The 278,037-nt window shown below is 50.3% G+C and overlaps 18 protein-coding genes and 1 long non-coding RNA gene across 24 annotated transcripts in view; 11 read left to right on the top strand and 8 right to left on the bottom strand.

Moving 5' to 3' along the window:
• Positions 1 to 6,973, top strand: part of CYTH4 (cytohesin 4) — an 18,258-nt gene extending 11,285 nt beyond the window's left edge. For both annotated transcript variants that reach the window (XM_072339489.1, XM_072339479.1), the window contains exons 5-13: positions 37 to 155; positions 542 to 622; positions 1,261 to 1,373; positions 1,945 to 2,093; positions 3,516 to 3,627; positions 4,144 to 4,220; positions 4,558 to 4,629; positions 5,423 to 5,577; positions 5,882 to 6,973. In XM_072339489.1, the coding sequence (XP_072195590.1) occupies positions 37 to 155; positions 542 to 622; positions 1,261 to 1,373; positions 1,945 to 2,093; positions 3,516 to 3,627; positions 4,144 to 4,220; positions 4,558 to 4,629; positions 5,423 to 5,577; positions 5,882 to 5,954 (951 nt within the window). In that variant the 3' untranslated portion in view covers positions 5,955 to 6,973. The remainder of the gene's footprint in view (positions 1 to 36; positions 156 to 541; positions 623 to 1,260; positions 1,374 to 1,944; positions 2,094 to 3,515; positions 3,628 to 4,143; positions 4,221 to 4,557; positions 4,630 to 5,422; positions 5,578 to 5,881) is intronic.
• Positions 6,974 to 61,566: 54,593 nt separating this feature from the next.
• On the bottom strand, positions 61,567 to 108,930 carry ELFN2 (extracellular leucine rich repeat and fibronectin type III domain containing 2). 3 transcript variants are annotated; one of them, XM_072336653.1, is made up of 3 exons: positions 108,541 to 108,930; positions 94,699 to 94,868; positions 61,567 to 64,706 (listed from the first exon to the last, which is right to left on the bottom strand). In XM_072336653.1, exon 3 carries the CDS (start codon positions 64,031 to 64,033, stop codon positions 61,607 to 61,609), a length of 2,427 nt encoding a protein of 808 aa, XP_072192754.1. In that variant the 5' UTR covers positions 64,034 to 64,706; positions 94,699 to 94,868; positions 108,541 to 108,930; the 3' UTR covers positions 61,567 to 61,606. The 3 variants fall into 3 exon arrangements, with proteins under 3 accessions (XP_072192754.1, XP_072192765.1, XP_072192776.1); XM_072336664.1 differs by lacking the exon at positions 108,541 to 108,930 and adding an exon at positions 108,379 to 108,511; XM_072336675.1 differs by lacking the exon at positions 108,541 to 108,930 and adding an exon at positions 95,931 to 95,984.
• A 16,579-nt stretch (positions 108,931 to 125,509) lies between these two features.
• Positions 125,510 to 138,622, bottom strand: MFNG (MFNG O-fucosylpeptide 3-beta-N-acetylglucosaminyltransferase). The gene is made up of 8 exons (XM_072343044.1): positions 137,771 to 138,622; positions 133,937 to 133,985; positions 132,487 to 132,589; positions 132,240 to 132,393; positions 131,533 to 131,618; positions 130,225 to 130,390; positions 129,474 to 129,559; positions 125,510 to 128,624 (listed from the first exon to the last, which is right to left on the bottom strand). Exons 1-8 carry the CDS (start codon positions 138,116 to 138,118, stop codon positions 128,558 to 128,560), a joined length of 1,059 nt encoding a protein of 352 aa, XP_072199145.1. The 5' UTR covers positions 138,119 to 138,622; the 3' UTR covers positions 125,510 to 128,557.
• A 3,405-nt stretch (positions 138,623 to 142,027) lies between these two features.
• Positions 142,028 to 156,648, bottom strand: CARD10 (caspase recruitment domain family member 10). The gene is made up of 21 exons (XM_072330930.1): positions 156,216 to 156,648; positions 153,886 to 154,104; positions 153,615 to 153,752; positions 152,960 to 153,285; positions 151,181 to 151,363; positions 150,794 to 150,949; positions 150,584 to 150,709; positions 150,247 to 150,441; positions 150,013 to 150,159; positions 149,408 to 149,523; positions 149,161 to 149,201; positions 148,936 to 149,056; positions 148,514 to 148,694; positions 147,595 to 147,718; positions 146,988 to 147,228; positions 146,624 to 146,693; positions 146,433 to 146,532; positions 145,785 to 145,937; positions 144,003 to 144,118; positions 143,297 to 143,412; positions 142,028 to 142,739 (listed from the first exon to the last, which is right to left on the bottom strand). Exons 1-21 carry the CDS (start codon positions 156,646 to 156,648, stop codon positions 142,532 to 142,534), a joined length of 3,510 nt encoding a protein of 1,169 aa, XP_072187031.1. The 3' UTR covers positions 142,028 to 142,531.
• An 11,574-nt stretch (positions 156,649 to 168,222) lies between these two features.
• Positions 168,223 to 174,434, top strand: CDC42EP1 (CDC42 effector protein 1). Its single transcript, XM_072339812.1, has 3 exons — positions 168,223 to 168,613; positions 170,859 to 171,672; positions 172,308 to 174,434. The coding sequence occupies exons 2-3, from the start codon at positions 171,234 to 171,236 to the stop codon at positions 173,105 to 173,107; spliced, it is 1,239 nt and encodes a 412-aa protein (XP_072195913.1). The 5' UTR covers positions 168,223 to 168,613; positions 170,859 to 171,233; the 3' UTR covers positions 173,108 to 174,434.
• A 1,555-nt stretch (positions 174,435 to 175,989) lies between these two features.
• Positions 175,990 to 183,195, bottom strand: LGALS2 (galectin 2). The gene is made up of 4 exons (XM_072361226.1): positions 183,090 to 183,195; positions 177,489 to 177,571; positions 177,151 to 177,310; positions 175,990 to 176,136 (listed from the first exon to the last, which is right to left on the bottom strand). Exons 2-4 carry the CDS (start codon positions 177,566 to 177,568, stop codon positions 175,990 to 175,992), a joined length of 387 nt encoding a protein of 128 aa, XP_072217327.1. The 5' UTR covers positions 177,569 to 177,571; positions 183,090 to 183,195.
• Positions 183,196 to 184,860: 1,665 nt separating this feature from the next.
• On the bottom strand, positions 184,861 to 187,009 carry LOC140263830 (uncharacterized). Of its 2 annotated transcripts, XR_011905969.1 has the most exons (4): positions 186,885 to 187,005; positions 186,741 to 186,796; positions 186,361 to 186,590; positions 184,861 to 186,233 (listed from the first exon to the last, which is right to left on the bottom strand). It is a non-coding gene; the product is annotated as an uncharacterized lncRNA (long non-coding RNA). The 2 variants fall into 2 exon arrangements; XR_011905968.1 differs by having other exon boundaries at positions 186,741 to 187,009.
• A 1,610-nt stretch (positions 187,010 to 188,619) lies between these two features.
• GGA1 (golgi associated, gamma adaptin ear containing, ARF binding protein 1) lies at positions 188,620 to 198,654 on the top strand. Its single transcript, XM_072346662.1, has 17 exons — positions 188,620 to 188,764; positions 188,848 to 188,932; positions 189,040 to 189,115; positions 189,748 to 189,846; positions 191,100 to 191,223; positions 191,725 to 191,828; positions 192,780 to 192,860; positions 193,232 to 193,369; positions 193,501 to 193,582; positions 193,999 to 194,106; positions 194,401 to 194,556; positions 195,358 to 195,422; positions 195,566 to 195,741; positions 195,852 to 196,135; positions 196,378 to 196,547; positions 196,731 to 196,841; positions 197,013 to 198,654. The coding sequence occupies exons 1-17, from the start codon at positions 188,734 to 188,736 to the stop codon at positions 197,121 to 197,123; spliced, it is 2,001 nt and encodes a 666-aa protein (XP_072202763.1). The 5' UTR covers positions 188,620 to 188,733; the 3' UTR covers positions 197,124 to 198,654.
• Positions 198,655 to 199,874: 1,220 nt separating this feature from the next.
• SH3BP1 (SH3 domain binding protein 1) lies at positions 199,875 to 208,798 on the top strand. The gene is made up of 18 exons (XM_072349059.1): positions 199,875 to 200,189; positions 201,883 to 201,925; positions 202,172 to 202,276; positions 202,889 to 202,965; positions 203,228 to 203,339; positions 203,416 to 203,492; positions 203,928 to 204,063; positions 204,660 to 204,728; positions 205,066 to 205,156; positions 205,374 to 205,516; positions 205,591 to 205,702; positions 205,790 to 205,871; positions 206,056 to 206,136; positions 206,244 to 206,360; positions 206,494 to 206,591; positions 206,784 to 206,913; positions 207,050 to 207,162; positions 208,332 to 208,798. The coding sequence occupies exons 1-18, from the start codon at positions 200,128 to 200,130 to the stop codon at positions 208,610 to 208,612; spliced, it is 1,929 nt and encodes a 642-aa protein (XP_072205160.1). The 5' UTR covers positions 199,875 to 200,127; the 3' UTR covers positions 208,613 to 208,798.
• Positions 208,799 to 209,233: 435 nt separating this feature from the next.
• On the top strand, positions 209,234 to 212,642 carry PDXP (pyridoxal phosphatase). The gene is made up of 2 exons (XM_072326603.1): positions 209,234 to 209,845; positions 211,082 to 212,642. Exons 1-2 carry the CDS (start codon positions 209,269 to 209,271, stop codon positions 211,405 to 211,407), a joined length of 903 nt encoding a protein of 300 aa, XP_072182704.1. The 5' UTR covers positions 209,234 to 209,268; the 3' UTR covers positions 211,408 to 212,642.
• Positions 212,643 to 223,996: 11,354 nt separating this feature from the next.
• On the top strand, positions 223,997 to 227,300 carry LGALS1 (galectin 1). The gene is made up of 4 exons (XM_072354161.1): positions 223,997 to 224,128; positions 225,300 to 225,382; positions 226,566 to 226,737; positions 227,060 to 227,300. Exons 1-4 carry the CDS (start codon positions 224,120 to 224,122, stop codon positions 227,201 to 227,203), a joined length of 408 nt encoding a protein of 135 aa, XP_072210262.1. The 5' UTR covers positions 223,997 to 224,119; the 3' UTR covers positions 227,204 to 227,300.
• Positions 227,301 to 228,655: 1,355 nt separating this feature from the next.
• Positions 228,656 to 230,054, bottom strand: LOC140262057 (urotensin-2 receptor-like). Its single transcript, XM_072356156.1, has one exon. The coding sequence runs from the start codon at positions 229,649 to 229,651 to the stop codon at positions 228,656 to 228,658; it is 996 nt and encodes a 331-aa protein (XP_072212257.1). The 5' UTR covers positions 229,652 to 230,054.
• Positions 230,055 to 231,374: 1,320 nt separating this feature from the next.
• Positions 231,375 to 237,224, bottom strand: LOC140262043 (arf-GAP with dual PH domain-containing protein 1-like). 2 transcript variants are annotated; one of them, XM_072356137.1, is made up of 11 exons: positions 236,982 to 237,224; positions 235,884 to 236,014; positions 235,462 to 235,553; positions 235,291 to 235,373; positions 234,990 to 235,102; positions 234,056 to 234,202; positions 233,572 to 233,655; positions 233,174 to 233,236; positions 232,807 to 232,878; positions 232,057 to 232,288; positions 231,620 to 231,969 (listed from the first exon to the last, which is right to left on the bottom strand). In XM_072356137.1, the coding sequence occupies exons 1-11, from the start codon at positions 237,067 to 237,069 to the stop codon at positions 231,941 to 231,943; spliced, it is 1,134 nt and encodes a 377-aa protein (XP_072212238.1). In that variant the 5' UTR covers positions 237,070 to 237,224; the 3' UTR covers positions 231,620 to 231,940. The 2 variants fall into 2 exon arrangements, with proteins under 2 accessions (XP_072212247.1, XP_072212238.1); XM_072356146.1 differs by lacking the exon at positions 232,807 to 232,878 and having other exon boundaries at positions 231,375 to 231,969.
• A 550-nt stretch (positions 237,225 to 237,774) lies between these two features.
• NOL12 (nucleolar protein 12) lies at positions 237,775 to 242,280 on the top strand. Its single transcript, XM_072356125.1, has 6 exons — positions 237,775 to 238,028; positions 238,122 to 238,227; positions 238,371 to 238,419; positions 239,316 to 239,458; positions 239,726 to 239,823; positions 240,240 to 242,280. Exons 1-6 carry the CDS (start codon positions 237,949 to 237,951, stop codon positions 240,409 to 240,411), a joined length of 648 nt encoding a protein of 215 aa, XP_072212226.1. The 5' UTR covers positions 237,775 to 237,948; the 3' UTR covers positions 240,412 to 242,280.
• A 6,313-nt stretch (positions 242,281 to 248,593) lies between these two features.
• On the top strand, positions 248,594 to 258,784 carry TRIOBP (TRIO and F-actin binding protein). Its single transcript, XM_072337434.1, has 14 exons — positions 248,594 to 248,733; positions 251,035 to 251,091; positions 251,419 to 251,487; positions 251,850 to 251,939; positions 252,152 to 252,261; positions 252,869 to 253,421; positions 253,679 to 253,789; positions 255,217 to 255,364; positions 255,770 to 255,881; positions 255,991 to 256,150; positions 256,289 to 256,402; positions 256,661 to 256,747; positions 257,432 to 257,595; positions 258,026 to 258,784. Exons 1-13 carry the CDS (start codon positions 248,728 to 248,730, stop codon positions 257,591 to 257,593), a joined length of 1,779 nt encoding a protein of 592 aa, XP_072193535.1. The 5' UTR covers positions 248,594 to 248,727; the 3' UTR covers positions 257,594 to 257,595; positions 258,026 to 258,784.
• Positions 258,785 to 261,309: 2,525 nt separating this feature from the next.
• Positions 261,310 to 262,225, top strand: H1-0 (H1.0 linker histone). Its single transcript, XM_072337294.1, has one exon. It carries the CDS (start codon positions 261,431 to 261,433, stop codon positions 261,998 to 262,000), a length of 570 nt encoding a protein of 189 aa, XP_072193395.1. The 5' UTR covers positions 261,310 to 261,430; the 3' UTR covers positions 262,001 to 262,225.
• A 1,465-nt stretch (positions 262,226 to 263,690) lies between these two features.
• Positions 263,691 to 267,395, top strand: GCAT (glycine C-acetyltransferase). Its single transcript, XM_072337280.1, has 9 exons — positions 263,691 to 263,921; positions 264,008 to 264,138; positions 264,332 to 264,433; positions 264,837 to 264,983; positions 265,561 to 265,715; positions 266,115 to 266,197; positions 266,502 to 266,673; positions 266,799 to 266,920; positions 267,054 to 267,395. The coding sequence occupies exons 1-9, from the start codon at positions 263,726 to 263,728 to the stop codon at positions 267,203 to 267,205; spliced, it is 1,260 nt and encodes a 419-aa protein (XP_072193381.1). The 5' UTR covers positions 263,691 to 263,725; the 3' UTR covers positions 267,206 to 267,395.
• Positions 267,396 to 268,894: 1,499 nt separating this feature from the next.
• LOC140264564 (noggin-1-like) lies at positions 268,895 to 269,722 on the bottom strand. The gene has a single exon (XM_072360422.1). It carries the CDS (start codon positions 269,606 to 269,608, stop codon positions 268,895 to 268,897), a length of 714 nt encoding a protein of 237 aa, XP_072216523.1. The 5' UTR covers positions 269,609 to 269,722.
• A 922-nt stretch (positions 269,723 to 270,644) lies between these two features.
• On the top strand, positions 270,645 to 273,979 carry GALR3 (galanin receptor 3). The gene is given in 4 exon segments (XM_072356195.1): positions 270,645 to 270,903; positions 272,144 to 272,517; positions 273,126 to 273,836; positions 273,838 to 273,979. Coding segments are annotated over 3 exon segments (1,203 nt in total). The 5' UTR covers positions 270,645 to 270,903; positions 272,144 to 272,167.
• Positions 273,980 to 278,037: the final 4,058 nt, after the last annotated feature.

The raw sequence follows: 278,037 nt of genomic DNA, 5'->3' as shown, positions 1-278,037 counted from the left end.
CTGTCCTACTTTGCTGTCTTGCTTGCCCTCCTCCAGGGGATCCAGTACCTGATTGAGCAGCAGCTGTTGTCCTCAGACCTGCAGGAGATCGCCAAATTCCTCCACAAGGGTGAAGGCTTGAACAAGACAGCCATTGGAGATTACCTGGGTGGGAGGTAAGAAACCCAGCTGAGATAAGGAGGTCCTTTGGATGCCCTATTCTGCCTAATCCCTCTCAGACTCCATTTTAGATGACCCTTGGCAGATGCTGATGCTGAACATGACCTCCCACTACAGTGGGCTGAGTGGGCAGAGGACATGGGAAATGTCCTTTGGAGTGTGGCTGAGGTTGTCTGCATGGGCTACCTGTCTTTCTGTCTATACTGGAGTCAGTCTTCTCAGACAAGAGTGATGCCCATCTATCTTGATTTCTTGCTGGTTGAGGGGAAAGGGAGTCTGGGAGGAAACAAGATACCTGTGATCACATCCAAAACATCCAACAGCATCCAAACAGAGCAAGGGCAAAGCTCTCTAATGACCTTCTCCCTCTCTCTTCTCCCAGAGACTCCAAAAACATTCAGATTCTCCAAGCCTTTGTGGCATGTCACCAGTTTGCCAACCTCAACCTGGTGCAAGCACTAAGGTGGGTGTTCAAGAAGTAACAACTGGAGCAGGAACCTGTCCAGCCACTGGGTCTTACCACCCAGAGAGGTCATGAAAGCCCCAGTGGGATGATATTGGGCTTCTCAAGGCTGTGCTGTGTGTATTGGCTCTAGTCTGTGAATTGCAAACGTACTTTTCCTTGGTGGACCTCCTTCATGGCCTTCTGAATGGACTAGCCATGTTCAGAGAAGATGGTGATAGTGAGTTGGGTGGGTTGTTGTGGTTTCAGTGGATGGTGGGGGCAGGGTAAGTTATTTTTTGTACTAGGAAATACGTTAGCTCACAGTGCCCATTATGTCTGTGACAAAGTGACTCTGTCCTAGAGCATCTCATTCTCTGCAGGGAGGCCTTCTGGCAGGGCTCTTTCTCTTGTCCCTGATACCTTGCAGAATGCTCGGTAGGGAAGAAGAGCCATGATTTACAGGATGCTTAGCTCTGCTGCTTCTTTTCAGAATGTGTGAGAGAAGTGTTTAGAGAAAGGAGCAGATCTCCTGCTTCATGTGCTGCACTGTTTTCCTGCTGTGATAACTCCCTTTATTTCCATGGTGTCTCATGGGCTGAGGGAAAGGATTCCTTGTACACAATCTGACTAACTCTCTGGCATGCTACTCCTGCTAGACAGTTCCTATGGAGCTTCCGGCTGCCTGGGGAAGCGCAGAAAATTGACCGCATGATGGAGGCCTTTGCCAACTGGTACTGCAAGTGTAACCCAGGAGTATTCCAGTCCACAGGTATTTATAGGGAGGAGAATGCCTATAAAGCAAAGATCCACTGTGTGTTAGAGGGAGGAGCCTTCCTTTCCCAATCACAGTGCATAGAAAGCATCCTCTGAAAGTGTGGATGTTGTCTTTCTCTTACTTGAAGTTAAAGGTACTTCAGTAGTACCTTTTCAGTACTTTTCAGTAGGCTGGTGGTCTTCTGTCCGCTTTCTTCTACTGTGCTCCAGCACATCCCAACAGGGAGTATTCTTGAGAATTGTTCCAGCCCCAGGTGAAACATGTCTCATTGCAGCATGGGTACCACTTACAGGCACGGGTCTGTAGAAACTTCCCTTGCTAGCAGAGCTGTTACCTGACCAGATCTACCCAAATTGCCTATTCGGGAATTGTCTCCATCACAGGAGATCAACTCTCCCCAAGCCCCATCTGCCACTCTTAGACCTGGTAGAGGGGAAATCTCCTCCTAAATCTGAGAGGTTGAAGCTGCTCACCAGCAACTAGAATCCTAGTCACCTGTTAGCATGTGGATTACCTGCTCTGTAAGAAAAATGCCATCAGTCCTGGTTTCCTTTCTCATTGACAGATACTTGTTATATACTCTCCTTCTCTATTATCATGCTTAACACCAGCCTGCACAACCCTAATGTGAAAGACAAACCCCCATTTGAAAGGTTTGTGTCCATCAACCGAGGCATCAATGATGGAGCAGACCTGCCAGAAGAGCTCTTAAAGGTAAGAAAGGTTTTGATTTCCTATTCTATCATCAGTCCCTATTTTCTCTCTGGGTCAGGCTTCACTGTGAATGTAAGGTCCATTGATCTCAGTGTAATATAATACTGTTGACCTTCTGCCCTGTAAGGGGGAGAGCTGCTCGAGGAAAAAGGTATAAAAAAGGAAGCTGGAAAACATGAAAAATGCTTTGTAGAGTGACTGCAGACATGCTTGTTGGTGAGGACATGCAGCAAGAGAGACATTCAGAGAATAGCAGTGAACAGTGGTAGCCTTCTACACAGGGACAAGTACATAATCCGGCACCTGGGGAGGAATAACCACATGCATCAGTACAGGTCAGAGGCTGACCTGCTGGAAAGGAGCTCAAGGAGAAGGACCTGTGCATCCTGGTGGATGGCAGGTTGGCCATGAGCTAGCAGTGTGCCCTTGTGGCCCAGAAGGCCAATGGTGCATTACAAAGAGCATGGACAGCAGGTAGAGGAAAGTGATCATCCACCTCTCCTCTGCCCTGCTGAGGCCACATCTGGATTCATGTGTCCAGTTCTATACTCCCCAGTTCAAGAAAGACGAGGAATTTCTAGAGAGTGCCTGGTGGAGGGCCACCAAGATGATGAGAAGCCTGGAGCATCTCCCTCATGAGGAAAGGCTGAGAGCCCTGGGACTGTTCAGTCTGGGGAAGAGAGGGCTGAGGATGAACCTCATCACTGTTTATAAATATCTAATGGGTGGGAATCAAGTGGATGGGGCCAGGCTTTTTTGAGCAGTGGAATACAGGAAGTTCCATACAAACATGAGGAGAAGCTTCTTTACTTTGAGGGTGACAGCACTGAAATAATCTGCCCAGAGAGTTTGTGGAATCTCCTTCTCTGAAGATATTCAAGACTTGGCTGGACACTTTCTTGTACAACCTACTGTAGGGAAGCAGAGAGTTGGACCACGTGTTTCCCAGAGGTCCCTTCCAACCCCTATGATTCTGTGTTTGTTATTATTATTGGATTGGTTGGTTATTGGAAGGTGCACCACCAACCCAGAGCCTAAATGGGGCTGCAGTCACTGTCACCCCCCTCCCACCCTCTATATTCCTTAGTGCTACCTTGTCATATACTCAGCTGTCCCCATATGACATACTGTGGTCAGTCACTGCTGCCAGTCCTGATGAATTACATGGTTTCCAAAATGGATTTCCTTTATTTTTGCCTCAGAGTGCAGAAAAAAGCTTGCAGTCACTCTTGATGCATTTTGAGGTGTACACTGAGGGCTGTTGAGGGCTAATGCTCACTATTACCTCCTTTCCCATTCACTCACCTGCCCTGTGTAGAATGATGTACCAGATGGACCTGAAATGGTTGTGTACAACTTTGTCAGAATTTTTTCTTTCTTTTTATTTTCTCTTTCTCTCCTCGTTCCAATGCTCTGGGGCAGAATCTGTTTGACAGCATAAAGAACGAGCCGTTCTCTATACCAGAAGATGATGGGAATGATCTCACACATACATTCTTCAACCCCAACCGTGAGGGCTGGCTCCTAAAACTAGGTCAGTGAGAGCCTTCCTCTAACTCCTTGGGATTCCTCACCATCATGCCTCCCTCCCATCTCAAATTCCCTCCAGAGACCCACTCAGGAGACCAAAACTCATCCTGGAACCAGCAGTTCCATTGCCCCTCCTTCCTATCTGCTGTGATGGGCTGAGGCTGACACCTGCTGTTGAAACCAGCTGCATTCTCTCTCCTCTCCTCCCGGTCCCGTTCCTGCAGGGTCTCTCTGCTCAAAAAAGAAAATAAAAATAAAATAAAATGATTATATATATATATATATATATATATTTCCCTCCCCTCTCCCCATCCTTAGCCTCATCATAGCAACATCCCTCAGCATTCTCCATATGGTGGTCAGTACCTCTGGTTCACTGGTGGTAATGATGACCATGGTTTACTCCTGGGGACTGATGGCTACAGGGAGAGCATGCGTGTGTGTGTGTAGAATAGAGCAGGGTTGGGGGAAGGATAGCTAAGAGTGAGACTAATGGATTTTTGAACCTCACTGCCTTTAGGAGGACGTGTGAAAACCTGGAAACGTCGTTGGTTCATTCTGACCGATAACTGCCTATACTACTTTGAATATACCACGGTAAAGGCTGAACTCTAGGTTGTGAGCTTGTTCTGGGTGGTTACAAGCCTCTGAGGGGACAGGGAACATAGGGGTTAAGATTGCCTCATGCTCGCAGAGTTCAGGTCTCCATCCTTTCATACAATATTTCCTTGGCTCTGGTCTGGAGAAAGTATGGACACCGAAACTGTTGCTGTGATCTCTTGTTATTTAAGGTCTCCATAATATAAATATAGGGATCTTCCCAGGCACACCCTGCTCTTGCCCTACAAAGGCACACGTGTTGGGGAAAGTAGAGGGGCTATGAAAAAGGTGTAGCGACGATGTTTGGCGTTAATTCCTCATTCTTTCACTGCAGGACAAAGAGCCTCTGGGCATTATCCCCCTGGAGAACCTATCAGTCCGGAAGGTGGATGACCCCAAAAAGCCAGTAAGTCTCCATTGCTTGGTATTCTGCCAGTAGGAGGTCGGTGGGAAGAGAAGGTGCTCCCATGCTGGTGAAGGCTGAGGTGGCTCTGGGAGAAGGGAGTAGTGGGGAACAGCAGTTTCCCAAGCCTGCATGTACTGTGCTTCTCAAAGGGAAGGTGACAGACTGTCTTGGAACCCACTCTAAACACAGATGTATTTTAACAGACAACAACTGGTCCAAGAACCATCCTTTTACTGGCTTAATTGCATGTATATATATGTATGTTGGAAGAGATGAGTACATGGAGCTTGCTTCTACATATGCTGCACCAGGACTCTCCATAATGAGTTACACAATGTGTATTCCAGGCAGTGTTGTGGGGTTAAGAAACTTCATTAGGAAGTGACATTTTTTCCCTGTGCATCTTCCATGGAAAACCACTTCTCTGATGTGGCACGAGTTTGGGAGAAGTGCTATTTGTCTTGGTGGTAGCAGACAGAAGAAAGGATGCTGTGTCTACCCAAAAGGGGAAAACATTCTCATGTGTGGAGCAGGATGACAGATGCCATAATGCTATTCCACCTCTCCATAAGATCTGTTTTCATGTCCAGCCCTTCACAGGGGGCATGTGCTTACCTAAGAGGGATGGCTTGAAGATCTAACTCATGGGGAAATTCTTGGGGCATTTCAAAGGCAAAATGCTCTTGTCCCTTTTGAAATCTCTCTGAGCCTGTTATCTATGGCTGAAAGCGACATAGCTTCCTTGATCCCTCCTGTCATCTGCTGCAATTCCATTTTGTTTCCTTTCTGACAGAACTGCTTTGAGCTCTTCAATCCCAATTGCAAAGGGCAGAAGATCAAAGCCTGCAAAACAGATGGGGATGGGAAGGTGGTTGAAGGCAAGCACCAGTCCTATAAGATCTCTGCAGCTACGCCAGCAGAACGTGATGAGTGGATTGAAGCAATAAGGTGAGGAGACCTTAACTGGAAGCCTGAGCCTGCCAAAATGTTCACACAGTTTATTTGGCTGCCAAGCAATACAGCCTGAAAAGGGGGGATGAAAATAACTGCTGTAACCTAACAACCGCTTGATGCCAAAGAGTTTAAAGGTCCCTTCTGGAGAACCTCTAGCCACAGCTTTGTTCTCTCCTATTTGCACATCTCCACTCCTACTTTTTGGTGAGCTATTTCTCTGTGCAGGTTCAGTAGGTTGCCTGTGTTGTTCTCCGTCATTAAAATTCTTGTTTTTCCTCTCATTTCCACCTATTTCCAGGACCAGCATCACACAGAATCCTTTCTATGATCTCGTATCTGCCCGAAAGAAAAAGATTGCCAACAAAAACTGAGCCCTGACCTGGTCGCTGGCAGCAGGAAGATGTAGTTGTTGGACAGCATCTCTCACATGCTGGGCACTTTCAGGGGAGAAATTTGGGAGGATTGGTTCCCTCTGCCTCCCACTTGGCGCGAAGATGACTGACAGGACAACTTACCAGATTTGTTGCTTCTCCTTCCAACCCAAAGGCAGAGGAGCAATCCACTGAGGAGTGTCGGAGCTGTGGGCACAGCACTTCCCATGTCATAGCACAGAGGCTAAATGTCAGCTGGCCTTTGGGTTCCTCCATATTGCTCCAGGCATGAAGGGCAGGATTTGAGGAGAGACAAGAAGGTCTCCAGAATGTCTCCAGCCTGCCAACCTCTACAGCCATCAAGTGAAGCCTGGTTATTTTTCTATGTTGTTGCTCTCGGGACAGCAAAGCATAGTCCAGTCAGTTGTGGAGTAGATAGCTCCCTTGGTTTTTCTTCCATGAACAGATGAGTTGTGGTTATGTCAAAGTACCACTAATGTTTCAGGACTCTGGGATGAAATCAGAGCACAAGGGATGAGAAGAATCCTTCTGTGCAGATCTCTTCTTTGCCTCTTCCTATAGCCACGAAGGCTGTAATTCTGGGAAGTTCCTGCTCTGCAGCTGAGTCACAAGTTTTGGGAAGTAACTGATGTTAGATATGGAGACAGGGTGTACACTGAGTGTAGAGAGCTGAGCAAGGGAAGCAGCTCTGGGCCTCTGTGTCTGTGTTTTGCTGCTCTGGGACTGGCCATAGGTATCCCTAGGGAAGAACCCCAAACACTATCTCTCCTTCTGAGCGATGGCTGCTCAGCAAGCATTGCCTCCTTCTATCACTCAGGAGGCCCAGGATGTGTATCTGAAAGGTCTGCAGCCAGAAGGCATGAAAAATCAGAGGTGTATTTACATACACAGACAAGCATGGGCACACAGAGGCATTCCCATCTTCACAGACCAGTTTCACTCAGAACCTGCTGTTTTTGGCTCTTGTGTGAAGAAATAAAAGTGTCTGAAACAAGCGGAAACCTCAGGGAAACATGATTATTGTGGTGATAAAAGCAGAGGATGTGAGATAAGAGCGTCATGTTCCTGTGCATAGCAAAGCAGCCTTAGCTCCAGCACAGCTCTGCAGTGCACCCAAGATGCAGGCTGAGCAGTGGCACCAGCAGTGGAGGAGGCGTAAATAAGACAGGAGAAAAGGAGCAGGGAGTGGTAACGCTGTCTGCAAGCAGGGAATGGAATGGATGTAATACCAGAGAATTGCTACAGAAAATTACACCTGCAAGATGAAAGAACTTGATAAGCTATTGCTATCTTGTCCCTTATACCTTCCAGGGCTCTTCTGGTAAATAATGGTGCTCTGCTTCTGCCTTTTTGCTTCCTGCAGAGGGCTCTATCCACCAGGAAATCTCTAGCAGGGCCTGCACCACCGATTATTCATTTCAGTTATTTTTGCCCGAGCCACAGGAATGTTGAATTAATTTCAGGAGGCAGGGAGTGTATCTTGGAGTTGAAGCACGCGCACACCCCGGAGAAGGAACGTGAAGGTTTTCTTCTGCTTGAGCTTGTGAACGTCTCCTGCATTGAATCTCTCTGTCGCTGATGTGATGCAGAGTGAGTTTTCTGCCCGCCGCTCTGCAGCACGTGCTCGCGCACACATCCACTCTTGCTGTGGGTGCAATGCAGGGAGGCAAGGTCATGGCCAGAGGTGGGAGGAGAAGTCAGAATCTGGTCCCTCATCCCAAAGACATCTCCATTGTATATAAGACAAATACAAACAAGTACCTGGCTAGTAAAAGATGCCCCAGAACCTAGTATTTGGGTGAGGAATGTATATTCTACTGCCTCTCAGGCTCTTGCTTGCTCTGTATGCCAAAAGCCATCAAAATGTAGCTCTTCTACTCACAGTCTGATAATTCAGGCTGAGCTCTGCCTGGAGCTTACCTGGATTGTTCCTATGACAGCAGAGTCTGTCCAAGCTCTTCCTTGTCCCATCAAGGAAGGTGTGTAATGGCACAGGCTGCCTAGACAGCTACAAGTGCCCCATCCCTGGAGGTTCAACGCCAGGTTGGATGGGGCCCTGGGCAGCCTGAGCTGGTGGGTGGCAGCCCCTGCCCACAGCAGGGACTGGGAAATCAATGATCTTTAAGGTCTCTTCTGACCTAAGCCATTGTATGATTGTGTGATCAAAATGACCACAAGACTGAGGTAAAGGTGGACCAGATTTCCCCTCCCCTTAGAGGCTGAGGTTGGGAGAGACACAATATGTTTCCAGACACAATTAATTCCCAGATCTCTTGCTCAGTCTCCTCAGTACTGTGAACACAGTGGTACCCAATGTTGCCCACCTGCAATGCAACACAGAAGCTCTCCGAGTGCTATGCCTGCCCCTATGCCTGCTGAATACCAGTATATTTATACAAGGAGGGAAAAAAATGATAAAAATTGGCCGGAATGTTCTGGCTTCATCTATAAAACTTGACAATCCACTTGTATTAAGTGTGCTTTGGCAGCCACGCTTGAAGCTGTCACAGACTTGTGATGGGAACGACTTGTGTAAGAGGAACGACACCACCAGGCAATGAGTTTCTGGCTACCATCACACATTCACTTTTCTGAGAGCGCTGAACAAATGCACACATACACACAGAGAGCCCTTCAGGTACTAAATCTGACAGACTGCTTTCTGGTAGGCACGTTCCTTTTTCTGCTCGTAGGCAGAGTATGTGGGTCACACAGACACACATGCAAAAAAATGACACTCCCTGCCAGCCCAAGGATTCCAGTGCACACCCAACAATTCATTTTCATAATAAATGTATGTCTGTTTCAATAAAAGGGCTGGGAGGAGAATATCACCGAAGTGTAGGATAGAGCACATCAATGCATCTTGCCTCCTCCCTCTTCTTTCCTTCCTCCTGTCCCTGTTTATCAGCTCCTATTTGGAAGGCTAATACATTTTAAAAAGCTTTTCTAGAAATTGTTTGCAAGTGACATAGATGGAGCAGCAGAGCCAGCAGCCTCATTCAGTACTGCTTAGGTATCTAAGCAAAGAGTAGAGAAAACCTTTGGGATTTGGAGGGGAAGGGAAATGTTGATGGTAGACTGGGCAGAGTATTGGATTCAAAGCCCATCAAAAGGTAGAACGTAGCTTTTTCCCAGGGGACACTGCCTTTGGTGATGGGAGATCATCAGTAAATGGAGTGCCCATCTGACACGCTCCGTTCCTGGTTGTCCTAAAGCTGCTCGGCTCTGTGTCACGCATCCTTTAACACAAAAGGAAATTCAAGCAACTCCTCTCTGCCAGCTGAACAGGGGTTTTGGAGCAGGACTGCAGCCTTTCATCTCTCTCTGTCTCTGTGATATGCCATCCGCAGCAATGCAGAGGTTGCAGCCAAGAGAGGTTGACAGGTTTGCCAGCTCATACCATAAGCCTGGAGAAAGAAAAGGCACTTCCAAGGCCCTCAGAGGGACAAGGGCCAGACTTCATACCCTTTGGAATCGGTCATTTTAATGGAAAGAAGCACAGCCTTGCCATATCTGAGATGGTTTGAATGAAGCAGTCAGATCTGTGGGGAGCAGCAGAAGCTTCCATCCTGTCTCCCATTCCTTCTTGTCTGGCGGTGGGAGCTGGAGGAAACCCTGTTAGATCAGGGTTCTCACCTGGCCAGGCTGTCTTGAATTTTCACTGCTGTCACATATGCAGTGACTCTGCTCTAAAGTGCCTGCAGTGTGCAGCAGTCTCATCTCACTGTGCCATTTCCAATGCTGCTACCTCCCTGAGATGAAGATGAATGTGACCTGTCCTGGGTTATCATATTACCATGTGTAAGCCTGTGTACATCCATCAGTTTGTGCCTGAAGGTTGATGCTGGTGGGCTAACTGCAAGAAGGCTGTGCATGGTGAGATGGAGGGGATTACAGGGAGCATGGAGGAGACTCACTGATGAATAGTGACATAAACATGTCTTTCATATCCTATCACAGAATTGCTTGGGTTGGAAAGGACCACAAGACCCACTCAATCCCACCCCATGGACAGGGCTGCCACCCACCAGCTCAGGCTGCCCAGAGCCCCATCCAACCTGGCCTTGAACCTCCAGGGATGGGGCACCCACAGCTTCTCTGGACAGCTAGTGCCAGTGCCTCACTGCCCTCTGAGTAAAGAATTTCTTCTTAACATATAGCCTAAATCTCCCTTCTTTTAGTTCAAAGCTATTCTCTCTCATCCTATCATTATCAGATTATGTAAAAAGTCAGACCCTTCCTGTATGTAAGTACCGGAGGGCTGAATGAGGTCTCCCCAGAACCCTCTCTTCTCTCTTCTCCAGGCTGAACAAGTCCAAATACCTCAATCTTTCCTCATAGGAGAGGTGCTCCTGCGCTCTTACCCTCTTCATGGCCCTCCTCTGGACCCTCTCCAAAAGCTTCACATTCCTCCTGTGCTGAGGCCCTAGACCTGGACACAGTGCTCTAGATGGGTCCACACAAGGGCAGAGCAGAGGGGAACAATCTCCTCCCTCTTCCTGATGGCAACCCTTTTTTGATGCAGTCCAGGATACTGTTGGCATTCTGGGCTGCAAGATCACACAGCTCTGGAGCAGGGATGATATAAATGTCTAGACCAAGTAACGTATTACATCTGGGCAGAACGTGCAGGGAGAGTAGCATACACCCTACTAGCACAGCATGTCTTCATTCCTTATCTAGCTGGAAAAAATGGGTTAGAGGTCCCCTTCTGTCTGTGTCCAAACACAGGTCCTGTTCTGCATGCTCACAGTCACACATACCCAAGCACATCTGTGCATGCACATGTAACATGGTCAGAACTTAGGAACGGACTGTGGTGTTAAGGGGACATTGCATAGTGAGGCTTTTAACAGTCCCTGTTTCTTTTGAGGTACTAAGCTCACCCTAAGGCACCTACATGGAAGAGATGTTTTCTTCTGCTCCTTTAACCATGGCGAGTGGAAGCAAGGTTCCTGGGGATGGCTAAAGAGGTGGTGATTTGTGCAATTAATGTCTAATCAGTTCTATGAATATTTATTGCTCATCAGCAAGCTCCTGAATGAGAGCAAAGCCCCATCTGACCGGAATCACATTCACAGCTAAACCAGAGACTCCTGTGGGGTTCGCAGATGTGAAAGTGTATAACCATCCCATCGCTCATGGGAGACATAGAAACCACTAGAAAATTTTACTCCAATCTTTTTTGGAGGAGAAAAAAAATTGACTTTTAAAAATCAACTGGCTGGGGAGTGATGCCTTGAAATACTCTGATATATTAACAAACTTAACCCATGACTGAGTTTGAGCTTGTTCTTTGTGTATGTGCATGTGTGCTAATTTATTTTCCATTGCAACGTGGGAGAGAAAATAAAAGGGAGAGAAATATCAATTCCTGCACCTGTTTGAAAAGTCACCTAACAGTCAGGAGCTTCTTGGAGCTTGTCACTGACCCTCCCCCAACACGGCATAAAGTCTGCAGAAAGGCACTGTTTTGCTTCTTCAAGAAATACTGTGTTCAGAACTTTCTGCCACCATCAGAATTTTGATGTTCACCCAGGAGCTGAGCTTGATGATCCTGATGGTCCCTTCCAGCTTGAGTTATTCTATGTTTCTGTGATATCTATGCTCCTTTCTAGAATTTCCTATTCTCTCCCTGCTCTGATTCTTCCACCTCATTCCTTTCTTTGTCTTTTCCTTCGTATGGTGTCCCTTTCAGCTTGATCCTCTCTAGGAGGGTTTCATTGCAATCCCACCTCCATCAAATCCCAGGGAGGTGGTGCAGTCACCGTCCCTGGAGGTGTTCCAGAACCGTGTGGATGTGGCACTGAGGAATGTGGTCAGTGGACATGGTGGGGATGAGCTGGCAGTTGCACTGGGTGATCCTAGAGGTCTTTTCCATCCTTAATGACTCCATGATTGATCGATTGTAAATCTGCCTCTTCCCTCTTTTCCCTGACCAGCAATTCTGCTTCTCCATCTTTCCCTGCACCTCAGCCAGGCTCTACTTTGGAAACTCCAAGTCTGCCCTGGCAGAGCTCTAGGGAAACCCTCCCTATTACCCATGCAAACACTTTCTAAACCAGCGTCAAACTCCTCAGCTCACCTGCAGCTTGGGTTTGTGCTGAAGGCTCTGCCAAAAGCCTGTTATTACCTAAATGAAAAAGATACACAGCCCTCCTGGAGAAGGAAGAGACACAGATAACAGTGATTTGTCTGCTTCCTGCTGCCTTATGACTGAGAAAAAAGCCCCACATTCTAGCAGGGCTTCCAGGACCAGCTTTTGGTGGAGAGAGGGGACAGTGAGGGCTACACTCACATTTTCTGCATGGATAAGATCCTATTATGTCAGCGGTGGAGTGGGAGAAGAGCCTCCAAATTTGCACCCAGTTATCCCCTTCCTCTCATATGGTTGTGCTTGAGCCTATACAAGATTAGAATATACAAAATGGGAGCCAGTAATAGACTCAGAATAAGCAGCAAGGTATCAGGGGAGGGCAGAAGAGAGGGCTGGCAAGACCAAAGCCATTATCATAGTGTGAAAGGGCTCTGTGCAAGTGTCTGACAGTTGTTTCCCTTGCTGCAACCCTGTGCTTCGGAGCTGTGATTTCAATATCCAGGAGTTAATGTGCTGCCTGGCCTCCTCTCCACAGGGCATTCAACAGGGAACCATGCTTTGCACACAGAGAAGGGAGAGGGACCTCAGGGGAGGGGGATCTGGCTGCTCAGGGCCATGAAGCCTCATAAATTCCCAGAAATTCAGCTGACCCCACACCCCAGCCACACACAGATTCACCTCTCAGTGGCTGATGTCCATACAGCAACATCTTTACTCTGCTGCAGTGAAAACTGATGTTACGGTGGGCAACACAGATATGTAGACACACATTTCTTTTCCAGTACAGTACCTCCTTATTCCCATTCATCATTTCATCACATCTCTGTGCCAAGCTAGACCTAAATATCCCCAACTTACCCAAATGTAAAACTATTTGAAAAACTACAGTGTTTTATTTGAATATCCAGGGGACCTTTGTTTGGTTATATTTTGAGGTTATTTTCTCTCTCTGGAAAAGAGAAAGTACCTCACTTCTCTCTTTCCTTTCTTGTATTTGATACGAGAATTGAAATTGTCATTTGATTCCCCCAACTCCAGGTGCTGAGGCTTTAAGGAGAATGTTAAATATCATGATGTTTAGGACAAAGCAGTGAGATTTGCATCATTTCCATGCAGTTCTTTCATCAGATAACTCAACTCCTGCTGTAAAGTGTGTTCTTAGACTCCTTTCTTCTCCCAAATGCTTACCTTCCTCTGTTCCCCAGCACCTGATCAAAACACCTCTGCACCACATGCAGCCCTGCTCAGTCCTTTGTAATCACACACAGAAGAATCCTTTTATTCTTCATTTTTTCTAACTTTTATTTTAGAAAATACCAATGTTTGACGTATGGCTCCATAGGGCAAGATACGACGTTCCTTCCCAGCTTTGCCACAGACTCCTCCATGATTCCCTGCTTTGTTACAGACTCACCTGTGATACCTCCTCATCTCCGTTTCCCAAATTCAGCAATACGTCCTCTTTTCTTCAGAAAAATCAAATACTCAGAATGCATCAGGAAGTGTTTGGTATGCTGCAAGATGATCCTTAAAATCATCCATTTTGATGGGGTAACCCTTAGCAAACCCATGGGGCTTTGCAGTGCGAGAAGAAGAAGAGGGAAACTTCTGTCCTGCAGTCAGGTTTGGAGCTGTTGCATAATTCCTCCCCTCCTCCCGAGAGCTACTTCTGTGAGCTGAGGTTTGCTAAGAGATTGAAAACCTGTTGGTGTGAATTTCAGAGATGCCTGGCAGGGGCAGCTGGAGCAATGAAGGGTTCAGTGTATTAAACTTGCTGTAGTAAAGCCATAATAGGATTTTGCATGCTGCTGCGATCAGAATGCTCAAACCAGCTCAGCATCTTGCTTCATCAGACGTGCTTCCAGTACATCCTTCTTGCTCTATCACTCTCTTCCTACCTGCAGTGCTTGTCCCAGTCCTTTGAAAGTCTTTGAAAGAATTTCTTCTGCACAGGATGAAAAATGGAGGGGGGGGTCGGGCTTTCCTCTTTTTATTCTGCTCCTTTTAGGAACATGACAAGCAGCATATACAGGTGGGGATATGTCAGTAGGGAAGAAGAAAGGGCAGAAATGCTCCCTAGGAGAAAAGGAGCAAGAAAGTGAGTTTCTGAGGAGCTGGATCAGAAGAATGTGGACAAGAAGGTTTGGGAAGAGGCAAGCCTAATGACAAGTGAAAAAAGATTAAAAGATTAAAAGATTAAAAGTAGTGAAGGAAAACCAGGAGGAGGGATGCTCCATGGAAAGATTTACGAATGACTCAGAGGAGGGATACCTTCAGAAGAAGGAGGGTGTAGATCACTGAGTTCAACTGTCAGCCCATCCCCACCATGCCCACTAACCATGTCCCTCAGAGCCACATCCACACGGTTCTGGAACCGTTCTGATGAGGTCTCCCCTGAGCTTCTCCAAGCTGAACAATCTCAGTTCCCTCAGCTGCTCCCCATAAGACTTGTGCTGCAGACCCTTCACAGGTTTGCTGTCCTTCTCTGGACACACTCAAGGGCCTCAATTACCTTTTTATAGTGAGGGGTCCAAAATAGAGGCAACAGGGCTGTGAGAAGGCAAGCAAGCACTGGGTCAGAGCTGGGTTTGCAGTCTGTGGACAGGACAGTCATGGGGCTGCCCATGTGCCGAAGAGGTGTGTGCAACCAACCTAGGAGGGATGTGAGGGGCAGCCAACCTCTCCCTTTTCTCCTATGAATGAAGACATAAATGAACCTCCATCCCCAAGACACTCCCTGTCCAGCAGCATGTTCAGCAAGAGATTCCTACAGGTTTTCAGACAACTCTGCCATGGCATCCTGCCCAACCCTCCTTCACCTTCTCATGTAGGGCTGGGCTGCAGACTCAAAGACACCTTCTTAATCATGAACACAATTATAATTCGAATCACTGTCTGGAGAACCTGACTCCTATCTATGTGTACTTTCCTTTCTACTTCTCCTTTTCATTTCCACCCTCTCAAAGTTTGGCTACTCCTTACCTCTTTTCCAAGCTCTTCTATGGGATTTTACCCTTCCAGTACATGAAGGGAGCTTATAAGCAGGACAGGAACTAACTTTTTACATGGTCTGATAATGATAAGACAAGGAGGCATGGCTAAAAAAGGGGAGATTCAGGTTAGGAGATGTTAGGAGGAAGTTCTTTATTCAGAGGGTGGTGAGGTGCTGGCACAGCTGCCCAGAAAGTGGTGGGTGTCCTATCCCTGAAGGCATTCAAAGTCAGGTTGGACAGGGCTCTAGGAAGCCTGAGCTGATGGGTGGCATCTCTGCCCACCACAGAGATTGCGACTGGGTGGGCTTTGAGGCCCCTACCAACCCTAGCCATTCTGTGTTTCTGTAACTCTATGATTGTGGGTGACTGTCTCCCAGCAAGCATTGCTTCCCCTCACCACCATGAGGAAGAGAGCAGGAAGAGTAAAGAGGAAAGGTACCATTCAGGTGCCACTGGGGAAACACTCTGCCATACTGGCTTGGGTAACTGTGGAGAGTGTTTGTGCAGAATGGCTTCGTGAGAAAGGACATGATGAGATTCCATTAGTTAAATTGTAAGAGAAGGTATGTGACTAGTGGCAACAATGAAGAGATATCAGGATGTGAAAGACAGGATATGTAGCTAAGGACAAAATATGTAGCGAGAAACAAGGACGGTCTAAAGGGAAAAACAAGATGTGTAGCAATGTGTAGGCATAGCTATGAAGAAAAGTAACCATAAGACTAACCATAAAGGTCAAATGAAGTAATGTATAACCCACCAATCTTGAGCTTTACTTTTGCAATATGTATGAGCTTATTACTGACTGTATAAACAAGATGCTGTTACACCTAATAAACTGAGACCTGCTGACCATGATATATGAGGCACGTCTCCCGCGGTCATATTCCAACAAATGGCGCCCGAACAGGGACAATCTTCTTCCGCTAAGTAAGAAGAAGACGGAATCCTTGCCAGGGAAAAAGGAAGTTGCCACGGTTGGGACTGCGATGGGTTCGGGTCCTTAAGCAGCGAGGACGACGAAAGAGCCGAATTAAAGCTCCGCGTCTCAGGCGACCACGACAGGTGGGCTTGACCGATACGTGCTGCCGAAGCCTGGAAGGCTGCAACGGTACCGACGTGAGTAAATATGGACAGGCAAGCAGCATATAATTTGTTCTCCGCTTTTCTAAGTAGGAGACACTTTAAGGGTATAGACATAGGAACGGAACTCCCCAAGTTATTAGCGTACGAATATGCTAAAGGGTTATTTCAGAATCCGCTTTTGGTGCATGATCTTACTGAGCAGGGAATGATAGAAGGGGAGAAAAAGGCTAAAAAATGCGGAAAGTGGTGGCGTGTGTTTATGTGTGTGTGGATGAGTGTGTGGATGAGTGTGGTTTATAATGAGTTGTTGCGATATCAGGCAGAAAAGAAAGCGACAGAGCAAGCTAGTGTTGTGCAGGGGAGGAATAAGAATTATAGTGAGTGGTCAGATTGCCCGATGCCCCCTGCTGTGTCCACCGTAAATTTGCCGCCGGCTGCCGAGCCTGCGTTGCCAGTGGCTCCGGAGCTGAGTGCCCCGTCTCCGCCTCTCGGCACGTCTGTGTCGGACGAGCCGCCTGCATCCACCATGGCGCTACAGCCGGCCCCCTCGACCCCCCTTAGCAATGAGCCGCTCCCTGGGGCAGGGACTGACCTAGCGGAGGCCGTCGCGCGGGAGCGGAGGGGGGGCTGGGCTGCGCTGGCGTGGGCTTGTTTAGAGGCAGGGGACGGTGAGGCGTTGGAAGCTGTGCAACAGATGGCATTTCCGGTGGTGTATGCACCTAATCCTGCAGGCGGGATACAGGCTGCTATCACTGCTTTAGATTGGAAATTGTTGTCACAATTGCGGTCTACGGTCAGTCAGTTTGGAGTAAAAAGCGAGTCAGCGAGACAGATGTTGGATTATATCTGGAGTACTCAAGTTTTGTTGCCATCAGATTGTCGGGCTATAGCTAGGCTGTTTAATGCTTATTGGGAAGAGATGTGCCAACAGAGCACGGCGATAGTTAGGCAGTCGGGAGATCCCTTGTATAATGTAACCGTTGAAGAACTTTTAGGGGTGAGTCCTTTCATCCGGACGGGGGCCCAGGCTTTATTAGGGCCAGTTAAATGTAGGGAGTCAATGTATCTGGCCAGACAGGTTATGGATAAGATCAAGGCACCAGGTGGGCTACCGTCTTATATGGGGATCCAGCAGGGAAGGAATGAGGATTTTGGAGCGTTTATAGATAAGGTAGCTGTAGCCATAGAGAAGGCTGGAGTACCAGAATACATGAGGAAAATAATGCTGAAACAGTGTGCACTTCAAAACTGTAACGCTACAGCTCGAGGCATTCTAAATACTTTGAGGAGTAATTGGTCAATAGAGGAGGCGTTAGACAGATTATCGAGTGTGCTCACAGGGGTTCAGGCTTTCATAGTTAAGGCTATTAAGGAGGTAGGGGCAGGATTAAAGGCACAGGGTGAGGCTTCTCAGAATCAAGTGTTAGCTGCCCTTGCACCCTTCCAAGCTGCAGTTTCTATAAGCCCCCGCTCGCAGAACAGCTCCCGCATGAAGTGCTACCGTTGTGGAAATACCGGACACATCCGTCGCGACTGCCAAGCCGCCGGTGTATGGTGCCAGAACTGCCGCTCGGACAACCACAACACCGTCAGCTGCCGACGCTGGTCAGGAAACCTCCAGCCCAGCGCAAGAAAGAACAGAGGCCGCGCTTCGACACAAGCAGCCGTTACCAGCCAGATGCCGCCTTCCGCCCCGCCCACGTCACTCGTCAGGACGCTGCCTCTCTCTGCCGCGGCTATGACTCCTGCGTCTGCGTCTCTGCAGCCCGCGTGTAACGAGGTTAAAGACACGGACGGATCAAAAACTGTGTTACGAATGATCCTCTCTCCTATGCAATACACTGTGTTTATGACTGAATACCAGCTACATAATTTGACTGATATCCCCCTTGCTACTAATGCTTTACGTTCACATGTTCCAATACCCAATGCTGTTACTGTATTTACAGGTGGCTCCAGCAAGACGCACCAAGCAGAGGTTCTCTGGCATGCGACTGCTACACGATGGCAATCAGAAGTACATGTTGTTGATGGATCACCTCAAGTTGCAGAACTCACTGCAGTAGTTCGAGCTTTTCAAATTTTTTCAGAACAGAAGCTTAATATAATAACTGACTCTTTGTATGTTGCAGGTATCATTCAACGGATCAAAGAATCCTTTCTTAAGGAAGTTAATAATAAGGTTTTGTTTGTACAGCTCAAGCAAGTTTTGCATTATGACACTCAATCGCATACTACATTGCCTTGTCCTTTAACTGAGGGCAACTGCAAGGCTGATCAAGCCACAGTCACTTTTGCTGCTCCTCAATTATTTGAGCAAGCACGACTCTCCCATCAAATTTTCCATCATAACAGGAGAGCCTTACAAAAACAGTTCCAACTGACAGTGGATCAGGACCGTAACATTACTCTAACATGCCCAGACTGCCAGGTGATTGCCCCTTTGCCTCAAATTGGGACAAATCCACGTAACACAGCACCTCTTCAACTGTGGCAGACAGATGTCACTCACATTCCTGAATTTGGCTGTCTAAAATATGCACATGTAACGATAGATACTCACTCTTCTTACATATTTGCCACAGCACATACAAGTGAAAACAGTCACGATGCCCGTAAACACTGGTTATCAGCTTATGCTGCTATAGGAATCCCACATATTACAAAAACAGATAATGGGCCTGCGTATACCTCTAAGGCCACTCAAACTTTCCTCCAAGATGGGGCTGTTGAACATACTACAGCCATTGCTCGTTCTCCCACTGGACAAGCTATCACTGAGCACGTTTATCAAACATTGAAATCCATTCTTGTTATTATTAAACAAAAAAGTGGGAATATGGGAGACACACTACAAGAAATATTATGCAAGGTTTTGCTTGTTTTGCTTGTGCTGAATTTTTTGAATCATGTTCATACAGATACAGCTTATGTGGATCGTTCTTTTGAGGCTTCCCCAGTGCTCAAGGAACAGCCTATGGTTAATGTTTGGAATATGGCCACAGGACTTTGGGACTGTCCCCTACCACTGACAACTTGGGGTTGTGAATGTGCTCATATTTCCACAGAGACTGGCCTTACGTGGGTTCCAGCATGGTAATAGTTCAAATGTGTATTAAACAGGATTAATTAGCTTCTCTTAATTTGCAAGGAAAAAATCTGGAAAGGAATCCCAGGCAAAGGGATGACCCTGTATCGTAGAATGGTTACCTCTCTTACATCCAACTAATTGGGATTTTAAGATATAACCATGCATCATTTGAGACAAAGGCACACGCTAATAGAATTAAATTTGATACTTGGTTTCCAAGCAGGTGTTCCACTTGGCCTCTATATCACGCACTGGCCATGCGGATATGGTGTACAACTGGAAGAAACCCTTCAGACCCTGAATGCAGGGGAGAATCTGTGGTGGGTGAGAGAGGAAAGGTGCACTTTGAAGCAGGGGACGCCCTGCTGGCACCACCTGTCGCATTCACCACAAACAGTTTCTCAAGGGCCAATAAGTAATAATGCCCCTAGTGATATTCTAGTACATTTGTCCTCTAAAGTTGGTTCTATTTGACATGCTACTTCGTAAATTGCATGATCATTAATCAATTATTAGCCCAGCTATCTCAGTCGGTAGAGCATGGTTATGAGCATCCTAAAAGTATTTATTGCACAAATCTTAGTGGTCATTAAAATTCAATATATCAGAGTATATGAAAATTGAAGATTTTTTAACTGGTTACAGATTAACACAATGGGACCCTCACGGATTTATTTCCAGGTTGCAGAAACTTAGGTTGCAGTACAAACATGTTTGTTCTTTTTAGTAGGTTTAACAGTAATGTTGTTATGTTGTATTTGACCTGTCTCCTTTTTCACTTTTAAAGTATTGTCAAAGAGGCTTAGGTTTAGGCCCTTGGCTTACTTCTCTGCTACAGCACTTGATCACAATTGGCCTGGTACTGATGGCCATTATATTAATAGTTCCTTGCATCTTTAAATGCTTGCAAAATATGATTGGTCGGTTAGTAAATCAAGCCTTTTCAGCCAAAAAGAAAACGGGGGAAGTGTGGAGAGTGTTTGTGCAGAATGGCTTCGTGAGAAAGGACATGATGAGATTCCATTAGTTAAATTGTAAGAGAAGGTATGTGACTAGTGGCAACAATGAAGAGATATCAGGATGTGAAAGACAGGATATGTAGCTAAGGACAAAATATGTAGCGAGAAACAAGGACGGTCTAAAGGGAAAAACAAGATGTGTAGCAATGTGTAGGCATAGCTATGAAGAAAAGTAACCATAAGACTAACCATAAAGGTCAAATGAAGTAATGTATAACCCACCAATCTTGAGCTTTACTTTTGCAATATGTATGAGCTTATTACTGACTGTATAAACAAGATGCTGTTACACCTAATAAACTGAGACCTGCTGACCATGATATATGAGGCACGTCTCCCGCGGTCATATTTCCAACAGGTAACTGTCATCAAGATGCATGACCCAAGAGACCACGTAACCTCATCCTAACACAGAGTCAGAAGTAGCCTTCCTGCTTCTCCAGCACTCTCAACCCAATATTTAAGCCTGAGTGGAAGTGGGAGAGATGTGGATTAAAATAAGGGAATATTTGTCAGTTAATTAGTAATTTGGAGCTTAATTTAAGGTGATCACCTCTGACATGCTGGACATTTGCACACGGAAGGTGTGAGGCATTTCTGTGCTTACTGCTCCTTTCCAGACCAGAGAAAGACAGAAAGGTACCTGAAGGTTTGCTCTTCAGCTGTGAGTGAGTTTGCAAGTGAAACCACATTGCTTGGGTCACTGACAACTTGTATGGCCAGAGCCCCAGGGGCGGTACTCCCTAGCTGGCTGGGTAACAAGTGCATCCATCTCCAGTGCTGGTAGCATGGCACTCAGCCACTTGGCAAAAAGATGGATCAAATCATAACACAGCCAAGAAAAGCCTGGGAGGGAGACAGAGTCCAACTCTGTCAGGCCAGGCTGTGGCTGCTTAACAGTAGAAGGAAAAAACTTAGTTGGGTTTTAAGTTGGAATTCTGTAGAGCAAAGTCTGGGTATAGATAGATGGCGGTGGATTCCATGGTCACTATGAGACAGTTAGGTTGCCGTAGTTACTCCTCCATTAGACTTCCTTCCCAGCAACAAAACTAGATGCCATTGCTGTGCCAAAAAGTACCCCCCATAGGTGTAAGGGAAGGGCAGAGCAGACTGAAGGGCATGGACTGAAGTTGCAAAAGGCATATTGCTCCACCTCTCCCTATAAGCACATTTCTTTCCCATTGTCTTTCTGGTACTCCATGTACTGTGGTTTCCCATTTGCCCCGAGAGTAGAGGCAGATCAGTTTCTTCCTTCCACCAGCTCCTCACCTAGGGTCTGTGTAGCAGTGTAGCAAAGTGGTGAGTCAAACCTGACCAAGGATGGTCTTCCACCACCAGGACACACTGGAAAGACCCAACCCACAGTGTTCCAGCCAGCAACTAGCCATTTCTGCCACATCTCTACCTCACTCCACTCCAAATGACCAACTCCATACCCAACCTTCCCCCTTTCCTTTAAGGAATAGGCCTATTTCCCTTTTTCCCTCCTAAGGGCAAAGAACCATTCCCTTGTCCTTGAGAGGAGAGTAGATCTATGTGGGTGATGGCAAATGTCTTCTCAGCTAGAAACAGGCATGCTGTTAGCAAACAGCACGGCACAGGATTGTCATGGTGAGGTGCAGAATCATGGGAATAAGCTTCCTGACAAGAGGAAGGAGCAGCCCCATACTCAACACGTACAGTCTGCGGGCCCTAATTTCTCTCCTGCTTTGGGCTCTGTGTGCCAAGATGAGATGCATCAGGAGAGGTACCATTTTGCTAAATCTTGAAGCTGACACGTTTAATAACCATTAGCACTGCTACCCTGCCAGAGAGCATTAGCTGAGATACAGGGACTGCTTGCTTCCTCCCTGATACCTAGCCCCAGTCTCTATTGTCCCTTCTTGTCTCCACAGCCCAGCCTGGTTACTGTTTCCAATACCAACATTATCAGTTACCTCAGGTTTTCTTCAGCTCCTCCTTCAAAAACCTGTCCTCGACATCTTTCCCTAGCTCCTTCCCAAGGATTTCTGTCTCTTCAGGAAAGTGTTTCTCTACACCAAGCACACAAACCCATATCCAGATGTGTATCTAGCAAAGGACAAATGGGAAGTCTTACCTTGTTCTGCCTTCAGGAAGCATATATGAAGTGGAGATAGCAAAGGATAAAGTTAGAAACACAGGCTGTGGTATTTTCCCTTAGTTGCAGGGGTCAGTGGAATCTTCTGCCAAGATCTGATTTTGCAATACAGCTCAAATTTCTTATCAAAGCCATTCCTGCCATCCCTCCACAAGTTTGGGCTACCAAGTGATCCAAAAGCAAGATGATTGCTGCTTCTCTGCGGGGGGTGAAGAGAGGTGAGGAGTGTACATAGGGTTTGCTCTGGATGTCTGAGATTATGTTGAAATATGGAGCTGATTCTTTAGATGTGGGCCAAGCTGTCATAAGCTTACTGTGCTCGTTACCAAACCCAAGCGGCCTGAAAGAGCTTATGCTCAGATGGTTAAATTCTCCTCCCCTCTACTAGAACAGATGGGCCTTATAAGTGACCCTCGGCATTCATGCCTCAAACCATGCATGAACGTCATCCAGAAGATTGTTGATCTGTGCAATCCACAGCCATGAGTGAGAGTGGGCTGACAGCTGTGGTGCAGACAATCTGAGAATGATGCTCAGACTGTCCTGTGTATGTTCAGTACTGATGTATGGCTTTGTCCATGGGCCTTCGGGATCTTCTTGGAACTGTAGTTTGGGGGAAAAGGGAAGATATGCCCCCAAACTCTCCAAACAAGCAAAAAATGTCATGGGGGGGGGATGATTTTAAGTGATTCAAGCAAAGAGAAGGAGTGATTTGGGGAGCAGAGCAGTTTTTTTTTCTGGGGTGATGATGTCAAATATCAGTGACAGAAGGAAAATGATGTCTGAATTTTATCTTGGTGGCTATGAGCATCAACACAGGTGCATAGAAATTGCTAAGGCTGGGAGCAGAGATGCTGCAGACCCGTGTGTTTTCACCCGTAGCATTTTTGATCTATCTATCTCTTAGTTTTCATATGAGAATCCATCTTTTTTTTTTTTTCCCTATCAATTGCAGAGCTTTGGAGAAAAGAAAAATGTTTGGGTATGTAGAAGAAGAGTGCGTGCTCCCTTAATGGTATCTGCTTCAGGACCTTTTTCAAGGCAATAGAGGATAATAAGAAAGGGAGGCAGTGATGCAACCCGAGTCTGGTCTGTCACACTAATTGGTGAGGGCATTTGAGAATGAGGGAGTGTTTATTCCCACAGGGTTTGATAACGGAAGGAGGATTTGGTGGGAGTATAATATTGTGTACTTATACATGTCCGTGTCTCTAACACATAAATACCCACCTGTTTGCAGTAAACCAAGTACAGACATGTTTCTGATCACCCAGAAATACTGACAGATTTCTCTCCTTTTTTTACAGTCTCAGTTTAAGGGGATATTGCCCTCACTGGACAGCTAAGAGTGGAAAATATATTCTTATTATGGCTGGAAAGAGGTGCATACTAATTTTCAGGGAGCTTTTTTCTCCACAAACAAGGATGATTCAGGAGCTGAAGATGACTCAAGCATGGGCACAGCAGCATCCTCACTGACTGGGGTGTAATACAGTACCACACGAGCTGGACTCATGATGGCAATAAGATCCATTAACAATCTCAGTTAAATAAAGGTGGTGAATCAGCTCTTGGACCCACAGGGGTATGCTTAAGAGACCCCTATCTGGAATATGCTTCAAAGATTGTTCAAGAGTCTGGAGATATGGTAGAAACAGGGTAAAAAAATACCTGCTTGAGTTATTTAGAAGGTGGGGAGACACTCCCCGCTGGGTCCAATAGCAATAGGATATAGTAAGGAAAGTGTTACTTGAAGTGGCATAAAAGGAAAAATAAGTTCTCTCCCTGCAAAGTGATATTATCACATTGTCCCTACGCTGAGTAAAGGTAAAAGAAGGAAGCTGAAAGAAAGGACAGAAATCAACAAGTGTTAATGAAAAAAGCACGCCAAGAGCAGTGAAAACAGCACTGCTGCGAGAAAGGGAAGAATTGACTGAAAGCTTGAATTATAAACATCAGGATTCATAACAGTACATAAACAGAAAAAGTCCTTTAAGAAGGTGTTACTGTGTAAGTACATATCCAAAGGAAGTGTAAGAAAAGTCGTTATCTCACAAAGACATCCCAATTGCGCGCACACAGCGCTTTGATAGGCCCATTACAGAACCAATTCAATGGCACATCCAGCTTCTCTCCCGCGATCAAAAGTAGTGACTTTAGAAAATGGGCTGAGAAAATGAACACCTACTGTAATCAAGACCACAGAAGTGCTCTCAGCTCACATCTCTTGGCTGCCCTCACTTCTCTTTGGACGCACAATATCAGTCCTACAACAACGCCTCTTGCCTGTGTCTCCTCTGAAACCTTAACTCTGTTTCTCATTTCTGGTTCAGTTTTGAGATCGGAGTTTTGTCTGTGGGGTGAGAGATGTCTGGTTACAAAAAATGTGAAGAGTGCAAGCAGATGACACAAGGATGGAGTAGGCGGGAAGTGCTGTGCTGTCACATTCCTGCGATGACACTGGATGAGTTTAGGTGGTTCACAATGAAGCCACGAGAAAATAATGCGAGGGGGGATCGAGGCCTTTATCTGAGAAAACAAAAAAATGTAGAACATCTACACACACCAGCCTGCAGGACCTTTTCAGTGAGCATGCCAGGGAAATCATGTTCCAAGGCTGATCTCCAGATCCAAACATATCAGATTTCTAATTGCCAGATTTCTATTTACTCATCTAAATGCCCATTGATTGTACTGGGCTTCAAGCGTGAATGCTGGAGTCACTGTTTTTATTTCCCATCACTGTGGTTTATTAACACAGAGACAAACAACAAATGAATGAATTATTCAGCACCAAATTAGCCTCCAGTTTAGCAACGTATTCCTTTTATCATCAGGAAGGATTAGACAGTGTGCACTTCCATGCTGACCGGCAAGCTCCAGCTACTGCTGCTACTCCTGGCAACTCATGGTTGATTTGCCTTGGATTTGAAGCAACTGTTGTCAAGAACTTAAACCTCAAGAGGTGAATGGCAGGCCTCCTTAAGGTATCTTCCCTTTTCCCAGCCACCCTGTCTCTTCCTGCTTCTTTAAACCCAACCGAGGGATGAATATTACTTTCTAATGACTGAAAGAAGGCAGATAAGAGGCAGGTCTTCAGATTAAGAATCCAAGACTTGATTGCAGCTCTTATCATACTTCTTTTCCATTTTTCCCCCTCTTCTTCTCACCAGAAAATAAATTGCTTCAATAAATTATGTCTTTAATCTGCATAGGGGACCAGGAGCCTGGGCTCTCATTTTAATACGTTCTATATCAAGATAATCAACACTTTCTTTTCACTGCGTGGAGCAAACTAATAGATTTTAAACAATTCTATTATTTGATGACTTCTCCTGTTATTAATACAAATTGTCTCTACTCGCTTTCAATTAGAGCATTTTTATTTTCTAATAAATCCCTAACAGGTTCTCTCAAACACCTCCTAGACATGGGGAGATTACACACCTTCCATTTAAACAGAGTACATATCACACGCAGTGCCTTACCTCCCTCTGTTTCTTATGACTTTCCTTCTCCTGGGTTCTTCCTCTTTCACTTCTCCTTCCTCCCTCTTTCTCAGCAGAACCCACTTATTTTCTTCCCCCACTGCTTTCTCCTAAATCTATTTTTATGTGGCTATCTCAGGTGGTGAAGTCAATAAGGCTCCCCATTAACAGTATTGATTTGTGCAGACTCCTATTATTCTGCCTGCGTTCCCAAGAGTGACACAGCTCACATCTAGTGCAAATGCCCTATCCAGGGCCCCCTTTTGCTGTCCTGACACATGGAAAGGAAAAAACTCTGCTAACCTTCTAGTGAGAGCATCCTATCATGTGCTCTGTTTGCAACAGAGGCTGCCCAGGGGAAGGTCAGTCTGGATATCAGGAAAAGGTTCTTCACCAGACAGTGGTCAGGCATGGAATGGGCTCCCCAAGGCAGTGTTCACAGCATTGGGCCTGCTGGTGTTCAAGGGGCATTCAACTGTCCTCAGACATATGGTCCGATTTTTGGGTTGTCCTGTGTGGAGCCACAAGCTGGACTCAATGGTTCTTATGGGTCCCTTCCAACTCGGAGTATCCTGTGATTCTGTTTCTGTGTTTGTGATGCAGCTGTCCAAAGGTATGAAAGCAGAACTTATGAGGTCATTCATACCTGGGGGAGTATTTACTTCTAGGACAGATGTAAAAAGGAGTGGTAGGATTTCCTGCTGCAGTTCTTAGCCTGGCTGCTTTTGATGGTACCCAGTTGTAGGTTGTCCTGCATGGCCAAAAGTTGCATCTTGTCCTCTTGGCCAAATACCTTGGCTCTTAAAGTTTTTGCTCACCTTCTTGGGTCTCTGGTCACTGAGGGTCACTGAAATGAATGGCCGTCCAGAGTTGATTTATTTTCAAGCTGAATGAAAGTGGTGAAATATTCTCCACAAGTCTATGGAAAAGCTAAGATCTCCAAAATCCCACAGGGCTGTCATGGCAGCTAGGAGCAATCTAGGGTCCCCCTCTCAAATCTCAGTCCTACCCATTATTTAATGCTATCACAGCACTGCTCAGATTTCAAGAGGCACCATTAAATCTGATCCAGCAGCTGAGCAGTGCTGAGTGTGGGTAAGGAGCACTATGCGTGCCCAATACAGGGCAGCTCTCCCTCAGTGCAGAACCTGGGTGCTCTGAGCTCTGAGAGGTAGGACAGGGGAAGCTGACAACTGCTGTGGCAATCTGTCTTGCTTTGCAAGGAGCAGGACAGGATGAAATAGGACAGGAAAGGTGTGGGAATAGATCACAGCCTGGTTTGGGGAAATCATAGAATCACAGAATCATTAAGGCTGGAAAAGACCTCTAAGATCACCCAGTCCCATCCCCCACCATGCCCACTGACCACGTCCCTCAGTGCCACATCCACACGGCTCTGGAACACCTCCAGGGATGGTGACTGCACCACCTCCATGGGCAGCCTGTGCCACTGCAGCACCGCTCCTTCTCAGAAGACTTTCCTAATATTTAAACTGAAAATAAATATGCAGAGATCATTAGCCTGCACCATCCTTCATCATTACAGCACAGTTAAAGCTGTAGAGGCTGCACAACTGAATATGAAGAGGATGAGACTGCTTTGTTCACATCACCCACAGCATGTGCCATGCACACCCTCTCCCACAAGCTCACAACTCCACCTCACCCCTCTCAGCCCAGAGGGTGGCATGTGTGTGATATCCACCCACATACTTTCTCCACCAGTGCTTTAGCAGTGCCGCTCCTTGACATGAACAAACATCCATCTCTGCCCCCACCTGCAGGCAGCTTTGCAATGCACTGGCCAGCCCTGCAGCTGCAGATGTGGCCCTCTGTATTGATGTAACCCTGCGCCTACAATCCTTGCTCCCAGGATTCATGCACCACCCTTTCCAGCCACAGAGAAAAGCACAGCCCCCCTGCACACGCCCTCCCTGGATTGCCCTCTGGCACTCCTGTTTGCATACATTGCCACAGCCAACTTTCCTCCTCCCCTCCTGAGCAAATAACGCTGAAAACAACTGACTTCCCCGGCACATATACATCCTCCCCTCCGCCCCAAGACTCTCTCTTGCCACGCCAGCTAGCGCCAGCCACCCACACACAAACACAGGCAGGCAGACACAGAGTGATGGCAGAGCCCTCCGTGAGCTGCTGGAGCAGAACAGATGGCTTAGCAACCAAAAAAACAGTCACTCGCTCCACAAGTTTCCTCCTCGATGTTCTGTTTGTTTTCAGAACACGTTCATCGCCAGAATAAAATCCAGGCAAGGCGAGCTGATATAAACAGCCCAGCCTTGATCCTATGAGGTGTGAAGTCCCACCTGCTTTTTGCACAGATCCCAAATAATTCTTCCTGTGGCATCCCCTTCTTCCCCCACAAATCCCTCTCCTTTGGCGTACAGATTAAATTCATGCTCTCTGGGATGCTGTACCCCACATCTCGTCTTCTTCTTTTCCCCAGAGGTCAAACACTCTCCACTCTTTGCAGTGGTGATTTCAGGCCTGCATCTGACCCACAGGAGCACACTGTCTCCTGTTTTATGCTGCAGATACCTGCCTGGAAAGCATTTGCTAAACGTTTGAGGAAGCTTTGTGGTGCATCTGGCAGCAACTGCCTGTTCTGTGGCCATGGACACAGTACCCATCAGGTGCCATGTGCTGTTAAAGGAAAGGTTTGGGGAACTGAGGATAAGTTGCAGCTTCTTATCATAGAATCACAGAATCATCTGGGTTGGAAGGGACCCTGAAAGGTCATCTGATCCAACTCCCTGGCAATGATCAGGGACACATACAGCTCCATCAGGGCACTCAGAGCCTCTGTAGCCTGATCTTGGATGTCTCCAGGGATGGAGCATCAACCACATTTCAGGGCTACCTGTTCCAGAGCCTCTCCATCCTTGTTGTAAAAATCTTCTTCCTCATCTAAATCTTCTCTCTTTTAGTTTGAAACCATTTTGCCTTGTCCTGTCCCAAAAGACTCTGCTAAAGAGTCTGTCCTCTTCTTTCTTTACAGACCTCCTTTAGATACTGAAATTTAGATATTGCCATTGTATTACCCCATACAATAATCTCTTGACTGGAATTTGGGATAGAAAATGAGACCCATATGAACTAGAGGTAACTGGCTTTTACAGGCAGAAAGGAAGCTCTCCATCTTTTGATGCTTTGCCTCACAGCCAGGTAGGAGCTGTATCTGTTCCCCAACACACGGGTCAATTAGCAGGGATGCCTTCATCCAGTACCTGTGGCAAGGGAAGGGGAGTTTTAGCACCACAGCTCTCTGCCCAGTGTTGATATAGGGGTTCCATATGCCTGCCATGCCTGCAACTGAGTGGTCCTGTCCATCACTGTCCATCCTGGAGAGGGTTGCCCAGAGAGGTGATGGATACCCCCCTCCTGCAGATATCCAGGGTGAGGCTGGAGGGGCTCTGAGCACCTGATCTAGCTGTAGGCATCCCTGATCATTGCAGGGGAATTGGGCTAGATGGCCTTTAATGGCCCAGCTCAAATAATACTATGATTCTATGAATGACCAGAGGCTTCTGGAACATGCTGAGCTGCAGCAGAAGGCATGTTTTTTCCTCCTTCTATCTGGAATAGGGCCTCACAGACCCACTGCCTCCCACATCTTCCCCAAAACCCAGTGCTGGGTGCTCAAGATGCACTGCCCAAACTGCCTTGCCAGCTCAAATGGAGCTGTTTATACAAGCAAGCCAATTAACAGCTCTGTCTTCATTCCCACATTGGCATTTAATGATGATGCCTCATGGGAGAGCTCACTGAATGCACAGGGTGGGAGGAGGAAAGCCCGAGGAAGGCTAACAGCTGGTTCCAGTGCAGCAGGAGGGGAGAACAAGTTTGGTTGGGGTCACTCCAGGCAAGTTGTCTCCCACCTTGCCTCCTCCCTTAAGTGGGAATCTCTTCTCTTGTAATATTTTCTGCTGTGATGGAACTGCACATTTCTGTTTCATCAGTAAGGATGGGCTGAAACGCCAGAATGCAGGCAATTAAGAGCTGAGCAGTGCACAAGCTGCCTTTGTCTGCCTAGCAGCAGCTGGGGTAGTGCCCTCTCTGCCTGCCACCCCTCCGTATTCCCCTCCCTGGGAAGTTAAGAAAAAAGAAAGAGCATCTGAGAGATGAAAAAGAATTTTTGAAAAGGAAAGCCAGATGAAGAGGTGATTGACAAACACAGCCAGCATGAGGAGAGGAGGGAGAGGGATGGGGTGGATGGGGATGGAACGGCAAAGGGTTGTCAATATTTCATGAGGAGGAAGTGCTCTCATGCTCTGGAGACTCGTATCCTCAGCCAGTAATGAATGGCTGTCCAGGTCAGGGCAGCAGGGAGGGTAGGGTGCCAGAACACAGCTTGTTCCATGTCAGAAATGTGGTCCAAGTAGGAAGAGTTGAAAGAGACAGGGGGCTGGGCAAGGATGTAATGGAAAGTTTGGAAAGAGAAATGGTCCCTTCTGGTAAATGAACAGGGGCTAAACAGTGTGAAGGACACAAAGGAGGATCACAAAGACACAAAGAAAAGTTGTGTTCCCACATAATTTTGCTAGGACATGCCTAGCTCCAAATAAGACATCTCTGTTAGACTCAGAGAATCCAACTTATAGCCCCATTTGCACTACATAAAGTCATCCACAGCATGTCCAACTTACAGGACACAAAACTTTATTACGAAGGCAGTAAGTGGACCCTTTCTGCCTGCAAACATGCTCTGTGAGTTTGTGCATCCCTGTCCCATCACATCAGATGACATGGTCTAAGCACACACTGGTTCAGTAGAGGATGAGGTTGCATTGCAGAGCAGAGGCCACAGCTGAGAAGTGCTCTGGAGTGCTAACACTCAAATTCAGCCTAAAAGATCTTTTCCTATGTCTCCAGGGGCCCTTCCAAGGGAAGAGGACATGAGTGCCAGCCTTGTCACCACCGTGAAATTGTGTGAGCAGTTGTGCTACGCAGAACAGCAACAACTGTGAAATCCCAGAAGGGTCACAGATTCGTTATACTGTAATGTATCTGTGTCGAAACAGGGCAGGCAAGGAGAACTGACAGGAGAAGGAGAGCTGAAAGCCTTCCTTATGGACTGCCTCTCCTGCAAACAGAGCAAGCAGCCAGCACCCAAACACCGTGATAGCTCTGCCTGTCCTCACTTTGGGTTGCAGAAGCTTATGGAAACCTGCAGCTGAAGGCAGGGTAGGGAGGGAAGACCACAGCCCAGGGAGTCCTGCATGAATCACTTTCAGCTCTGATGGGGGGCTTAAGGGGATTTATAAGCAGGCTGGGGACCACCTAAAAGAAAGCCATTCCTACTGCACTTGTAGCAGTGCAGAATTTCCTGGAGGTGTTCTAGAAAAGGACAGATGTAGTATCAAGTGACATAGTTTAATGGGCATGGCAGTGATGGGTTAATGGTTAGACTGGATTACCTTTGAGGTCTTTTCCAACCTCAATGATTCTATGATTCTATGATATAAACTGGCACTGCAAAGAAGCAATGCTGAGTTGCAGTCATAGGTGACTCCCTCCACAAGGGAACAGAGGCTCCCATCTCCAGACCAGGCCTTATTTGCAGAGAAGTTTTCTGCCTCTCCAAAGCTAAGGGACATCACCAGAAAGCTTTCAAGTTTAGTACAGTCTTCAGACTATTACCCAATCCTCCTCTTTAATGTGGGTACCAACAATAGTGCAACAGGGAGCCTGAGGTCTATCAAAAGAGACTACAGGACCATGGGAAAATGACCAAAGGATTCAGGAACATAAGCAGCATTTTCCTTAGTCTTTCTAGTAATGGGGAGAGACAAAGAAAGAAACAGGAGCAATCAGCTTATCAATGGTGAGATTAGTGCCTCTGCAAGAATTTTGGCATTTATAACCATGGAAGAGTTTGAGATGAGAGAGATACTGACTTTATGGGGGAATCATTTTTTGCTTGTAGCATGGACAAATGGATGGAAAGAGCTTTAATTTAGGATCTGTGGGTGAAGAGGATACCATTAGGAACACTGAGATTATGCTAAGGGATAATACGGCACTGTGCAAAGCAGGCCTGGAATCTGATCTACACTGGGCTCAGGAACACTTCTGAAATGATTGTAATCCAGTGAACACAGAATGAAGGACAAACGGGCAGAACTGGAAACTTTAGTCCTTTCCCAGAGCTATGATATCATTGATGTGACACTTGGTAGAGTAAGTCTTGTGAATGGAGTGTTTGGATGGAGGGTTATCAGCTGTTCAGGAGGGATAGGCAGGGCAGACAAGGTGGAGATGCTGCACTATACTGGAACTAGGGCAGAAAAAGAAAATATACAATCTTTGCAGGCAAGATCTGGCTTCACAGGGAGAGTACAGAGCAGTTCACATCTGGACAACAAGAAAAGCCAAAGCCCAACTTGAGACAGCGGTGGTCAGTGAAGTGTCAGACAACAAAAAGGGTTTTTTAACTATGTCAACAGCAAGAGATGGTTTAAGGAAAACACTGGAATGATACTTGAAGCAGATTGTTACTTAATGAGGATGAGGAAAAGGTGAAGGCATTTAACACTTTTTTTTTGTTGTTGTTGTTGTTTTGCATCTAGTACCTGATTTAGTGGATAGCAGCCCTGCCTACCACAGAGGGTTGGAACTAGATGATCTCTGTGGTCCCTTCCAATCCAAACCATTCTATGGTCCCGTGACTCTGTGACTCCATGATGCTAAGACTTTGGGCTGCCCAGTCCTAAGATCCAGGGGACTATGGCAGAAGATGTGGGATGGGCATGAAGTTGCTCCATGGGAGATTCAGAGTAGACATTAAGAAAAATTTCTTTACTTTCATGATGGTTAAACAATAGAACAGGTTTCATAAGAGGTGATTGACTCTTTGTTCAAGATGCATTAATATGCTTTAACTTTTGGTTAGCCCTGAAGTGGTCAGGCAGTAGGACATGAAGATCTTTGTAGGTTCCTTCCAGCTGAACTATTCTATTCTATTCTATTCTGTTCCATTCTAACTACATTATATTACATATTTCCAGAAGATTATTTCCTCCTTTTCACATCTTCTTTTTCTCAGAGCACCAACAGTGCTGTTCCTTCACACTGGATGATCCTCTTCCAGTAAATGGTATTGACCTTACATCATTTGCATCTGCGGTCCCCAGACACTAACCACAGTGTCAACCTGCTGTTGCCTATCCCCGCAACTTTAAAGATCATCTAGTTCCAACCCCACCAGACTCCATCTGAACACAGAGTTATTGACCACAACTATCTGGCTGTGACCATCCAACCAATTCTTTATCCACCTAATAGCTCAGCTTTCAAACCCATATTTCTCCAATTTATTGGTAAGGATGTGGTGTGGGACTATGTCAAAGGCCTTGAAGATGTCTAAGGAGTTGACATCAGCTGCCCTTCCTTGATCTACCAATGCCATCATTCCATCACAGAAGGACACCAAATTGGTCAGACACAATCAGCCCTGGTGAAGCCATAATGGTAATTTTGGATCACTTCCTTGTCTCAAATGATCCTTAACATCTCTTCCAGGAGGAAGATGTTTTTTACCTTGTTTGTGTGAAAGACAGCCTACTTTGTAATGTTAATGATGTCTTCAAAGAAAACAGAGGCAGGGGCATTGAGAGATGCAGAGTCATTAGACAAGGAGTAGAGAGGGGCACACAGGCTTTCATTTGACACACATCAAACAATTTAATTGCAGGTCTTGGCACACATGGATTTACACCAGGCTGATGACAAGAGGACAGGGGTAAAGCATCACAAAATGCAGATGGAGCCACGTGTGTGGGCATATGCAGCTGGTGGGAGGTTTTCATGTGAGAAGACCAAATCAGAACATACAGATCACAATGTCCACGTGTTCTGGCTGCATGCATGTGTGTGTGTGTGTTTACCCACCCTGTGTACCCAGTTGCTCAGCATAAATCTGTTGACGCCTAAGTGGCAGCCTGGATTTATGCCTGCCAGGCTGCCATTGCACACTTGTGCAGCTACGTGTGTATGTGTGTGCAAATATATGTTGCTTTTTTTCTGTACCAGCTGAGTGCCCATGGAGCTGCAGGGCATATGATGTCCGGACAGCAGCTCTGTGCTCATGGATGCTGTGAATGATACAGGCGAGCTGTGGCAGTTCTCAGCAGCTCAGGAGAAGGCTCTTAACTTGCACAGACAGCCGGTGCTGGGGGCAGCTGGCAAGGGGCTGGAAGCCAATGCACTGTGACAGCTGCTCTGCCAGAGGAAGCTCAGGGCTTCTCTCTCCTTATTTTCACCACAAACTGGTTACCTAGCATGAGGAACACTGCTAAATCCAACAGAAGTGGGATCTAAGGGGACAACCACAGAGTGCGTTAAGCAGAAGAGCATTGGGAAAGCAAAGCACTCAAGAAGTGCACATTTCCTACTGCATGAGCTACTGACAGACACTGCTCTGTTCTCATGCTTGCATCTTTTCTCAAGATCCATTGTCTCCTCTGTCTTCTACTGTTCCTACTCTTCCTCCCCACCTCCACCACATCCATCTTGCTTTTTTCCAGCTACCATGGCCTCACTGGGCACTCAGCCAGGATACTGTCACAGCTAGAGCCTCCAGTGTGGCTCAGACTGGTCCTTTGGCTATCATTTGGCAGAGATGTCTAAGAGGGGGCTACAGCAATTCCCCTGCTGTTGTCTCACTTTGTTCAGCATCCCTGTCCTAGCCTATCTGGGAGCCCTCGAGCTGGGCAATGCACCAGCTACCACAAATAGCTGCTTGGTCCCTTCTTCCCACTGGGCTCCTCACAGCACTGATGAGCCTCACACTATGAATAAGGGAGAAAACAATAATAGCCCTGAGACTACTGAGGAGATCTAAAGGGGCTGTGATATCTGAGCATAAAGTCCATCCTTGTCGATAGGTATAGATAACATGGAGCAGGGCTTGAGAGCAAGCATAGAAATTCTAATGTCCTAGATTACTCCTGAAAACCATCCTGAGTCTGCTCCAAGACTTTCTGTCCCCCTTATGCCTCATACAGATCCTTTATATGCAGTCTCCCACTTTACTTCAGCACAGTGCAGGAATTATTGTCTTTTCTCCTATTTTAGAAATCAGCTTGAGGAGACAGTGAGGCCCCAGCTTTCTATTTCCACAAAGGCTATGAAAGAAAGAAAGGGAAAAGAGCACAATGAGTGACTTGGCAGTGAAAGCAGATTTGTTGCACATCGCCCCATAAATCTCATGCCTGTCAGAGTCTCTTCTGCTGGAGTCACTTAAAACCATGGTATATTATTGGGTTATATTGATGAATGGCACAAAAAATGGGGACAGCCTAAAGCACTGACTGGAGACTCGGCTGACGGCAGGCTCCCTCTCTCGTTCACATTCAGCTCCTTCTCTCCCATAATGGAGCCTCTCTCTTAATCAGAAAGTAACTGTTCTCTGTGTTACTGCCTGGAACATTTAGAGATGCTCTTCAGGGAGACCTGGAAAAAGCAGTGCTCAGGACTTCGAGAGAAGGACAGAAGAAGGGAAAGGACCAAACACCACTACATGTCACATTGCTGGGACCAGGCTAACACTTTCCCAGAGCCTTTCTTTGACTCCGTGGTTTCAGCTCTTCTCAGCCTAGTGTGCTGACCTAGAGCAGAAAGGGTTTCTGAAGGTACCTGCCTGATGTGGTGTTGTTTCCTATCCCAATGTGATCTAAGTGCACAGCGATGACTGAACGTGACTCAATACTGTATAGATCCATTTTTCACTTCTGTTCTGGGATCATACACTCTGGCATGAGCACTCTATCCTGTTTTCTCTGCGTAGCACCAAGCATGAAGTTTCTGAGTTCTCTCAGTCCCTCTATTGTTTTCACCCTTTCCCTTCTGCTCCCTTTTGCCTCATACTCTTATTTCACACCCAGAACCCTATCCACCTCTGTCACTGCTCCTCAATGACTGCCTTTCCCCTTCACCTTCATTTTCACCCTTCTTGAATTCCTCTGCTATATTTTCCAGTTTGCTCCTGCTGCATTTTTTCCTCTTGATATTCTCAAAGGAAATCTCTGTTGTTTGCATCATTGTTTTTGCAGGTGCAGGACTCATTAAGCACCAAGAGCATTAAGTATGCTTCCCTCTCCTTCTGTTCCTGTAGTGGTTTGAGATAGAAGGTTTGGGGAATAAGGTCAGTATGGTTTCTCTGTCCAAATCTTAGTCCAGGCAGGTATTTTTGGCACCTCTGGCATTTTTCAAACACACTCTTTGCTCAGTTATCAGGGAGTTGAGATGAGGACACAGGATGACAAGTGAACTCTGTGTGTAGAATGGAAGTTTAATGGGAGTTACTGCCATGACAGATCTTTGGGAATGAGGGACCATGGAGTAGTCTGTAAACTAAATCATAGAATGACAGAATCATTAAGGCTGGAAAAGACCTCTATGATCACCTGGTCCAACCTCCAGCCCATCCCCACCATGCCCACTGACCACGTCCCTCAGTGCCACATCCACACGGCTCTGGAACACCTCCATGGACGGTGACTGCACCACCTCCCTGGGCAGCCTGTGCCACTGCAGCACCGCTCTTACTGAGAAGAAACTTCTGAGTAGTCATTCTTCCTCCTTCTTTTGCTCTCTGTAGGGATCCTGCTTTAGCAGGTGGTTGGATTTGATGACCTCCAGATGTTCCTTCCAACCGCTACAATTCTGTGATTCTGTGTGCTTCTGTGATGAGGAGGGCTGCTGAACTGATCTTGCATATGGGAGAGGGAGGGAGAACCATAGTTTGGGATAGGAGGAAGAGAGAGACTGAGAAATGTTGCAACTTTCAATCTCTTCTGCTTTGATGAATACTTTGGAGGATGGGGCAACAGGTAGAGGTGGAGCCAGAAAGAGGACACTGAGGACACCAACACACGTGGTCACTGCAGGTGGTGAGGTTCTCCTCAGGTCTTGGACTACAGTGTCATCCCTTTTGCTGTATTTTCACTGGAGAATCTCCCTCCCTTATACCAAGAGCCCCATCTGTTCTTTAAGCAGCAAGGGACTCCTCCAGTCTTCTGACACATCATCTGCCTTGCCCTGAGGCTCCTCAGATGGTTCCTAAGACCTGAGGGGCAGAGAGGGGTGAGAGCACTGCTTTGGTGTGGGTAAAGGACAGGGCAAGACAACTCTGTGTGTTGTGGGGTGGTATGGGAATGCTACCAGGCATGGCCAGGAGAGATGGCACTTCTCAGAAGTGCTGCTGCCTTTGCTCCTCATTTATCACAGCATGCAGGACCTCCACGTCCTTCCAAGTCAGTGTCTCCCCTTCCCCTTTGGCAATGTGTAATCAGCCCCGTGCTCAGATGGCACAGCTTGATTCACTCTTCTTTATCTTACAGCTCTGCTTGCTTGCTCCATTCACAGCTCTAATCCTCATGAGGCAGGATGGAAAGATCCCACTCCTTTCCAAAATCAAGATCGCTTTCTCTGTCAACAGCAAGAACATTTGGCTTCCATCTCCCTTCTCCTTTCATCTCATATCTTTCTCTCCGTACTGTATTTCCTCATTTAATGAGGGCAACACCTGCTTCCCAGGCTTATTTGATTCCCTGGTGAACCTTCCTCAGCAAGTGCAGTAGGAGCTCAGAGAGGAGTAGAAGGATGGGCAGGCACCACTGGAGGACAGTTCACCTCTCCGAATGTTGGGTACAGAAGGTGAACCACTGCAATAGGATGTTGCATAAACTGCTAATTGTGCAAGAGGCTTGTAAAGCTCAAACATCCTTCTGGCTGCCAATCTCTGGGTGTTCAGGATGTAATAGGTCATCTAATTAACCCTTCCCAGGTTATTTCAGAGCTTGTGCTCTAGGAGCGACACTCAGCATGTCATCTTGTGGCTCAGTAAGACAGGTCTTTGGGGAGGAGATGTGAACAGAGAGTTGGGGTCACTGCTTACTGCCATTTCCTATTCCATGGCTTGTTCACTGAGAGGAACAAACACTGGGTGTTTGTGAGAGAGCATTCCCAGGTACCAACGAGCCAGCATGCAGCTCTGCACTGAAGCAACAATCCCTACCTATCTTTTCACTGTGCAGACATGGATGAGCCAGCTGCCCAGCCAAACCTGGTGACTGTGCTAATTGGGAGCAGAGGGAGAGAGGCTGAGACATGTCAGGGGAAGATGGAATGACTGAGTGAGCAGACGGCAGACGGCGGCACAGGGAGACAGTCAGGGGGAGAGGGGAGGATTGTGTGAGCGGGGAGGGGGGGCAGAGGAAAGGCAAAGAGGCTGAGAAGGAGGGGCTGAGCAATGCCAAGTGTTGGAGAGAGCAGGCAAGAACACGTCAGGGCTGCAGGCAGTTGGGGAAGGTGTTGCAGGCAAAGCTGAAATATAAATGGAAATTCTCACTGAGCCGGATCAATGCCATATTGGGGAGTGAAAAAGGGGGGGTGAAGAAGTGAAGGAAAGCAATACAAGCAGGGCAGCCCATTTGACATCTTGCCAGGCACCCTCAGAAGCCTGTAGCAGAGCTGTTGAATTGAGGACTAGGCAGCCAAGGAGCAGAGGAGGAAAAGGGGGCACTAAGCCATTTGTTTGTCACTAATACACCAGAAAGGAGAATGAACAAAGACACACAGCCCTTTTTTCCCTTTTTTTTTTTTCAGTTCCCTTCTTGCCTTTTACCCCCTCCCCATCTCTCTCTCTTTCTCATGGCAACAAGATAGCCCTTCTTGGCCCACCAACCCCTATACCCTGCCTCTGTCTCCTAGAGGATCTGTTTTGTGTATTGCCACTTCTCCCTAGTGCTCCAGAAACCCATCAAACATAGGGCTCTGATAGCCCCAAGTGCACATAGTTATGTTTTCCACCCGTCTGGTCCAAGATGGACTGAAGAGTCCTGGTCAAGAAGTTTTAACCAGAAAGATTAGGATGAGATGAAGGTATGGAATATAAAGGCATAATTTCTTAAGCCAAGGGTGCTGTGTTTTCCCTTGCAGGATGGTACAGTTTGCAATTCCCCTGGCTTTTGTCTTTGAGTCCTACTCATTGTTATGTTTCATTTAATTATGTTTTCTGCTTTTCCAAGTGCCCTGGCCACACACAGCTCCACACGTCTGCCAACCCAAGCCCAAGAGTAATTTCTTGCCCCTGTCAGACCTGTCTTCATCTACCTCCCTCAGCTATATGGTCTTCTCCTCCAGAATTCTTCTTTCTCATTATCTAACACCTTTCTTCTCCCACCTCTCTAGACACTGACTTTCATGGGACTGTAGAGAAAACAGAAAAAAATCAATGTGAAACAGTGCAAATTAGTCCTGAGATCTGCCATTCTTTACCATCTGTCTTTACCCACTGCACATTCCCTTGTGTCACAAGAAGAAAGCTTCCTTCAGAGCACTGGGAAATGCATTCTCAGGCAGAAATATTGGTAATGAGAGGATAGGTGTTGCCACGGCACTGGGATCTGCAAGTTGGAGAGCCAAAGGCAGAGTTGTGATGAGCAGAAAGACAGACTGGTGAATTAGCAGCTTCTTTTGGTCTGGATCACCCATGATATCCTAATGGCACAGCCCTGGCCACTCCTGCTCACAAACAAGATGGTGAACCTCTGACTCTGTAAGTCTCTGAGCCTTAAAGCAAAACATAGGCCACTGTGAGAGAAACAAGAGCACTTTACTGCAGCATGTTCTTAGACTCAGCGAATCGTTAAGGTTGTAAATAGCACTGTAATCATCTAGTCCAACCATCAACCCACATCTGTGAGTACTCTAGGCTGTGTCACTCAGTGCAACATCTTCCCTTCAGAGATATGGGGATGGGACCATGAGATGGGACCTTCATGGTGACCCCTTAACCAGCTCATGGTCACACAGTTTGAAGGGAGTGGGATCTGTCCAAATGTTTACTTTAACACGGTATACCAGCAGCACCTAGAGTGGGGTTCTTCTCCCTAAGGACTTTGTGTGCTTATTAAGTCAAGACAGAGTCAGCAGCATGGATACGCACCTCGCACTGTGGTCAGACTTGTACATGGTATACATGATAAATATGGCATACTTGTCTCCCAGTTTGAAGATGAAAACACAGTTTTCCTGTGGGAAGCTCAAGGAACACGTACCACTCTGCTTACTTAGGTCAAAATAGCCCAAGAAAGATATTTCCCATTTGCCCCAAATCTGATCATCATCCTTGTACCTCACCCCCATCTACCATCCTGGTAACTGAAACAAGAATGTCTCGCCAGCACACCTAACACCCTCCCATCCCTCACCCTGCTGGCTCTACTTCTCATGCACATCACAGCTGGTTTCTGTGCCTTTGGAGATGTTTGTTTCTCTTCTGATTTTTCACGAGTGATTATCGAAGTCAGAATTTGTCACCCGCAGAATGAAAGGAAAATGAACCTTCAATCACAGATGCAGATCTACCTGCTGAGAAAGAGAGAGAGGCAAGAGAAAGGAGAAGCAAAGAGAAGAAGGATATGTGAATCATTGTGAAGAGATCATGAACAAAGTGAGCAACAGTGAAGACAGGACACACAGGGAGGGGTGGGCAATGGGATGAAGAGTCTGAGATGGGGAGACTAAATGAAGCAGAACAACAAAAGAGAGATCAGTATATCTGGAGATGGAAGAAGTAAATTTCCTCATTGCCCTTTCCATTCCAACCCCTGCCTGATCCAAACCCACCTCTCTTACCTCCTTTTGCTCCCAGCACTACTGGTTCCTTATTGAAGCTGTGAGATGATTTTATCCACATTGACCTGTGCAGAAGCAAAGTAACCACTGCAGCCTGGCTCCTTATTAATACCCCGTCCTTGCTGCTGCCCTAAAACATACCCTTACACACACACTTGCACATGCTTATTCACAGCTCTCAGATGGGAAGATGGTTATCTTACGTCCTTTTAGTCATCACTTAGCAGAGTTAAACATATTTAGTGTTTAATCTTTTCTCATCAGTCAGGCTTTCCTTTGCCCCTCTATTTGCAGCTCTATCCTGAATATTCCTTCTTTTCTCTCCATCTCAGTTAATAAGCTGCCCAGCCAAGCAGAGCCCTCCAGAGAGGGGCAGGAGCTCACTGCATTAAGGACAACCATTTTCCTCTCCCTCCTTTCTCCTGCTCTGCTCCACCTCCTCCAAACAGCAGCTATGGATATCATTTTGTAATCTTCTCTGCTCTTCCTTCTTTACTGCTGTACGGTTTGCTTCCAGGTCTCTCAATGGCTTTTCTCCTTTAAAGAACAAATTACTTGTCAGATGAAAAGAGGACAATGTTGAGCTCATGAGATATACATTTAAAAGTATATGTGCTTCTCTAAATTAAAAGGAACATTGTGTCTGTGAAGAGCTTGATACTAAGAAACCCATACAGAAAAAAAAAGCTCAAAGACAAAAAGCACCAAGTGATCCTATTAGCAATTTAAGTTTATTTTGATATAGCGTATCTCAGTTGCATGAACCTGACGACCATTCGTTACACCACACAGAGATGCTGGACTGCACAGTCAGAGGGGCATCCTCACCAGGAAGGCAAGGTGGAATCCAGCACAGGCCTGTGCTTGTCCATCAGGGATGAATAAAGGGTGCTGCAGGTTTAATGATTTCTAGGGAGCCTATATTTGCTTATGGTAAAGGATGGAGGACCTGACTGGATTTTAAATAAGTGCTGCTACAAGTTGATCGAATGTCCTATAATTAGGTAGGTATAGATGCTGCCGTTCTTTTAGATAGCTCCAGGACACTATTAACCTTCTGTATGAACCAATAGTGGCCATCACCTACACACAAGCATACATCACTGCCCAAAACAAAGATGTATGTGAAAGAGTATGAGAGAGGATTAAATAAAGCAGTGGAAATGCAGACTTATAAAAGAAGGAGATGAAAGGTATGTGAAAAAGCCCTGAAGAAAGTCTTCTAGGCATCACTGTTGATAACAAGGGCTTGCAGCTCTATGCAAAGAAATTGCCACCTAGATTTTGCCTTATCAAAGCAGCAGTTTGTGTTTCCTTTAGAAAGAGAAGTTATCCCTAGAGAACTTTCAAGATCCATCATTTGTTTGTCTCCTTAATGAAAAACAATAGAAAGGAGACTGAACTTCAGCCAACAGCTTGCCTGTACAGGATGCAACACAGTCTCTTGGCATAAGCCTAGGGTAGGGATCCCGTAATATACATCTTCTCACCTTACCTCCCACCAGTGGGATTCCAGATACATTCAAAAGGTCTGTGCTCAGTGAAGAGCTGTGAGCTTCTGGTGCCAGTGATGACACCTGCCATCATGGAATCGTAGGGTCATTAAGGTTGGAAAAGACCTCTAAGATCACCCGGTCCAACCAGCAGCCCATCCCCACCATGGCCACTGACCACATCCCTCAGTGCCACATCCACGTGGTTCTGGAACACCTCCAGGGACGGTGACTGCACCACCTCCCTGGGCAGCCTGTGCCACTGCAGCACCATTTTTTCTAAGGTTTTTTTTCCCTAATATCCAACCTGAAGCCATCAGATGAGTACTACTTGTACCTTTTATCATGTCAATCCTAGCATAAAATTTGGGGCCCCTGATTTTTGCTGACCTCCTGCATATCTCAAATCATTTGTAATTTCCCATATTTGTTAATAACAGCGAAAGATTTCAGTTGAAACTGAAAAGTCGATGTTTGTTTACTAATTAAAAATATGTGTTGCTAGCAGGGACTGAGAGCTATCAAAGTGTGAGCTCGCTCAAGGGTTTCTAAAGACAGGGACATGACTCCTTTCTGGAGCACAGAGAGTATCTTGATGCTTGTTTTTCTCCTCCATCTGTCTCTGTTCTCCTTCAGCACTCCATCCCATTCTGCTGATCTGTCCCAGACTTTCACCTTTTCCCAGCACTCAGCTAGCCCCAAGTCAGTGGTGTGGGGGTACCTCTTCTCTCTCTCTCTCTCTCCCTCTTGGCCATGTGTAAGCACAACAGGTCCACAGGGACCGTAGAGTTACCTATGTATCTATCCTGTATTTTGGATTATCAGAGAGAGAAAAAGAAGAGAACTGTTTAAAATCAATTTAGAGGGAATTGATAAGAGCTCAGCCAGAGCCTTTCCATTTCTCTGTACGCAGACTTCTCCGTCCACCACCTCCTGTTCCACTGAAGCCAGAGAGATGTTTTCCCTGTTGACTTCAGTGGCAGCGGGAGCCAGCCACTAATTAGGAGCCAGGATGACAAAGCACGGAGCAGCCCGATACCGCTAGACCACAGGTGCCTAGAGGCAGAAGAGGCAGCTCCTGTCCAAGGATCAGTTTCATTAAGACAAAGAACATGAAACAGCTCTCCCTGAACTGACATCCGTCTGTCAAAGGAGCCTGCAAAGAAAGGCAGAGCTGACAGAGGCCCCAAGGAGAATCTCATTAGCATGGTTTTAGAGAGGCCTCTTGGTGAGGGAGCAGTGGAGACTATCTTCTCCCTCCCATCAGAGCTGGTTTGTGCCTGTCAGCTTGTTGTGTCAGTTCTCAGAAGCTGATGGGGACGGACAGGTAACACTGATGGAGGTCACGGGCATAGGAATGTGACCTAGGAGGAGGCACTGGGCTGACAGCAAAGCAGTGGAGCAGGGCACCAGAAAGCAAGTGCGGAGCGGCAGCATGCAGTGCCATGACTCACGTTTTGGCTCCTAGGAGAGGAGCTGCTGTAAAGGGCAGCTACTACAGCAAACACCCCAGGGTGAGTGCTGGGGTTGGAAGGGCATCACCTCACCTCTTTGTGCACATATGCAAGCTACGCTACGCAGGGCTGAATACAGATACATTACATTTAGGCACAGCTTGCACTCCAGGAACACAGCTGCACACCCCTCGAAGTTCATCAAAATCTCAGCCCAGCTCAGTTAACCCACGGGTCAACCTGGCAGACAGGGGCGCCATTCCTCTCTCACAGAATCACAGAATCACACAGAATCACAGAATGACCCGGGTTGGAAGGGACCTCAAGGATCATGTAGTTCCAACCCCCCTGCCTAGCAGGGCCACCAAACATACATCTTTACTAGATCAGGTTGCCCAGAGCCCCGTCTAACCTGGTCTTGAACACCTCCAAGGACGGGGCATCCACAACCTCCCTGGGCAGCCTGTTCCAGGACCTAACCACTCTCCTAGTAAAGAACTTCCCCCTAACATCCAACCTAAATCTTCCCTCTTTTAACTTAAAACCATTTCCCCTAGTCCTGCTATTATCAGCCCTTTCGAAGAGTTTGCTCCCCTCCTGGGAGTAAGTTCCCTTCAGGTATTGAAAGGCTGCAATGAGGTCACCCCGCAACCTTCTCTTCTCCAGGCTGAACAAACCCAACTCCCTCAGCCTGTCCTCATAGGGGAGGTGCTCCAGCCCCTTGATCATCTTCGTGGCCCTCCTCTGGACCCTTTCCAAAATCTCCGTATCTTTTTTGTACTGAGGGCTCCACACCTGGACACAGTACTCCAGATGGGGCCTCACAAGAGCAGAGTAGAGAGGGACAATCACCTCCCTATCCCTGCTGACCACCCCTCTCCTGATGGAGCCCAGGATCCCATTTGCCTTCCGGGCTGCCAGAGCGCACTGCTGGCTCATGTTGAGTTTCTCATCTATTAGGACCCCTAGGTCTTTCTCTGCCGAGCTGCTCTCAAGGACAACTCCTCCCAGCCTGTACAGTGCCTGGGGTTCTTCCGGCCCAAGTGCAAAACCTTGCACTTTGCCGTGTTGAACCTCATTAGGTTCACCCGAGCCCAGCTTTCCAGCCTGTCAAGGTCCCTCTGAATGGCATCCGTTCCCTCCACCGTATCGACTGCACCACTCAGCTTGGTGTCATCAGCAAACTTGCTGAGGGTGCACTCCATTCCCTCATCGATGTCATTAATAAAGATGTTAAAGAGCACCGGTCCCAAGACAGACCCTTGAGGGACACCGCTTGTTACCGGCCTCCACCTGGACATAGAGCCATTGACCACCACCCTCTGTCTGCGGCCTTTCAACCAATTGCTTATCCATCTAGTTGTCCACCCATCAAATCCACTTCCCTCCAATTTGGAGATGAGGATGTGATGGGGGACCATGTCAAAGGCCTTGCTCAGGTCCAGGTAAATGACATCGGTCGCCTTCCCTTCGTCCACCGACGCCGTCACTCCATCATAGAAGGCCACAAGATTAGTTAAGCATGACCTTCCCCTGGTGAAGCCATGCTGGCTGTCTAGGATCACATGCTTGTTCTTTATGTGATCAAGCATGTTGTCCAGGAGGATCTGTTCCATAATCTTCCCAGGCACGGAGGTGAGACTCACCGGCCTGTAGTTACCCGGGTCCTCCCTGCTCCCCTTCTTGTAAATGGGAGTGACGTGACCCTTCCTCTCGTGGGAGCATTGATGAGGATAGGCTCATTTTCTGTGAAAAGAAGCAACATGCATTTTTGTATGGGAGAGGTATAACCCAGGGACATCTGGCTCTCCCGGTGTGAGGTACAGCTCCATGAATGTAACACAGATAAGTGATTTCTGCAAAGCTTAGAACCAGGCATTTCTCTAACACCTTGTCTCTCCTCGGGCACTCCTGCTGGTAACTGCATTCAGACACTTGCCGTGAAGTACAGTGGAAAGGCATGAGCTCAAATTCTCCATCTAGCTCTGATTCAGTAATCATAACAAGTGTTCATTAGTGCCTGTAGGGATATCCTACTTATTCGCAGTGGTCAGCTGGGCATTACAGCATGCTCAAGTGGTTCACCAGTCTTTAGTTTCTGGGTCAGACCTTGCAATTGACTGCTGCACAAGCCAGTGACATTATTCTGTGTCTCTGGAGGCTCACATGAGTGATATCATCACCTTTTATTAAAAGTTGTTTCTTGCCGTCTCTTTATGTAGATTCAAAGCATTATATCTTTCGGTTCCTTAGATAGCTCATTCTAATAGCCTGCCTTTCAGTCACCCTTAGGGCTGCCACACATGACCTCGTTTTGTTTTTTCTATAACAGCATTGGGAGACCTAAAGCCTATGGGCTGGATGTGGTCTGCAAGTGCTCGTGCGCCTGGGACATATGGTATTCACAAGTCCTGCACATGGGCAACACAGGAGATGCCCCTGGCACAGGCCAAGTCCTTTGCATGTGTCATCACAGACTCAAATCAAAGATACAGCTCACAAACCGTATTTCCAACCAGTCCTGATAGCCACATCATGTTGTCACCTTACGTTATTGCTGTACAATGACAAATGTGAATCTCGGACCAGCTAAAAAGCATTGGGAAGACTTGTTCTGTCCCCAGGAAAGAACAGACTCATCAGCTCTGCACCAGGACTTTGCAGTGATGACATCATCCAGGCTTTAAACAGCTTTTCTGGATGATGTCACATGATACCTCTGAAAATCTGCAATGCTGATGCTGTCCTGTGCCTGGTTTAGAGGGCTCACATTAATGATGTTAGTCAAGGAGTGAGTCAGAGGCCCAAAAAATGGTGTGCAGTGCAAAGTCACCTACCTGCCTTTAGGTTCTCCTGAATATCTCCCTCAGGTCTTGTATGGCATTTGCCAGACCTGAGCAGATATTTCAAGGTACCAGAAAAGGACCTGGGAACCATAATCTCGCCCTTTATATCCCTGACATCTTACTGCAAAGATGCTGTCTGCCATCTACATAGATTTGCTGGGATACTTTGACTCTAGATTTTCCTCTCTTCTGAGGACAGCCATTCCATCATGGAGGGTTGTTGCCACTGCCTGGCTCATGCTGCTGTTCCTTTAGCTGTCTGAAGATTTAAGCTGCATTTTGCAGTGCGTGAGCACTGAGGAAGACGATGTTGTGTCACCATACTGAAGATTCCCTTGCCCTTGCAGTGTTTGGAAAGGATCCGTCACTGTACCCTGACCAACATAAACAAGTCCCTGAGCACCAGGCTTGAATTTTTAAACCTCCAGGAGCTGTCAGCACTGGCAGAGAAAGAAGGACCAGAGCTGTGCCCCGAGTGTGACCTCTGTCCGTCATCTTCCCTCTCACTTTTGCTTCTCAGTCCTTGAGAACTGCTATCTCTGCATCATATACACCAGGGAAGAACTGGGTGGGAAGGTGAATACAGCAGCCAGCACACCACTAACACATTCTACAGGCTGCATCAAATGGCTGCCATTCTTCTCCCTCCACATCAATGAGTGGTCCAAGGAAGATAGCTGCACTCAGAGGCTCAAGAGCAAGCGCCTGAATGCAGGAGTGCCTGAAGAAAGAAACACAGTGCTAAATAAATACCTGATTCTAAGACTTCAGAAATCACTGATCTATGTTAGATCCTTCCTTTCATCTTCTCTTTCTCCCCTGCTTTCTGCCTGCCCCCAAGAGTCTGAGATGTCTCATAAGACAGAGAATGTAAGGGTCATTTTTCTGCTAGGTGTTGCAATAAACAAGTTCAGGTAGGAGTTATTTCTGGGATTAGCACTGAAAGAGTAGCCCTAGTGAGTTACCATAGCATGCGAGCACCATGTGTAATAACTTCCAACCTCGTCTTCGTCAGCAATGCCATTTGGCTCTTAGTACTCCCTATCTCCATCTGAAATGCAATTTCCCACAGCAGCTCCTTGCCCCCAGAGTGGCCTTCTAGGCAGAGGTGTTCAACAGGCTCCACTTCAGCTCACCTCTCTCCTTCTGTCTGCCTCTTGTTCTCCCTCTCTCATGCTTGCTGTTGCTGTCTCGGGCTTTCTCACACAGTCTGTCTCTCCCACTTGTATCTCTAACACAAACACAAAGAATACAGGATATATGTCTCTCACACATTGTATAGGATCCTTCTCCCTCACAGAGTGTCTCACATACACTGTCTATCTCTCACACCCGTACTTGCATAAATGTCTTTCCTACTGCTTCATTCTCCTTCTGGCATTGGCGGGAGTTTCAGGGAGCAAGGCTCTGCCTTATTCCCTCTGTTCACAGTATCTCACTCCCTGCTAATGTGTATGGAATCCTAGAATCATAGAATCATTAAGGTTGGAAAAGACCACTAAGATGATCTAGTCCAACTGTCAGCCTATCATTTGTTTCGTTTTATTACTAGTAGTTTCCTCATTTAGTAGTCAGTTCTCTGCCCTCAAGGAGCAACACGAACTCTTATATCTTAGCAAGAAACATATTCTAGTTCCCAGGATTCACTAGACATGCTTTCACTTGCACAAGGATTTTGCTTTGCAGCCTGGTCCGTTTGGCTGTATTATCTATCAGAAAGTGATGCTCACAGCATATGGCAAGTTCACATGATTCAGCTTGAATGCCAGATGAACCTAATGCAAAAACAAACTGCACGTAGCAAAGATCAACTCTGAAAGACTGTTGAACTGCAGCTCAACTGTCGGGTAGAAGAAAGAATCTTCTTCCTCATTCCTGGTGTTGATTATAACTTTGAGTACCCATATTCAAATGGATCATCAAAACAATTCCTTAATCTTCTGCTTTCTTTTCCTTCCACCTCACTAATCAGTGTAGGGTATGTTACTGTTATTACAGACTGCTTTCTGTGAAAATAATATAGTTTAACAGTAGAGCTGTTCTGAGTGTAAAATTTGAAGACTGTAAGATTGGCAAGGTCTGTAGAGAAGGAATAGCTATGGTATAGTTAGAAAGACATGGGCAGTATGTCATGCACACAAACAAGTTTGGAGGAGATAAATGCACCAGGCCCAAGGAAGAGCTTGACCATTTTTACATTTAGGTTGGCTTGTCCAAGAAAAACAACAAACATTTGTCTCCATCTACAAGCAATGCACTACCAACAAATCATTGTTCCAACTTGACAGGAATCAGAAATGCATGGATTCCTTAAAGCAGCATCATCTCTTTTAAAGGTGTGTGTCTCTACAAAGACAGAGAAATTTCAGTTCAAACCTTCCCAGCTGGCATGAACCTCCTCATGACTTCATGTAGAGTTACACTTTCCGTAACATCAAAAGAATCACCCAGACAATGCTATGATAGTTTCACTACTGGAGATACAGATGACATTTGAGTATATATTATCTCTTATTTTCACAGAATGGTTGAGGTTGGAAGGAACCTCTGGAGGTCATTGTGTCTGAGCCCACAGCTAAAGCAGGGTCACCAAGAACAGGCTACCCAGAACCACGTCCAGGTCATTTTTTAGTATCTCAGTCACTCTCACAGCATTTCCCAATGTTCAGACAGAACATATTGTGCTCCAGTTTGTGCCCACTGCCTCTTGACCTGCAATGGAGCACTGCTGAATAGAGAGAACCTGGCTCCATCCTCTTTGCACCCTCACTTCAGGTATTCGTACACACAAATAAGAATGTGCCCTGAGTCTGATCTCTAGGCTGATCAGTCACAGGAGAGGTGCTCCAGTTCCTTCATTATCTTTGTGGCCCATTTTTATCCTTCATGTACTTGGAAATGCTCCCCAGAACTACCTGCTCCACCATCTTCACAGGGTTTGAGGTTAGGATGAGTGACCTGTGGTTCCCAGGGATATCCTTCTTCCCTTTCTTGAAGAAAGGAGTACTGTTTGCTTTCCTCTGGTCCTCAAGCATTTCTCCTAATCACTGTGATTGTTTAAAGATTATTGGCACCCCTGGGTGCCTCCTATCAAGGCCCATGGACTTATGCACATTTAGTTTGCTTAAATATCTTCCTACACCAGAGTTACATCTTCCTTGCGCCATTTTTCCCCTTGGACTCCAGGACCTGGAATTTCTGAAGGCCGGTCTTTCTAGTAAAGACTGAGATGGAATGGATATTCAGTACTTTAGCCTTTTTCCACGTCTGCTATCAAAAGGATATCTTCTAACATTCAGCAGTGGGCCCATAAAATACTCAGTCTTCCTTTTGCCACTTAAATGCTTTTGCACAGTTTTGCTCGTAAGGTTCCAAACAGTAATAGAGAACACACCTGGAGGCTTACTCAGAGAAATTCAGATCTGTGTCCCATGTGCAAATAATGTGGAGCGTACCTACCATCTGCTCAAAGGGGAATGTGAAGCTGACTGCAAATAAGGTCATTAGCACATCTATCATAGATCTTCATCTCCTAGGATCAATTCCACAGAAACCTTCTTGGCTTAAAACCAAGGTGCTTTAAGTCATGGAGACATATGTTTCAGCTTCTTCCTTGTCTATTTTCACCAGTGATTTCTTTGTGTTTTACTCCACCCATGCACCCCAGTATCTCATTGTCAGCAATTGCTGACATTGGCATTCCTATCATGAGGGAAATTTTACTACTAGGAGGATTCCATTGTCCCAGTGGAATGGTGTCCCCTCTCTCACATCCTCTGACATACCCAGCTTTGGTCACAACACCTAGCATGGAGCTGGGAGAGGTAAGTGTGAAAACTGGTGCATAAGACAACCAGTTCTCTGGGGCTGTTTCGACTTTATTTGATGAGAAGCCCAAGCTTCATGCAGTTCTGTCTCCCATTCATTTGACTGCTGCTGTGTATATTTAAGTTTGCTTTCTACCTGAGCATCCCACTTGCCCTTTCATTTCATGCCAAATAGTTGCAAGCCTTAGTTTTATTTGGGTACTCTCTGTGTCCTGGGAGAACAGTCAACAGCAGCTGCAGAAGCCTTGTTCTGAAACCATGAGTCTCACTGCTGCAATGCTGGAAAGCTTCAGATGCAGCTGTTTCCCCATCAGGTCTGTCAAATAATCTTAACATCAGGCTAAGAGTTATCTGGCATTTCAGACTGCTGCTGCAGCCTCTTTGGGTAGACCTGGATAGACCTGGGTAGCACAAGGCTGCCCAGTGTTGAATAAGGTATGCAAAAATGTAGAAGAATGGATATGTAGGATCACAGTGAAGGTACATCTGTCCTAATGTTATTGTTTCTGATGATGTCCAGGGAAGGCTGGCTGGGCAAGGAAAAGGCATGAGCCTTCCTTGCTTTATTTTCCCCAATCTGGTCTTTCAGTAGTTTAAAGACTCCCAGACATCTCATTACAACACCAACTGGACAGATTCAGAGAAAGAATAGAAAAAAAAAATAATAATAGACATTACACATTCAAATATGTGATATCTCTGACTTGAGTGTAACTAACTGGACAGCTTATTAAGAAAGTGCGACCACATATTTGCTCTGTTCTCTAATAACCTAAGCCTGAATTCCTTCTCTCTGTGCAAGACAAGATAATGGACTAGTTATACTTTCGTGCTGGCCTAATTCAGCCTTTGGAATAGTACATTAGGTTACATTCATGCCATCCTACTTAGTGGTCACTGCTGGAAACTTGGAGTCTGGCTTCAGGGCTCCTGCAAATGAAGCAAGAAAAAGCCCTGCTTAACTTATCCACAAACAAGCTGCTAAAAATACTAGAGTCACGTGGGATTAAGCTTGTGCTTGCTCTATGCAGATATTGTTTGTTTAATAGAGCACTGCTACTCAAGAGTCTGAGGAAGACACTGAGATTTTCTTTCTAGCCCTCTGAAGCTATTCTCTGAGCTATTATGTGTTGAGTCAAATTCTTTTCCCTTTGCTATAGTCAATAGATGCTGAGTCTGACTCCTAGTTGTAAGAATAGCATGGTATTTTCTCTGCTTCAGTCATTTCTGAGGTGATGTCTCTGCCCAAATCTATTGGATTTCCTCCATATTGTGCTCATTGTAAAGAAATTCTAGCCTGCGAGTGGTGCCCAGACACTGCAGTAAGTTGTCTTTTTGATCAAAGCACGGAAGAAATTGAATACAGGTGAAAGCATTCAAGGAGGAGCCAGGAGAGACCTGGTGACTCTCCGAGGAGAGAAATGCCTGATCCCTCCAAGAAGTACTTCCCAGGGAAGTCTGGAGGATTGCCACTTTCCTGATTCTGATGGTACGGCAATAGGGTAGAAGTGGCCCACTGGTGCCTTCCCTACTGTACAACCAAGGCCATTACCAGAAGTGTCACAACAGGGGTACCTTGAGCAGCAATGAAGTGATCCTCTGTCACAGGTAGCCAGGTCTTCTCAGAGGAGCAGAAAGAGCCCAGAAGCAGAACATTCATGACAGTGCAGAGTTATCACCTGGCAGTTGTGGATATTCAAGTACCATTCAGAGTTTTGTGAAAGACATTCAAATCTCAGTTTCTACAGATGTTGCTCAGTCCAAATCCATCTTCCAACTCAGTCCCCTGCGGCTTGCTCCACTCCTATACCTCCAGTCACCAAGAAGTCGGAGTGCCTTTTTCTTGGCTGCCACCATCAGTGCTACTGGCAGCTCCCAACTTATCCCCTCTGCCCCATTGGCAACATTCACTGCCACGGCCCTGAAAGGAGTGCACCATCCTCATGGAGTACGGTAACATAGTCCTGGAAAGCCTTTCATTAACCTTAATTATCTAATTTGCCACTTCATCCCAGCAGCTCCTGCCACAAAGTACTCAACAAACAGTGTCAAAAATACCAATTATCTCCCCGGCTGCCACTTAAGAAGCAGAGAGAAGGAGAAACAGGTGTCACAGGCAGGAAGCTTGGTGAATGATGTTGACAAAAGACAGATAAAATGTTTTATAGGGAAATCGGGGCAATAGGTCTTTGCCCACCTTACCAGGAGCTGATGGTAAGCTGGGATCTCATGTATTTTCTGAACAAATGTCTGATCTGAGCTGAGCCCTGAATGAAGTCCTTCTTCTTCAGATAGGATATCATAGGAATAAACAGACATTTCACTTCAACTGAAGGTAATCATATATATCAGGTACAGCCTCTTCAGCCTTTAAAGCTTTAACTTGATAGGCTTAGCAGCTCCTTGCCTTGAGGAATTCACTTCATGACACTGTTTTGCTTAGTTTGCCTATTTTCATTGGGCAGCTTTATCACTGTCCTGCAGCTCAAGATCTTGGTCAGACAGTGCATGGACCATTCCAAGCTGCTGGGAAGACCCAGTCACACCCTTAAAGTCACCTCTGAATGAACTCCAGACATTCAGGTGGGGAAAGAACAAAGTCTGAGGAAATGTCCCAGTTTGTGTGAGCAGGAGACAGTCAGAAGCATGGGTTTGTCTTTGTCTATTTGCTCACAGGCCTGTGGGCAACTCTGTCTCTTCCTCATGGTCCTTGAATGGATGTGCTTCTCCCTCTTTCAGTCATTTCACATCAGAGGTCCTCAGCATCCCCCTGCCCTTTCTTCAAGCTCCATCTTGTTATTCAGGTCCTGTTTGTCCCTTGATACTCATGGCAGCGCACTCACCATCATTGGAGCTGGAGCAAGACAAGCAGGACAAGGCACTAGGCTGGAAAATTGGGTGCAGAAGTTGCAATGAATTCTTAATGATGCCCTTTCTGGTGACATATAAAGAGAGATGGAGCTGAACGCTTTTCTTTATTTAAGTGTTTCTTATTTAAAAAGTGATGAGGCTTTTGATCCATTTTCCACAGTAACGTTGGCTGGGCCCCTGCTTACTTCTGCCTTGCTTAGCAAGAGTCACCAGTCCAGCTCCTTAGACTCACTTTCTGTGACATGACTTCTCCCTTTGAAGACTTGTGTTAAATACCAGGCCCTGACCATCATGGCAATCCCCATTGCAAGAGACATCGTGTAATCATGATGTGAGAGACAGACTGTCCTAGGGAGCTCAGTGAGGGAAAGGAGGACACAGACCCTTGTTTGATAGTTGGGAAGTTAAGGAACAGAGCATTGTCATAAATATGTAAGTGAACTTTGTGTATGCAAGTGCTCTTTCTATCCTCCTTAACCCTTCACTCCTGTATCTTTCGTTGAGATCTCAGCTGTCCTATATGATTTCCAGCAAAAGACTCTTGTCACTAAGTTAGTCTTTATTTTGCTGCAGTCAGTGATTTCTTGGGTAAGCGGGGATGATGAAGAACCAAGACAGCATGGATGAAGCATGAGGCACCAAATCATTTTGAACCAATAAAAACAGCCCTGTGCAGAGCAGAAGAAACCCAGGGTATGACTGGAATCAGCCAAAGGCTGCTTAAGTACCAGAACTGCTTGCCTCTTTCCTTATGGCGCAGAGTGACATGGTTTAGTGGGTGTGATGGTAATGGGCTGATGGTTGAACTTGATGATCTTAGTTGTCTTTTCCAACCTTATAGATTCTGTGATGCTATGATTCTACAATTCTGCTGTCCTTCAATGTGCCCCCAGTCCAATGGTCCCCACGTGGCTTCAGGACCTTTGTGACTACCCCAGCCATGACAGTCTTTCCTTCCCAAAGCTTTCTGTTCCCCCTAGACAGCATCTACAAATACATCTTGTCCTTCCTTCTCCCTGTGGCAGAACAACCAGTTGGAATGCAAGGACTGTGGAGACAAAATTGAATTTAGCAACAAAACAAACAGCATGGGGGCACTCTACTGATGAGATTATACCTGTTTAAAATTTCTGCATTAATTCCTCTCAAGGTTTAAGATTCCCTGTCTCTGACAGCCCATATCCCTGCACTGCAGAGATGCAGATGCCAAGAATACCACTTTGACCCCTCGATTCAGCTTATAATAATGATGATAAAACCCATCAGAGCTCCTCTTTGTTATGCAACAATTTCCATCCCCCAGAGATGCACAGCCCAATGCCATTCCTTCCCACACTCAGTCATTCTTCCCAGGACCAAGGAAGAACATATCAGACTGTGAAGCATCTGCATGTAGTAGCAGCTGCCCTAGGCTGCTGCTCTAAAATCAATTCAAGCATTAATAAGAGTTGCCAGCTACTGTGGCATATATATCCAGGAGCTGAAAGTCACTGCTGCGTTCATATTCACCCCCCGCCCCCCAAGACCTCTTAGTCCTGCCAATTTCTGCTCTAGGAAGAGAGGCTGTAACAGCAAGTCCCAGCAGCTGCCTCCATGAAGGAACCCCAGAAGCCACAGTTAGACTTTTCTGACCAAAGAAGGATGCGCAATGGCAAAAGATGCTAACTTCTGGACTAAGCAGCAGTACCACTCTTGGAGAAAAAATTAGGAGGTAAGGAAGAGATAAGATATTTATGAGAATGGCTGCTATGTCACCATGCACAAATTGGCCTAATTATCTGTATAAATGCACCAATACACACAGATCTGCTGGCTGCATTCTTGCCTTGAAATATTGATGCTTAGGAAGAGCTGAGATCAGTGTATGTGGTGGCAGATTAGTCTACAGATTGCTCAGTCACTGCCAACAGCCAAATTACCTGGCTTCAAGGGCCTTTCTCGTGACAGCTCTGGGGCTTGGGTGGAGAATACCTCTTGCCACCAGCTGAAGTTCTGCTGTGTAGACAGTGGGTGAAGAAGTGCTGTCCTGCACACAGGCAGTGGTTTATGCATGCCTGGAATACAACACAGCTCCAGGGAGACCTGTTGACATGGGAGTGGCCGTTCAGTACTGAAAGGGGGGGCAGTAAGAAAGAAGAGGGCAGGCTCTTTAGCAGAGTCTGTTAGGACAGGACAAGGGGAAATGGTTTCAAACTAAAAGAGCAGAGATTTAGATTGGATAAAAAGAAGATGTTTTTTACAGAAAGGGTGGTGAGGTACTGACACAGGTTGCCCAGTTACCCCAACACTGGAGACACCCAAGGTCAGGCTAGAGGGGCTCTGAACACCCTGATCTACCTGTAGGTGCCCCTGTTCATTGCAGCAGAGTTGGACCAGGTGACTTTTAAGGATGCTTTCCAACTCAAATGACTCTACGATTCTATGAATGAGGCAATATCTAAGGGCAGATTAACAGTGTGTTAGTGAGGAGCAGACGGCCACTGAGTCCCTAGGAGAATTCAGACTCCTTCTCCCACTATTTAACCCAGCTTTTCTGGTTTCCCCCCATCCCCTCCCATTCCATATCACCTCTGGTTCAAAACAAAGCTGAGACAAACAGACTCAGAAGCAGCTTTTCACTTTTTTGTTTGTTGTTTTTTTTGGGATTTTTTTTGTTTGTTGTTTTTTTTATTTTTTTATATTTTTTTTTTTTTTTTTTAATAAGAAATTTATTGCAAATATAGAAATTGATTTTCTCCATACAGGAATCTCCGAGTTGAGGAAAAATGATTTCGTGCCATTTGTTTTCAAAACAGGAAAATTTAAAAAAAGAAAAGAAAAAAAGAGAGAGAGAGAAAGAAGGAAAGAAAGGAAGAAAGAAAGAGAGAAAAGAGAGAAATCCAAAAATAAAGGAAAAACAGGGAAAAAAAAAAAGAAGAAGAAGAAGAAGAAGAAAAACCAAACAAACAAAAGGAAAGAAAGAACAGAAGAAAACAACATAACTCCAACTCAAATGTGTCCATACACAACCAGGGGGGTCACAGGGCTGTTGTGGAAAGAGGAACACCAAAGAGGACACAAGGAGCCAGTCCCATCAGCTGCCTCCGAGGCCCTTCTTTACATTCAAGGGGAAACCTCCCCAGCTCTTCTACTGGCAGTCATCCACCCCTTCCCATCCCCTCACCCCAAGTGCTGTGCTTGTGGATGGACCAGTGGTACCAGCCCTGGCGGACCTCGCCTGACCCAGCCAGCCCCTTCTCCCCAGGGATGGGGGACAACGGGTGGTGGGAGCGGGCCACCAAAGAGCAAGGCCTCACAGTGGCGGTGGTGGTAACGGAGAGGCAAAGGCCAAGCCAAACGCGTGGGGTTGGGGCGGACGGAGGGGATCCTGTGAGATGGGGAGAGAGGAGAACGGTTGAAGAGGGGTGTTTTGAGAGCTGCCTTCATGGGGAGAGGTATAGAGACAGCTCCCTGTGGCTCGAGGCAGGGGAAGAAAAGGGGAGGCAGACCAAGAGAGCCCCTCATAGTACAAGGCCAAAGCGGCTGGAGGGTCAGGGTACACATGTGTGTGTGTGGGGGGGGGGAGAGGAGGGGGTGGACAACAGACACCCCATCTGCCCCTTGGGGACACCCTGGCTTCAGGGGGCAGATGAAGTGGGACGGGCTCCTCTTGCCCTATGGGAGAGCCCCATGGCCCAGTGAAGGGTGACATTCAGTGTCCTTCCCACTCAAAGCCACCCTGAGGCTGTACAGGTGCTGGGATGTTCAGCAGGCTGGCTCCAGCGAGAGGATGTGGCTCCATGAGGCTCTTCTTGCATGCAACCGAAGGCGGCGGTGGCGGTGGAAGAGGACTTTTTTCCAGGTTCCCAGTGGCCGTGTGTGCTTCCAGATGCAGTCGAGCTTTCTGGTGATCAAGAAGCATGGCAAATGTGCTTTCAGGGCCCTGGCTCCAGCTCCTGCCCACGTGGCAGCTGTCCAGCCTATAATGCTGAGCTCTGCCCTACGGAGAGGGGCCACAGCTCATCATGAAGCCCATTCAGCTTTTCTCTTCAGGCACTGCTGACTATTCTCCACTTCTTCTCAGAGAGCCTCCACCTCTGCACTCAGCCTCTTTCACTCTCCATTCTTTCCTGTACAGCCATCTTTTCCCCTCTTCCTTCCAGCCTGTCCCTCTTCATCTCCCTCTACCTGTTTCCTACTTTCTCCCCACCCCATCCCTCCATCTCTCCAGTATAGATTGTCCTCATTCCTGCCCCTCCTCTCCCTTCCTCAGCTCCCTTTCCTGCTTCCCTCCTGCATATCTCCCCTTCCTTCCCCCAAGCCTGCCTGGCAGAACCTCCTCCAGGAAGGCAGGCTGATTAGCATTGCAAACACACAGAGGCCTCCTCAGCCTGACATAAATCTTCATTTGTCAGTCATGAATATTTCACACCTGCCTCTGGAGGGATTTATTCAGCATGGAAGAGTGGGGAGTGGGAATGTGGCACTGCAGCATGAGCTGGGGTCAGCAATCACCCACAGGTGTGGGGAAGGGCTCTGACCCACAGGAAAACCAACACCACACCTAGAGTCTTGCTTTCACTCTTCTGGATGCAGGAATCCAACCAAGCTCCCCGTAAGCCTATTATTGAGGAAGGGGCAGGTCAGAACTCCCTCTCATATTGGACTCTCCACCCTTTCCAATGAGGTGAACTAAAACTTCATTAATTCCTGTCAGTAGTCACCAACACAGAAATAATGTGTGAAGGGGGGTAGTCCTTGTTCTGCCCCATGGATCTACTTTGCCCTGGGAGAGGGCAAGGATGAGGAGTTGTCACCAAAACCAAGCCATAGAGGGCTTAGAAGTTTGGGGATTTCTCTTGGGGCCTTCTTCCACCATGAAGGTCTCACAGGTGTCCTTGTGTCCTGCTCTCCACTGGGGCCACTCACAGGAAAGGGGTAGGATAGACCTAATGCGAAGCCATCTGCAGTCAGTGAGAGGAAAGTGGTAGGAGGTCTTATAGTGATTGCAACCAGCTCCAAATCAAGTTCTTCCTGTATCAGATTTCCCTGCAGGTGAGGCATTCCTGGCTCTCCCAAGAATGGCCTTGCCTGTAGATCTGGGGAAGGTGAAACCAGGGCAGAGGAGAAGTAGTTACTATTTCTCTTATGAGATCTATCCTGATGGGTCTCTCTCCTATTTCTAAATAATCAGGAGAAATGATGAGCACTTGGAAGAGCAGGACTTTGGCATATAACACAGTTCCCTTCATACACACAACCCTGAAAAGCAGCTAAGAGACCACATTTGGGGCAAGGAGAGTGGACACTGGGAAGAGAAGTGGAAGATTTTTGTTGGGTTGATTAGGTTGGGCTCTCTTTGGGGCGCATTCCCTCTCAAACTTGTAGGAGTGTCATAAAATTATATCAGGGATGATGGAAAGGAGGAAAAACGGGGATGAGGATGGGAAAGATTTTGGGGAGGAGGTTAAATTCCAACAAACTGGCACATACACAACAGATGTTTCCTCAGAAAAATACAGTAAAATCATCATGCAAATAGAACGTTAAATCTGCCTTCCTCCAAAAGGGCTGGCATCACTTTGCAAGCCCCTCATCCCTGGGAAGGGAGCAGGACAAGGAAGAAGGGAGGAGGAAGGAAGGTGGGACACTTTGTTCCCCTTCCTTACCCTCTTCCTCCCTCAGAACAGTCCATCTTGTGCAAACTTCATCCACTGGCTTGGAGTGGGGCTACAGTGAGGAGAGAAATGCCTCCCCCCCCCCTCACCCCCACCCAGCCTTACCCCCACCACAGGCAAAAGAAGGGCCTGGTGACAGTTGTATTCCTGACCTTTCTTTTCTACCTTGCTGGGGTGATGTGGGGAAAGAGCAGAAACCATTGCAGTTTAAGGCTTCCCCCTAAAACTATAGACTGAGCAGAACTTATTACAAGACCATACAGGAGAGAAGCACAGGGAGGGAAGAGGTGGGGAGAGGAACAGGACTCTATCCCCCTGTGTCTGTCATCCTCCTTTTCCTGTCCAATTCTGTGTCCCAGTCATTAGCCTTTCCTGCTTGGATCATTGCCATGCTGGAAGACTGCTGGGCCTGCTCTGTGTGATATCTGGAGAGGTCACTGCTGTACCTGTGCACCTCTCACAGCATTGACCTGTTTTGGTTTGCTGCATTGTCCCAGCATGGAGGGATACTTGGCAGCAGAGATGTATTTCATCATTCTGAACACATACAAACACACATACCCCTTTCGGGTTTCTCTGGCTCTTACACAGTGGAGTCAACTCCATGAATACTTCTGGACTCAAGGCAAAATGATGCTCTGACTAAGAGGAGGTGTGGCTGACAGTGAAGGAGGCTGAGGCAACAGGATCCAGAGCTGTCTTAGAATTGTTGCTGGCAGCATCCCTACAAGGAAGGGACCCCAAGGATTTTCACAGGCTTAGACCTTGGAGATCTCCATTGATTTTTGCACACCAGTCTCTGTCTACTGCTGCTCCTCACTTTCAGAAGATGAAGCTATATCACCTGTAGCACTGAAATCAGCTGCTGCAGATGGCAGTGCAACTACCTGACAGATAATAGGCTGGTTGTCTGCAGGCAGCACATATGTACCTCCCAGAGAAGCTCCTAAAGCCTCCTCCTTCTCCCAGGGCTCCCAGACATATTGAGGGTTCTGAAGAGTGCCTCAGAAAGGAAATAGGCACTTGAGAAAGACCAACACAACATAGGCCCTCACTCTCATCCTGATAATAGCGAACAATTGTCAAGAGTAGTTGGGATGTACAGCTCACAGAGGGGAGGCCCAGTGTGCTGTATAAAGGTGCACTATGCAGGCATCTACCTCTGCCTGACAAGGAAAATGTAGAGGAAGGAGTGCCAAGACTGTGCTTTGTTGGGCTGCTCGTGAAAACGATGAAGTAGGCAGGGCAACAGGCTCATTCCTAACTCTGGCAGATCTTCTATCCAAGGGTCAGAGACTGGGGCCTAGTAAAAGAAACTCGGTTTTTTGCCAGGAAATTGAAGAATTTCTATGAGAAGTCTGTCACAGCTACCTGTGAGGAGGTGGAGGGCTTAGGAGGTGGTAAGTCGCTCTGACTCTCATGAGGGCCTCTAGATATTCAGAGGAACATTGCTATCCAGAGGCTGGTACCTTCCCTATCCCAGCACATGAGATGCACACAAATGGAGCTTCTTCTGAATCTATCCTTACTGGACTAGTCCCAGACCCATTCTCACATTTCTTCAGTGCTCCTTTCTGCACTCTAGGTTGTCTCCTATCCATGCTGTGACCATGGGATACTCAAGTGGAAGAAACATTGTGGCTTTTCTGTCAGCTCAGTGAGGGGTGTCCTTCTGAACATCAGAAATCCTGTTCTTCACATACACCTACTTTACCCCTCATGAATCAAGAAAGGAGAATGGCTGATGCTCTTCTACCCCACTCCCAACATGACGCAAGTCACTTGGGAAGAGCTGCAGAAGCTTTGTGAAGAAGCTGTTCTGCTTAGCTCCTCTCCAGGTCCCTTATTCATAGTAAGAAGGGCAGAAGAACGTACCAAACCTGCTGACCAGGTCATGGGGTTATGTGATGAGAAGGACCTCTGACCTGTGACACTCATGGGGAGATGAGAGCCCTTTACACCTCTGAAAGACTGGACCTTCTTACCTCCTTGTCCACCATTCCTCAAGGGACTGACTTGATGTGCGGAAGAACACAGCCATACTCCCTCAGTGGTAGGCGTATAACTGGCTCTGAGCAGGCCTCTCACTCCAGAATCACTGGTGTTCATCACCAACATGGTGGGAGAAGGAAAGCAGGGAGAGCTGCACGGGCACAGAGCCTGTTGTGTGTCAGGTCTTCCTCCTTTTGCCTTTCACACTCTCCTTCTTCCAAGGAGGATGGAAGTTCATGCAGTATTTATTTAAAAAGTGCAGAGGACCCCTAACAGAGACGGATAGGGAAGAGGAAAAGGAAAAGGAGAGAGATTCTTCCAACAAATCCTACCTGTCTTGGAAGGTGAGGGGTGAGAGAGAAACACTTCCACTGCCAAAGGAAGTGGGGGAAAACTAGTGTGATGAAAGATTTGGAAAAGTGGGTGTATCAAGTGGGCAGAGAAGCTTTCTAAACCAAAGTCCTCCCCCCTCCCACTGAAAAGAAAAATCAGCTTTCAATCAGCAAGAGAAACAGAAAGAGAAGTAATTCATAGCTCAGTTCCATTCCCAGTGAGTGTCCGTCCCCGCCACCACCTCCTCCCAGGCCAGTGCCACCCGCACACACTCCAGTGTTGTTACCACAATGTCAGAGCAGGACTCTCCTCCCAACCATCTGCAGGCAGAACAATGGTCCCCATAACACAGTAGAGACAATTCGGCTTGTGTGTGTGTGTGTGTCTGTGTGTGTCTGTGTGTCTGTGTGTGTAAGAGAGTTTTCTGTTGTTGTTGTAAACTTTAAGAAACGATTCTGTCAGTTTTGTGTTTGTCGGAGTATTTTGTTGTTGGTTTATTTTTCACAGTCAAGTGGCATTTTTGTTTTGTTTTCTTTCTGGTTGTTGGGGAAGGGGGGGGGGTCTTGTTTTGTATTGTTTTCTTGGAAAGAGTAGGGAAGAGTCACAGCTTCTGCTGAGCAGAGACTCCTTTCCAGTAATCCAGGATGTCATGCAGATCCTCATCCTTGGCAAACTGAACTTTCTTCCGCAGGGCATGTCCAGCCGCCATGTAAACCTCCTCCCTATGGTGCTTCTTGTAAGGCCGGAATCGCTCCCAAATCTTGTGGGTGCTCTCTGATGAGTACTCAGGGCTGGAGGAGTAACCCGAGAAGTAGTGTCTGGGGGAGAGCTGGGAGTATGTGGAGTCTCGCTTCGAGCGGGAGAGAGGCTTGAGGAATGACACCCTCTGGCTCAAGGTGTCTGCACTTTCCTCATAGTACAGGGCCGGGAAGGAGTGTCGGTGCTCACTGCAGTGGTAGGAGGGCTTGACCTCCAAGTGGTGGATGGCGCCCGGGGACACCAAGGGAAGACGATCCAAAGGGCTGTTGAGTGGGCTGCCCTTCTCAATGTATTTGGAGTCAGATTTGCTCAGCGGTGGGTGGTCAGGCACGTCCAAGCTGAAAACCTTGGCGCTCTTGATGGAGCCACTAGAGGAAACGCTGCAGGTCTTTCTGGCCACAGCAGCATCAGCACTGAGCTGACGCTGCAAAGGGTGGTGGGAGCTTTCCTTGTAGGGTGGGGACAGAAAACTGGGCCGCTCCAGCCCACCCGAGGAACTGGCAGGTATGGACTGGCACTCAAAGGCCATGTCTGAGTCAACGCCAGTCCCGCCACCCAGGAAAGAGGCTGTGTCCAGCTTGAGGGCATCAATGCAGTTGTTGATGATCTGGTTGACTTTGTCTACCTCCTTGGCAATAGTAGAGATCTCAGCAGCCGAGCCTTGCCCATTGTCAAGCTCCCTCAGGTCCTCATCCCGTGGGGTCCGTTCCAGCCCATCCCCACCACCAGTCCGCACCTCAATGTAATTGCCTTTTGTGGTCACTTTGGGGGTCTCCATCCCAGTCTCCATTGACTTTGGTGGGGGCAACTTCTCCCCAATCATGGAAGGGATAGAGGACATGCGTGAGACAGGGATGACTGGTGGCTCACCCAGTTTCTGGGAAGGATGGACCATGGTACTAGTATCAATGTCTGATCCGTAACGCATTTCTAGGATTGTCTTTTTTACGTTGAGGGACTTCTGCTTCTCCTCCTGCATCCTTCGCTTTCGCAGGCAGTAGTATACCACCCCCAGGACAATGACCATCCCAAAGAGACAACCCAGGGTGGTCATGATGTAGTGTGTGGTGGTGGAAGTACTGGAAATAGGGTCCTCCCTGCCTTTGCTTCTGGTTGCAAAGGTCAAGCAAGTGTGGTTATAGCGCCTGTTGTTGCGGATGGAGGCCACACAGAAAGTGTAATCAGTGTGGGCCTTCAATTTATTGACAGTGACGTATTCCTTCTTGCTCTTCAGTGTTGCAATGTCAGAAACATAGCTGTTGTTGTACTGAACCAGCACATACATCTTGCTGTAGGGCATGGGGATGGTTACCATCAGGATGGCTGAAGTGATGGTGACATCATGGAGCTTGATGCTGGGACTAAAGGAGGAGTCAGTGGTGGAAGAAGCTGGAGGCTTGACAGAGAGAAAGTCTCCAGGACTGATGGCCGAGCCCTCATCCAGGTCTCGCTGGGAGTCAGGGGTGTAAGGGGTGGGATTGACCCTGGAGAGAGAAGGAATGGTGCCTCCTCTGCACATAGACTGGAAGATGGTGATGGCATTGCGGTTGTGGTGAGGCCGAGGTACCAGGAGCGGGTACCCAGCAAACTCTCGTGGAGTTTCACACTGGAGCCGGTCATAGTTCTTGGTTACATTGTTGAAGAGCGCCAACCAGTTGAGAAAGCTGTAGAGGCTACAGTCACAGTTGAAGGGGTTACCTGCCAGCTCACAAACCATAAGATTGCTCAAGCTGGTGAAAGTGTTCCCTTCCAGACGGCTGAGACGGTTTGAGGACAGGTCAATACTGATCAGGCTGGGACACTCAGAGAAGGCAGTAGGGGTGACCAGCTCAATCAGGTTGTGCTGCACAAATAGAAACTGGAGCCGGGCCATGCCCCTCAACATGCCCTCTGTCAGGTTCGTAAGTTTGTTGTAGCCCAGCTGTAAGACCTGGAGGTTCGTCTGGCCCATGAAAGCCCCATCCTCAATATAAGAGATCTCGTTCTTGGTCAGGTTCAGATCAGTCAAGTTGCCGAAGCGGTTGAGGGAGGAGTACAGCACCACTTTGAGCTTATTCTCGTTCAAACGCAAGTCATGCACCGTGCTGTTGATGTGCTGGGGGATGGTTTCATATGGGGGCTGGTTCTGGCTGCAGATGGCCAGCCACACATAGCCTTTGTCCCCCTCAATCAGCCAGCAGTCACCTCGCACGGTGCCAGGGGAAAACAAGCAGAGCAGGGCAGCTGCCCAAAACCCCAGGCACGTCATGGTCTTCAGTGGTGCCTTCATCAGATCAAAAAAGGTAAAAAGTTTAAAAAAAGAAAAAAGAAAAAGAACAGAAAAAAGTAGGAGGAAAAAAAAAAATTCAAATTCCAGGACCACAGCAAAAGGAAAGTAAGAGGCACAGGAAAGTGAAAGGGGCAATAACTAGGGGCTTAGTTATGGGAGTGCATGAGCACCCCAGTCCTATTGGGTGCCATCACCATCATTTCTTCTTGCCCTCTGGGTCAAGCCAGGAGCATGGAGCAGGGAGAATGCATGCAGTTTGCTTCCAGCACACCCAACAACTGTGACCAAGGATGAATGGTATGGGAGAGAACTACCTTGTGCTTCTTTTCTAAACAAAAGTTCAGGCGGAGGAAAACAAATCTTCTTTGATGTTCATGAGCAACTTTCTCACCTTTTCCAATGTCTTCCCACCCACCTGCCCCCCACACTGAACCCACCCCAAAATAAACCCAAACCCTCCCCCCTCGGGTCTTCCCCCACCCCTCCACGGTGTGATTTGGAAGAATAAGGCAAGGCTGCCTCCTCTGTCGCTCACGCTCCCTTCAGTTCCTCCTCCTTTTCTCCCAGGTTCCTTCTGAGAAGCTTCAGAGCTTCAGATCAAACATGTTGAAAACAAAAATACAGAGAGGGAAAGAGCAAGTGCACATGAGAGAGATCCATCTGTCACTGGAATCTGGAAAAGAAAGCACACGGGAGACAAGAAGAGGCATCAGTTGCGAGGGGGTAGGGGAGGTGCTTGCAATAAGAACGTAGACGATGTGGTTTCATGAGAAGAGGGAGATGGGGAAAAGATAGGATTGTAGGGGGTGCTCACAAGGGGGAAATGGGACCTCCTGCCACACTAATAAACCTTTGAGAAGGGAACCCTCACAGCATATAGTCTTATATCAGGGGTATGCTGAAGGGTACCCAGGCTCTGTTATGCAATGTAATCACAGCCAGGGAGGTTGGGGAAGGCAGCTGAGTGTAGGCAGAAGGGGAAGGAGAGGGAGGCTGGGAAACATGCAGCTGCTATTGCGATTGGCTTAGAACTCCTAGTATAAACAAAGGCAAGCCCCAAGCACAGCTAAAGCCAACGATTTTCAGCTGCCTGGAAATCGTGTACACAGAATGCATGAAGCAATGAAAATGGATACAAGCCCCATAACAAAATTAAAGGAAAAAAACAAAAACAAAAAAACAAAACAAACAAACAAACAAAAAAAAAGCAACACCTTTTTTATTTGTTTCCTCCCTTCCTTACTGCAAGAGGGATAAATAATTCAAGCCACGTGTAACCACTTGCGCTCTAAAATTTTTTCCTGCCTCTTGATGCAGGGACAAGGCTGTTGAGGTGAACCAGCCTGGCCTGAGCATGCAGAGGGGTTGGATGTAGGCAGCATGTCAAGTACCAGCCTCCAGCCTCCCACCAACGATACCAGCAGTACTGAGTTAAACTACATCATTCATCCACCCCACCCACCAAGGAAGGGTATACAGCCCCCACCCTCCTGCTGAGCCCACTCTGTCTGGGGGCTATGAATGCTGTTCCTCTGTGGGAACAGACACCTTCCAGGAATCAGGGGCAAAGTGATATTTGCCCTAATGTGTCTGTGGGATCTGGGCAAGATCCTCATCCTGACTAGGAAGGGCAGCCTAGAATCATAGAATCATTTGAGTTGGAAGGGACACTTAAAGGCCATCTGGTTCAATACCCCTGCAATGTACAGGCACACCTACAGATCAGGATGCTCAGAGCCCTTCCAGTCTGACCTTAGGTGTTTCTGGGGACTGGGGATCTACCACCTCTCTGAGTAAAACCTTCCCTCCAGCCGTGGTTTCAGCCCTTCTCCCACTGTGCTGAAAAAGAAGCCTGGAAGGAGTGCCCTCAGGCAGTGCAGAGGAAATGATTTCATACAGCAGAGAAAATGTGAGCACTGGGCTTTAGTTTTAATTGCGGGGGGAGTGGAGAACAGGGATAAAGCAATAAAGGAAAAAAAAAAAAAAAAGATTCTTAGTGAAAATAAAGATTCCCTCTCGACCCTTTTATTTTGGGGGAAGGTTGCTCACTTAGTGTAGGTTTTGCTGCAAAAGCTGAACCAGTTTCTAGCACATAACCACGAAGGGCAGCAGTAAAATGAAGGAAGATAAATAGAGAGAAGGAGTGAACCCTTAAGGAACAAGGCTTATGTCTGTGGAGAAATCTGAGCTGATTTGGGTCTGTAGAATTACCAGGCCAGCTGGATTAAGGGATCAGAGATAGTGTCACAGAGAAACACTTAAATATTCAATAATCCGAAAAGGAAAGCCAAGATGGAGAAGGGGAGGGGGAAGAAGAACTAGACCAAAAGAAAAGATAAAATCTTTGTACCCCACAGTTGAGACCACCAGACTCGTGTCATTTGTGGTTGTCTCATGATGGCCTCCAGCTGCTGCCTCACATCCAGCTTTGCATCAGCTGGGACTGATGCAGAAGGAGGGGGTTTTTGCAGTCTGTTGCTTTGTTTCTCAGCCTTATAATCCAATCATTTCCTGATACCGCTGCCCCAAATGCATCAGAGAGGAGGCACATCTGGCTCTACATAGGTTGGTGCCCACAAACCTCTGATATTCCACAGCTCCAGACTCCTGTCTTGTTCCCTCAGCCCCTTTGCTTTGTTCCCTTCTGAAACAGCACAGCCTGTTCCAAATGCTGTGCTGAAGTTGTCGTTGCCTGCTGTGGCTTGTCCATGGTGCACAGATAGCAACACTGGGACCATGAATGAATTCCCCTGCAGCAGCCCCAGCAATTGCTGAGACCCATCCTCATTCCACTCAGGCAACACAAAAAGTGCTTTGGAGGGGAAGATGTTCTAGCAGCCTGGAAAGGGAAGAGGTGGATGAGTTAGGTAGTGGAAGGAAATAAAGATGATATTTATCCCTGGTATGTGCCAAAAACACAGGGGCCATGCAGAGAAGACCTAATTCCCATCTACCTCAAAACTCTGCAACCTTGCCTCAGCTACAGGCCAAAGAAGGGCCCAAATCATTCCTTAAGCCAAATTTATTGGTTTCCTTGGGTCCCCACTATGGCTGTAATACAAGAAGTATGCAAACCTCTTCCACTCTTCCCCAACAACTCCTTTATCCCCACTGTCTCACTGTCTCACTATCCCTCCTTGCTTGGAGGGAGGCTGTGTACACAGGATCTGTTTTATAAGGCAGATGCAAGAATACTACTACTATCTATTGGGTTCACCTGGCTGTCAAGTTCCAGAGCTTTTCATTGTAACACTAGATAGCTCCTACAGCTTACCTTAGCTCCTAGCAATCCTCACATATGTGAGAACATCAAGGAACAGAGGTGGCATTGTGCCCATGAATAGCTATACCCTCCCTTGGCTGGCACAAAGTCAACCCATCAGTTCCAGACTCCCAGTGATTCATCTCTGATTTATGCTCTGTCAATGGATGCCTCAATGTTATTGGTGTTCCAGTGCTCTGGAGTGTTTGGGGAACAGCTGAAGGCCACAAGAATGTTTCACCTGTTCAGGAGAGAAGGGAACATGAGGTTTAGGGAAAGATGGAGTAGGGGAAGCCCTGAATTTGAATCAGGAGGTAGGTATCCTGATAGCCATGAAAAAGCCCTTCAATTCAGAGAACAAAGTGGCACAGCAGATCATGCAAGAGTCATTAGTGAGATAGGCAGGTATGAGGATGGATTCAAATACAAATACTGAAATTATGGACAGGAATGATGCAGACCTGGCCTTGAATGCCTCCAGGAATGGGGCACTCACAGCTTCTCTTGGCAAGCTGATTCAGTGCCTCACCACCCTGGCACAGGCTGCCTAGAGAAGCTGTGGGTGCCCCAAGGCCAGGTTGGATGGAGCCCTAGGCAGCCTGAGCTGCTAGTTGGCAGCCCTGCCCACAGCAGGGAGTTGGGGCTCAGTGATCTTTAAGTTTCCCTCCAACCTAAGCCATTATATAATTATATAATTCTGTGTGGGGAGTGAAGGCCACTTGAGTGCTTGGGAGGTAGATGGACCATGGCTGAGGGAGGATACAAGGTCTTGGGGGCATGGCATGAAAACACAACCAGAAAAGCCACATACAGCAGCAGTTTGGGCCTACAATCTTGACCTTGTCAGCTTTGTCCTCCTGGGGCCCAATGCACTGAAAAAGCCAGCACTTAGTTCTACCATTCCTTAAACGGTGCTAAGAGCCTTACATTAGAAATGCATGCATTAAAAACCCGCCAAACACTCTTGGCTCCTCTGGGGACACCCCGAAACCAGGCCAAGGCTCCTGCTGCTTTCTTCTACTTTGTGCTGAGGCTGGGAATCAGCACTCCTCCCAGCTCAGCATGCTGCCAGGAGGCCTCAGGGTGCAAATGCCACCTTTAAAATGCTCTGCCATTTTGGCTTCAAAGTCCTTCTAAGATTTCTATAGCAGCTTTCCAGAAAAAGGGGAGCCGCATTTCCCATTGGGGCTTGGAACAGGGAGTTGGTACTATCCATGCCTGCTTGATAATTTCTATGATACACAATGCTCTGTTGGCATCTCCGGCTGCTTCAGATGTCTGTGCTTCCATCTTTCCACCAGGATGGCCAGAGATGGTCCTGGCTTTTGCCCTTGGCTCCGGTGAAAGCACAGTGCCATGAAAGAAACAAGCAGTGTGGGTGTGCCACTACCCAACAGCAGCCCCTTCCCTCTCACCCCACTGCCTCTGGGGATGCTCCCATTTAACATCATGTTAACATCGTGTTGTACAGTACAGAAGCTGTGACTGTGTACCCAGTGGCATCTGAGAAACCCCAAGATGACTGAGAAAGAGAAGTGATAATGGGAAACCTGGTGACCTGAGGATTTGTGACGTAGAAGCACTTGCATAAGAGAGAGAGGGAGAGAAAACATGTTCTCCACTCTTGCTTTTCTGATGGTTTTCTAAGGGTTGAGCTCATGCAGAACTCTTTTTTAAATGGGGCTCTTTGAAGGTTTCTTTATTACTTTATACAATCATAGGATGGTATGGCTCGGAGGTCTCCATAAAGATCATCCAGTCCCAGCCCCCTGCTGTGGACAGGAACACCTTCCACTAGACCAGGTTGCCCAAAGCCCAATCTGACATGACCTATGAAGAGATAAGAAGAAAATCTTTCTCTCTTATCTATTTTATCCCACTATTTCCACAAAGCAATAAAAAATAAAAATGCATAAAAACAAAGACTTCTCAGCGTCTCTGAGATCATCATCACATTTGTTTGAAATTTGCCCTCTAGGCTCAAAAAGTCTAGAGGACAGACAAGCCGGTTTAGGCAAAAGAATAAGAAGAAAACAAACAAACAAACAAACAAACAAAAAACAATCTACAGAACCACCATGGAAACTTATATAGTAAAAGCTGTTTACATGTCACTGAGCAGTCAAAGCCTTCATCCTTTACACAGTCTGGATTGCTATCAATGGGTCCTGCTGAATGTTGGCTGCCCAGTGCCAGAGGCTCTGTGAGTTTTGGCAGAGCTCTGCTGCAATAGAAATCCTGTGGTTCAGCTCTGGGCTGGTTCATTCCACTATACAGATCCACAGCTCCTGCTGCTCTGAAAGCCGTGTAGGCTCTGCCATGAGCAGAGAGGAAGCTCCCAGACTCCAGCTGTCCTCATGATGTGAGGAAGCCCAAAGCTCTGGCACACCAGAAGGACGCTGTGGTGAGGGAGCCCATGAAACCTGCACACCATCTCAGCTGCTTCTCACAGAGAAATGCTGCAAGGGAGATCACAGAGCTCAAACTCCAGCTGGGGCCAACAGCACCTTGCTTGAGGGATCATAGATTTGAGTTGGAAATCTAGTCCAACCCCCTTGCAATAAACAGGAACATCAGGATGCTCAAATCCTCTCTAGCCTGATGCTCAAATCCTCTCTAGCCTGACCTTGGATGTCAACAGGGATGCGTCAGAAACCACCTTTCTGGGTAGCCTGTGCCAGTGCCTCACCACTGTAAAAGTCTTTTTCTTATATTCAATCAAAATCTCCCGTTCTAGTTTGAAACTGTTTCTGCTAGTCCTACCACAAAACATGGGCACAGGACTGCCCAGGCTGTGCTGCTCATCCCTGCTGATCCTTGGCCAGTCTGGGACATGGGAATGGTTCAGTTGACCTAAAGCTACATTCATCATACACATGCACCCAAACTCAAGCAAATCCACAGATACTGAATCCAAGTCTTTGCAAGGCTGAACAGCTCAAAGTCTAACCAGGAACAAAACAGCACAGTGCTGTAGATACCCTTCCAACCACCCCCCCCCCACCCCCCGCCCTCCCATCGTGCCTCCCCAACTGCGATTAGATGCCTAATTTGTTAGGCAGCAAGAAAGAGAGAATGGGAAAGCTCAGGGGAGGAAAATGAAGCAGCTCGAAAGCATGAAAGAAAAGAGAGAGCTTTAGAAGCGTAAATCATTTTAAAGCGATAAACACTGGCAGAAAGGTCTTTCATAAGCCATTGCTTCCCTGGCAGGCCAGAGAGCCACTTTTGTTTTTCCAAAGTGAGATAGTTACCTTTTATATTAATATGATTATTGAAGATTAAGGGGTATTTGCATCGAGCCAGCACCACCCAGACAGCCAACAGAAGCAACTTACGGGAGTGTGTGTAGGGGGGTTAGGCTTGGGGAACAGCATTCTCCAAGAAAAGGGTGTCAGGAGATTACAGGACCCATAAAAAATATTAGCAATGATAAAGCCGCCTTCATCACTCTCACCTCAGGGGAAAGAGGGGCCTGGGAAACATCACTCTCCTTGTTGTCACCCAATGAGTTCAGACATTGGCAATGGAAGGGCGGAGGAATAATTCCTTCTGGCTATAAGGAGGAAGCGTGGGCTTCACTGTCTGTCCATGGAGGCCCACCATGGGGAGGGCAGTGGCAAGGTGGGCTCTGCGTGTGCATCTGCATGTTCATCCATGTGTGTGTGCATGAGTCACTGCATAGGATGGGGTAGCGGTGTTGGCTCTGAGCTGCAAGTGGAGGTGGGCTGGATGTGGAAGAGTTGCTGTAGGTGCTCAGGTGGGTGTGCAAGCCAGGAGAGAGGAGGGAGGGGCAGTCACACTATGAAGCAGAGTGAACGTTGACTTCTGGAGGGAGGAATTGCTATAGGGAACTGGGGAAAGCGCTGCTCAGGAGTGCCTTTGCATGTGTTTGCATGAATCAAAAAATGGGGTGGGAGTGCTGGCTGCATTTGAAACACTGCAGGGAGTGGGGCAAGAGTGTGGGATGTCTGTGGGTGTGTGTGGATAACAGGAGATGGCCATGGTTGTCAGTGTGCATGGATGCAAGAAGAACTGTAGGAAATGAGGGAAGCACAGATCTCGCATTTGTGTCCTGATGTGCATTCCTGCAGGGAGCAGGGTGCTGTGCCTGTGTACATGAGAGGCTGTCTGCTGTAGGGAGCAGGCTATGAGCATTGGCATGTACCAGGCATGGCTGCGGGGGAGGACAGCATGTCCTGCATGAAGCCAGGAGAAATTCACAGCTTCATGTCATGTCCTTGTGAAGACCTCTCACCCCCTCAGGGTTCCCATGGCTCTTCTGCTGTCCTGTACTGACTTTTCTGCCCTGTATCACACAACAGTAGCTCTTGGTTTTCACTGAGCTGGCTGCGAATGGTTTGCCCACAAGTAGTTTGAGAAATGCTCTCACTCAAGTCAAACAGCCCTCTGGTATTTCTGGATACTAAATATGTCCTCAGCAAACCTGGAAGTTAGGAAGGGACTCGGAACCTAAGGAATCACAAAGGTCCTGGGCTGGCTGAGGACTGAAATCACGTCACAGGTTGCACAAGCAACCAGTCATCCAGTGGAGAATACCTCCACACCAGCAGATTCTTGCTGGTCATTGGTATTCCAGCATTCTTCAGCATGCTTTCAGCATCCAACCACTCTTCCCCTGAACAAGGGTCTGAGAGAGGTTCCCTCACCAGCAGTGACACCTCTTTCTTCTGACATAAGGCAGGAGCAGAGGAAAAGGAGTGGGAGGACATGGAGAATCTCTTCCTGATAACCCAAGAGTGATAAGCCATGGCAGCACATGCTAATGGACTCCATAGGACCTCTGAGCTCTTCCTCTGGTCAGTGCATACTAGTAGCACCACACTAGATAGGATGTTGCATTTCCACATGTCTGCTTCCATCTCCTCTCCATCCTCAGCCCCACTGAGACAGACCCTCTTCCTGGCCAGCTCACCCACCTATATTTCAAGCTAACATCTGACACGCATTTTGACACAGCCACGCCTCCCCTCTCTATTCTCCACTACCTTGCCTTGTTTAGAACAGTTTTTTTTTCTTCCATTGCCAAAACACAATGACTGTTATAATTAACAGATTATCTCAGTGCGACAGCTGCAGTCCTTTGAAAATTAGGTTGAATAACAGGATCCTGCCGTATGGTAATTTCTTTTCATCTCTCAAATATTTTCTCTCTCTCACTCTCGTTTCTACCTCATTTCTTTTTCCTTTCTTTTCTCTCTCCCTCCTCCCACCTTTCACCAACTTCCTGCCTACACGAATGATTTCTTTGGGGTGAGGCAGGCTGAAGGGCTCCCTCTACCTCCATCAACTGTTTTTATTCTTCCCCTCTTACAATCACCCCTTGTTAAGAGCCATCATTGGCAAACAAATGCATCAGGAAAAAATGTTCTTTGCTTCATCCCACCAGAAACCATGGCAAGAAACTGTGGCCCTCTCCAAAGCCCCAGCCACTGGAATTTCACAGGCAGGAGACAAATAGAGATGTGGGAGCACCTTTCCCATGGGGAGCTGAATGCAGCAGCATGGCCGAGTGGTGTGTGCCGAGACGGTCAGGGTACTCTAGCCACCCACCCAGCCCGCCACCTTCTTGCTGAGTCAGTATCTGCCCCTGACTCACCACTTGCTCACTGAATGGGAACTGGCAGTACTTACATGGCATCTTTCCCTCTCGCTAAGGCAGTAGCTATGCCACTCACCACCCCCTCTCCCCATTATCCACCTACATCTGTCTCTCTGCAGACTCCATCAACCCAATCCAGCCAGAAAAGCAGCTCACTGGAAATTTGGGGTTTCACAACCAATAACGCAATTGGTTCTGCTCCCAGCTGGACTCAAACCTCTCAAGACCTCCTCCTCCAGGACCGCCATTCTCTTTGCCTCTGCTGTAAGCCACATAGATCGATCCAACAAAATGGCTACACTTCTCGGGCTCTGCTTGGGTGAACATGCTAGCAGGCAGGATCTATCTATCAGTAATCTATATAACACTGGCTGTAACAATTAAACACTCTTGAAAAGATGTGTGCTTGGGGTGGTATTCCTCCACACCATTCATCACTCCCAGCTTTCTGACCTCACCCACCTATGCAGGGGCCAGCTCCTGCTGACTCCTGGGCCTCCTCCTGCCTCCTCAGCACATCCACTTCCTCTCCCCTCATCAAGTTCCACCTCATTTATTTCCTTAATCCCCGACTCAGTAGAACAGAAACATTTTGTCACCATTATTCTGCCAAAAGCCCAGTTGAGTCTTTAACAAACACTCATCTGTTCCATTGTACTTCAGCAGTCTTATAACACTCCTCCTTGCCTACCATGATAGCTCTCTTTTCATCCTTCACCACTCTCACCCTGTATTCTCCCTTTGCTTTCACTCTAGGCCCTGTGTTGGCTCCTGTTGCATCTCCTCATTCATTCACTGTCACTTATCTAAATGCTACCTATACTTATTAATTCTCCTTTTTTTTCTAGTAGCATCTCTCCTCTTAGTGCTCTGTACAGTCCTACTTACGTATCCAATAATAGTATTTTCCCAATGAGTGAGTCATATACCCCCTTTCTGACATTTAGAATTCTCCTTGTTCTTTGAAACACGTTTATTCAACCCCCCTCTCTACAATTATATATGCCAGCTCGTGGTGTTGCATTTCCTATGGCAGCCATGCAACAAACGGATGATCCATGCAAATAACCCAAAAAATACCTGTCTCTGCTGGCACCTTGTCATTCTCCATTTTAGTTATGTAGGCCAAAGCTAAAACAAGGTATGAAGCAATCAAAAATAGGGGACATCTTGATTTTTAAAACATCCCACCCTTTCCTTTGTTCTTCCTGAGTCCAGATTTCAATCTTTTTTCACCTCATTCACTGCTCTGCCTCTTTCAGTGCTGTTCAGTAGCAGGGTGTATGGAGTCTGCAATTGGTACTGGGCATCTGGTTTGCTAGGTGCCATCAATGTGCTCAATGAGAAACAAACTTTGCTCCAAACTGTATCCAAGCTGGAAGGGCAGAATACATAAATAAATAAATAAATAGATAGATAGATAGATAGATAGATAGATAGATAGATAGATAGATAGATAGATAGATAGATAGATAAATAAAGCACTATCACTCAATTACCATGGACATGGGAATGTCTTGTCTTTTATTCCAGTTAATGCATGCTCTGTGACCAAGGCATCAAGCCATATCCCCCCTAAATGTCTCTCAAGGAGATTCATCAGACTGCCCTAGTAAGCAATTCATCCGGAGCCCATCCTCACCATTCACCATAGCCCTTTTTCCTTCCCCCACGCTGTTCTTTGCTTCTCTTCCAGCCCTTAGTCACCCTTGAGTATGCCATGTTTTATTTATTCCTTACTACGACTCTTAATCTGCATAGGCCAAACGCTAAGATCTGAAGTTACCCTGACTCATTTCCTACCCAGGAAAAGCAGTGATTTCATTCAGTGGAAAAGCCTGTGATGTCAGTCTGGACAGAAACTGATACTTCCTGGGGATCCCGCATGGATATCTCTCTCTCCCACATCCATATTTCCATCTAGTGATGTCCTTAAGCATGTACCCAGTGGTGAACCTATGCAAGTCCCATTCAGCTTCTCAATCGCTTTCTTCTGCAACATCTGTGTTGATGATTCCAACATCTTCCAAACATAACAGATCCTCCTTCTGTTCTTCCTCTCCCTCACCTCTTTGTTACCCACCCACCAACATCCTTCCTCTCACTTCGAGAAACTGAGATTTTTTTCCTTTTTTTTTTCTTTTCTTTTTTTTCTTTCCTTGCTTGTTTGGATTTTCTCGCTTTCACTGCTGCCCAGAGACTCCAGCTTGTAATTTCATCTCCCTTTTCCCAAGACTGCTGAATAAAAGGCTGACATCCTCATCTCCTCTCCTGTATTCCAAAATGCCGAATGGGCCATTGAGGAGAACAGCGATTGGCCAGGGCTGCTGTCTGTGGTACTGACATAGAGCCGGCAGCAGCGTTCACAGGCTACTTTGAAAGCTCTAGGGATGGCTTGTGGCCAAAAGTGATGATATCCACCCCCCTCTTTTTCTTTTTTTTTTCCTTTTTTTATTTTTTGTAATGATGTGTTCCTATGACTCAGTCTGGACCATAAGTCAAAACGAGATATTTTTTTTTTCTAACCAGCAAATAAAAAAGAACCTCCCTTCAAGCAAAGAAAACAAAGAGCCTGAGAACAGAGTGGTGTAGCATCGTAGACAGGACAAGTTACGTCACGGATCATGCATCTTGGGGTGTCCTTGGTGGTTTTAAAAGATGCAGAACAAAAGGCACACGTCCTCTTTCCAGAGAAACGGGTTTAGGCAAAGCTAAACAGGCAGTGGCCCAGGTTTCTGAAACTTGGTTTTATCTGTAAGCAAAGTGGGACGCAGAGACACCGTGACCTCGGGGGCTCGTGACTTCCTGGGCTCAGCAAGGAGCAGCCATGTCCTTTGTTATCCACAAAGGGGACGGTGCAGGGGGAACAGTGACAGCTGTTTCAAAGAGGGACCGCGGCGTTCTGACACAGCCTGCCCACGCACCCTCACCTATGTCGATAGCTCCCCAGCCTGCAGCAGCAAGCAGCCATTCGGGTGGCTGATAAACGAGCAGTTCAACCGGAGACCGCTTAATTTGCTCCTTGCCTGCTTTTGTCTGCCAGAGGCAGGGAACAATGGATGTTTGGAAATTGGTGGTGCTGCATGTAGCGTTACCGGGCTGGAGTTATACTGACTGATACAGGAAATAGAAATACAAATAGGAGAAAAGGGGAGAAGGCTGTGAGCAGGGGAGAAGGAGGGGGGTGTGAGACAGGAAAGAAAAAAGGAAGAGAAATGAGAGGGTATTGTATCCAAGGCTAGATACTATGATGATGGGGACATTAAGAATATGATAGATAGGCAGGAAAGGAAGGCAAACAGACGGAGGCAGACACTGAGAGAGAGACAGAGATGAAGGAGGGAGGGAGGGAGAAGGAAGAGAGAGAGCCAGAATTAATTTAGGAGGAATATACTGAAAACATAATCTTCTCAACGGGGGAAAAAAAAGAGAGAGAGAGAGAGAGAGAGAGAATTAAACAAACAGCGACAGGAAACTGGGAAAGAATAACTTTTTTTTTTTTTTTTTTATGAGCTTGTTAACATTTGTGAAGTTAAGTAACCTTAAATTTATGCCATTAATTTGCATGTATTACATTTTTTTTTCTCCGCTGCCAGTTTATAGTCTCTGTGAAACCTTTAAAAAGTGGCTTTTTTTCCTCCTTTTCCCTTTGCTTGTGTTAATTAAAGCTTGTGATATATGTATATTTTTACACTGCTGTTGTGCTCCAGCATTTAATCATCAAATGGCCCTTTTTGCCTACTCCAGGGCCACTCTTCTCCCCTCCGCAGAAAAAAGGAGGGGATCTCTGATTCCATGCATTCACTCAGGGCTGTAAGCTCCCACCAGCCGCCTCCTTGTGCAAGACAGTGGTTATCACAACAGAGAGAGGTGGGGAGGCCCTTTAGATGCTGAAGAGTTAACAGCTCCAATCCACTCGGGCAATCACATCGCCATGCTGAAGCACACTGTATTTACACATTAGCAATCACTGGGGAGCCTTAAAATCGGATTCTCAGGGGGAATCCAGCCAAAGAACACACTGAGATTCCTAATGAAGCTGCTGGCGGCCAGAGCTGGGGGAGGCAGAAGTGATGGATCCAGCATAATCGCCTGCTGGCAGAAAAGGGGATGCAGGTCATCCTCCAGAGCTGTAATAGCATCCAGATCTAGGCTGTCCGTAAGCAATGCTTCTGCAGTAAATGCAAGTCTGGCTTCTCCCTGCTTCCAGGAGGCTGCCCCACACCCATCCCAGGGGCAGCAGAGCTTCCTCGCTTCCCAAAGACTCTTCTTTCCAGGCAGACAGATCTCTCTCCTAAGCACATCACTAACTTTGGAATTGCCCAAGGCCAACACAAAGCATAGCTGGTGGAACCCTTTTGGCACTTATCCCAGGGAGCATATTTCTGAGCTCAGCTGGACAGGAGTCCTGGTCCTAAATGTGCTTTGATTGCCTTGCTCCTCTCTAAAGGATCTGTCTCTCCCAGCTGTAAGCAGAGTTTGCTGAAGCAAGAAGGTTGCTAAGTCCAGTTTGGATGCTGTTCTGTCTCTGGTGGAGCCGAGGGGACTCATTTTGTTAAAAGCCATATGAGCTGAGACCAAAAACACTGATCAGACCTAAACAACCCCTATGAGAGACACCACAGCCAGAGCAGGGAATAAGGGTAAATACTGGTCACAGGAGAGGTGGTGTTAACTCATTCCCTATAGAGGAGGCTTATCATCTCCTTGAGGCTCTGCAATGGGTCTCTGGAGGGCCTTGGCTGTACTGAGGTTGGGGAGAAGAGGCAAGGGAAACAGAACAGGCCTTCCGCACTATTATTTTGCCATCTGGGGGTGTTGAGCACCAAAGAGGATATTTTGATTTACTCCTTGGCTTACCGTTGCTGTGGCAACAGGAGAAATACAGGCCAAACTAGGCTGCATCTGCAATGTGGTGGTAATAGGGAGTTTGGGTTCCCATGTGTTTATTTGTTTGTTCGGCTGCTTGCAGGAGCCACATGGCAAAAAAGCACCATCAAATTGGAAAGGGAATTGGGCCCGAATTGTACTCCCCTTGTGTAGCACCAAAACAGTCATGCATGCACTCATACCCATGGCACACAGCCCAAGGTATGTGAGCACATACCCATGTGCTCTCCTTCCCCCACACATACATGGGGGTCTTCTGGATGCTCTCCTGAGAAGTCAGATTTCTTCTTTTGTAGTTACAAAGCCCCCATGTGTCACACACTTTCTAGTAGGGCTCCGAAGCACAACTAATAGGCCTATCAACTTGCGCCAATAAGAGGCTTTCCTCTGCTTTTTGATCACCTCAGTTACCTGTGATGTTAAGGGGTCACAAGTAGCATTAGCTGCTGAGCAAGTATTCCTCACTGCGAAAGGAAAGTCAACCTTGTCTCATCAGTGATGTCTCTAGCTAGGAGAGACAAACTCCACTCCTTGCATCGGAGCAAGGCTTTGGGTCACATACATGGGCCTACTGCAGGTAGCACCAACCAGATGTGATGACACCATCTTGTGAGCAAGACAGCACATTTACCACCCCAGAAAGCTGTGGAGCAGTATTAAGTATTGCTTCCTTCCTTATCTTCCCTCCAGCCTGCTGGAACCTGAGTGTTCCTAACCTAAACCCATGACCTCTGGAGAAAGGCTCAGTACAGCATCCAAAACACTGGCCCTAGAGATCTTCTCTCACCACCTCTGAGCTGGTCAGTGGAGAGTTGGAAGCACAGAAGAGCTTTATATGAGATCCTCTGAGTTAGAATGCCTCACTGAAGTAAATAAATAAATAAATGATAATAAATGGAAATAAAAAATCCAGAAAGAAACAAAGGAGTTGTGGGTGAGCTTGGAGAGCAAGGAGGATCTCCTCAGTCCAAAAGAGGATTGGACAGCTACAGGGCATGTGTAATGTTGGTATATGTGCTGCAGGAGGACTGTGAGCTTGCAGAACAACTGGGTACCCAAAGCCCTTGTGTGGAGGGGTGAGGTGGGCATCAGCTGCCCTCCACTGACTCCTGGCTGCCTTTTTCCCCATCATTCCTGAGGCTCCATCTGGTTCTATTATTTTTTTGCATGCATACACCAAAAACAAACAAACAACAAGAAAAAACGGGAGCGAGGGGGGAGAGAGAGAGAGAGAGAATAAGCACTTAATTTCTAACCTAATCAGCCCTTCTCTCACTAATTAGCACCCTTGGAGCACATCCACAGGCTGTGAGAGATACTCTGGGGCTGATAATGACCCCCAACCTGCAGTTGCATATGCTAGAGGGTCAGGAGAGCCAAGAGCAAGCCAAGAAGAGGCAGGGGAGTGGTGACCTTTTCCATTTGTTTTTGTTCTTTTTCCCCACAAATCTGGGATGCTGGAAAGGGAGGTTGTCTCTTTCTGGCATCTTTGGCATGTATATGTGCTTTTTTTTTTCTGTGAGAGTGTGTGTATGTGCGTGTGTGTGTGTCGAAGAGGGGGGGAGCTGGAGGGGTTTTGAGGGAGGGGAGTGGAACAAAATACTGGCGCTGAGCCCAAACCTGAAACACATGCCAATTTATGCCTCGTGCTAGTGGTAATGAAGGGCTCCGTTCAGGACACGCGGGACACTAATTAAGGGGCTTCAAAGGCAGCTTTCTGCAGAGCGCTCTCTGAAGGGGGGCTGGGGGAGGAAGGAACACAAGAAGGGGGTGTTCTCCACTCAATGGAAGGCTTCTAGCTGGGGAAGGCACTTTTCTTTTTTCACTGTCTCCCATGGCAACTTCTGCCCAGGAGAGCTGAGGAGGTGCAAGCATCTGGCACCTCCAGGCCAGCCCTCCACAGCCAGCAAGCAAGGCAGTCCCTGGTGTTGTGTTCCCAGAGGGAATGGGACACAGCATGATGGAAAAAAAAATGAAACACAAAGAAAGACGTAGATGGAACAACAAAAGGAGATAAAAAGGAGCTGGAAGGGAATAGATTTGGTGTCACTGGTTGGCAGTGGTAGCATCCATAGGAACAAGAGTTGTCTTTATTCTCCAGGGATGCTCAGGGACCTGGATCACCACAGGACACACCAAGGCTGAGTCATGTCAGCCATTTTCCCTGGGGTTACTTCTCATCGCAAGCAGGATAGTGCAAAATTTTTAAATAGGACAATGGGAAGGGCAGAAAATGGCCCTTCAGTGTGTCAGTCTGGGCACAGGTCTCTGGGCTTAGTTGGGCACCAAAGACAAACCAGCTTTATACCCAAAGAGCTCTAGCTCACTTTCAGAAGCTTCATGGACCTCTGTCCTACAACCTCTAGGTTCTGTAGACCCACTTATAGCTTCTATGTTGCTCTGCTGAAAAGAGGGAGACAAACCAGGGACTAAGCAACGTGACTCAGCCATGCCCACCACCAAGAAGTCTTAGCCTACCTCTCCACTCCCTACCTGGAACCTTAACCACAAGCCTGCCCACCCTCCCTCCATGAGAGTAAGGATGAAACAGCAACTCTGGTGGAAAACAGGCCTGTGCTAAGATTGATTAAACGGGGACAGAGTGTGGGAGGAAAGAGAAGAATAAATTGGCAGAGAGAGCAACAGAGAGCTGGTGAGAGACGGCAAGAAAGAATGAGTGAGAAGGAGAAAAGAGAATGGAGGGTTATGTACGGATTATATTCACTGAGCTGTGTATCAAGCACGGAATGTGAGGGAAAGAAAAGAGAGGTGATATGAGCACATGAGAAAGAGTAAGAACTGAGAAGAGACACACAGAGAACAGCAGAAGAACTCAGCTTGAGAGATGAACAGCATTTCGTTGGTCTTGCACAGCACCATGCTTTGATCATCACTCATCCCCTTAGGGAGTAGCACACGTACTGCCTTGACCTGCAGCTCCACTGGGTGCTGCCTCCTCCATGCTGAGCTGTCTCAGCACAAAAGGGCTCACCTGGACACAGCTGTTTGGGACTCAGGACCAGTCTTGCCCCAGTGAGCCATGGGTATATGATATTTAGTTGAGATGTAGCAGAAGGCTGGTCCTTCAGTACTCCTCCACAATTGTCCAGACCTGTAGTTTATCTGACCTTCCTGTCTTCTCCTGTTCACTATCCTCCCATGCACCAACCAACACTTAAGTGCTTATTCCAAATGACCTGCTCCATGTCTACAGTGTTCAGTGTCACCCAGCCAAAAGCACAGCTGCCAGCAGCCCGGAGCAGAAGAGCAGAGCTGTGCCAACCCCTGCAGACAAGAAGTGAGGAGGCTCCAGAGAAGCACCTGTGTTGTGGCTGGCAGAGATGTGACTCTGGCCAGTGAATGCCCATGGCAAAAGCAGCAGTGTGGAATGGATCTGAATATCAGTTCTTTGACAGAAGAGCTCACATGAATATCCAGCAATTCCCTCTACTTGCCTCATGTGGCCCAGCTATGAGTCTTACTGCCCTACCCAAAAGACTTCTGAGACTCTCAGATTCTAAGCATACAAAGTCATAAGTGTTTGGATGCAGAAAAAGATGTGGTGGTGGAACTGGACCAAGAACAGGTCTTTGCAGCTGCCTAAGTTGGAGAATATCCTTGGGCCTGCTGAGATATGCTAAGGGATCAGCCTTCTGGAGGTGCAGACATAGTCTCAGGTGAAATTGACAGATACAGCTTTAGAGGGGCTTAGCCCTATCACTGCCTTGTCTTGTGTGAATGCAACAGTCATGGCATAGCTGCTCAGAAAGGTCCTGGGAACTCATGTGCCTGGCCTCCTTCCATCCCGCAGACCACCAAACGCTTTCTATCAGGTACCAACAGCTGCTGAACCTTTAGTAAAAAAGCCACGAAAAGACTAAATCAAACAGGGGGACGGGGCTGATCACCAGCCTCTTCTGACCATGGGTTGAAATAACAGCAAGAATTTTCAGGTTCACAGGAAGACAGCAGCCTTAGTTTCCATGGAGAGCGGAAACAAGGACACCCTCCAGGCTCCCCTTTCCTCTCCCATTTCTTCCTTCTCCCCAGCCCTTCCTCCCCTGTACATTCCAAATTGGATGCCACACCGAGGAAAGATAAACACGCAACTAGTGAATCACTCTTATTAAGTTTGAACTTATTACTATTAGAAAAAGGGAGAGAGAGAGAGAGAGAGAGAGAGAAAACGAAAAGGAGGGAGAGAAAATCAAAGCTGGGATTACAGGCTTAGCAAGCATGAGTGCATATTCAGCCTACACTGTTCTCTTTGTGGCTCTGTCACACCGGTAGACTGCTAAGAGAGTTATACCATTACTAACATGACAGCATTGTCCTACCCAGCCTGGATTAGAAATCCCAGTGGCTGCATGGAGGGAAAAAGTCCCTTGGCAGTAGCAGGCACTTGGCCTCACAGTGCCTTCCACTCACAGCACGCTGGCCAGGCAGGAGAGATATTCAATTATCAGCCATGCTCTACCTTTTCCTAGGCCAGCTTTCTCCTTTTGTCTGATGGCTTTCTCCCTGGCCAGTGATGCTTGATAAGTCTGTCACGCAAGAGGAACTCAAGATGGTCCAGGCAATTCCTGAATCAAGCAGGCTTCTCATGGCTGCCCCCCTCCTCCTTCTCCTCGGCAGTACACGATCTTCTCCAAGTGCCGACAGGATGCTCAGTCAGCAGGCGGTGAATATCTCCTGCATGAACACAGGATCTCTAACAACTGCCTGGAAAACAGGATATCCTCCTTCCCTGCTGGGCTGGGAGCATTGGCCACTTGTGATTCTTTCATGCTTCTCTGGTCTAAAATCATCCTGCAGCCACATAGAATCATAGAATCATTAAAGTTGGAAAAGACCACCAAGATCATCCAGTCCAACCATCCACCTACCACCAATGCTGCCCAATAACCAAGGCCTTCAGTGCCACATCTATGCAGTTCTGGAACAACTCCAAGGGCAGTGTCTCCACCACCTCCCTGTGCCAGTGCCTCATGATCAAGACTGATTGCTTTCACTTCTTAATCAGGACTTCACCAGTTTTTAAACACATTTAAGGTGTGTGTTACCCTAATGCAGTTCCCAAACGTCTCCTCTGCTTCAGTTAGCCCTGCTATAAGCACCACCCAAACCATCAGGTCACCAGCCACACTCTCATCCACTGATCATACTCCACAAGATGCCTCTGTGACCCATCACTGGGACAGTGTCATTACGGTGTGTCTCTGAGCTGGCCCAGGCTGACAACAAAAGGCAGGTCACAGCAATAAAGAATGCAGAAAGAGGAAAGTTGACTGGGGAACATGTTTTCTCATGGCCCTGACAGTATCTTTGCTGATGTGGCCACTGAGCACTTGGGAGACCAGCTTGGTAGCACAGAGAAAAAATGAAATGGACGCTGTGCAAATTGGCTGTGTCAGCCCCTGGATCTCCAGAGAGGGAGGGAGGAGCAGGACTTGGAGCTGGAAAAGCAGTGAGCTGAGAGGAGGAGAGAATTGGGTATGCAGTGCCTGGAGGGTGAGGGTCAGGACCAAGAGTAGCAGAAGGAGCTGCCTAGGACAGCTGCTCTCCCAGATGGTTTCCAGTCTGCAGCCTTCAGATCTTGCCTCAGCTCCAGCCCTGTGGCTGGTGCTCATGGTCTCATCTCCCCACAACCCTGTTCTGAAGCCAGTAAAGGCACTGGTGGGGCTGGCTCAGTACCATTGTGTTCACTGTACCCCAGTGTTAGTTCTGTTCCAACCCAGAGAATTGAGGGAATAAGCACATTTTTCATTCCCAAAGCTGCCCCAGGGCTAGGCTACAACATTTTATGGCCCAATTCTTAGCCTATTTGCATTTTATATTTTTATTTCAACTGCTGTTTGTTTCCAGGCATTTGGGATGCCTAATGATTTTCAAAGCACTGTTTATTTTAATCCCTCTAATTTATTAATACATTGGTTGGCCTCGAAGTGCTTGTGAAAGAAGACTAAGGAAGTTGTACCCAGTGCTTTAAATAAAGCATCGAACTGTCATATGATCACTTCAAAGCAACAACAAGCAGCTCACTTTGTTGGTTACATTATGATACAGCCTCATGGGTCCTCTAGCACAGCGGCTGTTTTCCTCATGCATGTCACCCTGCAACACAACCAAGCTCACCAGCTCCAAGGACAAAGCAAAAATAGTAGTGTCCAAAGGCATCTCCCCATGAAAAATCTGCCCCTGCTCATCCTTTCATGTGTTGTTAGGATATAACATGCCACCATGGTGCAGATAATACAAATCATGCTGGCATCCACATGGATTTGCAGACAATGTCAGAATCATTTGAGTTGGAAGGGACCCTAAAAGAACATCTGGTCCAACTCCCCTGCAATGGACTGGACACCCACAGCTCTATCAGGGTGCTTGGAGCCCCTCCAGGCCCTCTTTTGTTGAAGGTGCACTTGGCCTCAACCCTCCACTCAACTCTCTTCAACTGAAGATACAGCTCCATGCACAGAGTATACCCTGGAACACTAGGAACACTGTTACTAGGAACACTGCTAATCATGTGAGCAAGAGGACTTCTCTGCTAGTCAATCTCAATAGGAAGATGGGAGGTCTACTCAATTGAAAGCCCTCAGGTAACTTTTCCTGCAGTGGCAGAGCTTACTGCATTTGTACATCTTGTGCTGAAGGGCTGGGGTGATTCTACAAACAGCTCTGTGAATGCTGCAATGAAGTTGCTGCTGGTTGTCACGATGAGTTAGTTGTGCTAGATGTCCTCCAGAAGCAGTGTTCTGCCTGGGAATATACGGGACCTGCTGTTTATGGGGCAGGGAGGGGGGAGGACAAAGACTGCCTTCCTGTTACAACAGCCGGGAATTAAGGCATCTGCACTCACATTCTCCTTGTGCTGGTGGGAGACAGACAGAAAGTGAGTTGCCTCAAGAAGGACAGTGATGGCATGGAAACTCTCTTACCCCAGGTGCAGGAAGGACAAAAAGGGCTTTATAGTGCTGGTTGCAGAGTCATTTCTGGAGCATCTCCCTTACCGAGACACGCAGCTTATGTCACTGCCAATGCATGCTGCACAGAAGTGTGCCTCAAGCTGGCTGTGTACCCATCCAAAGGTAGGAGCCTATGAGCCCAGCAGCTCAGATATAGTGTGTCTGCAGGACAAATACACTTTTGGCAGGGCCAGGTCAGCTATCTTCCTGGGACTGGCTAATAGACTTACTTGCTTCCCCACTAAAGAAGATGCCAAGATTTCCAGGGATAGCTCTAGTCCTTGCCCTGACATCATTGATGATCTATCACTGCTCATTGCTTTGTCCTTGATCACTATATATTAACATTTTTCCTTCTAATTCATAGAATCTTTAAGTTTTGAAAAGGCCTCTAAGGTCATCTGGTCCAACCATCCACGTACCATCCACTAAACCATGTCCATAAGTACCACATCTACAAGTTTCTTGGACACAAATCCTGCACTATATTTCAAAGAATCCTTATTCTTTCCACGCTTCACCTCCCAGCTGACAAATGGGAGCTCCCGTGCCCAGCAAAAGGGCTGTCTGTCACAGTGCCCACTCTCTCACTACTGCCTTGGAGGGTGCCAGCCTGTCAGCAGAGCATCCCCCTCCCTGCCTTCCCCCTCTGACTCTTGTGCTCACACCACATGCTGACATACAGCAGGGACCCCTGGGGAGGCACCAAGACTGGTCACCCTTCTTCTGTCCCTCCTTCGTTTCTCCTACCTCCTCCTCCCCCTCTGAGGACTCCCTGTAGGCATCTACCCACACACTAAGAGGGACAACAATGACATCCAGCCTGCCCTGTCAGTGGCACAAAATGTGTGGCACCAGTGTTTTGAGGGCACTGTCAACCACTTCAGCAGTCCTTCCTTCCCTCCCCAGAGCCCTGAAGCCATCCAGCAGCCACCCGTGCTGCGTAGGAAGAGGAAGGATGGCATGAACCCTAGCTCTGTGCTGTGTGCTGTGGACAGTATGTCAACTTCACCTTGCTAAGCCAGGGTAACTCTGCCTTTGGCATGCTGGGAGAGGTGCTACTTGCAAATGCTTAGGTGATGAAGTCCAAAAGAGAGAGGACATCCTGCTGCCTTCAGTGTCAAAGGACATCTCACTGTCAGGGCTTGTGTCCTTTCTTTCCATCCATGCCTGTCCCTGCTCAGCTTCCTACCCTGGTGAGGTACCTGGTCTTTCCTCCGCCTATCTCCAGAGGGGCAAAGAGCTCTCTACTTTAGCAAATCCTCAACTCCCAGCTCTCCTGGGCTTGGAGGAGATAAAGATCTTTGAATCAGGATTTGAACTGACTCCTTAGCTTGAAGATGTCTCACTTAAGGAGAAAGTCAGTGTAAATTAACCGTGATCTCTGCTCTCAACAAAATGCATGAAGTGATGAGGACTTTGGAGAGAAATAACAAGAGGGGCAGCAGACAAATCATCTCTCAGAGATGCCCTGAGAAGAGCACAACAAGCTCATGTTCTTAAGACCAAAACCCTTCTCATTCTCCCTGTTGATCTCTTTGCATCTTCTATTGCCTCTACAATCCCTCAGCAAAAAGTACAGCCTTAGCAAACTAACCTCAGAAGGAAGTCCAAGAAAGTCCAGTTCCTTGAGGATCCCACCTTTCTTACCCAAGTGCACAGACAGGAGCCATCTGGCCCCAGGAGTCTCTCTCCACCAATGACATACATCAAGGTCTTGGTAAAAAGAGCAGAACCTGAAAAAACATATGGTGATGCCTTCCCATGTTACTCTCCCAGCCTGTGACAAGTTGAAGCCTGAGGATTTCCTGAGCTGGATGTGGTTTGAATTTACTAAGCCTCAACATTATTTTTTTTTTTTCTGCATTCCCGCTTAGCTTCTACTCTAACCACACTCTGGTTGTGCATTTTAGCTTCATACTGAGGTGCATTTCTGATGGAAAGAAATGAGATAGAGAAAAACCCAGAGTTTATGTGAGAAGTGACTCATAGGACATGTCCCAAGCTGTGAGCACGTGAGCCAACACCACAGGTTGTACGCCGTGTGCTGTATGATGGCCAGTGGGACCGTCCTCTGGGGAACCTTCCATCCAAACCAGCTGACAGCTGCTCTCCTGAGTTTCCTGGACACCAATAATGTTTTCCCTTTTCTAATCTCCCTGATGTAAATCCATTCACAATGAGTGCCTAGAGACTTTTAATTCCATCGGCATTAAACTCACTAAAACCTCTATTACCAAAAGCTTTTAGGATTTTCCCCAGAATCTACAAGTCAGGTTTGTAACATGACAGAACTCCACCTCTCTAGGGTGTCTGAGAAATTAATTTGTTCTTTCTAAATGCCAGGATCGCTGACCAGACATTCAAGGCGTCCCCATTCCCGTTGGTAAGCTCCAGTTGCTGATCTGACATGGCCATTCCCAGGTGCTCAGCTGTCTTCTGAAGCATCAGTAACAGTGTGAGATGAGCTCCCGCCTTGTAAGAGTAAAGAGGAGATCATCTGCCATAGCAGAGCAGCACCAGCGTTTCACAGATGTTGTATTAAGAGCGGAGATGTCTCCTGCAGTGGTCCCTCGCTGCACTCTCAGAGCAAAAGGACAGCGAATGCATCACAGCACTGATGTTCACCAGTGCTGTAACAAGTGAGGAGGTAATGGGGTTTCATCTCAGAGCTGCACGCAGCTCGGTACTGTAAAAGCACAAGGATTATCCAGCTACACCTCAGCAGAGAATGTGGCTGGGTGCCAGGGTGAGTGGAAGGTGGTGGAGTGGGGCAGACAGCTGTGAGTCAGTGAGTGAGGTTTCTAAGTGCTATAATACTCTGGAGATGGTGTGTTTATCGCTTGGCCCTGGAGGTTCATCGGTTGAAGTAACGGAGCAGAGAGATGCAATCATCTCCTGATCCCAGAGGTCTTCTTAGGTGCTGTAATAGGGTCGTGGTGATCAAGCAGCCTCTCAAGCCTTGGAGTTGCTGGCACGCAGCAGAGGTGACGTCAGCGTCTCTCAGCCCCCGCAGCCCTGAGCTCCCGGATTCCAGAAGTGCTGAAGATGTTGCTTCGACCCCAGAGGTTCACAGGGGCTGGGATGATGTCAGCATTTAAACGCTGCCAAAGTTCCCTCTGGCAGTGCAAAAGATTTTATCCCCGTGGAAAGGTGTGACAGTGACCCCAGATTTTTCAGCACAGGGATGTGTGCCTGGCTGCCCTCACTCTATCCGCATCAGCTGCAGTGGGTGTAGCTCTGAGCTATCCACCAAAATAAAAATTCACAGCTCTAAGAATACAAGAGAGCTCAGGGATCCAGCCAAGAGCGGCACACAAAGATGATCCTCAGTGTTTGTTTTCCTGGCTTAAAAACATTTCCCTGTGCAAGGAGTCACTCAGCTCACACCTCGTGGGCTGCCCAGGAAGGAAATGTAGTAATGAGGAGCCTGCTACACACATAGAGCTAGAAATCAAACTCTGTATAGGCTCAAGCTAGCCGAGCAGTGAGTGGCTTCAGCATTCTGTATCATGTGTTCATTAAAAAAAATCCTCAAGAAATGAGACCACTCCTGGCTAGGGAACTCTATAGAACAGGGAAGAGGAAATTACTCAGCTCTTTGCATCAAAGAGGAGAGTAGATAATCAGGTAAAGTTTCAAAGTTTCTGTAGGCTCAGGGATTTCTCTCCTCCTCCTCCCTTCACCCCCAACAGAATCTGGCTGCTGGGCTCCAGCTTGGCCTAGTTCATGAAAAGGCTGCAATGTATCATTAAGGTTGGAAAAGATCTCTAAGATCACCTGGTCCAACCACCAGTCCATCCCCTCCATGCCCACTGACCACGTCCCTCAGTGCCACATCCACATGATTCTGGAACACCTCCAGGGACGGTGATTGCACCACCTCCCTGAGCAGCCTTTTCTCTTCCTTGATATCTGACCTGAACCTCCCCTGGTGCTCGGCTCAGGCAGGATGTGAAAGCACAGGCAGTTTCCCAGTAATGACTGGGAACTTTCCAGCTGAGGTTTGTGACCTCAGGCAACTTCAAGGATTGATGTACTTGCTGAATTTTGTGTGTGCATGTTGTTTGGTTTTCAACTGAGTTTAAGTTCACGGGATGAAAACTCTGCTTTACTACTGACTTTGGCAGGATTATACAAGTTTAGGTGAGGAAATAATGTGACTCCATTCTTCCCTGACCTTGTGAATGCTCCCAAACACAAGTGATGCTTGGAAGAGTCAAGACATGAGAAGAAGACCTCTCCTCTCATTCTGAGGGAAACCATACCAGAACAGAGACATCTATACTGAGTTTTGTGGATGTCATCACTATATTTTTTGGTCGAAAAGGTGGAAAAACTCAAAGCAGATAAGTGTAAGACAATGCGCTCCTATCTTCATTTTCCCTTTAGCTGATAGAAATTACAGGATAATATAGGCTCTGAAGATTAAACCTGAAGGTTCAGGCTGCAAAATTGGGCTTGTCCTTTATTAAAGCCCACTCGTGTATTCTTGCTCTCTTCAAAAATACACAAAAAAAGAACACTATGAACCTTGCTAAATTCCTGTCTCTGACACTGTCTCATGACATAGTGCTCCAAAGACCAACTATATGAATCACAACCTTATGCATTTTGATTTCACTGTGCACTCCCTCACTCCTGTGTGATCAGGGTTGAGAAAAACTGAGAATTGCAATTCTCCATTTTATTTTGCCAACAAAGACTTCCACTCTGCTGCCTAAATCTTTGCCTTCTCCATCTCTTCACTTTGGAATCTCCATAGGCTTTCTATGAGAAATCCTGAACTACTTAACTCTTCAGCATCTCCTCAGAAGCAGGCTGACTCCAGCTCAGGGTACCGCAGGTGTACCAAGAGTCTCATAGCTCTTCCAGAGCACTTTCTACCCACCATCTCTATAGCCAACAGCTGCCTTGCTTGTTCAGGGGTGAGAGGACACAGAGCAGAGCTCTGTAGTGAGTTTCCTGGCATCTACCCATGCTGGTACACTTCACTCAGGACCTTTCAGCATGTCTAAAGGACTGCGAGGCTGCCCTGCAATGCCCGTTGCTTTTAATGTATCAACACTGTGTTTTGATCGCCAGAGAGCAGAACGTTTGTTTTAACAGAGTCCTCTTTCTTCAGTGTTATCCACAACCCCTTCTGGCCTCATCTAACTTAATGATTTTGTCTTGTGTGCAAATTTTTGTACAGCGTCTCTTTCCACATCATTAAGCAATACATTAAATCACACGGGATTTGGAAGAAAACCTGGAGGCCACATTAACCTCTTGCCATGGTGAAACTTGGCTTTTTAATCCCCTCATTCTTCCAGTCTCTTACTCACTTTTTTTGATCTATGTCAATATTTTGTCTCTCACTGACTACTTAGCTTCTTTAGTAGCTCTTGTGTAGGATCTTTCAAAAGCCTTTTGGAAGTCTAAATACATTATATCAATTGGTTCTCCTTTATCCACTGCTTTATTGACACATTCAAAGAGTTGTAGGAGATTAGCAAGATGCGGTTTTCCTCTGCTGAACCCGTGCTGGTTAGGCCCTATCAGACCGCAATCTTCCAGATGTCTTCAGCGTTGCTTTTTAATTATAATTCCCACCAGTTTCCCAGATACAGATGCAAAGCTTACTGATCTTTAATTCCCCAGATCATTGCTGGAGCCTTTTTTTAAATATAGGTACAACATTTGGTCTTCTGCAATTCCCCGAATCAGTAGCTTTTTCTTTTTTTTTTTTCCACAAGAGATTGCATATTTTTGTTAGCAGCTCAATCACTTAAGCTCCTTCCAAACTCTCAGATTTAACCATCTGGACTTGATAACTTATTGTTCAGGGAAGGGGAGGGGGGGAGGTTTTGTGGGAGGTTTTTTTGTTGTTATTTTTTTTTTTTAGGATTGGCTTTGTCCCAGCACCCATTATTCTGCCAGCATAGTTTCCAACAGCTCCTTATCTAAGCAGATACGGAAGAATCTCACAAACACTGCTGGTAGGGACGACTGATATAAGAGAAATCATAAGAGAATTCAGCTACCCAGCAACATCCTAAAAATGGAGATACTGAGTCACTTTAAACACAGGAGGTGACTGGAATTGATCAGTGTGAGTTTTCTTGGATAACTTCCACCCTGTTCTGACCGACCAGGCTAGTTTTGCTCATTTGTTTGGGTCTCTTGCTAAATAGTGATTTCCACCTTGACCCCAGAAGATTCAGGGCAGAAGCAGAACTAGCTTTATTATATACAGCCCATGGTGCAACAAAAAGAAAGCAACCTCTGTGCTGGGGGATGCATGAACCTGGGAGGAGATGAAACCCAGTGAGGATGAAAAGAAGTAAATCAGAAGGTGAGCAGAACAATGCAGGGCTGTTAGCTGCATTGATTGCCTTTCAACTGTGATTCAGCCCCAAGACATGAAATGCAATGGGAAATGCTGGGGAACTCAAATAAGTAGCTCCATTATATGTGTGTTTCTCCCTTTGTGCCAGGCTGGTTCTCAATAACTGTCTCCATGCTAGATGGCTTTAGAACAAGAGAGTTCAGCTCAGGGCATCTCCTGATGGCCCTGATGCACCGCTGACTTCAGGCCATATGACCCATTGGTCCCACAACACACAAACAGGGAGGAAGCTCATAATAAGCAAAAAGCGGCTACGGGGTTGTGTCCCAGATACATCACAATGAGCATGTGCCCAGCTGCAGGCACATTTTCACACATTCACCTGCATCACCTGTTCAAACCAACACCAGCAGTGAAGCTTCTGAAAGCCTTCTGCAAACCGCCACATTCTCATCACAGATCATTACGAATAGCAGTAGGAAATCAGTCTACACCCTCTGTCAACCCTAACTAATGGACACATAGAATCATAGAATGGCTTCAGTTGAAAAGAATCACTGAGCCCCAACCCTCTGCCATGAGAAGGGCTGCCACCCACCAGTTCAGGCTGCCCAGGGCCCCATCCAACCCAGCCTTGAACACCTCCAGGGATGGGGCATACTCAGATGTATTTTGCAAAAGAGGAAGAGCAGCTCCCATAAATTCTTCCTCATTTATTTGCTGCTGTTCAGTTCTCAGGAAAGATATTAATGGGGCAATTGCAGAGCAAAGTCAGCCTCCTGCAGCTGGCTGAATTCACTCCTTGCAGCCACTGCCCATGTGAGGTAATGTGGCCATAAATATTTCTCAGAAGCAGCCTGAAGTCAAATTGCACGCTCACATGTATCCTAGGGAGTCTGTGGACCCCTCCAAAGCTCCACTAGCTCCTGGTCAGAGCAGGGCCAATCCCATCCATGCCCTCAGGGACAAGGAAGGGGAAGAAGAGGCCGCCTCCCACCACCCTAAACCAAGCCTTCCTGCGGGAGGAGGCATGGAGGAAGCGTGTATCCCACCCAGCTACTCCACTTCACAAGGCTGAGTTCTTGTCACACACGTGCACCATGGTGCTGTCCCCATCCACTCAGCTGTGTCTGAGCTGCAGGGTGATGGAGCTAGGGGTGCCTGGGCTGTCCCCCCGCCTGTCATAGCCTGTACCAGGGTCCCCTTGACTCCTGTGACACCCAAGCCACGGCAGCTCAGGGAGGCCCAGCCAAGAGGCCCATCCTCTGCTGATGAATCCCCACTCTGTTTCCACAGTGACGAGCCACAAGCTCCCTTTCTCCTCCCAAACAAACAGAGGCTTGAGTGCATCACCACCTCGGCCCTGGCACATGGCACCCAGTCATTATAGATTCTCCTCCAGTTTCCATCCCCACACGATGGTCAGCACACAGCCAGGCCAGCAAGGAGCCCACAGACTGCACATCTCTGTTCACAAAGCATTCCTCTCTGCAGTCCAAAGCAGCCCACTCCACTTAATGGTAGAGGAAACGGAGGCGTAGCACGGTGATCTCACTGGGCAGCAAGGCACCACTCAACAGACCTTCAGGAGAGCCAGGTCATCAGGCAGAGGATGTGCTTGTCTCTCTAGGGTCTCCCTGAACCCATTGTGGGGCTAGGAGAAGAGGAGTTAGAGAGCTGGTCTTCTGCCCCACTGCTCAGCTCTCCCCAAGGCACTGGGGAGACAAGGGATGTTGACACTACTGAAAAGAGAGTAGAAGTTCCTGGGGTGAGACGAAGATTGCTCCCTGCTTAAACTGCAGTTCAACTCCCTTTCAAATCAGCTTGCTGGACAGAAGGGACTGAACCAGGCTGGCTGCAGCATGCAATTGCATCTGTCAAATTTGTCAGCACGCACACCGTCTTGAACACGTGCAAGATGTGAAAGGACAAACAACATCAGAGCCAGCATCAAACTAAAGCGGTGCAGACAGACAACACCTACTGCAACATAAACCTTGCCAGCAGAGAGTTAAGCCAACACTGTTTTCTAAACAAATCTGAACCGGTGGAATGAGTTCATATTGGATCAGCATTTTCCACCATGTAGCTGCAGCAGTTTTGACCCGACACCAAACTCCCTAGAGCTGGATTTATTGTCTTGTCCACCCCGAGTCTATGCCAAAGTCATGCCCTGAGAGTGCTGAGGAATTTAACCAATGCCAAAAAGGCTCCACCTGGGAGGAGCTTGCTTTCTGTAAACTCCCCAATAACAACACCAAATGCGACCATACGGTCACACTCCTTGCCAGTCCCCAGCCATGAGTGACACATCAGTAGCACCACAGTCCCTCCGTCACCTGCAACACATGGGCACTCATGCGCACTCAGACTGGCGGGCATGAATCATGGGGGAAAAGATCTCTTGGTGGTGTTGTCAGCTGGCAGCGACATCCAGGAACATCAGCCCAGCAGAGCTTCTGTACCGTGTGTGCTCCAAGGGAGAAAAGGATGCTGCTGAAGAGGGGACAGGCAGCACCGAGGTACCCCAGAAGAGGATCAGCCAGAGAGAAATGGTTGTGGAGGGGGTGGGATGGACATAAAGGGGATGCTGGCAAAGAGCATCTGGGAGAAACAGTGCAGCCCCAAATATCTGACTCCAAAAAATGAGAAGCATCTGTGCAGACCTTGAAATCGCAGACTGCCAGGTACGAACCCCCAAACCTCCCCTCCCAAAGCCACTCACAAGGCCTGCCCAGGCACAGGGAGAAACAGCTGCTCCTCACTCCATTCCATTCCTCACGCTACAGCACAAAAATAGAGCATGGAAGTAGCACAGCTGATCATCCTGTCTTCCCCAGTGGGAAAGGGCACTGAAGGCACCGCAGGCAGTGGGGGCCTGGGCTTTGCACCCCAAATTGGGTCAGGTTGGGTGCAGGTCCCCTCTGCTGCCTGTGCATGGCAAGGGGTATTCCTGGCTTATGAAACATACGGGCTTCAGCAGGAAAACCCCCCTTGCTGCTGGACAGAAGCACTAGGGGATAGCAGATAAGCAGACACAAGCATCCAAAAACAGCACCTAGCTGGGCCAGGTACCAGAGAAGGGATCGAGCTGGAAATTGGTGGCCAGCACTCTCCTCAGATAATGGGAATGCCCAAAATATCAGTGAGGTGAAGCAGGAGAGGTAAACCTTGCCTGCCCCACAGCCGGCAATGTGATGCCCACTCCTGCTCTGCTGCAGGATGCAGCCCTGAGGGGACCCAGGCTGTGCTGGGTCAGAGTAGCCGCCTCCTCCTCCATCACTCTGCAGCATCATCCTGGCTGCCCCTTCTCCCCCAAAACCAGGAACTGGGAGGAAAAACGCCACAGGGAAAGGGGCAGGCATGTGTGTGCAAAGGCAGAATGGCAAAGGAGGGGACTGTGCAGAACAACCCCGCTGCATTTCCACCTGCAAGCCTGTGAGCCTGACCACCCCACAGAAAGAGGCTGGAAGGGAGAAGCCCTGCGCTGCTGGGGTTTCAGGATGGATGGGAAGCCCCCGCCTCTCCCCTCCCTCGCACCTCTGGGGAAGAAGCAGGAGGGAGATGTGGGCGGTCGTGCCAGGGCTTGCTTACCTCACGGTGCCGGGGGGACGCGGTTGCTTGGGGGGTAAATCCACAGCTCTGCTCTCTCAGCACTGGCAAGGGCCTCTTTGCAGTCACATCGAGGAGTGGCCTGTGGGTAGGTGCTCCAGCTCACCGCTCAATCGAAGCTGCCGTGGATTCATTGCGAGAGACTTTGCTTTCTGCGAGGAGAGGAGAAAAGGGAGGAAAAAAAAAAAAAAACACACCAGCTTAAGACTTGGAGGCTAGATTCACTTCTTTCTTAGGTTTCCAATGGCAACTGAATATACCACAGATGAAGATCCAGTGTGTGTGTGTGTGTGTGCGCGCGCGAATGTGCGTGTGTGGGAGGGACGGAGTGATGCACAGCTGCTGAGTCCACAGGCAGCGTGGGGTGCGAGCGAGCCGGGGTGGATCAGCTTCGCTGGAACAGGCAGCTGGACATGGGCAGCTGAGCAGACAGACAGACAGATGGAAAGGGATTTGAAGGATGGAGAGAGGGCAGCCTGCATCCTCAAGGACTGAGCGGTCCCACGGGGTACAAAAAGGAGACAGCATCTGGGTGCAGAGCAAAGCGGCTGGATGATGATCAGACAGACACACAGCCTCTCGCCCCATGTGCCCCCACCACACTTAGTCTGCTGCACACACGCTCGTGTCACACTTCTCACACCTTGCTGCATCACTTCACACAGACCCCCAACAACTCAGACCCTCCAGAGGGAAAGGTGCTGGCTTCCCCAACTGTGCTGAGGTTGCACAGCCACGTTGCACGCCTATGTGATATTTCAGACATACATCTCTCAGCCACATCAGCTACACCCAGCTGTACCACCGCTCATGAGCACTCAGCAAAGGCGTTTCTGTACGGCCCAGTGAACACTGACCCTAGCACAAATGCATGCTGAATACCTGCACATACGTAACCTACACAAACACCTGACTGCTTACTCATGATTTTCAGAGCACATGAACACATCACTTGATAGACCCACCTCTGTATCTACCAGCAGGAACAGTGCCAAATACACACACACACACACATATTTATATCAGCGCAAGCAGTACACCAGTATATCACCACGCATACATCAATAAGAAAACAAAAGCCAATAAAACACCCCGACACATTTAGGAATATAAGTCAAGCAAGCACCACTGGCTGCATCTCACACACACAAATATACTATGCTTACAAATTGCCTGCAGCACACAAACCGATAGCATCAGACACTGTTACCTACCTAACTCAGCCCACACAGTGGCATACCATCCTTCTGGATCCTAACCGCTAGCCCCAGCATCATCAAACACCAGCCATATTCTGTCACATGGAAAACACAAATACTCGTCAACATCCAGCGCAGGCAGGCAAACAGACTACACATGAAACACAGACAGCCAGCATTACTCACCCCAAAAACCAAATAAAAACAACATCCTTGAAAGTTAGGAATCTAGAAATCACTCTGGAGACCACTTCAATGTTCTGTGCACCGGCACACATGCACACCAATGGCACATCGACTGTCCTTATCTCCCAGCTCTCCATTTCTTTTGTAATCCCTCTAGTTCTACCCATTCGTTCCCCATTCATTCCATCACCTCTCAGCAAAGCCCACGTAGCTGCCCACTGACACGGGCTGCAGCTCCTGGGGACAAAGTCAATGGAGCAGAAATCTTGTAACAGCATCCATGCTTATCCCTCTTCCTTTCCTCCTTGCTACTGATGTGCATAAATTGCGTGCAAAGAAGACTGGAAGATCCCACCAGCCCTGAGTGCTCTGAAATTGGGTGACAGTGCCATTAGGGGACAGAAATGCAAAACTTCAGCGTGGTGAAAGTGTACATGAACTCCTATGGGATGGAGAGACCTGGCCAGCTCCCTCAGGACCTTCTGCAACCAGGAGCAAGTCATCCAGAGAGCTATCTATCTAATGACATACACTCTCCAGCTTCCACAACCCTTCACAAAGTGTCCCCCAGCCTCCTCCTCGCCACCACATACAAATGCACCTTTCCTATCATTACTCAGTGCTCACCACTGCCCAAACCTCCTTCCAGAGCCTTCCCACCTTCCTGCGCATGCACCACACGCACCATCACGCAGCAGCATTAAAAAACAACAGGAAATTTCCCAGCACCACCTCAACCCATCCAACTGCTCCCTCTTGCTCTCTCAGTTTGGATGTTAGGAGGAAGAATTGCTTCTCAGTAGGAGCGGTGTTGCAGTGGCACAGGCTGCCCAGGGAGGTGGTGCAGTCACCATCCCTGGAGGTGTTCCAGAGCCATGTGGATGTGGCACTCAGGACAAGGTCAGTGGGTATGGTGGGGGTGGGCTGGTGGTTGGGCTAGATCATCACAGAGGTCTTTTCCAACCTTAATGATTCTCTGATTCTGTGATTCCATGGTTCTACCACTGGCATCATTCTCTTTTCAGAAGTGCTTGCAAAGGAGCACAAATTTTCTCTCCATCATCTCAACTTGGTCCATGCTCCCAGGCAATTTCAGCCTGCTAGCAACAACGTTTCCTCTCCGTTGTGCTCGATTATTACCTGCACGCCTCTGCCCACAAACATCAATTGTGCATTACAGGAAATGAATAATGCAGGCTGAAAGGGGACAAGCGAGAGCCTGTTGGGCCTCAGCAAGGCACATGTACAGAGCAGAGCAGAGAGGAGGTTGCTTCATTTTATCAAAGCTAACAGACATTTCTGAACCTGGAAAAGCCACAACAGCCTTAAGTGCTACTTGGGTTAAAGCACTGTCATGAGGGCAATTTAAAGAGGGCTCTGGACTCAGGGTTTCTAATACGAGCTGAGAGGTGACAGAAAGGCATTATGTGTTGGTAGGCAAGGAGCATCTTCATTGCTGAGATACTTAGCACCGAACTAAGCAGCCAAAGAGAGCTGTCAGTTGAAAGGGAAACCAGCATCCTAAACTGACCTCCAAACCATCTGCTCCTGTGCTTCAGGGGCATGGAAGAAGCATCGTGACTGGCCAAACAAACAGCAGAGAGAGAGAGCAAGGTGAACAGGAGCAAAAGGTATGTATATGCATGTTTGCATGTGTATGCTTGCATGGCATTCATTTCATTCATCTCTGAGGATGTGTTTTGCTGTGGTCTGATTTTGGGTGGTTTTGTGTGGAGCCAAGAGTTGGACTCAGTGATCCTTATGGGTCCCTTCCAACTCAGGATGTTCCATGCTTCTGTGATCTTCACATGCCTGATTTGTGCCGGCAAGCAAGGAGACCGGGAAGATGCAAAAACATGCATCTGCCATTGTGGCCATGAGTGACTCTATACACATGGGACAATGCTGAAAGGGGACAAAGGATGCAACCTGCTGCCATGAGTGTACATGGGTGTGCAGGAATCATTGGGAGCAACATGTCCTCTGAATGTCTGCGCCTATGTGTGTGTGCGGGACTGTTTCCTATGGGCAGCACCTATGTGCTCACCAGTGTGTTTCTGTACATCCACAGCCTGAACATCCCAGCAGATGCAATGCTATGAGTGCACACAAAGCTATGCTAAGTGCGTATGCCTCGTTCCCCCTGGGCATTTCACTTTTCTGAAGAAGGCACCCCTCTCTGGGTGGAAGAGCCCATCTGCCTCCCTCACTATCTCTCCTCTGGGTCTCTGCTTCTCCTTTCTTGCCTTCCCTCAGTTCCCCTCCCTCACTGCAGCAGTCTGCCCTGGGAACTGACTCCCATGCAGCAACACACAGCAAGGGAACCCTCTTCCTTGTAGTTCCCCAGTATCTTCCCATATCAAGAGCCAGAAGAAAAAGAAAACCTTGCTCAGCAATCTGAACTATACCTATTCCCTTCGGTCTTCCTGTTACCCCTTGCTAGCCCTCAGGATCTGCATCACAAACCTCCACCCAAACTCTGAACTTCCACTGCAAATCAGACTTGAGGTCCCTGACCATCCAGAGCTGACATAGCCCAAGTAGGACAGGTCAAGGTAACAGAGTTAGTAGACAGCAGACATTGTATCCAAGAGTATAAAACAAAATTCTGACTGGCTTCCTATTCCCCAGCCAGCATCACCCACAACTGGGTTTAATGGGTACCAAGTAACATCCTGGCTGGGATCCAAAGCATGGAAACTGCCCACTGAAGGATTTCTTGGGTCATTGGCCCTTTAATAAGAAGCCCCAAAGCCATTTCTTTGCTCCCTTAACCAGTTCTTCAAATCACTACCTTCCTCCCAAGTACCTTACCCTGAGCTCTGTATATTTCTCCCAGAGCTGATCTAAATTACTCCCCAAATTGAACTGCAAGCAGTCAGCCTCCATTTCTGGCTTTGACTTTGCCTTGTGTCCCAGTCTGCTCCTGTTCCCTCTGGAGAAATAAACTAGCACACAGGAACCAGATGTGAAAAACTAACCACCTTTCCCAGCAGCTTCATGGGCTCTCAGCAAACCCTGGTTCCATCCAGGCCCAGGATCTCACATTAGCCCTAAAAATGGAATCTAAGACTTAAGCTCCTTCTCTTCACTGAAATCCACAATCTGCAATAATCCCAAAATTTACCCAACCCTATGTGCTGAAGGCCTCTAAACTCAATGTTGCCTCCTTTAATCTGTTCCCAGGTTTTTCTGAACAGGGACCTAGCCTTCCACCTTGTCATTCACCAACAAGGCAACAAACTTCTCCATGGCAAATCCCTTCACCAACATTTACCCCACACCATACAGGCTGGGGAAGTCCATCTCTCTGACTCTTCAGACTTATAGCTCAGTCCTCTGGGAGTCAGGCCAGGATCTTCTAATTATTTAGGGGTTTGATTTTTATTTCTTTTGATTTTTCAGAAGAGAGAATCCCTACATGCAGCTAAGGCATTTTGGGTAACCTTTTCACCACTGGAAATCACTACCAGAAAAGAAAAAATAAAAGAACGCTTTCTCTTAATATTCAAGTGCGCATCATAACCAATCCCAGCAGCCAGCCAGGGCTCCCCATGAGCAGCAACATCAGCAGATTTGCTCCTCTCTCAGCCTGAAACTACTCCATCACCCCAAGGTCATTATCCCCAGCTCTGTCCCTTTCTCTTCCCTCCTCACCTTCTCTCCCTTTCCCCACGAGCAGCTCCTGCCCTGCGGCATCCCTGCTTGAAGGTCCCTGCTGAGCACGCAGAGCAAGCCCCTGATTACCATTCAAGCTGGATACTCATTAAGCAGAAATGCCCCTCCAGGAGATCCATTAACAGTCCGTAAGGTTAACTTAATCCAGCCAGTCTTGTGTGGTCTCTGCCCAAATTCCCTATTGCATTAACAATCCTGAGTCTTAATTAGCATGTGAGGCAGAGGTGGCATTATTAATGGAGATAATACTAAGCATTAAGAATAAACAGGCCAGGGTGGCTCTCCCCCACCATGCATGCAAATCCTCTTCTGTGCAGGAACTGCATGAGTATTCCCCACGGGCAGTGCACATGGGCTGGGGTGTCCTCAACCAACAAAGAGCCCAAGGACACACAGCCGGGATGGCAGAGGACAGCAGAGAGGAAATGGGGTCTTCTTCTCTCCCAAAGGGACCCATCAGCTGCTGGAGAGAAGAATGGCAAGGGGAATGCTTGATTCACATTCTTGTATGTATGCACATAGGATAATGCAAGGGGAATTGCCCTTGAATGGAATGTGGAAGGAGATTGTCTGCCTAGTAGTGTAGCTTCTAGAGTGTAGCTGATGGGACTGCAGTACCTGGCTGTAGATGGGGAAGTCCACATCCTCTCTCACTCCAGGCAAAGTCATCTGTTTCCCAAAGAGGAGATGCCTCACCTGACAGGAGAGCATGGCAAGGGCCACAAGCATGTTGGAGCTGCATGGTGCAGCATGGAGCTGTGCAAGGAGAGGTTGCACATAGTATGTCTGCCCTCCCACATACCTACCACCATGATGCTCTCTGCTAAAACTTGCACTCACAAAAATATAAAACAAAAAGGGGAGAAGAAGCCAAGCCGAAGAGTAACATCCTTCTTGGCCATGGCTTGCAGAAGTTGAATGCCCATAAGGCAGCCACTCACTGAGCATGATGCAGTGTCTGAATACCATGACCCTTTAGCACTCACCAAGCAGCAAAGAATGGTGCTGCAGTGTCAGGCTGCTCAGGCCCATGCTCAGCATCCATCTAGCTGCCTCCACCACCCAGAGGCACAGTGGGCAGCAGGCAACAACAGAGGCCCTGAGCAGAGCCCAGCTCTCCTAGTTCCCAGCACAGCAAGCTCTGGATCCCTCAGGCCCACCAGCCAGCCCCTGCCAAATCCATTTGTCCAATCTTGTGCTTTCTACTAATCCTGTTGAGCCATCCACTAAGTTGCTCTCAGGCAGAGATAAAAAATGCAGTTGATGCCTTAAGATGCTTCCCCCGACCTTGCTCAACTCAAGATAAAGGGCTTTGATTTAAAAAATTACAGTGGGGGTCTGTCATTTATCCATCCCATGGATTAAAGGAAGGCAAACAGAGGCACGAGGTGCAGCTGGTGTTAAGTGAGGAGACACAGAAGAAAAGAAAGGTTACCTCAGCATGGGGGAGCAGTCAGAAGAAAGGAAAGGATGGAAAATTAAGAGAGTAGACAGAAAAATGCCTTCTACCTCATCATCTCTGCTACTGATTACTGGTATAAGAGCCTTACATATACCTGGTGTGTTGCAACATGTCCCTCTGCTTTCCTTCATCTACTCAGAATAGTAGTTTTCCTCTCTAGAAGGTGCCTAAATGGCTATGGTAATGTACCTTCTTTCTCTGCGCCTTGTAAATTCATTAGGCTATTTTACCCTTCACCCTTTCACAGACTCTACAGAGACTTTTTTTTGTCCTATCAAGAGCCCATTTCCTCCCTCTGAACTTATTTTGTGTGAAGAATGTTCACAAAATGGCTGGTGTTTCATTTTCATTCATCTTCTCCACATTAGCTAGCTGAGGGTCTTGGCTAACCAGTAAATACAAGAAAATCTTAATATCAGCAAGGGTTTTGTCTCTATGTTTCTCACTCTGCTTTAGAAAAATCTAGTCCTCATCTGGGAGTTCACACTTGGGCATCTTTCAAGTGGATCAGTCTCTCCCTGTGCTATGCTTGGGTCTAAGATCCTTCTCATACATAGTCTATGCCCTTTTATTTTCTTCTCCCACTCTGCTGCACTGCACATCATACCAGTATGTCCAACCCATGTTTTCCCAAGTAACTTGTATCTACAGACTAAACCACCACTGCCCTGTCTTGTCTTAATGGTGTAGGGCACCTCCAGATGGTTCACACTCCTTTTCCAGCTTCTCCTCTTCTCACACCTTGTCCTTTAGCTGATACAAAAGCTTGACCTGAGACTGTTCATCCCTGTGACATCATATCAAAACTTTGCTAGCAATGCCCCATAGCTTTTTGCCACTATAAAGTTGCTCTGCTATGGCCAAGGGAGAAGCAGAAAGGAGAAAGGTGAAGGAGTACTGGAAAAGAGATGATAGAGGAAGCAGTATGAGAGAAGTCTATAAAATCCACATGGGAAGGGTGAAGAGAACACATGTCAACTGTCTCTTCCCATCCGAGAAATAAGAGTCATGAAATTAAGCCAGAAATCAACAGATTCAAGACAAAGAAAAGGAGCTGTTTCATAACATACTGCCTTTTTTTAAACTTCCCAACTTCCTGCTGTAAGTTTCTGTGGATGCTAAAATTCTACTTCCAAAAGTAGTTGAACAAATCCACAGAGGAAAAATATCCATACAGATCTCAGAGGTGTGCAGCCTTCTAAGACAAGATCCCTCAACCACACATCATTAGAGGCTAAAAGGGTGTTCAGAGAAAGTGTTCCTGTGAAGTTGTCCTGTCCTTACAGTCTTATTTGTGGGAATCCTCTCTTAGCCAGTCCAATATCTCCAACAGAAATACTGGACTGGAACAATCCTTGGCCTGGCTCAGCAAGGTCCTTTCCATATCCCTGTGGCTTTCAGATATCTTGAGCAAATAGGAGATATAAGCATCATTTTGGGACATTAAGTGTTATTGGAAATGGATGCACAAACAACAGACCTCATTCCAACAAGAGATTTTTCCCATTTGCCCTAGAATCTGGAAGCAGATCTGAGGTCTTAATATCAACCAGTCATCCCAGTACAGATCCTTGCTGGGCTTAACATTTGTTCTGGGATGCTAGTCCCCTCGATGAATTGTTTCAAACTTTGTAAGACCAAATTCCCTTTCCTTGTTGATAAACACAGAGTCCTTTCAGCAGACCATCTGTAACAAGGCCAACCCCCTCCTTGAATTCCCTTCCATTTTCCTGACCTGTCTATCACACAATTCACGGCAGCCTCTCCACACTAATCCTTTTATTATGATCTGACTCAATTTTCCTGGCCTGTGACTGCAATGGGGGAAAAAAAGAGAAGGAGTGTTAATCCTTCTGACCTTGTTGTCCCAATTTTGGGCCATCTGTGACTAGGGAGTCAGAAGAGAGAAGAATGATCCTCCCAACCCCACTGTCCCTATGCCAAATCATCTTTGTCCAGAAAGAGGCATCTATCCACTGTGAAAAGTTCAGCTTGTATTCTCCTAGAAAGCACCCCAGACACCTCCTACACACCTGCTTCCTAGACATTCCCTCCAACTAGAAGGAATGGGAATAAGAAGCCAATAGTGTTCTCCACCTCCATCAGACTCTGTTTACTCACTCCTCCCATACCACTTCTTTGCTCCCTCAACAACAGTGTCTGCAGGTTCTCCACAGAGATGAGACATGGAATCAGTGAAAAGCAAATGGTGACCAAACATCTCTCAATTTTTTCCTGGCAGTCCCACATATGAAAAAGAGACCTTGCAGGTCACTTCACCTTCATCGCTGGCCAAGTCTGTCTTGCTCCCCTCTATCCCTTTTCACCACCATACATTTTCTTGCTGTAGTCAGTTGCATCTCTCTAAACCTGCCAGATTATCTCATAGTTGACTGGGGCACTCACACCTGGAAGCTTGCACCTGTCCTCCAGGCATTTGCCCCTTTGCTCAGCCTCATCCCTTACATCTCTGCTCATCCTTTGCCACCTCTAACAATCTTTTCCTTCTCTTGATGTTTACAGTCCACAAATACTTGTAAACTGATTTCACTACATCACTTAGCCAAGCTCTACCTATTTAGTTCTTTTAATCTCTCTTTATAAGACCCTCCAGACCTTTCATCATTTTGTTGCTCTTCACTGAATTTGCTCCAACTGATCACTCTCCTTCAGCTACACTAGCACTCCAGTCTGAATGCCAGGTTCTCCAGACTGGTTTCACTAAAGCCTTGGAAATATTAATTAGGCCTACCTCACGCTTTGGGGCTCAATGTTGCTGAATGTATTTGAGTACACAGGTGTCTGCTCATACAAGAGGACAGGACTGATAAAGCCTAGCAGAGGTAAATGCTTCTCTCCATGTTCACAAACACATGTTCTCATGCATACATCAGTGTTCTCACAGGAAAGATAGCTCATGGAATTCCCATAGGAACCTAAAAACACACAGGGAGCTCTGACCCATCTGATCTACAGACTGAGATCATGAGCCACAGCAAGAGTGAAGACAAACATATTACACCTTCCCTTAAGGCAACCAGTAGCCCATACATCATCCCAGAACACAGTCTACATGTCTGTCATGCCTCCAACAGTGAATAATTTGTCACCAAAGCTGCTCAAACTGATGTGGGTTCTGGGAAATAAAGGGGAAAGGATTTTCCCACAAGCCAGTTGTGGCAGAGCTACAGTGCTGAGACCCTCTCCCCACATCATGCTAGAGATGACCCTTCCTCACATAAGTATCAGCTCCACCTCTCTGCTATCAGAACAACTGACACCCACAGGAATCAAAACCAGCCATGGCTTCTTGCAAGCAGTACTTCCCCTACAGCTTAGCAAGACCAGATAGGTGTTAACTTTGTGTATGGATGTCTCTGTGTAGAGAAAAACATGGATTCCTGATCCCCAGACACTTCATCTCCCCTCTGAGAAATTCACATGGCACCATCAGCTCTATGAAGCATAGCCTGGAAATAAACTCTAAGGCAAAATGCTGATAAAACTGGAGATGCACTCCTGGGCTGAAGGCAGGTGGGAAGGCAAGGTCCCAGAACACCCACTGCGTCCATGCAGAGCAATGGATGGGCCTCACCTTCTGTGGTAGGACACATTCTGCTTCAGGGTTTTGATCCTGTGCCTATCTCTGTGACACGTGGTCTCATGATATACAGCACTATATTGCCACTGCGTTTACCCAAACCAGGTCTGCCTGGGAACCTCAAAGTCTCCCTGCAATCAGCAGCAGCTTTCTCATAAATCCTTAAGACCACTCACCTCCACCTGGCTCTTAATGGCTTGTTTCCAGCCCCTTATAATGCTATTGAAAGCAACAACCACCCTCCCCTCCTTCTGGACCTCAGCTGGTCAGCTGGAACTGGGTTTCCTCTTGGCTTGGAAGTATTGAGCAAATGAGGTCATTTCTCCTCAGCAACACAAAATTATTTGGTCAGTCCTATTCACAAGCAAGCAGTTCATCTCAGGCAATGGCCAAGTACCTCCATGCTCCCAGGGGACACAAAGTCTGCTGTCACCCCTGTCCTCTTAAAGAGGAGCTCACAGGACAGCAAAGTGAGACATAAAGCTGCCTCACTGGATGGAGAACACAGGAAAGCCAGGACACAGATACAGCTCTAATAACGCAAGGCAGTAACTGCTGTCAGACTGTAGAATTATAGAACCATTAATGTTGGAAAGGACCACTAAGATCATCCAGTCCAACTGTCAGTCCATCACCATCATGAGACTTAAGCAACTACAGCAGACCCACAACAGCAGTTGGGCTCCCAGACAGTTTTCCTGCACTGAACTGCTCCTGTCCTGCCCTGGGCCCCAGGTATGAGTGGGGACTGCAGGTACCTGAGGGATGTCAAATCCCTTTCCCAGAGTTGGGCACATCTCCTCTGCTTTCATGAGTGTGAGGACAGAGATGTTCCCGTATCTCCTGTGATAATATAAGGAACAGCTCTGTCCAAGCTCACGCTTAGTGGGGAGAGAGAGGGAAAAAAAGACCACGATATTTGGGCTCAGGGAGAGAACAACCAGGTCTCTCTTTCCCAGCAGCTGCGCTGATATTTTGTGACACGGCTGCTGACAGCATTGGGAGGTTGCAGCGGGCCCTGATGTGACCACAAGCTTTTTTTCCCAGGTGGGCAGCGCGCTCTGCCACTTGCGAGCAGGGTCAGATGAGGCATCTGCACCCTGCCTGGAGCCGCATCTGCCTTCTGACATGACCCAGGTAGGAATAACCAGCACAGCCACATCACCCTCCCTCCTCCCTGCCTGCGGTTCTACCTTTCTGATTTGAACTGCAGGCTGATCCGTGGCCTAAACAACCCCTCCTAACACCCCTCTACTGTATGTGCTCTACCAGCAGCTCCCACTGCACAGCACTGCTTTATACTAGCTCAGACAACACAATCCCAAATGCCCACATCTCCTGGAGCTGGGCAGAGAGAGAGAAAGGCCACACATCCGCAGCTCCTGCTGTGGTTTTGGTTGGGAAGAGAGAGATGGAGGCAGCTCCCTGCATCCCGCTTTAGGTTTGATGCCCTGAAAGGCAACCCCATTGCACGGGGAAATAACAGGACAAGTAGGGTAGTGGGTGGGGAAAGGGCTGGGGAAATCAGTGGGGTCATAGTGGCTGCTTCTCACCCCTGGCACCGCGGCAGAAGCCCTCCAGTCCCTGCAGTTCCCTCACTGCTGCTGGTACAGAGGGGGGAGGCGAAAGGGGGGGGCTGTATTTAAATATATTAATAATGCATGCTCTATGCAAATGAAGGTTCCTTGGAATATTATTGCATTAGCGATGCTGCTGGGCTGCATTTCCCCAGACCTATCAGTGATGGGGTGCAAGGAGACTGGGAGGGGACAGAAGGATGGGTGTCACCCCAAATCCTCCCATACCCTCACAGTACCTCTTCACCCCCTCCACCCGGCACCCCCACATCACACACTCCCACATCCTCCCACCTCCTGATGCATGACAAATACCTTGGCTCACAGCAGGCAATGCAGCCTTCCCTCTCTCCAGGCCCCCTCCAGGGCCACAGACCCCCTCATACATATACATACACTCATCATCATGACATCCCTCCTCCAATCTCAGCATTCCTCTCCCAGCTCCCCAGCTCCCCTTGGAGCTCCCTACCTCCGGGGTGGACAGAAGGGTTGTGCTCTCCAGCCTTTAGGGGAAAAGAAGTGGGGGGGGGGGGGGGGGGCAATCCCTGAGCCTGGCCTGCACACATGGACCCACTCTGCACGCACACAGCAGCCCACAGCAACAGCAGGCGCCTGTGTGAGGATGCAAATGGACCTCAGCTGCAAGATGCATGCACCCGCAGCACACAAGTGATGCTCTTTGCTTCCCACCACCACAGACACCTCCTTCTTTGGCCACTCGCAAGGATGTTCGCAACCACAGTGTTCCAACCTGCCCCCCACCACCTCCAACCTCATACACACATGCACACATGTGCATTGGCATGCATGCACACAGGGCCAGGGGGGAACCACCCCAGCACACGTACAGGAGGGCATTACGCAGAGCAGCTCCCGAGTACGCTGCATGCTGCAGCATTAGCAGATTTACGCCGCCTTTCCCCAACCAGATCCAAGCTATGGAATGGGAACAGCGGCAGCTGTGTACTCCTGCCCATCCTGGGATGAGGTTAGGATGCATCTGTTCATCTTTCTCCCCCACCCCTACCCCTCCTTCTTCCCCTCGTCTTGCTCCCATTCATTCATTCAGCTTCTCCTCCCCCCATCCCATGCCCCAAAGCAGGAGGATCTTGATGCATAAAAATGTGGGCACACTTTCCCTGCTGGAATAAATGGGCATGCGGACACTCTGCAAGCAATGCCTGTGTACATCCACACACATCCTTCTTGCTGTCCTGGGCCCCTATGTAAATAGGCAGATCCCACCACACGCACACACACAGTCTCACACTCGCCAGACACCACGCAATGACTTTCGTGCAGCCAGCAGCCTCCCAGCAGAGCGGTGTCAGAGCAGAGCCCAGGTTTACTCACTCCCCTGCATTCAAACCAGGCAAATACACACAGACATGGACACAGCCTGGACTGCAAAGGCTCCCTGGCAAAGTTTGGGATTGGTCTGCCTTCTTCTCCTCACGGTAACTGCTAGCAGTATACATATATGTCTGTGTATCTACAGTTACATGGATATAAGGGTGGTATAGGCATAAAACTATAGATATATTTACATATATGTTCATACAGAGGGGCATACACCTATAAATATGGGGGTAGATACATATATATAGATATACCTACAGATATATGTTTATGTATAGATTAATATAGAGATGAACACACAGACACACACACGTATATACACACAAAAAAAATGCATGGATCCTCTCCCCTTGCGGGTTCTGGACTGAAGCACAGCATACAACCCAGCTTGCATGCAGAGCCCTGGACCTACTCGGCATCCTGATCCCCGGCACACACATAAGCATACACGGCAATGGTGATGGGGAGCACCTCTCTCCCTACCACCGCTGATGGTTGATGCGGTGATAGGGCGCACCTCTCCCCCAGCTTCGCTCCCTCCCGTCTCCCCATATGGGCATTTTTTCCCCACTCCCTCCCCATCTCCCTCTCACTCACCCCGGCTCAGAGGCACCCACCCGCGGGTGGGCAGCGGGAAGAGGGCGATCCCTCCATCCTGCCCCTCTCCGCTCCCCCTCCAAGCTCAGCCGCGTCTCCGGGCGGGCGACACCGAGCCGTACGCACCGACTGTGTCACACGCACACGCACACATACACATACCTGCTCCTGAAGGGTCGCTCCCACGCGTGACATGCCCCGTGGAGGCGCGACCCGCAGCCCCTCCGCGCTGTCCCCCGCCCCGTGTCACCCCTCCCGGCTGCTCTGTCCCCTAAGCAGCGCTCCCCGCCGCGCACAGGAGCAGCCAGGGCAGGGAGCGCACAGCCGGGGGGGGGTTTGCTGCTTTCTCTGCTTCCGCATCACCGGGGGAAGAAGGCATTTAAGCAGCGAGCGATGGCTGCGCCGCGGGCCGGGCTGCCGGGGCTCTGCTCGTGCCGGCTGCCAGCGGCGGAGCTGCCTCTGCCATGGATGGAGCCGGCGCCGAGCTCTGCTCTCCCGGTGCGGGAGGAGCGGGGGGGGCCCAGAGGGATGGGGCAGGCACGGCGCCGGCCCACGCGTGACAGCGGCAGCGGCTGTAGGGAACGCACACGCACGCACACACGAGCAGCAGCACCTCAGCCGCTCGGGATCGTGTCACCGACGTGAAAACACGATGGTTTTCAAGAAAGGCACACACGCGCTCTGAAGCAACAGCTACTACATGCAACATCCCTGCAGGTGGATGCACACTACATGTATGGGTGCCCTGCAGGTATGTGGCGTGTGCAGACATGAAAGTCATGGAGAACTGCACCCCAGGTGGTATTTTGCACCTCAGCACATACAGATGCAACAGGAGTTTGGGAAAAGCCCTCCCCCCCACACATACACACGCATGGGGAGACCTTCCCACACCTGCTCAGATCAGCATCTCTTTGGACATACCACATACATGCTCCAGCTTCCTGGAAGATCCAAGCACGCGTCTGCCATCATGGATGGAGATCTTGCCTACAGACAGAAAGGAGCACATGTGTGCATCAGGTGCTGGAGAACCAGCCACAGCTCAGCCCCCCCAAACACACAGGGTGATACCTGCTTTGTAACCACTGAAGGAATCACCTGTCCCATTCATAGAAAGCACACATGACAGCCAGACATCAGATGCACAAACCATGCTCCACATCCCTCACACTCCGCTGTGGAAGGATGCTCTGTCTTGACCAGCCATGCATCGCCACTCAACAGCTGCAAAGAAACTAAGGAATGCTGGTTATGGGATGGGAATTGCTTTCCTGGGCTGTGCAATCCAGTCTCCTGCTATTCCAGGCAGCCACGTGTCACAGCCTTGCTCAGAAATGTCTCAAGGTCCACTCTGGTGCTGGGAAGTGCTTTGCTCCCTGCTCAGAGGTGGCTCTAATGTCAGCATCCTGCCCCAACACTTGCATTTCCTCATGACCAACTCACACCTGCATGTTCCGTTGCCAGCCTTGCATGTCCCTCACACTGGAGGTAGCAACAACAGAAGGACATGCCCTGAAAGCTTCACACTCAGCTGAGCAGACACTGTTCACACCCCTCCTTCACACAGCCACACTCACAACAGCTGGGTGAAGGCATTCTTCTCAACACCAGTGCATACACGCTCACTACATCTGGGAGAACAGACACCTGATTCTGCTTGATTCTTGCAGAGCGAGATCCACAGAGAAGTTATCCCATCATGCACACCCCACTGCAAGCACCAGAATTACTAAATATGTGATACTGTGATTTCCAGCTGCAACCAAAGGATCGTAGCTGTGGACCCACTCCTTGTTCTTCAATACCAACATAGGTATTGAAATATATAAGCAGTCTATCTCACACCTTTATGCAGGGTGAGTTCCTTTGACACCCTGGTCCATCAGATGTCTGTTCCCACTGGGTTAAATGAAAAACCTACTTGCTCCACCTGGGATGACAAAGGATACGAACTCCTTGCTTTGATCATCTGGGGGAGTTGTGATGGTGGATTATTTTCTTTCAAGCTCATTTAAAGCCGAAAACTGAAGGAATTAAATCTTGCTTCCATTATTTTTACCCCCTGTAAGAAACGCTGTCTAATCTTGGAGGGTGCTGTACTGAAAGAAATGGTTTCCAACACCAAATCAAAACAGGATTTTCTCCTGCTGGAATTCCTCCATCACTGTCTCTCAGGGGATGGGTCCCCACCAGCTTTGCTGCTGATGCAGATGCTGAGAGGCACTGGGACAAGATCCTTGTGTTTCTGTGGCCCAAGGGGGTGTCAGATTGTCCTACCTTACACTAACACAGACCCAGGAACAGCTCTTCAATCAAACAGATTGAACAGAGCCAAGAGACACACAGAAGTAAGCAGCACATCCCCAAGCATGTAGGGCACTTGGGTCCTCTATCTGATTCTAAGCCATGCATGCCCTCAGTGTTTATTTGCCCCATGACAGATGACCAGATATAGGGTGGAGAAGCTCACCTCCGTGTTGATATTGCAGAGGCTCTGTCCTTGTCAGCAGCCCTGAAAAGTCTCAGTTGTTTGTTACTTCACAAGAAAGGGGGAAAAAAAAAATGAAGCTCACCAAGAAAAAAAAAGAACAACTTAAGTACGTCACAGATACTTTAGTGGAAGTCAGCTGCAGGCGCATTCTGCTCTATGCCCAGCACTACAGAAGAATAATCACCTTCTCATTCTTTCGTGTTAACGTTGCTGAGACCACCGCCCTCCAGCCTCTCTCTCTCCCTAATAGAAATGGAAACAGTACCACAGATTGCCCCGTTTTATGTGTTTAACTGAAGTTTTAACCTTCTGTTGTAGGCTGGGGTTACCAGAGCTCACATTCAGCATCCCCCACCACTGGGTCCTTGAGCTGGGCAGCGTGGGTGCATGCCAAGCACCATCAGTGACGGATCACAGAGCTCTTTTCCCTCTTTACCTCCTCCCCATCCATCCATCTGTGCGCCCCACGGAGTCCCACCACTGGGAAAGAGGTCCCCAGGAGGAGGCTGGGCTCAGCCCTCGCTGCAGTCTCAATCTCTTCCCTGATCTATACTGCGGTGAGCAGTGACAGATTGATTTTACAGCTCTGCTTGGAGCCGGCCGCTGGCCCTGGGCTGTGGATGAATCAGCTTTCTCTGGGCCTTGGCTTTTATTTCATTATTTCCCTGCAACTTCCCTCACAGGCAGCAAAAGAGAGAGCAAGAGGGAGAAGCACCGTGTTGGCAGATTTCCTTCCCTGCTCGTGGGACCACGGGAGCAGGGAGAGAAGGGATTTTTTCCTGGAGACTGACAGCTGTCAGCAATGAAGATGGAAGGCTCTTTCTGCACAGGTGGCTGCACACAGCGTTCGTGGGAGATGGCAAGCATAGAGCAAGCACTACATCGCACGGACAATTCCTGCGCTGCTGCACTGGAGCCTCCTCCTTTGCCATGTGGAGCAGGGAGCATTTTTCAGCATGTTTGGAAATAATATCTCATGAGAGCTTTGGGCATTACCATGCTCAGAGAATCCAAGGTGGGAGTGCTGCCAGAGTCTGCCTTAGTATGTGCGAAGCTAGAGGAGGTGAATGGGCTGCACAACACTGTCTCCATCATGCTGAGAGGTCTCCAAGCATACCATAGTTAGCAGGTTCTTCCAGGATGAGACACAGAATTGGCCTTCTTCTCTGCTCTAGCTGTGAAAGCACCACAACTGACCAGGTGGAGCCAAGTTCAGTCTTAACTCCATTGGTTGCTGCGCTGTGAAGAGCAACTTTGAACACAACCAAGGTGGGAGCAGTGAATCCCTCTGTGAAATCATTAGGAAAAATTTCTTCTCAGAATGAGCAGTGCTGCAGTGGCACAGGCTGCCCAGGGAGGTGGTGCAGTCACCGTCCCTGTAGGTGTTCCAGAGCCGTGTGGATGTGGCACTGAGGGACGTGGTCAGTGGACATGGTGGGGATGGGCTGCTGGTTGGACTAATTGACTTTAAAGATCTTTTCCAACATTTATGATTCTGTGATTTAGTGAAACCAAAGGGCAGAAAGGCATTTCCAACGCTGATCTGGAACCACAGTGGAGCAGTTTAAGCCCATAAGGGCTCCTTTAGTAGGTACAAATTTGGAAGAACTGGTCTCCACAAAAAAGGTGGGACCGACCAAAAGTTCAATGAATGTGTTCCTTTCTACACACCCCAACACACTGAGAATGAATGGGAGCAAATCTGTGCTTTACCGGACTTGCTATTGAAAAATCCCTTTGTCAGAGATGAAGGGGAACTCTTGTAGTCCTCTACCTGTCCTGCAAAAGGTGGAATAGCCGAGGGAATCCACCACCAGTTTTTTCTGCTCCAGCCTTCTTCTCACATGCTCACATCCAAGGAGGGGTTTCACATCGCTGTAGGTGGCACATTCAGAGCAATGATTCCAAGACCCATTCGTGTTTTTTTGCTGCTTTGTCATAGAGCTTTTCTGATGGACGAATGGCCTGGGGAAGGAGGGTGTCTCAGAGGAGGGATGCTAGAGTCACTGCAGATGGACAGCTAAGATGTTATGTTCTGCAGCCTCAGATGCATCCTTTCTCTCTCCACTTGACCCCAAAAGAAGATCAAAGAGTGGCCTTATAGATAGCCAGACTGGCTCAAACAGACAGAAGGAAAAGGCCTTTTCATCTCTAAGGATCAAGAGGTGGGAGGGGAAGGGGAGGGGAGAGAAGATGGGAAAAGCAAGAGACGGGTTTCCCAGAGGTCTGTCCCAGCAAGAGGGAGGGAGGCAGTAAAGTCTATCTCATCTACTTTGAGTAAGCTTTTAATCTCTTGGGTTTTAATCACTCACATCAAGAATGAGACGCAACATTAAGACAAGAAGAAATCACAGTCAGAAGGGAGATGGGGATGGTTAAGGAGACATAAAGGACTTTTGTTTCTAGGTCTTGATACTTTCCTCTATTCCTCTCTCTCCTCCCTTCCTTTTCCCCCTCTGCATACAGTGATAATATAAATAGTGACCTGACAGGCACAGAAACATGCCAGGGGCTCCTGGAGAAACGGCAGTGGTATGGGGTGACCCATGGCGACCACCTATGGGACATAGAGGCTCAAAGCCCCGTACCACATGTATGACTCCTTCAGAGTCTAACAGCAAACATTACCCCTAAATTCTGTCCTTGTCCCAGCCAGTGTATCCAAAGAAGCTGTCCCACCCCCCACTGGCAGAGGGGAGATGGATTATAGGAGGGCCAGGGAGGAATTGGTGGCACCAACTGCCTCATCCTTGTCTCAGCTTCCCCATCTGTCCAATCCTGTGGATAATAATCCTCACCTCAGAGGGTGATTGTGAGAGGTTAATGAATTAATGTTTGCAAAAGCTTCAGATAAAAGGCTAAGGATTATTACTGTCGTTCTGCATGGAAACTGCTCCCAATGAGTATTTCCCACCTCCTCCCCCTGCAAGCCCGGGGGATCGTCTGACACAGATCCAGCCACACAGGAACTCCCCCAGAGATGGGATTACAGGGAGAGCAACGGAGAGGGCTGCAGGAGAGACAGTATTAAGGGGAAGACAAATCGGGGACACTCCATCAGCCAGGCTGTGGGGCTGAGAGCCTCTCTCCATTCACTCTCTAACCACAGGTAACAGATCCATCCCACTCTCATCAAAGTTCCCAGATCTGACCACAGCAAGCCCCTCCTCATACCATTTCATAGCTATTGACTGATACGAGTCTGTCGCACAAGGTACATTTGCTTTAACTGAAGCTTTGTTCTGAAAGGAAACTTCCATGCTGTTGGCTTGGGGCAAGAGAAGAAACGAACCCAGACGAACGCTACTTTCACATGCATAGGCAGAGGATATCTGGGAGCAGATTTCAATGTCTTAAGTCTTGTGTACAGTATTTTCCAGGCTGGAACCAAGAAATAATTCAAAGCTTTAGTCTTAATATTATTATACGTCTCTCCCTTATACACAAGCATAACCTCGAGAGAGAAGAGCCCTCCCTAACTCGCCTGCTATAAATACACTGAACCACTTAAAATGGCTACATTAAAAGAGAGCCGGTAATTTGATAGTGGTCTCCATTTAATTAGATTAGGCTCTTATTGAACTCAAGGACTACAAGCAGCTGATCCTGCTTTCTTTTTCAGTACTACCCTCTCAGCTGCCACTCTGACATGACCAACAACCCTCTTTCCACACTTGGTCTTCAAGGGATGCTGAAAGGAGAAGTCTTGGGGACCAAGAGCTGTGGTCAGGCAGAGCATTTAAATTCATGCCCTTATCCCTGCACTGAGGCCTCTTCAAAGCTTTGAGGCCTGCCCTGCCATTGGAGTTGGGGGTAAGTAGCTGGGACAAACCTTCTTCTGAGCCAACAGTTCCTATTCATAGGTTAAGCAACGTTCTTGGTTTTCTTAGCCATGTTCCCTTTCAACTTTCCATAAACAGTGCATCTGTGTCTGGAGAAAATGTGAACTAGAGTATAGCAATGACTCTAAAGGTCACAAGGAGACAGAGTCACCAGTTTTTGTCTGCATACCTTTACACAAGTGCATGTGAAAGTACATCTCATGCTGGGGCATGGTGGGGATGGTTGAGTTAAGGACAAATCATGTGGTCGCTGGCAACTTGAGATGAAATCCCATTGTCATCCCATTCCCGAGTGGTCAGATCACCAACCCCAGCATGTATCACATATGTGTCACAACAGTGCAGAACACCAAATTCACAAGCTGAGTGGCTCCATTTGTACAGTGCCCTGCCTGGGTCACAAAGCTGTTCTGTCATAGCAGGGGTAAAAGGCAGCCTCCACAGCACAACGTGTGGGCACCTGCACTTGCACTTGAGCTAGGCAAACAGCTTACAGCAGTTAGTCTCCCTTGCAAGCATAAACAGGGGACCAGAGGACAGCACTACTTTGGTATCGCCCTCAGGAGACTAAAGCAGTTAACAAAACACAAACATAGCCAGAAGCCTTCTAAAACTACCTTGTTTTCCCGATTGCTCACTTGGAGAGAAATAAGTGACCTGTTTGTAGGTTACTGGGGCTAGCTGGCAGAGTTTAAGCATTGCTGATAAGAAGACAGAAAGACACGTGGAAGAGAGAGGTGTTCTGATCTTCGGGCCAGACTTGGGATGGATGGACAAGGGGCCATGCCATGTTCCCCTTCGCAATGCAGCAAGCCAGCCCGTGCCTCACACAGGAATCTCAGTCTGCTCTCTCTGATGTCTGATCCAGTTTTCACTCGAATCCAGGCTAATTGTGGCACCACTGTTAAGCTGAAAAGTTAAGCCGACACCTCTCCCACCCAGATCTTTCAATCCCTGCTCGATGACCTTCATTCTGTCCCTACTTCTGCACAAGTTGCCCCCTCCACAAAGCACCATCCAATCCCCAGACCTTTTCCTCTCCATCAACAATGGAGGAAGTTGGCTTTAATGACAGACAATTTGCTATTCAACGTGTTCTTAATTAATATAAAAATCCATGTCAGGCTGGAGTTTTTGTTGGTGGTGCTGGTTTTTTTTTTGTAAATCCTTTCTCTCTTTGTTATTTATTCGTTTCGATTTTTTATTTTACCTCATTAATGTAGTGGTGATTTAGATGCAGTTTCCTCTCTCTGCTGCACTTAATGAGTCGTCAGCTTTATTCACTCTCACCCGCGTCCTCATGGGAGCACGCTTTGATTTTCTAGTGGGTGCATGAAAACACAGATTAAAGCAATTAGACAGAAATAATCTTAGGGAAAGGGGAGAGAGATCCAGAGCGCCTAATTATACCATTTTAATCAAGACACAATTATGCAGAGACTTTTATAGATTATAAATTAACCAAACTCCAAAGGCAGAAAAAATATCATTTTAAATATGGTTCATTATGCTTGTTGTTTCTGCCTTGTGATCTCTCTCAAACTGGACTTCAAGTTTCATTTAGAAGAGGTTCTGGACAGGGTTTGGCAGGAATGGAAGAGAGAGAGTCAGGAGGGCTGGTTCTGCTGGGACCTGGGAATCACAGCCCTATTTCTCATTAGTCTCACCAGACTTTGACCACTGAGACAAAGAGATGCATCTGCCAGGTGTGACAGAAGACCTCCAGCTGCCTGCACGGTCAGGTAAGGAGACCCCACCCAGAGGTGCAGGTTTTGTTTGCCCTGACAGGCTACACCAAGCTGCCAGCGAAGGACTGTGGGTACTGTAGTCTAAGAAGCAATTTTCCAAGCTACAAACATCCCAATTAAAAACACAGTGAGTGGGCAAACAGAAAACATCAGGCTGGATGTTTGGTTTTTTTCTTATGAACCCTGGAGGAGCTTAAGCCAGCTGCTCCAGATTTATAGCTGCTCCAGATTTATTGCAGCAAAACCACCAGGTGCTCAGGCTCTGCAAGCACGTAGGAAGGTGCTCAGCTTCTGTCACCTCCGTAGAGGAGACAAGAGACCCCCCAGCCCCATGATCCCCAGGGAATACCGGTTTCTCATGTAGCTGCCACACTGCTTTATGATGAGGAAGATGTCTAGACCTCGCATGGAAATGAGCAGGACAGTCCCTCTAATGGACACTACCAGGATATCTGGGGAAGGGGTCAGCACTAGCAGCAGACCTCAGAGACTGATGGGCACAGAGCTGTCCTGCTGTTAAGCCTCAGGCTCAGCAGCCCTTCCAGGTACTGAAAGATGCTGCCTTCCCTCTGCTGCCCTGTACCAGAGTCACACTGCACCCAAGGTCTCAAAGAGAAAAACCCCAGGCCATACAACCACCATCTGCATCCATGTGGTGGGATTGCAGTGAACTGATGGAATAGATGTGGAAGTTCCTGGGACACCTCCCCTTTGCATTCTCCTCACACATTTCCTCCTTCCCCTTCCTGCAGTAAGGAAAGCAGGGCTGCAGTCCTCCCCCACCTTCTCCTTGATCCCCTTTTCATCCTACACCCAGGGCACAGCCCAACAGGGCTTTGGGGTGACCCCATTCCCTGAACGAGGGCTGGGTCTGGTGGCGAGCAGCAGTACCGGAGTGCCCTCTGCTGGTCCCATTTCTGGACTGGTTGGACTGTTCAAGCCTTGCACACTCCCGGCCTCACAAGCAGACACCTTTGGGTTTCATCTTGCCCCCATCGAGCCATGTCACGTTGGGCACTGCTCCAGCAGCAATACAAGCCAAGAAACAAGCAGTGTGCTGACCAATGAGTGCCGTCCCCATGACCCCAAAGGAGCCAGCATAGTGAGAAAGGAGGGACAGAAGGATGAGAAGCCAGTGTTTGGCTCCGCACATGTGGGTGGGTGGGAGTGAGGTTCATGTGTTGCTCCCGCTGAGCGTTGCTGCGGAGATGCATCAGGGACTCCCAGGGGCTTTCTGGATGCACTCCCAATTCTGTGGGAGGTAAAGTGTTTCTCTCGCTCCTTTGCTCCCAGAGGCAAGGCAGTCAGAGGCGTGGTGCGTGGGGCTGAAGAGGAGCACATTCTCTCCCTGGGGGCTTGGTGCCACTCGGATGGCTGAGCCTGCAATGGGAGAAGGATTCTGGCCATTGCAAATGAATCTCCACAGGGCTGGGGCAAAGCATTCTGGCTGTTGACCTGCCCCAGTGTGCATGCCTTCATTCTTCATACTGATTTTTCCTCCTGAGCTCACATGGAGATATTCCTGTGCTTTGACAGCCCCGATCTGCCACCACCAAGCCAGTGGGGAAGGCAAGGATCCTTCTGCCTGGAGCCAGCACAGTCACATTCAGACCTGCCAACAGACTCCCAGGTTGTGCTAAAAACTCTAAGACTGTACACACAGAGTAGGGGTCAGAGTGCCCCTGGATCTATGCTGATTTATAGCAGCTCAAAATCTGGTGCGCTATCTCTCAGCTCCAGCGCTATAGAGGTGACCTTTTATTGCCCTCAGTAAAGAAGGAAAGAGATTACATTCCAAGGAGTTCAGGTCCCTCTGTGCAGCTGGTCACTCTGTGCTGTGGTGTTTAAGTCATTCAAGCAGGATAACAATGACCTGACAGAAAAACTGTGAGCTAATTAGCAGTGCTCTCTTCAAACTCCTTCCAAGTTCAAATACTGCAGAAATGCTGAATGCCAGGTCTGGTTACTGATAAACCGTTAGATGGAAACAGATAACAACAGAAACTGGATTATCCAGAGAGCTGGCTGCGTTAGAGACTGTACTGAGAATCTGGGAGACAAAACAGGGAGAGATGCAGTGTGGTGTTGGACATGCCAGTCCCACAGGACCTGAAGAAGGTGAGAGAAGTCCCAGATGAGACCTGGAGGAGAATCCCAGAGGCGAAAGCAGAGATGAGCCCTGAAGAGCACTTCCATTGGAAGCTTCCTTTTGTAAATATTATAATACAGCAACAGCAGAAACAACACGTGCAGTGGAAGGATTTTTATTATTATTATTATTATTTTAGGAAATTAAACAAATGTGTTCATCAGCCTCAGCAAACAGAACTATGCTGTATCCTGCCCTGAAAGGAGACATTAAAATTGCTTAGATGTGCAGCCTAACAAAAAACTTTTGCATGAGCTTAGCACACAGTGTTGCCACCATCTCTGGGACTGTTTGTGGTCTTGAAATGTCATGCGTGGCAGCTGTCTGCTAAGGAAGGCACTGAGATGTACCATATATAACCAAGGCTTCTTCGGCCTCAGTTAAACTAAAGCAGAAACTGAACTGATGGCATCAGATGTGGAGTAAAAACTGGGCTGCCTTTTCCCTCAGCTTTTCACTGAACATCACTGAGAGCATCACCCTGTATCCCCCTCCCACAGTCATCTAAATGTTGATCTCCAAACAACGTGGAGCCATCCTCTGCTGCTATTAGCCTAAAATGATGGAAGAATCACAGGCTAGAAAAAGCTTTGCCTGTTATAAATGTAAATTTATGTTTACGTTTATGTTTAAATTTATGACCAGAGACAGAGGACAACTCCAGTCTAACAGAAAATCCACCACCTCTTCCAAACACTTTGTGAGCTCTTCTGGATACCATGGTGTAGCTTAGAGATCAAGGTGGAAAACAAGTGTTATTCTTCCAGACACATCTACTCAGTCCCCAGCTGCTGTGGCCCATTTAACTGTGGGCAGATCTGTCACTGCCACAAGAGCTCCAGTTTTAAAAGGTACGAAACAAGTGAAAGACAGACAATAACTCCTTTTCTTTTCACTACCCAAATCCAGATACCTGTGGTGACAGCATGAATCCTATCTTCCATGCTACCCTGGCTAAATCCTATCCAAAGTGGTGTCAGTCTGGGAGTTCCCTGAATTTCTGTAAATTAAAATGTTTTTCTGCAGCTGAAACTATTATCCCACCTTCTTAAACTGGATCACTTCCAAGTAGCACAGTAGACTTCAGAAGGTTTATTACTCATTAGGTGCTAGATCCTACCAAATAAGCCAATGTACGCTACTGGCATCCTGCAGCAGAGCATTGAGGACCTGCATCAGGGAGATCTCAGCGAAATGACAGTTTGCAAAGCTCCCAGGTGGAAGCCTCTTAGGACTTCAAGGGTAAGAGCAGAGAGATGAAAATCTGCACTGGATTACTGAAACAAGCCCTGACTACAGCTCTCTGCAAGCTTCCTCTTTCCATCCAAGTCTCAGTGGACTTTCTCCTTGTTTCCATGCTGGTGGGAACAGACCAGTGATGGAAACAAAACCAGAAGTTCTTCTGATAAATGAGAACTGAAATCTGGCTGTACAAAAGAAAAGGGGATAGAGGGATACAGATGGAAAGGAAGGGCACAAATGCCAGGAAAGAGAAGGGGGAAGTCTGACAGAGAGAAGGGGAGGGATCTGGAGGGATTGCCTGATGTCAAATCTGATAGAAAAGAGGATTTGTCTGCAAAAAATAACCCAGATCTAAGCCACAGTCTCAGAACAGCTGTGTACAGAGCTATAGCACTCTGTATTTGTTTCTAAACAAGAGAAGAAAAAAAAAAAAAAAAGGTTGGTGTTAGTTGCAAGGCAAGGTAGGATTGTGACACGCCAGGATGCTGCTCATCAGCCTGCACCCAACCGAAGGAAAGGCAAAAAAAAAAAGAGGGGAGGCAAAATAAGGGTAGAGTTAGTCAAGGTAAGGTAATGGAAGGGAAGAAAATGTGGGGAAAGGCAGTGGAAGGAAAGGCAAGTAGGGGAAGGCAGGGGCACGTCTCACCCGTCCCTCTCCAGGGTGCTGACCAGAGCTTCCGCCTCCCAAGCCCTCTCCTCTTCCTGCTCTCTCCCCGCATAGAGGGTAAGGGCCATTCCAGGGATTTCAAGCAGTTACCAAAGCACTGTGCTCCTAGAGTGAGCCGAGCAAAGGGAAAAATAACACATCATCAAAGGGATGCAAAAGACATTTTTCCTCTTCCTCACTGTCTTAAGGCAAGACTAGTTGATTGAAATGCAAAGATTAGTCATCATCTGAGCTTCTCTGTGCAGGGTGGACTTCACTCTTCCTCAGCCTAGAGGTTAAGCTCTCAGTACTTCTTTCCTGTGTTGCCCTGGGTGTCTGAGTGCATTGTGTTTTGTCCCAGGCTTCAGCATCCACACTGGAAGAGTAGAGAATGAAATGGGATGATGGACTTGGCTGTCCCTCCTGCACGTGATCTGTCCATGTTGTATGATCAGGAATTGATTGCCATACAACTGCCGTGCATTGAGCCACATTTGTCACTAGGGATCTTTTGGTGAGGAGGTTTATTTCAATGTCCAGATGGATTACAAAGTTTTTCATCTGAAACATGGTCTTGAAACCACAGTCCACCCACAGGATGCACAGATGCTCTGTGTCCACAGCAGATGAAAACCCTTCTATGAAACACCAGGTCATTCTGCAAGATGGAAGGTCTAGAAAGGATCTGACCTTCTCTGCCCTCAGGTCCTGTGCATGTCTCTGCCTCCTTCCAAATATGGCCCAGCTTCATCAGGCTTCTTTTGTGACAGAGAACTGTGAATCAGATGCCCCACAGAGGAGAAAGCAGTGCCCCAGAGCCTGACAGAGTTGCTTCATCAGGAAAACAATACTGGCACAGAAGAAACATGTTTTTACAAGATCAGCTTGTTACCACTGCTTAGTTATCAGCAGCTTTCTGATCAGATACTAATAGTCTGTACCAGAAGAGCATGATTTAGTACTTGGTTGGAAAAACTTCTGCCAGAAAGGTTGTGAGGTAGCTGCCCCTGCTGCAGGACTAGATAACCTCCTGAGAGCTTGATAATGCCACCTCCTTAAATCTCTGAGATTCTAAAACATGGCCAAATCAGAGAGCAAGCTCTGCAGCCACACAGAGATGATTAAAGCAAGGAAAATACACCAGGAAGAGTCAGATGAGAGTAGTACAGTCCCAGACCAGCAAGGATGAACTACTTGTCTTGTGGCATCTCCCCCAGTTCAGGCCTCATGGCTGTGCTGTGCCCAACAGCTGGCTGAGTAGTCATATTTATTTTGTGGACCAACACCACACACCTATGCTAGAATATTATTTTCCATTTCTAGGAAACTGGATTAAGGGTCAGAGAATACCAACTGTTATTTACCTTTGATTGAAACCACCCTTCCTCCCCCTTGAGCTGAAGAGGCCAATGTTGCTGTTATTTACTCTGCTGCCGAACCAGGAGTTCAATGCCTTCCCTGCAGCACTCAATAAAAGCCAACGGGGGTTGGAGGGTACAGCAGGCAAGCGGTAGGGACTGTGTGGGTGAAAGGGGAGTGATTATCCAGGTCGCAAAGTTCAGTTTGTGTATTTTGCAGTCAGGCTTTGGCTCAGCATAAGCCAGGGCTAGGGGGGCTGCAGGTGCCTGCCTTGCTGGTTCACGATGTCATCAGGGATGTGAGCAGGGTAATGGGAAGCAAGATCTGTTTGTCCCCATGTCTGTCCTCTCCCCTCACCACTTCTACTGTCAAACCACCTTCCCTTTTGCTTTACCTCCTTCTCTACCTCTCTCTAATCTCCACCTTCACTCTCCTCTCCCACAAGATCTTCCTCACCACTCTGCTGCCTTTTCCTCCCCCTCCTTCCTGCTTTCTCCCCCCACCTCCATTTCTCATTCCTTTCACTCCCCCTCCTTCCTTCTCCTTTCACCCTTCAAGCCGTTATTCCAGGACAATAGAGCAGATGGCAGGCTGTTTATTTTATACACCCCTTTGGAAAACCAACTCAGCTGTTGAATCTGCCACTTTTTCTAAAAACAGACACTGTCCAACACTAGCCTGATGCCAGGGGAATAGAGGGGGATATGGGGGGGTCCTGTTCCCTTGACCATATGCAAGGAGACCTTGTTGGTCTGCTCTGCATACCAGGACTTAAGGAAACTGGCTTCTCTAAGAGCTCAGAATGGAGATTTCTGCCCCACACTTGAAGAAATCATCACAAATGCAGAGAGCTTGGCGAGTCTCTGCAGTCAGCCTCACTCCAGCCAAAGCTGATGGTAATGTTGGAATGGTGGGGCAGTGAGGAAGGCCAGAGTCTTTCCAGTGCATCCTGCTCAGTGTGCCATTCTGCTGCTTCTCTGAGTGCCCATGAGAGCTGAGTTTCACTGGGATCTCCCCAGGCAGAAGACATGCAGCACAGAGTAGATTTTGATTCTCTTTTCCAAGTGCTACATTTCTTCATATGCCAATGGGGTAGTAATGCATGAAAAGCCACAGGTCACCATGTGGACTGAGGGAGATGCAGTTCTTGCCTTTTCCTTTCCAAATTTCCCCTCTTTTTGTTGAACACATCCAACCCTCAAAGGATCAATCCTCAGGCCAGTATTCATCAGCTGCCAACACAGCCATGAAAAGGACACAGATTTTGTTCTGGTTCTTTATCCAGGCTACTTTTCTAACCCTTAACGTCTCCATCCACATCCTTCATGGTATTTGTGGGTGGAGAGAGAGATTTTTCTCCAATTCCTATTATTCCCTGTCCCAAACATTATCTTTTTTTCCTCTGCACTGGTATGGCAGCACTGTCCCACTGGTTTTACAAGCCTTCCCCATCATGCTTCTGCTTGTAAGGCTTTGGAGCAGGCACCATTTTTCTCTCTGTCCATCACCAAGAACAAGCTGTCCTGGATTTGTGACTGGGGCAGTTGGATGCTCTGCTAGTGCGAATGTCAAATGTTTCATGGCAAATTTACCACCTGATGCGTTGTGGCCAAGGACACCAGCTGCAGTTTCTCTCCCTGCCTCATCTGTAGAGATGGGAGAGGGAAAATGGAGGTTCTACATAGCAGCATTTCTCCGCATTCAATTGCCTTGTTTAGTTTCAGTTCTTTTTCTTACATCACTAAAATCACCAGTCTTCTTCTCAAGCAGCAGCTGGAGAGTTGGGATCATGAAATCCACATACAAAGTGCTCTGTTCAATTTGTTTTCAAAGTTCTCTACGAATCAGATGCAGCTCCCAGTGAAACCGAAGGAGGTTTAACCAAGGAGCAGTCAAACACAACATCTGAAGAGGCTCCTTAGCCTTGCAAAATCCTGGAAGGCAATTTGAACACAACTGATAGGCAAGCAGCCCATTCTAGATGTCTGTAATTAATCACACACATTTCAAACAGGGATACAGATGAATTCCCAGTCTTCTTGGAGTCCAAGCTGGAGAAAGCAGGAGTGACGAAAAAACTCAGGCTATCAAGGAATAGCCTTAAAGAAGTAATGCCAGTTGAGTAACAACAGCTCAGCCCTCAACACCTTTAACATTCCAGGTAATTGGGTAGAAAATTTATAGAAAAATCCCTGCAGTATTTGGTGAAAATAGAAATGGGTATATATATTTATCACTGCTCTTGGCCTTGGTTATGTCTATGATAACATTCACACCCTTTTCAGTGAAGCCATAAGGCCAGATTGAGACACTTAGTGTGAGATCCCATCTCTGGCACCAACTGAGAGCAGGTGCCAAACCTGTGCTCATTGTGTGGTTTATTGCCTCTATTTCAAAGCTGTGATGGACACATGGTCCTTCAGCTTTGAGTTCTATGATTTAATTGCACATGGAGCCCACTGTTTACAAGGGACAATTAGAAAAAGAATGTATGGTAGATGAGACATGAAAGTTGTCACTATGGATACAGAAATAGGTGATCAAGCATTTTTTTGTTTGCTTTATTTGCAAACCTAGACCCAACTACATCACCCAAGCAACAGTGTAGGGCCTGGGAGTCAAAAAGAAGTGTGTAGAGCCCTGGTGGCCAGTAGTGCAAAAGGGAAAGCCTGTTGTTCAGTGGGGTTATTCAAGAATTGGAAATAAAAAGATATAAGTGAAAAGTGCTGCTGAATCTACTGCAGGACTACCTAAAGAGCCTGCATTGTAAGTATGGGCAGACAAAGACACAAAATGAAGAGGATAAATCTTCTGTAAGGAATTTAGTATAAATGCCATATCGGCTTCTCATAAGCAAACAAATAAACAAGCAAATAAGAAGAAGAAAATGAAGAGAGTTGGGGCCAGCCAATCTCATCTCTTCCAAGTTCTACTGCTAGTTTTTCTTTTCCTTCCAGTCTCCTTTCTTCCCATTTCTCCCCCTTTGGTTTCTGTTTAATACCCTGTTAGTTTCTGGAAGGCTGCATCTTTAGCAGGAGGCTTGGGGAGGGAGCTGTGGCTACAGCCTTGGTACAAGCTCAGTAGATCCCATTGCTCCACCAAAATCTGTTTTCCTTCAACAGCAGAGCTGTTAAGAGGAATTGGTACCAGAAAAGCATTATCTAGCATTACTATTCTTCTCTCTCCCCTTCAAGCCTTTAGCAACAATTGCAGTTTCCCACCTATTTCAACTAACTTCTTTTTTCCCCCTGAAGAAAAGATAGTCATTAGCATTTTTTGCCCTGTCAAATTGGGCTTTTCTTGTAAAAATTCTTTGCAGCTCAGGGAAAAGCATATAAAAAAAGTTATTGTTAACATGAAAGCTCCACTTAATACTTTACATTTCAAATACTGTAACTGGCTTTTTCCCCTCCTTCCCCTTTCTCTGAATCTTCAGTACACAGCTTAAACATCATTAATAGTATTCGTTGCTATGGTGCTGGGCAGCTGAGGCCTCTGTACTTGAAATCCGGAGCTACACTTAATGTTGTACAACAGCAGGGTCGTGCCAACACCTTTGGCTTTGACCCCATTTTTCCCAGTAAAATAAAAAGACCGTGTTTTCATCCCTTTTAGTTCTTGGGATAGAATTTTTTATTATTATTTTTTTTTAACTGCAATGAGAAATGGGAATGTGAGAGAGGGAAGAGGAAAGAAAAAACACGACATTTTAATAGACCCAGTGGAACCCTTTCAAAAAAAAACTTTGACTGTTACAATCTGTTACATCAGAAAATCATGAAGGAGAATTAAAATAAAATAAAATAAAAAAAAAAATAAAAATAAAAGATCAGACCATGAAAAGTTTCACATGAGATTGCTTCTCATTTTCCCAAGCAGCTAAACATTTTAATAAACTAGGGAAAATGAGACTGTAAAACCACAACATCTGACAGCAAGCCCCAGGGGCAGGAACTATTCCTGAAACTAATTTTAACTCAGGTTTTAACACTGATCAGATTTCAAGAGGAGAATGTCCCCTTAAGCTGTTTCTCTGTTCTTGGAGAAGCCTTGGTTTCTTGTGTTGACTCTGAAAAGCAATTTTCTTCGCAGTGCATTACTGTCACAGGCACATCAGGACCTTTCTGTCATTCATTTCTCTACAGCCCAAGAGATGCCCCATCCAGACATCTCCTCAGTTCTTCAGATCAGCTGAGGCCAGGTTCCAACAAGAGCTTCCAGCTTCTTCACAGGGAATTGAGTCTGTTGTACCAGCCTCTTCTTCCCAGGCACACAAATCGCATTGTGCTTTGGCTGGCACTGGGATATCTACAGATAGGACCGGCATTTTCACTGCAAGACTCAATTAACAACATAGCTGTGAGTTGACTGAGGATAAAAGAAAATATCTGGGTAGCATAGATTTGTAGAATCACAGAGTGGTTGGAAGGGGCCTCAAAGCCCACCCAGTCCCACCCAGCCAGTGGGCAGGGCTTCCCCCTACCAGCTCAGGCTGATCAGAACCCCATCCAACCTGGCCTTGAGCACCTCTGGGATGGGACATCACACCTTCTCTGGCCTGTGCCAGTGCCTCACCGCCCTCTGAGTAATGAATTTCCACCTAACATCTAACCTAAATCTCCCCTATTTTATCTTAAAACCATTCCCCCTTTTCCTAACACTATCACATCACGTAAAAAGTTGGTCTACTTTCTGTATATCAACTCCTTTTATTTCATCTCATGGAAGCGTTTTTCATCTTCTGGTTAAGTTCAAACAAAACCAGTTGCCCTCTGGGCAGGAATATTTTATGCTGCACCAATTGTCTGATACCTGGGTTGTCTCTATTTTGAGCTCCATGTCTCACATAGCTGTGTGAGATGAGCGCTTTGCACTTCTGGAATGGTCACTGCCATTACGTAGTTCCTGTCACTGCTCAGCATGAATTTCCAGTTCAAAGATGTTGTGCAAGAGAAGAAAGCAGGGTTCATGGCTGCTTCACAAGCTGCCTAAAGCTCATAAGAACGACCAGGCTGGAAAGCAGCTCCACAGGCCCCCTCTTTCTTCTTCATCGGTAATTAAAGTGCTCATTCGTTTCTAGGTCCCTCTTTGATGAGGTAGAAGGTCTTTCTGATGCCTTTTCTTTATGCCTTGTGCAAGCTGTGTGGGAGACACTGGTGCCTGAGGGGTGAGGTGGGATGGAGAAATGGGGTGACCAGTTTCCAGCATGGTAGAGGCATGGTGATAGACCCCTTGGCTCTGCCAGCCCACCAGCAGCAGGCTTAGTCAGATCAGCAGCATCAAAGCTGAGCAGCTCTTTGGAAAAAGGGCACGTGTCCTTTCAACCAGAGATGACAAGAATCTCTCTCTGATTCCAGCAGTCTGTTCTGAAGCACTCTTTAAAGAGAAATACCTGATTGTGGTGCTGGCTGCCATGTAAAACAGCCCCTTCGCCTTCCAGCTTTCCCTGCATCACTCTCCCCCAGCCACTTATTCAAGTGTACAAGCACAAAATGGTGCCAAAGTTCATTCCCCATTGAGTGGAATTGCCTAGCTTTCATGGCAAGATCTGTGCTGAGAAAGGGGTTATCCATAAACATGGCAGAATGCCTGTAGAATATTTAGGCTGGCTCCTTCTCCCTGTTGTCTTTAGCAGGGACAGCAGGAAGGCAGAAAGCTGCTCTTAGCATCTGGAAGAAAGAAATGCAGAGATAAAAAGCTCCTTGCCCTGCGGTTTCCATTCCTTCATGACTTAATTTTTTTTGGTCAGGGCACAGAGAAGATTATAAAGCTGTAACCTCTAATCCGCTCCTGTGCGCTCCTTCTCCATCTCTTCCTTTCTCCTCTCTTTCAGCCAGTTCTAATCCTTTATGTCTCCTCTCTCGCAGGTAGGAGTTGGAGTCTAATCTCAGACGACAGGTTGATAATTAGAGCAAAAGATTATCCTGACCCCATATCAAGAAGGTAAAAAGAGAGGAATAATGTAGGGCCATACAAGATCAAGCTTTCGGTGTTCAGAGCAGGAAACATTCTCATCTTCTCTCCTCCTGTGTTCTGCATTTCATACTCTCTCCCTTGTCCCAGCCAAGGAGTGATACTCAATTTCTCATGTTTCTTGCCCACCACCCCTGTGATGGCCAAGAGCTGTGTTATTTCAGCACTCGTTCAGCACAGAAATAATCACATTTTCCATTTCTGAAGGGAGAGTAGAATCAGAGTTTAACGAGGCAGCCAAAGGGCTGCAGCTGGGAACAGTGGGAAATGGGAAAAGCCCAGGCACATCCAGAGAAAGAAGCCTCAGAGAGGCTGAAGCCAAGGCACACTTCCAGTGGTGTTTGGGCTGGCACTGGGTACCCTGATCCAGCACCTTTCTAATTCAATATAGTGAAACCACAACAAGGAAAAGTGGGTCCCATCTCCATCCACATACCCAGCAGTCACAGCCCAGTCCTTAATCTGTTCAGGAAAGCATGCTGCTCTCATAAGCATCCCAGCACAGATGGAAAGCCCGTCCACGTGTCCAGCCCATGTACTGTATCCATCTGTACCATCTTTGGTACAGATCTCTCTTGTCCTGTACCACTGGTACTCAGCGAGGACCAAAAAGCTCCAAGACCTCTGTAGGTAAGGGGAAGCTGGGAGCACCAAACTTCTTCAGTGCCTGATCCCCTAGATGTACAAGGCGAAGGGATATCTCCAGGACCCACTGTAGCTTGGGCATTACCAGCCAACAGCCTGCAGGCACCAGGGGGTATCAGGATAGAGATGGCAGTGGAGGGATCGAAACCTGCAGGGGAAAGAGTGAAGGAACATCATGTGACAGTTCTTACTGCAGAACAAGGTGAGGAGTGGAGGGTTTCTCTCTTGTGTCATGTCCCACATCAGATGCTCACACTGTGTTATGGTTCTCTGGGACTGGCTGCTCATCTTACAAGGGCTTGATTTGGCAAAGCTGAGCAGCCAAGCTTTCCTCCAACACCTGAATCCTGCTATGGACCATGGAGCCCAACTCATTGCTCACCCCGATCACATTCAGTGAGATGGGGACTGCACCAGACTCTGCTACCCTGCTCTGTAGATGCCCTTTTAATTGCAAAGCTGCTTCCCACCCCTGCTGTCTCCAGCCAAAAGCTTCCTACCCATGTTCTGCAAATAACAACTTCAGGTTTGTTCACTCAAAGCAGAGCAAGTAAATCAAAGAGCACTTTTATTTGCAGTCATCCTGAAGCAAACCTTTTTCTTTTCTCCCTTCAATTTTCTCAGCAAAACAAAGAAAGTAAAATAAAGCAGAATTTCCTCTCCCGAGTTTAGAAGAACATTTCAGTTCCTGTCCCAGAGGTAAAAGGTTAGCTTGTTCCTTTTCTGTATGAAATGAATAGCAAAAATTCTGGCTCAGTAACTGTTCAAATAAAATGTTATAATACTTATTTTCTTTCCTTTCATCCAAAATGTTTTGCAAAATGTGTGTCTGCAAATATCCTAATGTTGGTGTGACCCTCACCCAGTAAGACCTGTGACTGCAAAGCTTTTGTCCCTCACTCCAGAACTCCTGCCCTCTATTTGGCTGCTTGCCCCTGCCACCCTGCTGTCCTACAGCTCAAACCTCAGCAGTGCACTGAGCACTCACACCCCATACCTTGAGGGATCTTCCTGAGGTGAGAAGGGACCACCGAGTTTGATAACATTGAGCTTGTTCTCAAAGACACCATAGCTGAGTGTGACCTGAAAAGAGAGGCAGAGAGAAAGGTGCAGAGAGGGTGAGGCGATGTGTTCAGGAATCTGCTTTGAGTGACAAAATCTCCTGTTCTTGTTCCATCTCTGGTGGCTTGGCCTCTACCTTCCCATTCTCCTCTCCTCCTTTCCATGGTGGAATATTGTAAATGCCCCCAGCCCTAGAAGTATTAAAGGCCAGGCTGGATGGGCCTTTGAGCAACCTGATCTAGAGGGAGGTATCCCTGCCTATGTATGGCAGGGGGGCTAGAACTGGATGATCTTAAAGGTCCCTTCCAACACAAACCATTCTACAATCCACCACGTGAGTCACCTACACCACTTGTTATATACCCATGCAAGGCAGACATGGTACAAAACGCTTTCCCAACCAGTAAGCATTTCTCTTCATTGATACCATGATCCCTCCGTGGTCTGCCCTTATCCTCCCCTCACTCCCTCTACACATGCTACCCACCACCAATCTGCTGCGATTGGCATCTGTGCTGTAGGCAACGTCTACTCCTTATTGAAAGAAAGCATTTGTTGGCAAAGTATCTTCATAAGTGCAGACAACTATTTTAGTTCACATCACTGCCACCAACTGGCTAAATACCCCCCTTTTTCCACCTCCCCTTCCTCTGAAACATGCCTCTTGTTTTGTTTCCATTGCTCACCTGCTGCGTGAGATGAGAGGTAGGGATGAGCTGCAGATTCTCCAGGTGGGAGTGGAAGAACATGTTGGGCAGCAGCTGCCCACCGACTTTGCACTCAATGATGTAACCTATAGTACAGTCGTCTGGCAGACGGATGAGCTCTGAGGTGCTCAGGAAGTTCTTGCCACTGGAAGAGAGCGGGACTGCATGAGTTATGTAAAGGGGCAGGGGTAACATAGGCAACCACTTCACTGAAAATCAGAGTAAACCTTGAAACAAGGCAAGAAATCCCTTAGTCCTACTGCAAAGTTGTGTGAATGTGTTTGCTCTTCAACCATGTCCAGCCATGCTGTCCCACCAATTGCTCAGTGCTATCTCTGATAAGTAAAACCACAGAACCATTAATGTTGGAAAGACCAATTAGATCATCCAGCTCAACCATCAACCCATCACCACCATGCCAGCTAAACCATGTCCCACGTCATCATCACCACCACAGGCAAAGGTTGATGGCCGGTCTGGATGATCTCATCAGTCTTTCCAACACTAACAACTCTATGATTCTGTGATTCTATACGTGCCACTTGAATTTTACTCCGGATAACAGATCATTATCCTTTCCAGATCTTGCACAATGAATGTATCAGGGTCTTCATCTAAATCAGTAAAAACTGGACCAGGAGTCACCTGGTGTGGAACAGGTCTGCCTTTCTGGGTATGCAAAGATTTGGTTAAGGCTGGCACAGATGATTCCTGATGTGCTGTGTTTATGTTTGTGCATACAGTCTGTAAGATAACCTAGGGCATCCTGAAAAACATCACCACGTAGATTGGGCTAACACATGTCCCCAGGACCTACTGCCGTTCCCTATGTATCAAGCTGAGGAGATGACCACGGACACTGTAAGCAGCTGAATAGAGTTTAAGGTGGGGGAACAGGAAATTAGATCAGGAAGGAGACAGAGAAGGTTGGAAAGAGACAGGGCTCAATCTGAGCACTTGCAAAAAGAGCCAGAAAATGCTGAAAGAAAAATGAAGGAAGGTTGAGGGATAACCAAAAGCTGGAAGGAGCTGGAGGTGTGTGTCATCGTGTGATACTGTTTACTGATGTGCCTGCTCCTGTATTTCTTTAATCAGGTGGGAGATCCACCCACTACACCGTTCCTCCAGTCCCACACGCTTTTGGAATTGAAGTGTATGTCTCTCATCACCCTTCCAAACGTTCCTGCAAACATCACATATGCAAATCCAGATTTGACACTGGCAAGTTACTGTGTGTCTGTGTTCCTAATCCCAAAGACTCACATACCCAGTGACTGCACAGCTTACCTGGCCCAAGGCATCATCTTCCTTGCCAGCTTGCGACTGATGCAGAACCCAGCTCCTCCTGTGGCAAACCAGAAGCGCACAGATTTCTGGAGAGAAACAGCAGAGCAAATCAATGGCAGAGGCTCATATATCACCATGCTCCCTGAGCTGGGAATGCTACAAACACAGCTTTGACAGAGAGATAAACAGCCTTATTGTCACCCCCCAGCTGCTGCCCAGTACAAGCACCTGTTGGCAACACAGTCCCAATTTTGATCTCCTCACATGGCTGGGAAGTCAGGATGAGCAAAGGCTGCTAACATGGCACTCTCAACCAAAGGGAAAAAAAGCCAGCAGGAGCAAGGAGACCATTGGCCAAATCACAGCATGTGTGCTAAGAAAGGTTAACTGGAAACCAGGGCTGTGTTGTGCCAGTTGTCCCAATCTGAGCAGCCAAGCTCCTGCAGTGGAAAGTAGGCTGCCCAAGGCAGGCTGATCTCCCTGCAGATGAATACCCAAAGGCACAGCAGAACTGTTGGACATCACCTTTCTTCCTCAAGTGAGATTGGAATGAGTCAACGCATGCTACCATATTCAGACAAGACCACTGAGTTTTCAGCTGATATGTCTCGTTCTTGGGACTTTTCTCTCATCAAAGTAGAGCTATGGTCAATGAGTCAGAGCATTAAAACCAATCCCCAGCTGTCCCACCCTGCCATAGGCTGTACCGTCTGGTTGTTAGAGAGTGTTTCAGAGGCTCGAATGGGTCTGTTCAGGCTGGGTTTCCCGAGATAGACATCCTTCATTGCAGAGTAGGAGGACAGGAGCTTCAGGAGGGCCTCAGGGTTCAGATAGTTGTCATCATCCAAATGGCAGAACCAGCTGGAGGGAAATAGGAGGGAATATACAAGAGATTTGCATTAAGGAGGTGCCAGCATCCCCAAGAAATACATTTTCACAGCAGCCCCAACTCACCTCTGTTCACTGAACAGGAATGCGTCAAACTCTGCAGCCATCTTGCAGGAGAGAGCTGAATGGCTGTGCTCAGTAGAGCAGTTGGTGAACACCACGTGGTCACCTGTGGGAAGGGAGAAGGCTGTGGCTTAGGGCTTAACCATACAGACATGGAGAGGACTTCTGGGCAGGAAGGAAGAGGTTTGCTCACAACCAGATTCACCGTGGTCCCTCAGTTCAAGCCTGCTGTGATGCTGGCTTCACCTCCCACCTGTTTAACACTTCCCCTCATCAGCCTCAAGACATTCCCTCCCTATAAGCCTTCTTGGAAGGCAGTTCTTATAAGAAAGACAAAGATTTACTAGAGCTCGTAATCACAGAATCATTTGAGTTGGAAGGGCCCCTTAAAGGCCCTCTAGTCCAACTTCTCTGCAGTGAACAGAGACACCTACAGATAGATCAAGGTGCTCAGAGTCCCTCCAGTTTGACCTTGAATGTCCATAGGGATGGGGCATCCACCACCTCTCTCGCAACCTGTTCTAGTGCCTCACTGTCCTTATTGTAAAAAACTTCTTTCTTACATCCAGCCTGAATATCCTTTCTTTTAGTTTGAAACCATTTCCCCTTGTCCTATCCTAACAGACCCTGCCAAAGAGTGTGTCCTATTCTTTCTTACAGCCCCCATTTAGACACTGAAAGGCTGCTCTCAAGTATCCAAATTAAGACATCTGGCCTCCAAATAAGACAAGGAACAAGGGTTTTAAACTTGAAGAGTGCAAATTAAATTGTACATAAGAAATTTTTCACAGTGAAAGTCATGAGGTGTTAGAACAAGAGAATTTGTGGACATCTATCATCAGAAGTGCTCAAAGTAGGGGTGGATGGGGCTTTGAGCAAGCTGATCTATTGAAAGAAGCCCTTGCTTGTGGCAGAGGGATTAGACTAGATTACCTTACGATTTCCTTACAGCCCAAATGATTCCATGATTCTCATGTCTAGATTTCAGTCCACACGACTCACCCCCATCTGAGCACCCTGATCTAGCTGTAGATGACCCTGTTCATTGCAGTGGAGTTGGACTAAATGACCTTTAAGGGTCTGTTCCAAATTCAAATGATTCTATGATTCTGAGAAAACAGTATAGTGGGGACAAGAGTTTAGTCATCAGCTCAGCACTCTGCTTTCCAAATTGCCATCACTGCACCTTGCAGACATCAAAACCCTTCACTGTGGCTCCCACGAGGAGACAAAGCCCAAAGAAAGCAAAGCATCCTGCCCAAGGTTAGACTCCCCCCATCAACTACAACTCTGCCCATGGCCAGAAAAGGTACAGGAAACAGAGAAGGGTTTTTTCCCATTCTCCTTGTACTGTGTGGCTACAGCCTGGAGCTAGCCATCATGCCTGGCCCCCTCCAAAGGCTGTGCTAGCTCAGAGTTAAGGCAGAGATGGTAATGTAGGAAAGGTGGTTACCCATTCTCCTCTTCAGGGCATCATCTTCTTCATCTGTGAAGACATACGTCTGGGGAGATGAAAAAAGGACATTACCATCGGGCATTGGAGCTGATGCTTCTACTGCATTTCTGGCACTGGGCAGCAGATGAGAGGAGGGACAGTGGCTACTCTAGTACTCTCCTTTTCCACTAAAGCCTCTCCAAACCCTCACAGGTGGTGCATGCAGACCCTACCACCACCATTACCCCCTGTGCCCTCCCAGTGCTTCATGCTGCTTCCTTCCAGTGGCCTGGAAGGGCCTGGGGAGCTCACTTTGCTGTTGGATTGTCCCGAGGGCTGATCCCTGCACTGAGCAGAATCAGCATTCCTGTGTCATCCATTGCTCCCAGTCAGCATCATCCCTGCTTGCACTGCTTTACTTCCTCCTGAAGCTTTGGAAAGAGGAACAAGAGGGCCTGCAAAACTGAGAGAGAGGTTGGATGAGGCCTGGTTTAGGTGTCAATTAGAGAGAAAAGAAAGCACTGTGGGCAAGCAGTGCTCAGGCTGAAAGGAGAACATCTGTTTGTGTGTTAAGTATGCTCAGCCCCCTTCCACTTTCCTGCCTCCTCCTTCTCTTCCTCCACCCCCAGGCTCTCTAATCCCCCTCTGTGCCATTATGTGGCACATCTCCCCCTCTTTGGGTCTGGGCAGGGATCACAGCTCACAGAGAAAAGCTTTCCTCAAGCAGAAAATGAGCTTTCATGATTTCTAAAAGGAGGTGCAAGCCTTAAACAGCCTCTCCACCAGCTGCCTACAGGCTGGTTAAACACTGCACCTGGGCAGGGACAAAAGGAACAAGGCAGATGGACAGCAGCTCCTAGGAGCTGTCATTGCTCTGATGAGATGTCCTTGTTTCTACACCGCCCCACATTCACCGAGAGCTTGGATTGGGTGATGTGCCCTGCATCAGCAATGTGTGGGAAAAGAAATGATCTGAACACACGAGGGAGGCGATGAAGGGCCCTCGGAGAGCACCCAGTCAAGCAGAGATGGCAGAATGGACAATCTCAAACATGCAAGCTGTGGTGAGTCGGCGAATTCCTCTCCTGTCTCACAGCTGATTGCAAAAACTGAGTGTGCATACAGTCCTACCATGCCTTAGCAAGATAAACCCTCTTAGTTTAAACCACTTTTAAGGTGGTCATGGGACTGGAAGCAATTAGCAAAGTCTCAGGTGAAGGAGTCCTGAGTCAGGTGACCGTATCTTAATGTTCAAACAGAGCAGGAATTCCCAGCAGCTTGGGACTCCCCTTGCCAGCACATCCAAAGGCAGAAATTTCCACTACAACAAACATTTCATCTTAAGAAAACAATTCTGAAACCGCTGAAACTTTCTGACATGTTCCAAAAAATACCAGAAATGTTTCTAGAAATGACTTGCTTACAGTTACAAAACCAACCAGAAATCATGTGCCTAATAAACTTCATATCTCATTGCCTATCTATTTTCTTTCTATTTATGGAAATACTCTGAAGCATTCACATTCCCCTAGAAGCAAAGGGAACTGTTTATTTGCAGACACCTGGCATACTCCTGTAGGTATTCAAGGCTCATGGCCTCTTTCTCTGGCAGGTGGACCAATGGACTCATGGAGCTGCCATTCTACTGCACCTTCCCACTTGCCTTCTGCACCTCATCTTCTCCAGCACCATTTCTCCTGCCAAGGGTAGAGGGAAATCACACCAGGAGCAGGCTGGAAGACATCCTTCAGCTCTGGAGCAGAGAAGTGGGAAAAGGTGTTTCATGGGCACTAGCAGTGATATGGAGCCACTGATGTCCAGTGAGTTGAGCCAACTGCGCTCTTGTGAACTTAAGTGCCCATGTAATGGGTTAACATCATGTTTTGAGGCTTCTTCAGTCCAAATTGGGAAGTGGCCCAAGCAAGAAAAACAAGAAAAAGGGAATAAATATGTGGAACCTGACAGTCCAAAACCACATTAATCTCCCATGTTCCCAGAGTATTCCTTCCCCAGGAAAAAACAGCCTCCAAAATGCAAACACATTACAGGGGTAATGGTACAGCTGGGCAGGAAACTATTCCCCTGCCCAGAGAAGAGATTTAAAGTTGACAGTGTGTTCACAACACTGAAAGCATGAAAAAACATTTCAGGGTGGGTCATTCCAAGTTTTCATTTTCATCCTTTCATTTTCTGAAAGGAAGGGTGCTGGAATTTGTTTATATTACCAAACAAAATGCTGTTTCAGACCAGAAACCTAGACTTATCTCCATCAAAATATGAAGAGGCCAACAGTGCCAGCGACTTCAAGATGTAGTTCAGCCCAGACAGTCCTAAAAATACTTGTGCTTAGATGAAGCTTTTTCTAATTAAAAGACTTTTCCTTGACAATTTGGCTCCCGCACAGTCTCTCCTAACCATAAAAGATCACATCTGGCCCTGCCTCCTGTTGCAGTCACCTAAACCTGGCCTCTGAGGTCCAGGTTACTTCCTCCGGGAGGGCACAGTGCAGGAACCAGCTCTGGAGCCAGGCTTGGCATCAGGATCATGGCCAGCTGATGAAATTTCCACACTGGCTATATTTTTTTCATTGTTGACATTCATGTATTTCTCTTTGCCTCCCCATCTCTACCCTGCCCTCAAGGCCATTAAGTATAAAAAGCTGAAGAAAAACATGGAAAATTGAGCAGGGCCGGGGAAAGGAAAGTGCTGAGCCTGTAACAAAATTTGATAACAATGAAAAAGCACTGTTTTAAAATGACTGAGCCTCATGTTTGACCCCTTCCTTCCTATTCTCCTACAAATGAAGTTTTCCTATGGGTGGGCAGCAGCGCAGAAAATTCATTGCCTCTTCCCAGGTTGGAACGTCACTTGTCTGCCAAAAAGAGATTTACTGGTGAATTTGTGGAGACACTGTCTAAATCCCGTCACAGAATCATAGAATCACAGGGTCATGAAGGTTGGAAAAGACCTCTAAGATCCCCTGGTCCAACTGTCAGCTCATCCTCACCATGCCCACTGACCACGTCCCTCAGTGCCACATCCACACGGCTCTGGAACATCTACAGGGTCAGTGGCCTAAGAGGAGAAGTGCATGTAGAAGAGGAAGCAGGGTCTCTCAGATGCCTAGGACAGACAGGAGAGGAAGTGTGCCCAAAATAGGACGTGATTTCCTGTGACTACCACAGCAGCACCAGAAAGTGGAAAATCACTCTTACCCAGAAAACCCTGCACTGCTTCAAGCGCTCTCCTACCCAAAACCTCCGCCCCCGCCTCCCTTCTGCGTATAGGCCTGAAGTCATCTTGTTTCATGCAGGCAGAGGTAAAAGGAAAAGAACCCCTTTGGGGACAGCTACAGGACATTTTTTGTTCTTGAGGAGCAACTTGGCGAGGGGGGAGAAACTGCCATCCAGGAGCAGAGCAGCACAGCTCCATAGCCTGCAAACTCATGGTATGAGGAGAGGTTGTGGAAAGTCTGTTCTGCTTATCTGGGGTGTCTGGGGCAGTCTGTGGTGTTAGTCGTTAAGACATAATGAAAGAAAATCCCCTCCATCTCAAGCCAAAGGAGTTGGGGTTAGGTTAGGTGATGGTGATGCTTGCTAAGAGCACTCGTGGAATCATAGAATATCTCAAGCCAAAACGAACCCTTCAGGATCAAGTCCAGCTCCTCACTTCACACAGTACCACCCAAAAATCAGACCCTATGTCCCAGTCTTCATGGGAAGAGCACACCTCAGCTCACCTGTTGCAAAGGGAAGCAACACAGTGCCCAATCTCCCATTTTGTTGGCTTTGTCCCACCCCATAGACTCCCCTTGCCATGTACACTCTCTGTAGCCCAAATCCACGTGCTTACCTGCTCTCTTGCCCGGGATATCCACGTATCCAGGAGCAGCTCCATTCTGCTCTGATGAAATCTCTTGGTGGTCTTCACAGCTATGAAAACATCCCCAAGGGTCAGGTTTCCTTCAGTCTTATATTCGTCCAGAGAACTGACTTGCAGGTCCTTCTGCCCAGTCCTACCACCTTCCTTGGCATCCTCTGGGCTCTTGTGTGTTTGTTGCTCTGGATTCTCCAGCATCCACTCCCTGAACCCTGGGTACCCCGAGGTTTCCTGAGCCCCACGGTGCCGTACAGAGAGGAGAGCCACACCAACCAGAAAGACTGCAGCTCCAGAGAGACCCCGTATAAGCCGACGACCCATGGCTCCCAGATAGCCCAGGCAAGGACAGCTTCAGCCAGTCCGTACCTCCATGTGAATCTCTCTGCTCTTCTTTAAGCCTTTAGAAGGGTGAGATGAACTGAGAGCAAGGTATGAGTAGGATGTGGCCAAGGACTTGGACAGATGAAGACCAGCAAGATAAAGCAGCAGATGAAGCAAGGGGAATTTCCACAGACCGAAGGCACTGATCATCCAGCAAAATGGGGACAAGCGATGGGGAAAATACTCCGAAATGACTGGTGGGTGGTTGGAAGAGGCTGTCAAAGGGACAGCAAGCAATCTTGCTCCTAGTCGTGAGGATGAGAGTCGTGGTATGGAGGCGGAAGGGTCAGGAGAGGAGATCAGAGCCAGTGGTGGGGTGTCCAGACAAAGACATCACTTCCTCAGAAGACAGCAGCCAGTGTATCCAAGCCATGGGCTCATGGGGCTGGAGCAGGGCTGTGGGAAGGGGCTGCCTGGCCGTCCACCTGCTCCCTCTGTGTGTCTGGGTCCCTGCCAGCCCCCGGTCCCGCCTCCGGGCATGGGGCGGAGCGCCAGCCCCCGGGGGAGGAAGAGGATGGAGGGGGGAGGATGAGAGGGGGCAGCCCTCAGGCTGAATGCGGATTGGCTTCATCTGCTGCGCCGGGTCCCCTGGCTGGGAGCACTCCTAGGTGACGAGCAGCTGATGGGGAAGGGCAAACCTGTTGCTTGAGTGGTTGTCCTCTTACCCCGATAAAGCCCAGCCCCTGCGGTACGGGAGGGCACAAGCCCTGTGCAGCCTTTCGCTGCTACAAGGGCATAGGGAATAGATGCAGTTTCAGGTCAACAAGATCTCACTGGTGTCTGATCCCCACGTCTGACACTCACCTCCCCAAACCACAACGCCAACCCACTCACTCTTGAAAGCACCTTTCCCATTGCCCCCTGCCCCCCAGCGCAAGGACCACTGCGTTTGGGGAGTATGGACTGTCCCATACCGCTTCTGGGTCAGACACCTTCAGGCTACTCCAGCGAGCACCTGAGGGACACAGAGAGGTAACAAGCCCAGGATGGGGCTGAAGCCCACCCCCACCCCAGCTGAAGCCCACCCCCACCCCAGACTCGGTAGAGAAGCAAGTAAGGGAACAGCAGGATGACAGCGCTCCACATAAAAATCAGAGCGCATCCTTAGGGAGCTGCAAGATGTGGGCATCAAGTCAGAGCACAGCAAAAGAATAGTAATAAAAGGGTGAAAAAGGGGTGAGCAGGGAGAGGCATTGCTCCCTCGGTGTGCCACGTAACAAAGACTTTCTCCCTCGCACCTCCATTTCTGAGTGGTAATAAAAGGAGGCCAGGGCAGGATCAGGGTCCCTCTGTTGTACACTCCCACTGCGTGGCTGAGACATGGGGAAGATCTCCCTGCAGGACTAAATCCCTGTTTTTTTACATTGATTTGAGGCAGGGGGCTGTCATTCCCTTTCATGCATTACTTTACTCCAGGAAAGTGAAGTTGTATGACTAATCCACTGCCACCAGACTAATGGGATTGCCCCCATGGCTCATCCCTGCTCCTGAGCCAGAAATGACCCTCTCTGAGTACTTCAGCCACATCTGTAGGCCCAGACAGATGTACAAGGGCTTCTGGCACAGGTTACTCAGAGGAGCTGTGGGTGCCCCATACCTGGAGGTACTCAAGGCCAGGTTGGATGGCTGGATGGGCAGCCTCACCTGGTGGGTGACAGCCCTGGTTGGGGCTGGGTGGGCTTCAAGGTCCCTTCCAACTCAAGCCATCCTATGATTCTGTGGCTCCCAAGCACCCTGCAGCACTTGCCATCCCTGGCTCAGGAGGTCTTCTGGGAAAGAAAGGGGTACACAGATAGAGGTTCCCCAAAAGAGCCCACTAGGGGCTGCCAGTGTGACCCAAACCACCTTGTGCAAAGGATGGTGTTAAGCAGCAGAGCAGGTTTTACCCAACCAAGTGAAAACCCAAACATGCCAAAAGCTAGAGGTGACCCCAAGCTGCCTCAGCTCTGCTTAGAACAGCATGGGGAAGGGCTGGTGGCCTCCTGCAATGACACACACACTGCTTGGCCCCTGCCCTCCCTGGAGGGAGAAAATTTGATCTCGTTGACTTTACAAAGGTTTCATGCAAGGCTGGCACAGCTGGTAATTGATGCCCAGGGCTGCTAATTGCATTCTGCCCATTACCTAACCCGTGACTCATTCCTCAGAGCACACAGCTGCACCCCTGGGGACACAAATGAGGTGGGCAGGGGTGTGCAGGGCAGGGGAGCATTATGTTTGTCTCAAGGCCCTCTGCCCCTTTTCTCAACCACATCCAGGACTAGTTGTAGCTGGATTCTGAAAGTCTCCAGGGAGACAAGATGAACAAAAAGAGGGTCTGGAGAAGGCTGGGAGCATCAACCTGCTTCCCAATACAACTTTGCTTTGCCTTAATTTCCCTCCTAGTGAAACACAGATGGCCCAGTGAGGTGTGAGGAGAAATCTGTTTTGTTGGGGTGCAGCAGCTCCTCAAAGTTGGGGGTATTGCTCTGTAATCACCCCCGCCATGAGGATGGTGATAGCTCCAGTGCTAGAGGGTAGGAGGAGTTATCAAGCTTTGAATCAGTGCATCGCAAGCAGTATTTTCCCTGGGTACTCAATCTTTATCTTTTCCCCTGCAAAGCTGCAGGCTCCAACCTCCTTCCCTTGCAAACCCAGCGTGCTTTGGGACTGTCTTCTCATCTGCTCAACAAAAGCCCTGCTTTGTTCACCTGCAGGGCATCTGCCCTCCCAGGGCTGACAGTGTTGGGATGCCTGGGCTGGTCCCCTGGAGAGGACAGCAATGGGGAGCTCTCAGCTGGAGCCCCATTACACCAATCCCCTCCATAGCTCCATTGCTCCAAGGCAGATCTGGGACTTTGCTCTACATTTAAGTGACTGCAGGTTAAAGTCTTTTCTTCCTTTCCTCCCCCCTTCACTCTTGTCCTCATAAAAGAAACAGGCAACTGTTTTAGAGCCTGAAATAACACCTCACAGGGGACCCATGAAGATCAGCAAGTTAATCTTTACTTGGAGCTTCAGAAGTGCATAGCAGTATCAGTTCCCTAATGATAGGAGTGAGGAGGACACGGAGATCTAGAGTTTCTAGTGCTGGTGGCCCATTGGTTTTCACATTGACCCCAGCCCACTGCCCAGTCTCCTGCTCCACGGAGACTCCCACAGCCACAACCCCCATTTTCCTTTTGTGTGTCTCAGGAAAGGCCATCTATCCTTCAAACACTTGCCCTTGACCACCAGAAGGACAAGATGGTTGGCTTTTCACTTCATGATAACCAGGCTATGGAGGGATGTGAAGCTCTAGGAACCTTGGACAGACACCAAGTAACCTTCTCAACAAGTAAGTTGGATATTAGGAAAAATTTCTTCTCCATAAGAGTGGTTGGACACTGGAACAATCTGCATTGGGAAGAGGTGGAATCGCTATCTCTGGAGGTGTTCAAGAAGCATGTAGATGTGGTACTTAGGGGCATGGTTTAGTGGACAGTATTGATGGTGTGTGGACGGTTGGACTAGATGATCTTAGAGGATTTTTCCAACCTTGGTGAGTCTATGAATCTCCGTGGCTGAACTAGAGCACCTTCAGCACTGGGGTGAGAGAAGCAGCTGAAAAATGGGGGACAAGAAGAAATGTGAGGAAGCCTGGCCTGTGGCACGCTCAACCTGTCCTCTCCCTGCCCCTCTTGCTCCACTACAACAGCAATGCTCTCTTCTACCCCTACAGGGCTGGGAAGATGTGTCTCAGGAGAAAAACACACCCACGCATCACCCAACCCTTTCCATTAACACAGAAGTCTGCAGCCAGCCTCCCATTCCTATTATGAATGGTATTTAATTCTCCTTTACACACGGGTTGCCAATAAAAGGGCCCATTAATAATTTACAAGCAATAAAGAGTACAGCTCCCATAAAACGAGGGTTGGTTGCAAGCTTAGTGTCAGTCTGGCTACAGCAGGGTGTTTGCAGACAAACTGTGTTTCCTGCTCCACGGGGCAGGAGGTGAGGTAGAGAAGGGAAAACAGAGGAGATGAGAGAAGGGTTTTAACACACTAGACGCATGCACGTGTAAGATATGCTCTTGCTCAGCCTTATCTCACATGTTTTCCTCGTGTTCCCAGTTTCACCATGTACCAGAGCCAAAGGCTCAAGGTGATGGGGAACAGTCCATGAGATGTCCAGCAAGAAGATGGAAGACTTCTCTCCAATCAAATATGGAAAGCTCAGGCTGGTGGGTCAGCATGCTTTACATCCTCAACTCTTCACAGCCTCAAGTGGACCTTAAAAGCTACCTGGTCCCATTGCTGCCAGCATCCCCTTGGAGAAAGAGGACGTGCTACCTGAAGGACAGCTCCTGGGGAAGGCTCTGTACCTCCGGATTCAGTCATCACCATCCTCAACCCACAGTGGGCGGTTTTGCTCCTGGAAGATGCAGCTCCGCACCACCTTGGGTAGTTCTTCTGCGTGGCTCCAGGCATGGGGCTCCACACGTGCCCAAGAGCAGGGCAGAGCATGGAGAGCCCGCTCAGCACCACGGCATGCCTTCAGCACCTCCGCGTCCCGCTGGCCAGGCTGCCCCAGCAAGCTCCTGGGGAACAAGCAACAAGTATCACCTTCACATAGACAGATGGAGTTGCAAAACACCGGTGTTGCCCCAAACAAGAACCTTCTCATGTGCACCCAATGTGATTTTTTGCCTCTTTTTTCCCCCCCACAACAACTAAAACCAACATACATGTATCTATTGCTGCCAACCCCTCCCCTTCTGAACAAAGGTAAGAGGGGCTATAAGAAAGAACTGGACAGATTCTTTAGCAAGGTTTGTTGCAACAGGACAAGGGGAAATGGTTTCAAAGTAAAAGAAGGAACATTCAGATTGGGTATAAGGAAACAGTTTTTATGAGAAGGGTAGTGAAGAACTGGATCAGGTTGCCCAGTAGTGTGGATGCCCCATTCCTAGAGACATCCAAGGTCAGGTTGGAGGGGCTCTGAGCACCTTCATCTACCTGTAGGTGTCCCTGTTCATTGCAGGGGAGTTGGACTAGGAGACCTTTAAGGGTCCCTTCCAACTCAAAAAATGCTATGATTCTATGATTCTCCACACTCCTGCGATACCCTCCATCCATCCACATGGTCTTATCTTACCTGAACCCCCTGACGTTCTTCTCAGTGACCTCAACGTGGATAACAATGGGGTATATCTCACGTTTAATTAGATCTCTCACACTCTGAACTCCCAGCTCCAGCAGGCAGTGTTTATTCTGGAAGGAAATTGAATAGATTTACTGATTTAAGTGGAGAAGAAATAGCTCCAGCTCCTGACAGATGCATTAAATCAAACCCCATACTGTGAAATATCATTGCTTTTCCAATAGTAATTCCATTAAATGTGGGATTTACAGACAAGGCCAAGATGGAAACCAAGAATTACAGAGCAGGGTCACTCACTCCATCACAGCCAGCCCAGGCCAAGGGCCCACCAGATGCCTCACTCAGCCTCAGCCCATCTTCCCATCCCTTTCTTTTTCATTGTCACCAGCAGCCCCACGTTTCTCCATTTGCCTCAACAAAGCTCTTGCTGCTTTCTTTAAAATGAGGAACTCGAAAGCAGGGAAGTCACTTCCGCATATGGCACTTCCCACTCTCTCCCCTACCAGTTCCCATGTCTCTTGCCAGAGCTTGAAAGAGACTCAACGAAAAGCCCACAGTCATTGATCCCCAGACCCAGAGCACCTAGACTCTCCAAATCACACAGTCCTATAGTAAATAACTGCCTTCCCTTGTCCCACCCTTTTTTCCCACCTGAACAGGGTACCCCATCCCAGCCTTCTCTCTCCAAACCACTCAGCACCTTCTGCATTGCCTCCTGGATCATGCAGACTCGACTGCTCTCCCTTCGCTCCTGGGGGGCATTTCTAGACACAGGGGGCTCCTGCACATGGGCAGCACTGGGGTCAGTCAGCTTCTCTGCGAGAGAAGAGGGAAAGAAGAGATGAAGAGGGAGGAATATCCTCATCTCCCTCTTGTACAGTTTACCTTAGATCCTGCATGCTTGCTGTGGTGCTGATGCTCATTGAATTCAGTGTTTATGGATTCTGGTGAGCAAGTCTAATTATACAGCATTACACGTTGGCATGGATCTCCTGCTGCTTTCTGCTTGCAGAACAAGCAAGATATCACAGCTGAAGACCTTGCAGGGCAAGAGCAGCTCTTGTGTTGTGGTACAGCAGCAGCCAAAGCTGTCTCCCACATCTGACCCCCCTTCCACACTGCTCCAGCCCCTCCCTGATGAAATATAGCAGAAAATGAATGACTTTATTTTGCCAAGAAATATTTCTGCTAGGCTGGTGAGCTGCATGAGCTCACAGGTGACTGGGGAAGAAAGGAGAGCACACATCTTGGAGTAGGAGATTGGGAGGAAAATGGGGAGCAAGCTAAACCTCCTGCTGGTGGCAACTCAAGTCTCCTCCCCCTGCTCAACTGCTCAGAGTTGGAAAGATGGCACCTCAGACAATGCCATGCAGCAGAGCAGCAGGAAGGTGATGCTGAGACAGAGAACTGGGTGCAGAGCTGGTGGGACAGTGAGGTCTGGCATGGTCAGTGCATGCCATATGCCCCCAGTAATTCCAACAGAATACAAGGCAACTCACACAGAGACCACAAATGGGAGTAGGATGCTCAGAATCCTAGTATGGCTGAAGTAGGCACCCCAGCTGCAGTAAGTGGCTTTGAAGCATGTTCCCATGCAATGTGAAGGGGACCCTGCAGAGGGCTCAGTAGGACAGGATATATGGTCAAGTCACTCAGTTAAGAAGCCCAGTTGCCAGATTTTGAAGAGCCATAATTTTTCAGCAGAATAGCTTTTTCACCACCCCCCAAAAGTATATCAACTCATTTTTCAGTCCTGCAGCTGTCAAAGTGTGAACTCTAAACATTGGAGAGAGATGGGAAAAGGAGGATGAAGAAGGGAGGATTTGTCTTTTGTGAAAATGCTGCATGGGAGAAAAGCCTTTTCCCTACATCCCCCTACAGTGGTGTGACAGTCTCAGGTCACTGGTGGAAAGAAGGATAATGTCATTCCCAGAGAGGAAGGGCAGGAGTGAAGTCAACCTACACATCCTATCTCAGGCAAGGGCTTCAGCCCTGGAAAGAGGCACCAGAGCAGCAAGGCAGTGCCACCACCACCCGCTCAAGGAAACAAGAGGATCTCCATGTCTCAGAAGAGCAGAATGGAAGGCTGGCCTCCCTGAAGGCCAAAGGGATAGGATCCAGTTAAGAACAGGAGGGAATACCGAGCACTTGGCCCAAAAGCTGGATCAGTGGGTATCATCTGGGAAGGCTGACATACCCCCACAGTTAGCCGCTGAATATGCACCTTGTGTCCTCTCAAAGAATCCCATGAGTACATATCTCCTACTTCAGGACTTACTCCTTGAATTGGACTCTCCAAAGCCTCCACAGAAATGACCTCCTTGAGTGGCATCTTAGTTTCCTACCTCATGGCTAGGAAGTGACAGGAGGTAGCAACGTGCAAACAGCCCCTCTTACTTAGAAGCAGGCCACTTGCATACTGTATGTCACTTAGCCATGGGCTCCTAAAACAACTTTGTGTCTGCTACTCTTAGCTGCCTACCTGCTGGGCACACGTGGAAGTCCAGGCGAGAGGTGGGCAAGTCCAGCAGGTTCCTGATGAGCCGCAGTGCAATGCAGCTGGGTGACAGCACCACAGGACGGGGTGTCTTGACCACCACAGGGTGCACCAGGCTGTAAGGCTTCAGGCTCCTGTCTGGGTTTGAAAGACGGGAAGAAAGAAGAGAAAGTCAAAGGCGAGAATTTGAGAGAGCAGTCTGCTACCATCCCACAGACCATTCAGTTCTTCCTGCACTATCCTCTTATCATCACTCATGGATAAACCTACCAAACATCCTTCATCTCCGGGAGAGACCCTTCCCTGGTTACATCACTGCCTTAGCTCTGACAACCCTCTTTCCATTTCCTGGGCTTCACTGGCGCTGGACAGCAGCAGTGACCTAGTGACAATCATGATCTCATCTCTCTCCATAAAACCCTAGAAGACCCCAAAACCTACAGAAGCATTGGAAAGCCCCAGAAAGCCTAAGAGTGGGAGTTTTAAAATATGAACTGGCTTCTATAAATCTCATTAGAAGAGCAGTAAGAAGGGCCCTGGCCAGAGAGACTGAAGCATCCCATTTGCTGATGTCCTTTCACAGGGGATGGCTGGATCCCCAAAAGATGATGAGGTAACACACTAACAGCTCACCTGGACAGGGGTCCAGCCACAGCTGCTGACAGGGCTGTTCTGGGCCCTTCTGCTGTTTGGATTTCACCAAGCGTAGTTGGTCCAAAGCCCGTTTCTTTAGCTGAGGAGAATGGGAAGGCAACAAGGCTGAGAGCATTGACCATTACAAAAGTGTGTTACAAAAACTCTCCTCGCTGGCTCCTCTGACTTACATTATTCCTGTGGCCCCTCTGCTGCCCAGGTATGTGGACCTTCTCCTGGATCTTCAAAAGCTGGTGTGCCCTGAAAAGACAGTGGTGTTGAACTCAAGCAATTCTAGAGACCTCGGTGACCAAAGCTGGCTGTGATGCTCTATCCCAAACCCCACAGGCATATCAATACCCTCACTCAACCTCCCCATCCATCAAGGGCATCCAAACACTACAGCACTGGTCCCCAACGTACGGTTTAAGGTTTGTAAATCCCACACCATGAAAAGGCGAACCCACAAACTTCTGAACTCCTGAGGAATGCTCACCACAAAGAAATGGGGCAAGCACCCCATGTACATCCCTGCTTTCCTCCTTCCTCTCTTACCTGCTGTAGTTGGGCACTGTCCCCTTGTCCAAGTCCCGCATGGTCAAGGGATCGACACGGGAACAGTACCACTCTAGTCTCCCCTTGTACATGGTATCTGTGACATGCAGGATCTCCCGACATTTGACACACAGTGCATAAGGGTCTGATGGCTCCAGGAGGGACAGGTTGGTACGGATGTAGAATGAGTCTCCAGAAAACTTCTTCCCTTCTTCCAGGGCTTCCCGTAGAGGTTGGTACCCTAGAGTAAGGGATATAAGTCACTGTCATGGTAGTCTACTACAATACAGACTACTGTGGGTAGACTGTAGACAACCATAACCAACAAGATAGCCAAGTCTCCAGCACAGCTCTGATGTTATGCATCATGATGGGGGTGCAGAGGCAAACAGACAGAAGGTCTGTACCTCCATCCTCTAACTCAGGACATGTGACACCAGACAAGCATGTAACCAGAGTTATGGCCAAGCCCAGTATCACATCTAGTAGCCCAGGACCAAAAAGAAGAGAGAAAATAGCCAAGATTTACCTCCAGAGCTGGGTGAAAGGCCTACAAAAGGAAGCAAAGAGCTCAGGCTGGAAGGAAATCCAGCTGCCAGAGCCTTACCTTGCAGGTCCAGCTGGAAGACAAGGCTGGAGGGTTCATCCCAATGCAGCAGGCTCAGGTAGGCAACCTCACGTGTACAGTTCTCCAGAGAAAGCACCTCTTCCTTCAGTGATGGGACCCTCAACTAGCACAGAATGGATGCTATTAGATCTAGGTTCTGGAAGTGCAGGCTCCCATCAGCTCCTAACCCATCACAGTTAACAGAGATGGTAGAGGCCCAGGGCAAGCTCTGCCTGAGGACAAGCATCCTCATCTGCCTCTGATTCTGTCCTCTGCCTCTGAAACTGCTGCTGTCAGCCACCCCCGAGTTTGAATGCTGGGCTGATATGAAAGCAAACACGTGCACAAACACGTGTAGGAGCAGAGGCAGGGAAACTGGGCTATTTTCAGCAACAGGTGGGATATCAATTCAAGCACCGTGGCTTTATTTAAAGTGGTGTCATTCTTGCCAAAACAAATGCCCTTCCCTCCTTCCAGGAGATCACTTCAGAGCAGTTATTCTCTGAGAGGGTCATGAAAGCCTGTGAGACCTCTCTCCAGAATTGATTGTTTTGCAACAGGCATATGCAGGATGCAAACTGCTCTGCAATACTACAAGGTGACAGGCAGCTCCAGGAAGACAATGTCACATCGCTGCCTAAATCCATGTGGGTCCTTTTTTGTTTTCCCCTCTCTCACCTGAAGGAAGCATTTCAGCAAGACTGAGCATCATCACATACACTGGCATGTTTGGGTGCAGAGGCCTCTATGCCTGTTCATGTTGCATAAAGCTCTAGGCAAAGAGCATAATTGGGAAACAAGAGAGATGGAGGAGGGCTTCAAGTGAGCCAGAAGCCAGTTTGCACTGGGGCTCACTCCACGCTCCTTGCATTCCAGGCCCACTGCACAATCTCCAGCACGATCCCATTCCCAGACCCACCTCAATGAGCCGGCACCCTTCCCTGAGTCCTGTGCTCTCGACTAGCGAGCCTGGCTTGACCCACTGGACATAAATCCCCGTCCTGTTCCCTCCAAGGATGGAGATGTCTGCTCCCAGCCTCTTCTCATGGGACAACAGGCTGTTGGGGTGACCCATACTCGTGAGCTGCACCACCAGTGACCTGGCAAGGAGAAACACCAGCAACTGAAGCTTGCTGCCTTTTCCAAGGACTAGATTCCCATGCCTTATCACCAGGGCAGGTGCATAGAGTTTGTGAATCCCCACATCCCTCTCTACTCCACCAAACCCAATACATTTCTCTTCTCTCTTGATATCAGGGAAGGACTTGCAGGACAAACAGCCTCCCAGGCATGATTCCTCAGCACCATGATATGTTCCCCCAAGCAGCAAGTCATGGTCACCTCCTAGAGATCTCCTTGTGGCTGGTAAGCATGGACAAGCAAGTCTCTGACTTCACCCTGGTGTATGTGCTGCTGGAAGAGGAGGAGAAGGCCCCAGGTGGGATGCTAACAAAACTGTTGCCTAGGAAAAAGAGCAAGAGGGAGAGAGGGCATATCACCTCTTGGAATGCTATTCTATCCCTCACCCCACCACTTCTTCCTCACTAAACCCTTTGGGGAAGGTACCTGTTGTATCTTCCATGCTGCTAAAGGAGCCACAGGACAAGCTGTAGAGGAAACACAATGGTGAGATGAGAGGTAACAGCTATTCCAGAGCCTGTTTGCATCCCATTCTCAACCCAATACCCGCAGCTTTCCAACAACTCTCACACAGAAGTTCTCACCTTCAGCACCCACTCCAGGTCCCTCATAGCCAACCTGCTCACTCTGGCCCCCACAGACCCCTAGATGAGACACCAACTCAAGCAGTCACCTTTTGTAGGGCATGCACCTATCTTCGCGCTGCCGCCGAAGGATGGAGCCAATGCAAGGAGGGAAGGGGAAGGTAGAGAGGCGGTTGATGTCCTTCTCGCTGTCAGGAGTCCCCTCCTTGAGCAAAGTAAGAGAGAGATGCCTGTTTCCACCAGCTCCTCTCCTTCCTTTGGGCTATGTTGCTCCTGGGGTACCTCTCTTCAGAGGTACCCTAACACCCAGGGGCATCTTGCTTTCCCAAGGAGACAGACATATGCCACTGTGTCCCCATCTTTTTGCCATGTACACCTCCCAGGGTGTGATTACAGGGCTTTCTGGGGAGAATAAAATCCTACACGAGAATACTGATTTCTAGGTTGCCAGACGTGGCACTGAGGGACATGGTTAGTGGGAACGGTGGTGATGGGTTGATGGTTGGACTAAATAACCTCAGTGGACTTTTCCAGACTAATGATTCTATGGTTCTATGAGTTTTGCTTGCCCCACTCTCCCACCCAGTTGAATGTAGCACCCTGCCCTACACCAAGCCTTCCACCAAGCCACAGCCCCATGGTGTGTCCCTGCTACCCTCAGCTCAGTGCCAGATCCTCATGGTACAGCACTTACCATGCTCTGAATGGCAGAGTCCCCCGGGAAGGTGATGGCAGAAACACCCAGTGGGTCTGTGAGTCCACTCGTAAGGTCAGAAGGCTTGTCCACAAGGCTCCATGTGCTGCTGAGGTTGGAGCAAAGGGAGTAGGAAGAGCTACACATCTGGGAGAGAAGGGACCCATCATTTCATTGCATTCCCCCAGAGATTAACCCTGTCCACAGCTTGCTTTCCTCTCCAGCACTGCTCACCTTGCCCAGGCTGCGGTTGCCTCGGCACCGCTGCAGCTGTGCCTCCAGAGTGCTGTTCAGCCCTTCCACCCGGCTCAGCTTGCTCAGGAGCTCATCCCTCTCCTCCTCCAGAGCCCGCACACGCTTGCGGTACTGATCCTTCTCGATCAGGCTCTGGGAATATTGCAGCTGCACCCCATCTCGGCTCTGGATAGCCTACAAGAAACCAGGCTGGGGGTGAGGAGGACCGCACTACAAAACCCGCTTCCCACTGATAGAGAAGACTCGCTGGGGAAGGAGAGGTACCCAGAACAAAGCCAAGAGCCCTGATCCTGCTGGCAGGCAGAGAGCACTTTACCTGGTCCCGCTCTTTCTCGATCTCCTCCAGCTGCAGCAGCACCGTGTTCATGCGGTGCTTGTAGAGATCGCAGTCCTTCTGCAGCGTTCGATATTTCAGCTGCAGGTCTTCCACCTCCTGTAGGTACTGGCAACAGTGAGCAGTGAACATCAGCCACTGTCAGAAGTGACTGCTGTGGCTGCATGCAAGGAAGAGGATGGTGATTTTTACCTTATCCCTAAGCTCCTCAGCCCACTGCAGCTCACTCTGCAGGGAGTTGAGTTTCTGGCAGAGGTCTTGCCGGTCATCTTGGGCTTCCTTCCAGTCATGCTCCAGGATGTCCAGCAGGATCTGCTCAGAACCTGGCACTGGGACCTCACCTGGAGTCTTAAGAGATAAGGAGATGCCTTCACCACACTGCCAGCACCTCCAGCACAGCCCAGTCCAACAGATGAGCAAAGGGCAGAGTTGAACAACTGCCATTACCATCACTGAAGCTTAGACACCTTCAAAACTCACCTGGACATGACCCTGGACACCCCACTCTGGTTGTCCCTGCTTGGACCAGATGGATGCAAAGCCCCCTGCCAACCCAAACCATTCTGCCCCATGGGGTACCTGCAGCATGCCCTGCAGCTCCTTCAGTGATGCCGTCAGCCGCTGATTCTCAGCCCACAGTTCAGACACAGCATCAGGGTGGCCCCGCTCCTCTGCCTCCCGTTGGGGCATAGTAGATGCTTGTTTCCTCAACAGGCTGCACTCCTCCTCCAGGCTGGTGACTTTGCACTTCAGCTGGTCCACCTGTGAGCCAGGGAGAATACAGAGCCTGACACATGTGCTCTGGAACTTCTGCCACAGTGGGAGAATGCAAGCTGGGCAGGAAAATGGCCTGAAGGTGAGGAAAGCAAGCTGGGCAACCACATAAGGGAGAATCACAGAATCACAGAATCACAGAATCACAGAATTATAGGGGTTGGAAGGGACCTCTAGAGATCATCGAGTCCAACCCCCCTGCCAAAGCAGGCTCCCTACACCACGTCGCACAGGTAGGCGTCCAGGCGGGTCTTGAATATCTCCAGAGAAGGAGACTCCACCACCTCCCTGGGCAGCCTGTTCCAGTGCTCCGTCACCCTCACCGTAAAGAAGTTCTTGCGCACATTCGTGCGGAACTTCCTATGCTGAAGTTTCAGCCCATTGCCCCTAGTCCTGTCCCCACGTACTACTGAAAAGAGACCAGCCTCGCCACTATGGCTCCCACACCTCAGGTATTTATAAACCTGGATCAAGTCCCCTCTCAGCCTTCTTTTCTCAAGGCTAAACAGACCCAGAATCCTTCAGCTAGGGCAAGGTTAGCACACTGCACACAAAAGCTTTTCCCTGCAGGAGAGGAGAGGAGGGTGCACATGCATCAAATTTTTGCATAAGCACTTTCGATCTCTGAGTGCTCTCTTTGTGCAACAACTTTCTTGCTACCTTAGGGCATCCACTATGCAACTGGCCTTGACACTGCATGGACCAGGGCCCCCAGGTGTGCTAGAAGGGCTGGTAGCTGGGTGTCTCCTTGAGGGCTTCCCAGCTCCTGGAGCTGCTGAGATACACATTCACAGCAGAGTGCCCTGGTTTCCACGGGGTTTCTCCACCCCACTGTTAGTATCATAGAATAATTAAAGTTGGAAAATACTAAGATAATTGAGTCCAATCATCACTCCATCCCCATCATGCCCACTAATCATGTCCCTCAGCACCACATCCACATGGTCCTGGAACACCTCCAGGGATGGTGAATCCACCACTTCCCTGTGCAGGCTGTGCCAGTGCCTCATCCACAAGCAATTCACTTCACTGCTCAGAGGAGGCCTAGGAGAATGAGCGCAGGCAGGAACAACAGATAAAGGGGATGTAGGGGAGGATTCTGGCAGGAGCAGAATGAGACAGGGAATGAGAACTGCAGGGCTGCGTGAGAAGCCCAAAGCAGCAGGGAAATGCCAGGAGGCACCTCCTGGAGCTGAGTTATTAAGAGGTTCCAGGTATTTTGGTCCTTGCCCAGACAGGAAATGGGTGCATGTTTGCTGGAGCTGAGAGCTTGGCAGCTGGAGTGCAGTGTCATGAATTCTTTCAGGTATGTTGCATGAGTCTCAAAAACGTCAGCAGAGGACGAGGAGGCGGTGGGGAGTGCCGGGAAGGGGGATGACACTTGGCCAAAGCGCTGCTACAGGCAGCAAATCCAACCCCTGCCACAAACAGGGGCACCTACAGCTAGATCAGGTTACCTAGAGCCCCCCCCCAGCCTGACCATGAATGTCTCCAAAGGGCAAGCTGAATGTCCCCCTGGGCTATACAACCCCATTGCTATAAGACCCCCTTGCCCCACTGATGAGCCATCTCCCAACACCCTACCAGCAGTTGCAGGTCACGGCTCCGCAGTACAGCCATGTTCTTTTCCTCACAGAGCTGTGCATAGCGCATGGCCATCATGTAGTTCTCATCCTTCAACCTCAGCAGCTCTACACTGTTGGAATCCCACTCCTCCCGCAGTCGCTGGCAACGCTCCTGCACCTTCAGGAGCTCCTGCAACCGCTGCTCCAGCCGAGCTTGCTCTTGTTCTAGGGTCTGGTTCTTTGCCTGGAGCTGGTGTTCCTTCAGCAGGTGCTCTTTCCGCTGAGCCCTCATCTTCTTCACCTCCACCAGCAAGAACTGCATTAGCCCCTCAGGGCCTTCTTCATCTGGAGGAGATGAAGAAGAATCAGGTACTGGCTGCTGAAATGGGTAACTCACAAAAAGGGTACACATCACATCACAGGGTACCACAGCCTCCTGGAGGTGTGCAGCCTGGGTTAGCGGCACCACGGATCATTACACACACGCATTTGGCCCCCTTGGTCCATTACATGCACGCATTCAGTCCCCACCCTGCCAGATCCAGAGCAGACGACTGTCAAGGTTCCTTGCACATAGATAGCACAAACCAGGGATTTATGCATACACTCGCCCATGCATGTATTTCTGGTCCTTCACATGCAACAGCTGAAGGGAAGACAAGCACTGCCCCTACCCAGGATCATGGAGCAGCGCTGGGCCGGTTCCCTCCCTGTTAGTCGCGTGTAGTGCTCTGGGTAGTAAAACTCCAAGGACTCCAGGAAGGCTTCGTAGCCTCGCTTACCCCGGCGCCGAAGGATGTCCATCAGGTAACCTGGAAGAACAGATAAGGAGTTAGGGCAATACAAAAAGGTATCTCCACCACTTCTGCTTCCCTCCATGAAACGGTTGGGTTGGAGAAAGGAATGAGGTGGAAGCATTGCCTGCAAGTCTGTGCTTTCTCCCACCTGTCTGGTTGCTTTTGCAAGGGAATCGGCATGAATTCAGCACCTCCTCCTCATCCTGCTCATCTATCACCCGGCACTGGCGCAAGTATGGGGTGAGTTTTGCAGGGTTCAGGGAGCGGGTCAGCTGGTGCCGTGCACTCTCTATCTTCTCCCAGAGGGCATCTTCTTCCTCTTCCTGCTCCGAGAGGCTGCAGTCTTGGAGAGAGGCATTCTCCAGGGCTGGGAGGATAAAAGAAAAGAGAAAATCTGAGGAGAAATGGATGAGCAAAGGACAAAATACATGGGAGGACAAGTCAAGGCATAATTCTGCAAATGCTTCAGTCATCAACCAGAACTCAGATGTGTCAGAAGTTATTTTACAAACAACTCTGTCCAGTAGGATCTTAGTGGGCTCAACTATTGTCTTATACATGCAGGAAGCAGTGAGACATAAGGAACTTAGGAGCACAGACTATAAAAAGGCTGGGGAAGATATCATCTTCACCCCACAGTGTTCTTAAATCATAGAATCATTAAAGCTGGAAAAGACCTCTAAGATCACCCAGTCCAACCAGCAGCCCATCCCCACCATGCCCACTGACCACTCAGTGCCACATCCACACGGCTCTGGAACACCTCCAGGGATGGTGACTGCACCACCTCCCTGGGCAGCCTGTGCCACTGCAGCATGGCTCTTTGTAAGAAGAAATTCTTCCTCATATCCAACCTGAATCCCCCAGACCATTACACATCTTTCCCCGTTCCCCCATTCCTGAGAACTGGAAACTCAAGTATAAGAGTATTTGTGCCTGAGACATGTTTCTCCTACTGTGGTAGGGTTTCTCTAGGGATCCATTTGCCCTGTGCATGCCCCCAAGCATCAGTGACTGAATTGAAGTTCTCAAGAGCAACTTGGCTGCAGGTAGCGGAACCAAAGGGGGATGTGCACATGTGTGCAGAGCACTGCAAATACTCAGCAACAAGGCAAAGCTACAAGGCAATCATTCTGTCTTTCAAAGCAAGAAGGACCTCCTGAAGTCAATGGGCCAAAGCCTCTGCAATGGGTGAATGTGCTCCATGGATGTAGCAATGGAGCAGGTATCCATAGGGAGCTCTCTTCTCACTCAGGTATCAACCCAAACAGCGCGTCTATTTTCAGTTGAGAAACAACACTCAAGACACCAGCCAGCACAAATCATTTTATAGCTGGCAAAGTACGGCCAACTCCTTCACAGAGGGTGCCACCACCTCCTATTGTGGTGCTGGCACCAAGGGCAGCTTTCCTACCCCAGCCACGTCAATATCCGCAGCAGCAGCCATAAAATCATAGAATATCCCAAGTTATAAGGGACTCATGAGGATCACTGAGTCCAACTCATGCAGTGCAGAGGTTCGTGTTGCATGAAGGCAAAGGGAAGAAAATCTCCCTCTCTTTTTTCTTTTATCTTTTTTTTCCTCTGGTGTTAGGAATGGTATCATACTATTTCAGATGGCCAACCAGCACAGCAAGGAGGGTGGCTGAGAGAGGTGTGCTGAAGTTAATCCTCCAAGCAGAACTACAGAAGGCTCGGGATCTGCTGGGTGGAGGATAACAGGACCAGGGGACTCTCAAACCCACAAAAGATCCTCAAGTGTCTGATTGCCAGCACCAAAAGGCTTAGGAGCAGAACCACTGTTACAGATCTGGTTCATCCTGCTGACAAAGAGGCTGAACAAAGAAAATAACCTGCATTTCTTGCAGAAACAGGCTCAGTCCCACAGGGAGATGAGTCTACGGGAGGATGCAACAGAAGCCGTGCTGTTCTGAGCCCTGCTCCTCGGGCTCCGAGTCAAAGTTTATGCTTTCAAATCCAAGTTTCAATCCACAAAACCCACGGCTGCTGTGCGAGAAGCTTCTAGGCAGGCAGGGCCGGGCGGAGGGCTCCTCCGGGATCGGGGTGGGGAGCGCAAGGCAGTCAGAAACCCGTAGAGGGAAAGAGGAACAAACCGAGCGCCACGGCCGCCCAGGCAAAATCTGTACTCGGGAGCAAAATCTGTACTCGGGGGCAAAATCCACACTCGGAAGCAAAATTCACACTCGGAAGCAAAATCCACGCTGGAGGACAAAGGCAGTAAGTGGAGGGGACGCGCTCCGAGGGCTGCGGGGGGGGGGAGGATCAGCCTTACCTGCCATCCCGTTCCGATCTGCGCGCCCCACTCCGCCGCTCCCGCCCCGGCAGGTGTGCCTGCAGCTCTCTCCCCACCCCGCTGCACCTTTCCCCCTCCCTTCCTCCCTCCTTCCTTTCCTCCCTCCTCCGTACCCCCCGGCAATGTAAAGCCCAGCCCTGTGCCCTCCCCTCCCCGACACTCACCGGCGGGGCGGGGGCTGCCTCCCCTCGGCCGCTGCTCACCTGGGGGAGCCGGGAAAGGGCTTTGCTCTGTCTGTGGACCGTCTGTCTCTTCCAGCTGCTTCTCCGGACTAAAGCTGATCTCCGGAAGGATGTGGTTCACCAGCAACTTCTCTTTTGAAATACGACTGCTTTCAGATCCCCACAGTTGAATTGGGGTACCCGGTGTGGCCTCCCTTGGTATGAAGAAGGGCTCTTTTGTTAGAAGGGCTCCAGAAATTGGATCCTGAACTGCCCAGATGTAGGGCCAGTTCTGGATGGAAAAGGAGTTCAAGCAAAAGGAGAAAATGGGGGTGGCTGGGAAAAGCCTGATGAAGGTCAAGAAGAGGTGCTCCAGCTTTAATTTCAGTCCCCAGTCTTCAGCAATGTGTGCAAGCAGAGTTGGGTGTGGAGGCATCCCTGGGCAGTGTGACTGAGCCCTGACCCAGCACAGGGCTCCTCGGCCAGAAGGCTTTCCCCAGCCCAGCTCCAGCAGGCACAGCCACCCCAGGAGCAGAGCTGGAGCACCCCAATGGGCACACAGTGGACAGCTCTCACTACTGCCATGTTTCTTCTTGCCTAAACCAGCCCCATGCCACTAGGACAAGGAGGTGTCTGGAGAGATGGAGAGCAAAGAAGCCGAAGTGTACAACAAGCTCTAGGGATGAATCAAGCCTCCTGCCCTAAAGGAGCTGCAGGTTTCACCCTGGACCCCAAATCACAGAATCACAGAATTGTTTGGGCTGAAAGGGCCCCTTAAAGGCATTTAGTCCAACTCCCCAGCAATGAACAGGGTCACCCACATCTCTATTAGAGTGCTCAGAGCCCCTCCAACCTGACCTTGGATGTCTCCAGGAATGGGGCATCCACCACCTGCATGACCCAAACCTCTCTGTTTATCCAACAGGGGCTGGTGGAGGCATTTCCTCTGGTCCCCGCTGTGTTATTTTCAGTCAAGCACAACCCCATCTGAGACCAGTTTTGAGACTTGCTCCCAATATTTTCCTCTGTACATCACACAGCTTCACTGCTTTTGCTGTTACACACCCGTTGAGCAAACACCAGGCACACGCACATGCAAGGCTTCTGGCAAACACCGCCTCCTCTTGCAAGGCATCTGTCTCACCTGCTGACACCCGGGTGTTTGAATTTGCTGCTGACTCACCCATTCCCCCTGTTAGGGGTCCCCCTCTCTCACACTGCCCCCTCCCTACGGATGCAAGACCACCAGCCAGGTCCCCAGGCAGGACGTGGCCCATCTCCAGCCCTTACCTCCAGCCAGAGGCGTCCAGTTGTAAATGAGTGATCAAAACAAGTAGGAGCAAGGCTGCCTGCAGGGAAGGGTTCTGACTCAAGCCCTGTCAATTTGTGCCTGCTAGTTATTCTCTTGCAAACATCCCAGGTCTCTCTCTCTCTCTCTCTCTAGAGAAAAGATTTCCTGAGCAGGATATTATGTGGTGATAGAAGATAAGATCTTCACCCCTTACAATAAAAGCCCCAAACAACTTCGGTTTTTTTCTCATTCACCCAGACAGAAGCAAACTTAAGGAAGGCTCTCCTCCACCCACCCTGACCCCACCGGCAATGGCTGCAGTGCTTTGTGACTCAGAGCACACGGAAATCAGACAGAGCGCTTCCCACATGGAGCATTATCTGTCGCATCAATTCTCAGAGCTGGGCAGGAGCCTGGAAGCTGCAGACCACCCCAAAGGCCAACAGAGAGCTCCTGAGAGGAGGGAGATGTCCCATCTCATGTTTTGGCCATGGGACGAAGGCACAGTGGTGAGGATCTTGCCCTTTGGAGGACAGCTGTGCCAGACGGCCCACTTTCAATCACAGAATCAGAATATCCCAAATCAGAAGGAACCCATCGGGATCATCGAGTCCAACAGGGCAACCTAAAAATCAGACCAGTGTGTCCCACTGTCACCACGTCACACGCACTCACAGCCAGGTGTCACGTTTCCACATTGGCTCTATCAATAGTGCCAACTCCTGTGCTGATCTGGTTGACTTCACCCCAGGAACGCCATTGTGCACACTGTTGTCTGGCCGGGTTGGTGGTTTCATGTTTTGTTTTGTTTTGTTTCTATTTCTTTGTTTTTTTCTTTTCAAATCCTGACCAAAATAGTTGCACAGTAAGACTTTCCAAACACCGCCGGCTCGCACAGGAAACCTATGACAAGGCCAGCTAAATGGTGAGCCATACAGTGTTTCCACCCAGAGAGGAAGGGCTTAGCACACGTGGCCCACAACACTATGAGGTCTACAAACCTGCCCAGAATCCTCCCACCTTACACGAGCTAATCGCAATGCCTTCAATAAAATACTTCATGTTTTCATAGCACCATAATATGGTAGAATGGCTTAGGCTGGAGGGAATCTTAAAGATCACCCAATTTCAAGCCTCTGCCACAGGCGGGGTTGCCAACAACTAGACCTGGCCCATCAAACCGTATTATTTTTCTCCCAGCACAGGGATTTGGGATGATTTACACCTTCCAATGATTCTTCAGGAGGGAGGTTTGCTGAAGGCCCAGCTGGTCTCCACGGTCAAGTTCAGAAAGCTTGAAACCAGCCCCCTGAACCATCCCTGCCAGTATTGGCTGCTCAGCACCACTCTGTGTCACAAAAGCTCACAACAGTTTTGTTCCTCTGTGGAACAAATGCTCAGAAGATGCCGTGAAACAGAATTCTCGATTCCAGCCAGGTCTGATCACTGTCTCACACCAGCTTAACTAACAGACGCCAAAAATAAGAAACACTTCTATTTTTCCTACTATCACTCACGGAGCTTGGTGCTCACACTAACAGCCTGTGCAAAGGCCCTGACTGCTCATCTCCCCAATGCTTTTCTGGGTCACAACAGGACAGCATTGGTTTCCTCTCTTCATGGCGGTGCAGATGTCTGCAGAAAAGGCGAACAAGGCCTTCATGGCAGGAAGGAAATGCATACATGTGTATGGAGATAGGAAAACAACCGAATGCTTCCTTCGGTATTCCTCCCACTCACACACACACCCATTGCCTGGAGCTAAAAGAGGCAGAAGCGTGTGGGAGCTCCTTGGTTAGGTGTTGGCAACACACCTCCATCCTCATCAGGTTGCCCAGGTGTGTGGGGTGGCGAGTGAGAGCTGAATTAGAGCAGGCTCATGGGATCCAGTCACTAAGGTGGGCTTCTTCACTCTGAAGCTGCCCCATGGCCAAGGGCCTCCATGCCAGCAGGCTGGGACTGCAACCCAACTGCAGTACAGCTCCAGCACACAGCAGCTCATTAAACCCATTCAGTTTCCCTCGGTGCTTTCCTTGCATGCTGAGGCTGCAGCCACCAGAGGTCAATGTGACCACATCAACCTCAGCCAGCTGGTGGGTGCTGCACGAAGCCCTTTGAACTCCAGGATAACAAACAGGGATTGTTTTCTACCTCTGGGGCAATAACCGGGGTAAATTTTTAGGTACACCAACATGCACAGCCCCAGCACTATCGTGAAAAACAAGGCTGTGTCCCCAGTTAGCATCCAGCAAACACTGTTCATTGAGACCCTGCCACTTCTCCATGGTCTTCAGGACCCCACAAATGCTTTGGCCACTCCAGACACATCTCCTACTGCTGGTTTTGGTGGCATTCAGGTGATTTACATCAACCTCAACCCTGCTCTGTTAGCAATAGATGGAAATGGGCTTTCTGTTCTTTCTGACCATCACTGCTCCTCCCTGGGGCACAAGGTCTGTCACAGGAAATGAGATCTGCCACAAATACAGGCTGGTTGAATTAAATGAGTAGCTGACCTGCATCCAGAGGGCAAATGGGCCAAAAGGGCAGGGGCATGAATCTGTTTTAGAAGTCAGACAGCGATGATGGCACTGTGCAGAGCAGAAATCAATATGCCTAGATAGCTCTGTAGCATTCACCTGCACTCCTGCACGTACTAGTTATCTTCCCTCCACTCCACCTATGTCCTCCCCTAGGCCTCAATAAGTGCTGAAGAGGCTCTTTCCATCTCTTTCAACCTGGTTCACAAAAGGTGAGCCAGCTGCCCAGACCGAGCATGCTTCCATCATCTCACGTGAGCTCACGCTTAGGATGGGAGTGAAGATAAACCAGAATACAAATCTCATCTTGTGTTGGCAGGGCAGCTGAAGTCAATGAATGGCACTGAGACGGTGAGAATTACAAGCAGTAGCTCAGATAGCATCATACCAGCTGGTTGTGACTAGTATGAATTCAGAAGAATAGAATATCTCCAAGAGATCAGACACATCTCTGGGAGCTCTGACTGCTTCAAAAATACCCCTGGTCCCCTGTGTAGCTTGGATGGGAAAGAAAGATAGAGCATATCATGCAAATACTGCTTTGATCATCTCCTCCTCCTCCCCAAGATGGTCAAGATCCCAAATGGCTCCTCCTTTAGTGAGGCACTGGAACAGGTTGCCCAGAGAGGTGGTGGCTGCCCTATCCCTGGAGATAACTAAGGTCAGGCTGGAGGGGCTCTGAACACCCTGATAGAGATGTGGGTGTTCATTGCGGGGGAGATGGACAAGATGGCCTTTAAGGGCCCTTTCCAACTCAAAGATTCTATGACTCTCTCCTATGCAGGGACATAAGCACATCCTGGGGTCTCTGGCATCCAAAGTCCCCGAAAGCAGCTGTCAGGCTGAGAGTGGCCAGATGTTGATGGAGGAAAGGCAGGAAGGGACGCTGCCATCTCAGGTGAAAGGACAGGATTCATGGTGTCAGAGAGGGAAGATGCTGCCTGCCCAGGCCACCAGCAGTGTTTTTTGAGCACCCAAAAGCTCTCTTCTGCTATGGTAGGTGGGGCTTTGAGTGCATGGGATGCCAAAAAACAAGCATGTTGTTTTTTCTCCCTGCACCTTCTCTATGCCTTCAGAAGAAACTGCCAGAGGAGAGATCTTAGCTCACCTGTGCGCTTGGCCTTGTGGTTCATGGTTTGGGTAACAAACCCCAGCTTGGTGGTTTCCAGCCTTAGGAATACCTGACTGCTGCAGGTAGAGCAATGCAAGTGCAAGAGACAGGCATGCAGAGATGTTAGAATTACAGAATCATGGAATGGCTTAGATTGGAAGGGATCTCAAATTTCATCTAGTTCCAACCCAATGACCACTTAGTTGCTGGGGTTTCAGTATGGCAGGACTAGGACAGGACTTTCCCTCCATAGCTGAAGGGCAATCCTGTCCAGGACGTAGAAAGGAAAAGAGCTGAGCTCCAGCTAAAGGCAGCCAAGTCTCCCTGGAGGGGAAAGAGCAGCAAAGTGCCACCCATACCTGTAACACCACTGCAGAGCCATAGGGTGGCACCACCCCACCGTCCTAGCCCTTGGGGAGGTATGTGCCTGGGGAAGTTCCAAGGCCAAGCCCAAAAGCTTTGGGTCAGCGTGGCCTCATTTTGGAGCCCTTACAAAGGACGTGGGGAGCTGTGCCCAATTCCTGCCACACAGATCAGATCTTCTAGGGCTCCTTGCTCTTTTCTGCTGGGACCCTTCCCAAGTCTCTCCACCCTGGAAATTCTGGATCCACACCAACTCCTTTCCTTTAAAGGTGCCATAACTCCCTTCTGTTCCAATTGGCGTTACCTATCAGGATATGCTCTCCAGTGGTGGAGAGCTAGAGGTGGCTCTGCACAGCCCACCCCTCAACCCACATTTGGCACTGCCGAGGGCTATCGAGGGGAACCAAAGCTGACAACCTGATAAAGCTGGTGCAGACCTGACCAAAGCCAGATTGTCTGAGTGCTGGAGGTAAAGGAGTGAGCACAATTGGGACCTTATTTCCTTCTCCAGTTACCACCAGGGCCTCTATTCACAACCTGCAGGATGTGGCTCTAGGTGACATGGGAGGTTCTGCAGCCCTTCTGGGTGCTGAGTGCTGGAGCCATCCTGGTTAAATGCTGTGTTACCTGAACGCTTCCCCTACCCATTCCTCCACACCTGGCATTCCCAAGGCCAACACGTAGATGGGATGCAATAAGATCCATGCCTCACTTCCTAGGGAGCCAGCTCCGGCTTGCCCCCCTTGACCCGACCTCAGCAACCCCAGCCTTTGTGGTGCAGGAGCTGGATGCCCACACACCCTGGGGTAGGGTTAGGGTTAGCCAAGACTTCCTGCAGGGATACAATCCCCAGCACTCGCTGGAGCCTGCCCAAGACCAAGGCACTTTCCGAGCCCTTTCCCTTTCTCGAGGGTCTGTGAGTCACATAAACAGGAAAAGCCTGGCTCTCCCCCTCCTCCTCTCCAACATGATGCAAGACCCCGCACTGGGTGGCTGGCCCCCACGGGAGGAGCTGCCACCGGCCCCTGACCTCCAGGCTACGCATTTCCTGCAGCAGCTGAGAAGGCAGGCGAGGCCCCTTCTTCCAGATGCTGGGGCTGGGCATAAGGGGTCTGCTGCAGGCCAGTCCAGGGAAGAAGAAGTCATGGTGTTCACCCTACAGCAGCCTGAGGGATGAAGAGATGCCAGATGCCCTGACAGAGGTCGGAGCATCCCTGAGACCCATCAGAGGAGAGAGTGGCTGAAATGACAGGGTGAAATGACAGCTCTCTGGCCCCAGCCATGCAAGCCCTTCTTTATCTGCTGGCACTTATTTCTGAAAGCTCTGCGGTCTTCCCTCCTAAAACCAAAGGCATCCACGCCAGGCTGGGAGGGCGTGCACACATGAGCAAAGCAAAGCAGAGCCCAGAGCAGTTAACCCTCGGCAGATGCAGCTCTCTGGATGGCAGCAATAACCCATCTTTGCTGGACAAGAGGCAGATCCCCCATCCCCAGGTCCGCATCCATCCTTTCCCACCAGGCTCCATGCCAGTCCCAGCAGATGCGATGTATGGTGGCTGCTCCTTACTGCCTGGCCAGAGGCACAGAATGGCATCCCCAGCTCGAGTCTTCTTGCATGCCTCAGTGCTGATTTCCACTCTGCCCTGGAATGCGCCCGGCAGCAGCATGTGGGAAAGTGGAGTCAGCAGAGACCTTGGATGTGTCAGCTCCCATCTGAGTAAACAAGAGGAGCCCTGGCAATCATTCAGCCCCAAGCATCCGAGACCTTGGGAAGGAGTATGGAGATAGGGAGGTGCTTCTTTCCCCTTCTTGCTCAACCCCTGTAGAACATCTCCTAACTTCTGCCCCACCTCTGGTGCTCACCCCGCTTCCTCTTACCCCACATATAGAAAAGCATTGACCAGGGAGAGGCAACTCCAGCACAGGGTGGTCAGATCAGAAACTGACAAGGAGGACAAGGATGGTCTGGTATGGAAGGGTTGGCTGTCCAACCTGCAACACACACTCATCCGTGTCCCTTGGTCACCAACATGCTGGGATGCCAAATTTGTCCTGCATCATCCCTGCAGGTTTCATAGTGCCAAGGACGAGGGAAGTGTTGCCCCAGTGCCACCTCCCACCTCTTGTTCCGTGACCGCCATCACCTCCATCACCTCCTCTATAAGGTGTGCCTACATGAGACTACTCCTGATATAGGGCATGGGGTGCAGCAGGACAGAGGGACAGGCCGGGGAAGGCGGCCCACATCCAGCCAGCTCTCCTGGCGTTGTCCCCAACTGTCTCCTTGGGGCGGCCGAGGCCATGCCTCCTCCTGGCCGGGAGCCCGCATCCCCTATCACTGCTGGCCAGGCGCTGACGCCAAGAGAATGAGCCATTGTTTCCCAGCCCCGCAGCCTCTTCCTGTCCCCGTAGGGCCCAGAGACAAACAAAAGCGGAGCCAGACTCTTTGGGGAGGAGGCCGGGCCTGCTCCCCTCCTCCAGATCCCGCAGCAGCCCCACAGGCAGCAGACAGACGGATGCCCGCCTTGGGGGAATGGGCAGGGACACCCCTATTTTTAGCTGCCTCTGCACCCCACCCCCTTCCTTCCGTGGCCAAAAATATGCAAGCTGGATGGACAGGCAAAATCATTAGGATTAAAGAGCTGTCCATGCCCCATTTCCACCCACTCCCCTATTTTCCCTTGGAGCAGGGCAGGTTCCTCCTGTATGGTAATCTTCTCAATCCATGGATGACTTCTCTCTCCATCCCCATCCTTCCCTATTGTCCCCACAACACTGCCTTCTTTCTATACACCATGCCCTTCCTCATCCCCAAGCCTTGCTCCCAATCATCTCCATGGACATGCCAACCCTGGGGACCTGTTCCCTTCTCTTGGGACCCCCAGCTCCCCTTTTCCTTCATTCCTTTGAAATCCCCCAGACGTGCTCCCCCTCCTCATCCAGCCAAGGGACCACGCTAAGGAAGGGCACACAGACCCACAGAAGAACCTCTCTGCAGAGAGCTGCTTCTTACTGCAGGGAGGAAAGCTGATGTCTGAGCCCACCCCCGAGTCCCTCCTACACCTCCATAGGTTTTGTGAAAAGGAACTGGAGAATCAGGTGGTGGGAGATGCAATATCCATATTTATACAGATATTTGCATTGCCTTTCCCAGCGCACAGAATCACAGAGGTGATTTCCAGGCTCTACAGGCAGCTGTTAAAGGATTGCTTCTGCCTTATGCAACAACCCCCTTCCCTCTCCCTCCCGTGTCCCACAGCATCCATTTTCTCCCTTCTGTGCCAGAGTTTGCATCTCCATCTTCTACCCGCAACACTCCCATGTGCACAAGCATGAGAGGAGAAAGCCATGGGCAAAAGGGGTGAAGAGGATGAAAACATCTGGAATAGGAGGAGATAGGCAGAGGGCAGGGAAGCAGCAAGCCTGAGAATTTGTCCCTACCTCCTCCTGGGCTTTGGTAAACACCAAGGTTTAACATTCCTGGCCCGACTCCCCAAGAAGAAGCACCCTCTCCTTTACAAACCAAACAGCAGGATATGATTGATCCTATTCCCTTGATTTCCCCCTGCCCCAGAGCAGAAATTGGCTCCTACAGTGTCAAATCAGCCTTCTGTGGGTGCATTTCTGCTGTCTGCTTTCCATCCATGGTGCAGCACAAGGATCCTTCTCCCAGGCATCATCACCAGGTTGAAGGACCACCATCCCAATGGAGAAACCAGGGGGCGATGGCGATGTGGTACCCACAGAGCTGGCATCAGAGCAGGGAAGTAGCAGGCAGATGCTAAAGGGTACCACACTGGATTCATTCATCACCCACCTTGGGATGTGCTACCATCCCAGCCTGCTCATCGCAATGCCACAGTGAATGAACCTGAACCCACAGCGGGATGCACATCCTCCTGGCCTCCCATTGCAACAGAGGCTTGCCAGCATCGCCTCCCAGCCCGCGCAGTATGCACCCTCGTGGTTGCTGTGAGAAGAATGGAAACATCTGGAGGTCGCCCACAAACGAGCAGCACTCCCAGTTAATGAGGAAATATGAGCCGGGGAGCCTAGGCAGCAACAGGATACGGGTTGCTGGTGTGCGGAGCAGGAGCCCCTTCTCGCCTGCCCTCCCCTCTGCAATCCTTTCCCAGCACGTTTCCAGCAATGGGGCTTAGGAAGAGGTATAGGCAACCAGGGCTGGATGCCCCATCCCCATGTTGGGATGTTCCCACTACATTCTCCCAAAGCAAAATGGAAGGAGCATCTTCATGTCCTGAGAAAGGTCCTTCGCTGCCTCCTTCACCACACCAGGACACCCCATACCCCCGCATCCCTCACTCCGTCCCTGTCACACCAGCAACACTTAAGCCTTGCAGTACTCTGCCCTAAGGGTAGAGCACTAGGAGGAGGGGGGGGGGGGGTCAATTTGCACAGCCCCAACTTTGATGTTGCAGGAATCAAAGCAAACATCACCAGCACCCAGGGAAGCTGCAGGGCCACTCGTCTGCTGAATGATAAGCTGGATAGCTGGTCTCTCTCCACCATGGTTAGACTGGTAGCACTGCCTGGGGTGTTGCAGAAGGATGAAAGGCAGAGGTGACTCAGGGTAAATGAGGCAGCTGAGTGTCTGGGGCAATGGGGCTGGGAGGGGTCCTGCCATTAGCTATCGCTCTGGGCACCCAGGGGTTCTGCAGTGGCTCTGCAAGACCATCCAGACCCACTACTTCTCTTGCAGGGACAGATAGGGGCAGATGTACAACAGGAGAGGCTGGGAAGCAAGTTTATACAGATTCACTTTCCAGGCAGCTCAACAGACAAGGAGGGGGACTGAGGAGGAAACAGCCCAAGCCAGGGTATAGTGGGGCTATTCACATCACTTTATGTCCAATGGAAGGGATGAGGGCTGAGTCCTAGAGTCAGAACTTAGCCTACAGGTCTCCAAAACACTTCAACGTCATCCCCAAAGGGACAGCTAGCTTGGCTGTCATGGACACAAAACCACAAGGTTTGTGGAGAAGGAAGAGGGGGTTTCCAGCTGCTTTCCTGGAAACAGAGCATGGCCCAGTGCACAGAGATGCTCTGAGCACAAGCGAGGAAGAGAAGAAAGGAGGAGGGGGCAACCCACAAAGAGCTGAGCGTGGCCCCTGCCCCATCTGGAAGAGATTTGTTCTGCATTCCCCAGCGGAGTCAGACACTGCTCCCCTCCACAGCCCCCACCACAGGGCACTGGGATGAGGCTGAGGGATGAGATGCCCCTGGGAGATAGCAGAGGGAGCCTCTGCAGTCCCACCACCTGTCTGACGTCCTCTATATGTGCCCACTACAGCTCCAGCAAGTGGGGACAAAGTAGGTCATGGGTTCTTCTCCTTTCCTCACTGTTGGCATAGCTTAGTCCCCATCACACCTGAGCTCCCTTCACCCTCCAAGCTGCGGGCCCTCTAGATATACCCCAAAAGTTGGTGTTTTGGGGGTATTTCAAGCCTCATACTCATGATCAACATTGCAACCATTCCATTTCACAGGGCAGAAGCCTGAGGTTGAAAGGCTGATGCTGTGCCAAAACCCTACGGCTGCCTCTAAGCAATGAGCAAGGCACCCAGCTGCTCAGCCCACAGCCCCTGGGAAGTGGCACGAAGCCTATCTCCAGCAAAGAGCTTCCTCTCATTATCACGAGCAGCACACATGCTGCAAACAAACGTTGGGTTATTCACTGGGAAGGATAGTCCTCAAGAAGCAAAAGTGTCAGGAGAGGTTCAAGACAGAGAAGTCTTTCCATCAGTAGTGGTGGTCCTAGGTGAGAAGCCGTGGTCTCCTTCCTCCAGAAGCAGAGCTGGAGCTGAGCTGTATGACCAAGAACGTGTTGTCCATCCTGCCCAGGGCCACTCAAGCCAAGTAAGAGGCCAAGCTCCATTTCAACATCCCTGCAGACATTTTGTCGTTCCTTAAGCTTCACCCCAACAAGTCCCATCTCGCCTTCATCAGCGGAGCCACCTCCCTTCTCCTCCACGGGCTGGGAGCAGTGCTGGTGTCTGGTCACACATCCCAGGAGAGCCACTGAGCCTAATCTCTATGCCATGGGATCGCCAAGGACACAAGCAACCGCCAGCGCTGAACCCCTTGGTGGCACTGGTAGAGTCTTCTGCCCTGTGACCATCAAGGGACCAAGCAATGAAATGTGGAAGGCTGCAGTGTCCCACAGGTGGGCAGAAACTCATGCCACCTCCTCAAATACACCTAGTGCCACATCCTCACATGGTGGCACCAACGTAATGCTTGTCCCGATCCCATAACTCTTTTCCTTACCCCATAATACTTGTCCTGACCTCCTGTTTATCCTGAGCCCATGATGCCTATACGACCCCAAGCTCAGCCTGCAGGGATGCTCTTACCCTGCCAGTGCTCACCCCAACACAGCCTGGAGGTCTTGGTGTGACCGCACACCCACAGACTTCAGGTCTCTCTCCCCATTTGATTTGGCAGCTCTAATATTGTGGGCGCTGGGGACTGCCCATCCGACGTGATCTGGAATGATCCCATGTTATCACAAGGGCTTTCACACACCTCAAGCAAACACCTTTCCTTTGCCAGTCTTCCCCAAGCAGCTTAGCAGAGACCTGGGCTTTTCCCCCCAACCCATCCCCCAGATTCACCCGGGGGAAGCAGGAGGCAGCCAATGCTGAAGGAAAGGAAATGGCACTGGGGAAGCAGGGCGGGGAGGGAGGATTGGGGAGGAGGGGGGAGAAGGCAGAGAAGTTCCTGAAGTTTTCTGTCCTGGATAGTTGGAATAAATCTCATTTTCTCCGGTCTCCGTGCTGGGACGAGGATTGGCTCGGTGGTGCCGCAGCCCGCCCCCTCCTTTCCGCGTCCCCTCCCCGCCAGCTTCGTTCCCTCGCTCCCGTGGCACCGGGACGTCAGGAACCCAAAGAGCAGCTTATGGGGACGGGCGTGGGATAAGGGGGGTGGGGGGCACACACTCCCCTTTCTCCTTCCCCGCTGGGACACGGCGCTGGTTGCCCTCACAGCCAACTTAGAGGGACGCACGGAGAAGCGTCTCCCAACTTTTCGGCCGGAGGAGGAGACAAAAAAAAAGCGAGTGGCCAAAAAAAAAGAGGTATTAGTACACTGATTTCGGTATGGATGTACGGGGAGATGGGGGGGGGGGGGGGGTGTATGGGAGGAGAAGGGAAAGGGGGGTGTAAGAGGGAGAGTGAGGAGCTGGGAGAAGCGGGAGGGCTGGCAAAGAGATGGGGACGGGGAGGATGTGGAAAAAGAAAGGGAGAAAGCAGGAATGCGACGGGAAACGGGGAGGAGAGGAAGGAAGGGGAAAGCGGGAGCAAAGAAAGGGAAGCAGGGAAATGAAGGGGACCCAAGGATGGGGGAGAGCAGCAGAGCACCCCTCTCTTTGCTATCCATTCTCAACCCCAGGAAGCTTTAATCTGGGACTTTTGAGAGCGTGAGATGGAGTAGGGAGGGGATGGCTGGAAACGTCCCGGAGCGCCTGCTTGAAAAATAAACCACCCTTGTTATAGGCAGAGATATAAATATACACATAGCAGCAGGCAGCACAGGAGCTGGACTTGAGATCGTTCACCCACTGCTAGGCGCTGCTCCAGGACTGTGCGAGAGCCCCAGCCCACTGCCCCCCCCCCCCTCCTGCCTGCATGGATCCCAAAACCCCGTTTCTTCCAGCTTTCCCCGTCCCAGAACAAAGTGAGCCGCTGGAGGAGCCTCTGCCTCTCCTCCTCCTTTGGGGAGAGGGTGTTTTCAGCACTCGGGAAAGGCTGGGAAAGGCTTCCCGGCCGCCCACAGCCATTTCCAACCTCATCTCCCTTGTTGAGACCACCCCAGACTTCTCCTCTCCCTCTTTGGAGCTTGTCCCCTTGGGGTGTGTGCGAGGAGAGAAGGAGGGGGGGTTGGAGGAGGAGGGGGAAAGAGGGCTGCTTTCAGCAGCTCTAGCCAACAAGACATCTGGATTATTTCCCCCCCCCCCCCCTCACCCCACCCCCCCTTGCTGGTTTCCGCTCTTCCCAGCGAGCGGAGCAGCTCCGGCCATTCCTGGCGGGTGGAAAACCAGTGGAAACCAGCCGAGCTCAGAGGGGACACGGGGAGGGAGGAGGAGGAGGCTCCCGGCCATCGAAGCGAAGGGGCTTCCCGCAGCAGGGAGCTGGGGAAGGGGACAGACGGACAGTTAGCCAGCCAGTCAGCTGGACAGGGCTCCCATTGCCCAGTGGAGGAAAGGAGAGCGCTGGTCAGCCTTTGCCCTGGGAATCATGAGTTGCTGCAATGCTCGGGCAGAGGGAGGGCAGGGATGTAGCGGAGAGCCAAGGGTCCCCTCTGGGTGTCTGCAGAGTGTTCTTCCTCTGCTCCCAGCTCCTGTGCCTTGTGCCAGAGGAACATGTCCCCCCCACCATCCTCTCACTCCAACCCTGCCATGTGTCCCCCACCCTCGAGGCCCTGCAGAGCCACAGGAGACATGGGGCTGGGGGTAGGCAGGAAGCAATGCTGCCACTGTCCTGGTGTCCTCACCAGTGCCACCAAAGGAGGCAGCCAATGGTGGCAGCCTCCACGGGGGGGAGGTGTGTTTTCCCTTCCCATGCATTAACCCCTGGCAGATAAGAGGGGCCCTGGGTGAGCAAACAAGGCAAAGGCAAGGCGAAAACACATGTTCTGCCAGGAGAGCAGCCCAGTGCCCAGGGCTCGCTGGCACTTGCTCCAAGGTGACCTGGGGACACAGCCAGAAGGCAGAGGGCATTGCAGGTGGAGACTGATGGAGACGTGCAAAAAGGGGGTCTGGGCAAGTGGGGGCTGAGCTGTGTGGGGCTTCTGCATCTGCCCTTGGCATCCTGACCACCACGCATTGCTGGGGCCACGCAGATCCCAGCATCCTCCTTGATGTCCTGTTCCCCACAGAGGCCACGCAGCCCCACGGTCATTGCCCCAGCACTGCAGCCTCCAGCACCGCCTGCCTCCCCCTGTTCTCAGCTGCTCCATTCTGCATTCACGCCCCAGCAGAGCACCTGGCGATCCAGCCAAGGGAGGACAAACAAACCAATACACAAATATTGCATTTTTCCCTCTTCTGCTCCTCCTCCTCCCTGAGAACTGTGCCGTACCTCAGGCCTCACCCTTTCCTGAAGGGTTTGTCTGAGTAGCGAGAAGCAGGGAGAGGTTTCTCACCCTGTGGGGCAGGGCATGGGGAAGAAATCCTCAGCCAGGATTGCAACGGGCAGAGGGAAGGGCACATTCTTGGGGACGCTTCCCCAGGGCCATTCAGCCCCGCTGCTCCCAGGGGGAAAGCCAGTGAGTCTGGGAAAATCCTCTCCAAGGGCTTCACCTTCCTTCTTGTCTTCTTTAAGGAATCAAGGAGCTCTACCTGCCACCCTGCAGCTCCCAGCACCCAACTCTGCACCAGCTCCCAACATCAGATCAGCTTCCAGCAGCATCTGGAGTGACCACGGACCTTCTTGGGGACACCTACTTGCCACCACCATCACTGTCACCGGGTGAGAAAGTTCCCTGAAGGGATTCATCCCTGCCAAGGCCACTGACTGCTGAGACATCCCCACGCTGGGTGACTCCATGAGCGTAACGTAGGGCAGGCAGCATTGCCACCAGCTCAAAGCCAAGGCAAGGCGAGTCGCTCCCCCTGGTGATGGGGATGTGACAGGCCATCCCGTTGCTGGAAACTGGCTTTTGACTCTTTGGAAGGTGAGGAAACAAGGAGGATCAAGATGAGCCTGGGGAAGCTGCCAGTGCTCAGTTGGGTGTCGGGTTCCCATGGCAAGCGGCGGCTGAAGTCGGAGCTGACGCCGGACATGATCAGCCCACCACTGGGGGACTTTCGGCACACCATGCACGTGGGGCGCGGCGGGGATGTCTTTGGGGACACCTCCTTCCTCAGCAACCATGGTGGGGCTGAGCCAACCAAGGCCAATAACTTCTTTGCCCGCACGCTGCGGCACGTCCGACGGACACCGCAGAGGAGACGTGGCAGCGGGAGCAGCCAGGCAGGGGCATCGCCCGAACCCCCGGCCATTTCGCCCATCATCAAGAATGCCGTGTCGCTGCCGCAGCTCAACGAGGCAGCGTATGACAGCGATGGCGGTTTGACCAGCAAGTTCTCCTTCAAGAGTGCCTCAAACAGACTCTCCAAAGCACACCAGACCTATGGTGAGTGCAGCACTGGGGTGATGGCTGAGCCCCAGAAGGCTTTATGTCTCACTGTGGCAATGCCCGTGCCACGGCACAGTCATCTCCACCTCCGTACTGAAGCCCCCAGCTGTCCCAATCCCTCCATCTCTATCTGTCCCTGAAGAGTCTTCATCCCTCCCTTTCCTGCTGTTGATCCCGCTGGCCAGCATTCAGGAAGGCCCCATTTGGAAGGGCTGTGGGATGGGTGGATGGGACAGCTGGGGGGGCTCTTCTCTGGACTCACAGCCGGGGGCTGTGACTCAGCTTTTCTCCACGGGCTGAGGCAGAAGGTTTCAGGAGGGTCTGGGTGCCTGTGGCAACCAAGGGACATGGCTGGGCTCAGAGGGAAAGGCAAGCTGAGGCAATGCTGCCATCTCCTGGTCCCACCCACCCGGCTCCATTCCCATCAGCCTTTTACCGTGCCTGCTGCCCACCAGAAGACCACAGCTCTGGGCTTTGGAGATAGCACTCCTGGGCTGCAGTAGTGTGATGCCACTGGGCCCTGTAAGGGAGGTAACCTGGCCAACCTGTGCTGGCAGCAGCATCCCTTGTCCCATGGCCATGTAGGCTTTGTCCCACCATGGCTGTGCTCATCAACCGTCACTTCTTTGCAGGTCTGGAGTCTGGATTTTGCACCATCCCTCGTGTCCCTCGCCTGGAAAAGGCCCAGGAGAGCAGCTTCCCTGGGGAAGAAGAGCTGGAACGCTCAGACTCCCTGCTCTCCTTCCGCCTGGACCTGGGGCCCTCTCTCATGAGTGAGCTCCTCCAGGTGATGAGCTTCTCTGAAACCAATGGGAACAAGGTAGCAGAGGATGGCCAAGACCCACCTGGCAGCTGTGTGCTTCCACACAGTGAGGGGAGCAAGGACGGAGTCCCTCCAAGACCAAATACATCCCATGGAGAGCTGAAGGCAAAACCCAGCTTCTGGGACAACTCTGGGCAAGCCAACTCTCTTCTGGGATTGTCCATCCGTGCCAATGGAGAGGCACGTGCCATTGAGCAGCGCAAAGAGGACCCAGCACGAGCCTCAGGGCTGGGGGCAGTGCCTGGGGGGAACCTATGGCAGGGGCACTGGAATGACTGCTCCATTGAGGCAGGAGAGTTCGAGCGGGCAGCCCAGGTCCTGGCTCGCCATTATGGGGGGACAAGCACCCCACGCAGCTCAGAGAAGGGTGAGGATGCTCGGCAAGGCTGGACACGGGCTGCCTGGGAGAGCCCCAGCAGCAACTCATGGCAGTCACAAGTGACAGCAGCCAGACAGTCTCCAGAGGACACCTGGGACCAAGGAGAGGAGGAGGATGAGGAAGACGAGCTCCCCAGCCTTCAAGAGGGGCACATTGGCACCCGGGGGGGCCGCAGCAATTCCTTCGAGTATGCTGACGAGGAAGAGGAGGACGACGAAGTCAAGGTGTGAGTGGCCATTCCACCATCATGGCCCCACTTCCAAAAGACATCAGTGCTGCGGTCATCACCCTCCTCGTTATCCCCCACCTCTGGTGGCAGACCCGGCAGGCAACTTCCTGGCCTTCACCATAGGGCAGTGGAGTGCAAGGTGGGCAGAAGGGGGCCCCATCTCCTGCAGGACCCATAGGTCTGGCAGGGTGCTGCAGGGATGGGTGAGGGCCGTGCACTGCAATGTGCCATGCTACAGCCCTTCTCCTTCCCCATTAGGTGCCAAAAAGACATTCCCATGTGCCAAAGAAACCCTCGAGCCCCTTCCCATCCCAACCCACATCCCCCCACAAGCAAACAATTTGCTCAGGAAAGGAAGCGACAGTGACAGACAGGAATCAGAGAGAGCCCACGGACACTGAGATTGATCCCTGATACAAAACCCTGCCCCAAGAAGGCAGTGGTAGCCATGGAGGTGGCAGTGGCTGCAGCAGGCACCCAGCCAGCATTCCTCTCGGGGGACCTTCCCCTTGACTTATGCTGCTAAACATCACTGAGGCAGTCTTTTTGTCCAACCCACACAGCACGGAGGGGGAGAAATGTTGTGGTTTGCCAGAGGTGAGACTGTCTGGCCACCAAATACTGCCCTAAAAACTCCCCTTTGACCCACCTCACAACAAGGAGACTCCCTCTCTGCAGCCATTATTCCCCACCCTTATCCCTCTACCCAACCCCCCCGACACACACCCCTCTTTGCAGAGTGCCTTGTCCCAAGGACATGCATGGAGGATGCTCAATGCCCCGGGTGATGGAGCCACCCTAGGACAAGCGGCCTCCATGCCACCCAGCACAGAAGCGCCTTTGTGCCATGGTGTGGAGCCGAGATGTTTGGGGGCTGAGGTCACCAGAGGGACCCTCACAGCACCCTCCTTGTTCTCTGGGACAGACGGGGGTGTGCAGTGGGGGGAGATGCCATTGGGTTGCGCTCCTACGTGGTTCACCCGCCGCCCAGTCCTTTTGCAGAATAAAGAGGCTCCAGCAGGCACGTGCTGTACGTGGGAGCCAGGCAGTCATTGCAGGCAGGTTAAGGGCAAGCCTTCCTCCCTCAGCACCCCCAGAGCAGTGCCAACACGTTCCCAGCTCCAACCACCAGCACTCAGCAGGGCCATGCAGGGTCAGCATCCAGCCTGTGCCAGGGAGACTGCTCTCGGGATGAGCTCCCTGTTCTCTGCTTCTTGGACTGTGGTACAGGCTCCAGACCAAAGACCCACATCTGTGGAACAGCCTTTCTGCCTCCACTCTGTACCCCTGCACTTATGATTGTCCTTATTAAAGCAGTTTTGATACTAACTTCTCTGGTGCATCCCTCCCTCACTTGCAGTGACCTTATCATCTTCCCTTGCCACTTTGGTCCCAGCCACTCTGATCCCAGCACCTCTCCTCCTATGAGTTGGGCTTGTTCAGCCTGGAGAAGGCTGCAGTGAGGTTTCCCTCACTGTACTTCTAGTACTTGAAGGGAACTTATAAGCAAGAGGCAGACTGACTCTACACAGTGTGATAGTGATAGGACAAGGGTGAATGCTTCTGAACTAAAATAGGGAAGATATAGATCTGATGTTCGGAGGAAAACTCATCACTCGGAGAGCAGTGAGGTGCTGGCACAGAATGTTCAGAGAAACTGTGGGTTCCCCATCCCTGAAGGTTCAAGGCCAGGTTGGATGGGACCCTGGGCAGCCTGAGCTGGTAGGTGGCAGCCCTGCCCACGGCAGTGGGGAGGAACTGGATGATCTTTAAGGCCCGTTCCAACTCAAGCCATTCTGTGATTCCACGATTCATCCCAAGTTTTCTGTTTAACATAAACATTGCTTACACATTGACCAGTGAGGGCAAGGAGGTGATGCTTTACCTCCCATTCAGCCTTCCCCTGCCCTTCCTCCCAGCTCTGTTAGAGGCACTGCAATCTCTCTGCTTCCTCATTTTCTGCATATTTCATTCTCCCTCCCCAGGGACGCTGGGAACAGGACTGACCCAGCACACCCCAAGCCTGCTTGCAACTCCCTGCAACTGGCAGGATACTTCTTAACTAGATCAGCAGCATCAGATAATCAAGCACTAATAGCCTGCGGTCCCATGTGAGAGACACAGGTGGGAGCTGCCTAACCTACCTAAAAACTCTCCTCCTTCCCGACCACTCTCCCCTGCTTCACTTTCCCTCCAAGCAGGCTGCAGCATGGCAATGTCGGAGTAATGGGTAACCCATCTGGAATGCACCAGCAAATAAGCGAGTTGAGATAAGGGGAAAAGCCAGAGACAACCCTTTATCACTGCAGGAATGCCAGTATTGGGGCACGCCTGTGTTCCCATTCCCACATAGCCTGGCATTATACCAGCAGAAGGGCACACAGCCCTTCCATCTATCTATCATAGCAAGCAGCCAAGAGGAAATGGCGAACACATGCCCCGAGGTTCCCAAACCTAATGTTTAATTATGTACTTTTGTGGCACCAAATGCCACGTTTTTCACATCAGTGCTTTTGTTCCCCTTCCTCCCCCGCCCCCTTCCAAAAACGTGGGTGCAAGAAGAAATGGTGCATTGTGACGAGGCTCCACAAGCATTCCCTGAGCAATCATATACCTATCTTCCTCTTCCTTTTTCTCCTTCTCCTGAACCCCACCTCCAGCATGCTCTGCCCTGTGCACTATCTGCTCAATCCCACATCCTGGTCTGAAGCAGAAAAGCACCTGACCTTATCTAGGAGCTATTTCCTTTCCTGTTAGTGGACAAAGCTCGGTCTTTGCCAGCATCTCTCACAGAGCCACAGAGCCACAGACCTCATAGAAGCCAAAGCAGCTGGAGCAAGCAGTCCCAGCTGGGTTTTTATTAGAACTAGGAAATGGAACTCATCACTCCACCTTGAAGGAGGTGACTTTGAATCCTCCATGAATGTTCAAGTAGCTGATCTTGTCATAGCCGTGCCGGTTGGGGAACTCCACTTCATGCCCATCTGGTAGTTTCACCAGGAATTTGTCTCCCAGGAATTCAACGACGATCTGCAAGGAGAGAGGGGAGGGAGGGAGGGTAGAAATTGAAGAGAAGAAGGAGAGGTAAGCGTCCACTACAAAGGCATAATGCTACACGCGAGGGTGAGGCCTGGTCTGTAAGTTGTGCTGGGGAAGCTGCAGGAAATGAGCCATTGGTACTGAGGGTCTGAGCTGGCAATCAGACTATGACCTGGGGACAGGATCTCTCCTGGGGCTGTTTCAGCTAATTCAGGTTGTAAACTTGGAACAGATAAACCTAAATGCTGCCTCTGCTGAATATACCACATGGCTTAGATGTGAACGGAGTAGAACGAACCTGATGCTTTATTGCCCTCATTACAACCTGGAAAAAGGAGTGTTAGCCATAAACATGCTCAAACAGACAGAACAGGAACTCATCACTGATCATCGCAAATAAAAGGGACTGATCCCCACAGCTGTCATCTCTCTGCTGCTTCCCCGACATCCAGCCATGACTGAGGAAATAAGACTCCTCTCCACAGCCCTAGGAAGGGGTCTACACCTAAATACAGCCCTAGTAGCATCTTGGGACATAGGACAGAGTGAGGCAGCATCCCTGGCAGGAGGAGAGGGAGGACAGATTGTCAGTGTGGAACCAGAAGGACAGAAGAGTATTTGAGGACCAGAGAAGATAGGGCACCACATTGCTCCCAACCCAAGTGTGGCTAAAAGCCTGTGTTTGCACAGGAGGCAATTAGAGAGAGAAATAAGGTACAGAGCAGCAAGATCCTGCTTCCTGGAGACCGCCTTTGCTTTCACACATGTCCTTGGGCTGGAAGCAGTTCTAAAGCCTGAAACAGAGAAGGCTCCCACAAAGTTCCACTGTTGATTTGAAGGAAAAGAGCAAATAATAGCAATCAGAACCAAAAAGCCAGAGGATGGAGGGAGCAGTGAAGGGAAAGGGAGGCACTGGGCAGGCAAGTGGGAGGATATGGGGTACAGGAACCTCCTAACCATGGTATATCCCACCATCCCACAGCCCCATACCAGCAAAGCCCTCACCTTGACAGTGGAGTCCCTTTGGAAACAGAAATGTTTATCACGTTGCTCCTGCTGCCAGTTGTCAGAGCACAAGGAGTTGCAGACAATGACGGAATCATTGAAACGGGGGTTGAAATGAAACGCCAGATCCGAGGATTTGTTGCCAAGATTGATGGCAAAGCTGTGGGTGAATAGAAGGAAGGTCAGCTGCATGAGCAGGACAGGGTCTTGGAAGAGCTAAGATCCAACACACAGTCCTGCCCCCAAAGCCTCCATCAGCGGTGAAGATGTTTGACACCTCCTGCTCATGAACTCACCTTCAGTCCCAGTGAGTTGAGGTGTTTTTATTTTGTACTTACCTTTGAGCATCCTCAGATATATGGCCTTTGATCTTCATGACGCCCCCAGCCTTCCAATCCAGGTTGAACATTTCAAACATTCCCTGAGGCAGAGACAAAAAAGGGTCTGTGGATTTCCATCTGCCATTCCTCCCCTGCCACCGCACTGCTTGGAGAAGGTGTCCTAGTCAATAGAACATCTACTGTTCTCAGTAAAGGCTCCTTTCATGGCCTAAAACCACAGCCTTCTCAATAAGGGGAGGAGTGGGCTAAGTGGAGGCAGCAGGAGACAAAGAACGAGAAAGAGAGGAGATGACAACAGGCTTGCCCTCAGCACAAGGAAAGATGGAATATGAGAACAGAGACATGAGAAGGATTCAAGCAGAGTGGTCCGACCCCCCCATTCAGTGGACAGCACCACTCATAGCCCAAGAAATGCAAGGAGTGAAAGCTGAGGTCCTCATGCCTTTTCCCACCCCTCATTCAGCCTCGCTGACTGCATGCCAGCCTGACCACCCTGGGCAATAGCAAACAGGACCAGAATCCCTTACAGACATCTTCGTTGGAGGGCAGTCAGCAGGCAGGGAGACACTAGCAGTTTAGCTCAGAAATGCTTCATATAGATGACCTCACATCCCTTCACTTCCTTGTGGGTTATATATTAACCTATTCAGAAGACTTTGAGTCATGCACATACCTTTCCCCTAGGGACCAGCCTCCTTGTTCAATTCCCTATGGAGGCACCAGTGCACATGGCCCTTAGTGGTGCTACTCTAGCCACCATGTAGGACAAGCAGCTCCCTAGCTTGCCGTGGAGGTGTGACCACCGCTTTGATTTTTACTCTTGGTGTAACAGCTCAGCCAAAATAAAAATGCTTCCCATCTCCTTTCTTTCTTGTGGCCCCAGATTCAGCTCCAGCTCATGGATTGCACCAGCAATATGTGGGAGCTTTCTGCAGTCTCCCATTCTAGTCGTACTAAATCCTAAACCTTTGAGATTCAAGAGCCAAGCACAGCAGGTTTGATAGCCCCATCCTCTACAACCCTGAGAAACAGAAATGGGGAGAGTCACTCCACTGGCATCCTTGCCAGAGCTGGGCTACGGGTCAGTAGACAGTGCCTCAGATTTAGTAGAAGTAGTTGGTACAGTATTTCCAGAATCCAGAACTTGGTAAAAAAGCAAGAGGGAAGCTCAACAGAGCAGCAGCCCCTCAACCCCCCTCCCAAGCTCCATCCCTGCAGAGAGCAGCTGGAAAGCAGTTCCTGCCCTCCCCAAAGGCTCCTGACGTGACAAGAGATAAAGGCTGATAAGCACTCCTTCCCTGGAGGTACTTCCAATTTATCTGTGACCAGCGGGTCATAAAGCCCAGCAGGCTCTGGCAATTTATTTACTGTTGAGGTTGCTGAAGTTGCTGGTGAAACTCCCCAGGGCTGAACTTTGGTCTGGCAGGAGCAGGTGCTATGGGTGGTTGCATACAGATAGTGGTTTCCAGCATTAGGTCTGTTTGCCATCATGCTGCTGTGCATCCTACACACACACACACATGTTCACATCGCCTTCATCGAGCCCACTGATCCCCCCGGCAGAGGGTAAGGCTGCCCATGAGGGAGAGCAGCACGCATCCGAGGGATGGGGAAAGCAGTTGTGTGCAGAGCTGCGGATGTGAGAATATACACAGGCAGGGAGACGAGCAGGAAAGAGGAGAGGGGCTGCGAGATTTCCTCGAGATAACATTAACCCCCTTCCTGCAAGAGCTCAGCAGGGGCGTTCACCCCTTTGCCATTTGCCACTGGGAACAATAGTGGGAAACCCGGCAGCAATTCTGCCAGGGCTGGCGACTTCCTTCGTCTGCAACCTCTGCACGGTCAGGAGCCAGCTCTGTGCAGATGGTCTGGCTTGTGCAGGGAGCTGTGCACCCCACATAGGAAGGTCAGACACCTACAGAACCCCAGGAAGGCTGAAATCCTCCAGTGCAATAGGAGGTTCGTTATTTCCCCCACAAAGACACCACAAAGCAGAAAGCCTGGGGAAATGGTGATGTGATGGAAACACAAACCCCAAAAAGAGAGGAGATCTGGCTACAGGGTGCCTGCAAAGGTGGCAGAGGTGCTGTGTAGTGAGGAAAACATAAGGAATGGGTGTAGAAGCTGGTGGTCACCAGTGCAAGGGACCAAGGAACACTTCATCTCTAAAGAGATCATCCTACAGTAGAGATACAACCCCCTGACCTGGAGGTCCATCCCATGTCTACTCTGGCTGGGGGGCAGCTGGCCTACACTGGTGTGGGATGGCCACGTTGGCACCACTGGAGCTGGAAGACTTGCTGTGTTTCTGAACAGAAAGACGGTCCCAAAAGATATGGCTCAGGGTTAACACTCCTTCCTGGCCTTCCCTCTAGTCCTGGGGATGCCTCAGACCACCAGGAGCACCCACAGGGGCTCAGAGCCCTCTGACAGCAGCACCTATTGCCACCACCATTACCACCACTATATGCCAGAACCAACACTTCCCTCCCCAGTGGGCTGCCAGGATCTGCACCCGAGGCACCAAGGAGTCTGTGCTGCAGACCAGGATCGGCACCCGTTCAAGGCAAAGAAGAGCTGGAGAGAGCACGCATTCCTTTCCCGGAGCAGCAGCTGCTCACTCTGCTATTATTTCCTACTGCTTCATATAATTTGTACTCCACAGCAAGCTATTGTCCCTTTCCACTGGCTATTTATTTCCTTGAATAGCCTCTGGGGAAGGATTTCAGGGAGAGAGTAAGGAAAAAAAGAAAAACCCTACACAATAAATATCAAGCAGTGACCTGATTTCAACCATGTTCTCTGACCTCATTCAGGCTCCAGTAACATTTCCTCCCTCTAGACCTCACCGAGGCTCATTTTTGCCTCAGTTTCCCTCTTTTTATGAAGCCTCCTGCCTTGGAGGTGGATTTCAAGTAGCTAAGCCCAGGATTTCACCTCTGTCTCCCCCAGACACAAAACAAACAAACAAAGACAATTTTGAAAGGACCATTCTGCAACAAGGAGGCTTTGGTTTGCCTCTCATCAGATAATGCCACAACCTTCACCCAACCTATCCCTGAGCTCTGTCAGCCAGCCAGCTTCCTAACGGAGCGAGAACAAAACGTGCTTACCTCACCAAGCACTGAGGTAAGTCAAAGACTGGATAAGCAGGTCTGTGGACCTGGTGGGTGTGTATAGGAGAGGATTGCCCAGGAGATGCAGAAGCCAAAGAAATGATGAGCACAAGGAAAGTAGTGCCTATGAGCACTAACCTGCTTCCTAACTGGATGGGTCCTCTACGGAAGGACTCAAATCCTACACGTTTAGATCCACTACAATGGGAAAGAACAAAGGACTGAAAGACAAGGTTTAAAGCCCTGCCACTCCGCATGCCCCATCTGCCTGGGAGTGCATCATCTCCCCTCTGGGCAGTATGAAGGTAGAATCCACACTCTGAACCCGGAGATTTGGGATTAGAGAACACCAACATTTGGTCGGAGCCCTACCGGCATCACCATTCAGCCCTACAGTGCAATTTTCCTTCCTAAGGTTATGGGAAATGCAGAGGAGGAGGGACATAGCTAATAGACAATTCTAATATAGGAGGGAAAGGGGGGGCCAGCACCAAAACAGTGGAGCAGATTAAGAGCAGAGGGAAGGGCTGTAGCTGGTTTCCATCCCCAGGGCCAAGTTATGGCCTTCTGCTTTTCAGGGGAGCATCCCCCTTAGGAAGCAATAAAGTCTGTGGCAGCATTTTTGTGGGGTATGAGTCGTGGAAGGGGAGAGGAGGGAAGAGGTATGCATGGAAGCTGGCTCAAAACACCAGGCACCAACCCAAGCAACCAGATGAGTCATGTGCTATGGGTCCTCAGCTTGCCCGAGGGGCAGAAGAACTGGCAGAATGTATGGAAAAGAGGTCAGGGGACTGATTACTTGCCACCCAGTTCCATTTCCAGCCTTCATTTCTCTAATTCTTTCCCTCATGGGGCATGTCAGGAATGTGGGTTGTGGGAAAGGCTTTCAAAAACACGCTTGGAGATAAAAATGCATTTGTGTTAATGCATTTCCTCCATAATGGCAAACGAGAAGATGCGTAGAAGGCTCATGCCTTTATTTCACTCTCATATTTCTTAGGATCTCCCTGCTTTGCTGGATGAGAGATGAGCTAAACCAGTAAAGTCTCTTCCACAGACCTTTCTACAGAGAATCAGCTTCATGAGGTCTTGTGCTCCACGTGCATCTTATGCCAAAAGATTATGATCCCAAACAGCTTTCAGGCTCCTCATCTTGCTCATAGGAAAACTGAGGCATGGACACACAAGCTTACACCCTGAAACAACTCTTCTTGTTTGGATTCTCGCTCCCATGGACTGATCTTGTAAAGTTACAAAATCAGTTCTTCAAGCTTGTCCTAGAAGCTGAAAGGAAGCTGGGCTCACCTGGCTAATGTAGCTCAGGTGTTGGTCATGCCAATCTCTCACTTCACCATGAGTAAAGTTACTAAGGCATTGAGTGCCTCTGAAAAACAATTAGCCATTGGGTGGTTCCAATTAAATCCAAAAACCAGAGGCATTTAAAATGAATGGTGTCCTTCCAACAATGGAAACAAGGGGACTTCCAAGATGCCCCAAGCCCAACTTCCCTGAATTCAAGGGGATCGTTTCTCACAGCAGAGACAGCATGAAGCCAGCTGGCTGGAACTTGAACAAGCAGAAGAGAAAAGCAGAATTGCGCCATACACCAAACGTTCATGGAGACCTCCTTCCATCAAGCTCAGAGCAGTCATGCTGAGATCCAGCCCCACACCACAGCCTGGGTGTGCAGTGGGAGAGCAGGCAGAGCCTTCATGCCCAGTGCCATAGAACGAGGCTGCTGGTTCTGCGCAGCTCACTCCCAGTGCCTTTCTCATGGGTTCCAGAACTGTGCCGAGGCGGGTTGGACAAGTCTGAGGATTTGCAGGAATCCTTCAGACAAGCAGAATCTGAGTCACACGCATGGGGAGCAATGCCAAGGGTGGCTCATCCACTGGAAAAAAAAGAGAGAGAGAGAGAGAAATGCTAAGGGAGCAATAGCAAGTTATGAAAAGCCACAAGAATTAACAGCTCGTGGGCTGGAAAGAAGGAAAGAAAAAGGTCTCTCTCCTATGCTCACATTGCTAAACTCTTACACCTCTCATCCGTGCCAGCAAGCCGCCTTACCCCACCAGCTTTGAGAGGGTCTGGAGGGGCTTTGGATCCAAGGCTGTGGCTGAGGTCTGCAGAAGAAGGAGCTGTCAAGTCGAAACTATCTGCTACTGCTGCTCTGAAATTAGCTAGAATGCGTTCCCTTTGATGGGCCTGCAAAATGAAACAGTAAAAACCAAACCAGATGGAAATGGAAAAGAAAGCTCTAAAAAAAGGGAAGCAAAATCCCAAAATGAGTGACTCAGTGCAGGAAATGGGCTTCTAAAGAGAGAACTGCAAGCATCTAAAGGAGACCTAAGAAAAGCTCAGGCCCACAGAACTGACGCTGCCCTGCTCCTGTCCTCCCTGCTACCAGAGCAAAGGGCACCAGTAATGCACAAACAGATGGACAGATGGACATCCAGAGCAAGCCACATGGAGAAGTGAGATATACCTGCAAGCATTGCAGGAACTCCAGGGAACAGTGCAGAGGCTCATGCAGGCACGGGTAGAACTATAGCCACAGCCTTCCTTAGAGCTCCCAAAGGTCTCAAAGAAAGCTCTCAAAGCCAGCAGCTGACCTGCAGGGTCAGGGAGAGCTTGCACAGTACTACAGGGTGATCAGCAGCAGCTGGAACATCAAATTTCCCTTTTAAGGGCTATACTGGGCATGTCATGCACTTGAGGACATGCTGTTCAGTTGATCAGTCCCATATGGTATGCTGTCCCTTCTCCTGATGCTCCCATGAGCCTTTATTCCCATTTCTGACCCTTCTCACGCAGCCGCCAAGATGGTCAGTAGTTTATAAAAGCCCTTGTCTGGCCACAGAGGATGTTTATTTTGTGTTCTCAGTGGTTGTGCTGTGCTGTTTGCTCTCTCTGTCTCCCTCCCCTCCGGCCCATATCTCCTTCTGCTGCTGTTATTTTCCCCACCACTGCTAGCAGAGCCAGGCCAGGTACTGGTTGCACATCTCTGGGCTGCTCTGCACTGCTCCCCTATGCAGCCTCGAAGCAGACACTGCCCTAATTGCAGTCCAACTCCTGGACAGAGATCACTTGCTCCCAAGAGCAGGGAAGAGAACTACAAGTAAAATGCCTGGGACGCAACTCACACCAGACAAATCTTATCGTGTGGAGAACCAAACGCACTGCCACTCAGCGTGCAACAAACGGACTTGGCAAGCCAAGAGATTTGATAAGAACAATGCGAGGAACGGTGGCTGCAGCTGCGACATAAGCTCCCACCACCACACAGATAGCTTATCTCTGCTGTCAAGATGGGACATGCATCAGTGTCTGCTGCACAATAGCAAGGAGAAGCTAGTGGAGACCTGCTTTCTGGTCCTGACCATGCATGCAGCACCGCTTACAACACTGTCCCTGAGGAACATCTCTATTACTCACTCTGTCTCGTTAGGAAAGGGGCGTGAATCTTTCCTCAATGGCTCTAATGGAGACACAGCTCCCCAAGGGACCAGCTTAGGGAGGGCTGGAGAGAGCCCGTTGCCCACCAGCAAATGGATGGGCAAGGATCGCTGGAAGAATCACTAGGTCTCCAAGCCCAAAGATGAGTCCAAAGTCAAGGGATGACCCAAATGCAGGCTGCTGGGCTGCTGTGAACCAGTTACTTACTAGATTCCCTCCTGTTTTTCAGGGTTTTCAGGTTGGATATCAGGAAAAAGTTCTTCACCACAGGGTGGGAACAGGCTCCCCAGGACAGTGGTCGTGGCCTTGAGCTTGCCAGAGCTTAAGAAACACCTGGACAGGGCTCTCAGACATAGGGTCTGATTTTTGACTGGCCCTGTGTTGAACCAGGAATTAGACTTGATGATCCCTATGGATCCTTTCCAGCTCATAGTATTCCATCATTCTATGATCTCTGCCTCATCACCGCACTGCTTCTCCCACCCCACAAGCCAGGAGGTCAAACATGGCCAGCAACCCACAGCATGGGGCTTGGGACACTGAGTCACGCTGCATGCTCAGCCCTGCCCAGCAGACAGAACCTTTCCCAGTTTCAGCCTAGCGCACGCTCACACCCTACCCACTCATCTTCAACCTGTTTTGTGACATTTTCCCTCTTCAGAGTGGAAAAGTGGAAATGGGAGAAGGATTAGCACGTAAACAAAGGCTCCGGCTGCCTCCAGCAGCTGCTGCAGGGGACTGCACTTCAAAAGTGAGATCCAGGCTTACAGGACTGAGCTGTTTTGCTCCTGGCGCTGAGAGTGAGGAGCAGGGCACGGCTCTCAACCACAGAGTTAAACACTCGGTGACACTGTGAGTCTATTGGGAACAGTACCCAGCCCACACTGTCCCCAAATTGTCCCCAGGAACGAAATCTGCCACACCATGCCAGAGCGCACAAAAGGCTGGGAAGACCCTTGAGAAATACACACACAACTCTATACCTCCACCTGGGTTTCAGTTCCCTTTTTATTCCTAGCCTCATGCCTGCTGTGCCCTGGCACTGGATCCACAGCAAGCAGAGAAGGATGAATGGCCAGGCTGGAGACAGAGCCACCGCTCCTGCCATTTTGCAGTCCAGATTTGAGCCAGCACTAAAGTTTCCAGGGGAACATGAGGCAGCTGCAGCCAAACCAGGACTGTTGCCAAGATGGGATTTTCAATCCCAGGCCAAAAAGTGTCTGTTCAGCTCACCCAGCTTCCAAGCACAATCCAAGAGCAGGAGCACACAGCACCGGGGCACCCTGCAGTGGGAATGCCTCCTCCACATGCTGCGTCGGGAGGAGAGACTGCACAAGGCTGCATCTCCGCGCTCCCCAGGCTGCTGCAGAACTACACATCCCCAGTAAATGCTTTGCTAAGTCACACACTTCATCGTCACTGCAATGCAGGGATGTGTTTGTCAGATGGGCTCAGGGATTTGCTGCATCTGGGCTCCCCGATCCACTCCAGGATTCCTCATGTCATGTCGCTGGTCTCTGCTCAAACCATGCTTGGCTGCCTGTGAAAAAAATGCCTTAGCAATAGGATTTTTCCTCTTCTCCCTCCTGCTGTTCTTTAAAGCCAAACTGTCCCTCTGCAAAATCCAGGCTCTGGATGCATTTCTTTCCAATACTTGTGTTTTGTAACTACATCTCTTCAAACCACTACAGATAAGACAGCAAGTCGGGGCTGGAGTGAGAACAGGTGAAACTGCTCACCTCTTTGAGTGCCTCTCTCAACACTTCAATCCCAAGTGCACGTTATCAGTAGAGCATCTTTTCCAGTTAGAAGCTGCGCAGAGAGAATGACTTCATCAATGCTCCCCCTGGTGGTCCTTACAGCCTTCCAGGCTCTTCTCATTCTGACTTGGCAGATCTTCCTCTCCCTGTGTTGATTTTGGCTTACCCAGATGCATAATACATCAGCCCCCAGGCCACAGCCAGGAGTTCGGCTTCTATCCCTACTCCTAACAGCAGGAGTTTACCTTCTGCTACCCCGACACTAACAACAGAGGCAGCAAACACGGGTATGCATTTCCTTGAGTCTCACTCCAAGCAGAGATCTTCCAACCAAGTTTTCTATTCCATTCTCCAGCATTCCACTTCCTCATTCTCCTCCTGCAGTTGCCTTTGATCACTGGAGACAGGCCTTCCTGCAGCAAGAAGGGAAACGCTGAAATAAATGAAAGGGAATGATCCTGGTGATGACTGCACGCCACAAGAAAGTGCTGCATAGGCAAGGGAAGAAGAAACTTCCTATTAGATGAAAAGAGCACAAACCTGCTCTCCCCCTGGAGAAGTACGCAGCTCTTTACTTTGGCTCTATAATTGCAACGCTCCACTGGGGAAGGTGCTTGGAAGTATTGCAAAAGGAAGATGAGCAAAGGTCAGGTGTAGCAGGGCTGCATATCCAGAGCATCACGGTTTGAGGCGATGTCAAGAGACGAGCTGCCAGCCTTGATTCAAGGGCAAGTAGCCAAAAAAACACAGGAACTGCCCACTGCAGTCAGCTGGAGCAGGGATAGCAGAAAAGGGAACAAAAGACCACAATATTGTCAGGAAAGTGAAAGGTCTCTGGCAGAAAGCCTTGCCACAGAAAGAGGAATGTGGCAGGGGAAAGGGAACACCGCTGGCCAGAGCCAACAGGAAGCACACCATACCTCTATCTCCTGCACACGAGCGCATCTGCAAACATTGCACGGTTCACTGAGATGCGCTGGAGAGAAACCAAACAAATGTGGGAGCAGAATGAAGGTGACGGAGCGGTACTGTCTGGATGCAGCCAGCCAGATGGGGAGGCTTACCTGCCTGGAAAAACCCTTGCAAAGCACACCCAGACATTCCTGCAACCCTCCCCGGCGTTGTTTGTGCCGTGATTCACCACAAATGTGGCTTCAAGCCACGGTTGAGCAGCAGCAGCCAGTCTCCTGCCTGCTGCTGCCCTCTGTGGGACAAAGCAGCTCCCAGCCCAAATTGCTATTTCCCTGGCACGCAAACTAGCCGGGCCTCCAGCTTGTGCGTAATCACTTTCCTCTGCAACTGGCTACAAGCTAATTATAGTTCCAGTATTTTCCTTCTGGATCAGCGTTAATTACAATACGGAGCGTCTCGCTCCATTAAGCTTTAAATCTTGTTTGGGATTCCAGCTGTCAGTATAAATGAGTTGAGGAAGGTTTTTCTCAGGAGGCATCAAGCTCGGTTATGGGGAGCAGAACTGTGAAAAGCTTTTTCATAGAACCATAGAATGACTTGGGTTGGAAAAGACCTTCAAGATCACCCAGTTCCAACCCTGTGTCATGGGCAGGGCTGCCACCCACCAGCTCAGGCTGCCCAGAGCCCCATCCAAGCTGGCCTTGAACCTCCAGGGATGGGGCCCATCTTCTGTGGGCAGCTGTGCCAGCACCTCATCACCCTCTTGGTAAAAAAAACTTCTCCCTGACATCTCATCTAAGTTGCACAGAAAGCAGATGCAATCGAAGAGGAAGGAGCCTGCCAAGTTCCTAAGCAATAAAAGAAAGGCCTGAAATGCTGCAGCTAACAGCAGTGTTACGGATGAGTTCACTCGCCATTGTTTGCAGCCAGCCGAAGAGAGGCGCAGCCTGCCATTCGCTTTATGCTCGCTTAACACCGGCTGATGCCAAAGCGAGGAAAATAAACATGTAAAGACTGAAACTTGAGCAAAAGACAGAAAAAAAACCCCATAGCTCCATTTGCTTGCTGGGTCAGGAGACGACACGCACCTTCGGCACTGCTCACATGTGACCTACAACAGCAGTACTGAGATCCCGGCCTCCTGCAAATGACTTTAAGATCCTCAGAGAGAAACTGAAGAGGTAGCAGTAATAGGCAGGAGTGACTCATAGGACCGAAATAACTCAGGTAAACCGTGCCTGAACGCAGTGAAGGACGTGGTGATTCGCTAAGAAAGGCCCTGAAAAAAAAGAACTTTGTAAGGTAAGGAGGTTAAGAGTTAAACAAAGAATAGGAGGTAGTCGGAAATGGCCTATAAGTTTCCCCTGAACACAATGGCTACCCATATGGAGAAGCCATCGGGGTGACAGCAGGGCAGCTCCTCTGCAAGTGAGGATTCTATTCCCGGCGGATTTAAGTTCCACCGAGCAGGAAGAAGACAGAAGATTAACAACTATTAAAAACAACTGCTCCAAAGGCGCAAAACCGGGCCTGATATCATTATAACGCCTTCCAAACGCCGAGCCCCGCCGCCATTTTGAAGCCCGGGCCCCGCTCCCCTCAGACCGGACAGGCACGCAGTGCGCATGCGCCGGAGCTGGCCCGCTCGTGTCCTTTTAAAGGACACGCAGCTCCCTCACGAGGCGGAAGTCGTTTGAGGCTCAGCCGGAAGCAGCTTCAGTTGACAATAGAAGGGCTTCTTCCGGTCGGGCTCCGTGTGACGGTCGGCTTCCGGCTCTATTCATTCCCTTCCCGGTCCCCTCCTCCCGGAGGACCTTCTTCCCGCGCCTCTCTCTCCTCCCCGTGCGGTCAACTCTATGGTAACTCGGGCGGTGTCACGGTAGGGGGCGCGCGGGGCGGCGCTCTGCACTTCCGACTTCCGGTTCTCTATGGTGGAGCCGGCGGCGCGGCGGCGCTCTAGAGGTTTCTGGGCTCTCTCGATGGGCCGGCGGCGGCCCCGCCATGGAGGCCGAGACGCTGGAGGCGCGCATCAGTGAGTGCAGGCGGGGGGCAGGCGGGGGAGAACGGGGGTCGAGGGGGCCCGCCTCACTCACACTGCCCTTCTGCCGCCCGCAGACAAGGCCACCAACCCGCTGAACAAGGAGCTGGATTGGGATGGCATCAATGCGTTCTGCGAGCAGCTCAACAAGGAGCTGGAGGGGTGAGTGGGCCTCACGCATCGCGGTGCGGTGCTTTGGCAGTGCCTTCAGCTTGTGGCACGGGTACGGGCCGTTCCTCGATCATCATACAGCTTTCCTCTCCCTCCAGCCCTCCGCTTGCCACCCGGCTCCTTGCACACAAGATCCAGTCCCCGCAGGAATGGGAGGCCATCCAAGCCCTCACGGTAAGGCGGGACGTAATGGAGGACGGTGGGGGTGAGCCACTAAGGGTTTGCGATGCTCTGGGAAAGCCCTGATGCATGTGGTGGGAGAGAAGTGGCGGTGGCAGCACCCGGCGGAGGGTGACAGGTGGGGGAGGCCTTGTCCTTAGGGAGGAACGTGGGAGTCATTGGGAAGTTTTCCATTCCTCTTATCGCATTGTGGATCTGTCAGCCGTGGGGTTTGTGAGCTCTCTGCCTCAGGGTGGCTCTGCTGAGTTAAGGGTGTCCCCTTCCACAGTGATCAGAGGGGCTGGAGAACCTCTCCTATGAAGACAGGCTGAGGGAGCTGGGAATCCAGGGAGATTTCGCTGTGGCCTTCCAATACTTGAAGGGAGTTCATAAGCAGGAGGGGGACTGACTTTTTACATGGCTTAATAGCGATAGAACAGAGATAAATGGTTTTAAACTACAAAATGAGAGATTTAGATTGATGTTAGGTAGAAAATCTGCATTTGGAGGGCGGTGAGGCGACAGGACAGGTTGTCCAAGGAAGCTATAGGTGCCCCATCCCTGGAGGTGCTGTAAGGAAAGGCTCAGGTTCTGTGCATGGCGAGAAGCCAGATGTTGACCTAGCTCATGGGCTCATCCTCTCCCAGGTGTTGGAGTCCTGCATGAAGAGCTGCGGCAAGCGCTTCCATGACGAGGTGGGCAAGTTCCGCTTCCTTAACGAGCTCATCAAGGTGGTGTCACCTAAGGTGGGTCCCAGGGGATCCTTCTGGAGATGATGATGGTGGAAAGAGAGCTTTGGAAAGAAGTGATGGAGCAGAGGGGCCAGAGATCTTTTGGAGTGTGGGGAAAATGGGACCATGCTTAGAAGAGATTTAATCCATGTTTCTGTTGGGTTTTCCAGTGGGAAGCAGAGCTTTCACCCACTGCTCTAGGCTGATTTTTGTTGCAGGAAGCCGAGGGCCAGCTAGTCCTGATGCAACCAGCACTTGTGTGACTTCTGAGCCCATCTGCGTGTGCAGAGTCACCTTCATTGCATTTTGTGCTCAGAAACCTCCCTCATCTTTGACACTGTGGCTCTTATCTCTGCAGGGTATCCCAGTCTGTTTGAGACACTGAGGGCAAGCCCAGGCCTGGTTGGCATTGCTCTGGCAAATCCATCTGAAGGACTAGGTCCTTACCTGCTCCTCTGCTGATGCTGCTGTTCCTATAGCAACACATACTGGGCACACTGTTCCATTCAGCCAGGGCAGTCAGCTCATGATGCCAGCAAGGATGGAGTTAAGGGAAAACAGACTAAATATAACTAAGGAAAACTGGAGGCTGTCAGTCACAGCTTGTGATCTGTGTGGATGAGTATCTGAATATCCAGGGACTGCAACGGTATCATTCTGCAGTCATCTTGCTGGGGTGATCTAGAGGATGGCATCTGCCTAAAGCCACTGGCAGCACATTCGCTGTTTTTACTACCAGTGCACAGCAGACCCATGACATAAGAATGAAGGATGGCAGCACAGTAGTGGGAAAGCTGCATCCAGCAGGGAGACATTTGTGGTTTACCAGCTTGCTACAAAGAGTGTCAGTCACTTTGTGATGCCGAGTGCAGCTGAGGGTGTGCTGGGCCTTGCCCTAGGGACTGTCACCTACAGTCCTTCGCCTCACCTCCCAGACCTGCTGTCTGAAGGGTTGTCTTTCCCAGCAGCTTCTGATAGCAGCATGATTTCTTTCACAAGGTGATGAGGACTTTCCTGAGCATTTCCCACCAGTCCCTGCGTGTTGCCAAGGGTCTGCTGGCCCAGCATTTCTCCCATCTCCTGTAGTGGAAACCAAGCATGGCACAGGACATGTTGCAAGGGCCTCGTGAGCTTTCCTGCTTGCTTCCTCTTTCCTCCTCCTTGTGCCGTTGGAAACTGTCTCACTTCTGGGGGAGGAGAGGAGGGGAACAGACTGGGCTTGCAACAGCTCAGATCAGCTTCAAGTCACCTCTTCTCTGTTTCTGTAGTATCTTGGCAGCCGGACACCAGAAAAAGTGAAATCAAAGATCCTGGAGCTGATGTACAGCTGGACACTGGGGCTGCCTCATGAGGTGAAGATCTTGGAGGCCTACCAGATGTTGAAGAAACAAGGTGAGAAGCAGAGGTCTGGAAGGGGAAGATGGATGGAAGGTCCTTTTTCATCCAAGCAGAATTTAAAACAGGCTCTGCACACCTGCTGCCCAGACCCAGCATATCCATAGATCTGCCAGACTCCACAGGAAAGGGCTGGCAAAGAAATGGATGCCTTGGGGCTCCTGGATAGGCAGAAGGAGTTGCTGGGGGTCTGATGTGCTTAATGGTTGGAGGAGAATACTGCTTGTTCCCCACAGGAGGTGGTGAACTGGAATGGATTGGTGCTGAAGGGATAGAAGTGCTTTGGTAGTACTGAGTGCTTTCAAAGACAGGACAGTGTTGAAGGGGGTAGTACTTGCATAACAGCACAATTTAAGATCATGGATGGCAGAAGCAGACCTTGATCCCCTCCATTCCAGCTAGGCTTGATGAGCTGTTAAGGGCAGAACTGACCTAGGTGGTAGTGTGTCCCTCGCTGTGGGTGAGGCCTCTTGATATTTCTGTTGGTCTCTACTGCAGGCATTGTGAAATCTGACCCCAAACTGCCTGATGATGCTCCTTTTCCACCACCTCCTCCTCCTCGGCCCAAAAACATCATTTTTGATGATGAGGAGAAATCAAAGGTAAGAGGTCTATGCAAGCAAAGAGCAGAGGGCAATATCTTCTCTGTTTTGAGGTCTCCTGTGCTTCAGAGTAAGAGTCAAGACTTTTGTTTCAGGAAATGCATCAAAGGAATGTTGAGGGCCTACTGCAAGATCATGACAAAGGAAACAGCCTGAGGTGGGGCATGTGGGTCTCTTTGACCTTTGGAACTCTTAAGTGAGGGATGGTGCAATGGGTAACGCGCTGATGTTAGCCCAGCAGATTCTGAGAGGTTTGATTTGCTCTCTCCAGGCTCCAGAGTTATTTGTCCATAAGGTTTAAGTAAATCCCAGCCTTAGATGCTGTTGTTAACTCTTCTCCACTCACAGCACTGCAGTCTGCTATTTGTCCAGCTACTTGTATCTTCCTGGATTCATCCTATATTGCCTTTCTATCAGTCACATCACCGTTCAGATAAACCTCTGATATGTTTAAGCAAGCATTAGGCTTCTCTGGGTCTGTTTCTATCAGTGATGTCAGTTTGCTGCAGGGTACATATTTTGTTTTCATAGATCACAAATGGGGAATTGTAGATGTCCTGAAGGACTGTTCAGTGACAATGGAGGAGAGAAAATGGTCGGTCTCCTTCTTTGCCAATTACAGCTGCAAAAATGAGCACATGAGGAGATCAGAATAGGAGCCCATCACAATCCCATGACATCTCCCTGTGTAAAACAAGCTTTGTTTGTGGCAGTATTCGTGCTGCTGTGCTCCAGGATCTCTGTTGTGAGTAACAGGCAGGGAGGGACAGGCTTTGAATGCAGGAGACTTTCACGGAAAGACCTCTCTTACACAACCGGAGCCACAATGGGGAAAGGAAGACAAGTTGTACTTTTCTCCGTGGTCTCTTGCGCAGGGCATCGCCACTAGCTCTCATACTGCAAGAGCTGCCATCCCTCAGCTTGGGCTCAGAGATTCCTCTTCTCTTGCAGATACTGGCTCGTCTCCTGAAAAGTTCTCATCCTGAGGACCTTCGGGCTGCCAACAAGCTCATTAAGGAGATGGTTCAGGAGGTATGGCTGAGGAAAAAGGGGGCAGGGAGCCATGGCCTGGATGACAGTGCTCGATACCAAAGGGGCCATGGATCACTTGTTCAGCAGCAGCGCCAAAGAGTCCTTGTATGACTTGTGCCATCCTTTGGCTACTTGGAGAAATGACTGTGGGTGGAGCTCTCGCAGCACAAGCTCTGTGCTGGTTCCAGCCCTGTCTGGCAAGTGCTAGTGCAGAAATAACCTGGGGTTTTCCCACTGATGGGGAATCTGTTCTGGGGGCAGAGTTGCTGTAACTAAAGGCAGGGAGTTGGTGTGTTGGTTGGCCCAGCCTTCCGTCCTTCTCACACTTGCTGACAAGCAAGGATGTCACTCCCCATGCATTTCCCCTCCAGGACCAGAAGCGCATGGAAAAGATCTCCAAGAGGGTGAATGCCATTGAGGAGGTGAACAACAATGTGAAGCTGCTGACAGAGATGGTGACAAACTACAGCAAGGGGGAGACAACAGAGAGCAATGAGGACCTGATGAAGGTGAGGAGAAGCTATCCCAGTGTCCTCCCTGGGCTTACCAGAGACTGTTGTTTTTGTTGTGTTCCTCCTGCCTATTTTGTATCCTATCTGAATATCCTGCTGCTCATCTCAGTGCCCCTTCTCTCCCCCAGGAGCTGTATCAGCGCTGTGAGCGCATGAGACCCATGCTTTTCCGGCTTGCCAGTGACACAGAAGACAACGATGAAGCTTTGGGTAAGCAGACCTGACCCTGATCTTTCTTGTTCTCTCTGCTTCTCACTCCATCTTCTCTTAGGGAGTCAATGCTTGGGCTGCCTATAGTACAGCATCTGTTAGGAGCCTGCCACTTCTTGTGGTGGCAGCTTGCTGTAGGCTGGCAATTCCATGGCTTGGCGCTAGGTGGAGGCAGATGACCCCAGTCAGCAGCGTTCATTCACTTTGTTGTAGTAAGTTTGTGCTTATCCTGCTAAAGCTGTCAATGTATTTTGATGGGGTTTGCAGCAGCAGAGGCAAAAGTGCTGCCTGTGGTGGGATATCATCAGCTCCTTGAGCCTTACTTTGAAGAAACAGACTGAGATGGGTATAAAAGTCACTGTCTTGAGTTATTTACTTTTTTAAACCTCTTTAAACCTCTGCCTCTTCCATTTCAGCGGAGATCCTGCAAGCCAACGACAACCTGACACAGGTGATCAATCTCTACAAGCAACTCGTGTCGGGAGAAGAGGTCAACGGGGAGATGGTGGCCGGTCCTCTTCGAGGTGAGGAGACTTGGGGAATAGGGAGGTGAAGCACAGAGACCCTACTGCTGATTTCCTCTGGTGTTAAATAAGATCGAAAGAAGTGGAAAGGGGATACCTGCAGGATGTCAGAGATGGGCTGATGAGACGAGGGAATGGCTTGTGGAGATGACTGTTGCATGAAAGGAGGGAACTGGGAGAGAGAACAGATGAGGATTTCCTTCTGCCAAGTGTGAAGAAGGATGGGAACTGCATCTCAGCACTCTGAGACTGAAACCTTATCCCAATCCTTCTCACCTTGTGTCTTCTTCACAGGCAGCACCTCTGCACTTCTGGATCTGTCAGGACTGGAGCTCCCAGCAACAGGGCCTTCCTACCCAGCCTTGCCCACCCTTTCAGGTGGTTCAGCAGTCCCTGTGCCTGACCAAGCTGGCTCTGTTTCCTTACTGGATGATGAACTTATGTCTTTAGGTGAGAAGACCAGAACAAAAACTTCCCATTACATCCTTCGCCGTGGGAAGTCTGAGTGGATGATGGTTCTTGTGGCGGGAGCATGAATGAGGGAGAGCTCTGGGAGAGGTGACTCATGAAAAACCAAGATGTCACCCTCACTTAGAGCAAGGGAAAAGGCAGGAAAGATTCTGGCTTGATTCTGAACTTCAATCCCATAGTGTTTTTCTGATATCCAGAGAACCTAGAGGGGATGTACCTTCTGATTTGCTGTGGAGAAACTGACCTGTCAGGTAAATCAAGACTGATATGCAGTGTCCATCAGCAGATGGCATCACAAGGGTAGATCACCTCCAGCTCTTCATGTGACATCAACTACAAAGTGTAAACACATTAACAGTATACACACAGGGACTTCTAGAGCTGTTCAAATGCAAGTTGCAAGTCCTGTGAGGTAGCACTCCTAGATAGCTCTAGCGTTCTATTTTTCCCAGCAAAGTGCTCTCTCCTAGGATAGGTGCTTTGAGTACAACAGCATGAAGTAGACAGTATGATCCCCTGGATTGCATGTGAAAGTGGGATCCGTTGCAGTGGGAACTAGACTCGGAGTGAGGATCTCTGGGCAGAGAAAATACCACCCTCCCTGCTCCTTCCTATGCAAAGATGGAGGCCTGAGATGGGAGATCATGTTGGTGACTCTGCCCTGCTGCTTCTGTGTCCTCCCTGACCAGAGGAATCTGTTACAGATGTCTCATTCAGGCCCCTTTAAGTGTCTTTACCCACATGGCAGATGAGCTTCATTTTTGCTTTTATTTCTGGCAGGCCTGAATGATCCAGCACCGCATCCTGCTCATGCTGGTGACAGCAGTGGCTGGAACAGCTTCCAGGTAACATGCTGAGAGCTGGAGAAGCTGGAGGGGTGGGTGGTGGAAGGAACAAAAGGAGTAGGTAAGGACGTATCTCTGGTCTGATTGTTGATGTTGATAAAGAACCCTGCTGGGTTGGGGGCTTCTGTGCACTCTTTCTGCAGTCATCAGATAGCACTGAGCTCAGCATCACCCCTGTTGTGGCATCAGCACCAGTCAAAGCAGATGCAGGCACATCCTCCCCCAAACCTACTCTCACAAGTGGCCTGGATGACTTGGACCTCCTGGGCAAGACTCTGCTGCAACAGTCTCTGCCTCCAGAGTCCCAGCAAGTGCGATGGTGAGTAGGATCGGGGCAAGCTTGCATCTTTCCCCAGCCTTTTCATTTCTGGGATGCTGGCCACAAACATTTCAGTGCTGTTTCATTTGTTGCTCTATCTAAATCTATAGGGAGAAGCAGCAGCCACCTCCCCGGCTCACTCTGAGGGATCTTCAGAACCGGAGCAGCTCTGGCACCACAGCTCAAAACTCCAGTGTTCTGCCTGTGCTCCAGGGTGTTTCCCCTAACCCCACGCTGCCCCTGAACTCAGAGCTGCCTGCTCCTGCTACACTAACAAAAGTAGCCACCACGCCACCAGGAAGTACTTCAGTCCCACCACAGCCTCCTGCCTCCACGCTGCCCCCAGAGATCTCACTGGCCAACATCACTGTGCCTCTGGAGTCAATTAAACCCAGTGAGCTGGGATGAAAGCCTGGGAAGGGGGGAAACTGACTGTTTGGAAGCTCACCACACAAACTAGGGGGGGAAATACTGAACCAGGGTATGAAGAGAATGCATAAATTGAAGAATGTGAGAAAGCTTGCCTGTTGGATTTCAGGGAGGTTGTATCTCTGTTGCTTGTGTGGAGCGTGGCTGATGGGAAGGATTGCCAGTTCCTTCTTGGCTGACTACCGCCTGTCCCCGCCTTTCCCGCAGGCAGCATCCTTCCTGTGACAGTGTATGATCAGCATGGCTTTCGCATCCTCTTCCACTTTGCTAAGGATGCCCTTCCCGAGAGGCCCGACGTGCTGGTGGTGGTGATTTCTATGCTTAGCACGGCCCCGCAGCCCATCCGTAACATTGTTTTTCAGTCTGCTGTCCCCAAGGTAAGGCAACTGCTGGGCCTTGGGTCCACAGACAGTTCCCATTCTCCCTTTGCAGGAGAGCTCTGTGTAGCAGAACCCAACACAGTATTTCTTTTTCATTAGAAAGAGGAAGCTCTGTGTATCTGACAGGGCCTCCAGCTGTAACGTCCCTCAGCAATGTGGGATGCTTTTCTTTCTCCCTAGGTGATGAAGGTGAAACTACAGCCACCCTCAGGCACGGAGCTGCCGGCGTTCAACCCCATTGTCCATCCCAGTGCCATCACACAAGTCCTGCTGCTTGCTAACCCACAGAAGGTAACAGCACCATCCCTTGGTGCCTAGGCAAAGCCCTGCTCCCCTCTGCCTGAAACAGGCTGAAATGACCATATTCCCTGTGCTCAGTGCAGCTTCCTAGAGACCTGAATGACTTGTCCTTCACGTTTTCCTTCCCCTCTGACTGCTTATCTTTTCTCCCCCTACCTCCAGGAGAAAGTGAGGCTACGATACAAGCTGACTTTCACCATGGGAGAGCAAACTTACAATGAAATGGGGGATGTGGACCAGTTCCCCCCACCAGAGTCCTGGGGCAACCTCTAGGGCCGCATGGCATAGGCACTACACTTGGAAGCTGGCCCTGTGGGGCTGGAGCAGCCCTGAGGAGAGGGGGAGGGCGGGTGGGGGGCTGCTGCTCATACTCAATTCTCCAATAAGCCGGGCGAGTGCCAGAGGGAGCGTGCCTCCAGGATGAGAGCAGACACCAGGAGATGTTCATCCCACAAGAGTAGGAGTGCAGTCAAGCTTCTTGTGGCTGAACAGTTGCCTTCCCTGCTCTTCCAAAGGCACCCCTCCCTCTCTAGTTTGTTCAGCATCTCTTCTGACCCTGTTTTCCCCCTCTGGGTGCAGCGGGAAGCAAGGATAGGAAACTTTTAACAGCCTCAGCCATAGGCAAGGCCTAGCAAAGGAAGATACTTTCCCTTATCCGTCCCCTCTTCCCCAACCCTTCAGCTGCTTCATGCTCTGCATTGTTCTCTCATGTTAGTGAATGCTGAGCCGTGGGGTATCCTCCCTTGCCCCCAGCCTTGGAGCTGGGCCCTAGTGGTGGCTTCCTGTTTGATGGGATGACCCTAGAACTGAACAAGGACTTAGGTGTCTTCCCAACACCAGAGGGCGGGCAGCGATCCTTGCTCTTGGGGGTCAGGGGGAGATCTTCCCCTAGCTCCCTCTCTCCAATAGCAGGCAGAGCTGTTGGTGAGAGGTGAGAGCTGGGAAGGGCTCACTCTGTGCCTCCCCATCTGCTTCAGCTCTGGTTCCTTGGCTTCTGGGCACTGAAGTCTTGCTGGGAGGAAGCACACATCTTCCCACAATGCTTTAGCTACTGCAGCAAGCATTTGGGACTGTGGCTGGAACATCGCCTGCTTGTCCTTGCTGCTCACAGGGCTGACACAATTCACAAGGGGCTTTCAGTGGGGCCGAATCCTTTCTCCTTGAGGCCCGGGAGGGGAGAGAGTGGGAGTCAGGCTCTGAGCATCGCCAGGGGGCACCACCAGGCTCTGTACTGCGGGGACTGGGGTACAGCTGTGCCTTGTGCCCCTTTGCCCAGAGGGGGCTCACTCCAGCCCCCCCAATCACTGTGACACTAGAGTGAGGATCTGCAGGCATGGAGGAGACCAGGGGGTGGCATGTCTTAGGCAATCCGTGTCCTGATGGGACTTGTGACCATAGGAGCTGCTTCCCACCTCTAAGCTAGTTTTGGCTGGGTCTTAGGGGCAAACAGCTCTAGCTTGTCGGAGGTAGAAGGCAATCTGCACGTGATGGAGATGAGTGAGGTGCTTTGTATTCTCTGCTTAAGGGGCAGTGAAGGTGGGAACTGGGTGCAGCCACGTGGTGGAGAAGAGGGGGAAGCAAGGTCTTTATGCTGAGGTTCTGCTGTGTCTTACTTCCCTTTCTGGTCTCTTTTCAGGGTTTTGTATGGGGGTTTTTTGTTTTTGTTTTTTCTTTGCAGATCTGGTTCTTGAACAGACATGTATATATTTTCAGTGCAAATTCTGCACATGGAAGAAAACAATTAAAAAACGCCCGGCGCGACAAATCTGCTGTATTTATGGAAAATAAAAGAGTTCTTTCCTGATGCTGTTGCCTTCTCACTGCGTTTTCCCCTGCCTGCACTGAGGAGCTGTTGACCTGACCCTGTGTGGGGTCGTTGCCAGCTCCTGTCCTGCCCCAGCTCCTCTTGGGCCTCGCTGGTTCATGAGCAGGGAGAGTGAATGGTGGAAGTCCCCCCAGCTGCTCTCAATTCCTGTTTGAGAGCAGGCCCTGTCAACGCTACGAGCTGCTCTCTGCTTCCTTCTCTCTGGGGGAAAGCATTGGGCAGGAGCCGGTGCCCCCCAGCTCATGAGCAGCTCCCAAGCCGCAGGGCTGGTTGCAGGCTGGTGGCTTTGCAGCAAAACTTCCTCCTCCCTGAGGCTGCTGATCGGAAGCAGCTCTATTAGGGCGGTTTTGGTGCAGAGCTGGGGGTTGGTTGCTGGGAGTCAGGCGTGGGTGGCCACTTGGTTGAAGGGTTTAGAGCAAGATGATGCTCAGGCAGCATTCCCTTGCTTGGTCTCCCCCATTAAAGTGTGAAAAGACCTCTTAGATCACCTAGTCCAACCAACCGCCTGCCAATACTGCCTGCTAAGCCATGTCCCTTGGAAACAGAGGATCCAGCATCGCTTCTACTGCACCTTCCAGTAAAGAAAAGCAGAGCCCAGCAGCCCCAGGCTTTGGGGCGCAGCTGGAGCGATCGCTTCCCATCCCTGCTCAGGTTCCACATAGCTTAGCCTCTGCTCTCAGTGCAGGAGGAGGAAAAGCTGCAGGTAGCCAGAGGGAAGGCAAGCTTTGCATCATGCAGAGTGGGAGCAAAATCTGTGTGTGGGGGGGGCGGGGGGATGGAGAAAAGTTGCACTGTGTGGCTTGAGCTGAGTGCAGCTCTGCAGAGCGAGTGACGCTAAGGAGGGAAACGTGAAGCTTGTGGTCACCATGCAACCTTGCAGGGCAGGAGGGGAAGGGGGAAGGGATGGCTTCGCCATCTGCAGAGGGGTGGGTGCTGGGTTGACCTGGTAGTGTGGGGTGTGCATCACCCTGAAGTGCCCTCCCACACCGCAGCTGGTGGTAAACATGGCAAGGCGGGTGAAACAGAGCGTGGGCCTCCCGCTTGGGCTCAGCAGCAGCATGTGCCTGTCCTGCCTTGTTATGTGTTTGATGCAATAATATTTCCCCTTTAAGGCTGGGCTTAAGTTATTTATACTTTGTGGGGTGGTGACAGGAACACAGAGCAGAGCAAAGCCCTCAACCGCTCTTACCTGATCCGCAGCCAGGAAGGAAGCTCAGAAAAAGAGAGGGACCGTGAGACAGAGCACAAGGGAGGGGAAGAAAAAGCAGGCAGGGCATCTTCGGGGAGGGACAGGGGAGGGGACAGACCGGCAAGAAGAAAAAGAGGGAACCGGGGAAGAAGGAAGGAGCAAGGAGGGAGAGGTGCTCGGGGAACGGCAGCTCTGCAGAACAGAAGGGCTGTGGGCGTCCCATGCCAAGCGTCACCGAGGGGTGCTGAGCTTCGTCTCTCAAGATGATGAAGAGGCAGTTCAATCGGATGCGGCAGCAGCTGTCCCATCCCAATGCCACCAGCCGGTAAGGACTTCTCTACTTCCAGGGTCGGTGAGCTGGGAGGGAGCAGGATATAGAGCCTGAGGGAGGCGGGGGGGCACCAGGCTGGATTAGGCACCCAGGTGGCCAGGGAAGAGGGAAAGTGTGAGAAATTGGCTTAAAGCATCTCCAGCATAAGCTGAGGGGCTGTGGGTACCAGCTCCCTGCTGCTGCAGTGCAGTGGGATGGTGGCTTGGTGCTGCTCACCAGGGATGGGCTCCACAACCTGGCTGCCCATGGAGGTTGGCTTCTGCAGGACACGAGGGCAATGGGCAGGGTCTCTCCAACCACATGCCCTAGGATGTGTGGTGTCCAAAAGGAGCTGGGACTTGCTCCCTCCATTTAGATGGGTGCCTGGTGCCCTGCATCTGGCCAGCAGTGTGGACACCGTGTGGGAGCTCCTGTGGAGGACTATCAGCTTCAAATGTATTCCTACATCTCAGTCTCACTTCCATCACTTCCTTATTTTTCTTTTCGGCTTTCCAGAGCTCTCCCCTTGCAAAACCCAGGGCTGGGCCCTCCTTCCCCAGCCCCTTCGCTCCCTGTTTCCTGCAACCACCTCTGCACAGAGGCACACAGACTCCTGAGCCCTACCAGGCTGATGGGGACCAGCTCCAGGTCCATCAAGGGCCTTCAGCCACCACGGCAGAGCTGCAACCTGGTCACCTGTTGCCCTTCTTGCCTTTCCCAATGCAAACCAAATCTCTTCTCCCACCTCTCTAACCTGGAAGAGAGCTTTTCCGTCTCTGTGCTGAATGTGCATCCATTTCACTTGAGGCTGGGTGTGCAGAAGGTCCTACGTAGCTCGTGCAGCTCCGAAAAGAGCAGTTCACCCACCGCAGAGCCTCTCCTCCACGGGGCTGTGATCTCACGTGACTTTGGCTGCCTTCAAGCCAACCACCCCCATTTCCTGCAGCTCGTCCCATGTCAGTTCTTGCAGGAGCTGAAAACAGAAATGTGAAGTGGCTGGGCAGGGGGATAAAGCAGCAGCAGAGGAGGTTTCCAGGGAGCAACAAGGACATGGGTCCACTAAGCAAGGTTTCCCCTATGGGAAGAGTCATGGAGGTTTGGTGGCCTCGGATATCAGGGTTTGAACTGGGTTTTGATCAGGATTTGCTGCAAACCATAAGCTTCCTTTGCAAGATTCACTCTGCATACTTGCTTGCAAAACCAACCAGAAAGCTGCCTTCAATTATGCCCTGCAGGGGGCTGGTGTTGGTCTACAACTCCAGCCTTTCCACAGTGTTACTGCTGCTCCAGTCCTGGCGGCACCTCAACTTCCAGCAATGTGTCCAGCAAAGACAGATGGCCACAGGGCTCCAGCAGGAGCTGCCTTGGATTTGCCTTTGGGAAGAGGCAGTCAGGACAAAGTTTTACCCCCAGACTTCTCACCAGAGCAGTGGCCCCGACCCACTGGCATATTTTGAGCTGAGTTTTCTGAGCTGGAACCCCAGTCTGATGAGGAGATACCTGACGGGGAGACACCTGAAGCCCAGTCTGATGGGAGCTGCTTCTCTTGTTCCTGGTGCTCTCTTCCTGGGCTCACTCTCCCTGTAGACCCTGTAGGATGGTCTGAGCCATAGCCAGCACCTCCTATCAGGACCTCAAAGAAGGGAGGGTGAGATGTGGGAGGAAGTCCCCCCACTTCTTCTCATGGCTTGTTCTTCTCCCTTTGCAGAGCCCAAGAAGCAACCGAGTTCCTGACAGAAGATTTGCTGCAGGTGAGGCGAGTGCCAGCTTGCACCCGCACGTGGGGACATGTCCCATCCCTACCTGCGATCTTCCCCACAGGCACCTCCTTGTCATGGGGCTGGAACACTCCTGCCTGCTAGAGGGCGGTTCCAGGGCCAACGCAGCAGCTTCGGCACAGCACTGGCAGATCCAGCACGGCTGTGTCAGCGAGCACTGCTCTGACATGCCCCCCTGCCACAAAGAAGGGCTCACTGGTGCCACCTTTCCACCCCCAGATCGAGCAGAGGATCGAGCCAGCCAAGCGAGCGGCTCACACCGTGTCCAAGCGGCTCCAGGCTTGTCTGCAGGGTCACTGCGGTGCTGAAATGGACAAGCGAGTGGTAAGCGTCCCTTGGACACCACAAACCCGGGGCCAAAGTGCTTCCTGAGTCCTAGATAGCACCTTTACAAAACCCTTACACCCATGTCCTTTCCTGAACTCCTGTGGTGAGCATGGTGCAGCTGGGCATGGGTACATCACCGCTTCCTCTTCCTTGGTTTGAATCTGCCACCTCCTTCCCAGCTGGTGCTCACCAGTTCCTGTCTGGAAAGCAAGCCCTGTGCCTTCCCAAGCCCTCCCCATGATACTGCTGACCCTTTCTCCCAGCTTGGCTTAATTATTCTTAACATTAAATTCCGCCATACGCCCGAAGCCATGGCAGGGCTTAGTAGAGTCCTCCATCAGTCCCACAGTCCTCCACTGTTTCAGAGAAGGCGAGAGAATTTCTAGCCAGCTGTTTAGCCAACTATGTCCTGGCTTTGGCCAAAGGGACATCGAGAGGGCTCTTCCTCTGACCCCAAGTCCAAGAGGGAGCTGGACCGAGGGAGATGTGGGGAACCAGTGCAGATTTAGGAGGCCATCTGTCCCTTGCTCACAGTAGTATGCCTCAGGGTGAGCGAGCTGCCACACATCAGCTCATCATCTCTTTTCCCAAACCTATGGCTCTATGCAGAAGAAGCTACCCTTGATGGCTCTGTCTGCAACGATGGCTGAGAGCTTCAAGGAACTGGATACAGAGTCCAGCCTTGGGTAAGTGCCAGAGGGAAAAGATGGCAAAAACCTAGCTGAGCTGCTACCTAGGCTCTGGGGCTTTCACTTCCAAGCCAGGCTGTCAGATCCTGTCCTGAGAACATGGAAAACACCAGCATCAAGGGGGATGAGGGGACAGCCTGCAAGCACAGAAGGGGAATGGGGGCTGGCTCTGGGTCCCCACATGGGTACTGGTATGGTAAGGGATGTTGGATTGGAGGCTGGCTCCAGCCTGTGCTTGTTTCACCTCTCTCCCTTTCAGGAGAGCCCTGGAGATGGGTTGCTGCATCCAGAGTTCGCTGGCCAAGATCCTGGCTGAGTTTGAGATCGCTATAGAGCGTGACATCCTGCAGCCACTCAACAAGCTCAGCGAGGTAGCCATGGTCAACCCCCCAGCTCCAGTGTTCCATCCCCAAACCTTTGAGACTCACCCTGACCCCTCTCTTCCAGGAGGAACTTCCCATCATCCTAAAACGCAAGAAGACCCTCCAGAAGCTGATTTCTGACTGGAATGCCATCAAGAGCCGGTATGGAGCACAGTGTGCCCATGGGAGACCAACTGGGTTGGAGGAGAGGAGCAGACAACTGCCCTCTGCCAGTACAGGGAGCAAATCTCTCAGGGACGGGAGTGAAGCCAAAGAGGCAGTAACTTGTCCCCAAATCCCTTCTCCACACTGATAGAATCACAAAATCATAGGACCATTAAGGTTGGAAAAGATCACTGGGATCGTTTAGCCCAACCATCGACTCATCCCCATCACTCCCATGAACCATGTCCACATCCATATGGTTCTTGAACACCTCCAGGGAAAGTGACTCCACTGGCTCCCTGGGCACCTTTTTCCAATGCATCACCACTCTAAGAATAAATTTTTCCTAATTTCACTATTTTTTCCTAATATTTAACCTTATGTCCCCATTGATAAGGCTGTGGGTGTTGCTTCTTCTCTCTCACCTCAAAGGCTGAACCAAGCTGTCAAGAGTTCCAGTAACAGCACAGGAGCTGGAGCTGGCCCAGGGGCATCTTCTGCTGCCAACAAACTGGAGATCCTAAAGGAAGAGGAGGAGGAGGTGAAGAGGAAGGTAGAGCAGTGCAAGGTGAGCACACCACTGACTTTCCTCCTTGGGGCAGCTCCAGGGCTGGAGATCTGCTCTTCTCCAGCAGCTCCACCCAAGGTGACACCCACACCAAGAGCAAGCCAGCCAGCGCAGCCTACCCTGCGCAAGCAACCAGCTCCCTTGCAGTGTGGAAACAGAGAGATGCCCTAGGCCTGGGGAAGAACAAAACTAAAAGATCTCAAGCATAAGCTGTCGCAGAGAGGAGGCTCCAGGGGCTGGAGCAGAAAGATCATAGGGTGCTCCCTGGGTGAGATCCAGCTGAGCTGAGGTCTGTGCTGGATGACAGGGGACTGACTCCCATCATCTTTCTACATGTCCATGCTGTTTCTCCTTAAGAGCCTTGTTTGTCAGAGTCTACCATAGCTGGGAGATCCTCCTGTGAAGTTCTAGGGCCTCGTGGTAGGGCAGGTCTTTGCTATGACCTTAACACAAGCAACAAGGGTGAGGAAGAGTCTCCATGCAGCCCCAGCCTGCCCTCCCATCACCTTCCTGAGGGGCTTCTTGAAGGCATCCCCTCTCCCTCGGGTGCCAGGCAGGAGGGGGAAGGATGCTCTTCTTGGTGTCTCCCTTCCCAGGATGAGTACATGGCTGACCTCTACCACTTCTCCACCAAAGAGGACAGCTATGCCAGCTACTTCATCAGAGTAAGTTCTCCTCTTAGCATGTGAATTATCTCCTGGGGTATATCCAGCCTTGTCTCCATTTGCAACAAGCCCTCTGGCCAGAACAAAGTGCCACATGCACTAGAATCTGCCTCCAAATAGAGCAGTTGTCCCAATTCATCGCCATCTCTAATTCGTCTCCTATCTACCACTATAGACATGGTCCCACAGATCCAAGGGATTTCCCTTGCAGTTCTTCCTGCAGCATCTTTGCTTTCCTTGGTTGCTCTCTTCTTATGAGTGCTGTGTCCTGGGGATGGGTCTCTGGAGAGGAGACAGTGCCAAGCTGAGCACTGGCTATTTGTCCCCTGTCTGGCAGCTGCTGGAAATCCAAGCCCAGTACCATCGGCAATCGCTGGAATCTCTGGACTCAGCTCTGACAGAGCTGAAGGACAGCCACAGCCAGAAAGGTACCCAGTCACTTACGAGGCAGCATGGGGGTGGCTGTGAGAACAGCCAGCAAGGCTGGGAAAGGTAGCTCCTTTTCCCCATGTCTGCTGCTGCCTCCTACCATGGGATGGTGGGCACTGCCTCCACCAAGCTAACCGCAGCTTTGGAGTGAGATGCCACCATGGTTGGATGCCACCAGGACCCCAATCCTTAAGAACATCTCCTTGTCTCTCCCAGAGCCCTCCTTCACCACAGAAACCCCAGTGGTAGGGTACTACGGCGTGCCCCTGCAGACACATCTCAAGAACTTGGGCCGAGAGATCGCTCTGCCTATCGAGGCCTGTGTAATGATGCTGCTGGCCTCGGGCATGAAAGAGGAGGTAGGCAGCCCTCACCATCCTACACTCCCTAAAAATACTCCACAGCACCCTGCATCCCTTCGCTCCATCCCCAGGGACTCTTCCGGCTAGCAGCAGGTGCCTCCGTGCTGAGGAAGCTGAAGAGCAGCTTGGCCAGTGGCTCTAATGCCCTGGAGGAGTTTTACTCGGACTCCCACGCTGTGGCCGGTGGGTGCAGTGACATGGGGCAGGGATATGAGGGCAGTCAATCACTACTGTCCCCCAGCCCCCATCACCTCCCCGCTCCCCCTCCAGGTGCATTAAAATCCTACTTGCGGGAGCTGCCCGAGCCTCTGATGACCTTCAAGCTCTATGATGAATGGATCAAAGTGGCCAGGTGGGTCAGGGCTCACAAGCCCAAAAGCCCAGCAGCTGTTTGACTTCTCACTTTGGGGGTGAGAGAAGTAGTGAAGAAGATACAGCAGCACCTATCATGAGCATCATCAGCCCTTCTACCTCATACACCAAGTCCATCTTTGTCCTACAAAGCAGTCTGAGCTCTCTTTTTCTCTGTTCTGCAGCTTAAAGGACACTGACGACCGCATTCAGAGCCTGAGAGACACCTGCAGCCGCCTGCCCCAGGAAAGCTACAACAATCTGAGGTGTTTCTGTGGGATGGGGCTTCTTTGATCCCAAGTATTCACCAGGGGCACCCATTCCCTTCCTGAGGGTGCACTCACTGTCTCCTTGTCCTCCTTTTACCCTGTAGGTATCTGATCAAGTTTCTAGCCAAGCTGGCAGAGCACCAGCATGTGAATAAAATGACCCCCAGCAACATCGCCATAGTGCTGGGCCCCAACCTGCTGTGGCCAGAGCAAAGCACAGGGTGAGGAATGGCTGGATCGCAGGTTTTCTGGAGAGAGTCCCTCTTTTGGGGCTTTACTCCTCCAGAATCAACATAAAATGGGTTAATTCCCCATAACTCCTTCCCTGATGGCTCTCCCACCTCTGCCTCTCAGAGACCCTGTGCAACTAGACTTGGCCTCAGTCTCCTCCATTCAGGTGGTGGGAGTCATAGAAGCCCTCATCCAGAACGCAGACGTACTCTTCCCTGGAGGTAGGCCTTCACTCTGTCCTTCCATCTTTGGGGACCATAGCAGAGGGTGAAGGGAACATAGGAAAAGCACCACAAATAGCAGAAGAATGGATGAAGAACATTCCAGACTCCTGCTGTGGAGTCTGCTCCTGGGGCATGTTCAATGTCCAACAGGGGTGCAGTAAGCACTTCTTGGCCTTTCTCTCCATGCAGAGATAGATTTCAACATCTCAGGGATGTTCACGCTGCCTGCGGATGTCAGACTCAATGAGGCTGCCCCGGTAGACGAGCTTCCTCCCAAATCACCCCCAGCCTGCTCTCCATCTCCCCTGGATGAAGAGGCGTAAGTCTGGCAGGAGCAGGAAGCTCCTTACCTCTATTCCACCCCAGCCCGCAGGCTGCAAGGCCAGGACCACCATGCTCTGTGGTGCTGGCTTGAACCATCATCTGAGCACCCCAACTGTCCCTTTCTCCTCCAGCACAAATGACTCTGAAGTGAGCTCCCAGCCGCTTTCCCCAGTGGTGACCAAGCCGCCCCCTGAAGCCTCAGTGCTGCCAGCTTCAACACCAGCCAATGACACCGCCCGCAAAGGTTAGGACATGGAAGCACAATGCTTGGGAAAAGCCTCCAGGGCAGACACCTCCACCTTCTCCAGTTTATCCTTATCTCACCATGTCCTGCAAGATGGGGTACAAGGGCCGCCACATGGGATGACAAGGTCCTCAATCTGTCCCCTAGATTTCTGCTCTCCATCCCCAGCTAAGGTGGAACTCTGGGATGGGAGGCGCTCTGTTCAAAGCTCATGTCTCACTGTGAACTGAAGAGGGTGGGGAAAAGGCCTAAAAAAGTGGGATGTCTGACCCACATGGGTGTCATGGGCTAACAATGGGACTCTGCTACGCTAGGCAAGGGGCATCCTGCCCTAACAGACACCCGCACCATGTCCTCCTTATAGAATTAGAATTACTCAGGTTGGAAAAGACCTTGAAGATCATCAGGTCCAACCGCAGCCTAACCAGTAGCCTATCTCTTAAAAAACAACAACAAACCTCTGCTAAATCATATCCCTGAGTACCACATCCAAACGGCTCTTAAACACATCCAGGGATGGCGATTCAACCACCTCCTTGCGGAGCCCATTCCAGTACCTAACCACCCTTTCTGTAAAGAAGTTCTTTCTAATATCCAACCTAAACTTGCCCTGGCGCAACTTGAGGCCATTTCCCCTCGTCCTGTCACAAGTCAGTAGTGAGACCTGCCCCACTCTCACTGTAAGAACCTTTCAGGTACTGGAAGACAGCAATAAGGTCTCCCCTCAGCCTCCTCTTCCTCAGACTAAACAGCCCCAGCTTCCTTAGCCTCTCCTCATAGGGCTGATTCTCCAAGCCCTTAACGAGCCTTGTTGCCCTTTTCTGGACCTGCTCCAGTACCTCCATGTCCTTCTTGTGCTGAGGTGCCCAAAACTGGACACAGTACTCAAGGTGAGGCCTCACCAATGCTGAGTACAGGGGCAGGATGACTTCCCTAGTCCTGCTCACCACACCATTCCTGATACAAGCCAGGATGCCATTGGCCCTCTTGGCCACCTGTGCACACTGCTGGCTCATATTCAGCCGACTGTCCATCAGCACACCAAGGTCCCTTTCCGTCTGGGAGCTTTCCAGCCACACCTCCCCAAGCCTGTAGGGTTGCCTGGGGTTGTTGTGACCAAAATGAGATGCTCTATGACCAAAATGAGATGATTTATGCTCTCTTTCCAGCCAAGCGCCCGGCTCCATCCCGACCCACAGGGCCACCGCCCGTAGCCCAAGCCCGGAGCTCAATCCCTGAGCGCAGTGGCAGCCCCAAGGCCCGGCCGCGACGACTGGGCGCTCCTTCCGTCCCTCCACCGCTGCCCCCACAGCCGGCACCGCGCCATAGCCGTGAATCCCTCACGTCACCGGGGCCTCCCGCCGCCAAAAACCCGGACTGCGCCACGGATGAAGGCACGGCGGAGGCACAGAGCTCTTTAGCTGGATCAACAACGACAGAGAACGACTGAGCGAGGCACGGGGCTGCTCATGTTCCCCCGGGAAGGGAAGGTCCCTGCGGTATTTGTGCTGCGGGTGAGGAATGCCTCACGGTGCGGAGCGTCGCACCAGGGCCTGGCGCGGCTGCAGGTGGGCGCGCAGCAGCCATTTTGGCTGCCGTCGCCTCAGAGTGCATCGCCTGGTGGAGCCCAGGCACAGGTCCGGCTGGTTTGCCTGTGAGAAGATTCTATTTTTTAAGAAGATATATATGCCTGCGCACACACGTGGACATGTATATATATATGTATATCTGTACGTGTCGCGACTACGCGATTCCAAGCAATACCCAACCGCGAGCGCTGCCACCGGGCCGGGCCACAACGGCAGCTCGACCCTCCCTGTAACGGCGGCTGCGGCTGCTCCAGCGAGCCGCGGGGTGCCCTTGGCCAATCAGCCAGCGCGCCCTACTTCCGTCCCGCCTCCTCGCCGTCTTTCTGGGCAGCCGATAGGGCGATCAGGCCGTCGCTTCTCCCTTCTCTCGACCACGCCCCCTTTCCTTGCAAGCGATAGGTCGGCGTCTCCGTCACTCTTCTCCCTCCCCGTCTCCCATTGGCGAAGCCGTGCCGGCGGGCGGTGCCGCTCGGCGTCGGGGCGGGGCGCCGGCACGGCGGCGGCCGTTGGCGGCGGCATGGCGAGCTGCCGGCGGCTGAGCGGCGCGGCGCTGCGGGAGGTGCTGGGCTCGGCGCAGGGCTTGCTCTTCGATTGCGACGGCGTGCTGTGGGCGGGCGAGTCCGCCGTGCCCGGCGCTCCCGAGCTGCTGGAGCGGCTGCAGCGCAGCGGCAAGGCCGCGCTCTTCGTCAGCAACAACAGCCGGCGCTCGGTAGCCGAGCTGGAGCTGCGCTTCAGGCGCTTGGGCTTCCGCGGCGTCCGCGCCGAGCACGTCTTCAGCTCCGCGCTCTGCTCCGCGCTCTTCCTCCGCCAGCAGCTCCTCAGCGGAGGGGCGGGCGACGGCAGCGCGGTGGGCCGCGTCTTCGTGCTGGGCGGCGAGGGGCTGCGGGGCGAGGTGCGGGACGCCGGGCTGTGCCTGGTGGGAGAGGGAGAGCCGGGAGCGGAGCAGGTGCACGCCGTGCTGGTGGGCTACGACGAGCAGTTCACCTTCGCCAAGCTGGCCCAGGCCTGCGCCTACCTACGGGACCCGCGCTGCGTGCTGGTGGCCACCGACCCCGATCCGTGGCACCCGCTGAGCGATGGGCAGCGCACCCCCGGTGAGCCCCCGCTGCGCCCCTTTGGTGCTGTCGGGCTTGTGAGGGGCTGGGGCTGTGAACTGTGGAGGAGAGGAGCTCAGGGGGAGCGTTATTGCTCTCTGCAATGACCTAAAAGGAGGTTGTGCTGAGGTGGGGGTCGGCCTTGTCTCTCAGGTAACAGTAATAGAGCGAGAGGAGGTGGCATCAGGTTGTATCAGTGCAGGTTCAGGTTGGGTATTTGGGAATATTTCTTTGCTGAAAGAGCGGTGCTGCAGTGGCACAGGCTGCACAGGGAGGTGGTGCAGTCACCGTCCATGGAGGTGTTCCAGAGCCGTGTGGATGTGGCACTGAGGGACGTGGGCAGTGGGCATGGTGGGGATGGGCTGCTGGTTGTTGAACCTAGTGATCCTAGTGGTCCTTTCCAACCCTAATCATTCTATGACTGGGGATGAGCTCCTCAGGTCATATCCATGTCGTGGTGATAGGATTGGCTATTTATTATGTTGGCCGTCAGAAAGTTGTACAAGATTCTCTAAGTAACAGGGCTGCTGGAATTGCTGACATGCCTTTCTGGGCTTACTGGTTGACAGCCAGCTGAACATAAGGCAGCAGCGTGCCCAGGTGGCCAAGAAGACCAGTAGCATCCTGATTTGTATCAGTAATAGCGCAGCCAGCAGGAGCAGGGAGGTGACCCTCCATCTGTGTTCAGTTTTGGGCCCCTCAGTACCAGAAAGACATGGAGGCCCTGGAGCGTGTCCAGAGAAAGACAACAGAGGTGATGAAGGGTCTGGAGCACAAGTCTGATAATGAGTGGCTGAGGGAAATGGGGTTCAGTACAGCCTGGAGAAGAGAAGGCACAGAGGAGATCTCATCACCCTCTACGAAGTCCAAAAAGGAGGTTGTAGCAAGCTGGGGGTCAGCCTCTTCTCCGAGGTAACAATGATAGGATGAGAGGGAATGGCCTCATGATGCACCAAGGGAGGTTCAGGTTGGATGTTGGGGAAGATTTCTTCTCAGTAAGAGCGGTGCTGCAGTGGCACAGGCTGCCCAGGGAGGTGGTGGAGCCACTGACCCTGTAGATGTTCCAGAGCCGTGTGGATGTGGCACTGAGGGACGTGGTCAGTGGGCATGTTGGGGATGGGCAGTCTGTTGGACTGGGTGATCTTAAGAGGTCTTTTGGAGCCTTGATGATTCTATGACAGGACTCTCACTTGAGCTACCTGCAGCTATATCTATTTCTTCTCCTTCCCCCACCAGGGACCGGCAGTCTCACAGCTGCAGTGGAAACAGCTTCAGGCCGCAAGGCACTGGTGGTGGGGAAGCCCAACACCTACATGTTCGATTGCATCGTGGATCGTTTTGGTATTGACCCATCCCGTACCCTCATGGTGGGAGACCGTCTGGAGACAGATATCCTCTTTGGCAAGAACTGCGGCCTCTCTACCATCCTCACGCTGACGGGTGTCTCACGCCTGGAAGAGGCACTGGCCTACATGGCCAGCGACAGCCCTGCTGCCAAGGATATGGTGCCCAATTACTATGTAAACAGCATTGCAGACTTGATACCAGGCTTGGATGACTAGTGGTCTTCATGTACGAGAGCAGAGGGGCCGGGTTCCCCATCCCCGATCTCTATCTGTTCCATTTTATGTCTCACCACCCTTTTCCCTCACTTCCTGGTTTATTCACATTCCAATACCCTTCTCGGGGGACAGGAGGAGAGGGGGGCAGGGTTAAAGTTGTTTCCTTTCTGCTGAGAGCCACCCATGACGGTCCTTTTCTCCCTCATGTGCCAGGATCAGCATCTCTAGAAAAGAGCTGGAGGCCTCAAGGCCGATATGGGGGCCAGAACAGTGTTTCAGTGTTTGGCCTCTCCTGCTGCAGGGGTTAGGGAACAGCTGTCTTAATGGTTTTCTCTTAGATAACCAGTGGCGGCCTTTTACTGCTGTCCCTTTGCTCTGTAAGTCTTGACGACTGAGCTGCATCCCTGCGGTCCTTATGGTAATCGCCTCCTCAGGAGGGGAATGGCTGAGGGTATCACCCACCCAGTCTCCATCAGTGCCAGGGTGTGTGGAAGAAGCATTCTGGAGCAGTGAATGAGAGCATCTCTGCCTCCCACAGGCGAATAAGCGAATGAGAGCATCACCTCATCTCTTGTCTTCTCTCTGCTGTTCTTTAGAGGTGTTTCCCTACCACCCCCTGCCCTGACTTGCCTAAAAGCTATGCCAGTGTTTGTCAGAAAAGTCTGCAGAAAGGGAAAAGAAGCTGTCCTTGTCCCTTTTTTTTTGTGCCAAACAACTCAGACGAGCTGTGACTGCGCACAGTCCATCTGTGGTTGTTCCTTGTTTTCAAGTACCCCTTGTGAAGGGGATTGCGAGAGAGGGCTCCTAGACCACAGAAGCGCAGCAGGAGTGAACTTTGAGACTCTCCCCTTCTTCCCCTCCTCAGTGGATTTTGTCATGGTGTGGTGAGAGAAAAGGGCTGATGGGGGGGTCTGTGCTCCAGCTGCTGAGGTGTGGGTACGATGTTGCTATTGTTACCGCTGTGAATGTTGCAGCCCTCAAAACCGTTCCTTGCTGCTTCGTCTTATATCTATGTTTTGTTTTCTGGGATGTTTTTGTTTTGTTTTTATTTATTTATTTATTCTACTAACTTATTTCTTGTTCAAATATTGTATTATTTGTATAAATTATGCTTACTGTTTGAACCAAGGGGACAGGGGGCAGTTTCTTTGGGCCTCTCTTACTGTCCGTGTCCTATATTGATGTTCTTACACTCACCGTGTTTCTGGATATAATAAAGCGTGAGCGTAGGCTGGAAATGGCCTCCTTTCTTCTCTTGCATTCCTATCAAGATGAGAATGGCTTAGGGAACAGCCCTCCAAGAATAAAAGGACATCCAAAGAGCTCTCTGAAGCTTGACTGTCATCTTAATTGGAGCCCTTTGTATGTGTTTCTCCCTTTCGTGTCTCCCATCTCCAATTAGATGACCAGAGGAATGGTATTTAACAAGCTTCTGTTCCATGCTTGTATCCCCAAGCAAAGCAAGGCCCAAGACCTAATGTGCCTTGCGAACTCTGCTTGCTTAATTAGAGAGCCACCCAAGACAAGCGCTGCCTTTAGCCACTAGACTGTTCTTGCCCCGAATGGGGCCAAGATCAGCAATCTAGGGGTCCATCAGACCTGCCAGTCTGGTTTTCTCTGGCTTCCCTCTGCTATCACTCCTGTGCATAGTGAAGGTGAGCATGAATAGATCTCATTAGAAAAGAGATGCCCTCCTACTGTCCCTGAGGGATGATGAGTTCTCCATGCAAGCCCTTCAGATGTCCATTTGCCTTGAGCTAAAATCTCTGGTGCTGAGGGGTCCTTAGAGATCACATCTGCTATTGAAACTGAGATAAGCAATGACTTTCTGCCTGGGTAGATTCATTTCTTGGTGGCTAATGAAGTTGCCACAGAGAAACAAGTTTGTGGAGAATGAAGCCATGGAAATGCATGGGAGGATGGAGTGGACGGGAGCTTGTTTTGGTGCTCTATAGAAAACACCTCTTTCCTCACCGTCAGAAAACTGAACCATCCTTTCCTGCTGCGCAGTAAGGACAAGAGTGCAGTGAGGCACATGGCAGCCATTCATTACCCAAGGAGCCCCAAATTCTTTGTTTAATTGCGGTTACTGTGGCAAGTGCTGGGTGGTGATGCTAGCAGCAAGCTGCAGAGCATCATCTGCTCTGGGCAAGACCAAGGGAGAGGTCTGTGTCCTTTTATCTGAGCATAGTGATTTGAAAGCAAGTCTCCAAGGAGGAGAGTCCACAGCTTCTGGGCAATGTGTGCCAGTGCTCCATCACCCACACAGTGAATAATGTTTCCTGATGTTGAGAGGGAGCCCCTTCCACATTCCAATTTGTGCCCATTGCCTTTTGTCCTAACATTGGGCACCACTGAAAACTCTTACCCTTTCTTGCCTTGAGTTCACATTGCTGACTCGTGTTTAACTCAGTGGCTAACAGGGCCCTCATCTCCTTTCCTGCTTTCTATGCTTGCCCATGAGCAGGACTTCTCATTTCCCCTTAATAAACTTCAGGATGCTTCTGTCATCTCGTTCCTCCAGCTTCTTGAGGTCCCTGTGGATGGCAGCACAACCCTCTGTTCTGTCAGCTGCTCCTCCCAGTTCAGTGTCAGCTGCAAATCTGCTGAGGATGTGCTCTGCCCCATCATCTCGATCATTAATGATGTTACATACAGGACTGGGCCCAGTACTGACTCCTGGGGCACAGCACTGGTTAATTCTAACAACTAATGGACTTCTTGCCACTGACCACCGCTCTCTAGATTCCTCCATTCACCTGGTTTTTGTCCCACCTCGCTGTCTCCTCACCCAACCTGTACTTCAACTCCACCGCTATAAAGGATCTTACGGGAGACAATGTCAAAGGCCATTCTGATGTTTAGATAGACAATATCCATGCTCTCCCACCACCTGCCAAGCTGGTCATTTCACCCTAGAAGTATATCCACAGCAGAAAGACAACAAATCGGTCTAAAGATACCAATCAGTGAGCAGATGCCTTTAATATGAGGAACTAATAATCACAGGCTGGAATGTTGTTAGTGTTCAGCCACATGAGATGGTAAAAGAAAGGGAAGGATCTGACAGGTGTTGGGACTGGCAGGATAGAGATTTGTTGCATGGGAAAGTTCCATTGGAGCCAAGACAGGCTCATGATCCCAGGAGCTCGCTCGATACTTGCCCAACCTGCAGTGAGAGTGCCCCTTTGCCAAGGCAGGCACCTCGGCACCACCCTGTACCACAGCAGACGGTGTGGGGAGGACGAGGAGGAGGTGGTGGTGGTGGCAAGAGGCAGCAGCCTGTTCCTGCCTGCCCTGGAAAGGCAGCCAGAATCTGCCCTTCTTCCAACACTGTGGTTGAGTCCCTCCTATGATGCACACTTTGCCACTCCTTGCTCCTTACGCAAGGTGTGGTCTCCTCCTCTCCATCCTTCTCAGGTACTCCGTTATTATTCCTATGTCATCTATTCCTTCCCTATGGGCTCTGACCCATGCAAGCTTACCAAGCATCTCAAAACTTGTGTGGCTGTTAGACTTTGCCTTGGAACTGTGCACAAATAATGTATACTCCTGGTAGATGGGCTATTTTGGTTCTCCAGACAATCCCTGCAAGATGCTGAGCAGCTGAACCAGTTGAGAGCAATTAAAAGCCACTAATAACCCTGCCAGCTTAGAGAGTTCCGTCAGACTTAGTTTCAGGGAAGCACTGCAGCCAAACACTGGCAACTCTGTAAGGCTCGAGCATGGAGACAAGGGAGGTGATGCAGAACACGATCCCAAGTCACTTGCTGATCCTGACTTAACATCCTTTGGCCTAATGCATTGAGGCTGCTGATTCAGCTAACTGTGAACAGAGCCCAGGAGTAGTGTTAAGCAATGCTAGGCCATGGTGGTGCACTCACCAAGTTTCAGAGGTGGAGGTATGAAGGATGGCACTGTGCTCCCATTCGCAACCAGGGAATGATGTGCCTGCACAGCCTGGGTCACCTGGAGACTGGCACGTCTCATGGGATGGGTTGGCTGTACTCCTGAGCAGAGCTCAGGCTGTTTTGTCTTCACTGCCTTGTAATCCGCCACAGGCAGCCTCATGAGCTGCCTTCCCTCAGCAGTCTCAAGGGTAAGAGGCCCTGCGTCATGGAGCAGTGCTTCACTGTGACTCCTACTTGGCCACAGGTTTGCCCTCAAGCCAGCATTGCTGGAAACCTACCTGCTGGTGCAAGGTTTTGAGCTGCCTTTTACTCATTTACCCGTATGGACAGCCTGATGTTGCTCAGGAGAGCTCTCCAGAAGTAGTCTTTCTCACCCCCAAGGCCACTTGCCACTCACAGGTGTCAGAGGATCATGGAATGGCTTGTATTGGAGGGGAACTGAAAACCCACACAGTCCCACCCCATGATGTGGGCAGGGCTGCCACCCTCCAGCTCAGCTGCCCAGGACCCCATCCAATCTGACCTTGAACCACCAGGGATGGGGCAGCCATGGCTTTTCTGGGCAGCCTGTGCCAGTGCCTCACTGCTCTCTGAGTGAAAGATTTCCTCCTAAAACCTAACCTAAATCTCCCCCCTTTCAGTTACTTTTCTCCTTTCTATTGCAACTATCAGCAACAGCTGCCTATCAGTTCCTTGTACAAACAGGGTGTGAGCCATGCATCCCTGCCACCATCCACTTCACCAGACACCAGCTCCTATCCTTTAAGATACCCAGAGTCCTCAGGGTAGGACATGGAAAGAGAAAAGGAATGCAATTAGATAGAAAGGAGTTGTGCTCTGCGAAACTGTTTCTCATCATGCTCTGCCTCTTCCCCCCAGCCCCATTCAGCAGCAGCTCACTTGCCCATGTTTCCAGCTTGGGGCTGCTGGCAGCCAACAAGCACAGGGCTGCATCCCAGGGAGTGAACAGCGTGCAGTGCAGCTGCCAGCTCTGCAGTATGGATCCAAGTCATGGCTGTGCTTTGTGCGCACTTAATCAGCTCCAGCTGGGCCAGCCTGCAGCATTTGGCATCATCCATCATGCCCCCCCCTTACTCTGCACCCAACCACAGCATCTCTCTGTGCCATAGAGCTTCAGAGCTGAAATCACCACTCACCCATCCATCACTCTTTCTTCCATGTAACATGCGATAAGATGAGAGGCACAGGCCTCGTGTTGTACCATCCCTGGAGGTGTTCCAGAACCGTGTGGATGTGGCACTGAGGACATGGTCAGTGGGCATGGTGGGAGTGGGCTGATGGTTGGAAAAGATCTTAGAGGTCTTTTCCAACTGAAATAATTCTATGTTCTTGGTTTAACTCTGAGGGATACTCTCCTGCCCAGGGCCCTTTACATGATCCTACTGTACTGTAAATGTGGCCAGAGCTCTGGTTTCTCAAAGTGGAAACTGTGACTCTATGAGGAGCTGGTCAGCATCCAGGACCAGTCCTCGAGAGCATCCCAGCTAGCAGCCTTGGTTTAAAGAAGGCTGAACCCTGTATTCTGAGGCTGGCCTGACCCCAGACACTGTAGCCCTGGGACTCCTCTTGCTCAGCTCACCAGGGGCTTATTAGGTTGGAGGAAGCCCTTGATCTGGGAACAAGGTTTCAGCGAACCCACTCTAGCACAGATCTTGACCTTGCTCAGACCACAACACACACACAGAGGCCAGGAGCAGAGTTGCCCCAGTTCAAGAGAGCCCGGTTCCAGGTCCTCTCCTCTTGTCCCCTTGCTTCTTTGCCACTCCCTATTGTAAGCCTGGAGCAATAGTTAATGCCACAACCTCTTCCATGTCCTCAAGAGAGGGGATAGGACCCCAGGGGTGGCCAGGACTCCAGTGGTGACCAAGTGAAGTCCTGCATGGGGAGGAGGTCTCTTTCAGCTCTCTACTGGTTTCCCTCCCCTTTACCCTGAAAGAACAGGCAAAGGGAAACAACTGCCTTTGTTTCTGTTCTGAGAATGCCATTTCTCCCTGCATCTCATCAAGGGCATGCAAAGTCCCGAAAGCCTCGGGAGCCCTGGCATACAGCACACATCCATGCTGACATTGCTATTGTTGAGAAGGGCTGCGCTGGCAGCACTGGGGCTATTTCTCCCTATGTGTTTCTCTCCAGGAAAGTCATGGCTGGTGCCTGCTCGCTCACAGACCTCCCTCCTCATAGCTCTTGTCCTGAACACGCACTAGCCTGGCTCTTGCCAAGGGGTGTGTTGGGGGTTGGCACTTTCTGGACCACTCCACATGCCTCTAAGAGATAGAGAACAGCATCTTTCCACCAAAATCGAGCTCAGGCACTTCTCATGGGCATGGAAGCAGGAGCCCAGCAGAAAGCGTGCACTGCTCCAACTCCGCCCTTGCACACATGATGTTCCTTGCAGGGCAGGAAGAACATTATAGCACAGCTTGAACCCAGCACATAACATGAGTGCAGAGGCCAGGAGAACCTCCCTGCTTTTCACAGCTTGGTTTGGTGGGAATGGAAATATCATATCCTGATTGTCACCTGCACTTGAATAAGTGCCCAAGAGCCTGGAGGCTGTACCTCTCAGATGTCCGGGTGTTTTGAAGATAATCTACGCTGCACAAGAAAACTCCTAGACTGTAGGATTTGAGACTCGCATGCACATGCAAATAGTGATGGCCACAGGGAAATGAGCATGTGGCTCCATATTTCATAGGCACCAATGTGAATTATTACAAGAGGGAGTGGAGTAAGTGCTTGTGTGAAGGTAATCCCTTCACAAGGTGAATCCCACAGCTGGCCAAGCTGTTCAATCACTGTTTAAGTGCATTGGCACAGAGAAAAGTGCATTCCCCATGGCCCAGTTCTCTATGGGCCATATAGGGCTCATCCAACACAGTTGATGGACACAAAGAATCACTAAGTTTGAAAAATACCTCTTAGATTATCTGGTCCAATTGTCAGCCCATCCCCACCATGCACACTAACCATGTCCCTCAGTGCCACATACACGTGGTTCTTGAAAGGATGGAGAAGTCTGTGGAGAGCAGCACAGCCCCACCACTGCAGTGCCACGTGACCCTGGGGAGCACCATCAGCCCCACAGGGAGCCATGGTCCCCTTCTTATGGGTGGGAGCATCATGGGATGATGCGCCCCAGCATTTCCCATTGCCTCTGATCCGCGATAGCATCAGAGCACAGCACTTTCCATCCCCAAGCAGCACGTCTCTTCTGCCTGCCACGCCTCGGGGAAGGGAGGATGCCCAGCTCTGTCGAAACATTCTCCCATTTCAGCAGCTCATCCCGATGGAGAACAGGCATCTTAGGAGCAGAAGGGCAATTGTTCCAACCGCCTGCATGGCAGCAGGCAGTTGCTATCCAACAGGGCACAGGGCAGCCCTATAGAATGGGGCACGAAATGAGGGATGACAACTGGGACTTCTGAGGGAGTGTCGGTGGGTCAAGAAGCATGCTGGCTTCGGCGTGCTTTAGGGTTTCATCATCCCACCAGCAAAGCCAATTCAAGTTCCTTTGCTTTGGGATCACCTTTGCAGGCTGCTTGGAACACACATCGTGGCTGAGTTTCGATCCCATGGGTGTTGCAGGAGGAATGTGCCTGTATTCCATGAGCACGCTGCTTCCCAGCCCTGGCTCCTGGAAGAGCTGAAACCAGTGCCTGAGTTGCCTGAACATGTTCCAGCACGGCACCCATTTGCAATCTGCATATTAAACACAGCAAACAAACCTCTGCCCGGCATGTCTCAAAAGTCGCTCCTAACAGACAGCAATTCCGGACAGGTAATATGCCTCAACAGGTAGTTTGAAATAGAGTCAATAAATAGTAGATTTCTTAGCTACACTATGGATGCTGATGTGAGTATTGCAGCAGTGTTACCGCAGCCAGTTGGTAGCCTGCAGCTCTTCTGCACATCTGCACCCATACACCCGTGCCTCCTGCAGCACTTGTACGGTTGTGTTTTCTTTCCCTTGCACTCCCAGCACTAATGATACACCCAGAAATATCCCTCACCTAAAGCACAGGGTCATATTCCCTTTCTCTCCAGCACCGGGCTGATGCTGCAGGCCTTATGGAAATCATTAGCCAAGGTCCAGCCAAGTGGTGGCGATGCTTTCCCTCTTGTCAGCATCTGCTGAGCTTGGAGCTCTGCTTTCAAAACGTCACTTCTTAAAGGTCAGGGTGGAAGCCTCTTATGCAGCAACTGCACAGCAGAGCAAAGCACGCTGCATCCCAACACTTCTTTCTTTCTGTTGATTCAGAAGTATTTATTGAAGGGGGGAAAAAAAAATGGCATCAGGCCACCGTTCCTTGGGTTGATTTGCCTTTGCTTGCTGCCCTGTGCCAGGTGCTCCTAAACCAAAATGCAATGGGGCCTGAAATCTCCCAGGTTAAGTCACCTGTTGTGGGGTTCACATCTGAGGTAATCACTTTTTCTTTTTGCTGTACCTTTAATATTTCTATCATCATTGGTGGCTTATCATTGCTGTTGCATGCTAGAAGGCACCCAAGTGGCATGAGCCAGCCATCTCCATGGGTTGGCACAGCTGCTGCCCATCCATGTCCCAGCAGCCAGCCAGGACGTTGGGCCCATATTGCAGCCTCACAGATGTCACCAGGAAACCAGGTGCAACAAACAGGCTGTGCATGGATGGGGCTTATGCCCTGGAGGCGAGATGGAGCCTGATATGAACAGCCAAAACAGGAGGTGGGGAGCCCCAATTTGGGGAACACCCCCACAGCACTTTGAGGTGTGTCCAACATCCCAGCGTCATTAGCATGAGCAGGAGTCATCCACGCTTCCCCAAACTGTAATTTCAGGCTCTCCCAGATAAGTTACAGTGCCTAGACATTCTTTGATAACATTTGCAGGGTTATCTTCACCACTAGGGAACATATTTCCAATCTGATTTAATGAAAGCAGAGAGATCCTGAAGTCAGCAGGAGCAGGAGCCGAACAAGCAACTCTTAATCCAGGAAATTGGATGTGGTCATAAACATTCCAGCAGGAAAGCTTGGGAGATCCTGCTGTAGCTCGTTCCTGATGTGAGGCTCGGAGCCTGCAAGATAATGAATCCAAGTTTAGTGTACCTAATCCTGAATTAAAGACAAACCACAGCCCACGTAACACAAAGTGGCTGAACAGGTACAAAGATGCTCTCCCAGTCGAAAGATGTGGAAATAACAGAGGGAGTAATTGCTGCCTAAACAGGCCCTTGCCAGCTGAGGAGTGATGTGTACAGGTAGACTTTGCTCACATAGTGCATGGGCTTTTCAGTCAAGCCCTTCTGCAGTCCTCCAAGGTGTAGGCTCAGGATGCCCTCAGACAAGTGTCTGACCAGGACATTCCTTTGGTAACTGCTGAAAGGCTTTGGTTAGAACCACCCAATAGCTCAACAACTTCTTTTTTTCAAGTAAAGGGTAAGTGTTACACTGAGTGGCATAGTCTATAGCAGTCACAGGCATAGGCCGATGATTGGACTAGATGATCTTATTGATCTTTCCAACTTTAATGATTCTATGATTCAACACAATGCCGAGCAGGTCAACCTTTGGAGCAGCTGGATTCAGCTCACAGTGCTCAGGATCCATATTGTTATGCTGACCCACAGCAATGCCTATCAGCAAGACCAGAAGGCAATACCTACATTAAAGCTACCTGCAGTGATGAAACTCACCTTTTGCAACCGTGTTTCCATCTTCATCCCAAGCTGAATTGCAGCATCCACGTTGGAAAGGGTGGGGATGTCCATGAGAGCTCAAGAAATGGCGTCACCTCAGTATGGAGAGATCAGTATGGCTGCTTTTGGCATTAGAGAAGTGCAGGCAGAAAGTTGAGGCTCTGGAGGAAGGGCGACAATGAAAACCATGGGCAGACCTAGCAGCAGACGGGGGTCTGATTCCTCCTACAGGAATGATGGGTCACAGCCAGAATTAGGGGTTGATCTCAAGCTCCAAAGGCAGCAGCAATTGTTTGAGGATTGTCTGGGATTTCTCACCAAACAAGAGCAATTTGCAGTTTCCAAAGAGATGGGGACATTGTGCAAGGGAAGACTAGTGAGAGGGCAGTGAGCCTTCTCAGGAGCCAAGCTGTCTCCACATCATGAAACCACAGATGCCTTTGGGCAGGACCCGAGTGGGATGCCTAACCCCTAGCATAGGACATGCTTGACAGGGTCTTTCTTTGTTGTGATTTCTGGCCTCATGTTCACTCATAAATGCAAATTTGGCCTGCCCCTGCCACAATAGCTTGCTCTCCCACCTCTCCTTCTCCTCACCCTGCCCTGCTTAGGGCACAAGATCCAGTTTGGAGAAAGCAGATGCAGTTGTAGTTACCACCTGCCTCACCCTCATAGCCAAGGCTCAGGTGCTACTGAATTAACATGCCACAGACATTGCTTCTTTCTCCTTACCTGCAGCTCCCTCTGGCCAAAAAGCTTGTCATGGCCAAGGGCACCATTTGCAGCAACAGCATAAGGTCAACTCACTCCCTTCAGCTTACATAAAGAATACCTCTCCTGACTGGAAGGTTGGAGAAGAGATTTATCCCACTGGTGAGTTCCCACACAGCAGAATGAGCCCGTGCCACCAAAATCTACATCCTTAGCAGATCAAATGTGCTTATAATCAGGCAGGACATCACCTTGTTGGCTGACCATCCAAACACTGATAAGAAATGAGGTGATGGGAGGTGAGAATTACCAAATCTAACTGTCCTGGCTCTGTCCTTCTCAACCCACAGTGGCCCTTCCCATGCCAAACCAGTCCTGAAAATAATGGGTCAATACCTCTGCATCTTCAGTGCGGTGAAGAGGGTAGGAGTGCTGCCAGGAACATGGTGAGCAGAGATCTTCCTTTCCTTGAATTCATCCGTGCCTCATAAGGACACTGATCCTCAACCTTTAGGTTTTGGCATCTCTCCACAGTAGCTTCAGCCCAGTGGTAGGAATGGAGACACAGCATTATACCAATGCTGGTAGCTCATGGCCCACAGGCAATAGGACACCCCACTACTCCCTTGCCTCCAAGAGTTGTGCTAATGTCAGACATTTTTATTCCAGACTCCTGAAAAGCCAGTGGAGAGCCCTGGGCTTCCAACAAACAAGCATGGGCCACCAAAGGGAGACTCAGTTCTAAAGGTCAAATTTCTTTGATGTGAATGCCCTTCCAGTATCTCCCCTGAGCCTTGGGATGGTATTCCCTCTCTTGTTGACACCTGCTATCCATGAGCTAGTTTCTAATCTTCCCAGCAGCTTTTGGAGGAACATCCTTGGGCATGCATGACCCCCGGAACTGGTGGCTACCAAGGATGGGTTGCAACGCACAGCTTCCAAATTCACTTCACGAGACATGGAACCTCCCCTTCATTTTTTTAACAGCCTCCCCCATGAGCAAATATCTAGAAGTTTCCCTTCATGGTCCACCGTTTCATGCAAAGAAACAGTCACTCCTCATCTAGCCACTGGTGCCACAGGGTGCTCAGCGACCTGCCCAAAGGCTGGAACAATTCCATACCCTCCTGAGCTCCAGAAGGTAGGAGGCTCTCCCTGTTACCTCTGCTGGCATTGATGGGACCAACTAGAAATACCCAACAAGCCTCTGGGGTTCTGCATGATTGGGGTGAGAGAGAGGGGTTCAGTCACATCCTCAGCCCTGAAGAGATAGAGAACTGACGGGCCTCGTAGAAAGGGAAGAAGAAAGCATTGCAGTGTGTTTCTGTTCTGCCTCTTCTGTTTCTTCCTCTTGAGGAAATCACAGAGCGTCTTGTGATTTAGAGACAAATATGCAAGACGAGGAAAGATTGAAGCCACAGGCTTGGCCTGCTGCCTGATTATTTTTTTTTCCCCCTTCTTTCAGCATAATTACAGTTGAGCCATGTAGTAATTGGGCAACTTTTTCCAAAGGGATCCTTTCACCCAGAGTGAATCACGCTTGCCACAAAGGGAACACAAAGTGGAGGCAGCTAATAGACCTATAGATCCCATAGTTTATTAGAACGGAACATTTTGCCCCCATCCCCTTGTTTCTCAGCCTCTCCGATGTGCCTAGAGTAGGTGCAAGAGCCTGAAACTGAGCTTTCTAGGATGATTCCTCCCCATTTTTCCAAGAGGACTCCTCCAGGCTTGCTGTCCCCACAGGGTTTTGAGGAAATCTAGGGGTTCTGCAGAAGAGTGACTGCTTTCCCTTCCTTGGATCCTGTACCTACAAGAGCTGGTGACAAGGTCTGGGTCAGAAGCTGGACAGCTCTAGGGGGCCATAAGGCTTGTTGGTACAGCTGAGACTCCCCAGATTCAACATCAGTTCTCTGTACCTGGACCACAGAGAGTTCCCCAGGCTGCATACCCTCAGTGATGTTCTGGCTCCTAGTTTAGCAGAGCTGAAGAGCCCAGCCCTCAGAAACTTTCTGCCAAGCCTTGATCCATCTGATCATTTTCCATGTGGGATGAAAGGCTTGGATAAAATACTCATTGTGAAACTATTTTCCATTGACTTTGTGGCCACACACAGCTGGATCTCCTCCTGGAGTGGCCAGCAGCCTGCTTGGAAGGGTTGGGATTAGCATCCTGGAGAGGGGCCTGGATGAGGGAGGGAGGAGACACTTCTTCCCTTCCCCCAAACCAGCTCCTCCCACCTTATTCTCAATCCTATTGGCGGCTGGGGTTGGGGAAGGGCTGGCACTACTCAGCTCTCCATCTATTTAAAGGCAAGGGTGTGGTCCTGCAGTTACTTGTCTGGGACTTTTGCACCTTGGAAGACAGGAGCATCAGCCTGCACAGCAGCATCATGTCTTGTGTGAGTAGGGAAAAAGAATGGGGAGGATGGAGCACGGGAGAAGGGCTACGGGGAAGATGTTGGCTTGGCAGCAGGGTGCTTGCATTACCCTTTACCTGCTCACCAGTCCCTATGCTGGAGGGTCTGCTAGAACTGCATGTCTGCTGCTAGGGGAGCCGAGACCCCTATTACAGAGGGGTGGCTGCTATATCTTGTTCAGGCTGAAGGTTTTTTTTTGCCCTGCAGGATCCCTCTGGGGAGATATGTGGGGGGTCCTTGCTGGATTGGTTCCTGAGCTGGGGTAACCTGTTTTGCAGAGGTTCTGCTCTAGGGAGGCAGCCGAAGTAGTATTTATTGCTTTCTGAGCGTCTCTTTTTCTGGGCTGCCCTATTGCTTGCTTCCTGGCTGCAGTTTTCATGAGTCACTCAATCATTATTTCTTGTACGAAAATGCACTCTTCTAAAGTGCCCTTCTGTGAGTACCAAGGACTGTTGGAGGGATGCTTGTATCAGGGGAGTGTTTGCACTTTGATTTCTTGCAGTAGCCTGAGAGGGAATAATCAGGGAGTGCCTCAAGTGCAAATGAAACTTCGGTAGAAGAAAGAATTCTTAGTATTCTTGTGGTCACGTCAAGGGCCAGACCGGCCAATGAGTACACATGGATATGAGAAGTAGGATACTTCTTTCTGCTTGCCAAAATGTGGAAAGGTGCATGCAAACTTCTTGCAGATGTTCAGTATTCCAGAAAATAAGCCCCTGGACACAAGGGAGTGGAATGTGTGAGCCCCTGGACCCAAGCAAGGCTTGAGGTCCAAATCCAAGCCAGGGGAACAGAGTGGAGGCTCCATCCCTGAATGGCCAGATTTCTTGGGATGACATGAGATCCATACAGTCTTTGGGTGTGTTCATGATAGGATGGGTGTGATGGGAGCTTGCAGGTGCTCTCACTTCAGTGCCATGAAATATAGATATGTTGATGACAGCAGCAAAGAGAAAGGTTGGGAAATCAGGCACGTGGTTTGTCTTATTGGTGTGACTTCTCTGGGGTGTCCCATGCGCCTTGCCCTAGGGAAAGGGAGTGTCCCTACCTCTCCCTTGGTCCAAGGCAATGTGCTATATTGAGGCTGCAAGGAGAGCTGCCAAAGCACGTGAGCTAGCAGGTACTGAGCTAATGTCTCTGCCTCCATGTTCAGCAGGGACCAGTGTGCACCAACTTGGGTCTCAAGCCTGGCCAGCGCCTCACTGTCAAGGGGGTAATAGCACCAAATGCCAAAAGGTAAGCTTAGCTGTGCCACCCAGGTAGCCAAAGCACCACACTGGGTTGGTTTCTGCTACTGGGGACAGAAGGATTCCCCTCCCTTGGGTGGGAATGAAGCAGCTTGAAAAGGGTTAACACCAACAGTATTTCCCGGTGAGTCATTGCCTAATGCATATTGCAGACGTGCACTACTGCCAAGGGGCTAAGCCAGAGCAGATGTGAAGCTCCAGCTGCACGCACTGGCAGCAACCACATCCTCCCGAGTTCTCATTTCCTTTACTCTATGCTAAATCTATACCGAGATATGGCTTGAGAGCATCCCAAAAGCCACATCCTCTCCCCTGCACGAAGGTTGCCCAGGAGCACCATTTCTGTACTTTGATGTCTTGGGCAGAAGACTACAGCTCAAGCAGCTGGGGACATCTTGAGTGTTCTGATGTCATGGGTGCTCTGAGCCGCAGACCCATAAAGAAGCTGATGATAAAACTACTGGGTCCGTTGGTGGTGATAGTGTGGTCTCAGGGTATTCACCCAGTAGAGATGTTCCTCGTATGCTGGTGGGGAAGGAATGGGGTAAAAGTAGTGAGTGAACAGGTGCACCAAAAGACCTCCTAGGTTTGCAGGGATGAGTGGCTGGAGCCCTCAGGGAAGCCTCTGCAGTAGTCCCCAACCCTCGTGCAACTCTGCTATTGGCAGGACTTCTCGTTGGGTGAGGTGGAGCCTGGAGCTGCTGTACCAGCACTAGCGGTGTTCCAGGAAACATGTCCCAGCTCTTTTCAGTGCCTTTGAAGTTTGATACTGTTGGCGTGTAGCCTCCTGGGTTTTCCCTTGCCAAATAATATTCCTCCTCACTTCGCATCTTAGCAAGAGGCCTGGAGGCAAGGTGGACAGCAGGCTGGGAAGTTGTTTCTTCCCACTACCATTGCAAGATGCTTTGGGATAGCTAATGAGATGGTAATTACTGCAGCTGCCTGCAGGGTGGGGAGAAGCAGTGGCTGTCAGGTTGGGTGCAGCACCAGCTAACTGTTTAGGGCTGGAAGGAATGCTGTGACAAGTAACTCCTACAGAGCTGGCTTGGGTACAGAGTAACTCCATGTTCGGGGCTGCATACTGAACCTCGGCACCCTCAGCTGGTCTTGACAGAATAGACCTATATTCAGTGTACAGCATGCAACACAGTGTTTGTCTCCTTTCTTTGCAGCTTTGTGATGAATCTGGGCAAGGACCCAACCAACCTGGGGCTTCACTTCAACCCCCGCTTTGATGCTCATGGTGATGTGAACGTCATTGTGTGCAACTCAAAGAAAATGGAAGAATGGGGTGCTGAGCAAAGAGAGTCTGTCTTCCCTTTCCAGAAGGGAGCCCCAATAGAGGTAAAGCTTGGGATACACTCTCCATATGTACTGTACTCTTAGCTGTCTGTACAGGAGGTGATTGTCTTCTCCTGCTTGGCGAGTGCCACCATCCAGATCTCTAAGCAGTGGTGAAGGGTGAGAATCAAATGTGCAAGCTCTGTGTAGCTCCAAGGGATGTTACTGTTGAACTGAGCAAGGAATAGGCGTCGCTTGGAAGACCAGAAGAACTCCCCTGTTGCTGAAGAGCAAGTTATGCTGCTGAGCACGTTCACTCTGCAGAATGGGGAAGGCTTGAGGGTATCTAGGCAGAAGTTTTCTGACTTTTCCATTTGTTTTGCAGATCTCTTTCAGCGTCAACCCAAGCGATGTGACCGTCCACCTGCCAGGCCACCAGTTCTCATTCCCCAATCGGCATGGTCTTGCTGTCTTTGACTACTTTGATACACACGGAGACTTCACGCTCCGGTCTATCAACTGGGAGTAGCTCCTCACATCTGTCTTAACATTTAAAAAAAAAAAAAAAGAAAAGAAAAAAAGAAAAAAAAAAAAGAAAAAGTAATCAATAAATGTGTTTTCATCTACTTGGTCTCAAGTGAGAGTGACTAAACACAACATTCATCCTCGGACTCGTGGTGGCAAAGGGGAAGTTAGATGGTGGCAAGAGACTAGGAAGGCAGAAAGTGAAAAGCCCAGGCACACCAAAGGCCTGGCCAGGCTGATTCTTCCCATGAGGCAGTTGCAGAGCAGCTGGAGCACAGAGGCTTGTTCCTAAGGCAGCAGCACCTCCCATTCTTTTTCCATAATTCATGAGGACCTGACAGATCAGGGGCTCATTCAGAGTAAGGCTCAGCTGCTAGGAACTTCGGGCTGGGGAAGAGAAGTTGGGCTCAAGGCTCAAGATAGGCTTTTGGGATGGGAGGCAGGAACACTTGGGGTGTACAAGCAGGTTGAGGCTCTTAAGCCAAACCTCTTGAAGCCTCCTGTTGTTCAAAGCCAGTCTGCTCTGTACGGTCATATCCTGCTCTTTAGGGCTATGTCTGTGATAGTAAAAACAGCATCTAGTATTGCCACCCTGTGCACAGTCACTGCGTGGGCACTCTTTCCATGGGGTGATATGGATAAGGCCATCTTGTGTAGGAATAAGAAGAAAGTTTAGCTGTATGGAATTGAGCTGTGATGAGCTAAATGGACTCAAGGCGTAAGACCTGGCTCAGTTTATGTGAGTGACATTGTCGCAACCTGGGGTACGTTCAACAGGATGGAGCGCCAGGGATCTCCTTGACTACAGCAGGGACACAGTGCTGGTGATAGGTCCTTTAATGAGTTTTTATGAAGGGCAAGCACAGCATCTTCAAACCGCATTTGGGAGTTATTTTTCAGAAAGATTCTTCAAACATTTAGGTGAGAGTGAGGGGAAGAACGTTGAATGAAATTTTCACCACACGCTGGGGCTGAATCTTATTCAGGTCTCCTGCTAGCGTGGCTGCTTCTTCAAGTGACTCACTGCTCCCATGATATTTGTGAGTCACTGTTGTCTGGGCTTTGTTACAGCTCCGTCCGTTGCCAGAGAGGCGGTGAAGGCGGTTGGGCTCCTTGGAGATGTAATTAAAACATATAGAAGCTGACTGCACCCTTTCTCCCACTCTGGCCTTGCATAGGGTGAGGGCTGGAGGACTCCTCACACGCACCAGAATTGGGATCCCTGGGACAAGCACCCTTCAGCAGTCTTGCAAAAGGCAGGAAGGAGAACATGCCAGGTTGACAACAAGGATGGAACACACCACAAGACAGCACAGAAGACAACACACTTTTATTTCATCACTCAACGCTCACAAAAGCCTGGGAGATATCCCCCACCCAGGACACTGCTCATCGCCCAGGACTCCCCCTGCTACTCCCCATGAGACCCAACATTTACCCAAAAGCCAGAAAGGTGCTATGGCCTCCTTGTGTGTTTGGGATGCTGGCGGTAGCTACTGGCTAGCAGGGTGTAGAGGAAGGGATTGATACAGCTGTTACCATAGGCTAGGCAAGTGACACCAAAATTGAGGTAGGCCTGTGCACTGGGGCCCATGCCTATGCCTTCACGCTGGTATAGCCCAGCCAGTTGCCAGCCCCAGAAGGGGAGGAAGCAGGCCCAGTAAGCCACCACAATGGCACAGATCCTGGAGGAGAGACGTTGGGAGGGAGCCCGGCCGGACACTGACAGCCCCGGGTGCCAGGTGGAAGAGCGGTACACCCAGGCCAGGAGGGTGTAGACAATGATCAGCACCACACCAGGCACCAGGATGCTGGTGGCAAAGAGCACCGTCAAGTAGAGCCGGAAGGCTGCTGGCGTCCATGTGGGGATGCAGATGCGCTTGTTGGGACCATCTCCCTCCCGCAATTGAGTCATTGCCATCATAGGGGCCGTAAGCAGGAAGGCAAGGAGCCAGAGGATGGCACTGGCTGGCTTGCGGTAAGCGCTGCCAGCCCGCCTGGCCCGCAGCGGCCTGGTTACTGCCCAGTACCTCTCCAGGCTCATGGCAGTCAGGAGGAAAATGCTGGCATGCATAGTGAGGAGGTCCAAACTGAACAAAAGCTTGCAGCCCACATCTCCAAAGAACCAGTCATGGGTGAAGTAGGTGCAGACCACAAAGGGGATGGTGGAGAGGTACAGGAGGTCAGCCAGGGCGAGGTTGATCACGTAGACCCCCAAGGAGCCTGCCGAGCGGCCCGCCACCTTGCCAGAGGCCACCAGCACTGTGTAGACGTTCCCCACCATCCCAATAATGCACATGAGCAGCAGCACCGTGCCCAATGGCCCTGTCACTGGGCTGTCCCCTCCTAGAACACTGCTGATGTCATCCTCACCACTGCTTTCCTCTGAGAAGTTGCCACCCTCAGGGTCCTCTCCAGGCGTTACACTGATGAGGGAAGGGTCGCAAGACATCTTTGGGGATGGAGTGGAAGAGCAGTCAAGTCAACGGAGACCTGCTCCTTCCTTCTGCCTCCCCTGCTTGCTGTAGAGGACACAGCCAGTTCCAAGAAAAGCAGCCAAGGAAGGGAATAATGGCACAAACTCAGCAAAATGTAAGTCTCCAGAGAAGTCTATTCCTCACCTCCAGCCATCCAGTCTATTTTGCCAATCTTCTTCATCACAAGTGCCATCTGCTGGTTTTCCTCAGGCTGAAAAAGGGACACCTCCTCCCCTTCAAGACTGGTAGGTGCAAAGAAACATCTGCCAGATAAGAGGAAACGTCTGTGTTCTCCACCAGTTCCTCACGTATTGCTCCGTCAGTGTTCGCTGGGCAGAAAATCAGCAGACTCTGTGGACAAGTGGATTCCTCCTTGAGTCTCTGTGTTCTCTCAGCTCTGCTGCTGGGTATGTGTCCCCCCAGCCCACCCCTGAAGAGCTGACCTGCCCACTGCATAGGAATGTGCCTGACTCAGCTTCACACACAGGTGTGAATGCCGTCCCAATTTCTGCTGAGCTGCTAGTCACTAGCTGAGGAGCCAAGGGGAGCTCCTGTTTTAGAAGATACATTCCTTCTTCATTGTCTTCCTCCTTCTCTCTCTTCTTCTCTCTTCTTCTCTCTTCTTTACTCTCTTTCTTTTCCCCATTCCCTTTTGCTCAGTTTTCCTCCTTTGAGGGAGGATTTAATTAAAGATAAAACTCCTGAGTCTGGCAGGAGGGAAAGACAATTGAGGCTTTAAGAGGGAAAGAAGGATCAGCCCTAAAAACTGATGCTGCCCCCTGACCCTTAGCTAAGCTAGGGCAAGAAGGCCTGCCCCACACTCATGTCCAAAGACCTCCTGAGGTACAGTCAATGCATTTAGTCTGTAGTCTTGCAATTAAAGACCCCCACAGACCACTAAAGATCTCCCATTCTTATAGCCTGGCACTCTCCCACCCTTGTCATTAGTCACCATCAAGCTCCTAAAGATAAAGGGGCAACATATTTCAATTCCACTCCTTCTTTCCTCTCCCCAAAGACCACCCCCCTCCTCCATTAAGACTTCCTTCACCTGCCTCGCAAGAGCAGGAAGCAAAAGCGTCTTGGGCAGCACTGCCTTCTACTGGAGTATCACAATACGACATCTGTGTTGCAAAGCCCTTTGTGCCAAGCACTGCCCTGCTCTCCTTTGCCCACATCCGAGCCCCGTTTGTCTCAGAGAGCAGTCATAAGACTTCCCTTCTACTCTACTGCATAAATATATATGTATATTACATATACACATGTAACGTACAGGTTAGGATGCAAGTGCCAGGAATTGTGAAATGCAGGGAATAGGGGAGTAGATACGTATTCCTAACTTCAGACATCAACCCCTAGGCTATATTAGACTCAGCAGAGAGTCTGAAGTCTGTAGAAGACATGCTATCGACTGCTCTCTGTGGGAGCCAGCCTCTCTCCATTGGTTTAACTACAGAGACTCAAATCTGATAGCTGAACCTCAATAACACAAATGCCCCTCACAGTATTTTCTCTAGGGCAGTATTCAATCTCCCACTACTTTTTTGTTATGGGCACACACACACACTGCCCACTTACATACACGTACATATCCGTTGTTTCTGAGCTCAGGAGCAATCAGAAGATGGTCTCCATACAAACATGGTCTGAAGCTCTCAAGCCCATATAGATGGGAAGAAACACGTCTCACACATTACAGTCAGATTAAATCTTTTAAGTGACCTTTTTCAACTGTAGTTCCAACTGATCAAATAACCAGATGTTTCACATCTCTGTCACCAGCAGAGAAGCCACTTCTTGTAATGAAAGTCTCTCCCAGTCCAGCAGCCTCTACTGAGCAATAGCTCCAGCAAAGCAGCTGTTTTCTTGTACAAGGTTAACCCTCGTGCATTCTTGTATAAGGCCGCCTGCAGTTTCCTGCAAATACGATGCTAGGTCCCATGTCCATCACAGCAAGTGCTAAGTTTCTGAGGCCCTGTCAACAGGCAAGGCCTATCAACATCCAGTCAGATTACAGCATATTACCACTGACAGTTTGCACTGAGGATTCAGTCTCACGGAGTCTTGGACTTGAAGCAGCTTAAATGAGCTCCAGAACAAAGAATATTGTCCTTGGAGAGGGAAGGGAAAAAAACAAAAGTGCTTCAAAGAGTAGGCTGCAAGAGCACCGTGTTTCTCTGCCATCAATCTCTCCTCTTCTGACAGCCCACCCAACAGGACCAGGTAGGTAGAGCTGAGTTACAGCAAGGCTCCTGCCCAGCTTCCTATGATTTAAACTTGAAGTAGGCTTCGACTGTAGAGAAGAAAAAAGGCAGTGCATTAGGGCAATACTCTGTGACAGAACAACAAAAGGAGAAGGAAACATCATCCAGGCAATTACTTGCATATTCCTGTGGTGTCATGTCCTGGTTGATGACACTTGTGAAAGCTGTGATCCAGTCCAGCTGGTCAGTCTCTGTCTCACAGGTGAAGAGGTATTCTCGGTCAGGCGTGACAATGGTGATGCCATAGGGCCAAGAGAAGTTGCCTTGTGTCCCTGAAGGCAATCCCTTCTGGACGCTATAGCCATTCTCTCTGCTGCCCACAAATACTTCACCCTTAGCAAATGCATCCTGCACATCAGGAGGGAAAGAGAGGGATTAACTGTACCCAGGAAGAACCAACTAATAATAGCAGTGCTCCTATGGGCAGCCGGAGAATGGGAAAGGATCAAAGAGGTAGCAGAAAAAAGACCTGAAGGTGGTCAGGGGATTCAGAACCGGGAAGCTACACCCAAAGACAGTGAGTGAAAGGAAAACTTCAGAGTACAGATCTCGAGAGGGCTAACAGAGGAAAAGCTGCATCTGCCTCTCCAACAACACCTTCCGTGGCATCCCCCTTGTGACACCATGACCTTTACACCACAGCCTTCCCTGTTCCCGTTGTTTGCAGGCAGTAAGCGAACAAAGAAAGTGCAGGATGAACAAAGTGGGATGGAAAGGGGAAGACCTAGAGTCCATTCAGAGCCACTGGGAAAGCCACAAGCCTCCCTTACAACAGAGCAAAGCAAAGAAGCAAGATTCTCTTTGCACTCTGACCCTGCCCTCAGCACTGTCACCTACAGCTGCCAGAGGTCAGATCTCGCCCTCACCAAAGGGTCCTTGAAGTACATGAGCCTGCGGTGATCCAGTGTGAACCAACGTTTCTTAAAAGCCTCTCTCTGCTGTAAAGGGAAGAGGTGACATACGTAAGGTGACAGTGCCCTCTGCCGTGAGCAGCGCAAATGGGTGCCCAAAATTCATCACAACTGCTTGAACCGAGCCCCTGCCTAAACAGCAGCCTTCTTTCTCCCTCTAAGCTGAGAGTGAGGATCAGAAAGCAACTTTTCAGTCCCACTATAGTGTCAAAAGAAGATGGGGGGAGGGGACGGGGAAACTGGGAGGAAAATAACAGAGCAGGGAAAATCAACAGCTCTCTGGCAGGTCCCTGCTAGATTCCTTCACCCACAAGCAGCTCACCTTGGGACCCGTCTTCTCCATGAATCCTTCCTTTAAGAAGTTTCTCGTCAGCCGGCTTTTAATCTGACAAAAAGGTAAGAGTAACATTCACTTAGCTATGTTTCTCTGCTGTTCACTTTCAAACCCACAGCCTTCCTTCTGTTTGCCCAAATTCAGCTCCCTTTCAAATTCATGTCTGTAGAACTGCCTTAGCTAAGCCTCCAGCATGCCCAGAAATAGGAGAGAGGAGCTGCTCTCTACCATCCCAGGCTCCTGTATGCACACTTTCTCATTCTTCTATCTAAACACTGCAATTTCCCCTTCTGTGCCCGGGGATCTAATAATAACTAATGGGCTCTTTTATCAGAGTAACTGAGCATCAGCAGGAGACTCAGCACTGCACTCTAGTGCTGCCTTACCTCATTATCGCTGGCTATGGGAAATGCTACCTTCAGATAATGGAACTGCACAGACCGAATGGCATTGAACCAGTCCACCACCTCCTGAAAATAAAACATGACAGAACAGAAAGCTTAGGGACGGCCACAGCGAGCCACTCAAATTCATCCAGCTGCACCCAACACTATGTCAGCTGCAAAAACAGCCATCTTTCCCTTCTCCAGGCCTCACCCTCACATACACACACACAGAGCAGAGGCAGTACATCTGCACACCTTCTGCAGCAGCTCCTCCCACAGAAACCCACTCAGCCAGTGCTCCTGCTCCGTTCCATGCAGCAAAACTCAGTCACAGACACACAGAGAATCAGAATTCTCAACCTGTTTCCCCTACAGCAGTTCCCACACACACACCATCTCACTCAACTCATTCCTCAGACTACTCAGTATCAGTAAATTCTCCAATCAGCTCAATGGTTTTACAGTATGATGCTAAACAATATACCTTTCCACTTTTATGGTAGACAAATATATTCCGAGTCTTATTGTCTTTGAGATAGGTGATTTGCAAGCCATTGGGGTTCCCAATCTTCTCTGGCTGGAATGTAGCATTGATTACATCTATTTTGACATTGATTTTGGGTTCTTTGGCCTGAGAAAAGAATGGCATTGGTCATTCATGAACAGTTCTGGTGGGAAAATGATCTAACTGACTGACTAGGTAGGATAAAGCAGGGTCAGAAGGTCTTTAAAAGGTATTAACTGCCCCTTCCCATCAAAACTGTTGTAGTACACGCTCCCTTCACTATGTGGCATGCTTGTGCCCAAATAATGGCTCAGCCCCTCCAATCTAAATTTGATCTGTGCCTGCCCTGGGACAAGCAGTGAGATGCTGAAAGTGCATCTGACTTTACAGCTGACCTGGTCTAAAGGCTAACTGACCCCAGAAGGAAAGACTTTACATCTACTCCTCCCTAAGCCATTCCCTCAGTTGTAACAGTATACTAGCATCTGTCCCATTCATTTCAGGGAGATAAACTAAGAGAAAAACCCTACTCAAAAGGAAGCAGCAGGTTTTTAGCAACTTAGTTCATAGTAAGGTGAGGTTGGTTCCAAGGACAGCTCAGGATTGTACAGCCAGGCAAAGGGAATGGGATAAAGTGAAAGACCAACCCTTCAGTCAGCAGTGAGATTCACCAGTGAGACAAGAAAAGAGGACTCATGGAAATGCCACTGTTTCCATGCCAGGAGCAAAGAAATCGTTGAAGAGGGAAGGATGTGGAGAAGACTAACAGAAGATGCAGGGGAAATGCCAGTACTTGGAAGGGAATCTCTCTTCTGTGATGCATTACCATCTCTGGCCTGGGTGAGTATGGAAATCTCACAGAGATAGAAGAGTCTCCATAACCCCACAGGCCTGAGTTGACTACCATACTTACATCCTGCTTAGTGAAATACTTCAGACATCCCTCTCTCTCTGACAACAAGAACTTGCGTGGTTGGAACTGCCCACTGTCTCGACCTCGCTTCCATAGGATGCCTTCCTTCACCCCTAGAAGCAGAAAGGTCAGTTTGAAGAACATCCCTCCAAGAGGCATCCACCAGCAAATAGTTTTGAGCAAGACCAGCTGGTAATATCACGCTATCAGGCAGGGCACTGATGAGTTTTCTCCTCACGATGCTCAAAAGCTTCCAGTAAAGGCAACAGGCAGCAATTCTGAAGTCATGCCCTGCTCTTACCATCTGTATAAGGCAGCTGTTTTCCAAGCTCAGTGAACTCTTTTCGTTCATATTTGGCCCGTATCCACTGTTCTCTCAGCACTCTGCAAAGAGAGGTGACAGGTAGCTTAGAAACCAACTACAGCAATCCAGAACTGCCCTCCCCCTTTTCATTTGTATGCAGCAACTTACTGGCAGTCATTGTAGGTTGGCTGGTAATAGTAAATAGGGATGTGAGCTTCATACATGGCCTTAGTCACAGCATTCCCGTGCTTGGCCAGAAACTGCAGTTAGAAAGACAGTTAGTGCCTTCTCTTTGATGGAGATTCATGTTGTGTCTAGATGGAGCTGGCATGTGAGAAATCAGTAACCGTGAGCAATAAAGACCCTGAACCTTGGCAGGATATGATGCAAGACATCTGTGCCAGCCATAAAGTAATAGGACATGAAGAGGCACACAAGGCAAGCATATCCTCCCTCTCCCAGCAATTTAGGAGGAATTATCCCCCACTGTGCACACGTAGCAAAGTGACATTAATCTCCAACTTTGTGAGGCCAAAGGCCAAAAGGAGTTGGTGTACAACCACAACCCCGACACACCAATGAGTTCTCACCTGCACCTGAGCATCATCCCAGTGGTCCATCTTCAGGGATTTGACTTTGCTGATGCTAGGGATGTTCCGGTGAATTCCTGAGCAGCTAAGGCATATAAAGACACCCAAGGTAGAGGATGCCCAGTCGGGATCTGAGGGCATAAAAAAAGGGGTATCATTAGAAATAGTAAATGCCTTAGGGAGATCTGCCTCAAATGAAAATGCATTACTGAGTAATGGAGATCTTGGTAACCATGGTTTCAGCCGAGCTGACTAATTAACCAAGCTACAGAAGGCAGTCTGGAAAAAGCATAATACTTCTGCATTCCTCCTGCTTCAACTGCTTAATCTGAATCTCTATTAACTTGAACCTTGGAAAACTCCATGGCACTCTACAAACTCCCTCTGGGTAAAGAATCATCTGAGGCTCCAGGAGCTGTTTTGTGCAACACAGCAAACCCGCAACGCTATTTAGCTCGGGAAGTGAAATGTAACTGTAAAAATCAGAATTCTCAGGGGAAAAATTAAGAAGGTAAAATGGTATTAATTAGACAAATTAATTTGTCGTGGGTGGTACAACCCACGTGTTCCTTTTGGAAGGAATACAACGGGCATTTTTAGCTGTGCTGGTAGACTTTAAACCAGTACACTCTGGAGAGGATAACCTCTTCAGTATAAGAAACCTCCCAGGTGTCCGTGGCAAAACGTCAGTTCAGAGCTGAGTCACAGACAAGACAATGCCCTCCCGAATCATGCCTTCTTTCTGGAGCAGTTAGGTTACCAATGGGAATTTTCCACTGGTCCTGACTGGGCATGACCTTGATTTGTGTCTGAGACCCTATGCTATTGCAATCCTGTCCTTTCCACCAGCACTGTGGCAGCATCTCCTTCATCTTCCCTCACTCCCTCTCCTCTGGGGCCCCCTGCAGCCTGGACAGACTGAATCAACTCACACATCTGCCGGACTTTTGCACAGGTTCCAACAACTATCCCCTAGTTTCACTCCTTCCCACGCTCATATGCCTCAAGGCACTGAGCTGGCCACAACGGCTACCAGACACCAAACCCCAATCCTTTCTTCTGACCCATCCTCAGAAGATCCAGCCCTGAGGGACTCACCGGGCTTCCCGCAGTCTGCACACAATGAATTTTCTGCTCTTCTCCACACCTCCCTCAGGGCCTTCATGCTCTTATCACTTCCAGCCATGGTGTCAAATTGTCACCCCCTCCGGCAGGTGTTCTGGGTCTTCCGCACCTGCGGGACACCCTAAAGGTGAAGGAGCCACCAGGAGGCCCTTGCAGGAACGAGATGTGAAGGCAGGAGAAGCCTTGAGATTAATGGAATGAATATGCAGGCCTAATGGTGCACCTGAGCCGGCAGAGAACAGGCTGGGGCAAAAAGGCCGAAGTGCAGCCAGGCTAAGAGAGAAGAGGAGGAGGCAGGCGAACCCATGGGCGTGGAGGGAAGTGCAGCAATTAACCACAGAACTGGTTTTTCCGCATTTCTGCTGTGGGGAGAGGACCGGCCAGGAACAGAACACCAGTAGCCGGAGAGCTGATAAAAGGCAAGGTGACCTGCCACCAGGCGGCAGCGCCCCTCACGCTCTGTGGGATGACTCCTCCAACGCTTCCCTTCGTGGAGCTTCCACTCCAGTCAGCTGGCTGTCACGCAACATTTACACTCGTGAAAAGAGACGAAGGGAGGTCAGGAGTGGTTCAAGAGTTCAGCTCAAGCCCAATCCCATCAGTGGGACCGCTCCACAACACAACTGCTCCCGCATCCTTAAGACAACCTCAGAGCTGAGATCTATTCACACACACACGCACAGCTCCCCGGACTAAGCAGCACAACACAGACACCACCACACAACGAAACGCTGCCTATAAATAATGCTTTTATTAGAGATGCGCCGAGGCACAAAATGGCGGCTAAGGGACGGCCGTCACAGCGCCACCCCGTCACAGCGCCACCCCCCCCCGACACAAACAGACACACACACAGACACACAGGGCAGGAAATTGAGAGACCGGAAAAGGCGGGGATTCCTTGGACCGAAAGTGATGGTGGCTGCCGCGTGGGATAGCCATGGGACGCAAGAAGAAGAAGAAGGGGTCTGGAAGCGCAGCATCGCGGCTGGTGGTGACTTTCGATGAGGAGAAGCGGAGGTGAGGACACCAAGGGTGCCGCGGTGGCAAAGCGAGTGGGGGGGACGACGGGGTGTCTGGAAGATGAAGGTTTGCTCTGTTCCCGGTGTTTAGGGAGTACCTGACCGGCTTCCATAAACGGAAGGTGGAACGGAGGAAGGTGGCCCTGGAGGAGATCAAGAGGAAGCTGAAGGAGGAGCAGAGGAAGCTGAAGGAGGAGGTATGGCTCCTCCCGAGCACAGCGGACCCCTTGCCGTGTCGAGGCTGTGGGGCAGGCACGGAGCCTTCGTGGGTGGAGGGGTTGGGCTGAAATGGGCACTCGGGACAGCAGGGGTGCCGTACTGACCTGTTTGTCTCTCCCAGAGGCACAAGGAGTACCTGAAGATGCTGCGTGAAAGGGAGGAAGCTCTTGGTATGTAACACGCTCCGTGCTTGTAGGGTTTGGGCTCCTTTGCAGCAGAATGGGTGTCAGAGGAGTTAACTGCCTGTGAGAGGCACCAAACTGGACAGCTCCTGCGGCTGGGCAGACATAGCTGTAAGAGCAGTCCTACCCCAGAGGCATGTTGCATCACTCCTCTTGTGTGTCCCCCTGAGAAGCTGGGCAACAGCTCGTGCAGTGGGCTGAATAGGGGTCCCTTGTCCCTAGTGGGAAAGGAAACTGGGCTGAATGGGGGTCCCTTGTCCCTAGTGGGAAAGGAAACTGGGCTGAATGGGGGTCCCTTGTCCCTAGTGGAAAAGGAAACTGGGCTGAATGGGGGTCCCTTGTCCCTAGTGGAAAAGGAAATTGGGCTGAATGGGGGTCCCTCGTCCTTAGTGGGAAAGGAAACTGGGCTGAATGGGGGTCCCTCGTCCTTAGTGGGAAACTGGGCAGGTTGGATAAGAAGGAGCATGCAGGAGGGTATTACCAAGGCATTGACATCTTTGCTGGGAGAGGGAGCTTGCCCTTCGTGTCTTATCCCTCCATGCAAAGACTGGACTTCCTGCACCCAGCGTGATGGTGCAGGAAGCATAGAATCATTAAGGGTGGAGGAGGTCTGTTAGATCATCCAGTCCAACTGTCCACCTACCACCAGCATAGCCCACTAAATGGTGTCCCTAACTAATACGTCTGCCCTTTCCTTATAGAACTGGCCATTCGTCTTGGCCAGCTGAGTGCAGCGCTGGCTCACATTCAGCTGGGCATTAACCAATGCCTCCAGATCTTTTTTCCTCCATGCAGTTTTCCAGCTACTCTGCCCCGGGTATTTAGTGTTGCATGGCGCTGCTATGAGCGTACTTTGTGAGAAGCTGATATTTCTGTCCTTCCAGATGAGTTTGATGAACTGGAGCACTTGGTGACATCGCGGACAGAGTCAGTGAACATCGACCACCCAAACCATATTGTAACAGTCACAACCATCAGTGACCTGGACCTCTCAGGTGCACGCCAGCTGGGACTGACCACCTCTGAGGTACTGCCTCTTGTTGACGTGTCTGATTGCATCGACTATAAATGTTCTCAGGGCTTGTTAGATTGTCACACCCTGAATATGCCAAAGGGCTTGCAGCTGGCTAGGAGCAAGGATGAAGGGGGAAGGCTTGTGTAAAATGTAAAGTGTTGATCTGTGAGTGTGTTTGGCAAATGGGGATGAAACCAAGAAGGTAGCAAAAAACACTGGAATCTTGAGACTTGCTTATTTTAATGTGTTCATAAAGTTGTGTTTGTTTCTTCTTTTAAGGGAAAAAGTGATGTTTTAGAAGAGAAGGGTGAAGAGGTGGTGAACAAGCCTGCAAGTACAGTGCCCAAAAAGTCCAGAAACCCCTTCCTATCTGAAAAGTACGTATAAATTCATTCATCTGCTTGCTGCTGGGCAGTGTGAGCTGATCAGGAGGATCTTTTGCTTCCAGATCAGTTGTGTGATTGCAGGGAGGGGGTGCTGTGCTGCTTGGGTGCTTGTGGACAGGAACCAGCAGAGGGCACTGGCAGTCTGGAAGCCTGCCTCTGTCGTCTGTTTCTATTACATTGATCTCTGCTAACAGCAGCGTGAGGTGGGTGTGGTGCAGGTCGGGCTTTGCCCTGAGCTGTTTGCCTAGTCCTTCTCCTTCTGTCCTGTCACGATGGTGCCCAGCGCAGTGGAGCTCCTTTGAGACTCCATTGCTGTTGGGCTGCATGGGGCTGTCCTGTTGCTGTTGTATCACCTTTCTGCAGTACACTTTGGTGCCCAAACATTTATCTCTTCCTGTCCTCCCCAGGATCTCTTCTCTTACTGCTACGTTGCACATGCACAGCCGGAAAAAGAAGAAAGGAAAGCAATCCCAACGTAGGCAAGGTCCATTTAAGAAAATCCAGAAAGCGAACACGAGGCGAACCACTAAGACTCAGCGACGGAGGCTGACGGGCAGAATGGGCCGCGATCAAGATTAATGGAGAGCCTGGTGCTCAGAGCAGCAGCTGGGACTGTTTTCAGCAGCTGGGTTGCTGCTCTTTGTGCCCCCTTCATAATGATCAAGGACCTTGTTTACTTGGCACTCTGAGCCCAGTTCAGCCTTACTCACCTGCTGTGCGTTGGCCACGGGCACTAGACACTGCATTTATTTTGCAGTAGTCTCCAAATAAGTATTTAAGTGCCACAGAATCTCTAAAATCTTCTGTTGGAGGTCAGGTTCTCTGTATGGCATAACCCTTAATTGGCTTTATCAAAGGAGAGGAGCTAAAGCTGAATGCAGCAAACACACTCTCAGGGGTCCGAGTCTGGGAAGAGCTCTGCTTCCACTTGTGAACCAATGCATTGCTGTTTCTGCAGTGCAGTAAGTTCTTTTTGTGTCATCTTGTCTCATGTTTCTTCTGTGCCACAGCTGAATGCAGGGATACTTATTTTTTTGGTATCCATCCCAGATGAAATTTACTAAAGTTTATTCTATGAAGTTGTTTTTGCTAAGAGAAATAACGTGTGACTTATCTGAAGCATAACAGCAACTATGTTAATACCGGTACCAGCTGGAAAGAAGGTTAATGATTCCTATTGCTGAAAAAAAATATGTATCTTTAAAATCTACTGGTGCTCAGGAAAGGGAATAGCTGGGAGCTGTTCTTGTGGTAATACAGAACCCGCCGGAGCAGGAATGGCTCATTCCATTGTCTGCTGAATGCGCCGATGTTCATTCCGATAGCTCAGAGGAGTATGAAATCCCTTAATGCCTTTGCTGCATGTGTGTGGCCTTGTCTGGGTTGGGAGTGGCAGAGGCTGTGCATTAGCTCAGGGTGGTTGCCTTCTGTTTGGAAAGCGTGGTACATGTGTTCTAGCATGGATGTCTTCAAGAGAAAAGGGGAAAAAATAGTCACCATGCATCTGCATGTTTGGGGTTAAGGAATGCTTCTGAGGAGGGGAAAAAAGCCTGAGCAGCACACTGACTTCTGTCATGCAGTGTCTGTTGGGTGCAGTGACCATCCTGCCTCTGCCACATTCTGACCAGCACCTGGATGGGGCATCTTCCCTTATTATGTGTGTGCTGGCAAAGAAATGACAAAGGGGAAAAAGGCCTTTGTGGCCAAAATCCACACCAGAACATTGGAAATGTGGCAGTGGGTGAGAAAGCAAATTTCCTTTGCTAGAAATAGGAGAGGAAAAGAGTAACCAGTGTTGGAGGCCTTGTGGAGGCAGCAGCTCAGTAGCCTGTTTCTGTCTCACCTTGTCACGTTAGGTGTTTCAGAGGTGCAGAAACACAACTTGTGGGCAAGGCTGTCTGATGTTATGCTTGGATCCTACCCTTCAGGGCTGTACAGCAGCTGTTCCCCTTGGTGCGTGGTGCCTCCCAGGCTGACCAGAGGCAGAATGAGACTTGCACTTTGCCTCCCCAGGAGTTTGCCCCGAAGCTGGAATGGCTGCTGTTTGCAGTCCCCGTGTTTTTGTCACACTGCAAAACCTGCTGAAACGTGGAGTGTGAACTTTGGGTTGGGTTTGTGGAAGCCTGGAATGACGGTGGGACAGTGTTGAAATACCTCATTATAAGCTTGATGGGATGTTAAGCGTGGCCTCAGCAACACCGAGGTGTTTGTTATTTTGCTGCCAGGTGATTTAGAAGAATTACTGACCCTAATAACTTCTGAGCCTTTCTCAAGCTGCAGCTGAAATCTTGAAAAGCCTTCCATGCTCAGGGAAAGGGGAAAAAAAAAGTGGAAAAAACCAGAACCATTAAATCCTATATGGAGTTAACCACAAGTATTGTTTGCTGTGCTATTGATTTCTCCATCTGATTGATTCAAGCTTGCTTTTGTAATGTGACTTACTGACTCATCCCTCGCCTGCTGTCTTTGTTATGCTCAGGGCTGGAACTGGGCTGCTCTGGGATATGCTGGGTGAGGGATACCAGCTCACACACCCAAGTTAGTGTGTGAAGCAGTTGCCAGGCACATCCAGCATGGGGTTTAAAGTCTCTGTGCGAGAGTCATCGCGTCATTTGCTGCTTCCCCTCTTTTTCAGGACAGCTTTCAGTGTTACTGTTGCTTTTTCCCTCTGGCTGTTCACAAACGAGTTCCAGCTTTTGGTGAGGAAGCTGCTTCTAAATATGTCCTACCTGTAAAAATTACCGTGTTAGTGTGGCTGCTGCACTGGAAAGTGATCACAATGTGCCCCAGGGTCACCCAACTGTGCCTGGTGCCCACACTCAGCTATTGCTTTGTCCATAGAGGTAGGGAACCTGAGTGGTGTTGCTGCTCAAAAGCTCTCATGGGAAGGATACGAAGCTCCAGTATGCTGTGTCCATGCATGATGGCTTTTGCTGCCTAGACTGTGATGGTGCACACATGCATGCCCAAAAATGTGATTGGGATTACAGAGGATCAAAATGAGACAGGGAGGTCAGATAGTCGTGGAGAAACTGGTGCTCAGCGTGAAGATGAAGCTGCAGTGTGTGTGTGTCAGGTGTGCTGTGTTGCTCCTGTGGAGTGTCCCAAGCTCGAGGCTGCATGCAATACAGTCACTGCGGCTGCAAGAAAGGAACCGGGGAGAAACCTTACGGGATGAGGGACAAGGGCTATTGAGAGCCAAGGGAGCTGATTAGCAGGCAGTCCTAGTGCTTGCAGATCCATCCTGCGGATGTTAAGCATCTCCTGGGGCAGAAGCCCCAGGCCTGCTCGCTGATAGGGGATGGGGACGAGGGGAAATAGCGGCAGCTCCGCTCTCCATCCCCGGCCCAGCTCGGATCGATCGCCCTACCGCTGCCACCGACACGTGGGTGCCCGCACACGTGCCCGCGGGCGCGCCGCCAGGCAGCCACTCAAAGGGCGGTATTCAAATCAGTGTCCGGTCGAGGCCAATGAGAGGGCAGTGGGCGGGGCTTGGCTGCCCGCAATTCCCACGGGGAACTCCATTCAAAGGGGAGCTCGGCGGGGAGAGCGGTGCTGGGAGTCGTGGGGAAGCGGAGGTACTGGGATGCACTGGGATGCACTGGGATGCACTGGGATGCACTGGGATGCACTGGGAAGGGTAGCTACATCTGCATGAGCGGTGGAGGCCATGGGGAGCTCGGTGGACCCCAAGAGCCCTGCGGGATGTGGGGAGCAACGGTTTGCCCTTCAGGCAGAGGGATGCTCTGGGTTCCTACCACGTATAGCAATCAGCGGGCACGGCTGAGCGGTGCTGGTTCTTCATTGCTTGCAAGGGAGTGCCTGGGCTCAGGTCTGGTGCGAGTGAGCCAAGAAAGCGTGCCCTCCCCAAGCTGTCTGCATCAGAACCTACTGAAGGGTGCAGAGCAGTGCCCTCTTCTAAAAGAAGGCTCCTGCTGGTACATAGCCTTTTATCATGTGTAATTATGTGGGTCGTTATTGGCCTTGAAGCTGGATGCCCTTTGATTCCAGCATGGCCAACCTAGCGCATCAAGCTTCAGTCTGAGAATAACACTTGTGCTTCCATAGGAGCCTGAGGATGTGGAACTGAGAAGCTCAGCTTTCTGCTGCTGTTCCTTTCTCCTGGCTGCTCCCTGTAGCCCAGCAGCCAAAGCACCTCCATCCCTATGGAGGATGCCGGGTTCGGTGAATGATGTGCCCTGTGCCAACTTTGAAGCCAACATATTTGCGAGGAGTTTGTGCCAACACTGCTTACGTGCCGCAAGAGTTCACCCCCACGTTGCACAGGTGAGCTCCTCCATCCCATCTGCAGGCCGCGAATGCTGCATTAAGAGCTGCTTTGTTCAGCCCTGGGGACTTAGTAGAGATGGAAATCCCTAGCACAAAAGCTCACCACTGTCCATCATTTAACTACTTGGAGCAGAGCTGGAGCCACATTGGCGAGGAGGGTCTGGACACAGTTAGGAGGGCTCCGTAAATCCTAGGAAGGGAAGCAGGGATGGAGCAATATAGATACGTGCAAGTAAATAGCAACAGTGAGGGAAGGGGGATTGGCAAAGCAGGGACACATCCTGGATTTCATCTCTGTTTGAGGCCCTTTGGTCCCTTCCAACTCAAACCATTCTATGATTCTTACCTAAAATGTGGTCCCGGCAGATGTCCCTGGAGCTGCTGTGAGCTGTTCCTGGAAGGAAAGGTGGAATGGGATACACGTGATGCAGGGCTCAGTCTGACCCCATCCTCCAGCATGAGCCACTTGGCTGCAGAGCGCTGCATCCCTCCAGGCATCAGCCGGTTTCATGTTCACAGAGGGTTTCGTGTCATTCGCTGTCCTCTTGGAGCACCGGGCCGGGGATCATGAAATAGTAATGAGCCTCCCGCCCTCCTCCTTGCCCTCACCCCCGGGCCCTCTAAGATTACTGCAGCCCTTTGCGATCTGCTTAGAGCCATCTCTGAGCATATCCGGATGCCAGAAGGAGGGCAGGCAAGCCCCCTACCACTGATCCTAAACCCTGCAGGTAATGGGTCCAGGGGAGATGCTGGAGGGCGGCTGCAAGCAGAGATTCCCCCAGCCCTCATCCTCACGTGCTTTCATATCCGGCACGATGATGGCAGGGCTGCATCCCCCCCTTCCTCGCAGGAGCATGACGCAGAGGTGGCGGGGCACGGCACCAACGCAGACCCAGGTGGGCCCTGGGACGCCGTCCGCATCGTAGCACCGCAGTGCGAGGTGTACATCTGCGTGGGTCGGGCAGACGGTGCAGAGCGGTGAGTGTCAGAGACCGATGGAGGGGGGAGATGGGGAAAGCGGGTGCGATATCACCGATGCACCGAGGGATGTGGTGAATGGGCATGGTGGTGGTGGGCTGATGGTTGGACCGGGTGACCTTAGCAGTCTTTTCCAACCTTGATGATTCTATATTGTGCCTGGGAAAAAGGGCTGAGTGCTTTTTCTGCCTGTGTTTCTCGTGACTGCTCCCTGTCCCCAGGCTCTGCAGCCATGCTGATTGCTGCCTGTCCTCTCCTTGCTCCACAGCTGGCACCAGAGCAGGTCACAGCCCCCACTCAGCCCCAGCACTGCGGGCCAGCATGGAGAAACCAGCACCGAGCCCCACAGCCACACTGAAGGCAGGGTGAGATGGGCACTTGGTTTGGGTGGTTTTGACCCTTGTCCCCTCAGAGCCACTTCTATTGGGCATACTCAGATGTTCCCAAGGTGCTGGTGGGGGGTGTCAGCTGGGACCCTTCACTCCTCACATATGCTCTTTGCCCCCTCCCAGCCCAGTAACTCCCAGTCCCATTGCAAAGCCCTGCCCTATTTGTCTCTTAGGGCTGGGAGATGACCAGGCTGTTGGACACCACTTTGGGATCAGGCAAGCGGGACACAATGAGCTACAGGGGCCACAAGGATAATGCACAGCTTCAGGTGGACAGAGCCAGGTGGGCTCAGCCCCTTCCCTCTGGATCCTGGGTGAGGACAGACGCTCCGAGCTTTAGGAAAGAAGTCTGTGTGCCAAAAGCAGGTACATGGGGCTTGCTCACATGCGGGATCCTCTTGGTGTGCTGACCATAAAACACGGGGCTGCTGTCTCCCTACGTGCTTTGCTGTGTTCCCACCCCCATCCTGCAGTCCGGGTTTTCCCTCTGCCCTCCTTGACTGTAACGCTGAAGCCCCGCTTAGCCATGGGAAGAGTAGCATTGCATGCCACTCATTCAACAACCTTCTCTCCATCCCAGAGCGTGCTCCTGCCAGCCAGAAGCCCAAGGAGGGCTGGGCGAAGCACCGCATAGAGAGTGGCTATTTTTCCTTGGAACCTCGAAAACCTGACCCTCCCTGGGCTCCTTCCACACCACGTCCCAGCCGCAGCTCCTCTCCAGGTCCAGGCAGCAGCAGGCACTTGGCATCCTCCTCCCGGGCTGGGGAGCCTCGTGTGCACCCCAGCGCTGGGGGCACAGAGGGGAAACGTGTGCTGGAGAGGCAGGAGTACACGGTGCTGGCAGATCTGCCCAAACCCAAGCGCCTCGGCCGTGGGGATGCTGCTGACCGCTGTGGCTCCCGCACGCTCAGCCCTGGCCGAGTGGAGGTGGAGAGGATATTTGGCTGTGAGCGCAGGTGAGGAGCAATAGAGCACTGCAGTGGGTTGTCCCCATAGGTCACTCCATGGCTTGGAGAGAACAGGGCAATGGGGGAAGAAGAGAGAAGCTCCCAAATCCTAGTAGGATTAGGGATGCTGAGAAGTCTTTGGTCCCAGGTGAGTCCTCAGCTGGAGCAGAACGAGGCTCCAAAGTTGGCAGCCCAATGGTGGCATGGGACACGTGAGGGTGTAACGGGAATCGGGCAGTGGATGAGACAGGAAAGAGCAAAGTACAGAGGACCCAAAGAAATGGCATGAAGAAGATGTGGATGAGGAAGCTGGGATGGGTGCAGCAATAGGGTGGAGACCCCAACATCTGGGGCAGGCAGAGATGTAGGGCTGGAGGGGGGCTCAGTCAGCAGCCAGACAGGCTGTGTGTGCCTGCAGGAAATCGGAGACGTTGGAGGCTTTCCAGGCACTGGAGGAGGGCCGCGTGGAGAGGCTGGATGGCAAGACCCCAGTGCCACCCAGCAAAGGCAGAGTCATTCGGAGGCAGTCCAGCCCCAGCCTGCCCAGGGAGGTGAGTCCTGGCTGCTTTCTCCTGCCACGTATTCCCCTATTCCTGGGTCCAAGAGGCTTCTCCTGGATAGAACCTGGCTCTATGCATAGGGGTGCAGGCTTTGCAACACCTTTCGTAACCCAACCAACCTGTCTCCCAGCTCTTGTGCCACCTTACCTCCCTCCTTGCTATCACTCGTGTTCCCTTTGCTCTCTGTCCTGTGTGTCTCCAGGGTCAGCGGGTGTCTTGGCACACTGAGCCACGCAGCAGAGACTCCAAGGAGCCCCGGCGCTCCCCCAGCCCAGCTCGGCACACAGAGAGGACTGGGGTCCCCTTGCGCCCTATGTGCCCATCTCCACGGGCAGAGAGGGACTGGAGAAAGCCCCGGGAGCCCACAAGTCCTACTCAGAGGCTGGAGAGGGGAGGCAGCAGCCCGCAGTTCCTCAGACCACGTTCCCCCAGTCCCAATTCTAGGTTGGAACGGAGACTGGGAGGAACTCAGAGCCCTCCCCAGCACACGGAGAAGGACTGGAGGAACAGAACAGATAGGAGCCAAGTTGCCTGGCAGGCTGCGAGCATGGGGAAAGCCATTGAGAGAAAAAGCTGGGGGAACACCCTGCACCCCCCGAGCCTTGGGAAGAGCATGGATGGAAGCAAGCTGGGAGGAGCCAGGCCACTACGCTCCATGAGTCCTACAGGCCGGACAGATGGCACATGGAAAAGCCAAAAGGAGACCTCCCAGCCTGGCCTTGCATGGGGGGCAGAGAGACAACGGGGGGACCCATCCAGGAAGCAGCTGGAGTGCAGCTGGAGGAGCCTCCGGGATAAACTGCAGCCTCCCCATGCTGGGAAGGGCACAGACAATGAGTGGAAAGGCCGAGGGAAGCCCTTGCGTCCCATGAGCCCAACGCGGCCACCAGAACAGGTTTGGAAGGGCCATGGGGATACCCGCCAGGCTCAGAAGGCAGAGAAAGACTGGAGGGTGCAGGAGAAGCAACCGTGCCACATGGAGCTGATGCAGCAGCTGGAAAGGGACTGGAGGAGCCCTAGTAGGTATGCGGATGCCTGGCCACGGCCAGATGATAGTTGGAGGAGGCCTGAGAGCCCAGCACAGCGACTGGAGGATGACTGGAAGGAGGCTGAGCACAGTCACGACTCAAACAACCCAGAGAAACCATTGGAAAGCGATTGGGAGAACAAGAAAATCCTCATTTATCACGTGAGTATGGAACCATAGAGTCGTTAAGGTTGGAAAAGGCCACTAAGGTCACAGCGCTGGGAGACGCGGGGAGGAGATGGACACGAGAGGCTCAGGCTGAGCTTTCGTTTTGTCTCCCCGCAGTCGCAGCTGGGTGGGAGCTCCAGCGCCCCGCAGAGCACTTCAGGAAGCCGGCCTACCCAGGGCAGCACCAGCGACAAACGCACTAAGGTACAGCCCGGGGCTCCCCGCCCAGCCCCGCCGGCTCCATTGGCTGAGGGAAAGGGGGCGGCCGGGCCGGAGGCCACCCGCTGCCATTGGGCCGGGCCGGGCCCTCCCAGGAAGTTTGGGGTGGGAAGGGGAGGAAAAAAAAGAAAAAAAAAAGAAAAAAAAAAAGTTTGAAGGAAAAAAAAAACGAGTGAAAGAAAAAAAAAAACAAACTTGGAAAATCTCGGAGCGGGCGGCCGAGCAGAACGGGCATGGTGGGGCTGCGGGAGCCGCCCGGCCGCTAAAGCCGCCCCGCCGCCCTGGCTGCCCGCAGCCGGCCCAGCCGCGCCCCCGCCATGACGGTGAGTCCGGAGCGGAGCCCCGCTGCGTTCTGCTTCCACACCCGGGCTGCCCCTTCTGGCCCCGCTCCGGGGGGATCTCCCGTTGGGGTGTGGGCGGCACTGAGGTGGTGGTGCGGGACCGGGGTGGTGCCGGGGATGGGGTGAGGTGGAGGTGGCGGGCCGGGCCCTCGGCCTTCCCCGTGCAGTGGGGCGGTGAGGGGTTTGGCGCCGTGCTTTGGTCTTGGGGCCCTTTCCTAGCCAAGCCGGGTCTTCTGGGGGGGAAGAAACGGGCTTTGGGGGCGGCAGGGATCCCCGTTGTGGTGGAGGGAAGGCTGCCCGCGGTGGGGTCACCCTGCAACAGGTGACCTCCAGAGGTCCCTTCCACCACCGCCGTCCCGTGGTGTGAAGTGTTACACTGTGGCCCGTGCCGTTCTGAGAACCATGGCCTGTAGCTCTCGCTCTGCTGCCTTCTGTCCTCCATTCCTTCCCCCTGCCCTCTCTGTACCACCCAGGAGTCATTCTTCCACTCCCACCCTATCTCCTTTCCTTCTTTGGTGTTTACATTCTTAAGATACTTGCAGGCTGTTATCGCAGCCCTTGTATCCCCGTGGCAGCCCAAGCAGGCAGCCAGCTCCCTGCACCAGCCATCGCCCCTGCTCAGTGTTGGACCCCCCCATCCCCCCGGTGCCTCCTGTCGCATCCTCACATCTCTGCTGTTTGGAGCCAGCCCCGGATCTCCGGATGGCTCTGCTTTCCTGCCTGCTTCCTCCTCCTGCCCCGGCCTTTTCCTCTGACAGGGGATTTAGCTCAAACGTCGCTCTGTTCTTTGCCCATATCCCAAGTGCTTCTCTCCAGAGTATCAAGCTGAAATTAGAGTTGGAGGGGGGGTGGGGGTAGGAGAAAAAAGCAGCTTTAAATTGGTGTCTTGTCCACCAAAAGCACTGCGGACAGTGGCAGAGCTGTGTCTATGAGGAGAAAGATTTGGGGCTAAGGGGCCAGTTGTGTCTTGCACCATTCATGTGCTTTAGGGGATGTGTACTGACTCCGGTGCTGTGTCCATGACAGTAACAGGGCAGTGTGCCTGGCCCTCCTGCCCCACTCACGTGTATGCTGGGAGAGAAGGTCACGCCAAAGGTTTCGCCTCCTTTCCTTCCCTCCTGCCGCTCCCAAGCTGGAGTCAGTGCTGAAGTCACTGGATTGGAAAGGATAACGGCACAAAGGGTGGAGCTGTCGCCACTGGGAAGAAATGAATTTGCAAAGAACTTTTGCAGGGCTGTGGGGATGTCCGGGTCTGGGGGAGTGGATGAAGGGATGCACGTGGTCCGCAGCCATTCACCACCTTTGCTCCTCGTGCCTGCTTTGCAAAGCTGGGTGGTGGGCTGAGTTATTTGCCGGCTCGGGAGGAGCTGGAACAGCAGAGTTGGGAGGAGGAGCAGCTTCAGCCTGCTTGGCTGAGGGTGAAGTCAGGGAGAGAGCTGTTGCCCTGAGTCAGCTCTCCAGCACAGCACTTCTGGAAGGAGCTGGACTGGTTGGCATGCCGGACAAGTGGTGTGAGGTTAGGAGGAGGCAAAGGGTGGGAAGGGGGAGGCAGCTTTTTAGAAGGGAGTGAGCTGGAGGAAACCCTGCTTGTTCTCCATAACCACGGCCTAGGGCTGGGCAGAGGGTGGGCACTAGAAGGAGTGAAGCCCCTCAGCATTTCAGACCGGATTTGTTCTCCAGCTCTGGTTGTGATTCCAATTTGATCTCCAGCCTCAGGGCAAAGCATTGAATGCCGTGTGTTTTCACAGCTGTTAAATTGCCTCCTGAACCTTTGCGGTGAGGGCTGGTTCATAGCGAGCTGCTCCTGGCTGTAATAAGCGAGCGGCAGGGCAGGTGCTGTAGGAGGTACCCGTGGGGCACAGATGCCCAGGTTGGGACAGAATGTGCCTGCTTCCCCTTGCTCCAAAGCCTGGTCCGGCTTGTGGCAGAGCTGTGTTCCCTTCCACACAGTTTCCTCACCCCTATCTCTCTCCTATCTCTGAACAAATAACTCCAGGGCACCTTGTAGAAACCTCCCCGCTGCATATTTTCCTTGTCTTTTTTTTTTTCCTTTACTCTTTCCTTATCTCCTGTTTCCTCTCACAGGAATGATTGCTAAATGCAACCCTCCTCTGCCACTGGGTCCTAAACTAAACCTCCACGTGTTTCCTCTAAGCAAAGAGGGGGCACTTCTCGTTACTTATCCCCCCTATGGGAACTTTGCTTCCCACCCCCCCCAGCATGCAGAAACCTTCCGTAGGTTCCAGCACGCACTAACCCTCTGTTTTGACCTTTCCTCTCCAGCCAGATCTCCTCAATTTCAAGAAGGGATGGATGTCCATCCTGGACAAGCCAGGAGAGGTAAGCCCTACCCAGAGCCTACCTCTTGCACTAGCCCTGTTGGTTGAGTTCCTTGTGTGAGCAGTGATTTTTTCCCTTCCCCTTTTGTTGTGCTTGCTCCTGCTGCAGGGAATTCATGCTTGAGAGACCCAGCATTGCATTGGGCGCACTCTGAGCTGAGAGTTATTACGAGGACTTAGAAGGGACCTAGAAAAGGGGGGCAGAACCTAAAAACGGAGAGGTCACGGGGCAGTATATCCTTCCTTGTTCCTGTGCTTCCCTCAGTAACTGTCTATCCGTTTACCTCCTGTCTTTTCCGCACCTTCCCCCAAACCTGTCTGCCGGCAGTGGAAGAAACACTGGTTTGTGCTGACCGACTCGAGCCTGAGATATTACCGGGACTCGAATGCTGAGGAGGTAAGCATGGGTGGCGTCTCCTCACCCCTCTGTTCTTTCCTGCCCTTGTCTTCATAGTGACAGGGAGAGGAATGTTACCGCTAGCACGGGCACTTCATGTCTATACAAGGGAATGGTGTCCCATTCTGATGAAGGTCTAGAGTCTCCTTGAGACCTTGTTCTGACCCGTCATTCTCCATCTGAAGAGCCCTTTGGGGCTCTCATGGTTTGAAGTGAAGAGAAAGGCTGACATGCGTGCAGCTGGGCTGCCCTGGTGCTTTGCCACTCTTTCTTCCCGTGCTTTGGTTAGGTTGCAGGCAGGTGGCAGAGGCTTTTTAAGAGCTGGGCTTTGCTTACACCCTAGAGGGTGGCTGTGCTTTCAGGCTGATGACCTCGATGGTGAAATCGATCTCCGCTCCTGCACAGATGTGACAGAATTCGCGGTGCAGCGCAACTATGGCTTCCAGATACACGTGAGTGCCTGGAGGGCAGCACTGAGAGATGCCGGGTGAGGTGGCTGCTCCTTCCCCATCTGCATCCCTGACACAGAAATTTGGGCAGAGCAAACTTCATGGTGTCAGGATGGCAGGGGTAGTTGGTGGCGTGCCCAGCACCCACAGGGTCAGAGTGCAGCTAGCTGTCCCTTTGCTGAGTGGTGACAGCCTGTGTCCCATCTCCATTGCAGACGAAGGATGCCATCTTCACTCTGTCAGCCATGACCTCAGGCATCCGGCGCAACTGGATTGAGGCTCTGAGGAAGAATGTGCGCCCTGTTAGTGCTCCAGATGTTACTAAGTAAGAGCTGCTTGCTGGTGGGTCTCCCGGACAGGAGAGACATCTGAGAAGGTCCTGGGGAGGGAGGGGAGCAGTGGGGCTGTGATGGTGAGAGTGATGGGCATGCAGGAGGTGATGCTTTCAGGGGCACAGCATCCTGGAAGGTTCCTGTCTGCCAGTAAGGTATTCATTGAATTGTGGAAACGTAGAACTGTTACATTTGGAAAAGACCACTAAGATGATATAGTCCTACCACTGACCCATCACCAGCATGTCCAGTAAATGATTTCTCTCAGTGCTACATCTACCTTTTCCTGTAAAACCAGCAGTTCCTCACGCTGCCCACAGAAGCCTGCCCCCAAACCCATTTTTTTAGCTCCATTTTGCTGCTGGAGCCTGGCTTGGGTTCAGGGTGAATCCTCCCCACCCCCTGGGGAAAGCCTGTTTACCCATACGTGCAGACAGAGCTGCCAAGCAATGTGATGCAACCGCTCTGCTCTCACACAAGGTTTTTCACACGGCTGAGTTGAGCAAAAGCTGAGCCATGCATTTAAACAGTAACGCAAGGGGGCTGTTTGTCTGTTCTTTTGCAGTGCCTGTCCTTCACGTGTCATTGCTCTGGTTTCAGGCTATCTGACTGCAACAAGGAGAACACAATCCGTAACTGCATCCCACCAAAGAGCTCACTGAGGGTGGACGAGCAGCAGCAGCCAAGTTCCGAGGGAAGCACCAAAGGCAGCACCTGGAAAGCAGATGGGCCACGTCATGCCTTTGACTATGTAGAACTGTCCCCCTTGCAGCAGGATCCCCAAAATCAGGGGTCCCCACAGAGGACGAGAGGGAGCTTGAGGGTGTCAGAGCGAGTGTCCAAGCATGAGGATCTGGAGCGGGATTTGGCAGTGCGTTCAGAGGAGAGGCGCAAGTGGTTTGAGAGTCCCGACAGCAGGGTCTCCAATAGTGATGGCCCAGAGGGGAACTTGTCCCGCAAGGTGGAGGAGCCAGACTTGCCTGCTGCCCCACTTTCAGAGGAGCAGCGGGTTCGGCTGAATGAGGAGATAGAGAAGAAGTGGCTGGAGCTGGAGCGCTTGCCCTTGAAGGACTCACGGCGAGTGCCCTTGACAACACTGCTGAACCAGGGCAAGGGGAACCACGGGGATGCCAACGAGGCACTGAAAAAGGAGGTGAGAACACTTTGCAAAGTGGTTTTCTGGTGGCCCCTTAGTGCAATCCCTGCAGCTTTATGCCTCCCTGGTGGCTCTGCAGAAGGGCAAGGCCACCAGCGTTGATGGCATCACTTGCATGGCATCACTTGCATGGAGCTGTGTTTCCTGGCAGCACGTTGGCTGTCTCCTATCTTCAGCTGTTCTCAAGTCAACAAATGCATCAACTCCCAGCCCTGGGAAAGAGGCTGAGCATCTCTCTTTTGTCCCTGGCACAGGTCCAATCACTGCGGGCACAGTTGGAGTCCTGCCGGGCCCGAAACGAGAGCCTTCGGGAAGCTGCCAAGTCCCAGGGAGACGGCCATGTGCCCCGGGGGTACATCTCTCAGGTGAGCAGGACGGGTGAGTCCCAGGCTGGGAAATGCCAGAGCCTGCACTCATTGCCAAGTAGGTATCGCTAATCATTGGGTTGCCATGGTGGCCCTAAATAGGCTCAGTTGTGATCAATGTTAATTACATAAAGGCTAGCATGTGTATTAAAGAGGCTGGAGTTGGCAGGAGGCAGTGGTGCGCGCACGCTGTCAGGAATTCAGGATCTGTCATAGCTGAGGGAAGGGAATTTGGGTTCCTGGTGAGCTCCTGTTGCAATGGACTGGCTGCACCCAGCCCAAATGAAGAAAACCACAAGTCACGTGGAGCAGTTCCAGTGGTGCTCTCCAATCTCAGTTAGCACTTACAGCTCACGGGCTTCCATGCGGTCAAAAGAAAACAAAAAGGAGCAGGGAGAAATGACATCTTGTCTTCCTGAGGCTAAACTTCACCTTCCTCTAAAGGTCTCTTTCTCTCTCAGTTTGCCTCAGTGCCAGTTGAAGGAGGGGGAGAACAAGTTGGTGAATTCAACAGCTTCTTAAGAATAATGTTTTGGCATGATTTGATGGCAAGCAAATCCTCCCCAAGGGCCTTGGGGCATAGGACCGAGATGGGAATGTCTTGCTTTGCTGTAACATAACTTATCTACAGCACTGGGCATTGAAAAGGCCAGCCATCAGAAAAAAAGCATGAGCTGTGCGAGAAGATCACTAGCAATCAGGCTTTGGGGATGGAGGTGTCTGTAACAGCGCCCAGCCAAGGGGAAGGTGTCACTTTTCTGAAGCAGAGGCTCAGTTTCCATCGATTCTGGGGATGCTGCTTTATTTAAAAGGCAAATAGTGGGATGTGGTTCCAGCAGTACAGCCTGGTGGATCAGCTCCTCCTTGGCGTCTCTTGATGGCTGAGTTGTAATAGAAGTAAGAGGAATGCATGTCCTCTTCGGAGCATGCAAGGCTCACAAGATTTGTGAGCTGAACACTTGTGTTCAGTGGTAAAAGGACCAGGAGAAAAAAACATCACAGGAAGGGGTCTCGCTTGTCTCCAAATGGCCCTGGACTAGGGGAGGGGGGGTTGCAGAGCCGAGCATCATCCCCACAAGGTGCCTGTCCTCCTGTCCGCATGTCTTAGAGTCATGGAATCACAGAGTATCCTGAGTTCAAAGGGACCCATAAGGAACACTGAATCTGACTCCTGGCTCCACACGGGACTATCCAGAATTCAAACGTGGTGTCTGAGAGCTTCTTGAACTCTGGCAGTTTAGTGCCATGACCACTGCCATGTCCCAGTGCCCAGCCACCTTCTCAGTGAAGAACCTTTTCCTAACCTCAACCTGAACCTTGCCCTAACATCCCACCTGACTGTCCCAATACAGCTCCATGTTGTAATGTGTCTGCCACTTTCACATCCTTCACCTTTCCCTCTTACTGTCCTTTCCCTGGCATGGCAGGAGGCCTGTGAGCGCAGCCTGGCTGAGATGGAGTCATCACACCAGCAAGTGATGGAGGAGCTGCAGAGGCACCACCAGCGAGAGATGGAGCGGCTGCGGCAGGAGAAGGAGCGGCTCCTTGCAGAGGAGGCTGCAGCAACAGCAGCAGGTAGGAGCAGAAAGCAGGACGTGTCTCCACTCCCACCTCTCCCAAATGTCTCTGACTTGTGCCAGAAACCTGTCACCTTCCTGTCCCAAAAGTCTTGTAACTTGAGTCCCACTGCTGAGCCTGCTGTTTGGTCTTAGAGGGAGCTTGGCTTTTCTCCAGCCTGTGCTGCGAGGTCTGGTCAGGCTGGGATGCCATTTATTAATCTCCTTGGCAGCAGTTGGTGCTTTGGGATAATCCTGGGACGTGGGAGTTGCCCAGAGGGCAAAAATGAAGGAGGAGGAAGTGCAGAGACAGATCTTTGAGCCTGAGGCACCAAAAGCTGGGTCAGTTGCCTGGCTGGGTTTGTCCAGATGTGCCCAAGCTGGAACACCCTGATCATACGTATCCTGTTGTGTCTCTCTGCAGCCATTGAAGCACTGAAGAAGGCCCACCGGGAGGAGATGAACAAGGAGCTGGGCAGGACACGAAGCTTTCAGCAATGTGGCTCTGTCACAGACGCCCTCCAGAAGCAGCACCAGTAAGAAGTCTCTCCTTCTTTCCCTTGCTCAGTGCTTTGGGCAGAGCCTGTTGGTGGCATGGGACAGAGATGGTGGCAGGGCAGCAACAACCTTGTGCCTCTCTGGCAGGTTGGATGTAGACTCGCTGAAGCGGGAGCTGCAGGTGCTGTCAGAGCAGTACTCCCAGAAGTGCCTGGAAATTGGGCAGCTAACAGAGAAGGCAGAGGAGCGGGAACAGACATTGCAGCGCTGCCAGCAAGAGGGGAAGCAGCTCCTCCGAAAGAACCAGGCAAGACAGGGGCTTCCCTGCCCATAGGGACCTCAGAACATCATTCCTTATTCATATACTTCCCCTCCCAATAAATTACTGGGGCCAGGGCAGCAAGAGAGCCTTGTGGCTATGCCATATCTGCCTTTTTGCCTGCAGGAGCTGCAGATCCGCCTGTCAGATGAGATTGGGAAGCTGCGAAGCTTTATCACCTCGCGGTGCTCTGGGGACCGATCTCCGCAAAACAATGAGCGCAGCTCCTGCGAGCTGGAGGTACGGGGTGCATAGGATGTCCCCAGCAGTTTGGGCTTGGAGTGGAGGGGACTGGGAGCCACACAAAGCTGCAGGGCTGTGCAGGAAGGAGGTGCGCAAGCTTCCCCTGCGTGCCTCTCCCAGGGCACAGTGCATCACTTCCCGCTTCCTTCCTCCTCCACCACCATGCTTGCGCCAGGGAGGACAGCCGCTACGCAGGCTGTGGCTCTCTGCTTCCCCCTGCCTTGAGTCACCGCCTGCTCCTCTCGCCTGAGCCAGGTGCTGCTGCGTGTGAAGGAGAATGAGCTCCAGTACCTGAAGAAGGAGGTGCAGTGCCTCCGGGAAGAGCTGCAGATGATGCAAAAGGTTGGTGCTTCCATGGGTCTGCTGGCTAGGATGGGCACTGCATCTCTCTTACAGCAAAGTAGAAGGACTAGAAGGCAGCACAGTGACTGCAGGTTTCAGACAGGGTCTTTTGGATGCTCAGGCCAAACCCTTGTGTCATCTGTGCTCCTTGTCCCTGCTTTCTCACTGAGCAACAAGGCCTCATTGCAGTACTCCCTTACTTAAAGTGTGGCTACAAGGAAGCTCTGTCTTCATGAGGAGCCCCATGGAGAAGAAAAGCAGCAGTGGGTATTAGCCATACTAGGAGAAGTTTCATCTCGATATGAGATTGATACATATATATATATATTGTTACTTTTTAAATTATTAATATCTTTTTACATTGAGAACAGTGACTCACTGGAACAACCTCCTCTAGGACATGGTGGTATCCCCACCACTTGAGGTTCCCGAGAGGCAATTGGGCAGGGTTCTCAATAAGCTCACCTAGGCTCCCTTATCCTACAAAATACTGAGCCAGCTGATCTTTCAAGGTCCCTTCAAAGCTGGGCTGTTGTATGCTTCTGTGAAATCATTGCCTAATTTGGGCTGAGGTTCAGGCTTTGGGCTGTGTCCTCCCTCACCCACTGGCCTTTCTCCCACTGGCCTCACCTTGGCACTTGAATACCAGCTTGAGGGTTGCTAACTCTTCTCCCTCCCTGGCAGGACAAGAGATTTGCCTCAGGGAAATACCAGGACGTCTATGCAGAGCTGAATCATATTAAGGTGCGCTCAGAGAGAGAGATTGAGCAGCTGAAGGAGCATCTGCGCCTGGCCATGGCAGCCCTGCAGGAGAAGGAATCACTGTGTAACAGCATCAGCAATTAACGGTGAGTGCTGAGTGACTGTAATGTTCCTTCCAGGCTTGGGGGGCTGAGATTCACTAACTTTTGACAGAGGAATAGAGGCAAGGAAGCTTCCTTCCTCTCCATTTGGTGGTCAGTGCAGCTTTGGCTTGACCCAGCCATCTTCCTCCAGGCACTTGCAGAGGCAAGCATGGGGATGGGGCAGTATGAAGCCATCATGCATGTTCTGGTGTCCAGGGCAAGCCTTCTACTTGCTTGAACACTGTGGCCATCGGGCTTAGGGTCACACTGCTCTGCCAATGCTTGGTGGTGGGCACTGACCAGTCTTGGGACACGTGGGATCAGGGCAGGCATGCCAAGCATGTCAGAATCTCCTAGAGTGGCAGAAAGTGCAGCATTTCTGTGCTGAGTGCCATCTTTCCAAACCTGTTTGTTTTTTCCCCTCTTTTTCTAGGTCTACTTCATTTGTTTATCTGTTCTTGTTTATTATTGCTCCGTTCCTCACTTGAGGAGAGAGGGAGGTTGGATCCCATCCATTGTCGCCTTGGCCAGACATCTCTCTCTCCAGCCAGCTCCTCACTCCCCTCCCAAAGCTTTTGATGAAGCCTTTCCAAAAACCTTTTTGCCTTCGTATCTGAGCACGTTATTTGGAATGGCTCCTTTACATGCACCTTCTTCAGGATTTTATACGTGAAAATTATATTTTATAGAAGAATTTTGTTTTCCCTTGAGAAGAAGAGGAAAAGGAGGGGGGGGGGGGGAAGCTTCTACGTCACCAGCATTTTCTAACCAGAGAAAATATATTCCCTGCTTCCTCAGCCCCCCCCCACTTCTCCCAGCCACGTATCTGCCTTTGGCACTCCCATTCCCTCTCTTCCACCTGTCTCTGGGGCCCCATGGGGACATATGGGGACATGTAATGACACCACTGCCTCAGCGCCCAGTGGAGGAGAGACACCCAAGCCATAGGAGGGGGCCACCCACCCCAGCTGCACCCGCCTGCAACTTTGAAAGAGGAGACCTTGGCACGAGGCTGCGTGATGGAGTTCTCAGTGACTGTCCTTTGGCTCTGCCTTGGCACAGCCTCAGCTCCTGGAGCCTCTCCGCTCACCTTCCTTCGGGCTGGAGAGAGCCAGGCCTTTTAGTGGCAGAGGAGCTGCTCTACCACACCCTTCAACTCTTTAACTTAATAAAATCTTCCCCTTTTGCTGAGAAAAAAAAATGTGTTTGCTGAGGGCCAGGCTCGCTACGGGGCTGTGAGCAATTTCTGCAGCTTCCTGCCTCATTTTGAAGCAAGCAGCTCTTTTGTGACCACCAGGAGCAAGGGGGGAGATCTCTGGGAAGATCAGAGGAGCAGCAAATGTTTTTCCCCCCTCTTGTTTTGGGGTAAAAAGGCCCCATACTTTGCTCTTTCTGAAGGGGAAGCACTCAGAAAAGGCTCCTGGTTTCTTTCCCTGGGCAAATCCAGCATAAAATCCAGTAGATCCAGTTGCAGGCTTGCATCACGCCTGAACCACCACCTTAAAGATGGGATGAGCCTTGGGCGCGTGGTTTGCCATCAGCCAGAGATGGAACAGCAAAGCTCCCAGGCTGGGGGTGGCAGCCTTGAAGTTGGAGAGTTACAGGGACCGTGTTTGCAGGGGAAAAGTGAAGTTTAGAGCATGGTGTTGTACGCTTGTTTTTTAGGGGAAAAAGAAAACAAGCTTTTGCATTACTAGTGGTTTAACTAAGGGTCGCAACTACCATTGGGGGCCAGCCAGCCCCTTCCTCAGGTGCTCCCTATATTTGTTTGGGTTTGGTGGTTTTTGGTGTTTTTTTTTCTCTTCCCAACCAGGGCCTGGTGCTCCTGATAAAGGCTTTACACCAGCATGTGGCTGCTGCCAATCAGCCCCTTCCCTGTGCTACATGCGGCGGGGTGATACCAGCCCCACAGCTGCCCCATAACGATATCGCCTGGCCCCAGGGCCACGGGTGTAGGAGGAGGCAGCCAAACCGTCTGCCTATTTTGAGCCTCTTTGGGAGTTGAAAGCGGGTTATGTAAAATTTTGCCATGATGGATTTGCTGGCTTTGCGTGATGGGCTGCAGCACATCCACGGCGTGTGCGCTTTGACCATTTTAAGATGAAGTCCTGAGGTGGACGTGCAGGAATCCCAAAGGGTTTGTTGAGATGATGTGTGGGGAAGGGAGGAGGAGGAGGAGGTGGATGAAGTCACTGGGATTAGTGGGAGATTGCTGTGTCAGGCTCCTTCCTCTGAGGTTTGTTGCAGGGAGGTGTTTCCCAATCTCCAAAGTCTATTTAATGCCAGAAACGTGCAGCATCGATGTCTGCAGCGTTACCATCACACCTCCAGCCCCAGAGCCCCTCTTGCATGTTAGAGACACATCAGTGCAAGGTGCCAGGGATGCTCTGCTCCACCAAGGGTGATGCAGGGACATCGGTCAGGATTCACGTATGGGGAACAATATTTTAACTTGCTAAAAATTAGAGACTGGGTCTGGATGAAGGGTCCCTCACGTAGCAGGGAGAGGCTGCAGGAGGTGCCCATGTGATGGGCTCCGATAAGACACCCAATTTTCAGCTGCCTCTACCAAGGTGAAGCCTGGGCACTGCGCTACCCCGATAAACATTGCCACTGTTTTTTGAAGGCTCTGCTGTGAGCTGGCGGGGAAGGAGCAGGGTTTGGAGATGCTCTTTCCCTCCCCCCCCCCGCTTCTGTTTTCTCTCTTTGGCGGGTGAGCCCGCGCGCTGCCGGCGGTTAAAAGCTTGGACGCAAGTAAAACCAGATGGAATCTTATCTGCCTGCTCCTGGGTGCCTACGTGCAGGCAGCCAGCAACTGTGCTGCATTTCCCGCGCAGCAAATTCAAGGTCCTTCACCCGGTCAAGGTGTCACACAGAGGCTGTGGTTCCCTACAGCATCCCCTTCTCCTTTCCTCGTGTCTCCGTGGTGGTACAAAAGCACCTGGTGATACTGGTGTTGCAGAGGGGTGCTCAGCACGCATTGGATGTGTGGAGGTGTTAGAAGCTGCCGTGTTTCACCCCCAGTGCTGCATATCCGTGGGGGCACACGGATGTTTTTTAAGGCAGAAGGAGGAAAATGTGATGTAAATGCTCCAGGAAGACGATGGCCACAGCCACGTTTAATCTCCTGGGGGCAGCTGGGTGCTTACTCAGCTGGGAGGCAGTGGCTGATGAGAGCTCTGCATGTCCTAAAGCCTCTGGTGGGGAGCAAAGGGGACAGAGTGGGAGCAGAGACAGACTTATTGGACCTCCTTGCCTTGTACATTACCTCCTTGTCTCCTGATCTCCCTCCCAGCACCTATCCTTGTCCTATCCAGTGTTAGTCCAAAGTACTCCTTTGCCCCACCACATCTCTCCCTGTCCCCTGCTATCCAACCCAGTGTCCACCCTTGTCCCCACCATATCCCTCCTTGTCCTCTGCTGTCCAGCCTCAGTGTCCACCCCCGTCTCCGTGATGTCGCACCTTATCCCCTGGTGTCCAGTCTCAGTATCCATCCTATTCCCACGGTGTCTCACCCTCTCCCCGCCACATCCCTCTCCATCCCTTAATGTCCAACCCCAGCGTCCACCTCTTCCCCCATCACATCCCTTTTTGTCCCAACCTTGTCCCTCCCTGCCTGCCCCATGTATGTCACTGCGGGGCGGGGCAGAGGGGACACGGGGACACGCAGTCCTCCCTACGGTCCGTGCCTCACCCTTAAATGTGTGCTGCTGGCATGTGCGGCTGCAGACGCGGCGGCAGCAGCAGCAGCAGGAGCAGCCCCACATCCGTTGTTGCTGGCGGCTCCTCTTTTAGCTCCGTAACCCCGGTGCCCCGCTGCGGGGTGAAGCGCCAGCCATGACGGAGAGCCTGGTCTTATCCCCAGCCCCAGCCAAACCCAAGCGGGCGAAGGCATCGCGGCGCCCGGCGTCGCACCCCACCTACTCGGAGATGATCACGGCGGCCATCCGTGCGGATAAGAGCCGCGGCGGCTCCTCGCGGCAATCCATCCAGAAGTACGTGAAGAGCCACTACAAGGTGGGCCAGAACGCCGACCTGCAGATCAAGCTCTCCATTCGGCGTCTCCTGGCTGCCGGCGTCCTCAAGCAGACCAAAGGGGTCGGCGCCTCCGGCTCCTTCCGCTTGGCCAAGAGCGACAAGACCAAGAGGTCTCCCAGGAAGAAGAAGGCCATCAGGAGGTCCACGTCTCCCAAGAAGGCGGCGAGGCCCAGGAAGGCCAGGTCACCGGCCAAGAAGGCCAAAACCACCGCCAGGAAGGCCAGGAAGAAGTCGCGGGCCAGCCCTAAGAAGGCCAAGAAGCCAAAGACTTTTAAGGCCAAGTCGCGGAAGGTCTCCAAGGCCAAGAAGGTGAAGCGGTCGAAACCCAGAGCCAAATCCGGTGCCCGGAAATCACCCAAGAAGAAGTGAGCAGCCTGGAGGATTTGCCCAGGCTCTCCCCGTTGGTTTCTGTAAATAGCTTTTGCCTTTATTTTTACCTCGTTCTATTTGCGAATTTTATAAGTCGATCTCTTCCTAACAGCTAAAAGAAGGCAACGAATGAAAGGGAAAAAACAAAACAAAACAAAAAAAAAAGAAAAAGAAAAAAAAAAAGGAATTTCTTCCATATGGAAGAGTTCCCGTTTATAAAAGCTACTTTCTCTGAGTGTTTATTTCATCTTGCCGCGGGGCTGGAGGGTTGCGGTGGGGGGGGGTGGAAGACTTGGGGGGAGGTAGGAGGGCTGTGAGAGCCAGGAGGAGGAGAGGGGACTCCTCCTTGTCCCCAGGAGCGGGGCACAGCCCGCCAGCCCAGCGCGTGAGGGCTGGAGATAACAGTGTGGCCGGGCGGTGGTGCGGGCCATTGGGGTGGGGTTGATTGCTGCTACCACCAAGGGCTTGGCGCAGCCCCAAGACCATACAAGGCCCTGCAACGTCCCAACCCACAGGGCTGGCTAAGAGCCCAATGGGACGGCCCTACTGCTCCGTTTCAAGTCCTTGTGGACATCTCCCGTAGGCATGCTGTGCCTAAATTCCCAGGGCCCAGGGTCTTCACCTTTCGGGCTCTTCCTTCCATTCCATTGCTCTGATGTTCCTAAATGACTCAGGTAGATGTTGCCCAAACCTCTGAGGCACAGGGGATCCCACTAAATTACCTTGTAGTTCAGGGTGCTGAAATCCTTGGCCTGGAGGACTGTAATCCCTTTGGGCTCTCGTTCCTAAGGTCCTTGTACCAAAGGCTCCCAGACTCAGGTTGAAGAGCCCAAACCCCTCTCAAGAACCGGGTGCTTGGCATTCTGGACATCGGGATCCTAAAACATTCTGCCCATAGGACCTCTAGCCAGCTACAGTGGTGTGTAGAGGATCCCAATCCAGTTGGGATCCTGGTGTCTAAACCCAGTGGGTCACAAATCCCTTTGACCAAAAGACATTGGGATTCCTCAAACTCGGGTATTCCTGGCAGGTCCTACACCTCTCACACCAAAGGTTTCACAGTCATCTCAGGTGGTTACACACAAACCCATTGGGTTAAATCCTACAAGCTGTCGTTTCACTGACTCTTGTGCTGAGCACCCATAACCCACTTGGATGCAAAGAACCACATCACCTGGGATGAGGACCCCAAGTCCCTTGGATGGGAGCACTCTTTGGCTTCTTGAACCTCAGTCCATTATGTGCCTTCATGCCCAGACCCCTTAGGCTCTGGCACATAACCTCCTGGGCTGCTTGTTCCTAAATCCCATTGGTTCCTAAAGCATATGGACACTCTTCACCCAAATTTGGACTCGATGGATCCCCCTTGGGCCAGAGCATCCCTCCGTTTCACTCAAAGACCTCAACACCTCCCAGCTGAGGTTCCCCAGCCCTTTCAGCCACAAGCATCCAAATTTCCCTCCCCTCTCGGATCCATACCCCAAGGCTAAGAAACAACACCTCCCAAAGGAGCCCGGTGTCCCCCTCAGGCTTCAGCACAGAGCCAACCTGCTGGGTCCTAGCGCCGCACGTCCAAGTCCTAACGCAACGCCTCAGGGTGCTAGGGCCCACCTCAGGAGCATTGCCCCTTTAAGGGAGGCTCCGCGCTGATGGGAGTGTCCGCAACGCGCATCCTCATTGGCCGGCGGGGTACCGCCCCCTGGCGCGGCGTGGCGCGGTGCGGCGATGTGGCGCGTAGCGGCGGTGCGTGCGGTGCGGAGCACCGGGACTAACCGGGCCGCCTCGGGGGCAGCGGCAGCGCAGCTCCGGCGGTGGCTGGAGGGAGAGTTAGAGGGGATCCGCGGGGCCGGCACCTGGAAGAGCGAGAGAGTCATCGCCTCCCGCCAGGGCCCGCACCTCCGGCTGGCGGGTGGCGGAGCCGGTGCGTGAGAGCCGGAGGGGGGGGAGTCCCTCGGGGGCGTGTGGCTGGTTCGACCGCTGTGTTTCGGTGTCTGTGTCTGCCCGCAGGGATCCTCAACTTCTGCGCCAACAACTACCTGGGGCTCGCCAGCCACCCGCAGGTGATCCGCGCTGCCGTGCAGGCCCTGGAGGAGTTCGGTGCCGGGCTCAGCTCTGTTCGCTTCATCTGTGGCACGCAGGTACCGGGCACCTCTTGTCTTTAAAGCCATTTGCCGTGCTTTTAGGGCCGTGTTTCTGAGCACGATGAACTTCTCCCACACACACCTTTCCTGGGTAATAGGTGGCTATTTTCTGCTGTCAGCAGCAGGCAAGCAGAAACTTGCTCAAGCCAAGCAGTGATGCTTGCTTCGCTTCCTTCCGTCCTCTCTTTAGAGCATACACAAGGACCTGGAGGAGAAGATCGCACGCTTCCACCAGAGGGAGGATGCCATTCTCTATGCCAGCTGCTTTGATGCCAACGCTGGCATCTTTGAGGTTCGGGGCACTTCATTTGTGCTGTGCAAAGAGGAGGGGAGTGTGTAGCTGATGAAACAGCCCTCAGTAAACCATGGAGGGAGATGGGGAGGGAAGTGGGAAATTTTGCAGCGTCAGCTGTAGTCAAAAGCAGCTTTGTCCTTGGCACTGGCAAAGGCTGTCAGGTTTTGGATGGAGGGACACCCTGCGGCTCATAGAATCATAAAATAGGTGGGTTGGAAGGGTCCTTAAAGGCTGTCCTGTTCCAGCCCCATGCCATGCACAGGGCTGCCGCTCACCAGCTCAGGCTGCCCAGGGCCCCATCCAACCTGGCCTTGAATGTGGATGGGGCACCACAGCTCGGGGCAGATGTGCTAGTCTGTCTTTGCCCTTAAAGCTGATTTGATCTGTTTGGCGTGGGCAGGCTCTGCTGACCCCGGAGGATGCGGTGCTGTCAGATGAGCTGAACCATGCGTCCATCATCGATGGGATCCGCCTCTGTAAGGCCAACAAGTACCGCTACAAGCATATGGACATGCATGACTTGGAAGCCAAGCTGCAGGACGCACAGGTACCAGCGCTGTGCTGCATCCCATGGTGCAGCTGGGCAGTAACCAGCCCTCAAAGTTGCACTCAGCCCTTTCCCATCCCATAGAATCATGGGATCATCAAGGTTGGAAAAGACCTCCAAGGTCATACAGTTCAACCAGCAGCCCATCCCCACCATGCCCACTGACCACGTCCCTCAGTGCCACATCCACACGGCTCTGGAACACCTCCAGGGATGGTGACTGCACCACCTCCCTGGGCAGCCTGTGCCACTGCAGCACTGCTCTTACTGATGAGAAATCATTCCTCATACCCAACCTGAACCTCCCTTAGTGCTACCTGAGGCTGTTACCTCTCATCCTATCGCTGTTACCTGGCAGAAGAGGCCAACTCCCCACTTCTCTACAACCTCTTTTCAGGTCGTTGTAGAGAATGAGAGAGTCATAGAGTTATAACTGTGCCCTTTTTGGTGGTGGGAAAGCAGCTGGCTTCTACAACTAACATCCTGTTTGCATCCCCATCTTGGTTTGTTGTACCCACACCGTACAGCAGGTGGGGCAAGGGCTGTATCCCAGCCTCCATGCGGTTCTCTCCCACAGAAACACCGCCTACGACTGGTGGCCACCGATGGTGCCTTCTCTATGGATGGTGACATTGCGCCCCTGCGGGAGATCTGCCAGCTGGCCCAGAAGTATGATGCCTTAGTCTTCATCGATGAGTGCCATGCCACGGGATTCCTCGGTCCCAATGGCCGGTAAGGGGCTGCTTTGCCCTTCACCACTACTAGAGACTCTGGGGGCTTTCTGGCATCACCTTGCACAGTTGTGTTTGCAGTGTCTAGAGGGACAGAGAAAGGCTATTGAGTGCTTCATGAGTTACAGCCTTGTGTTGATGCTGTTATCAAGAGAGCTGGTAGGGAGACAGAATGCCATATCTGGCTTGTCTTTTTGGGGTAGAGAACGCAAAGCAGGAGAACATATTGGACACATCTGCAGGAGAAAGGAAAGGCAACGTTTGGGTTGAAAAAGCACAGTGAAATGTTTCTCCTTTATCAGAGGGAGGATGCAAGAAACCTGCCTTCCCCTTGATGAGAAGAGCAGCATTACAGGTGCACGCTGGCATGGTTGATGATGTGACATTTCCTTTCCTGCAGGGGTACCGATGAGCTCCTGGGTGTGATGGACAAGGTCACCATCATCAACTCTACCCTGGGAAAAGCTCTTGGAGGAGCTGCAGGTGATGGCATTTCCTTGTCTGAAGCCCTCCATGCCCTAAAGAGTTCCAGTATATGCTCTTCTTTTCCTACTCATGGCATGAGGCTCAGTCTGGGACTCTGCCTCAGGGCCAAGGGAGGTCCTGCTGAGTTCTTGACTTCACAGTGGAGATGCTAATGAGGTCAAGGTGGACGCTCTTGGTAAAAGACATCAGCTGTGACTTCTTTTTACTCCTGGTCTGTGATAAAATGTCTTCTGTAGGGAACAAGTTGCCCACTCTGAACATGTCACCCTGAGGGTGCCTTGCCCCTTTCCTCCCTCTGCAGGCGGGTACACAACAGGCCCCAAACCCCTCATCGATTTGCTCCGCCAGCGCTCCCGCCCCTACCTCTTCTCCAACAGCCTGCCCCCCGCCGTGGTGGGCTGTGCCTCCAAGGCCCTGGACCTGCTCATGGAGAGCAACGCTATCGCACAATCCATGGCTGCCAAGACCCAACGGTGAGGGGCCACGCTTCAGCTCACCTCCTCCTCGTGTGCCCGTGTGCGTGTCAGAGGGGAGATTTAGAATCACACTCAGCCCTCAATGGCCTGGGTTGTACTCATCTCCTCATTCCTCTCGCCAGGTTCAGGAGCAAGATGACGGCAGCCGGCTTCACCATCTCAGGAAAGGACCACCCCATCTGCCCCGTCATGCTGGGGGATGCCCGGCTGGCTGCCGTGATGGCTGAGGACATGCTGAGCAGAGGTGAGTGGGGCAGGGAGCCATGCATGAAGGCATGTAGCACCGAAAGCAGGAAGCCAGAAGCCTTTCTGTCACCCACTGTCACCTCAGCCTTCCCTCCTGGCCAGCTCCAGCTCTCCGTGCTTTTCCTCTCCAGGCATTTACGTCATTGGCTTCAGCTACCCTGTGGTCCCCAAGGGCAAAGCCCGCATCCGGGTCCAAATCTCAGCCGTGCATAGTGACGAAGACATCGACCGCTGCGTAGAAGCCTTCATCGAGGTGGGACGGAAACATGGAGCACTGCCTTGAGGGGCTGCCAGACTCATCCCCTAGTGTCCTTCTGCCCACCACCAAGACAAGTGCCTGTGCCTGTGAGGCCTGAATGGCACACTGCTCAACACAGGACCCTGAGGCACTGCAGCCTGTGGGAGACTCTGACTGTTACACTGTGCTAGCAGCATCATCTGTAGCATTAAAGACTTCCTGCAGTGCAGTGAGTAGTTGTATGGCTCTTGCATTCTCATACAGGAGTTGCTACCACTTTCTGTCCTCTCGTGCTGTTAGGCGTCTGCTGTGTAGCCTCAGCAAGGGCACTGAAGTGCACCTCTCCCCTTCTGCAGGTGGAAATGTGATGCTGCTGGTCAGCCTGAGGTTATTTGGTTCCTCAGAGCCCATCCTGCAGGTCCCAAAATGTGACCCCACAGTAATTCCCCACCAGGAGAATTTCTCAGGTTATGCATCAGCCCTTGGCTACCCATGCCACCAACAGCCAGTATGGGACAGGGCAAAGGCTTGCTTGCTTGGTGCTCTGGGCCAGCCCTGATGCTCTGCTCATTGCCCTCACCACAGAATCATTTGATATTGGAAGGGACCCTTAAAGGCCATCTGCTCCAACTCCCCTGCAATGAACAGGGACACTTAAAGACAGGTGAGGGTGTGCAGAGTCCCTCCACCCTGACCACGGGGCTCTCACCCTGGCATGTGGTGCTTACACACCACAGCCCAGCAGCTGGCCACGAGGCTTTACATCCGAGGCCGGAAACGGAGCAGGTGATAGAAACCTGTAATTCCCTTCCATTGCGCACAATTTTCATGCAGCAGAGAACACACAGACAGCTGACAGCTCTGGATTGGTTCCTCTAAGCTGTGCTGGAGTGGTGGTGCTTTGGCCCCGTGGCCATGCAAAAGCAGGAGATGAGCTCCTCTTTTTAAATGTGACAGCGCTAAGAGCTCAAGGGAATGTTTGCCTGGCCTCTCTCGCTGCTTCAAGGCCAAATCCTGCAGTAGGCTGCGGGCTGCACAGCACTGGGAACCGCAGTGCCAGGAAGGTGCATGGGTCAGGCTGGAAATGAATAGCACAGCCGTCACTGACTGCAGGAGGTGTGGTAGTGCTTTGTTCCCAGGCAAACCCTCCAGCTTGTATTTCTTCAATGCGTAGGGCTGGTTTGTGGTTCTTTATGGCTTTTAGACCAGAAAGCAGAGGGTTTTTTTTCTCTGTGCTGCCTCTCCAGGCTGTTTCCTAGAATGAGCCATCCTAGATGGATCCACCCCTGTCCTGGGCTGCCACCTTCTACATGACTGATGTGGGGTATGTGTGGGTCCCCCATCACCCCCATCCCACTCTCAGATGCACGTGAGCACTTCCAGCTCTGGGCTCGCACCTCCACCCACCCTCACTGTGCCACCATAACCCAGTCCCAAGCCTGCCCCTCTTCCAACCCACCATGGTGACCACCCTGAGGTTCAACCCACCTCTCCCCGTGGCTTTGTTGCACCTCAGCTCTGTTCCCACAGGCATGTATGGTCACAGGCACGGGCTGATGGTTGGACTCCATGATCTTAGTGCTCTTTCCAAACTGCATGACTCTACGATTCTCAGGCCCGCACCACCCCATCTTGAATCAAGCCCTACTGGGATCCGCGTGCAGCCAAATCCACCCCACAATCAAACACCCATAAAAGACCCGTTTGGCTTTCAGCCCTTTATTTCCCACCCCCTTAGCGGCAGGAGCACTTGCAGGCCACCACCACGGGGTAGGGGATCTGCCGCCATGCACATTGCGGGGGTCCAGGGGGCCGGGCAGCCCAGCAGTGCCAAGCCAGCAGCTTGAGGTGAGCGAGCTGTGCTGGGCGGCACACCATGCCTGGGGGCCACGAGCAGGAGGGAGGGCCTGTCCCGCAGGCGGTGTGTCGCACCCAGCGGGGCCAGAAGACGGGCCCCAGGTCCACCCATGTGGAGGTGAGGCGGCACGAGGCTCTCTCCACCAGCCAGCGCCTTAAAGACCGCATCATGTCGACGGGCAGCTCTGGGGGCAGCTCCATCCCCTCCACCTCCCTCCACAGCTTGCGGCGGTACCGCCCGCTGCCCTCCGCCAGCTCCCGGCTCATGGTTTCCAGATCCTCCTTGGCGCTGAGGTTGCGGCCTAGCGGCTCCTCGGACGACATCCAGAAGGGGTCAAAGGCCGGGCCCAGCAGCCGGCGCAGTCGGCCGGGCCGTAGGTGGCGAGGCTTGGGTGCGTAGCGATAGTCCTCGGGGGAGAGCGAGAGGCTGTAGGGCCGCACCGGGGCCGAGGGGCGGCCGCGCAGCAGGTGGGCAGTAGGGTCGGAGGTGCTGAATGGCGGCGGCAGCGGCTCCCGGGGGTCTTCCAGGCTGGTGGCAAGCAGTGGCAGCAGGCAGAAGAGTAGCAGGAGGCAGCAGCGGGCGCCCTGCATGGCGAGCGGTGCTGTGGGACGTGGCAGGCAGCCACGTGCCCTGGGTTATCGGTGTGTCTCGAGCACGGCCTTCCCCTTTTCCTTGGTTGCGGATGATGATACCCGTCTGCCCGCCCGCACGCATGGGGACGCTTTGCTCCCTGCTGACATCAGCAGGTGGCGGAGCCTCCCACCAGACCGAGGTGTGAGATAGGGCAGCAGGACCCCACTTATGCCTCTTTTTTTCCCCCACATACCTCCAACTGTGCTGCCCCTGAGAGAACCCGCTGCCATGGAGGGGAAGAATCCAGCGCCTCCTTCTCCTCCTCCCCATCCTGCCCCATGACTGTGCTTGATGAGGCAGGCTGGACCTTCCCAGCAAAGGGAAGCTGACAGCTTTGAGGTCTTGCTGAGAAAGGATCACCAAACCACACTCATCCCCATCACAGGAATGTGTCCCATTCCAGAAGGACCAAGGGTGGGAGGGCTGTGTGGGTTACAGCTGCTTCTTGTGAGCAGCCAGAGCACACACTGTCCCAGGTGGTGATAACAAAGCTGGACGTCTGGAGGTGCCCTTACTGGACAGCCTGTCCTCCCTCTCCAGGGAGTGAAATGCTGGTGAGAGGTCAGACCTGCTCTAGACAGAGAACAAAGCCCACTTCAACCTCCAACCCCAGGTCTGAGACTTCATCTGCTTTGTGCCGCAGCACTTTTTGCCATGCCGCTAGCAATTAATTAACAGCTAAAAATAGCAATTATTTGCTCATTCTTCGCAGGACTTAGACCCACATCCCAAGGATGAGGTAGGGGTCTGGCAGGCTGAGACATCCACACTCCCTGGAAATGTAGGGAAACGCATCCCAGGCACATAGAGGTGGGAGATCTGTGGGATCCTGCCCACCTCCATCCTCCCATTCACGCTGCCCCCCCTCCTCCTTTGGTGGAAGCACCTGAACCCACAGGAAGGCTGGGAAGAGAGGAGTTAACTCCAAACCCAACCTCAGGGAGAGGGGAAAAAAATATTACGGAGAGAGATCAATGGATCAGCAGCTAAAGCAGAGGGAGGGAAAAGGAGGGGAGAGAGAACGTGCAAGGAGCTCCAGAAGGAGAGAGCTTAGTGCGAGAGCGAGAAGAGGGAGCAGGGGGACAGGGGATGCAGCAGAGCGTCAGGCATCGCTGACAGCACTGCTAGAAGAAACTGTCAGTGTCCCACATCCTGCTGATGAAGGTCTGCCTCCTCCTCACTGCCGCTGCCCACGCTTTTCTGGAGGTCTACCCAGAGCAAGTGGAGAAGCTACAGGCCTTTCCTTGTAAAGGTGAGTGCCGGTTATCCAAGCCTCAGGATGAGCCCAGAGCTGCCCCACAGCCTACTTGCAAGGGGTGTGCCCAGAGGGAGACTGCAATCTTCTGCTTGTGCAAGAAGGTCCCACAGGACCAGGGCAGAGGAGCTGGGAACTCACTGGTGGGACAGAGGGGAGTGCAGAAGCAGAGATGAGTTTTCAGTGCTGTACAGAATGTGCTGGGAAGAAGTGGCACGAGCAGAGAGATAGGGCAGTGTGGGGTGAAAGAGCTTGCATGACCCGAGAAGAGTTAATTGCATGTCAACTGTTGCTAGATAACCGTGCCTTTCCATCTTGACTGCTGCACAGCGAAGGACAATTTGTTCTAATGAAAGAACAAGAAGGCAAAGGCTCGTTAGGAGATAAGGTGTTTGTGCTCCTTGTCTGTGTATGGTGGTGTGCAGTGCTGGGAGAAGTTTGGCCACGAATCGCAGCACCCTGTTCCTTGAGTTTGGGGGATAAATCACTCCCTTGTTATGACTGCTGTGCTGCGTTTTGGGCAGCTCCAAGGTCTGCCCCCCACCCTTTCCCATGTCGCAGGGAGAGATGCAGAGCTGTGCAAAGAGCAAGAGTTCAACTGGAGAACTGAGTGAGTACTGATAGGGGCCAGGGACAAGATAGGACCTAGCAGCCAAATTCTTCTTGCCTGCACAACCCATAGGGCTAACAAAGCCCCAAACATAAAGACCAAACACATCCCAACTGCTTTTCTCAGAGATACTTTGAACTCTGAATTGAAAAAACATTAAATATGATACAGTACAATGCAGATTGTTTTCTCCACTGTCCGCGCTGCCGATTCAGCTACCATCATCCAGCCCATTACCTACCAGCATCAGGATTACTGCCCTTAGTCACAGGTCCTCTCTGTAAAACAGCTGCTGCAGGAGGAATGAGGAGCAGTCACCTGTGGGATGGGGACGGCACCTTTGTGAGCACAGCATGATGCTTCTGCTGTAGAGTTCCTGCTGCTGGAGGTGTCTCAGCCCCACGTTCCTCTCAACCTCCCCTTCCCTATGTTCTTGCAGCCCTGGCTGAGGCCAGTGGAACATCAGCTGGGATAAAGACTTGAAAACCTGAGGTTTAGCAGCGTATTGTATGTAGGAGGAATGCAGGAGAGGCCAAGTGGTGGAGCAAGGGGTCTTCCAAGGGGGCTGGGAGGTCAGCAGATACTGTGATTGGGGTGTGAATCTAGACTGTCTCTCTCTATGCACAGGATCCCACTGTCAGAGAGGGAGAGATGCCAGGGGGCTGGAATGTCTCCTCTGACAGCCCAGAGCTGCCAGCAGCAGGGATCATCGTGCCCATCATCTTCTCCCTCATCTTTCTTCTGGGCACTGTGGGGAATGGACTGGTGCTGGCTGTGCTGCTGCGGAACGGCCAAGTGAAGTACAACACCACCAACCTCTTCATCCTCAACCTGGCTGTGGCTGACCTCTGTTTCATCATTTGCTGTGTCCCCTTCCAAGCCACCATTTACACCTTGGATGGGTGGCTCTTTGGGGCCTTCGCCTGCAAGGCTGTGCATTTCCTGATCTACCTCACCATGTACGCCAGCAGCTTCACCCTGGCTACGGTCTCCATTGACAGGCAAGTGTCCTCTGTACATTGAGTCCCTCAGCTCAGGGTCAATATGTTTGTCACCCTTGAACTAAGAAAAAGAAAGAAAAAGTACAGTGCCTACCCTACTGAGTGCCCTGTAAGGAGCAGGTTAGGTCGCCCCAGTGTCAGGACCATCAGATTCATCCTTCCAATGTTACTCTGCACCTCCCATACATTCTCCCATCTCCCAGCCAAGCTCTTGGTCTAGTTACTTATCCTTTATTTTCCTTACTTGGGCAGAAGGATTGTAGGCATGCATTCAGGCTTGTGCCAAGCCAAGAATGCCAAATCCTCAGGGAAGCAATGCACCAGGGGAGAAACAGGTAGCTCTCTGTGTCCTATTTCAGTCCTCTTCCCTGACTCAAGAGGCATGTTGCTTGCCCTTTCTGAGCAATGCAGGCAGTGGAGATCCCAGATCCCATGTTGGGATGACACCATTCTTGCTGTAGAGGTGAGGAAGGGGAGAGATTGGTAGCTGCATAGGTGCATGGGTGCACATTCATGGGGCAGGAGACAGAAGGCAGCTTTGTGGGGCAGGAGGGCAATGAGACATCTCACCCACATCGTGTTTGGTCTCTCCTTCACCTCCCCACCAGGTACCTGGCCATTCGGTATCCACTGAAGTCCCGGGATCTCCGCACTACCCAAAATGCAGGAGTAGCCATTGTAGTGATCTGGTTGCTATCGCTACTCTTTGCAGGACCTTACCTCAGTTACTACCAGATTGTCCATTACCATGGGGTGCCCATCTGCGTCCCCGTCTGGGAGGACCAACGCCGAAAGATTCTGGACATCCTTACGTTTGTAGTTGGATACCTCTTACCTGTGACTGTAGTGAGCCTGGCATACGCCAGAACCATCAAGTTCCTGTGGACCTCTGTAGACCCTATAGAGAGGATCTCAGAGTCCCGGAAGGCCAAGCGTAAGGTCACCAAGATGATTGTGGCTGTAGCCATCCTGTTCTGCCTCTGCTGGCTTCCACACCATCTGGTTATCCTGTGCTTCTGGTTTGGCCACTTCCCTTTCAACCGAGCCACTTACGCCTGCCGACTGGCTTCCCACTGCCTTTCATATGCCAATTCCTGCCTCAACCCAATCGTCTACGCGCTCGTCTCCAAGCATTTCCGAAAGCGTTTCAAGCAGGTCTTCACCTGCCTCTTCTTCCAGAACAAGAACAGGAAGAGGAGAACTGGAAATAAAGTCCATATGGTCAATGTGGGCAAAGGTATCACTAACAGCACTGGAGGCTTCTGTGGAGGCAACACTGAGCTGACTCAGGTCCCAAAGGAGAACAGTAGGAAGAGGGACCCATGCCAGAGCATGGACTCACCAGCCACAAGAAGTTCAGAAGGAGCTGCTGGAGGAGAAAAGCTTGGTAACAGCTGGACATCTCCTAGCCAAGACCCCTCCAAGAAGGCCTCAAGAGTGCCTGGCTGTTGATTACAAATGAGCAAATGCATCTAGGAATGCCACTATCCGTCACATCAATGCAGAGCAGAGGGACATGTTAATGTGATGACATTTCTCATGGTTTGAGGGTAGTCCAAGTCCACCTCCCCTTCTCTGGCTCCTAGATCCGGATCAAAGAGGGCCATTGCTCTTTACCACGTTGAGTCTGTGCCAACTGCTTGGTTATACAACCTCTGCAGAACTCACTGGTCAAACCTCAATGATACCACCGTGCCAAAGCAGGTGAAGAACTGAAGGGCTTGCATGCTGACACCTCTGTGTGCCCTTCCTGTGCATTCATGGTTTCTCTGCAGCTCAAAGGGGAAAGAACCGTCAGTCCAGTCTCTTCCCTTGGCCCTGCCCTTCCGGAAAGTACTCAGTGGAGGAGGTTTCCTAGAGCTCTGCCCTACTTAGCCTTTGATCTTGCAAGCAGATACTGCAGGACACTGTCCACTTCCTTTTGCTGCTTGCAGTTCTGAAATGTTTCTTGGCTGTTATCCTCAGTTCTTCCTAAGCAACCCCCACAAATCCTCCTCCCACCATGTTGTTCCATCTGATTAATCTCTGCTTTATTTCTGTTCACCTTTCGCAAATTCCTGAAGGACCGCTGCCTCCTCTTTGTTCTTTACATGGAGTTTCATCCCTTCCTTTAGGGGCTGTTGCTCTCTGAGCGGTGATGTAATTTGGCAGCATTAGCGCTGTTTGTGTGCTTTACGGACTTGGCAAGATATTCTTCTCCATGAAATGAAAATCATGATTGCACTCATGGCTCAATCTTAAATCCTCACCGTTCCTTTCTATGTGGTGGAGAGAGCTTCCAGGAGGGTGCAAGGCCACCATCGCTCAATGGGTTAGAACATCTTCCTCACTGCAGGACTGCCGTGGGACCGATGTTCTCCTGGGAGCGCAACTTCCCATTTGTTGTTCCTCATTGCCCCCCCTGCTTTGAGCAGCTGTGGAAGAGCCTTTGGTTGTAGTTACTACTGAATGACAGCCTGTAGTAGTGCGGTCCCAAACCTGACCCTGGGAAGAATGGGAATGGGGGTGGGAGGCCAAGAAGGTTCACAGAGGGTGCTGGAATTTCTCCTTTTCCTTAACCTGAATAAACCCCAGCAATTTCCTTCTCCTGATAAGTTTGATGTGTGCTGAATGCGAACTCTGCCAGTGCAGCATGGACTGCTGGAGGCTGTACAAGCTGCTGGGAGTCCTTCACAGGGACAGAAAGAGGTGGTGAGATGGTAGGGCAGAGGGGCAAGGAGTAGAAGGGAGGACAAGCAGGAGCACAGCAAGCGTGTGCGTGGAGATAACCCTCCCAGCAAAGTCCTATGGGAGGGAATACGAAGAGCAAATACTGCGGCAGACTCCAGGCTGTGGGAAATCTGGAGGGAGTGCACTGCTCACTTCATAGCTAATTCATACAGAGGGAGTAATGCTGGGAGCCCCAGCTGGCAGAGAGGAGCCCTTTACTGCCAGCCCACTGCCAACCGCCTGTGCCAAATGCTAAATCACTAGAGGCAGTGCAGCTCAGTCAGCACTGTCCTGAGCTGCACAGACACACTGTCCTTGCTTGCTCCCATGCACAGTGGGACCTTTGATAAGCAGCTGGAAGCTGCAGTGTCAGGTGAAGAGCTTACAGCCCTGTCCTTGTCCTTTGACACTCTCAGAGCTGTGAGCACAATATGGAAGGGATGAGGGGACATGCAATAATGGGAACATGGCTTAGCAGAGCCCTGATGTGCATAAACGATGCAGCAGAGCTACAAGCCCTCATTATCCCTCTTCTCTTGCCCCCCCCCTACTTCTGCTTGCGTGAATCTTCCCTTATTGCTTGCTCTGCTCACTTGTCAAATTCCCAGGTGACGTGGCACTTCAAATGTGTGCTGACGCTGTAGCACAGCTCAGCAGCAAGGACACCCCATTCCCCATGCTGGAGCCAACCCGGTTGCTGAAGTGGGGATTGTTTTTCTTTTCACATTCAAGCACTTGATGTTGTTTTCTGCACCTTGAACCTCCCACGCCTCTCATCGTGCTGGAACATCTGCACTGTTTCTAGAACTGTGGCTGCATTTCACAGCCCAAAGCATTGGAGAAAGAAGGGAATGGCAGATGGGAGTGGCGATGCTCTGACCTTGCTCCCTTCTAATAAAGGGTGAAACCTAAATGACGTGGGACAAAAAGGATGGGGGGACACCTGGGGAGAAGGCACATTTAGCACCTCTGCAAGCTGTGGCTCCCATTCATTCATTCGGCCTGGGTCTAAGAGCCTGCATTTTGGGGGAGTACATGAGCAGGAGGCCCAATAGCCAAGAGGGAATTCCAGTTTGCCCAGTAACAACGCACATGCTCCAACTGGTCCAACAGCTTAAAGGCAGAGGTAAAGAAAAGGTGTCATGTCCTTGATATAAAGCTGTCACTAATTAAAGTCAAAGGAGCTGAAATGCTGTTCTCACACAGTCTCCCCTCCAGACTGATTAGCAATCAGCAGCCTCTGCTACCGGCTTTTCAACTTAATTAATGATTACTTGTCATGGTTCAGACTGATGAGCTCGGCTTTAAACTTGCGGGGGGCTGCTGCACCTGGGATGTGCTGAGTGTGGAGCAGCAGGGACAGGAGCAGGGAGGGCAGATCCAATGGAAGAAGGAAAATGATGATTCAAGAGCCCCTGGGGTGAGCTATTGGCCCTATCTCCTTTATCAGCTTCTTAATCAAAACAGCTGACTCTCTCACCTTGTCATCCACTGGCCTTGAGCTGCCTGGGGCTGCTCTCCCACGCTGCCCGGGTGCAGCATACAAAGAAAGCATCTTATTGCCTGTACCTTTCTGTGACAGAGGAGATGAAATCCATCTCACTCACTGAATGAGCGGAGGAAGCAGATGAAAGGCTGGAAGGTTTGCAGGGATGCTTTGTGGGGCTTCCTTAGCAGCACAGAGGATAATTACCGTGATGGATTTGGAGTCTGCTAGAAAGGCAAAAGTGAAGGAAGTAATGGAGTTCAGATGTTGGCTCGATACCCTGGAGCTTAATTATCTGAACTGCTGAAGACTAAAAAGGCAACGGATTCTTGATGTTTGTGCATACCGCAGCACACTTTACATTCACTGGCGTGGGCGAGTAGCTGCTGCAGAGAAAGACCTTTTGCTTAACAACATCCATGACACTTTATCAGGAGGTTTGTACACAGCTATTGCTTCCTCTTGAAGGAGCCAGGTCCTTAGACTGGCTGGTTTTATCTGTGTCTTACAGCATGAGCCCTCTGTGCAGGGCTGAGGGGCTGGCGAGGTCACTGCTGGGCTCAGTGGCTGTGGGTTCAGTGTGTCACTGCTGAGCCATGCTGTGAATGAAGAGGGAAACTGAGTGCATGAGCAAGGCCTTGGGTTAAGTCCTGTCTGCCAGGAAACGCTGGCACTGTGGCCCAGAGGGGGACCTAAAACACGGTGCTTAGCAATGTAAGGCAAGGGAAAAGGGGAGGTTGGGCCAACGTCAGCATAAATAACAGAGGGAAGACAGTGGTGTTGTTTGCATTGTTACTGCAACAGACACCTCTGGAATAGACCGAAAGCAAGGGAAATAACTCACTGCTTCCTGCTGCACTCCCACCTTTCCACTCCAAGCATACAGTCAAGAGCAGTCATGGAAAAACTCCAGCACCAGGCAAAACAAAGACCTGAAGAGTTGTGGGCAGCAACGTCCTGAGCACTCAAGCTAAAAGCTTAGCTCTGAATCTCAGCTAAGTGTGTTCCCGGTTGCAAGGAAAGCTTCCAAGCTGCACCTAGTTTGCAGACATCATCAGCAGCCAAGGCAACTGCAACGATAAGAGCATCCCAGCCGCCTGCTCTTTGGCACCTTAATGGTCTCCTCAGCAACAAGGTTGTTGACTGCAAAAGCGTTGACTGCCAAGCGTACGTGGACACGAAGCTTAGGCTGACGCAGTCACAGGAAGACAGAACAGGACAGGCTGAACACAGAGGCCACCTGGCTCCTCACCCAGGGACCACACTGTAAAGCCTCCTGCCCAGACGTCAAGGGGCTGAGGTGATGGGGAGGAATAGCTCTTCAC

This window comes from Excalfactoria chinensis, chromosome 1, assembly GCF_039878825.1.
Source record: "Excalfactoria chinensis isolate bCotChi1 chromosome 1, bCotChi1.hap2, whole genome shotgun sequence".
NCBI classification, from domain to species: Eukaryota; Metazoa; Chordata; class Aves; order Galliformes; family Phasianidae; genus Excalfactoria; species Excalfactoria chinensis.
Note: the sequence above shows the minus strand (reverse complement) of the source record. Positions and strands in the feature narration are given on the sequence as shown.

Excerpts from the sequence above, each read along its gene's own strand:
- ELFN2 (XM_072336653.1), bottom strand. The coding sequence starts at position 64,033 with ATGAAGGCACCACTGAAGACCATGACGTGCCTGGGGTTTTGGGCAGCT.
- CARD10 (XM_072330930.1), bottom strand. The coding sequence starts at position 156,648 with ATGCCTCCACACCCAACTCTGCTTGCACACATTGCTGAAGACTGGGGA. Across the intron at positions 150,160-150,246 it reads GCAACCGCAGCCTGGGCAAG|ATGTGTAGCTCTTCCTACTC; the intron begins GTGAGCAGTGCT and ends CTTCTCTCCCAG. Across the intron at positions 146,533-146,623 it reads AGAGGGGCCACAGGAATAAT|CTAAAGAAACGGGCTTTGGA; the intron begins GTAAGTCAGAGG and ends CATTCTCCTCAG.
- LOC140262043 (XM_072356137.1), bottom strand. The coding sequence starts at position 237,069 with ATGGCTGGAAGTGATAAGAGCATGAAGGCCCTGAGGGAGGTGTGGAGA. Across the intron at positions 235,554-235,883 it reads GGGATGATGCTCAGGTGCAG|TTTCTGGCCAAGCACGGGAA; the intron begins GTGAGAACTCAT and ends TTCTAACTGCAG. Across the intron at positions 234,203-234,989 it reads AGTATTTCACTAAGCAGGAT|GCCAAAGAACCCAAAATCAA; the intron begins GTAAGTATGGTA and ends TTCTTTTCTCAG.
- H1-0 (XM_072337294.1), top strand. The coding sequence starts at position 261,431 with ATGACGGAGAGCCTGGTCTTATCCCCAGCCCCAGCCAAACCCAAGCGG.
- SH3BP1 (XM_072349059.1), top strand. The coding sequence starts at position 200,128 with ATGATGAAGAGGCAGTTCAATCGGATGCGGCAGCAGCTGTCCCATCCC. Across the intron at positions 201,926-202,171 it reads TGACAGAAGATTTGCTGCAG|ATCGAGCAGAGGATCGAGCC; the intron begins GTGAGGCGAGTG and ends TTCCACCCCCAG. Across the intron at positions 202,277-202,888 it reads CTGAAATGGACAAGCGAGTG|AAGAAGCTACCCTTGATGGC; the intron begins GTAAGCGTCCCT and ends GGCTCTATGCAG.
- LGALS1 (XM_072354161.1), top strand. Across the intron at positions 225,383-226,565 it reads ATAGCACCAAATGCCAAAAG|CTTTGTGATGAATCTGGGCA; the intron begins GTAAGCTTAGCT and ends CTTTCTTTGCAG. Across the intron at positions 226,738-227,059 it reads AGAAGGGAGCCCCAATAGAG|ATCTCTTTCAGCGTCAACCC; the intron begins GTAAAGCTTGGG and ends TTTGTTTTGCAG.
- LOC140264564 (XM_072360422.1), bottom strand. The coding sequence starts at position 269,608 with ATGCAGGGCGCCCGCTGCTGCCTCCTGCTACTCTTCTGCCTGCTGCCA.
- LGALS2 (XM_072361226.1), bottom strand. The coding sequence starts at position 177,568 with ATGTTTGAAATGTTCAACCTGGATTGGAAGGCTGGGGGCGTCATGAAG. Across the intron at positions 177,311-177,488 it reads ATATCTGAGGATGCTCAAAG|CTTTGCCATCAATCTTGGCA; the intron begins GTAAGTACAAAA and ends ATTCACCCACAG. Across the intron at positions 176,137-177,150 it reads AAAGGGACTCCACTGTCAAG|ATCGTCGTTGAATTCCTGGG; the intron begins GTGAGGGCTTTG and ends CTCTCCTTGCAG.
- GGA1 (XM_072346662.1), top strand. The coding sequence starts at position 188,734 with ATGGAGGCCGAGACGCTGGAGGCGCGCATCA. Across the intron at positions 188,933-189,039 it reads CTCAACAAGGAGCTGGAGGG|CCCTCCGCTTGCCACCCGGC; the intron begins GTGAGTGGGCCT and ends CTCTCCCTCCAG. Across the intron at positions 193,370-193,500 it reads GCAATGAGGACCTGATGAAG|GAGCTGTATCAGCGCTGTGA; the intron begins GTGAGGAGAAGC and ends TCTCTCCCCCAG.
- LOC140262057 (XM_072356156.1), bottom strand. The coding sequence starts at position 229,651 with ATGTCTTGCGACCCTTCCCTCATCAGTGTAACGCCTGGAGAGGACCCT.
- GCAT (XM_072337280.1), top strand. The coding sequence starts at position 263,726 with ATGTGGCGCGTAGCGGCGGTGCGTGCGGTGCGGAGCACCGGGACTAAC. Across the intron at positions 264,139-264,331 it reads GCTTCATCTGTGGCACGCAG|AGCATACACAAGGACCTGGA; the intron begins GTACCGGGCACC and ends TCCTCTCTTTAG. Across the intron at positions 265,716-266,114 it reads TTCCTCGGTCCCAATGGCCG|GGGTACCGATGAGCTCCTGG; the intron begins GTAAGGGGCTGC and ends CCTTTCCTGCAG.
- MFNG (XM_072343044.1), bottom strand. The coding sequence starts at position 138,118 with ATGGGTCGTCGGCTTATACGGGGTCTCTCTGGAGCTGCAGTCTTTCTG. Across the intron at positions 132,394-132,486 it reads TTCCTGTTCAGTGAACAGAG|CTGGTTCTGCCATTTGGATG; the intron begins GTGAGTTGGGGC and ends ATTTCCCTCCAG. Across the intron at positions 130,391-131,532 it reads AAGATGATGCCTTGGGCCAG|TGGCAAGAACTTCCTGAGCA; the intron begins GTAAGCTGTGCA and ends GCTCTCTTCCAG.
- PDXP (XM_072326603.1), top strand. The coding sequence starts at position 209,269 with ATGGCGAGCTGCCGGCGGCTGAGCGGCGCGGCGCTGCGGGAGGTGCTG. Across the intron at positions 209,846-211,081 it reads CGATGGGCAGCGCACCCCCG|GGACCGGCAGTCTCACAGCT; the intron begins GTGAGCCCCCGC and ends TTCCCCCACCAG.
- TRIOBP (XM_072337434.1), top strand. Across the intron at positions 253,790-255,216 it reads CCCGGGGGTACATCTCTCAG|GAGGCCTGTGAGCGCAGCCT; the intron begins GTGAGCAGGACG and ends CTGGCATGGCAG. Across the intron at positions 255,882-255,990 it reads GCCCTCCAGAAGCAGCACCA|GTTGGATGTAGACTCGCTGA; the intron begins GTAAGAAGTCTC and ends CCTCTCTGGCAG.
- NOL12 (XM_072356125.1), top strand. The coding sequence starts at position 237,949 with ATGGGACGCAAGAAGAAGAAGAAGGGGTCTGGAAGCGCAGCATCGCGG. Across the intron at positions 238,029-238,121 it reads TTCGATGAGGAGAAGCGGAG|GGAGTACCTGACCGGCTTCC; the intron begins GTGAGGACACCA and ends CCCGGTGTTTAG. Across the intron at positions 238,228-238,370 it reads AGAGGAAGCTGAAGGAGGAG|AGGCACAAGGAGTACCTGAA; the intron begins GTATGGCTCCTC and ends TGTCTCTCCCAG.
- CDC42EP1 (XM_072339812.1), top strand. The coding sequence starts at position 171,234 with ATGAGCCTGGGGAAGCTGCCAGTGCTCAGTTGGGTGTCGGGTTCCCAT. Across the intron at positions 171,673-172,307 it reads CAAAGCACACCAGACCTATG|GTCTGGAGTCTGGATTTTGC; the intron begins GTGAGTGCAGCA and ends ACTTCTTTGCAG.